Source organism: Etheostoma spectabile, chromosome 11 (assembly GCF_008692095.1).
Source record: "Etheostoma spectabile isolate EspeVRDwgs_2016 chromosome 11, UIUC_Espe_1.0, whole genome shotgun sequence".
Lineage (NCBI taxonomy): Eukaryota > Metazoa > Chordata > Actinopteri > Perciformes > Percidae > Etheostoma > Etheostoma spectabile.
In genome coordinates, this window is record NC_045743.1 from 11,468,904 (window position 1) to 11,757,261 (window position 288,358).

Below are 288,358 nucleotides of genomic sequence, written 5' to 3' on the forward strand. Positions count from 1 at the left end.
AAATAGTGTATATAGGTAAAGGCTGTTCAGCTGGTTTCATCCTTCATAAAATCTAAATGCAAGTTGCCCAGCAACCAACCAAACACGCATAAACACATGCCAAAGAGTTGAGCTGTCGCACAAGAGTGACACGTGGATGGACGGATGAGAGTAAAGGAGTGAGGAAGACTGGCAGTGTGTGTGTGTGTGTGTGTGTGTGTGTGTGTGTGTGTGTGTGTGTGTGCGTGCGTGCGTGTGTGTGTGTGTGTGTGTGCGTGTGTGTGTGTGTGCGTGTGTTTGTACATTGGTGATTGCATGCAACCATGTAACATGAAAACATCTTTATAGACATCTTTTAAGAGTAAACGTGTTCCAGATCTATTTGAGGTCTATCTTAGGAGAGATATGATTTCAAAAGCCAGCGATAAACACAATGGGCCTGAAATAGCGAGCACTGCGTAACGTATCAAATCATGTGATTCATAAGTCATACTAGATAGAAAGCCTACTTCCTGTTTTAGCACAGTCCAATTGCACCAGACTTCAGTCAGTAAAATTAACACTGTTTCATGAGAGAACTATGCACAACTTAACATTCAGTACAAGTCAACTATAGTGAGGCTGATGCCGTGGCATTATCAGATTGGATCCTGCCACGGATAGGGTCACTGTGTGGCTCTCACGGCCAAAGCCAAGAATCTAGTCTTTATTGGGCAGTCTGTACATCTTGTAGTTTGCTTTAATTAAAAAGCAAGTATGTTTTGAGTATTCTTTGGAAAGCTCCAGAGCTGACACAGCAAATTGTTTTCTTTCAAACTGTATTTTTCATTATTTTACATATTCAGAGTTTCCTAGTTTCTACTATAATCAGTAATATTTTTAGTCCTTTTAATTATTCTCCCAAATAGGGCGCTGTAAATGTGTGGCCATTGACTTCTTCACCTGTTACATCCAACTGCTCCCAGCATCACAACAGAGTTGAATGCACATAGGACTTTAAATAAAAAAATTCATTTTCACAAAGAGCGTTATCATGTAAATACAAATTGCTATTATTATCATTAGTAGTAGTAGTAAGAGTGGTAGTTGTAGTAGTAGTAGTAGTAGTAGTAGTAGTAGTATTGTATCCTCCTAAAATCCATGACATAATGGAGAACAAACCCAGCTCAATAATCAAATAATTTGGTTTAACATGTGTATAAGTATATATATGGTATACCTTAAAATCATATCAATGAATAATTTAAAAATATGCAAAACTAGACCAATGTATTCCTGTGAAATCTGGAACAGCTTAGAGCAAAGACATTTTGTTGGCCATTGTGGAACATGTCACTTGTTCAGTCATATTCAGTGAACATGCAAGAAGACATTTCAATTTATTATTGAGTGTTTTATGAATGTATATTTAGTATGATACAGCATGGTAGTGCAGTAGGATTTCTGTTTGTGTTTTGATAGACACAAGAGGGAGCAAGTGGCCAACTAGACAACATGAACTGCTGTGACACCACTTCCTCAGTGTGGCTCTTTGCCATATTCAGTGATAAATAAGATGAATAATAAAAAGAATGGCATAATAAGTTTGATCATTTCTAAAATGCTAGATTGAGAGTCAAATATCTATCTATGATAGATCTATGATCTATGTATTTTTTTTGAACACCCAAGTTATGACACTGGGAATGTCATAACACAGGCTAATGTCAGTTTAGTTTCCACATATTGGATCATGGTGCACTCACTGTGGTCTTGCTTTACCTGGGCTCAGTTATGTAAGGCCTTTAGGCATAGTTCTCTGAGATATAAATCTTATTCCCATCCTTCCTTCCAGTAATCGGATGGGGGGAAGAACACAAATGTTACACTGTGCAGCACATTTTTGTTTCATCACCAAATAAACACCAAGTTAGCGTACAACCTAAATTTTAGGATGATTTCAGATGTGAGACTTGTATGTTTAACTAGTCCTTTGCACAAGCCGTAATGCATTCCCCACGTTGTGTGTCCCTTTATGATTAATGAATGCATGACGTCTGTGTATAGGTGGAAATAAAACGTAACGCTGGCCGTGATGACGTACAGCGGCTGCAGGTTGAATCCCTCTGAGAGCTCTTCAGTGATACAACGTAGGCTAGTGTGTTCACCCCCCCGCACCCCCATCCTCACGCCCCGCCTTCACTGTGAGGAATTAGTTTTATTCAGCTATTCATTTATATTTTTCTTTCACATGGGCTCTTGGGGTGCACTGTGAGCTGTCGACACTGGCTGCAACTCGTTAGAAAAAGATGGGGATTTAAAAAAAAAAAAAAAAAAAACATATACATGAAAAATTGGTACCAAAGCAAAGGGACTTCGCATCTTTTCTCTCTGCGTCTCCTCCGCTGCTGGGAGGCTTCAAAGGACCATGCAACACCTTAAGCCATGGCGAGCTTTGCTCCTTTTAACCGTGCTGTGCCGACTCGGAATCTCAGATAAATACGGTAAGATGATAACGGAAGTGATGGTGGTTATACTGGTGATGGCACGGTCCTTATCAGAAAACCACGGTCATATTCCAGTGATATTCCCACAGGTAGCTACATGGTGTGTCTAAGCAAAGCTAATGACTTCACGGTGATCTCATCCGGCTGTAGGATACTTAATGCTCGGTGGCATCGCTATCATGGTCCTGTAATTCCCCAATAGAGACTTACATTTAGAGATCTGTGTATTTAAGTGTCATTCTTCCAAAATAAACTGTAAATGATTGGCCATAGAGAGACGGGCTGTGTGGGTAGATACGAGTGTAGATAATGAGATTAAACTGAGGCGGTGGAGAGATGAAGGATGCGAAGAGTGATAGGGAAGAGAAAACCTAGGTGAGTGAGTGCTTTTATTTTTATTTTCTGGTAGAGCCCGGGTTCATTTTGATCCATCCATCCATGTCATGCCAACGATCAATTCTCCTAATGCTGTTATTGGCATTATTTTATCATGTGTAGTCCTTTCTATTGAGAAGGAAGGAAAGCCACCAAATTCAGTTGTTGGGGATACATGCATAATGGCCAGACTAACATAAAAAAAAAAGTCAAGACAAAAAAAGTCAAGACAGCCGTTTTTTATGTTTTATCCATAAAAAAGAGACAAACAGTTATGCACCACTACATTTCATATGATACAATACACTGAAGACAGAAAAGACTGCTTTTAGTCAGAGATTTATTGTACATTGCATATATTCTATACTGAAAAATAATTGAAAAAAATGACTAAAGAAAACAAGTGAAGTGAAACTGTTTTGTTTAAAAATGTGTTTGCTGATACCTGAACCGTGTCAAAGTCAAATTTCACTCTCAGCAATAAAAATGGCTGTGACATTAGCAATCATGGCTGATTTATTAGTATTGACAATTGCCGCGGTAGTAGTTTAGTAGACTATTTTATATTGTTACGTGCTGAAGTTAGAGTGATTTCACTGTTTTTCCTTTTTACAGAAGGATGCAATAAACCAGCATAATTTGTGATTGATGCAATGATGCAACAAGTGAATGGTTTCTGTTCAGGTTCACATCCATTTTGCCAACTAGCTACTCACTTGCCATATTTTGCTTTTTATTTGGAATAATACATCTCTGATTTCCTTACATACACACATTCATACACATAATGCATACCATTTTTTCACTATGTTTTGTCTTAAAAGTGCAAATAGAGACAAGACGTGATTCTAGAGGGGTATCAAATAGTGAGCTGTGTCGTGAAAGAGAGATACAGACAAGACAGCAATTTATGCATATGCTGCTGTGTTACCTTCCTATCTATTGTCAGCCAGCTGCTCCTTCCCACACTACCTTCCAAGGTCTTACTCACCACCCTAAAATAAGAAGTGGTGGAATAGGTAAAAATGAAATGCAATACTACAATACTAGTGACAATGCTGTACAACTACAAACCAGTTAACAAATCAGCATAACATTGTAGCCCCAAAATAATCTTGTCCCTCTAATGGATCAGTATTTAACAACCATAAAATATTTGTCAACGTTTTAGCTTCTGCCATGCTTATCAAAGATGTATGTAGAAGCACTGATAGCCTGTCCAACCTGTATCACATTTTGGTGATGTCTATGCAGTAACAAAACTATCCAAGTGAAAATAAGCTCCTTTTGTATTGTTTTTTTTAGGAGTTACAAGTTTTTATGCTAATGAATGACACCCCATGACGATTGAGGGGGCTTTTAAAAATGTACTTGTGCAATTATATAAAGGTCTTATAAAGGATAAGTGCAATGTGGGTTGGCTTTTATAATGGGCGCATTGAAATATGGAAGGCAGGGTGTGTTTCACCAACCACTGTCCAGTAGTACATTTAAGATGATTATAATGAGTAAACCAGGGTTAAGCTCACTTAACTGCACTCTCATTTCCACCTTCTAAATGTGAGTTAAAGCAGTCGTTGCCATGGAAATTACTGTGAAAAATTGTTGTATTCTGAGTACCTGTTAGTCATCGCTTTGTCTTTTTACCTCAGGTTGCTTGTTTGAGAGAAAGTTGTGCACAGGGCATCAGTTCTGCTCAGATGGTGAGTACACACACACACACACACACACACACACACACGCACACACACACGCACACACACAAACACACACACATACACACACACACACGCACACACACACGCACACAATCAAACAATCTCTCTCTTGAGCTTTTAAGGCAGTGTACTGTATTGTTCCTTTCTCTACCTTTACAGCATATTAAATTATTAACCTTGCAGCTGAACTCAGACATACTCTCTCTCACACACACACACACACACACACACACACACCACACACACACACACACACACACACACACACACACACACACACACACACTGTATGCAACTGGAAGCATGCTAACACAAAGACTGAGTGACAATTTACAAATACAAGCCAAGGATCTTTTCTCTTTAAGCCCAATGACTCTATCTCTCTCCATCACCTGCCCCTCTCCCTGTCCTCATCTTCATTTTAGTTAGCCCCTCCCCCGCTCTACTGTCTCTATAGCAACACTGACATCACTGTGAGGTCGACACCCCCGCAGTTGTTGTGGCAATAGAGCGATGAGTCACTGACGCACAGTTCTCTGTGGAAATTGCACTTAAGCCCACGAACAGCCATTGGACGTAACACAGAATGGATTGGTGCTTGCAGTTCAGGAGCAGACTCAGGAGCAGAACTCCTCCGTCTGAGGACAGACCATGGGAGCTTTAAAATACGCTGCAAACAATCTTTGTTAGACACAAACATCAACCTAATTATTTGCGTTTAGATTATGAGGTTGAAGAGGTGTGACTGCATGAGTAACATTAATGGTTATATTATAATGATTTTACTTGACATGAATGACGTTTCTAAGGCCTAAATCAAAGGCATCAAAAATGTTATGGAAAATTAAATAGCATAGTTAGTAAATTATATAAAAATACTTTTTTGGAGCTTCTCACAGACAGAGCAGACATGTTGCATATTCTGCATTGAAAATATTTTGGCAGTTACTGTTAATATTTCTTTAGGTTTATCTTTTCTCTGGCAAATTTATAGTATATTATAGTAAATAGTAATAGTAATTACGTTATAGGTAGTTATCTGACCGCTTTATTACTCCAGTGTTTTTGAAGCAGGCTTGCATGCTGACGTACCAGGAGTTGATTGGGAGTATCAATATCAATTTTATCTCTCTGTGTGGATCGATGTAGAGACTGATCCGTTATAGGAGGCAGCTGGTAGATGAATTGGGTCTTGTGTGTCTCGGTGTGCTATATGGAATTCATATAATCTTTTAGGTGCTCTCAGCAGTTGTTTATTTGTGTCTTTTGCAGGATGTGTGGCTGGCTCTATAGACTTGACTATATGCCAGACAGATTAATGATTTTTCAGGTTGTTACAGCAACACTGTTTTGGATACATTTGGTAGAAGTAGTGGAGTGTGGAGTGTTAGACACGGGGGTCTTTCCACCGTTTTCCCCCCTCTCAAAGACAGTCAGTGGTGAAGGTGTTCTTGACCTGTTTGTGGTGCTGTAAGGTCATTTATACATGGACCAACGTTACATTAATGTTGTTATTGCAGGCCATGAAAGCCTGTAGAGTATGTTACAGTGTGAGGCCTGTGTTAAACAGATTAAGGTCATACATTTTGACCTGAGTTCTGTGTGCAGAGGTGTAGGACCTTGACCATGTCAACCAGCTGCTCCTTGAGGTGCTTACTTAGGGGATACCAGGTCAATGTACAACAGGAATCCAGCTAGCCATCTTGGGAAGGTTTGGTGGGTCTGTTGTAATAGGCCATTGTAGCACATGCACATTTTAGTGCTGTGCTCCACACAAGTGTTTATGTCTCTAGTTTGATTGGCTCGGCTAATTGACTTTACTATAACTACACACACTTTTTCTTCCTCGGGCTTACACAACTTTCACCTACGGTAGAATATAGAACACATGTTTGTAATCACAGGTTATTTAATAATTTAACTTAATTTAAACCTTTGCATATTAGCATTTGTTTTTGAAATCATTTATTTTGAGCCAAACACTGGAATTTTTATACATGTAACAGATATGCCCTGTCCTAAGATAATTACTACGGTATATCCCCTGCACAAAAGTTATATCTACAGAAATAACCCAAGCTCCAGAAATACTCCCACTCCAAGCAAGCCATACAGTTTGCTGGCTTCTCTCCATTCATCTTCCAGTCCTCCTCTTCATGTTCCTCTTCTCTCCGCCAGTCATCCGCTGGTTTACCACCAGAATAGCAGCTACTGTATTGTAACAGTATCAGTGCAATGCATTTCCAGGATACAATAGCCTATGTCACATCACATCATCGACATCAACTATTTGTAATTTGATTAAAGGTTTTGCTGACTGGGATAAAAAAAATGTGGGAGAAGATGCACAAGTTTGTATCTGTATCTGTATCTGTAGTCAATATTATGTAAAACTCCTCAGACTAAGGATCTAATTGGTTAACACTATCACAAGGGTACGGCATTCATCTGATTGTATACCCACCCACCTACAAGGAGTTAACTCTGCAAAACAGAATTTAATTCAAAACATGTCAGTCTATTTACTCTTCAAAACATTGAGGAGGAAAACATAATCTGTACTGTTTCCTATAACAATATATAAACTACATTAACTCAACCCTCACTAGTCTTTTCAGTATAACAATTTACTGTTTTAGAGTGGCAGGTTGGGTTGTGTGAGATTTAGTCAAGACTGTGGTGACTCATCAGTGCGCCAAATAAGATTTATTCCCATCACATCACAGTCTGACTATCTTTTTCTTCAGAAATCCTTCATTTTTATTCACTGAGATTTCAGAGATAGATTCAGGCCTTATGTCACTGATGTGACATCAATATTGATATCTCTGAACTCAGTAGGACATTTAAGATTCTAAATATCTAACTAAGTTGTTTACGTAACATACACTTTGTGGTGGACGGCCTCTCTCCTCTTGAATCTTTTCTATCTGATGCAGAAGCAGGACACTATGTGGGTCAGGGGTTTTCCAGTACGCCTGATTCCCTGGTTACGACCAGTTTTCATTGTAGCTCATGTCAAAAAGTGTAATTGTTTAGGCTGACATAATGCACGTAATTGGTACATCTGTTCATGTACTGCATGCAGATGTTTAAAATATAGATACATTTGGGATCACGATATAAGAACAATTCACTAAAAATAATACTGAGCAAATGCTGTCATCATTTCTGTTGCCATGAAGCTGCCTGCAGGTTAGCGACTATTCCAAATGAAATTTTCTAAAGAACTGGACTGACAGTGGCAGAACCTTGTCAAAAGCAGAGACGAGTGGCATGAGTGTGTGGGCTGTACTTCAAGGCTATGACTCATTGCTATGGGCTAATGTTCTGTATGGGAGTGTGGTCAGGTAGGGGTGCTACATAAGAATTAGGGGTGATACTATACCTCAAGGACAGCTCTGTGAGATATTGGTGGTTAAAATTTGAACATTTTTAGCTAAAAATAACAGAAAATATAAACTTCAATAAATGCGTTGTTACATTATCAGAGACTGTATCTCAATAGGCATTTGAAGGTAGCAGGTGTTACTTTGTTCTATTCAAGTAAGTAAGTGTGTCCCCATGAGTTTGCATGCAAAATATCTGAACCATGAAACAGAAGCAGTTACAGTAAATGGAGCTAAGGCCATCAGTAATATTTTTATTATTTACAAATATGGTTTTTCCCCTTATTGTCTATAAACTCAAGTAAACTTATTGTCTGTGAGCTGGATTTTAGGCCAGATGTCACTTAAAAAAAAGCTCAAGTGACTACTGGCAAAATAAGGGTTACAAATATGTGTGTGTGTGTGTGTGTGTGTGTGTGTGTGTTTGTGTGTGTGCATGCGTGTGCGTGCGTGTGTTTATTCCAGATGGACTGTTTGGTCAGTGTCGTAGCTCGAAGCAGGACTTGGTCCAGTACCAGGTGACAGTTCCTGTTTTGAAGAGAATGCAGGAAGTCCTCAAACAGCTCATGCTGCAAGGTGAGATAAAAATAATCAATAGCATTATTTAAAAAAGCAGTTGGTGTGTAGTATGTCTCTTGTGGTGATCATTTTAACTGTTTTTACATGAATTACATTCTGTATTCTATCTGCATTGTTGTACCTAGAATTTCAATTTCAGTCTTCTGTCATGTGTCAGTCTAATTCAAAGGAAAGAAAAGTAATGCAAAATAATATATTTTTAAAACAAGACTACATAAGAGTCCATAGCCATGCTAGCAGCTCTGCGAGGTTGTACATAGACACAGCTGTTCTATAAGCTAAATGTTAACGTCAGCATGCTAACATGCTCAAAACGACAATGCTAACATTCTGATGTTTAGCAGCTATAAGGTTTATTATGTTCACCCTTGAGTGTACCGTGTTAGCATGCTAGCACTAACTACATTTACAGTAGTACAGTACAGTAACAGTGCAGTGCGTGTGTGTGTGTGTGTGTGTGTGCGCGTGCGTGTGCAGGATTTTCCTGGCAAAATGACATCACTCAGTATATCTTATCAAAGGAGCTGAAGAGAGTTCCCCATACTACCCACCCCTCTAAGCCAAACTCGTCTTCTTCCTCCTCTCATTTGTGAGTACTCTCCAGTTACAGTGATATTTAATGAATAATCTATATTTTACACAAAAAAATAAGTCAAAGGACGGAGTAAGAGACATCTATTCATTGAGTTATATTTATTTCCCTCTGGACCTATTCAGTTATCCTTCCCTCCTCTCAACCCCTGTGGCTTCCTAATCCTCTCTTTGTTTCTCTCTGGGTTGCCAGGTCCAAACAGAACATCCCCCACAACCACAGCCCTAAATCAGGGTCCACACCTTCTGGGGGCAACTATGTGGACTACATGATTGTTGAGCCTCCTCAGTCGCCACTACACATGCAGACTGCCTCAATGGACCCATACGCATACCACCAGGTACACACACAGCATCCAACAGCAGGTGTGTGTGTTAGTGTGTGTGTGTGTGTGTGTGTGTGTGTGTGTGTGTGTGTGTGTGTGTGTGTGTGTGTGTCAAACTACAAAACTAGTCCCAGGCATACGTGTGTTTTAAACAGACAAACACAAATGAAATCCCAACTCATAAAACAATACGACATCACAATCTAGAATTAAACCCATTGTATATAATCCTAGATGGTAAATACATCAGCAAACACAGAAACACAAATAAATATGAATATGACATATTAAACCTTAAAAATCACACACGCATCCAGACTGTACTAAATCAGCATAACATCTCTCCTAATTCCAGCATAGATATCAAGAGGATGTAGAGAGATCCCTCATTGGAGCTGGAGCCGGTTATGCCCGCCCCTCTTCAAGGTCTCAGGCCAATCAAAGAGAGCGAGAGCGTGACAGGCAGCTGCTACAGGAAGCCTTGTCTCTGTACCTGGCGGCTGCGCAGCCCTCTTATCGCCACCGAGGGGCCGCTGCCATGGCTCCTGCAGGTAAACGAGATTAGTTATTTTCCATCACACAATAAATAAACTGAACAGATGAAAACATGAAACTTAATTGTTGTCTGGTCAAAAGAGTACTGCCATATAGAGGCTTTTTGAAGCATTTAGAGACATTATGACTAAATGCTGACCTTTTTTTATGACCTTTAATATGCTATGCTATGCTATGCTATGCTATGCTATGCTATGCTATGCGCAGGTCTGCCTTATTATGACGACCTGGAACTGGAGATGCCAGTGGACTATGTGGAAGACTACACCCTAGAGGAGAGACTTGGTACTGCTGGCAGACAACAAACGCAGAATAAAAAAGTTCCTCAGGACATCAGCACACTGTCTGGAAACAATGGTGCGAAAAAGGAACTTAATTTGATTCAAACTTAATTTACATGATGTATTACATAATTTCTTCACAACACATTTAAATAACTGCTTCAACAGAGGTAAGCAATAGGCGTACTTACACTGTGCGCACACACTACATCCATCCAATTTCTAAATTGGACAAGTCAATGCTAACGTTGCTGTACTGTGATAGATGGCCTGCTCCAGAGGATGTCAGGAGTCCTGCAGAGGTACAGAGTTGACCCCAGAGAGCTCAGTCAAGAGCAGCTCTACAAGCTAGCCCTCATTCTGCAGTTGATGCGCAAAGACAAAACAGGTAGTCTTTCAGTGATTTCTAAACTAGATAAGAATACTGAGTCATCTGTCTTTTCTCTTACACATAAAAGTGGAATTATAAAGCTACAATGTTACATTTCAACATATATATATATATATATATATATACTGTATGAAGGATTAGAAGTTAAAAATCTGCAGCCTACTACCTTTTAACATGCCTTTTATACCTTATGATTTCATTTTATCATACATTTTCCGCTAGTAAATCAAGTGTTGCTTTTTTTTAGATGTGGAGATCTTGCTGGCCGACTCTTGCGTAAATGGGAAAACAGACAATGCTAAAACAGAATTGTGTTGTATTGTAGTATTTGTTTAAAAAACATGAGCTTGTCTGTCCTAATACAGATCCTATTGAGAAAGACCTTATTGCCCTCAAAGAGGTATGTCAGCATTCATTGTCAGCAGTGTTCACAAGGAGCAATTACACACCTTTATAACTGACAGGTCTTTTATCATTCCCCCTTAGATGCAGCTGTTAAAAACAGATAGTGTGTCCCATAAGCCGGAGAAGCCTGTCCCTGTTCCCGGCTCCCCTGATGCTCCTCCTGTCCCCGCCTCCACCTCAGTGCCAACTACACCTCCAGCCAAGAGTGCCAGTCTCCCTCCTTCTGCCTCCCAGCCTCCGCAGGCCGCTCCTGCTGAAACTGGACAAAGTTTGAAGAAGCAGGGGCTGCCACTGGTTGAGGGTACAGGAGCCAAGGAGGAGTATGGGTACATTTACACCAACCAGAGGTCAGCAAGCGCTCCAAACCAGCTTTCAACTCTCTGTTTATTATAAATAAACTGCTTGAACATGAAGTCACTAAATGTCATATTACCTACAATTATAGAGCAGCATTATAGCATTTATCAAACATGATGTTTACTAGGAGAATAATTATGTTTTTCATTCGTAGTCCTCTTAGTTTGTATGATGGAGTGAAGCTGTTGGACCTACTGGCTGATAAGATACACCTGACAACAAGCAGCTTCATCAAAATCAGGTAACAACACTGTGTGTGTGCGTTTGTGTGTGTGTGTGTGTGTGTGTGTGTGTGTGTGTGTGTGTGTGTGTGTGAGAGAGAGTTGTACATTTTAGGTTTTTACTCTAAACATTAAGAATATTTGTTACAGTTTTGAAGCCTCTAACATGTGTGTCCCTGTGGTTTTGTGTTGCCAGTGTGGTGGGCCCTGCACTGACGTTCCGTATCCGCCAGAATGAACACAACATGACGGCTGAAGAGGTGGCTGCTAAAGCTGGTGAGGCTCAAATACACAAAAACACACAGACACACTAACACCTACCTACCCACACATACACACAAGCATGAAGTGAAAAGTATGTGGGCAAATTGTACTGTTGCTCTCACAATTTCTTCCTCAAATACCATTTCACCAAACTTGCGTTTTTTGTTTTTTTCCACCCAACAGTATCTGAGAAGAACTTCCTGGAGTCTGAGACAGGCCTGAAGATTGTACAGGCGGGAGTGGGTGAGGTACATGATACACACATACACAGAAACTCACTTAGCCTTTGAGGAAAATTCCCTTACATGCACACTGAAATCAAAAGTATTACACAATTATCAAAACCTTACTCTCAAGGAGCAAAACATTGGTCCACATGTGCGCCACAATAAGCACAATGTCAGCCTCACACTTTTTTGCAAAATAATACACACAGTGATTTGCAAAACACTAAACACGCTTGTATACATTAGACACAGAAGTATATCATGATGTCACTTCCTAGCAATTCCAAAGCGTGTCATATTAAGTGTCATGTTACCATACCTATGAGCCAATCTGTGAAACACAGCCATCAGGTACGCAAACACGTGATTGTTAAATCGTAAACACACCAGGTTTAGGCCCTATAAAAATGCAGCAGGTACGTTGAGTATTTTCTGTACTGTATTTTCAGTTTTTTAGATCTTATTTATTTTTTTACTGTAATTGTAACCTGTACTGGACACAGTGTTTTATGTTTGTTGTTTGCTGAGCTAATAGTGTTATACACACTACAAGAATCACAACCATGTTTGGTTGTGATTCTCCATGTTGACATGTTGACTGATTTGGATATGAGGAGAGAAATGATTTATATTTTCTTCAGTCTGCAGCCTTGGTCTTGTGTAGAGTTTTAAGAACTTACTGTATAGTTGCACTTTTCTCTGTGCACATCATTCATTTACAGTACTCTAATCACTGAGAAGTAGAATAGCTAAAAGTGTTTTAGGTGAGCAACAGCAGTGTGTTACTGGTTCAAACAGAATTAAGTCATATGAAATGTGTAAGTTTCATATACAGTATATAAATTAATAATAATAATAATAATAATATATAAATAAGTTTCATTTGGCAAAGGGTCTGAGGTGTTCTGCTAGTTGTGTGTAGGGTTTTGAAAAAAACAGTTCATTTTTTCACAATAGTGCTTAAGCAATCAAAAAAATTTAGTAACATGTAGAGCGGTTGTCAAGGCAACAGAGATAAAATCACTCCTCTGTATTCCTTGCCATTTCACTTTGATCTATTCATGAATGGACCCTCATTTGACAGATAATCAGACTTGCTTGTGTTAAATTAGATTCTGGCAGACCACCAGCTCGTTACTGGATTTTTTTGTATGAATCTACCTTTATTTATTTGTGTCTTTTAAAGTTACTGGCTTGATTATGTATGTTAATCCAGGGATGTTAAGGGATTTGCATCAAGTCCTGTCACAGGTCTTTGAAATGGTTGCTTGTGAAAGATATACAGCGAGGTGTGTTAGCGTTTTGGGAAAACCTGTACAAATCACCTAACACATGAAGGGTTAAGGACTGGTTCAGATATGGTGTGTTTGTAAACGTAGAGGATATATTTGGTATTGCTTAGTCAAATTATCATTACAGTCTTTTTTATTGCTAAATGATAGTGGGCACAACTGGAGTCACACGTGCAAAACTCTAATACAATTGGCACAGCAGCAATTCATGTGGACCAAACTCTAGTTCGATTTTCGTTGCTCTACACGCCGAGTGACCGTGTGTGTTATCGCAGTGAAGGTTGTGCATAGTGTTTGGCTGCACTGAGCCTGTTTTGAGACGTGTGTTAAGACTTTGGATTTGCTTGGAATGTGTTTTGCAGCTGATGTGAACTGTCTAGTTCAGGTGACTGTTGGTATTGCAGACTGTAGTTAGGGTTTTGCACATGTAGCCCCGGTTGTGCCCACTGTTGTTTAGCAATCAAAAAAAGTGCCATCAAAAGAAGGTGTTGAGGAAAAAAATGAGAGATCCTTCTCACTTTCTGTAAGAAGGATCACTTGGTGAGCACAAGCACTATACAAAGGCAGTACAATCATCTCGGTTATAGAGCTTGTTTTACCACCACTACATTTGCTGTGCTGTAATATTGTGTGGGGGTGTTTGTCTGTGTTTGTCTGTGTGTTTGTCTGTGTGCGCGTGTGTGTGTGTGTGTGTGTGTGTGTGTGTGTGTGTGTGTGTGTGTGTTTGTGTAAGTGTGTGTGTGTCTTTACCTCATAACAGCCGTCATTTCACTTGTTGCCATGGTGCTCAATCTCCCCCAGTCCCACCCCCTACTGTGGCTCCCAGATCCCAGATGCTATGGCAACAGTAAAAGGTGTCATTAACCTCATTATTTACTGTTTAAACAAACAGCATGCTTCCAGGCCTCTGAATCATTACCTGCGTGTCAAACTTTGTGTTTAATAAATCAAAATGAAATTCCCTTTAGAGTGACTATCAGGATAACACACACACACACACACACACACACACACACACACACACACACACCACACACACACACACACACACACACACGCACACACACCAATTGGATTCCGAGATGGGAGTGAGAATGTGTTGAATTGGGCAACTTAGTTTTAAAAGATAGAAAGGATGATGATGAAGAGGTGGAATGACACACTGCTGCATTTTTAATTGGTTCCTGGTTCATACTACCTTAACTTCTCAGACCTCTGTCTTTAAAACTTAACATCAACCTCTTGCTTAGCACACCTTGCTGTCATGTACAGTTACATAGAACCAAATGTGTTGTTCAGATGAAATGAGTGACCTTTAAATTCCAGTGGTGAGCGCAGATTCCCTGGGTAGCTCAGCTTGGATTGACTACTCTCAAAAGGCGAGATGTCAACAAATGCAGATAGCACTTAGGTGAATAATAAGGTTTTGTATGTGTTCCTCCCCCCTTGCTCACATTACTCACTGCTCTTTATGATGTTTTTCCCACCCAGAGGACGGATGCACGGGGCCTCCCTCAGGTAACCAGGGTTTCCCAGGGCTCCAGTGGCACAGTCATCACCCTTGTTTCCATGGCAGTCGTAGGAGGCGTGCTGGTGTTGGCCATGGTCATAGCTTGTCTCAGGCACCACTCTCAGCAAGTGGCAAATGGCAAGCTCGGACTGGGGCCAGAGGGAGGAGCAGAAACACACTTTGACTACCAGGTAGGGCCGCATAAGAAGATTCAGGCCTGGGGAAAGGCCATTTTGAATAAAATAGCCGGAGTTTTGTTTGTTTGCATTTACATAAGTGTCAGTGTCATGACAATGTGTAAGAACTATGTATGTTTTAAAAGGCAATACATTTTTGAATTTACATTTGTTATTCAGAGCATGTACAGCAGGTCGTAATGAAGAAATCTATTTTTAGTTAGACGGAAGAATGACTTAGAATGTTAATGTCATGAAATAATGTTATGCTGGAACAATCAGTTGATTAACTCAATCATCACAAAATAATCATCAATACTAAACAGTAAGTGGTAAAAAAGCCAAGCTTTTAAAGGCATTTGTCATCATTTTTCACAATTAGTAAATTTACCTCTACAGTAACTGATTATTCAATTAATCAGTATTGATAGTAATGCATAGTTGCAGCCCTGATATGTATTAATTACCTTGTATTCCGGTTCTACCGCTCCCTCGCCTTACTTTCTGCTCAGGAGCTATGTCGGCAGCACATGGCGTCCAAAACCTCCCTGTCCCGCCAGGACCTTGTGGCAGGGGTGAGCGGCAGCATGGCGGGGTCCGCCACATGCCCCGGTGCTGGCGGTCGAAGGGGTACGGACACGTCTCGCGTCAGCAGCGTTTCCTCCCAGTTCAGCGATGGCCTCCAGCACAGCCCGTCCTCCACCCACAGCTCCACCCCGTCCTGGAGCGAAGAGCCAGCCCAGTCTAACATGGACATCTCCACTGGGCACATGATACTGGTGAGTTTATCAGAGAGGAGAGATAATGTACTTCCTGATGTAGTACAAAAATCATCCCTTTTCTCAGCGATATTAACCTTCTACATTTTATGTGCATGTTATGTCTGTGTCAGGCTTATATGGAGGATCACCTGCGGAATAAGGACCGTCTTCAGAGGGAGTGGGAGGCTTTGTGCTCATACCAGGCTGATCCCAGTTCAGTAGCTGTGGCGCAAATCCCCAGCAACATGGACAAAAACAGACACGCTGCATCCATCCCCTGTTAGTTCATCAATGTGTTACTGTGATTGTTCCCTATCTTTATCTGTTCTGGTGTCATGTTTATATCAATCATGGATCACCCTGCTGAGTCACTTGTTCAGCGACTCAATCTTGACACCTGTTTTCTTTAACAGATGATCACTCTCGGGTGAAGCTGAAGACTGAAGTCAACCCCAATAAACAAGACTACATCAACGCCAGCATCATTGTAAGAATACTTCAAACAATCTAAAACATTTACAGTATGTGATGATATTTATAATTCGTGGTTTGTTACATGGTGATTTATCCCCTTAATGCTTTTACAATATGAGGATATAAATAAACAGACAGTCTTTTGATTATTTTCATGTCTTTGACCACCCATGTGTTTGTCCTAAGTATATATTTGAACTATAAATGAACAATATTCTACTATATATTGCTGCTAATACATTTTCAATGTATATGACTTCAGCAAGAAACTCATTAATTTGTCTTCTTTTTCAGAGAGAAAATCTGTGAACTGTGAATATTGAGACTATTTGGATATTTCTTACAGTTCCATTCTGTTTTTTAACAGCTTCTCTATCAGAACATGAACACTTAGACCTGATTTAAATCTAATCTGTAAAATAAAATCCATGGCAGAGAGGCCAAAGAAAAGATGTTGAAGCCACTGACATGCGTAGTTATAACTACATTACTTTACTGTATGAGATTGAATTGCTCCCTTACTGCAACTCATATCTAATCCTCTGAGAAACTCTGCTCTCTTCCTTTTTTAACCCATAGGTTGATCATGACCCTCGCCAGCCATCTTATATCGCCACACAGGGACCACTGCCTCACACTGTCGCTGATTTTTGGCAGGTCCGAACAATCTTCCTTCTGTTCTTTTTTCTGTCTTATTACCAATTAAGATGGTTTACTTGCTGTTTAGTGACAAATTAAAACAATGCAGGCCATCGGACCATTCAGTCCATCTGCGGGAAATCTGCCTTGTTACTCTCACACTGTACTCATTTTAATGCATGTGTGTTTGTGTGTGTGTATTCTCTCTGACTGGCAGATGGTGTGGGAGAATGGCTGCACAGTGATAGTGATGATGACAGCTCTGGTGGAAGATGGAGAGAAACAGTGCGAGCGATACTGGCCCGACGAGGGCTCTTCCCTCTATCACATCTATGAGGTTATTTTCCTGTCGTATATCTCACAACCTTGCTCTCCTGGTAACAAACATTCAGTGTAATGAGTACTTTTTCCCTGCAGTGGAGCTGTTGCCATATTGGTTTTTCTTCAAAACACAGAAGAGTGGCAGGATTATGTTAAATGTTTTTTTTTTTTACTTAAGCAAGCTTTAGTTGTCATGGATGTTTGCCTGATGAAGTCTTGGCAGGGTTGAAATGTTGCATCCATCAACTCACTTTCTTTTACCATCTTGTCCATGCCATCGCCCCTCTCTTTTCCCCCTCTCTGTGTCTTTGTGTGTATCAGGTGAACCTGGTGTCAGAGCACATCTGGTGTAAGGACTTCCTGGTGCGTAGCTTCTACCTGAAGAACCTCCAGACGCAGGAGACCAGAACCTTGACGCAGTTTCACCTGCTGAGCTGGCCGGATGACGGCATCCCCACCTCCACGCGGCCACTGCTCGACTTCCGCAGGTAAGACGCTACACAATTGCACGTAAACGTGAACGTACCGACTTTCCCCACGCGCGCCCTTGATTTCAACAGGTGCCACAAGAAGTAGTAAACGCAAAACGTTACAGGGGGTCAGGATGCAGTGTGTGTAACGTTGCAATGACTCACTGGTGCCCTAACACACCAGCAGATTCCTATCATCTTGATCGCATTCACCACATCCGTCTTTTTTTCTCGATGTCCAATCTTCCCTGCCATTCTGCACGGTGTGTTCCACATTCAATACCCTATCTATCATCTTAGCTCTCTCTCTCTCTCCCTCTCTCCCAGTGTGCAGGTTGATAGGTTTGTATTTTAACATCTCCCAGTGTCATTTTTGTGGTTTGCAGCTAGTACTCTGGCTCCAGTTGCATAGTCACAAAAATGAGCATTGGAAGGTGTGACTGGCTACTGCAAGAGGGACAGTGAATCTGTGGCTTCCTCTTCACCTATTCCTGCCTGTTTTACCATGTCACTGACGTCCACCGACTCATGCAGTTTTCTATTTCTTCCTGTCCTGGCATCCTTTACCTCAATCCTGATCTTACTATTTTCATCCGTCACGTATCTTTCAATCCTTTGTCCTTCTTTCTTGGTTACATTCTGCTCTCCTCTCATTGCCTTTAATTGAATCACAAGCCTCAAGCACCTGGTGTTGGATGCATTTATTAATGTCTTGATTTAACGTCTTGATTTAAGTTTATAATACATTATTTCATAATAAAGCCATTTTTTCTGTTCTTTGTTCTCCTTTCTTTCTCTGCTGTCCCTTGTTCCTGCTTTTCAGGAAGGTGAACAAATGCTACAGAGGTCGTTCCTGCCCAATCATCGTTCACTGCGGGTAAAAAGAAAAAAAAAGAATCAAATGAGTGTCTGACTTCGGTGAAGCACCGGAATTTACCGAATCATATAATACGAACTTTATGTGTTTGGAAAGCAGATTGAGGTAAAACACTTTGGAGAATTACAAGTGCAATGTTTTCCTTTTCTATCTCTCACTCTCTCAGTGATGGCACTAGCCGGACTGGCGCATACATCCTGATTGACATGGTACTGAACCGCATGGCCAAGGGTTAGTCGCTCTCACTCACACACACACACACACACACACACACACACACACACACACAAACAACAAAGTCTACATTTGTCAAGGCTCATTGGAGCGTAGTGTGTATACTTGTGTTACCTATTGTGGACAGCTGAGGGGGCTATAGTCACAATGTAGTTTAATGAGTCTGCCTACGTGACATTGGAATTATTCCACACTAAAGTATAGATCACTACATGTATCATTTATGGCTGCTGTTCCATACTAGGTAACACTTTAATAACCATCATTAATACATGGTCAATTTATAGTTAATTCAACTTTAGGTAATAACGTTACTAATTATCAGTAATGCTGTAATTTATGCAATTTTTTTACTAGTTTAGTGTCATATAAAATAATTAGTTTATGAATTTAAATTTCTCCAGTGGTTCATAATTCTTTTGTAAACATCTAAAAATATGATATTACAGAGCTGCAACTAATGGTTTTAATAATTAGTTAATGACTCATAAGTGGTTTTATGAAGTAACATTCAGTTGGCCCTATTAAGTCTTTTTTTGGTGAGCTATATCCCAATAATATTTATATATGCTTTCGAAAGTATTAATCAACTATTAACCAGGTTGCAACTTAATAATAGCCATCCAAATGATCTTTACATATGAGGGTTTACAAATGAATTCTTAAAGGTTTACAAATCATTTTGTGAATCATTAACAAACATTATGGGTTTGTGCGGCCAGATAGCTCAGTTGGGAGAGCAGCCGTCCATTTATAGAGGTTTAGTCCTTGACGCAGATGACCAGGGTTCGACTCTGACCCTTTGCTGCATGTCATTCCCCCTCTGTCTCCCCTTTCATGTCTTCAGCTGTACTGTCAAAAATAAAAAGGGCTGAAAATGCTGGGGAAAAAAATACCACGGGTACTGACTTAAATTAACTATCAATTCACTGTTATCTTCACCCTGACGGTATGTTTGAGTGTTTTCATAGTTGTCAGGATAACTTTGTAACCTATTTTTCTATTTACATTTACATAGAGTGCTAACAGTAAAGGTTCTTAACTTCTGTGGCGAGAAAACTCTGGCAGTATACCTCAAAAACTGTGGTCGTGATGTTTTTACTGTTCCTGTTGTTTTTAGGAGTGAAGGAGATCGACATAGCAGCCACACTGGAACACATCAGAGATCAGAGACCTGGCTTGGTCCGCACTAAGGTATCATAAATCTGTGTTTGCACTATTTAAGCACTTTTAAAGCTGACATCTATCATAATGCAACTGTACTCTGTCCTATCTCTAACCATCCCATTCACACCTTTAACATTTCCATCTCGCTATTTCTTTTCCCCACCTCTCACCCCGATCAGGACCAGTTTGAGTTTGCGCTGACAGCGGTAGCCGAGGAGGTGAATGCCATCTTGAAAGCCCTGCCACAGTGAGTCGAGGACGCAGTGAGGACATCCACAGGCACACAGGAAGAAATACTTATGACGCGCTCGTACGATCCAGTCATGTATGTCTGGTCATCACTGTAAATAAGAATTTGCTCAACCACACTTGGAGCGGTTACTGCTCATATTTTCTGCATGCAGTATTTTACCATCTACTCGTTCTCTGGGTTTTTTAAACTTTTTGGAACTTAAATAAATCATTTCTGGCAGGCTGTAAATATGGACAGAATATCAAATTATTTCACCACTATGGCACAAATTTGATCTTTGCTCTCTGAAGTTAATTAGACAACAATAAGGCCATCAGAGGTGAACTACAAGGAGTAAAAAGTTGCATTTACTGTACCCTCTCCACATGACCTGTGTCTGAGGAGTCTGACCGGACAGAATACACTTCTGTTGATGGTTGGAGTGTGACATCATTACCTATCTTACCACCCTCTGATTCCATCTTTGCTTCATCTACCCATTTACTGGACATGATGATTCAACAGATGATTTATCATCAACATTTAGGGTTTGTCCTGTTGAACATTTTTCTGTGACTAATGTTAAAATAATGTTCACCCCCTTTACAAACTTATCAAATTTCTAAGACATTCATCTGGCTGATACCCAATGAGGTTTCAATCCATTCTCTGAGTGTGTTGTTACGTGTCCACCAGAATACTGTATGCTACTGTCTAGTGTGTGTTGATATCCAGCAGGTTTTTATTTGCAAGGCTTGTCTTGACAACATGATTGTTGGCTTCAAGCACTGGTCCTGTTGTAACGTACGCTGTACCTTGACCACTTGGTACACCTCGCCTTCTGTCTCTCTCATTCTGCGCTCAAAGTAACTCTGTTTGGGTTCTTTTATTTACTCAGTGTACAACCTTCTGCTTAATGTAAATAATTCATCCTGATGATTGTGTTTATTTCATGTAGCAGAGAGATAGAAAATATCTATAAAAATGTATTTTTGACTTGACCTGAATTAATTTTGTGATGTGATGCAGCAAAAAACTAAAAAAAATAAAAGAAATTTAAAAAAGCCTTGAGTGCTCATTTTCAGGTTGTGCTTTTTGTTTTATAAAAAGTTTACATTCTTCTGGCTAGTGTGTTTTATCCATTGATTTGAAATCAATGTATTATTTAAAATAGTGCATCAAAAGCTGTCAGAGTTTCACATACACGGGTGGAACAGCCAAAAACAGGCGTATTGCACTGTGAAGATTTTTAAACCTCAAATTAAATCTTGAATTTATTAAATTCATATGATTATTTGACATTAACCTGACCCTGACCATTCTTTTTTTTTTACAAAGATAAACTACAATGGACAGAGCAGGAAATGCTTTATTTTCTCTGTTGTATATGTTTTTAACCATTTCACTTTTTGTCCTATTCATCGGATATCCAGGAAAATTTTAAATGCAGCTGAAACATTGTTAGTGCAATGCAGAGATGATCAGAACTTTTTCTTTAGGTTTCAAAATAAAAACTTTCCAGTTTACACAATGAGCTATGTACACACTCACATACATAAAAAACACACATTTGTATCTTTTTAAGTGTCATTCAGCAGGTAGGAGCCAAGGTGGGCAGAGGGAGACAAGTGCATCATGGGCAATTTGACCTGTGAGAATAAACGTATAAGGACATGTTAAACTTTATCAGTTACGCAAATACTGTAGGCAACACCTGATATAAAAATGACTTCTAAAACAAGATGGAACTTCTTCATCTGCATGGGGCTTATGGGGCATTTTTCAGGGTGCTTCAGGTTCACGCTGGTTCTTTACCTCAAAGCCGGGCTAGGGAACAGCACAGCATGAGCCAATCAGGTTAGCTTGTGAAGGCCTCGAAGTCTGAGTCTGAAACAGGAAGCAGGACGTGTAAGACAAACAACAAATTCCAATTTAATGTTGCAAAATAATGTTGTATTATTTGATGTCACAATATTTACAGCAAAGAGCTCACAACATGACAATGCAAGATAAGAATTAAGATCTGATACCAGCATGTTGTTAGCCGAGGAAACTAGATCCCAAAGTGTGAAATTAAGTTATATTCAGTGACTTTTTCAAATATGAAATGATTGGTGGAGGATAGCTCTACATGGATCTACTGTATCTACTGTACATGGCCATTTTTTTTGGTTTGTTAATGAATTATCAATGTCTTTTTTATTACAAGATAAAAGTTGCAATAACAATCTTAAAACAAACTTAGGTCATGGGTGAGCAGAGAGATGAGATGAACAGATGAGAATCAGGCAGAATTATAATGATCACACAGCTTTTGAAGGAGTGTACAGGGTTAGGATGGTATTGGAAGTAAATAGGGACACATTGGTTTGGACAACATACTGAATGAAATCCACTGTTAGCATACTTATCAAGTTCTGTTGGTATATATAGTGAAAAAAAGTAAATATAAGGAACAATTTCTTTCTTTTTAAAATGGCTGATCTACATCTGTTAAAGAGATTCAGAAAGAGCAAACCCAGGAATGATTCAGAAAGAATGAGCAGCGCTGCAGTGCATTATATGTATCATTTGTAGTTATTTGTAGTAATGGTAGTACTAGTATAGCATGAAATCAGTTATAATTAATGGAAAATACATAAATATTACTGGCACAATCTGAAAAAAATCCAATATCCCAAATATCCTCTTCGGCTCAGTCTTTATTTGTGATTTCCCTTTTAACAATCTGAAAATAAAATTTAAAAAAACACATGGCATTTCAATGTCATACAAATAAAACACGTGGATATATATTTCAAGAAGGCGAAACCATCTGCCTCTTTCTCATTCCCTCTCCAAACGCAATAACGTAGTTGGAGAGGAGCAATCCTAAAAAACTAGAAAATAATTATTGGAATTTCGAAACTGATGACGTGTTTTCACAATTGTTGGCAGTGATGATAGTTATCCTTTAAAGTGTAAGTAAAAGTCATGCAATGCTAAATATATCAGGCACTCGTGAAAAAATATATGACAACCAAATGAACGTGTTGTGCTCTACGAGCAGTGTGAAGAGGGACAGGGACACTGTCTGTAATAAGGTACTTACTGAGACAAGTTTGTGTTTGAACAATAGTAAAAATATTATTTTAACATATTACTGGTACTAGTAATTATTTTTAACACCTTTGTGGATTTTGACACCAACGTGAATTAGCCTTTTTCACAGATACAGCAACAAGTTACATTTAAAACTGTTATATTAGTGTTCCACTATGACTGTCTCTGTGTGTGCGTGTGTGTGTGTGTGTGTGTGTGTGTGTAACAAATACATCACAATTTGAAAACCAAAACATAGACTATATATAGATATATACATGTATTTTGGCAGATTAAAAATTCTTATTTTAATGATGATTGCAATCTTATTTCAGCACTCAAAGTCTGTGTAGTTCTGCAGACTAAGCAAAGGTGGAGTTAGTGTATAGCTTTAGGTTACACTTAATCAACAGATGTTGATAGAAGGGAAACGCAGCTACAGTACCTCCCCTGCCCTGACAGTTCACACAAGTCCAAGGGAAATCAAACTTAGCATTGATTGGGCGATGAAGCTCAGCTTCATATTTTTAAACATTTGAACAGCTATCATAATGCAGTTGAATTTGACCACTCTCACTCCTCGGAACACCTGACAACATTCTCAATTACTACTGTCTAGCTTTGACATTTGCTTTGCTTTAAATACATTCAGTTGTTTTTTTATAACTTGGCACATTTGCAGTGGTAATGTATTCAAAGTAAACACAGAGTAAAGTAGTAAAAATGTGCAAAGGCACAAGAAGGAGGAAATATGAAAAAATTATATAATGATTATTTGTAACTGTGGTTTACAATCAGTCATAATGCTGTACACATTCTACACGTAGCCTTGACTTACAACTTCATAAAGTGATGTAAAAGTGTCGCCCCTGACTATTGCAACTCTACAACAGTGTAGAAGCTGAGCTCCCGGTTTGAACAATTCTGACTAGCTACTTGGTGTGTATTTAAATGGTCTATTTGCAGTTTGTGTTTGTGCTTCAGCTACGTTTATAAATAAATATTGTAGAAATTAGTATCAGCTGACCAATGAACAGGATTTTTTATTAATCAATCTTTTTTATGTGTTTTTATTTAACTTCTGTGGCCTGCTTTAGATTTTGATCTACTGTTTCAGACTGGGCATGTGACACAGTTCTAATACATTCCCTTTGCCAGAGAGTCAGAATGAGAAACTTCTCAACTGACCCAAACACACACTGTCAAACACTCTGCCCTTACTGGGATTTAAATTGCTACCAACTTGGCCACATCTAAAACCCTCCCAATCCCACTCTTTTCGGTTTATTTACATACGTTCAGAAGCAGTCCTCTGTATTGCTTTGCATTCTGTTTGATCTTGTAGCTTGTATTGGCAAATTATGTGGAAGTATAACCCTGTCAAGGTTGACTTACTGTCTCTTTTAGAGGTGTTAAGACCGCATGAAAGCCTTGTGATCAGTTGAAGCACTGCCTGAAAGAGGCTGGCAATCACATCACATTAGAGTCGGGCTGTAGGCAACACTGAGGTAAGTATAAAAATAAGGCATCCCAAATACACCCAAATACAAACACACACACACACACACACACACACTCCAACACTGCATTAGCACATAGTACAGCCACACTTCTTTTTCTTTTTCACACTGCCATCACTATTTTTCATGGCAGGTGCAAACTCTTCTTCAGTGCTTTGGCTTAGCGGCGTAGTGCTGGCAGTTGTGGATGACTCAGGAGAGAAGTCTGGTTCCCTGGTTCCATTTCTCTCCGTTTCCCACCGAGCTCCAGGCCCAGGGCCCATTTTAAACTGCCCCTCTTCATCTCTCTCTCCTGTAACAACCTTTTTACTAACAGCCACATTCAAATTCGTAGTCTTAACAACCCTGCCTCCTTTATGACCACTGGTTTTGTCAATCATGGCTCTGCCCCCACCCCCAGCACCTGATATGAAGTCAGTTGCAGCTGCTCTCTGCTGGGCTTCCATTTCTGACAGGCTGCATGCCAAAGCCATCTGCAGGTCTTCATCTTCTTCATCATCCTCGCTGCCGCCCACAACCCCGCAGTTGTAGAAGGGAGCGGAGCTGAATGACCGGTGTGTGGCTGCAGAGTAAGGGCTGGGGCGGGATCTGTCATACTCGGCAGGTGATCTGTTCTGGATTTGTGGCTTCTGAGTTGAGTGCCGGGGGTGTCCCTCTCGTCGACTCAGCTCCAGTGCAAGGGCCATTTCATCCTCTACACCTGATAACACACACAACACACTTGTGTATGTGTGCACAAGACATATGGACTAACATTTGCATACACACACATGCAGAAATGCATAACTAGGAGGAGCATTCTGTAGGGATGTCACCGTGCCATACTTTACCAATATCTAAAACCTCTGCTTACACAATAGTTTTTAAAAATTCCAACATTTGACTTGAAAGCCCTCTACTGTAATAAACAAATGTAGTTCATCTTCGTATGTATTACTTATCTTGCATGTGGTACCAGTTTAGGTTAATCTGTTGAATTAAGTTTGATTTAGTGCTACTTTTGTAGAAGCACTCAATTTCACTGAAACTGTTTGCACAAAACTAGTTTGAAGAAAGTAAAGGGACAGAAGATATTACATAAAACTAAGTTTATCTGTCACACCATTCAGTGTGTGTCTCACCATTTATTACGACACTCTTTAACACCCCATCCTCCTCAATCTCTGTTCTTTCCTGCCCGTTTTCCTTTATCCTGTAAGCAAGACACATTCACAAATTAATGGTATATTTAAAATCTCTCCATTTCCATCAATGTTTTTAGTCTGGGTGTATGAGTGTCTGCATTTGCATGACAGAATGCCATCACACCCTAGGCATAAAAAACTAGAAATGTGAGAATACTTTCCAAATCAGAAACTACGTTACCATACTAAACTGTAGAATTATTACAAATTTCAGATTATTTTCTAAAATATATATCATATATTAGTGCATTGCTCATAACAACCCACGCTCATGAAATATTTTTAAAAATTATTATTTTTATTTCCCAAGTTGGGCAACGTTTCTAAAGATGGCATAACGTACTTCTTGGTGGTGGTGCGTTTGCCATTTATGATGCGAGTGGAGGTAGAAACTGATTTGAAGTTGCCCATCCCTCCGCCCATGCTGTCCATCCCATCCAGACCACCAAATGAAGAGGAGAAGGAGGTAAAATCAACTGAAGAACGACAATGATCAGGAAAGAAAAAAGAAGAGAAGAGAAGAGAAGAGAAGAGAAGAGAAGAGAAGAGAAGAGAAGAGAAGAGAAGAGATACTGATTCATTTTGATGTATTATTATTATGGAATATGCAAAGATAATACCACTCCTGTGTTGTTGCCATAGAAAGTGTGGGTTGACATGTGTCCCAATATGAGAAAATAAGGAAGAAATAACAAGAAAAGTGTTTTGGTCAGATTTTTAGGGTTTTGGTATTTTGCTTTCTTTAATGTTCTATTCTTATCTGGTATTTTGTTTTTGTGTCTTGTCTCTTTGTGATTGTGTAATTTTTGGTCTTGTCTTGTATAGGTAATGTTTCCTGTTTAATTGAGACAGTCTGGTTTTCTGTGCTGTCTTGTCTAGTTTTACTTCCTGTGTTTTCCCGCCCCTGTGATTACCTGATGTTCACCTGTTTCCCAGCCCTTGTGTCACCTGCCTTGTGTTCCCTCGTTACCCTGTGTATTTACTCTTTGTCTTCCCCTTGTCCTCTGTCAGATCCTTGTGTTTGGTTTGTTGGTGTGTCTGTTCCTGTCGGCTTGTCAGCGCTTGGACTTTCCCCCGCAGTCTTTATTTTTCCCTGTGAGTTTTTCCCTGTATCTATGCTACCGTTTTGTGTTCATTGTTTTTCTTTTGGACTTTTGGGATTTTTGGTATTTCCTTGTTTTTGATAAATAAACTTCAACATTAACTCCTCCTTCCTGCCTGCCTATCTCTGCGTTTGAGTCATCATTTCCCTGAAACGTGACACAGATGAGTTAAACCAGTGAGTTACCCTGTAGTTTAGTTTGGAGCATATGTATCGCTACTATTATTATTCTTATTATTATTATTATTATAAGCTAGTAATAATACATTTTGCATTGATTTGATAACAAACGTGAAATTTTTGACTGTAACTATGTTTTGAGGTGTCAATTTTAACAAATGATGTTTTTTTTCACCTTACAGGGATTTTAAAATTTGGTAGCTTTCTATCTCTTTAACAAAAAGATTTACATGTTGACAAAAATGAAAACACAGTTCGCTCATATTTCAGTGAACTATTCTCCGTCAGCATTAAGCTGCTTTTGCTGCTGTGCATGTGTTGTGTAAATTGACAAAACTCCAAAACTGGACCAGAATAAAATATGATGCAGTTGTTCAACGACCAGTGCTTTGGACATTATGGTCACAAAACGATATGTCATGTTTAATTCGACAGTACAGGATACTGTATTCATCACGCAACTGTCAGCATGTGACTGTTTACCTCCTGCTGAAGGAAAAGAAAAGAACCGACTGGGGCCGAGGCGAGAGGATGAGCCTCCAAAGGATGAGAAGTCATCTGGATGAGAGAAAGTGAGACATTATTTAAATACTGTACTGTTAGGTAAGGAGTAATGTTACAGTAGGTTTTATGTCAACTAAGAAGTTAGTTGTTATTAGGGCATAGGTGTAATTATTGCTCCACAAGTCATTAACTGTGTCCACAGGGTCTCCATCAAAAATAAGATCTTAAATGAAAAATAAGACAATTACTTTGATTATAGAATTTAGTGCCCTACCCCAATAAATCCTACTAATATGAACAGAACAATATATTCATTAAAATGCTAATATAACCCCACATAAGTATTGTATATAACTTACCAAAGAAGTTAGCGAAGGGATCCTGGCCGCCAAAAAACTCTCTGAACACGTCATCTGGGTTGCGGAATGTGAAGGTGAATCCTGGGAAATCTGATGAGACGTCTGAGCTGGAGTAACCTGAAAAATTAAGTTGTGATGAGCAACCAAGAGAGAGAAAAATTAGATGGAGATAAACTTATTAGGGAATCTAACAGGGAAAGGTGAATGAATTGGAAGATGCAGGAAATGTGAGGAAGGGAATGAAGAAAGGGGCAAAAGAAACGAGAGCGAGGAGGGAAGAAGGAATGGTAATGGATGCAATAATGTCTTTATATCTTATTGGAGCAGGGTTTCATTTACCTGTGTGTCCCATTCTGTCATTTCCATATCTGTCATATGCATCACGCTTACTAGCTGTAGAAGAGTAACAAAGTACAATTTAATGATGGAATAAAAATCCACAGACACAAAAACATGTTGCTCATACAAACACCCAAAAGTGACCCACATTAAATTAAAAGTATAACCCCTACGTTAACAACTGATTTATGGGTTCTATAAAGGAAGTTCCTCACTGAAGAGGCTGACATAATCACACAGAGTTTCAGATTTATGATTCACAGCATCAACACAGATCGACCCCCAACAGCCACTTGACAACACACACACACACACACACACACACACACACACACACACACACACACATATCCATAAACCAGTATATACAGATACACACTGCCCTGACTTACTGTCAGATAGCACTTCATAGGCTTCAGCCAGTTCTTTGAACTTTTTCTCTGCTTCATCCTTGTTATCTGGATTTTTGTCTGGATGCCATTTCAGTGCCAGTTTCCTGTACCTGAACTCACAACATAAACACAGACATTAACTCATTCTGTACATACAAGTAAATATATCTAGATAAAGACATACTAGTACTAGTACTATGGTCTCTTTTAAAAAACAATGCACTATGGAGAGCCACAAATAGCCATAAGAGAAATAAGACACCAGACTACTGAGGCCATTCCATGTTTCTGAGAAGTCTGTATTTGTCATACTAGTAGTTCTCAAACCTCTATTAATGGGTTAAGTTACAATGTATATTGAGATATTGTAGTTATGGTGTTTTGTCATTGTGTGTATATCATGTTGTAAATTAGAATGTTAAATGGAATCTGAAGGTCAAAAATCCAGACACATAAAACTAAGAACCTGCTTATTTTGAGGCGGCCTTACGTTTTTCAAGGCTTACATAACCAGGCGATGTCATGTAAGAAGGTAAACTCCAAACATATTTTCGTAAACTATATTGAATATTCAAGGAAAATATTGCTTTATTGTTTATGAATTGTGTAAAGTGAGCCCCAACACTTCCGGGATACCCACGCTTTCTTGATGTCATCCTGAGAGGCTGTTTTGGATACTCCCAGAATGTTATAGTAATCCACCATTTTGCCTCCTGTCACTCCTCACAGCGCTGCCCCTGAAAGAAAAATACAACTACAAAAGTTTTCAGTACAGAATATACTTAACTCGGATTGGACACACACATTGTGCATTTATCAAATTCCTATCACTGATCATAAAAGGTTTATAAAACCTTGGTATCTATGGTATTTCCTAAAATCTAAAACAATAATGAGCAGAGAAACAACTCTGTGCTCATTATTTATTTAATTTGCAGAAAAAATGGTCATATGCAAACAATAGCAACCTGAGGAACGGCTAAAAAAGGCGTGTAATGTCTATGATTGTTTATCATTCTGTACACTAAAGTGTTGACAAATACAGATTATGGAATTGTGCAATTCCTTTTACTGGGAACTTTTCTCAGGACCGTGGGCATCTACAGATAAAACTTGATTGACATCAAGTCAAATCAAGTTTATTTCATCCATAAAAATGGAAAATACAGTGCTCTACCTGCAATAATACCTGTAAATACTAAAATAAATACAATACAATAAATACACTATACAGTACAATATTATACATAAATACAGTAGAGTAAAAACTTATAAAAATGTACGTTTAAAGTGCTTGTGGTTCAGTCTGATAGTCTGAGGTATAAAAGAGAGTGCATACCGCTTAGTGTGTGTCTCAGGAGGTCTTAGCCTCCCACTACGCTCCATAACCCTGCCAGTCAGATTACCATGAAGAGGGTGACCCGGGTCCCTCAATATTTTCTGTCATTTTTACCAGACAATTGTCATACACCAGATCCACCGTATTTAACTCTCCTACCCTTTCCCCAGCCTTTTTAGTCACTCTATCAATCCTGGCCTTCTCAGTTACCCCAGCATCCCCCCCACCCCACCCCACCACACAGTAACTCCAAACACTACATACTCCGACTGCAACTTCCTCATACAGTATACCCCTTGGACTAAATGTTTTCATCAGTGAGTGAACATGACCAGACCATGATAGCCTGTCATTAAAAACAATGCCCAAATACTTGTATGTGTTCACTTATTATCAGCTGTGATCTTATTTCTTCTGAAATCTATGACTAATTCTTTAGTTTTTTTAACGTTTTTAACTATAGCTATTTTGATAGTAGCTGTAGTCATCACCTCTCTATCGTGTTAGTTTTGATACCTCTGTTGTGTCAGGACACCTTTCACTATTTGTACATGGTGTTTATTAACATCAAGTAATTTCCTACATGCTTTGCCCAGTTTTAACCTAAGCAGGGAGCTAATCTGCCAGAGTAATTGAAACACTTGTGTGCTGGGTGTTAACAAGTGTCTATGTGTAATAATAATATTGATTCACAGTATTTAAATTCACCTCAGTCAACTGATCGTTAGCCTGTTGTAAAGTTCCAATGAATATCTAAAATTCATTTTGCCAAAGAAGTCGACAGAGTTTTATTAAAGTTCAACCAACCGTGCTCTTTAAAGCTGCAATCTTTCACTAGTTCAAGGAATGGCACACCATGTATCACACAAGCACTGTGTAATGAAGAGTTGACTGCCATATTGATTAAGACTAGAATCCATACTGTAGTATATAGACATTGATGGCCATTAAAAATTACTATGGATGTAGGGGATAATAGCAGTCATTTATTTTATTTAAGGTTAGGTTAGCACTGTTTTCATTTTTATCAATGAAAAGACCACTGACTCATCTGAGATACGTGCAATACTTCATTATTACATACATTTGAGGTTTATCCCAAATATGATGCATGCTGTGGAATCTTTATTTTGTACTAATTAAAAATGTGCCCTTGAAATAAGACCTCAGTGCAGTCAGTAGTTCCATTATAGCCACAGTCAAGAGTCAGCGTCCACCACCATGCCAATCTTATTAGTTGACTTCCAACAGTTTTAGGGCTGAAGAGGACTACCAAATTGAGATAAAATAACTAAAATTAACTTTCTATGCCCCCTCGGAAAGAGCCATGCGCTCACACAAGTATTATTACTATGTTATTTCTAGCGCCATGGCATCTGGCAACTGCTGCTGACATGACAGGCCTTCACAAACTTATACACACGGGCAGGCACAGGTGCTGTCTGTATTCAAGTAACTACATAGCATTAACAATACGGCTAAGCTGCATCTAGCATATTATTTAGTATTTCGGTAGAAATAATATTTCCTAGTATGGTAATGTTGGGCGTCTATAACTGTGAGGTATATGGACAGTAGCTAAAACTTATCACGACTATCCAAAGCTATGAACCTACCGTCTGAGTCTGTCGGCCTACTCAGTGAGCAGTTTAGCCGTCTGTCCACCGGTTTGGATCGACAATGAATTAGTTATGATAGCAGTACCTCTGGTATGTGCTCCCCCTCTCTTCGTGACAGCCGCACAGACAGCTAGCCTCCTCCTCCAGTCCTCCTCTCCACCGCCCCGACCCAAATAATTTCAACAACACAATATGTCCGCAGTGTACCGCTGTTCCTCAGTGGTCTACTCTACGGTCCCCCCAACACGCCAAACAAGCAGTCCGTTAACTCTGTTTGCCTCGTGTGCGCCGGCTCTAAGCTGCACGCGTTACGTCACTATCAGCTGAGAGAGGAAAATAGAGCTTCTGGAACATGCTCGTGTTTGGAAACGTTGTCAGACCCGCCCTGCCTGCTTCAAGCACTGCCTGTTGCTCTAGTCTGTGCTAATGTGGTTTTAAAAACCAGCAACTTCTGATGGTAATCACGAAAACCTACGGCCAACCATTCAGGTTAGACCAACAGGCTGTTCACAGATGTTTCTAAATATGTCCATGTCAATATCATTAAATAAACTATATTTTTCCATATCCTATGCAACGTTTTCAATTCAGTGATAAAATGTTGGCTGACCACATTTAACCTACTGTGCTAAAGTAAAAAAAAAAAAAAAAGAGTTGTAATAATCCAATAATTCTCTAATATGCAGGCCTATAATAATGTAATTCTCACAGGGACGATTATGGTGTACAATGAGTAGGCTAGTCCTACTGTAAGTAGGCTACATAATCGTTCTGCTCTTAAGATTTTAAATACCTGTTAATTGTAAGTAGGTATTTGTACACTGTTCTAACAGCCTACTTCCACTTATGAGCTGAATACTTATTCCACTGCTGGCTATAAGTACAGATAAGTGTTTTCATATAGTGGAGAAGTCCACTCCCAACATGTCAGAGTCCAGACGTTTATTTCAGCCGCCCTTAGTCTGTCCCCCGGTCTCCCACAAGGATCCAATTTAGGACCATTGTTGTTCTCACTTTATATAAATGACCTCCCGTCCGTCTGCTCTGATGTCTCTGTGCAGATGTATGCTGATGACACCGTAGTATATGTTCATGGTAATAATCTCTCTCGTGGCTGAGAAGCTCACACACTGCATGGTAAATATTACAGCTTGTTTGAAACAATCCTGCCTGCAGATGAACAAATCAAAGACAGTAGCAACGTTCCTCACCAAGTCCCATAGAAACTTCATTTAAGTTGAGTTAGTTGTCATTTAAATCACATGTGAAAAGGGTCTGTAATAGAATCAAATTCAACCTCAGTAACTTTAGACACATTCACCATCAAATGTCCACACAGGCAGCAAAAATTAAAATCTACTCCCATATCACTTACTGTTTACCCATCTGGTCACAAGCTGGTGCTCCATCTCTGAAACCTCTGCAATTACTTTACAAATTGTTAAAATTCTGGACAAAAAAAACAAGCATTTTTCATCATTTTACAACATTACATAAACACAGAATACTCATCTGGGAAAACATGGTCAAATATTAAAATCTACGTCTTGTCTTTAAAATGATTCACGGTTTATCATCCCCTCCTTGTCACCAGTTTGTCAACATCTGCTCATCTGATCAGAGCAGAACCAGAGGTGCAGTGAGGGGAGATTGTATCATTCTATTTTGGAAAAGTGTGGATTTCGGAAATGGCTTATATACAATCAGAGCTGTCAACATTTCCATTAACCGTTAGACCTGCTCTCGCTACCCCCTGCTGGCTTCTTGCCTTGTGTGTGTGTGTGTGTGTGTGTGTGTGTGTGTGTGTGTGTGTGTGTGTGTGTGTGTGTGTGTGTGTGTGTGTGTGTGTGTGTGTGTGTGTATATGCATATGTTCATGCTTTGTCTGATGCTTGTCTGATTGTTGGTCAGCTATATTTGTAGTGTATATCTAACTTAACTTTTCTTATTTTATAACTGTAATAGTTATAATTACCCAATGCATAATATATTGTGTTGTTATGTAATATGTAATTTTACTTTTTAGGGTGACTTTACGATCTATCAGGGACTGCAGATGAAAAATAGCCTTTTGGTTAACTCTGGCGTTTCGACAGAAATGTTCATTAATATGCACTGTCCCTGTATTAAATAAACACACATTCTCTCTCTCTCTCTCTCTCTAGAGAGAGAGAGAGAGAGAGAGAGAGAGAGAGAGAGAGAGAGAGAGAGAGAGAATTTGTGAACTCACAGTAGACTACTTACATTGAGTCGACTAGAGAAGTGTAATTTAGCTAAAAGTAGGCTTTTAGTTCAATGTGTGACACACCAGGATCACATGATGAGGTCATAGACTGGTCAGTCATGTTAAATGACTTTATCCAAATCTCTTTATATAGGCTGAAGGCAACTTTACACGCTTTACAAGCTGGTTACATTGCTACCATCTGTTGGCTGTGAGAAGGAACTGCAGGTACAAGGCCAGCCCAGCCCATTTTATGGTTTGTGGCTTATCATCAACATGACCTAAAAAGGCAGGGAATTAGTAAAGGCAGAGAAACTGGAATTTCTTTTGTAAATTAATGATAGCTGCACGCAAACACACATTTTAAAATCCCCGCAAAAAAAAAAAAAAAAACCTCTATATAGCAACCATTTCAAAATGTGTAGATTGTTTTGATACATGTCTCTGATAGATTTCTTTGGGTACTACTAATGCTTTTATTTAATTTATTAAGTATTTTCTCTACATACCTTTTTATAGACAAATTTTATAGCAAATCTTGTAATTCTGTAACAGTTGTAAAAGTTAAATGCAAATCTCATTAGTCTGATATAACTCCAGAGGACTCAGTATAAAGCATGTATTAGCTTTTTAGGTCAGCAAAGTGTTTGACTATTATTGTTGTAGTAATTTACAAAAAAATATTTGCTTAATTGGCTGCCAGGAGGATTTCAGGAATGATCACAATTCATCATTTAATAGGTTCATGAGAACATTTTATTTATAATACTGATATTGATCACCATCGCCGGTTATCAGAGTGTTTTTTGGAATGTATTGCATTCATGATAACTTTTGGAATAGGTGATAGTAAAGCCAGGATGATGTGTGGCCCTTCAATACTCCTCTCCCTCTTCATCTTCCTCTCCCATGCTGTCAGTGCCAACCTCTTCATAATCCTTCTCCAGGGCAGCCATGTCTTCTCTGGCCTCTGAGAACTCTCCCTCCTCCATGCCCTCCCCAACATACCAGTGGACAAAGGCTCTCTTGGCGTACATTAGGTCAAACTTGTGGTCGAGACGGGCCCAGGCCTCAGCGATGGCTGTGGTGTTACTCAGCATGCACACAGCTCTCTGCACCTTGGCCAGGTCTCCTCCAGGAACCACTGTTGGAGGCTGATAGTTGATGCCCACCTTGAAGCCTGTGGGGCACCAGTCTACAAACTGGATGGTGCGTTTGGTCTTGATGGCTGCAATAGCAGAGTTGACGTCTTTGGGCACCACATCACCACGATACAGCAGACAGCAGGCCATGTATTTACCATGACGAGGATCACACTTCACCATCTGATTTGCTGGCTCAAAGCAAGCGTTGGTAATGTCAGCAACTGACAACTGCTCATGGTAGGCTTTCTCTGCAGAGATGACTGGAGCATAGGTGGCCAGAGGGAAGTGGATACGAGGGTAAGGCACCAAGTTGGTCTGAAACTCTGTCAGGTCAACATTCAGGGCTCCATCAAAGCGAAGTGAAGCTGTAATTGAAGACACAATCTGGCCAATAAGCCTGTTTAGGTTGGTGTAAGTCGGCCTGTCAATATCAAGGTTCCTGCGGCAGATGTCGTAGATGGCCTCGTTGTCCACCATGAAGGCACAGTCGGAGTGCTCCAGGGTGGTGTGGGTGGTCAGGATGGAGTTGTAAGGCTCCACCACTGCAGTGGAGACCTGGGGGGCCGGGTAGACAGCAAACTCAAGTTTTGATTTCTTTCCGTAATCAACAGAGAGTCTCTCCATCAGCAGGGAGGTGAAACCTGAGCCAGTGCCTCCACCAAAGGAGTGGAAGATTAGAAATCCCTGCAGGCCCGTACACTGATCCGCCTGAAAGGAAAATTTTCTTTGATTTAAAATCCCACTTCAGTTTCACAATATCAAAATGTCTGAAGTCACAAGAAAACCACCCGTTCTGGACATTATAAAAACTCAATTACCTTTTCTTCAGTGTTTTTTTTATATTGAAATCTGCTCTGAAAATCTGGCAAATATCCTTTTTGGCAAAGTAAATTTTCCTTTAATCAAAAGATAAGCCTGCCACAATGCTAAACCTGTCCAGCAAACTAACTAAACTCTCACCAGTTTACGAGTCCTGTCAAGAACCAGATCAATGATCTCCTTGCCGATGGTGTAGTGTCCACGGGCGTAGTTGTTGGCAGCATCTTCTTTTCCTGTAATCAGCTGCTCAGGATGGAACAGCTGCCGGTAGGTTCCTGTACGAACCTCATCTGTGAAAGAAAAGATAGAAAGCTAATGTCCACAGGGTATGAATGTTAAACATTTTCTAAGATACCCTACTGTAATTAAAAATAAATAGCATTTTAACTGCAATACTTAGGTGTAAGACAAAGTATAGAGTGCCATCAGTGTGGATACAGTATACCTTGTCTTTTAGAAATTAGGCATTGTGAAGTCAAGTATATACTGTTCATTACACACACATTTACACATTACTGACCGATGACAGTAGGTTCCAGGTCGACAAAGATGGCTCTGGGAACATGCTTTCCTGCTCCTGTCTCACTGAAGAAGGTATTGAAAGAGTCATCTCCTCCTCCAATGGTCTTGTCACTGGGCATCTGGCCATCTGGCTGGATCCCATGTTCCAGACAGTACAGCTCCCAGCATGCATTGCCCATCTGGGCTCCGGCTTGGCCGACGTGCATGGAAATACACTCACGCTGAACAAAAGAAGGTAGAGAGGTTGGTAAAATTAGATGAAATTAAGTCATATGTAATTTATTAATTGAAAAGTATTACTGCATTTGCTTTAAAGCTGTGGGCACTCTATTTTTGGAGTTGTTGGGCAAAAATGCATAATATTTTAGCATATTGTAGTTACAGTGGTCTGAGAGAAAACTAGATTTCTGCATCTCCCGTTGACTCTGTATTCAGAAATTCTAGCCAACACAGGAGACTGGTCCATCACAGGTCATTTCAGAGAGGGAGTGCTCTTCATGGCTGTGGCTGCATTTCCCATACAGGAAATGCATGCGCAGCAACCGCAGGAAGTGGCTACAGGAAGAAGTCTCACTCAACTTTAAGATCTGGCATTTCTTTTGCATTTTACACACTGCACTATTAATTTATCCAGACCAAACACTAACTGTTTACAAATAACTGACATACAGTGTGCATCACCGTATGTCAGATCATCTCACAAACACGTTCAGTTTAGTGGTTTCAAGTTTTACATTTGTCAGAAAAAAGTGGAAAAAAAACAGACCATTCTTGTCCTTTTTCCTTATTGCTCTGCAATGTTCCTTCTTTCTTATTGTCTAATGATACTCTTTTATGTTATGACTGCACTCAGTTCAGAGAGTAAAAAGCTTAGCTGACAACGAAACATTGACAGCTGAAAACAGTGTGCCAGAGCAGAATGTGAAGCTTGGAGCTGCTCAAAGTGCATAGCGAGCAAAACAGCGTTTAAATGAAAGCAGCTGTTAGATTGTCCAGAGTCTGCACTCTTTGTTGTTATAGAATCCAGCAAATGTACTCAGGAAATGTAGCTTCAGAAGAAATGCACTTAACCCATTTTATGGAGTTTCCCCAAAGAATGTGAAACCCACATATAGTAAAAAGGCACTGTGTGGCAAACGGGAAGGCTTTGCCTCTAGAAGATGGGAAAACCTTCCCCCAAGCCTCCATCATGTATCTCCTCCCTTTCCTCACCCCCTCCCCTTTTGTGTCTCTCTCCTCCCCCATCCTGTCCAGCTGCATAGTGCTATGTAACAGTCAGGGATGTCTCCTTCTCTCTCCCTTTCTCCACATCTCTATCCAACCAAAAACTCCTAACAGCTGCAAAATGGCTGCCATGTAACTCATACTGTCTAGTCCAGACCACTCCTCTTTTCCCTGTTCTTTCTATCCATCCCCCCACTGCCACGATTACCCTGGTTACTCCTTTTCTGTCAAGATTAGGTCTACTTTAATTTCTCAACAAACACTTGATTAAGCCTCAAGTTATTGTGTTCTATTAGTTACATGCGTTTCCTTCTTTTTGACTAGTTGAAGTACATCAAACAAGTAGGGAAATTACAAAGCATTCTAACTTAAAAAGTGTCTGTCATTTGACCTAGACTGTCCAAGAGTACAGAAATGACTCATGGAGTCTTGTGGGCATGAGTGTTTATCCCATGGCATTCCTGCCCTTCAATTCTCACCAGACATTCCCTGGAAAAAAAAAGTTTAACATACGGTACATCCAGATAAAAAACTACTGTCACTTAACAGACTAAAGCTGCTCTTGTATCAGTAACCTTCAACTCCAGAGCAGAGGCCTTATGAGCATTAAAGAGGCTCGACGGTTTAATCCATCTAACGCTAAGAAACAAAGACAAAGGGAGGCTAAAGGGAAGAGAGAGGACATTTCAAGGCTATGTCATCAGCCAGGCTGTTACTTACCATTGTGTCTGCTTGTCCTTCGACTGACGTTGAGGATTCAGATACAAGGCAGAAGTGCGGAGGAGAGGGAGAGTCAGGGTTTATATAGGCAAGGATGTGGAGGGGGCAGGCAGGAAGGCACAGCAAGCAGCTGCATATCTCATTGGTGGGAGGGAGCAGCAGTTTGAAAAAAAGAAAATAAGGGAAGTCCCTATTACTATCTGTGATGTTATCCGCCCTTACATTGATCTACTTTGTCTGTCAGTTTGAGATTATGCCTATGCTTATGTATGCACTTTTCCCTTATTTTCTCATCTTGTGAATGTGAGAGAGTGTTAGGGTTTTATCCTGCTGTCTCTTCCCTTCCCCCTGTCAGTCTTGTTTGTTTGTTTGTTTGTTTGTGTGTGTTTGTGCAGGCTCATCTCTGCTGGCAGTGCTTCACACCTGCGGCTCATCACCAGCTGCAGCTCACCACACCTGTGGCTCATCAATCATCACTCTCCCTGTTATATGCTCTGGTTCTGCTTCACTCTTCGCCAGCTTACTACCCTTGGTATTATGCTTAGGCCTCTTGATAGTTTGCCGAACGCAACCTTCTGAGCCCGAGACACTCGCCCACGAGTAAAAAAGTACCTCTGATTCATAGTTTAATAACTTTTGAACCATACAAGCGATTTACTCACTTTCGGTTTCGTTTAAATCCTGACGATTTCATGTTCACGGCGGCCTTTTCCCTGTCTTTCTAGCCTCTACAGGGGATTTTCTATCCAGCCTGGAACTTCAGCCTCTTTGGGCTTTAAATCCATACTGTTATATCCAAGATTGATCCACTTTATATCCATAATTCATCGCGTTTTGGCTCATTTCTGCCGCTGAATCGTTCGTCTAATCTCTGATCTCCCGCTCTGTGTCTGTCCTGTCTATTTTTCAGGAAGTGCATGCCCATATAAGGGAGATAAAGGCACCCCTCTTGTATGGAAGGCCAGAGGGGACAAAAAATGCCTGTATACTCTATGGAAGGCCAAATTATGCAATATTTAGACACATTTGCTTGTATAACATTGCTGTGGGTGTAATATCAATAAATATGACATTATTATGTTATTATTGGCATAAGTAAATGTCATGAGAGCAAAACGTCTTGACTTTTTTGGAAAAAATGCATGTATTTTGTCAACTGTATAAGTTATAATGATTATTTCTTCACAGTGTGACCCCCAAGACATATGAGAAGTGTTTTAGAATGGAAAATGGCTTAGGTTTTACTTTTGTCTGTGATATCAATACATATCTGGAAGATTAATTAATTATTTATTTATTTATTTATTTATTTATTTATTTATCTTTAAGGCCCTACAACCATTTTTAACATGCAAGTGACCTCACTGCAACCCAAATATTCTAATAACCCAGTTTGTCCTAAAAAAAAATGATGTTCATATCTTGACTGTAGACAACAGGGTTGATGTTTTACAAGCTTTTTTATAAAATAAATCCAGACGGAAATTAAACTGTAAAAATGGCCTCAGGGCCCCCAGGGTTAATGTGTTTCTAACTATCCGTTCTCGCCTCGCCATAGTGTTTGCCTGCCTGCCTGCTATCCTGTCTGTCCGCCCTGACCGCTCCTCTAAATACAATCACCTGAGCTCCGTCAAGCCTGGAGATCTCCTACACCTTGGCTCACCTGCTTTCTCAATTAACCTGCATGAACTCCTTACACTTGTGTGTCCGCTCCTGGATCCTCCTGTGCATCATAACAGAGAGAGAGAGAGAGAGAGAGAGTTTAAATACAATGCTTAAATTGTTTTTTGGGGAATTTACCAGTAGCATTCAAATGTTCACCCCTGAGGTTTTCTCACCATATAATACAGTATATGTATTAACAAGGACTGTGCGCTAAGAGAATGATTATGCGTATTGGATGCATTCATCTGCACCCACACACACACACACACTCACCCACACCCTTTGTCTGTATTTATATAGTTGAATAAATATTCACACAATGATGATCTGGAAAAAATGAAAACACTATGTAGTTCTTTATTCCTAGTACTCCTATTATTTAATGGTAAGAAAAGTAAGTGGCCTACAGTAAGAGTACAAGTAATGTGAGATGACACAAATGACATTGCAACATGCAGAGTTTCAGTTTAATCGGCTTTTCGGAAATGCACAGAGAAACATCCCATTGGAAATCCACTCACCACTGAAATGTAAAAGATAAAAAACAAATGACAGTTCTATGAAATGTCAATGGTTTTTGCTTATCCTTGGTACAACTTTTCAACAAGCGTCTTTAGATCACAAAGCTGTGATTCATACATAACTGGGATCCTGTTGTTGCTGCAGGCCACTGTCTGAGTATGAACTACACAAACAGCACCATACAGTGAAGTTATTCAGTTATTTTCTCTCCCTGCTCCCGCACAGTCACAGCTGAATGGTACGTAAACTGACATAGGAGCCCTTTCATAACTTACATTCCACATGGGAGAGGATAGTGGGGGGAGGGGCGCAAAAGAGAAGGTTTCTCAGACTGATATGGCAGATTGAAAATAAATTTGAATGCAAAAAAACAAGATATGTCTGACCACATGTTGTTTTTTGCTTTTGTTCTAATGCAATGTTTTTACACAGCACAAAAACTAATGATTTTGTTCAATGTAATTCTCATGTTTTTAAGCTTTAAGATGTACAGCTAAACTTTGGATCAGTTTTGTTTTGTCAATGTGTGTCACAAAATGAAGAATAGGCTACCAAGTTCCTCGTGGTGCAACTTTTTAAACTAAAAGTCATTAAAAGTTTGTTGTGGATTCTCACCAAAAATACAGGCTGTACAAGATGAATACAAGATGAAAACTTTAACGTTTTTTTTTGTTAAAAACGTTTTTATGGAAAGACAAAATCTCCAAACAAGGATGTATGCTGAATTCTAATGGCACCTTTAGCAAACTAAAATGTGCAGTTTTATTAAAATACTGTACATTGTTCATCAAGCACATCACTTATACTTTCCCCATACTCTTTTCATAAATTGAAATTAACTGTCAGTATTTGAATTGAAATATAACACATATACGATGTGTGCTTTTCCTTCCTCAGTTGTTGAGTAGAGAAAGAAACATGTGAATTGCCTCATCAGGCATCATCTAACATGGAGTAATTGGCAACTGCCTGCCAGATTAGTTTCATTATATGCAACATGAAAGACCAAAGGCAAAAACAACACACAATCACGATTTTAAATCCGTGCTGGGATTCCTTGTCAATCCATTTAAATTTCTAAGCCCAGAAAGCCAATGGTTTCCAAAAGGTTGTTTAGGTCACATGCTCACAATGCTACTCAACGTGGGGTTTCAGTTGTATAGCAGAGGGTTCTGCATGTTTCAGCTGGCAGGAACATCCCAAATTCAATACAATAGCATAGCTCGAAGGCAGAACGCTCTGGTCTGTATTAAAACAAGTCAAACCACTTTCAAGACCATTAACAGGGGTCCACTGTGATGTGGGAAATGTTGATTTAGTATAATATGATGTTTGTTCACAAACGTCAAGTGGACTTCCTCCTTGTTGTCACAGTGTGCACAGTTATTTTTTCCCCAAAAATGTAAAAGAAATTCAAACATGTTTCCGAATTGATGATTAACAATCAATCAATCAAATGTACTTAATGTGTAAAATCCCCATCAGACATGGTCTCAGTGCACTTTACAATTAAAGGAACACAGAAATGAGCTCTTGGGTAGCTCACCTGGTAGAGTCCTCGATGCAACAGATGCTGGTTTGATTGCGTGGCGGTGCAAATGGTATAGTAAGCTCAGATAAACAAGGTGGTGTGAGTCCACGCAGGGCTTTATATGTTAAAATCGGAACCTAAAAATCAGAGCTGTAGCTTGCACTGATGAGGGAGGCAAAAACGACTGTTGTGTGATCATATTTTCTAGTTGTTGTCTGGATCCTGGCTGTGTGTTCTGAGCAAATTGAAGGCCTCTAGTGGCACAATTTGGAAAAGCATAAAAAAGGACATTGCAGTAATCATCACTATGAATCACGCTACAAAACCTTTAGGTCTGGTTCACGTTCTGTGAGCTGAAGTATTGTCAGCCCTCGTAGCGTCCACAAAGCGTAGCTCCAATGGCGCCATTTTGATGCTAACGTAGGCTGACCATATCTTGATTTCCAAAAAAGAGGACACAGGCTTCTCAGAGGTTATTGAACATGCTTTATTATGCCTCAATGGTACAAAAAACGTATGTAATAAAATAAAATGTTTAACAACCTGTGACAAAATAATGGCTCTTTTCAAATAAATAAATAAATATGAAATAATGTTCTAAATATGACTTATTTTGTGTCAGCTTCAAAATCCAGCTTCAACTAAATATCTCTTAAATTTCACTGGGAAAGCACACACCTTGCTGTTGTCTTCTTCTTTCAAGTGTTTTGCCCTCATAGGTGTTGCCTGAGTCATACATTTATGTCCTTCTTCCATTGTTTGAGAGTATCAAACAACGCCCCGCAATTAAGACCTTTCACTAATAGGTCCTAATAATGCCAGTGCTGGAAAGTAAGAAAGAGACCCAGAGCAGAACAAAACAAGAAGAGATTATTTGCAAATGTTTTGAGGTCATGATAATTAAATTTGCGGGAATGTAAATATTTGTAATGTTATTGAGAGCCACATGTCCAGCTCAGCGTAAATTCTTTCAGGAAGACCTAACTTTTAATCGATGCAGTCCTAAATCAATCAGGCTGTGTAGATTTATGAATGTAGATTTTTTTTCATGCGGTGCATAACTGTGGCATACATGCAACTAGTCTCTCCTGATTGAAAAGTAGCTCAGTGTAAATCCTTTAAGGAAGACCTCACTCTTAATCAAAGCTCCACCTAACTCCAATCAGCTGTTGGAGGCATTCACCTTCTTGATAAACCAGATACTATAGTCAGAATCGTACACAAAATGCAAGGGCCATTCACAGAGTCACAACCCTGCTTTAAAAATCTGTTCTCCCTTTGTTATCAGCTGTGGTTGCAGGCAAAGAGTACAACCCTCCACCTCAGGTCATCTAGTCCTTTGTTGCCACCACCGGTGTCTAGATTCCATCTGGGGTTCTGATGGTTCTCTACCCCATTAAATACATTCAACATATTTGTATAGTGAATAATATAATTGCCAAATACTTTGTAAATTTTCTTGAGCTGTACTATAAACCTCATTTGCATATCTGCAAACATGTCTCTCCTAATTGAAATGATACATGACATTATAAATTAGAATCTTACAATACAAATTTACACAGAAAGCATTGTAGTGGAAGAGTGACATAAATACATGAACGTTTTACAGGTCCTGCTGTAGTGGTGAAAAAAAATACTTCTACTCTTAGAATGTCACATGGACTGTCTGTTGAGTAAAACTAATGAATGAGTATGAGTAAAAAAGTGACTCTCATTCAGTGACTCATGGTGAAACAACCACGACCTCTAGCTTTCAAATGGTTACAATGACAGCACATGCAGTAAAAGGGTAGTGTGGGGAGGTTTGCAGGATGTTCGTCCCACCCACGAGATACAGTAACTGACTGTAGGCGTGACTATGACATGCGGCAAGATGGGCAGTTTGAATTGCTGTGGGCGGGATTGGATTTCCAGGGCACTAAAAGTAATGTGGTTTTCCAATTAGAGACAGGTAATAAAAATGTGATTAAGTAACATATTGGCAAATAAAATGGATGCATGATGCTGACATGACTGATTAAAGCAATAAGAAAGAAAAGGGGATTTGATGTCTCCCTACACACATTCTGTTAGGCTGTAAACAGTATTGAGATGTGTTTAGCATTTAGACCATCATCATGGTCTAAATGGTCAGGTAAGAACTTTCTCAGCAGGACAGTGTGTTTGGGAATTATGAAATAGCATTAACATTTGATTTAAAAAAAAACTATTATGAATTACAATCTTAAAAAGCTAACCATGCAGAACAAAAACCTAAACGTTACTAGCTTTATGTTGCTCTGTAGCGTACTACCCTGTCACTATCTGTGCCTCAATCAAAACTAAGTACTATGCTTACAGTTTTTTTTTCAATAGCCACCACAAACCTACAGAAATCCCTTTCTCCTTCCATGCATTTCACAAGAGATTCTTCAAAGAGTGAGCTTAAAACTCACTTTTAGCCATTACCCTTTAACCGTGCATGAACTAACCTGCCTCCTGCACCCTCTCTCTGTGGGATTTTGCTGTCTCTGTGTGCAGTGTGTGTGTGAACATAGGGAAATAGTAGAAACCCATTTCATCTTGTACTCTCTAAAAACTTCCCCCAGGGTTGTGTTTGAAATGCTTGATATAATGATAGCAGTGGGACTCAATATTTCTTTGTTTTGGATAAATAATTTCTACAACGCACAGTGTCTTGCTGCAATACAGAAAGTGGCCTGCGCGCTCACTGTGCGCGCTCACGTCAAATTGACAGGTGGGAGTGGTTTGCAGTTGAACATAGCGCGTGAGCTCCCCGCCCACCTGGCATTACTCACTCACTCGGACCACCTTGACGGACGCTGTGAGAAGCTACGGTTAGAATATAGCAAGCTGCGAGTTGCTTTTCTTTCAAAGGACATTCTACTACTCTATTCTACAATGGTACGTATATATTATCATTTTGCAGTTTTAGTTGGAGAGAAATTTCTACTTCAAAAGTTCGGTTTGTTTATTTCCTAAAACTAAAACTGAGTAAATATTTCATCAGCCGTTCCATTTGTACTAGTCTAAGAGGGGCTAGTGACTTATTAGCAAATGCGTATTATATCGTAGACCCGTATCTGTCAGAGCAAATGGAACGAGCTCGCAGACTCGGCTGGCTCCCGGGCTAGTTTACAAAGTGCGTCAGTGAATCTTCAGCATTTTCAATGTGGTGCGATGTAGCAACTCCTCGGAACTGCCCCCCCCCCGCGCGCGCCTTTCTGGAGAGCAGGACTCCTGTGACGGAAATAGATTCATGACTGGCAGTAGCGCTGAGCTGGCTGCTGACCTGTGTGAGCAGGTGGGGATGATCAGAGACAAATAGTATAGTGTGAGCTTGTTTTCGTTTTGCGTTTATTTTATTAAAAATATATATCAATAGTCCAGTATTTTTTATATTGAGTGAGAGATTATCTTTAATATCATTTCCTATATATAATTAAAAAAAGAAACGCCCCTTTTTCAGGACACTGTATTTTAAAGATACTTTTGTAAAAATCTTAATAACTTTAGAACTCTTCATTGTAAAGGGTTTAACCCTTGTGTTGTCTTCCCGTCAAAATTGAAAATCAACCCTTTTGTTGACGCTGTTTATAGTCGATGTTTTTAACTTTTTCTTACTTTTTTGTCCCTATTTTCAACACTCTTTTTCAATGTTTGTAACTTTTTTTGACGTTTAACATTACGTAACACTAACTTAATAACCAGTTACTGTTGAAATTGATGGTCAATAATCCTAATTTTTAGGAAATTATACCTAATGTTTGAGTTAGAAAAGCAGAAATTAGGAATTATTTTGACTAAAATTAAAGGAATGGATGTTTTCAAATGCTATAAAATTGAATAACACACCCCAAAATGAATGAAAGTAGAGATTTGTATTCGCCAAAGAGTGTTGTGTGGAATCATGTTATTTTGGGTGATTACAATTGGGTAGTTAAAAAGAACATTGATATAAGAAAACCGGTCAGTTTGACCCAAGGACAATGTGAGGGCTAAACAAAGTTTCCCATGCTTGTTCAATGAACCATAAACAATGAATGAGCACGCACCTGTTGGACAGTTGAAAAGACAACAACAGCTTAAGGGCAGTAGGCAATTAAGGTCACAGTTAAAAGAAAATTAGGGAAGTAAAGAGACACTTCTACTGACTCTGAAAAACACCAAAAGAAAGAAGTCCCTGCTAATCTGCGTAAACATGCCTTAGGCATGGCGCAAGGAGGTATGGGGACAGCAGATGTGGCCAGGGCAATACATTGCAATGTCCCTACTGGAGACAGGAAGCACTGCTGATCGCCCTAGCAATGGCAGAACACCTGCATAGGATCAATACATCAAAATATTACACCTGCGGGACATAAACAAAAACAACAGAAGAACTGGCCAGTCTGGTGCAGTACAGTACGTAATGCAGCTGGTGGTCACACCAGACACTGAGGACTATTTATGATTTTGCCCCCCCCCCCCCCCCCTTTTCCCCCCTTGTTCAGGGACACATTACTCCATTTCTGTTAGTCACAACTGGGAAAATTATTCAGTTTATGTCCTTGTTGTTAAATCTTTTTAATGAGGATGATTTTTTTTTGCATGAAATTTTAAGTTTACTTAAAGTAAAAAGCAGTTGAAAGTGACAGGACGTTTCTTTTTTTTGCTCTGGTGTGTGTGTGGTTGTTTGTTGTGTGTGTGTGTGTGTGTGTGTGTGTGTGTGTGTGTGTGTGTGTGTGTGTGTGTGTGTGTGTGTGTGTGTGTGTGTGTGTGTGTGTGTGTGTGTGGTGTGTATATATATACATATAACACGCATACACACACACACACACACACATCAGCAAGGAATTTAGGCGTGTTGCATAATGTGTAATGATGTATAATCAACAGTCAGCTCAGATTGAGACTGGTGTTTTTCCTGGGTAAGACATAATCTTTTCCCTCCGAATTCAAACAGTCACGGTAAAGTTCTAACAGTGGGCTGGGCTTCCAACAATTATTTAAAAATGGCTTCCATATGGTAGAAAGCAATGACACATGTTTTCATAGTAAAATGGGACTGTAGGCTAAACCCAGCACACACACACAGGTACCATGTTCTGTTTGAACAGTGTAGTATAAACACAGCGTGTTGTCATTGTCAGTGGTGAGGGCTTATACAACCAAACGATATTGTGTACTAAGTACACTCCTACAGTAGAACCGCCCTGGTTAAATAGTCTGATCCATTATGTTCCGATATTGTTAGTGTTATTTTTTTTTTTATTTCAAGAGCTACACTTAATGCGTGGTATAAAGTAGGGCTGGGCAATATAGAGAAAATCAAATATCACTATACTTTTGACCAAATACTTCGATGACGATATTGTAAGGATTGCTGCTTTAACAAAATGTTATTTACACAATGAGATTTAAAAAAAATATTCTCCATAAATTATTTGATTTCTTGGTGGGTAAAGGTAAATAATAGAACATCTACAACAGTCTGGTAAGTTAAAGTTGATTTAAATTACATCACTTTACTGTAATGCAGCTTGTAAAACCAGGTAAAGACAATACTTACCATATTATGATATTACAATATCCAAAATCTAAGACGATATCTAGTCTCATATCGCGATATCAATACAACATAGATATATTTCCTAGCCCTAGTATAAAGCTATACAAATCATATTTAACCTCACCAGTGACACTAAATAACAACATATACGTACGTAAAGGAAGTAGACCCAGGATCTTGAGTGAATTCACACGGCGGCCCCACACTTTGTGCAAGATGTTTTTAAAATTGGCGTAATCCATGCTTGTTGTAGCCTACAAATGACTCGTCATGAAGTTCACAGTTTCTTACTCTGAGAACGCACACATAGCAAGGTGCTTACTACCAATGTGAGCTTCACTGCAAGTCAATCAAAATTGAAACGTATCGCAAAACTGTTCTCCAGCACACCAAACTTTAATCCCAGTTTTTGTTAACATGTAAACATACAAAATGGAAAGATGAATTCATGTTTTTGCTCTTAGAGCATGGTTTTATACACAAACTAAATGCATGGCAGTTTGGGTCTCATGACAAGATTCCATTAAATCATATTTATTTATCCTCACCTTGACTTTATGGTACATTATGTCCATTGTCCTGTTATACAGTAGAAGCAGATTCCACTTTGACGATGGAGTATTAAGGGATCTGTACTCCCATGTCTGCTGACCTGGAAAAAAAGCTTTTAACAAATTGATTGCTCTTTGTTTCTATCTTGTTCACTTTTCCTCTCTTGCTCTCTGTAGACTATTCACTTTAGTTTTAGTGACCAACAAAACTGGAATCTCAAGTCCATGTGGGCTCAGACATGCCCTTGTTAACGTCAAATTACAGACACACCCTAACAGGTTCTAGGGACAGGAGAAGTTTGGTTTGAGTGTACTTTGTCTTGAATTTGACAGAAAATAGGGCTGGGGACGAAATGTCTTTGTCCTGATTGGATTCTTTCACGATGCATGGGTGCCGATTTGATTTGTATTGCGATTCCATAGTATTGTTTTCTTTTCCTTCAACAAAAACAAAAGTTGAATACATTTAGAGGCAAGATCATGAAACAGTTCAACAATTGTTTTCTAAAAAAAGAAAAGGCATTTCACGTCAGTTAGTCTGACATTTACAGTGGGGAGAACAAAGTGTTTGATACACTGCTGATTTTGCAGGTTTTCCTACGTACAAAGCATGTAGAGGTCTGTAATTTAAAAAAAAAAAAATTAAAAAAGAAATCAGGTACACTTCAACTGTGAGACTGAATCTAAAAAAAGCCAGAAAACATTGTTTGATTTTTGAATAAATTGCATTTTATTTATTTCATTTGATACATCAGAAAAGCAGAACTTAATATTTGGTAGAGAAACCTTTGTTTTCAATTCCAGAGATCATGAGTTTCCTGTAGTCCTTGACCAGGTTTGGCCACACTGCAGCAGGGATTTTGGCCCACTCCTCCATACAGACCTTCAGGTTTCGGGGCTGTCACTGGGCAATATGGACTTTTAGCTCCCTCCAAAGATTTTGTATTGGGTTTAGGTCTGGAGACTGGCTAGGCCAATCCAGTACCTTGAGATGCTTCTTACTGAGCCACTCCTTAGTTTCCCTGGTTGTGTGTTTGGGGTCGTTGTCACGCTGGAAGACCCAGCCACAACCCATCTTCAATGCTCTTACTGAAGGAAGGAGGTTGTTAGCCAAGATCTCACAATACATGGCCCCATCCATCCTCCCCTCAATACTGCACAGTCATCCCGTCCCCTATGCAGAAAAGCTTCCCCAAAGAATGATGTTTCCACCTCCATGCTTCAAGGTTGGGATGGTGTTCTTGGGGTTGTACTCATCCTTCTTCTTCCTCCAAACATGGCGAGTGGAGTTTAGACCAAAAAGCTCTATTTTTGTCTCATCAGACCACATGACCTTCTCCCATTTCTCCTCTGGATCATCCAGATCCCACCATCCTCATCATTGCCAATGACCATCATTGGCAAACTTCAGATAAGCCTGGACATGCACTGGCTTGAGCAGGGTGACAATGCGTGCGCTACAGGATTTTACAGGGAGATTGACCATCATCTTGAACTTCTTCCATTTTCTAATAATTGCGCCAACAGTTGTTGCCTTCTCACCAAGCTGCTTGCCTGTTGTTCTGTAGCCCATCCCAGCCTTGTGCAGGTCTACAATTTTATCCCTGATGTCCTTACACAGCTCTCTGGTCTTGGCCATTGTGGAGAAGTTGGAGGTTGTTTGAGTGTGTGGACAGGTGTCTTTTATACAGATAACGAGTTCAAACAGGTGCAGTTAATACAGGTGGAGAAAAGGAGGGCTTCTTCAAGAAAAACTAACAGGTCTGTGAGAGCTAGAATTCTTACTGGTTTGTAGGTGATCAAATACTTATGTCATGCAATATAATGCAAATATATTATTTAAAATTCAAACAATGTGATTTTCTGGACTTTTGTTTTAGATTCCTTCTCTCACAGCTGAAGTGTACTTATAATTACAAAAATTACAGACCTCTACATGCTTTGTAAGTAGGAAAACCTGCAAAATCAGCAGCGTATCAAATACTTGGTCTCATCACTGTACATGTTTTGTGAAGAAGTACATCGCATGTATTTTCAGCATTTTCTGCTTTTGGTCAGAATATGGAAATGATATAATTGCCGTCAGCTGTACTGTAAAAAAATATTTAGGTGAAAAAATACAAAATATTGATTCTAGGGAAAATAATCAATTTTAAAAATCGTTGCCAAAAATAAATCAGGATAGATACAATTTTCGTTTTAACATATTTTTTTTCAACTTTAACATTAAAAGCAGATTGAGTGTAAAGTTTAACCCTGCAGTGATCACTATTTTGGGGACTGTCAGTCAGTGTTTACTAAAACAGTAACTGAGCCTTTGCTGCTAGGTGTCAGGTTAGTATGAAGAACCTAAAATAGCTGCTGCAAAGAGCTCTGGTAACTTTGAAACCCAGGACAGTCTGGGTAGGGTCACCTTTTCTTTATATAGCTTATATTATAGTATTGGAAATATCTAAAAACTTGTTGCCGATCAATAACAGACTTTACAGGGTCATTCCCTATTATACCCTCCAACTATACCGCTCCACCTTCCCTTGCCTGTCTTATCCATAGATCTGATCAGGTGGATAAAGTAATAGGAGTATGTTTTTACAATGCCTTCTCTGGTTAATTTGATCAATTAAGCAATTAGAATTTTAGCAGTTGACAATGTCAGACAGACTTCAGGTAACTTGTGATGGAGAAATATGTGAATATTATAATTTTTTTCAATTTTAGACTAGGGCTGGGTAATATGGATAAAATCTTTTGTATGTAATTGTTTTTTAAGTTACTTGTGGGAAATCCATTCACAACTTTTCGGGGAAAATACTAACCAGAAAGGAATGTTGATTTAGTCTAATCCAGCAAATTAGATACCAGACAAATCAAGGTTTTTCCTCACATTGATTTAAAAAATCATTTAAAAATCCAGTATTGCCATTAAACAGTCTGTCATATTGATTCGCAACATTGCTACAACAGTCCCATACTGCCTGATGTTTTAAAGGAACAGCTACCTTTCCACATGTTTCCTGCACTGGTAAAATCTCTGATGGATGACTTAATTTATTTAGGGAGAAGACACTGCAGAGTTCCTGCAGTGACTCTGCAGCAAATCCATTATGCTTGGTCTTTCGACGTCAACCTTCTTCCCCTTATAGATCTCTTTGCTTCCACCTAGTGGCTGAGTTTCCAAATGACTCCTTTGGATTCCTGCGACTTTAGCATTTGTGTGAAATCTGATTATGATACACTTTGCTTATAATATTTTGTAAAGCAAAAATCCCTTCACTATTTTTAACGCTCTTAGCTCACTGTAAAAACAGTATGCAACCCTTTCCCTTCCCTGCATTGCCACTTTATCTTCCCTCCACTGTATTTCCCTGCTCTCCTTTTCTCTGCCCCCTATTTCAACTTGTCCTCTTCCTCTCTTCCAGCGTGAATGCATCTCTATTCACGTAGGCCAGGCTGGGGTCCAGATGGGCAACACCTGCTGGGAGCTTTACTGTCTGGAACACGGCATCCAGCCAGACGGCCAGATGCCGGACTGCAAGCCAGTAGGAGGCCACGACGACTCTTTCACCACCTTCTTCAGTGATACTGGGGCTGGGAAGTACGTCCCTAGAGCGATCTTTGTTGACCTGGAACCCACTGTCATTGGTCAGTTGTGTTATCAAATGCAGTTTATGTTCTAAAATGTCAGCATATTCAAAATATGGTAGTTTCTTTTTTGTGGCATAGATAAGTGCAAGACATATGTAAAAATTGAGAGAAGTTAATCCAATTACCCATCATTCTCCACAGACATTGCTCATCCAGTTGTCAATAGCTGGCACAGCATAGAGGTTCTATTGAGGATGAAGTTGTGTCTTTCTTATTTCACCTTTTCTTTTACCAAACCACACACATTTTCATCTGCATGTTGTGATAGGTCAACGAATGAGGTGTCACAGTGAGCATTTGAAATGATTTATGCACTAATAGCATTTTCTATAACGGATGAATTTGCTTTCTCAACTGTGGCTTCTGTCTTTTAATTTCCCAGATGAGGTGCGCACCGGAACGTACCGTCAACTATTCCACCCAGAACAGCTGATCTCAGGAAAAGAAGATGCAGCCAACAACTACGCCCGTGGACACTACACTATTGGCAAAGAGATCATTGACTCCGTACTAGACAGAATCCGCAAATTGGTAAGACACTGGTAGTTGTGAATTTTGCATATTTTGCATTCACACTTGCTTTGCCCTTCTAACAGGGCTCCTTACAGTCAACAGCTCATTTTGCAGTAAGACCTTACTCTACAGTATATTTAGTGTTGTAGAATGGAAGCTCACACTGCTACTGGTGCTGAATAAAAGGGGATGCAGAATGGGCATGAGCAGCCTTTTGAAAGGGAATGGAGGTTGCATGCATGTGGAACCTTTTTATGCAGATCTGAAGATACTGTAGATTTCCTTTTCATACACATCAGTTTAAAGCAGTGTGAAGCAATGCTTTGCATTACTGTTTTTATCCAGTCTTTATCATTGTTTCTCTGTATCTGTAGGCTGATCAGTGCACGGGTCTCCAAGGCTTCCTGGTCTTTCACTCTTTTGGTGGAGGCACTGGCTCAGGTTTCACCTCCCTGCTGATGGAGAGACTCTCTGTTGACTTTGGCAAAAAGTCTAAGCTTGAGTTTGCTGTCTACCCGGCCCCCCAGATTTCCACAGCTGTAGTAGAGCCTTACAACTCCATCCTGACCACCCACACCACCCTGGAGCACTCCGACTGTGCCTTCATGGTGGACAACGAGGCCATCTACGACATCTGCCGCAGGAACCTCGATATTGAACGCCCGTCATACACCAATCTGAACAGGCTCATCAGCCAGATTGTCTCGTCCATCACTGCCTCACTTCGCTTTGATGGAGCCCTGAATGTTGACCTGACAGAGTTTCAGACCAACTTGGTGCCTTACCCTCGTATCCACTTCCCTCTGGCCACCTATGCTCCAGTCATCTCTGCAGAGAAAGCCTACCATGAGCAGTTGTCAGTTGCTGAGATCACCAACGCTTGCTTTGAGCCAGCAAATCAGATGGTGAAGTGTGATCCTCGTCATGGTAAATACATGGCCTGCTGTCTGCTGTATCGTGGTGATGTGATGCCCAAAGATGTCAACTCTGCTATTGCAGCCATCAAGACCAAACGCACCATCCAGTTTGTAGACTGGTGCCCCACAGGCTTCAAGGTGGGCATCAACTATCAGCCTCCAACAGTGGTTCCTGGAGGAGACCTGGCCAAGGTGCAGAGAGCTGTGTGCATGCTGAGTAACACCACAGCCATCGCTGAGGCCTGGGCCCGTCTCGACCACAAGTTTGACCTAATGTACGCCAAGAGAGCCTTTGTCCACTGGTATGTTGGGGAGGGCATGGAGGAGGGAGAGTTCTCAGAGGCCAGAGAAGACATGGCTGCCCTGGAGAAGGATTATGAAGAGGTTGGGATTGACTCCTTTGACGAAGAAGAGGAAGGAGAGGAATATTAGATGTGCTTAGTTGGCATTTGCCATTTTTTTTCGATGACATTGTCTATTTATTAAATAGACAATTTGTTTCAAATTTAGAAATAATCTTTGGTTTTAATTTACCTTTTTTTTAAAGTAAAAAATTGACCTACCTACCTGTAAAGTTGCTTTGTTGTGCCATCAAAATTACTTTAGACAGTTTTTGTTTAAATGTATTTCATCAATAAGACAGAACATTGGTCAATAACCTGATTTTTATAAGTTTGAAACATCTATTGTTTCTCAATAAATCTTTCCCCATGATATGTTTTTGTCTTTTTACTTTACCAAACTAATCCTTCTGTTTCTGTTAGTCATTTAACATTTTATTATTATTGTAAAGATCATCAAATTTGTATCATATTTTATACCCATTGTTTGTAACCGTGTTTTAGGACTATATAAATACAATGTTGAGCAAGTATGTCATTGCTTAACCTAATTTTGTTGGAATGCCAATAGTTTTACAGCTTCAGGGCTTAGTGAAATCAGCTTAAGAAGCCACTTCCACTGAGAGAAACTAATTTCAAGGGTTCAGACATTGGTTAGTATGAAAAATTCTTTGCTCAGCTGACCTCATATCAATTAGGTAAGATGAAGACTTTATCATCTGAGTTTTTGGCATTTTTTTATCAAAGATATATCTTCCTTATTCCTGAACTCCCTTTATGCGTTCTAGTGCTAAAATGGAGTCATCCATCTCTTGCGTAGTGCATGCTGGGTAACTTCGCTGAAACCTTAGTACAACTCTTTTTGATACAGCCCATGTCCCAACCTTGTTTTTACTGGCTATAGACTGTACGAAACATATATGGTCCCAATTTTGGTTATTGATAAGTTATCAAGCTACTTCTCAGTACTCAGTTTGAAATGTAATACATAACCATGTATGGTATACACAGACAGTATAAGTTACAGGCCTTAGATAACGAGATACTGCAGACACTCCATTTAGCCTATTGGAATGTGAAGGCATCCTCTAGTGGAGGTTGTTGAGGCTTGTCTGACATTCGTAATGGTTATGTATTGTGTATGTCACAGCTAAAGTAGGTTTACGTTAGCAGGATTTACTCACGTTGCGTTGTTAATGTAAATGTGCTGTATTTATATAGCGCTGTTCAGTCTTAACAACTACTCCAAGTGTGTGAATGGTGAATGTATCACCATTGCATGTGCATTCACCATTCACACACAGCCATACACTGACCATACACTGACCAAGGCTGCCGTACAAGGTGCCACCTGCTCAGTCATATCACACTCACGCAGCACGGGGGCAACTCGGGGCCCAAGGACACTTCGACGTGGGACTGCAGGGCCAGGGATCGAACCACCAACCTTCCGATTGGTAGGCAACCGCTCTACCACTGAGCCACAATCAAGGTTTCCCTTTGATTCCCAAAGGGAAATTCTGTAAGTAATTAAACCTTGGTATGCAACTTTACACCTAGTAACTTTTGTGAACGCATCACATCAGTCTGACATTTATTTCATTTTTTAAAGAAGTAGGCCTACATAGAATGTATTTTCTGCATTGTCTATTTTCGGACTGTTTTGCTGTAAACTGATAAATGTAGTTGTCGTCAGCGGTACCTTTGACAGAAAATGTTTAGGTGAATTATTGGTAAAAAATACTTTAAAAAAAATTCACAATAGGCTACATACGATTTCTGATTTCTTTCCCCCAACACCCTAATTAATGTAGCTATGTGGTAATAAGGGAAATTATCTTTTAAGGTTTACTTATTTGTTAAATTATGGTTTCTCCTGTTCATTAATTGAAAGAGTTTTGCTCACAATGTCCTTTTTATTTGAATTTTGGTGAATGCTGCATTACTATAGCTGTGTATTCATCCTCAGATAGTGGCTCTCACAGCGACAGGGACCTGTGGCTTGCTAAATAATTTGCAAGAACAACATTAATGTGAATTTAAAAAACAGAATTTTTGTTTTTTTTTTGCCAAAATTAAACTACTGCATAATTAACATCCCGTCTACTAACGTCTCATGGCTACAAAAATCATTGAAGAAGCCTACTGCATGTATGGGTTGCAGGACATCCGCATCTAAAAATGTCTCTATCCATATACTTTTTTCACTGCCTTCAAATACCATACCTCACATGTTACTCTGTTTGGAATCTCATGTACATTTCGCTTTAGCCCAATGATACTGCAAGGTCCTAAGGGGTGGTGGGGGGCACATTATGTAATTTAATTTCCAAATTAAATATTAGCAGAATACAGTCAGATCTAGTTGCATGTTATTAGATAGGCACAGTTCTGATTACATTTGCTACATGACATGCAAAATTGTTAGTTTAATGTTAATGATATCAATACAACAGGCAGTGTGCCTCTTAACATTGCATTTAATGATATGCTATAAATGTAAAGTGGTCACTTAAATTCATTATCAATCAGCAATACCACTCAGATCAGTTCTGGTTTGTTTTAAAAGGCAGCAGTTTCGATGAATATGCTTACTATGCAATGTAGTTTAAATCTCAGATTTGTGACAGCAGTGCCTTGACTTGTGATGATTGCCTGATAATGAGAACAGTATATTAATCAGCCACCCACTATACTGGTGTTCTGTTTTGGGTAATTGTAAGTGACCTACTTTTGACCTAGTTATGTTGCCTTACTGTACACACTACTAAATCCTAATTCGCACTAATCCTAATTCGCACTAACTGTCATGTTCTGTTTTGTAAAGCTCTTCATGTCATCAATGTTTTAGACTGTCTAGCCTACTCATGTTAAGTTATTAACACAGACGAAGTATCACTTTCGCTCATGGGAAAGTGATACATCTTACTTACACCTCACCTTGCTCCGGTTTTGTAATGCCGACTTAATCTGCATTTAAAGTAGACTTTTGTATTCTGTATTCCTCTTTTGTATTGAATGTGAAACCTGTCCTGCACGCCTTGGCTTTTCTTGGCCACATTTCGGTTGCAAATGAGAACCTGATCTCAACTGCCTTAAGCTACCGGGTTAAATAAAGGTTAAATAAAAATAAGTAGGTGGTGGTCATCCATAGATACAGCTATTCCTAAAGATCACATTTAAGAATAAAATATGATTTATAAAATCACCAATTTTTATTTTAATAGCTTTGTATTCTTTGAAGTAAAAGGTTATGTATAAAGTATTTAGGCCACCCACATGTTATTTGTACATTTTATACAAGGGGTCCTTTATTTAAAAAACGTTGAAGACCCTGCTTTAGCCTATCTCTTAATGTCGTCTGTAATTCATTCATTTTCAAGCATTTTACATAGGCTATGGATCCTTGTGGCAGAGGCAGATAAACTCAAGTGAAAATCCAGCTGGGTTTGTTACTTCTCATATGATAGGCCTATTACATTTACATTACAGATTTCACAATTATTGAAATTACTTAAAAATCTAAGACATTGTTCCAACAGATCTGTAAAGTTAGACATTGAACAATATGTGTATAATCTAAAAGATAGGTACTTTTGGACAGTTTGGCACTTGATAATTAGATTAATGCAAGCTGCTACATCGTTGCATATTACTTGTGGACTGTTGCTCAGCAACTGTAGGGACGCTTTTTACTCTTCCGGAAGTGCGTGGCTCTGAGCAAATATGGCGCACAGACCAGTGCGTAGACCAGTGGTATTTATTGCTTCAATCAATTCGTTTATTGCATTTTGTTTGTCTGTTTTCGTCGTTTTTGCTGCAATACAAACAGTAAACGCCGACAATGTGTTCAGTGCAAGCCACACGGCTACTTTATCCATCGCTGCCGCTAGGGATTTACGGTGAGATTTCTGACATGTTAATTTACTGTTAGCTAACTTTAGCTACTCTATGCTAACATATCGTTACAGTTTTATTTTTGTTCAACTGTAATTGTCATGTTCATTTGTACGGTAACTACACTTTCAGGTTGCACTATTGTCCTTTTGAGGCTGTATTCCTATCCTGTTAGCCAGAGTTGACCGTGTTGATAAACCCTGCAGACTAAAAGGTAGCTACGGTAATGGGGAAACCTGACTCAGTTCAGAAAGCAGCCACTTTAATGTCTATTTTCCTATTAGAAGCATACACTATTTGTAGACCAATCCCTTATACAATTTTCGAAACATTGTTGATTTGTAGTAGACTTCGGTGCATAAATGGTTCATTATGCTGCACCTGACGCTTTTATTTTTCACCTTTTAGTAATCGAGACGTATTTGGGGCTCATCTGGCCAGCACGTTAACTTAACGTAATGAGGGTGGATTAATTTGACAAGACTGAATATAGTAGTTCTTAAGAAATAGTGGACCAGCAAGGTTTATAAAATAATTTAACGTTTGTTAGGGGATGTTATGTACATGTGTCACAAAATTCTGACCAATCACTATCGGATTTTGGGGTTTGTTGATGTTAGCTCGGTAGAAATTAGACTACAGGTAGTTTTACCTGTGCATGGACATTTGTTTGCAGCAAGATTGCTCTGTGCATAATAAGCTTGCAGTACTCTCCCCACAACAACTGGGTAGGATGGTGCTCTCAATGTCATAAGCGTGTATTACCATCATGTTACTTTTATATCTAGAATTTGCACTATGCATTTTTTTCCATTCTTAGTTTACAATAGATGATACTTGACATTTTTAAATTTGATCAAGGTTGCTTTACTGCTGAATGTGGTACAGGTTTGATGTAGACAGTCTGCCTTTACCCTTGTGAGCTTGTTGCCTCATGTCCTTTCTTGTCATCTCAGGTACCTTTTGTATGACGTGAACCCCCCGGAGGGTTTCAATCTGCGGAGAGATGTCTATATCCGCATGGCCTCACTGGTGAAGACTTTGAGAAAGGAGGGGGATGACTGGGTATTGGTGCTGCCCCCATGGGGTCGCCTCTACCACTGGCAGAGCTCCAACATCCACCAGATTCGCATCCCGTGGGGAGAGTTCTTCAGCCTCAATAGCCTGCAGGCCAATATTCCTGTCATTGAGTATGAGGAATTCATTGCTGGTGAGCTTTTAATTTTGGTGATCCAGACTAGTTACTAGGGCTGCACAACTAATTGTAATTTTATCAAGATCGCAATATGGAGTACTGCAATATCCAAATCGCAATATCGCAGGTGGGGCCCCATTTTTGGTTAAATGCAAAATATGTGTCAAACAGTTCTGAATGAAGTATTGTGGTGCTGCAGAAATGTCCCGGTCTATAAATTGTATTGTACAGAATAAATATAAAATTCTTTGTTTTGCACAGATCCTCGCAAAAATCACACTATAAATCATTTTCACATTTTATATTTTAATATTTTTCAATGAACATGAGAATAATGATACCAAAATGATCATTCCCTCTGATATCATAAATCAAATCACAATCGCAATATCAGTCAAAATAATCACAACTGTACAATTTCCTCATATCGTGCAGTTCTACTAGTTACATATTCAGAAAGATTTTCATTTGTCTTCTGGCATAAGAACCTATTGACACCTTTATTATCTGTATATTTTTTATGTATAATTTGAGAAAATACATATTTGTGTTTTATTCTATACTACATCAATGGTTCTATTTCACAATCCATATTCACCACTTTTTAATCAGTTGTTAAAATAGATTGCTCAGTTTTGTTTCTCCCTCGGATCTAGAGAATGGAGGCCCATTCATTGACCAGGTTCTGGTACTGCAAAACTACGCTGAGGGATGGACTGATGGGAAATGGGAGGAAAAAGTTGATGAGCGGCCGTGTATTGACAAGTTGATGTACTCCAAAGATAAACAGGGTTACTACAGGTAAAGCAACCCAATGAACATAAACCTGCAATTTAAAACCAAGTATAAAAATGTAACCCTGTCACTTACCATTTGACTCATACACAACTAATTTGCAGTAGTAATATAATGGGTTTACACAGTGTGGAATTCTTGTGGTGGCTGTGTGTATAAATTGTTTGAGTTTGACACAAGAGACAGGGTTTTTATCCTGTTTTGACAGGTGTAGTATTAACCCGCGGCGACTATCTTTTCTAAGACCTAGTTGTCATGATGTTTTCTGAATTTTTCTGTCTTCGCCTCCTTTGAAAGCAGATGTTTTTGTTTTGTTTATTGTTCCACCACGAAAGAGATTTATTAAGCTTAAGTGCCAAAGATAAGGAATTGTAATTATAGTAGAATACCTCAGTAGAGCCACGTTGGACAGTGATAGATCCCATTCACCGTATTTCTGTATTAGTGATGTCCGTCTCTACCTTCCGGCTAGCACATTTCTCTCTTCTCTATCCTTTGTCAATTTATCTTGTATGTGTGTCTTTCCAAGGGGCTGGTTTTGGGGATATGAGGAGACAAGAGCTCGAAATGTGACGTGTATATCAGCCCAAGGCCATGCCTCCATCATGGCCCCAGTTCTTCAGAAAAACATAACAGTGACGTGAGTACAGAGCAACATGCTGATATAAAATGCACCGACTATACACATACTGTACATACACAGTGTGTTGACATTTGTCAAGCACCAATGTCTGGTAAAATGGTAAATGCATGTATATGATCATTTTTTTGATGTTGTGTTTATTTTTTATTTTCTCCATGTTTTCTGCTGAGTTATAGCAACAGAACGAGCATCTCATTTTACAGTACATGACTAAACATTTAATATTGAGCTATTAACCATTACTATCACTGTGCACATTAGATGACAGGTGGAGCTAATTCACTAGATAATAGGTGACAAACTACCAAGATGACACTGTCTAATCCAGGGGTCTTCAACATATTTTTAGGCCAAGGACCCCTAACCTGAAAGAGAGATGGAGTAGGGACCCCCTACTATATAACATATATTGTTTAAAAGTGAGTTGCATGATAAACTGGGCCTACAATAACATGTAGGGCGGCGTAAAGCCTATACACACTTACCCCATTATGGTGCCCTAAAATACTAATGTATTAAAACAATAATCTTTTTAATATTCATATGCAGTATAGTATACAGTATTTCCATACGTTTAACTGATGGCTACCATAGTGGCTCCTTTACAGGCCAGTAACCATATCATCAATGTTGCTGAGGTTGTTTTTGAGGAATAGGCTGATTCATCTTTGCTAATAATATGTTGGATGACATATTTCAATTTTGGGGGGAAAGACTAAAAAAAAAAAAAAGTATGAAACAATAATTTTACGTCCTCTCTTCAATGACTCTGTGTAACCCCTAGGGGTCGTGGTCGAGACACAAAATTGAATGTGTCCAAACTTCATTTTAAAACAGCCAAAGTATTAAGCGTAAATCCTCTATTAGACAGTGGAGTCAAATCTGACTTTATTGCTATTTAAGTGTGATATTGCTTACAGTTTGAACTTCTGTTAGATCTTGGTGACACTGACATGGATAAAGTTGTTTCCACCATTTTGCAGATCAGTTATGCTCGACCGAGCAGAGACACTCCTTCACGACCACTACGCTGGGAAGGATTACTGGGATGTAAGTCAAGTAATGTAAATGTAATGTAAAGTAACTTTTTTTTTTGTGTGTAATGTTGGTGTCGGCTATTAGATGGCATGTTGGTTATTATATATTGTTTCCCATAACCTGATGATGAAGTATCTGCACTTGTCTGTTTTTGATGTAGACCCGCCGCAGTATGGTTTTTACCAAGCACCTGAGACTCATAGGAGATGACTTCAGAACAAAGTACCTCAACTCTACAGATGACAGAGACCATACCATTTACAGTGAGGATTGGACTCGCATGAAAGTGAGTCAGTGTATCCGTGGAGATTAACAGTAGATTATCCAGTATTTACCATCTGACTGCATTTGTGTCATTTGGGTTGTGGCTCATACGTACTGGAGAATGTTTTACATTTTTTGAGCTAATCCTGCCACCAAATCAGATCAATTAATCATTCAATCACACACACCCTTTACTGCTCAATACCGGTTTGCTGTCAGATTTCATTGTAGTTTCAAACACTTGATTCAACAGAGATAAAGCCTTTCTTTTGGTTAATGTTGAAGCTGTTAAAGGAGGATTTCGGTGGATTCCAACACGTAGCTTTGTTGTGTGTAAATTTGGAGTGCTGTCAGTAGAGAGAAAAACAAAAAACAATCTGTGCTGCCTAAGCCGTGTTATCCTCCAGCTAGAATTAGCACCCAACCGGCTTAAAAAGGGCAAGTTTTAAATGTGTTTTTAGCCTCTAAACATGTTCAAAATGTCATTAAAAGTGCCTACCCATGTGCAGTGATTCACAGTGAATCTCACTGCAGGAGATTTGACAGAAATGCATGAAAGTTGTGGTAATTCAGCTATGTTTATTTCCTGTGTTGAGACGGAAGTTAGAGAGCTTATGGACTGTCTACAAACTACAACACTGAAAAGAAATAAAACAAAATTATGTAGACTATCAAGTTAATGATTTAAATAAGGTAGTGTCTCCAAATTTACCTCAGTTTTAACTTGTCTCCTGCTAGTTGTACTACGGCACTTACTTTTGAAAAATAAGCTTATGCTTAATTTTGGAAATATGTTTGTATCTCTTTTCTGTGTTGTAGTTTGTAGATGGTCCCAAAGCACTCCTTGCAGTATCAACACAGGAACTAAACACATCCGAATTAGCAGAACTTTAATGCATTTGTAACATTGACTGTAGTCAGATTCACTGTGTTCACTCAGAAGGAATCCCTGCACATGGGCAGGCACTTTTAATAACATGTTGAACACGTTAAGAGGCTAAAAACACATTTAAAACTTGCCCTGTTTAAGCCCGTTGGGTGCTAACTCTAGCAGGAGGATGACACAGTGTAGGCAGGTCCATTGCAACCTTGTTAGCCAGTTCCAGAATGGGCGTATGTGTGCAGTGCCGTGAAGCAATTCGTTATATTGCGAGACCTGATATCACGCCATACTTCCTGACGCTCAGTCCGGCAACTCTCCGGCCGAAAGTTGCAAGGCGTTTTTTCCGCTTGTCACTTCCCGATGTAAATTGAGTGCAGATTTGAGTTGCGCATGTGTCACTTTTTGACAAGTAGCATGCAAGATGCTAATGAGAAACTTCTTTAATGTCAGTAGTACCATAAAAAGGGACCTACACAACGAAGTTGGTTCACTGCTAGCTACAAGTTAGCAATCCAATGCAACAAAGGTTGTCAGTTGAATGGCGTTTTGAGCTAACGTTAGCACTCAAACAACAATCGATAGCTAAAACGTTTTTTGAAATGACTACTAGCAAGCTAGGAGTCAAACACTACAAAGGCTGTCACTTGAATGGTGTTGTTAGCAATCAAACAATCATAGATAGCTAAAACTTTTTTGAAAAGATTTGTTTGTAATGAGAAAACTTTATTATTTTAAGGATTTCGCAGATTTCAGTATGACATGTTATGCCGTAAATTGTTTAAATCTAATCATGCGCGACTCAAATTTGCATTCAACTTACATCTGTGACACCGGAGTGACACCGCTCACAGGCGCTAGGGGGGAGCGAGACGACCACCATTATATATAAAAAAAAGTCATATAACCATTCCAATGACTCCGTAGCTTTTCAGTAAAGGTAAATTAAACTTAAAAAAAACTGCATAGTTCCCCTTTCATTCTGAAAACAACCAGTAATTTCAGCGTTTTGATGATCAGGTTTTAAGCAAAGATTAAACAGTGGTCTGTTGTTTCTTGATTTCCTCCCCAGGCCAAGTTGGGCTCAGCTAAAGGCGGTCCATATCTGGGGGTCCACCTGCGCAGGAAGGACTTTATCTGGGGTCACAGAGAGGATGTACCCAGCCTGAAAGGGGCAGTGAAAAAAATGCGCAGCTTGATGAAAAAGCATAAACTCAACAATGTGTTTGTTGCGACGGATGCAGATGAGGAAGGTAATGATATACCAGAACAGTCAGAGGTGATTTATAATTTATTGTACTTTTAAATGACCCAAGGAGTAATTTCATTTGTAATATTGACATTAGTGCTTGAGTATTTAGCAGCTAATGAAATCATGTTATGAATGTTTTTCTTTAAAAGGTCAACATACTAAATATTCTGGTCTAAATCCATTTAAAACGGCATTTCCATAATAACACAAGATTTCAGTGTAATCATATATAATGCTAATAATACTGCTAGAAGAAGAACTAGTAGTAGAAATGATATTAGTAAGTAGTTGTAACAGCATATCAATTAATGCCTTTTATAATGCTGTTTAATCTATACAATTTTGTAGAGTTAAAGGAGCTGAAAAGGTTGTTGCCAGACATGGTGCGTTTTGAGCCGTCCACAGAGGACCTAGAGCTCTATAAAGATGGAGGGGTGGCCATCATTGACCAGTGGATATGTTCCCATGCAAGGTAAATTAGTTTTCTTGGTTTTTTTATATGTATTCATTACATGACGATGATTAACATAACAGTTTCTCAGTCAGCCTTTTGGTATCACACAATAAGATGGCACATCATTTATACGTTTATGACTTAGTTAATTAGAAGTTCTTAGCTGTGTTTTCATTCATTTAAAGCCTTTTGGGTTCTAACATCTCTGTTCTGCCCCATGCGATTGTGTGTAAATTAAACTTTCAAAAATGTGCCCCCACACCTTTCCCTGAACTCATCCAGCACAATCATCAAATTCATTTGTCCCACTACGTTATGACCAAGTACCCGTACAACTAATGACACTCTCCCATCAGCCTCACCTGTACTTTGTGTTTGGTGCTGATCAGCAAATGTTAGCATGCTACCACACTAAGATAAAATAGTGACCATGTTAGCATTGTCCTCATGGACATGTTACCATGCTGATGTAAAGCAACACTGTGCCTAAGTTCAGCCTCAAAGATCTACTAATGTGGCTCTTGTTGTTATATCATTTCAGAGTACTGTGTGTAGCAGATAAAAAAAAAAAACTAATTAAAAATAGGTCTCAATATGAAATAGTTGTAGAAACTGTTTTTTTCTGAGGGGCTTTTATAATGATTTAAAATGTGTAGATTTAATCATTTGCACTCTTTTTAGCAAAGACTTAGCAAAAACCCATGTGTTATTGGTGATTTTTATAAAAAGGTAATTATTGAGGATTAATGCCAGTTACTGTGTTTAACCCTAGGATCGTCTTGGAAACCAAAGATTTATGAGCCTTTTCATTGTTATTCATACCCGTGGGAAATATTTCAACTTGAAAAACTAGTCCGGGTGACTTAACAATATTGTGGTGGCAATCTGATCAAATAAAGTGCCACTGGAGGGAATTTGAAACCATTTCCAACGCTTGCTGGTGCAAACAATGAGGTCCGCCATTGTCTTAAGGTTAACCTTTTATTTTATAAATGCATTTAAAAACACCTACAAAAAGACTGACTGTAAAAGAATCAAAACTAGCAGAAAAAAACAACAAAGGTTGAAAAACTGTGTGACTTCCCAGAATTCCTCAATGGCTTTCTCACCTGTGATTTCCTGTCTGACCTCTAATAGCACACACACACAGGTGCACATTTGACGTAGCGGAAAAAAACCCATTCACACAAACCTACCACACACACACACACACACACACACACCCCGCCCACAGCACATGCCTAAATTGGCCACAACAACTATGTTTTTTATTGCATATTATTACATAGAAAAGAAAGTTGATTCATTTATTTTTTCAGAGTCTTCATAGGAACATCAGTGTCCACCTTTTCTTTCCGGATCCATGAAGAGAGGGAGATCCTGGGTTTTGATCCCAAAACTACATACAATCGTTTCTGTGGGGACACTGAGAAAGAATGTGAACAGCCCACACACTGGAAAATTGTTTATTGATCTAACCTCTCACTTTCCCGACACACAAGTGCCAAAAGCAGTGTTAAAAGTGACATTTATTTGTATAGAATACACAAGATATTTCTGTTTCATGGTGTGTTTTCTTAATTTTTTATTTGACTTTTTATGGTTATCAGAGATGTGCACTCAGGTCTATAGTGACCACTGTGATTGAACCGTACGCTCAAAACACCAGGAATAGGCTGCCAAACTTGTTTTACTGTAAGTAAATCTGCAAATATGTTTTATGTTGACTGTGGATCCTTTATGACAGCCTGGTATTTTACATAATGTCTGATATTTATTACCAGCTCCACTGGTGAGAATAAGTGTCCTTTAATGACTGCAGTGTTGGATGGGAGTATTCTCAGTTTATCATTTTGTGAGATTCAAAGATGTTCTGCATTTAAACTTTGACTATTCTATTTTTTCCCCGTTGGAATTAACACCACAGAAGTATGAAGGTGCATTCAGAGATCATGAACATAGTGGCTTTTTAATTAGCCCTCTCTCGTTTTTTGTGTTTATGTACCCGTGTTACTTATAAAAAAAGTCTTGCGTGTAACCGCTACGTCTAACCAATGTGTTGAATGCATTTCCTTCCTCAGAAAACAGTTTCAAAACATTTTTTGAAATACTTTAAACCCTGCATTGTTTTCATTCATGTTTGTTTTCTTCTTCACGGCCTTTGTTTTAGCACATTATGCAGTTTTTACTTTTAGTGTTACTGCCACTGACAGTTTGAAAGGACAGGAAAGTGTATTGCGTAGCCACTCTCTAGTGAACGTGCGCATCCTTGTGGCTTTGCACAAGATCCAAACAAAAAAGAGATCCGCTCACAAAAACACTGCTGCACAGCACCATTAGTGGTCAAAATCTTCACAGGGTACCTTTTTAAAATAAAAGACCAGAAAGAAGCTAATGATTCCCAGCTCACAATTCTGTTTTCATTGAGTTTGTTTTTTCATATTTTTATGCAGTTCCATTATTATATATATATTATTCTTTGTTATATGGTGTTACATGAAAATATAACTGATGTTGGAAAAGTAGGAACTATGACAGACATTGTAAATAAAAATATGATGAATTTTTATGATGCCTAATTCTTTCAGCCTTCTTTTTTTATAGTGTTATTGCTATATTGAAACTATCATTAAAAGGGATTGAAATGCCACGGTGAAGCCACCGTGTCTCCTATTAAACAGTGGCCAGCCATGAAGCTGTTATGTTACAACACAGAACACACCTTATTTGTTCCACTCCGGAGGATTGTCTGGTATGGGCATTGTCTCATGACCAGTAGTTGCGTAATTTCGGTGTTGAATTAAAGTTTTTAGCAGTCTTTAAACATGGCGGAAAATAGATTTGTGAAGATGAAAACAGAGTTTGTTTGCTGTTTTTTTTGTATCTCAATCTTACTGATACATAAACTCCATTTTGAGAGAATTTATATACATTCCAGACTATATTAAAATATTCTCTTGCTATGCTCTTCTTTGACCAAACCCATGAGGCTTGCTACTGTTCCTTGTTTCGCCTTTTCGAAGTGATTGGTAATGGAGAGAATGTGCATGTAATTCTTGTACTGTAATATTTCCCCCATAGGTAGTTACTTAAACAAAAAAAGAGATTTAAAGACTTGTGTTGCTTGTCTGTGACAGCGTATGCTCTGTCAAGAAATTCAGGCTCTGAATGGAAAATATTTACATGTCATTCAGCGATGTACCAACGGATGCATATTTGTAAGGTCACTCAGGGTGTGTATGTATAACAGTGAGGGATAAAATAACATTGGCTTCAGCTACATCAATCCGCCTTTAGTAACAAATAGCTGGTATTTTCGAGCTTACATCTTCACATCTCGCTCTGGTTTTGTGTACATGTAGCGTTTCAGACACTAATTTGAATAGCAGTTTTTTAATTCTTTAAACCATATACTTTTGTTTGTTACATTAGTATATTTCTGTCAGGGTACCTCGGTTTTATTTAGTCTCTGTTCTGTCCACATACTCATAAGATGTGCGTCTGGACAATTCACTGCATTGTTTTTCACTGTTACCTGTGTCTCTCCTGCATTATATCCGTGTGATTTCTTTCCCCTGTGGATGCCCTACATGACATCAGTGTGAACAACACCTTATAAACCGGGGCAATTAAGTGTTATGTGATGCTTGCCTTTGCCTTGTCCCCTTTAAATCAATGCTCTACCTTGAAGAACAAAATTGTAAATGTTGTGTAACCTTTGAATTTGATTTGTTCTTTTAATCACAGATTAACGATTCTCTAGAGTTAGAGAATCCGGATGAATTTTACACAGAGGTTGGATCCTAAATAAAAACCATAGCTACTACTAATTCTTCTACTTGAGGTCAAACAATTATGAAAAGCCTCAACACATACGCCTAAAATAGGTGATCATCTTGTATTGCATTGGAGGGTCATTACAAAGTAATATTTTGGTTACACTATGAAAGATGATTTTTTTTAAAAGTCTTACTCATTAAGGAATAATAGTCGAAGTATAACATGTTCTGTAATCTGAATTGAATTAGAATTTAAAACCATTGCAGCTTTTACGGAGAGTGTTGCGAGAGGGTTGGAGGTGTCAGGTAGAGTAAATGAAGCTGAAATCAGTAACCAGCAGTAAACAAAACACAGATTTTTATTTTAGATAAGCTGTTATTTACTATACAAGTCGATTAAATGATGATCTAAATGCTGATTGGCCTAAAATTGTTTGTCTCGTAGTTTCGCAACAAGGAATCGCTCGTAGCCTACGTGCACAGTTAATTGTTCCTAGAAGTCACTTTTCCTTTGTTTAGTGCAGGCGGGAGCGCCCTCCCTCACAGGCACCATATCTGACACAGGTGCGGCTTCTCACATACGCACTCAACAAGGAACGCAGAGGTGAAGCGTGCTGTTACATTCGTCGATATCCAGTTTCTGAGACGTCTTTCTGTTTTACTGATTCCCTCCTATCACCGACTAATGGAAAGGGCATCGTGCTAGGGCCCAGCGACACCATGTCCTTCGTAATCCTGAGAACTACAGTCAGATAACAAATCAATACAAATTCAAGAGGACAGACGCCACCAGGTAGGTCCAATGGTTTATTAGTGGGCTATTATTACTTTATCATTATTGTTGTTGTTGTTGTTGTTATTATTTATAAAGAATGACGTATTTTTTCTCTCATTCAGATGTTACTTTATTCCTGCAAATTTGTGATAAGCAAATTTTGCCACGTTTACTTAACTAAGTAGGCCAGTTATAGTTTATGAAAAAGGGTTTTAAAATGTTATACAGTTTATAATTAAAGTTAATCTTTTATATGGTTATATTTAAACAGTATCTTTATCTGTTACATCTGAAATGTCAGTAATAGACTACTGTAATAGCTACCCTATAGCTACCCTATATAACTCAAACTCATTGGCAATGCCCCCCCCCCCCTCCTCCGAGTGTAATAATTGCAGAGGTGGAACAAGTACTAAAATATTGTATCAATAGTTTGATGAAATATTACTAAAGTACAAGTTACGTTACCTATCTGAAAGATTACTCAAGTAAAAGTAATGCGTTGTTCATTTAAAATGTACTTTAAGTAAAAGTCACTTTGAAACCACAAAAAACGGTAAAACGGAAGTGTGTGTGGGGGGGGGGGGGGGACAATAACTCCCAAACTATTGTTGTTTTTAATTAAAGAATAATCCATACAAATTTATAAACATCTATTCAAATGTCTGTTGGCCACACATGTTATAACAATATAACATAACACATGTCACACATGACATATTGTCAATTTTGCTATTTGTCAAGAAAAACTTTATTTGAACTGCCAATGCACAAATTCTTACCAAAACATGCTTCCGCAGATGTGGAGGAAGGCTGCCAAGTCACCTTCTGGCAGGCACATCTGGCATGGGATGATGATAGGCTACTGTTGGTCCTAACCCTCTGAATTTAATTGAAAAACAGTCTTTCAAATGTGGCCAAGGATTTGTTGTTGTTTTAGGCGCAGAATTCTATCAGCTAGTATTTCTACTGAAACAGTTTCTAAATCGTCGTCGCTCCACCTCCATCTCATTTTCTATCTCCTGCAGAAAGACTTGGCGCCTAGATGTAGCCCAGTGGTTCCGGGCACGACTGATTTTCTGCCTTTTGGTTTTTGTTAGTCAAAGTTTTTTTCTTTTTTTACTCCGTAACGGATGGAGTTTGTAATGTAGCAAAATACTTCACTCACAACGTAGTAAGGTATATTTTAAATTGCAGATTTTAAAATCTACTGGAAAAATACACAACAAAACTACTCAATACAATAACAAGATTAAATGTATTTTGTCACTTTCTACCTCTGAATAATTGTGTAATAATGTTAGGTGCTATGAAACTTAACTGTTTCCTGCTAAATGGGCCTGCTGTGTGTGTGTGTGTGTGTGTGTGTGTGTGTGTGTGTGTGTGTGTGTGTGTGTGTGTGTGTGTGTGTAGGTGTAGGTGTCTTGTGTGCAGGCATGTTGTCTCTCTGCCCCTGCTATTCCCACACAAAGTTACGAAATTGTTACATTTCAAGCACATTCCCCTGTCCTGATTAAGCTCTAAGAAATAAGCACCAATAATGATCAAAAAACTTGTTTCTATTTTGTTTTACCTTTTTTTAATAATTGAAATTCCTTGTTTTCTCACAAAAAACTAAACATGGTCATACAATCATAAACGTGATCTCACAGGGGTAAATGGCAAATATGAACCATAAATCATGTGTATCATATAAAAGTAAACATCTGTATCAAGTATTCTTTTTACATAAACTGTTATGGCTGTATTGATTTAAAGGCCTAATAAGGTGCTGGGTCCACCAGACCCGGGAACATTGACTGTGTAACAAAAATATGCTAAAGGGTTAAAAAAAAAAAAAAATACTTTAAATCTCAACCAGGTACACATCATGTAAGTGGTTTGACCCACAGTGATATGTAGTTGATGGATGGATCATTCTCATGTATTGTGTCTTCGTTTTAGTCTCCTCTACCGATGGCGTTCTTCCGGCAGCTGAAACTTCTTCTTTGGAAGAATGGACTGGCAGTTATCAGACAGCCAGTGAGTGACTTTTAAATGGAGTGGGAACTACTTTTATCTCCTTATAAGCACACAGAATAAATCACATAAATAACTCCTTCACAAACAAGATACTTCATATTTCAGGAATATTGAACCATGTATCACTTGAAATGTACAGTAGGCTATACACACACACACACACACACACACACACACACACACACACACACACACACACACAATTCCATTTTGGAAATGAACTCTTCATGAACTGATTATTGCTGGTTTATGTTATTGTGTGTTATAGCTATGGTCCCTGACTCTGATCACCTGGCCTCTCATCATCTTCATCATCATTGCTGTGACCCGGAACCAGTTCCCTCCAGTAATAAAAGATACATGTAAGTAAAAAAAATATTTGCACTGACAGAAAGTGCTTTGATCCTGGTCCATGTTTTATTAATGACATGTAGCTATAGTTTAATAACCCTTCATCACAAATGCATGTCTTTACAAAGACAAGTCTTACTATTATACAAGCAATTGCAAACAAGATGATGCTGTAAAAACTAAATAAAAGAGGAGATAACAGTAATAATAAAGCTTTCAACAACTTCTCAAAATGAGTCAAAGTCCTGACTATCCTAATTAGCCTATAAGCTGCCCTGGCACTACCAAAAGAATTGTATCTTCCATATCCATATCTATCCATATTTTCAGAGTATTTCAGTCAAGATTTTTTGGCTGCCATCTCTTTGAAAACATTCGAAACGGGTCATTAAATCAGTCATATTGATTGATATGGACAGCACTGCGTCATTCCAGATTCACAAACAAAGAAAACCAATGGAAAGTTCAAATCAAACATAAATAGTACTTTAAACCCAGTTGACTGAGAACTCCCCTTTTATCTACAATAAATGTCTTTGTTAATTAAGGAGGATATGTTACATACATATACTTGTCTGCCTTTGTGTCAACCTCTATCGGGTTGTAGAGGGGAGGGTCAATCATTTTAGAACCAGTTTCCCCAGGCCTTTCCGTGTAACCTAACAACCCTACCCTGTCCTGATATAGAAACTATTCAGTGCATCTAAACAATAAGGCTGTCCCTTCCCTGCTCAATGCTATTTTTCTGAGTTGTTTTGTATTGAACCCCACCCAAGACTGGCAACAAAACCAACCTCAGTGTCTGGTCAGACATAACCTACAGTAGCCTTGAGTCAGGTGGTATAGTTTTGCAAATCACACTGCAAACACACTGTTTCTCCCAGAACTAATACGTTCTATTAAATAATTTCTTGTAAAATGATAAACTATTGAAAAATATATGCAGACACCAAATTATAGGATTTTTATTGGCTATTGTTGGACAGTAGTAATTATCTTATATGTTGAAAAACAGTGACAGTGAAACATTTGCATTTGCATTGACAGTGAAACATTTGCATTTGCATTGACAGTGAAACATTTGCATTTGCATTGACAGTGAAACATTTGCATTTCCCTGTTTTCCTTTTGAACGTTGTGTGAGGAGGTTTTAACGTTGGGTCTGATGTAATTCAATTCTTTGAAGTTTGAATGTTTCACAATGTCTTCCATGAATGCCGTTACTAATCATAGTCAAACGCTGTTTACTCAGGTGTTATTTCAGAGAAATGTTTTGTGTCAAGTTGCTTTTCTGTCCGCTGTGACAAGACACATTCCATTGTACAGTTCCGCTTCTGGTATTTGGTTTTGGAAAGTAACTTGACACACACGTCTTCATTTCTCATTTTCTTTGTTTAAGCAATAGGTGAGATTGTTTACCAACAAATAGGGATGGGAACCACCAGACGCCTCCCAATACAATATCATCAATGTTATTGCAATTTATAACCTTTTTTTCCAACTTCTAATTTTACCCAATTTCAAATGATGTCCCCAAAAGGAAACGTTGTCAACATCTGTTTTATCTAAAAAAAAAAAATTCTCTGTTTGTTCATCTCACTTCAATTTTATTTCTGCAAAATGGGATTGTCAGGCAGACAAACTGACCAACAAAAATATTATAAAAGATTGATACTTGATTTTTTTCCACACCCCTACTGACAAATATGATATGAGTTATTCACTGGCAGTGATTCAGACATTTGGAAATTAGTTATTGGAAATTAATCAGAGATATCACTACAAGCCAACAACTTGTCAAACAGAGATGAATGACAAATTGGGCAGATTCATAAAAACGTTTTGTGCCAACACAAAGCACTAAATTAAGAGAATCCATCCACTATAGAATGCAACTTTTCAGTGTGTTTGTGATGCATTATCATAAAGTTAATGATAGGACATTGACCTGAATGTCATATTTAGACTTGTGACCTGCCTGTAACTCAACTTCAAGTAGTTCCAATGAAAGAATTTTGTTTGTACATAATTAAGGACACAGCCTCCTGGGATTTTGAAACAATTCTTAATGGAAGTGGTGTTTTCAAGCTTCCACACTACAACATCAACTCTTTCATGTCTCCTCCAGGTTATGCAGGACCCCGGAACCTACCCAGCGCGGGCTTCTTCCCTTTCCTGGAGACCCTCATGTGCAACACAGACAGCACCTGTTACAACAAATCACGCCTGGTGGACCCAACTGCAACCAAGTCACATACAAGATCTGCAAGGGATACAAGGTAGTTCATCAGTACATATTGTGTATGATCCATTATCTGACCTATTCTGGTGCAGTTGTAATTTCAGTCAGTGTCACTGCATCTAAACCAACCAGCATAATGCTTTAAAGAAACCTCCAGCCCAGCTACGCTCTATAGAAAAAAAAACATTGAAAACCAACATTTGTTAAAATCGCATATATTTGATTGAGCATCTTTTAATTTCGTCATCTGATCCATCTGATACTCTGAATGACAGGTCAAACCAAGTGCCGAAGAGTTCCCTGCTGGCAGACCTGTTTCAGGGGACAGGGTTTTTCAACTTTCCTCTCCCCAACGACTCCAGGAATGATCCTGCAGCACTGGTTGAGGCCTTTAACAACATTTTCGGTATGTTATTCTGTTGTTCAGTGCCAAAATCCCATTTGTGTTTTCCAGTTAAGTTCAGAACTCTAATTCTGGGTAAAATCTTTCCACTTCATTTCCTTTTTGTGTGACGGAGCCCCTTTTTAGACACATGTGATGGCACAGATAACCATTCAATGATATTTTGTAGCTGATACCTATTTAGAAAGATAGACTAGCAACACTCTGTATATTGGGAAGAATACATGCATTTCTAGTAGATTAAACATTTGGAAAAAATCTCACTGAAATTGAAAAAAAGGAATAATTTGCTTTCTTGTTGAGAGTTAAATGAGAAGATCGATAGCTAGCCTTTGGTTAGATTAAACAGATTAAACAAACAAGATGTGTGTTTTATAGGTGCTGGTAGGAAGATTTGAATTATTTATTTAACGTAGGAAAGAAAGCAAAGCTAGCCGTTTCCATCTACTACCAGTCTTGCTAAGCTATGCTAAGCTATCTGTCTCCAGTCGCTACCCCGATTTTCCGACCAATCTTCTGCTCCATGGTCCCCTCACTCGCGAACAAGACCCCAAGGTATTTAAACTCCTTCACTTGGGGTAAGGACTCATTCCCTACCTGAAGAAGGCCCTCCATCGGTTTCCTGCTGAGAACCATGGCCTCAGATTTAAAGGTGCTGATCCTCACCCCAGCCGCTTCACCCTTGGCTGCAAACCGATCCAGTGAGTGCTGAAGGTCACAGACCGATGACGCCATCAGGACCACATCATCTGCAAAAAGCAGCAATGAGATCCCAAGCCCACCGAACTGCAACCCCTCCCCACTCCGACTACGCCTTGATGTCCTGTCCATGAATATTACAAACAGGATAGGTGACAAAGCGCAGCCCCGGAGGAGGCCAACCTTCACCAGGAACAAGTCTGACCTACTGCAGAGAACGCGGACACAGCTCTCGGTTTGGTCATACAGAGATTGGCTGGCCCTGAGAATGGACCTCCTCACCCCATACTCCCGCAGCACCTCCCACAGTGTCTCCCGGGGGACCCAGATATACGCCTTCTCCAGATCCACAAAACACATGTAGACTGGTTAGGCATACTCCCAGGTTCCCTCCAGGATCCTTGGGAGAGTGAAGATCTGATCCATTGTTCCACAACCAGGACGAAATCTGCATTGTTCCTCTTCAATCCGAGGTTCGACTATCGGCCAAACCCTCCTTTCCTGCACCTTGGAGTAGACTTTATCAGGGGGGCTGAGAGGTGTGACACCGCTGTAATTGGCACACACCCTCTGGTCCCCCTTTTTATAGAGGGGAAACACCATCCCGGTCTGCCACTCCTTAGGCACTGTCCCAGACTTCCACGGAATGTTAAAGAGGCGTGTCAACCAAGACAGCCCCTCCACACCCAGAGCTTCCAGCATTTCTGGACGAATTGGATCAATCCCTGGGGCTTTGCCACTGTGAAGTTGTTCAACTACCTCAGCAACCTCCACCAGGGAAATTGACATCAATCACCCATCATCCTCCAGCAAAACATACGGCCTCAGATCAGATGAAACGATTATAAAATCGATCATTGATCTTTGCCCTAGGGTGCTCTGGTACCACGTACACTTCTGAACATCCCTATGTTCGAAAATGGTGTTTGTTATGGACAATCCATGACTAGCACAAAAGTCCAACAACAGACCACCACTCTGGTCTAGATTAGGGAGGCCGTTCCTCCCAATCACGCCTCTCCAAGTATCTTCATCATTGCCCACGTGTGGGTTGTTGTCCCCCAGCAGAACTATAGAGTCCCCTACTGGAGCCCCATCCAGGACTCCATTCAAGGTCTGCAAGGGGTAAACTCCAACGCAGCGGCGGTCGGCCGGGGTAATGTGAGTATCCCCACACCCGCCCGGCGCCTCACACCCAGGAGTATGGTTCCAGAACCGAAACAATGCGTAGAGGAAAGGCCCACCAGATCTGACTGGTAGCACTCCAACTTCCGCACAAGTTCCGGCTCCTTCCCCCACGTTCAATGTCCCCAGAGCCAGCTTCTGCCACCCGGGTTTGGGCCGTCGAGGCCCCTGACCTTTGCTTCCACCAATGTGGCAGCACACCCGACCCCATTGGTTTCTCCCACAGGTGGTGGGCCCATGGGCTGGAGAGAGAGGCGCCACGTAGCTTCTTCAGGCTGTGCCCGGCCGGGCTCCGTGGCAAACCCGGGCACCAGGCGCTTGCTGACGAGCCCTCCATCTGGGCCTGGCGTGGACCCCGGGCTTCACCCCGGGAAGGGTCACTCCCTCTCTGCCTCGCTCACTCATAGGGTTTTTGAACCATTCTTTGTCCGGCCCCTCACCTGAGACCACTTTGCCACGGGAGACCCTAACAGGAGCACACAGCTCCAGACAACACAGCCCTCAGGTTCATACTATAGGGACACAAAACCTTTCCACCACGATAAGGTGATGGTTCCCTGAGAGGCAACTAAAGACATTTTCTAAAATGTTGAACTATTACGCTAATACTAGAACTAACACTTTATGGACTAAGTTGACAATTTGATCCTAAAAATGTTTAAAAATGTGTTTATTTAAGACCATTTCATGGTTGTATTATAAGGTGACTGTGGGATTTGGTATTACTGACAGTTTTTTAACAGTGTGTTATGTGTTACAGGTTCATCTTTCCAGGGAAGCTCTAATGTATCTCTCATGAACGCCTTGAATACCAGTCTTCTGGGAGATCAGGTGGGTGTTGATAAAATATAATGGGAGGAACACAGCTGCCGGGAATAAGGATCTGCCTGGTTACTTAATCAAGTGCGACAGTATTCTGTGTAGGTCATTGTTAACAGCAGATTAGCCATTTATTCTCTGACAAATAAAGCCTTAAAGGAATACCTTAAAAAATTGTTTAAAAGTCAAATATTTACATGACTCTATCTTCTCTTTTGTAAGCCACGCTGAAGAAGGACATTAAGTTTAAGTAGAATTTGGAATGTGTTATAGCAGCAGTAGCTGATACAAATTCTGAAAGTAGAACAATTATGTTAGGATAAATATTTGTCCAAGAATGGACAAAATCACTGGAGTTCTCTTAAAGTTTGTTATGCGCTCTGCCCTCAGGGATGCATCCTGTGCTCCTTGCAAGTTCAGCTTTCACATAAAAGACAGAAATACTAAAACAGCAGTTTGGATGCGAATGGTTTATAAAAGAAACTGAAGCAAAACGGTTCTAAGCATTATTTTGTAATTTAATTTAATCCCTCCAGGAAGTATTCAAGCCTCTCAACAAAGCCCTCTAAAGTGTACTCAAACAGTGATAAGAGATTAAATAAAAAGCAGAATTATAAACTATTGACACATACTACTTCAAAAGTGAATACTGACATTACTGGGGTATATGGAAGGTTCCATCTTTGACCATGTGTAGATATGATTGTTTTTTTAATAGTTCATTAATACAGTTGATATTGGAACTGTGAAAAATGTGATTTGGAGGTACATTGACTTTTTGTGTTCCAATCTAATATTATTGTATAAATATACCTTTTGAGTGAATACCTTCATTTTTTGCGTTGTTTTACTGTTTTACTGTTATAATCTGAATATAGGAGACCATAAACAAAATGCTGGAGTCAGTGAACCTGTTGAAGAGAGCCATCTGCACCATGACACTGCCCATGATGAACACAACCTCACCCAACCCCCTCTGCTATGCTGTGGTCACTTTCTGCAAGTCCAACAACACTGTGTTTGAAGTCTCGCTCAGCACACTCAACCAGGTGTGTGTTTGGGTTTGCTTGCATACATACAGTATGTGGATTTGTGCCTGTATGTGTCAGCTTCTTGTTATCCGCACAGCAGAATATATACCACATATATATTAAACACAAAACTGGTGCAGTTGTATTTGTTTTGTTGACTCTGAAATCTCATCTGGTTGTCAGATACTGAAAGAGCTGATGCTGGAAAAACCAGATAGGATGATGACGGTGGCTGAGGCAGTGGTGGCTGCTTTCAATCAGCTGCAAAATCAGACCTCACTGTGGGAAAGCCTTCTTGCCATTCCCCAGCTCTCCTCCTCGGGTTCTGTTGACCAGGTGCTGGACACCACAGAGGCCCTACTGACCAACATACAGGGGTAAAGCACTTTCAAAAATGCAGCAATGCAAAATTAGGGAAGGGCAGCTGTATGAAGGTGACATATTTATTTAGTGAGTTTAGAAAATTGACCAGTACCGATACCTATTGTTATTAGCTAATGGAACAGATATGCATTTACAGTGCAAATTAAAATCAAGATTTTCGAATGTTCAACTCCATGTGTAAACTCCAACACACACTTTTTTTAAATGCTTTAAGCAATTATTTTAAAATTAGACACTTTCAACATAACACACAGTAAAAGATAGATAGACAAAAACACTAAAAAAGATTTCTGTTGTGGGCGGCGACTCAGTGGTGAGTGAAACTGAAGCCGAGGGACAGACAGAGCTGTAGCGGAGCCTGAGTAACACACTTTAATTAATTTACTTTATTGGTTATCAGCCAAATAAAACGGCAATACAGATCATGTGCAAACTGCCAAAAAACTACACAATTATCGGTCTATCCCTAAAAGGAAATAGTTTAAGTATGCTGTGTTATTCAGAATATTTATTAAGCACAGTGGCCCATTGTCTGTCAGTGCTATACTGGAGTCTGGAGCTGATAGACAAAAGTTTTTATATTACGCTTTCAACATTTTTGACGAAGAAACACAAATATGCTTCTGGCTGATTTGGCATGACTAGGTTTTAGTTTAGAAATGCAGAACTGAGGTACAATAAAATTGAAAGCTAGTCTCTTTCCCGAAATTCAGCCTTGGTGCAGAATTCCAGCCACTAGAGCCAGTCCCACAATGAGCTTTCCTTAGGATGTGTCATTTCTGAGTTTGTAGCCATTGAGGAAGAGTTGGGTGGCAAGGTAGAGAGGCAAAAATTCTCTGAGCGGGCAAAGCAGAGAAAGAGGAGGTAGCCTTGCCCCTTTTGAAGGAGCAAGATTCCATATGGGCCCATTTGAGCTTTTCATTTTCGGCGGAGCAGGATACCCAGGGCTCGGTTTACACCTATTGCCATTTTTAACCACCTGGGGACCATAGGCAGGCTGGGGGAACGCATAATAATGTTTAAAAACCTGGTAAAGAGACATTTTCATGCCATGGGACCTTTAAGGAACAGTGTGTTTGTGTTTGACCAATCGTAAGCTCTGTCTAGTGTTTAGTAAAGGTTATATCTTGCTTTGAGCATTAAATGTTTTACCCCCATGGTTTCTCTAGTGCTATGCATGTCATTCAGAGCAATTTCCCTGAAGCCAGTGCCTCCCTTTCCAACATGCATCCACTCCTTGCTGGAGGCATCAACATGATCCACTATGCTCAAAACTGGCCGGGCAAAGGTAACTTGTGATCAGCTATATATACCTTTATGTTTCATTATCATGTCTTAAAATGCTGAATCACAATCACGATATGAATACACAATTCACCTTTGACATGAAAACACCAGAGAAATGTTGTCAGTCTGGTTTTGTTCTGATACGTCAACATGTGATTTGGTTCTGCTTAGATGTGTCCATTACCCTTGGCGAGGTTGTGACGTTGCCAAATAACTCACTAAGTGAAATGGTAACAGTTGTTCTACAAGAGGTGAAAATTCCACTGCACAAGGTATGTGTTGACTTGATTGAGACATAAACATAACACTGCATACCTTTCTTCAGCTCTGTCTTCAGGGTTGCCAAACTGGTTTCAACCCACTCGGCCACATTTTAGCCTCAGTTGGAGATAAGATGTAGAAATTCAAGCATGAAAGTCGTGTTGGACAAGTCAAGAATGTTTCAACATGTTTTCAATGTCATTTACATAAATTTCTTGCCAAGAGCTACAGAAGAATGGAACTGATACTCTCATCCCTGTGAGCTAACTATGAAACTATAGCCAGCAACCTGTAAGCCTGGCTCTGTTTAAAAGTAACAAAACCCACCTTCCCGGATTTTGTGTGCCAGGCTCAATTGGCAGCTTTCCCCTGTTTCTAGTCTTAATGCTAAACTATGCTAAGCTAAGAAGCTTCAAATTTAATGGGACAGTTTTGACTATTTGTGGAAATAATATTTCCATAAATGAGTTACCACTTAAGAGTTTGACCCTGGTTTTATTGTATTTACTCCTTTCATCTTCCCTTCTCTAGGCTATCGGCCTGACATTGGACAGAGACATGGTGCATTTGTACTTGTGTAACAAGAGCAGTAACCAATTGTGGCTAAAAGCAGCATGTGGTACAGGCACCGTGGACATGCTTCTGGGCTGGATCAGCCCTGATAAGGTTGCAAAGCAGGTAGGTCAGAATGATGGCTGTACGATTATGGCCAAAATGATAATCACGATTATTTTTATCAATATTGAGATCACGATTAGTTATCACAATTATCAGTTATTTTAACCAAAACAAATTTTATTGTCACATAGGCTATTTATAACTGCTTTTACAGCCATATTGTGCTACATTCCTCTTATGTTGAAGTTGTATGTTATACATACATACAGCTGCAGCACCTTTGAATAAAACATATCTGAAATAAATAGCCTAGGATACATTTAAAAAAATATGTGTATCTCTGAGAAAGCTCTTTCATTTGTTTTTAACAATAACTGATTAAAAGAGCTAGGGAGAGAGAGAGAGCGATGGACGTATGCTACTCACAGCGTGACAGCTGACTCATTATGAACGGGTCCAGCACGGGTTGAATAGTTGAACAGGTTCAGCAGGTTCCGTCTCTCACGCTATTACTCTACGTACTGAAGTTAGTTGCATTCAATAACTTTTGTGTTTTTTGCCGTGTCCGCCGCAATACTAGAATTACCAGCGGAAACACTGGTACAAACACAGGTTTGCCTCTCATGCTTAACATTATTCAGCTGTGTTAATAACAAGTAAAACTGTGGACAAATGTCGGAAGTGTGGACCGGCGCTGAGTCTCTTGATGTTGCTGGGAGCCGTGTGTGAGTTAATAGGGGCAAGGGCTGCGCGGAGAGTAAGAGGAGAGAGAGTAGAACAACATTGAGAGTAAACAACATTGCTTTGTTTGTGGAGAGGCAGCGGATGCGAAGACGTTAGGTGCGCCGGTGCGACCTAGGGAAAATGTTACTTGCATCCTAGAGCCCTGTGAGCTAACAGACACAAACTAGAACTGGTCACTGCTGTTGTCTGAAAAAAAAAATGTTGCATTTACTAGTAAACTGGTAAACCTTGAGACCGCCATATGACCGACTGCTATCTATTGTTGAATTTTCCTCACGTTACTCTGTCCTCTGTGACTGTCTACATCTAGAAACTAAGCTGCACAGTGCAGGGAACTCTTGACAGGCACATGTTTAGACAGCGGTTTACGGAGCAGTAGATTGACTTTGCAAAAAAACTTGGAGCGTTCTATGAACGTAATGGCACATTTAAAAAATTGCTTCATCACGCAAATTTGATCGTGGTAAGCCAAAATCGTGATTGTGATTAAAAAGTGATAATGTGAAAAAAGCCCTAATGTGAATGTTCCCATCAGAAATGAGACAGCTACTTTATGTGTTTGGCTTGCATTTGTCTTCTTACTGTCTCACTCTTACTATCTTGTGTTTCTTGTCTGTGCTCTTCTGTCCTTGCCCTTAATTTGCATTCTCAAGTGCCATCTTCACTTCTGATTAGATCCATAGAGTACCAGATAATTAGTCTACGGCCGCAAAAAAGCTGTTGGCCATAGCAACAAACAACTGCGACTGCCAGGTCGCACCTTGGGAGCAGAAACCTCAAAGAGCATCAAATTACCAATTCCCAATCAGAAGCTGTTAGCTAACACTGTCATCACTGTGTACTCGCTCAGTAAGCCGGACATTAATATGCAATCTAATGCTGGCATAACAGAATCAGCTTTACTGCCAAGTAGCTGTTTACATACAAATAATTTGTCTTGGTACTTTGCTGTATCACAATAAACATAGTGCAAAGAAAATATTAGATAAATATAAATAAGTAATATGTACAATACATTTCTTTTAAAATGATAGAGCTGTACAGTTTTGTACACTGTAACAATATAGCAATGGCGTATTTGTATTTGTATTTTTCTTTATAAAGAACAACACACATTAATCAACATTTCTGTAAATGTGCTAGTGTTAGACAGTTGGATAATTTCCACCTGTAGTCCTTTGGCCAGATGATTCCAGACCATGGAGGGAAGAAGCAACACAATGTCATATTACTTAACATGTCACTTCTTCTGCATACAGGCTTTGCCCTCTAAGGGGTTGCAATTGTGTTGTCCCTTGCGCATGTAGGCAAGGCAGGCAAGGCAGCTTTATTTGTATAGCACATTTCAGCAACAGGGCAATTCAAAGTGCTTTACACAAAATCAGTTAAACAGATACAACACAAGTATCCTAAAAAAAAACAAAAAAAAAATTCAAGGGCTATGTCTATGCTCATAGAATCAATTTAGTGTCATGCCGCATGTGTGCCAGCTAAAATGTTTTTAACTTTGAAACTCTAACTCAGTATACCTTCTTGTCCCAAACATTAACTATATTATCCTCAGGCTCTGCTGGTATGGAGTAAGCAAGTTGCTCCAAGTGATGTGTCCTTTGCCAAAGGGCTGCTGCATAGTCTGATGGGAGGTTCATCTCCAGGAGGACAGGGAGGCTCTAACTTCACGAGGACCCGGCGTAGCGTGGATACTCCACCACAAAACATTGACGAGGAGCTGTAAGTACAGTACAGTACATTGCCAATCAGCTATAAAGCAAATCCATCAGAGATTTTTTTTAAGTACTGTAAACAGGATTATATATTTGTTCAGAAAAAACAGAGTTGGCAAAAAAAAAAAAAAACATTTTGCTATGGTATTCTTTTGCACCAACTAATGGTCTTACAATAATGTTAAAATGGAGATTTATAAATTCCTGCCCATGGAAGAAACATTATCTTATTATCTCCTTCTGGGAAATCATTTGGCAATATTTAATAGATGACATTTAATAGATGGGCGGCTGTGGCTCAGTGGTAGAGCGGTTGCCAATCGGAAGGTTGGTGGTTCGTTCCCCGCCCCTGCAGTCATTGTCAAAGTGTCCTTGGGCAAGACACTGAACCCCGAGTTGCCCCCGGTGCTGCGCATCGGAGTGTGAATGTGTTTATCTGATGAGCAGGTGGCACCTTGTACGGCAGCCCCGGCCACAGTGTATGAATGTGTGTGAATGGTGAATGTTTCCTGTAGATGTAAAAGCGCTTTGAGCAGTTGTTAAGACTGGAAAAGCGCTATATAAATACAGCACATTTACATTTTGGGATGTTAAAAGCTATTTTTATACTGATCTATTAACATTTTTTACAATTTGTTGCAGCCCATTCAATCCTTCCTGTTTAATACATCATACTCATACAAAGAACAAAATGGAAACCATCTTGTAATTTTTTTGTTATTCTCGTTGCACACATCGGCTAAATATCAGAGACCTGTACACCAAGTCAAGTGTCCACTGTAATGTGAATAGTTTGTACTTTATCTTAAATCTGGGCTTGTGCTTTGGCAGCTTTTTGGGTGTCGGTCAAGTGGTGATGGAGATTATAAAAATGGTGCCAGAGCTGGATATGGCTGTCCAGAGTGTCCTCAGAACTGGCTTTCAGTCCATGAAGTCAGCAACAGTGGCCCTTGATACTGTAGAAGGTAAGACTCCAAAACATCCTACTCACATTGAAGCCTCAGTGTACTAACACATATGCACAATGATTTTGGTGTCAGCCTTCACAATGAAAGAGCAAAAGCAGAGAGACTGAATCTAAAAGTTAACACTTACCCAGACATATTGTGTTTAGTTTATGACTAGTACGTATGTAAGTATAACTATCGCACACTGCACACTATTGTTTTCTCTACCTAGAGTACCAGTATGTGTACTTCATAACCCTGAGGTAAATGGAACAAGTTCCACCCTTTCTCAGGGGACTTATGAAAGATGTTGAACCAAAGTAGAACTAAAGGAGTTACCATGTGGGAAATGGATACACACACAAATAGGGAAATTATAAACTGCATGGATTGTATTATACAACAGAGATTGTGTGAAAAGTGGATGACAGTGATCAAAGGTGACTTAACCGACTTAACAGTGATCAAAGGGGGAATTCTTTCTTTTTTTTTGTTGACAATGTACTTTTGTTTTATGGCCTATCACTGAATTTGACTGTGGTCAACTGATCTGGCTTTGTCTGCTGAATATTTGTTGTTTACGCTCTCCCTGGTTTGCAGGAATGATGACCAATGTCCTTAAAGATGCAGATCAACTTCAAATGACTTATCTAACATTGCTGACAAACCAGTCTGGGGCAAGCGTTTGGACTAGTCATGTCCTGGACAGCGTGATGGAAGTTATTACAAAGGTATGTTTTTAGTATTTCAACTGGCCATAAGCTTTTGGCTATTAATCTTTTGAACAGCAATTATGTTAATTTTCATGTAGTTTTAGGCATCACAGTTTCATTATAGCTTAGTTGCCAGTGTCATTGCTTAACTGTGGGGAGGCAGCACGTTTGGGCAACCGCACAAGTAATCAGAAGGTTTAAAGACAGCAAGAGGCAGTTTTCACTCTCTTATACTAATTATAGTTGTGCATGCATTTACAGTGTAAATGATTATTATTTTAGCTTGGTTTAAAGCCCAGCCTGATTGTTTGACTGCTACTGAACAGTGGCTGTGTATTATACAGCTGCAAGTATTGCCACAGTCACATGTCTCAAATATGAGAATGGTGTGTAAATTGTTGTAAACTAACTTTTACTATTAACTATAGCTGGCTCACTTGCATGTATTTTTTTCCAAGAACACTAGCAGACAAGCATTGTTCAAACTCAGGAAGCTTTATCATGAAACCATGTGCAAGAAGTTGTAGTGGAGTCGTACTGAACACCTGTCTGCCATCATCAATACACTAGTGATCCACTGATAGCACTAGTCTGTCATATGTAATACATTGACTTCAAGGGATGACATGTTTGAGGTTTTTGATTAATAGTATGGAAAACAATCAAGGTAGCAAACACTTAACAGTTGGTGCTTTTTACCTCTATTTTATTAGGTTCTGTCAACTGAGTCTTTAACATGTGAGGGTCTCTTGGGTCCCTTTGAGTGGCTCTTAAACACAGAGAGCATAAAGATCGAGGTGTGGAGATCAGTGGTTTGTCAGAACAGCTCCGCTCTACAGCAAGCGATACTAATGGAATGGCTGCCATTGGTTCAGAAGGTAAAAGTTACTTAATTGCATTTGCAAAGTTTCATTCCAAAGTGAAATGCTGCCTGACATTCATTTTATAATGTGAAAGTCATACATGATTATTGATTCCTCCTCCAACGTTATACTTTTCTTTGTTATTTCATGGGTATTTGATTTTGGAACAAATTTCTCTGGTGTATGGTTGGATTGTGCTGTACTGTATACTTTTACAGAATATATTTAATCAGTCAATACTAAAGTATTGTTGCAATAGATCCTTTAAAATGGTGTCCTATGTGAAAACATGATTCATATTTAATGTTAAAGAAACATACTTAAGATTTAGATATTTCATATTTTGTTTCAGGCACAAGACGTGTACACTGCTCTCACAAGCCAAGAAGACTACAACGTGACACTTCCCATGATTCTCTCTGAGTGGCACAAACTGTACAATAACAGTGTGCAGGTCGCCGGGCTTTCACACAGCCTGGCAAAAGAGCTGGGTGGCGAATATTGGATGAACTGGATGCCAGACAACAGCAGTCAAGATGTTACTGAAGCTCTTCAACAAAGGTTTTGAGAAAGAAATGATTGTATACCTGTGGGGTTTCATTGCAGAGCACTACCGTTCTCTGCATATCTGCTTTTGATATTAACATGTGGCAATGAAAATATGATGCAACAAAGATTGCTTGTACAATCGTACAATTAAAACTCATAACATCACATAATGTCTTTAATTTAAAAGGTTTTAGGCCCAGGCCCAACAACATTTTTTTTTTCTTTCAGTGAAGACATTTGATTTACATTAGACTAGGCCATTACTGTTAATTGGGTGAATTTTGTTTTAAATAGGAGGACACATTTTCCACCATGATGTGTTTTAGATCATGTGCACAATGTTTCATTTCATGCCTTAACAGTGTTGTGCTCTGCTTTACTTGTAGTGTTTCCTTGTTCATGGTGAATTTTGGAGAAAAGATTGAGAAGAGTCAGCTGTGGCCAGAGGTAAAGAACTATTTCCACATGGTTTTCTGGATTTTAAACTACAGGCCTGATGTCACAACTCAGCCAGCAAACTGTGAGTGCCATTTCTTCTCTTTTCTTTCTTTTGCTAGCAAATGCATAAATTGAAGGCAATCTAGGGGGCAAATGAGGCCTAAAAGAGTTTTCCATTTTCAGATTCATAATTTTCTATTATTATCAACATGTAATCCAATCAAGAAGTAAGACATAAAGACTAAGATACATTTCTATGTGCCAAGGTGTATTTAATTGTTTTCTTTTATTGTCTTATTCTCTATAAGAGCTTGTTAGCATTAGCATTACCCACACAAAAAAAACTTTCTAAAATGTATGTTTTTTGAAGAAAACCTATTTCTGTGAAATTTTGTATTTATATTTATTTACAGCGATTTAAAAATATCTGTTGGAAGTTTACATTGTGAATTTATATATTTCCAGTAAACCATGACCTACAAAAATATATTGCAAATTTTGTTTTATCAGTGATTAATAGAAGATGTCACTGGGCCGCTACAATGAAGCTCAATAAAAGATGTGTACGTTATTTAACATAGAATAAACATGTATGTATGTATGTATGTATGTAACATGTTTACCTTCCATTTTAGGTTCTATTAACATCAACAACTCAGCCATTCATTGTGATACTGGTTTGGAATGGCCACAGTTTGTTCAAGTGATGACTCAGGCTCTGATGTCACCGAACCAAAATTTCCTGGTGAAGTAAGTGCTTGTACTTGTTAGTTTTAATAAATGATGTCTTTTTAAATGTGGAGACAATGCATGTGTTAGATATACGCTCTGGAATTGAGATCTCTGAGGATGTTGACTTATTAAAACAACTATTTGAATGAGATGATGATATATCATTATGATGACAAGATTGATATCATTCCCAGATCTGTTATCCATGAAGTTGTAGCTAGCAGCTAGTTAGTTTACCTTCAGCCTACCAGCAACTTTAAAGTTGTGTGGAAGTATTTCTGGGTTGCCTGGCAACCTTAAGGCGATGGCAAAACTCCAGGATGTCATTGAACCCAGCTAAGGAATAGTTTGAAAGTAATCCCCCCAAAAAGAACACAAATTGACATTTTACACTTTGGCTTCTGTACAAATTAAACAAAAGAGATTTAATGTGTTAATTAGTGAGTTTAAGAAGCACTGAACAGAGCATGGCTAGCTGTTTCCCCATGTTGTGTTAAACTAAGCTAACCAACTACTGGCTGCCCCTTAATATTAATAATTGATTCACTGCTGTGAGAGGGGTATCTTTATTCTAATCTAACGAACAAAATAACAAGTCTATTTAATATTAATATTTAGTATTTAGTATTCTAATGTAATTTAATTAAAATGAATTTAATGATATGGTTGACATAAAGTGATTGCTATTGTTAGTGATATGTAATGTGATTAAACAGGCAGCCTCTTTGCACAAATGCAGAATTCAGCATACTGTAGTACGGACAGAGTTCCAACACCAGAAGAAGTTTTATTTATTGTTGTTACTGTTTTAACCACATTACTCATACCAATTTCTAAAATTCTCACATGTTCTCTGTCGTCTCTTTTCTATCTGTAGTTGTCTCAAAGGATCTGTGCATCTGTTGCAGCATGTGTTAAGTGACACTTATAAATATATGGCAGCATCATTTTTGAAACAAGAAATCAAAGGTGGAGATGCACTCTCTGCCTACCTGATAAACCTGTTACAGTACCTGGATGGCTTTGTCAAAAATATCTCAATGCTTCCTGACCAAAACATCTCTAATCCTGATGTAATGATTCCCCTCATCGGTAACCTGTTACAGTCGGCAGGTCTGAAACCACTGCTGCCCCTGCTCCTCGGCAACGGCCCCCTTAATGTCTCCTCAGTGCTCGATGTTGCCTTACAGATTGGAAGGCTCAACCAAGGCATTTCTACCTTCAATGAGACAGAACCAACGATGCTTGAACTGGAAAAGTTGATTATACAGTTTCTCTCCATAGAGGGTAATCTCACCATGTCTCTCTCCCACATCATGGGACAGACCCTGCTTAACTATTCAGTCTACCTCCACCCTGACGGTGTGGCCCGTCTCAGAGAAGTCATTCAGCCTTTCACCAATCAGACCTCAACAGGCGTTGTAGAAGCCATCCTCAGTGCCATGGAGCTGCTAAAGACAGTGATGGATTCTCCAAATGGTGATCCAACTAACATCATTCTTGGGTACATACAGCAGCTTCAAGAGTTTGTGATGTCTCTGTATAGACTGCGCAGAATCCAACCTTTTCTATTACCAAGTGGGCAGCTTAGCACAGCACAAATCACTGACCTCCACCTGCTTTCCAAGGACTTTCTCAACCTTCTCACCCCAGAGAGCCTTCAAAACCTGTCTCAGGCTGGACCAGATGCTGCCCAGAACATTGTTGCACAGAAGCTTGTAGCATTCCTACCACCTGAGGTCCAACAGGAAGCTGCTCACTTTCTCCAGGATTTCAAAGCTTTTCAGCATGAGATGACGGAATGTACAGCAGGCCAAAACTGTTTGGCTGGAGTCTCAGAAATCTTCACGTTCCTGGAGCAGATATTAGACATGACGCTCTCAGCCAACGGTAATGTCAGCATCAGCATATCTTCAACCAGCTCAGTTTTGAAGGGACAAGAGTCTGAGAAAATGTTATCCATGTTCTTCCCACTCCTTCTGTCCTCTAATGATAAAGCCAATGTGAAAACCTTTAACCAGACTCTTCATTTCATCCGATTGATTTTGGCTACACCAAATGTTACTGTGTCTGATGTCCAGAATGCTCTGCAACAGTCAAACCTAACCCTTGCGGAGCTGAACAACCTTACTGCACTAGCAGGAGCTGCCAACATAAACGACCTGATGGTAAATATCATGGAGATTATCAATTCTCGCCAGTGTTTCGAGCCACAGCATAACCAGATGGTGACAGCCCAATGTGTTTTTGGACTGATAAATGGTGTCAGCAATTTTCTGACACACCTACCTGCTCTCCGTAATGAAACAGCCATCCTCTCCCTCATCCCGTTAATCATCAATAACACATTCAGTGAAGTCAGCCAAGTTAACTTCAGCTCCAATGCTAGCATGGCTGTCTCACACACCCTGAACAGCATCCTGGCCAACATCAAGATGAACCTCCAGCTGAACCACCTGTACACTCCAGAGATCATGAATGAAATCAGAGTGGTAGAGGGTCTGATACAACTGGTCGCCAGCACAGAGCCATTTAACAATTTGAACACCTCCTTGCTGATGGACCCCATGTATGCTCAGAAAGTATATCTGAAAATTGTGGAATGGTACTTGAAAAGGCTGGAAAATATCACGAGCACAAGCGCAGTCTCAGAGCTCCTTCATCCCTTTTACTACCTCACACAAATGCAAGTGACATTACAGCTGGCACAGGTGGATTTCTCTGTGTTTATCAGTGAACAGGTCGAGACCCTGATGAACAACCTCCAGTACCCAATAGATGGTGCAGGTGTGAGTAAAATTGGGCAAACAACAGTTGAGATTATCCGACATCTGTTTGAATTCATGAAGGTCACCCTAGAAGCTCAGAATAACATCCCAGGTTCAGAACCATTCTTCAATACAACCATTCTGCAAGTCACTGAGCTTCAAGTTGAGCAATACCTTGATCTTATACAAAATTGGATAAAACAACCCAACGTCCCGTCGGTCCTCAGTAGTATGTTCCAATGGGGAGACCCCTCCATAAATGTCTCCGCCCCTGTGACAGACCTCCAGCAGCTGCTTGAGACAACGGTTAATTTTCTCAGTAAGGATCAACAGGCCTACATCTCAATCCTTACCAATATCACCATGTCCTTGAGCAAAGCCCTAATGGTGGCAGAGCAACCAGGTGGCCTAGCGAGTGGCCACTTCTTAGCCATTATTTTGGAAGCAGTCCAAAGTGCTATGCAGATCCCGACCGCAGCCATGGGCCCCCTACCACTCTTTGTACAGCAGAACATCCTGGAAATTGTGCAGGACTCTCTTAAGCTCATTGTCCAACCAGACACAAGTTTTCCCTCATCACTTAACATCTCCCTCCTCATCCTCAAGAGGGCTGAGAGTGTCATCCAACAGACGTTACCAGACATGTTTGCTGCATACCTGCTTTCTGGACTCAAAGTAGCAACAACATATGTTGAGAGCATCTCCGCAGCTGGTGGACCAGACAGCTGGAATCAGTTGTGAGTGATGCTGCTATTTTCCTAATACTTCAACAGAACAAATGACAACATTTCCATAATGTTATGTAATGCAGTACAATAGGTTGTTTCCACTGCCCCCAACAAACCAAAGAAATTAGTTTATTGCAGGTTTAATTAATTTATATATTACAGGTTAGTTGTACTGCTCTACAAAGTAGTTTATTGAACTTATTGCATTCATATTGCATGTCAGAAAAATAGTACATGACAAGATTTGAATGAGACGTGATGACCTTTTGATTCAGATATGAAATATTGATGCACTTTGTTTCTTAAGGATTCTGGATGAGATGAAAACAGTCCAGAGCCTCCTGCCATCAAACAGCACAGCCCAGTCCTACGTCTCAATCCTCATTAACATCACTCACTTCATCTTGGAGTCTGGCCAAGGCAAGTCAGCTTCTCTGTGTCCCTGTAGGTGGACAAGATGTTGAATCCTGATGAACACTGATGTAGTGCAGGTCGCATTGTGCACTTCATTATTCAAGTGTTGAAGCCAGACAGCCTAAAAGAGTTTTGGATAAAAGTAACACAATGTTTCTGTTGTCCGTTGTAAGAATACGTCGCTTCACTCCAAGTTTAACACTGAAGACTGTGTTTGTATGTTTACTTTAAATTGAGATCCAGTTTGTGAACAATATTTGTTGTGATTTCAGGCAACATGAGTCTCTGGGAAGGTTTTCAGAGTGCATCAGTAGAGAATTTGCCCATAATCTTTGGCCAGGTAAGGCTTTAAACATTGTCACATGCGTGTATGAAAAGTTCATTATGTTTTTCTCATTTTAATTAAGTTTGGTGTGAATTAGTTTGGAAACATTTGAAACGTCTGCAACTTAAACATTAAAAATAATACCCTGATAAAACATTACATAGCCATCTCTGTTGCTACTGAAATGTTTGGCCAACACACAGTTTCAAACCTCACTTGTCTACAGGCGGGTATTGAAACACAGAATCATTTATCATCATAGACAGACAAACAAAACATGTTTTTATCTTTTTATGTGCCTTGAACTCAATGTTCTCATAATATGTTATAGACCAAAGCGAACATGAAACACAACTCTTGTAGTTGATGTTTTGCACTAAATCACATACAATCAGTGTGTGAAAATGTAACCTTTTTTCTCCCTAATTTCACCCCTTTTTATTGTCAGATGGGCAAACTCTTAGACATGCTTTGGCCACTTGTCATGGAAGACCCAGACTCACAAATAACTGCTCCTTCTCTGGAGGCTTTTGCTAATCTTGCTCCTGTCCTGGAGCAGGTGATGACTGGGAAGGCAGACCAAGACACATGGGACAAGTAAGTTTAATTACCTCTTGGAAAAAAAATAACAGTCATGACTTCTTTTTCTTTTTTTACTAATAAAAACAGACATTCAGTTGCATCTGTGATTGCCCTAAACCAAATTGTGTTTTCACAGGCTTGAAAAGATATTAGAGGCCCTACTGTCAGTCCTCAAAGGAACTGAGCTGTTGGACAGTGACCCATCTGCTGTCACACTGTTTGAGAATATCATAGGAAGTATAGTGAAGAACATACAAGCACAGAATGGTGAGAACACTACTGATAACCTACACTCAGTACATGTGAAATATTAAACAGATGTCAAATTTAGACCTGGTTTGGTTATGCTTGGCAAAGCCCACCTTTTTACACCATGATATACAGTATATCTTAAATGTGCCTGAAACAGCTGTAGTAAGGTATCTCCTTTACCATTTCATAAACACAACAATTGTTCTTATATATAACTACATAGCCTTATTGTAAAGATATTCCTATTGGTCAAACCCTCTGTCTTTTCCTTCTCCCAGTGATGATACTAAGCCTTCAGATGCCTGTGGCGACCCTGATGAGAGAAATTGCCCAGTCTGTGAACACCAGTCATTTTAACCTGTCTGAGTTCTTGGAAGGAATGCAACTTGCCATTGAACGCACAGTGCAAGCAGCTGAGCAGGTTAGGCTGCCAAGGTTTCCCCTGGATTAGCCTTTGTATATACTGTATTGCTCTGCATGAGTGTCTTTTGGTCCAGTCATTTGCACGCACCTTTTTGTGTACATGTTGGCATGCGTGAGAGAGAGGCTTAGGTGGGAGGTTAGCTATTGTACAAACGCATACATCTTCATGCATTTTTTCAAACAACAATACCTATCTGTCATCTTCGCGGCACACCTAGTTATTCAGAAATTTCAAAGACTTGATTGAGGAATGTTTTTCTTTAGTTCCTGTCCTTTCCACCTGCCTGCATAGCCACATGTTTATTTACACTTTCTGAAGGCTTTTTGCAGACAATGTCATCTTCATACCAAGACACAAAACAAGGTAGTTTATGTGCAGATACATTGTGTATGCATATACAGCATGTGTGGGTGTGTGTGTACTTGGTGTGTCAGTCTGTGATAAGCGATGATACCTGTGTGAGACGTCTGCCCTTTTCTTTGCTTCTCTGTGAACTGCACAAACAGAGAGATTGTTATATTCCCCTTGTGCCTTTGCCTTTGTCCCCCCTGACACTTTGTTCTATTTCCATGTCTGTCTTGCAAACTGAACCGGTTTTCTCTGAACAATACTGTACATATGAAACACAATAAGATGTTGACATTGTTTCCTCTAGGCTAACGGCACATTGGAGTGCAGGGAAGTTCTCAAGGAATGGGAGCCGGTAAGGGAGGCAGTGGGGTTAAGCTATGCTACCATGGACATGTGGTGCAACATCAGCTTGCAGCCTGTTTTAGAGGCCTTTGCTGCAGCCCAGACCGTCTCCGCTCACATGAACATGAGTGTAAGTAGATGCATTGAAATTAATAGGAAATTTTATACAAGCTAATTTGATTGAAGGATATTACATTCTGAATTTGTTTCCAAAGCCAGAATGAAATATATAAATATGTGCCAAAAATTATTCAACTACATATAACAGTTTCACCACTGGGTGGCAGTGTTGACACGCAGAAAAAGCTGCTACATTACTAACAGTCCATCTATGCTGAATGTTTTCTGTACAGCACATCGGTGTGGGTCCACTGACTGTGAGCACCACAGCTGCCAGGATTGTCATGGCTGTAGAATCTCTCTACCAAGTCAACATCAACAGCACCCTTGCGACCGAGCAGCTCAGCAGCTCTTACTTCAGCCAGCTCTCTCTGCTTGCAGGCCAGCCTCTGAGCCCTGAGGCACAGCTTTACTGGTATAAGCAGCTCCAAGACGTGCAGTGGCAAAACAGGTGACTATTTACAGCCACAATAAGATGATGTCATTGCTAAATATGTGCCGTTTACTGTGGTCATGATTTTGGTTGCTTAAAGAGAAATCCATCATAAAACACTTTGAAACAGTTGTTTGTAGTGAATCTGGCATCCCAGATTCATGTAATTATTAAATGAGTATGAACGAAACATCACATCAGATTAACCTTGTAGACTCTCAGAACCTACATGTGAAAAAATGCCCCACAGTTAAAAGTTTTTACCAATAAAGGCCTTAGTAGAGAAATTAGACACTAACACTGAAGCCACAGGCAGGACGATGATGCAATCATATCAAAATATAGTGCAGCCACCATATAAACCCAGTGAACGCAACAGTCTGATCACATTTAACAGTATCTTGTTTAATTATTTGACTATAGATTTTTTCTGTACATTTCCATTGAATTTTCATTAAAGAGTCATGATTATACAGACCCATAGACACAGACTCACTTATACATGAACTCATCTCTCCATTTGTTGTTACAACATTTTCACAATGCACCAGTCAGGCCATTTTCATTCACATCTAATTAAACCAGGAATTGTGATCCCATTTGCATTTAACTTGATTCATTTAATGTAATTCTGCTTGAAAACAGGCAGCTCTGCACAGATAGCAGCTTAACTATGATTCAGCTAGCTGAGACATCCTCTTAAAATTGATTTCCCTTTATACGCCAGCTGCAATAATGAGCCGGGCATAGTGATAAGGATCACATTTTGCATATCACAGGGAATCCATCAGGTCTGACTACATAAGTTATAGATCATTGATCACAGCGGAAAGATTCCACGGTCTATTATCAAGGATGAAATGGGAAAATTATGTGAATACGTATAAAGCAAGATGATGAAGAAATAGTACTTCTGTTCAAAGCTAAGAAATTAGAATGCTTTGGAATCACTGTGTTCAATGGTTTGTGTTGAATAAAAGAAGGAGGCGAGAATTAGCCCCTTAGTCCATTGTCCATAGAAGTGATTTTGGTCTTCCAATCGTCACTTTTTTTTCCAATTCAAATTGATATTTCTTTTTACATGAGACTATATCTGTAGAATTATCTTGACATTAGTTGAATTTTTCCCCTTTTCAGTTTGTCTTCCTTCAAAAATCTCTCAAACGAGCTGGTGAGCGTGGCCCCATTCATCCAGCCTTACATTGAAGCTATAGAGGAAACACTGAGCCACATCCTCAAAAATTACCATCTCATTCAAGTCAACAACTCGTCCCGGGACCTCTTTGGAGAAGCAGCAATGATCTTCTTATCCTCTGCAAACATCAAGTCAAACAACATCTACTCCATGATGGAGGGATTCTTTTCTGGACTCAATGAAACATCTCTTACCGACATGATGAGGGAAGCTGTCAAAGTGGTGATTGACATGAATTTGTTTGAGAATGAGCCTATGGTTTCCCAAGCCTTGGAGCAATTTCTGGCATCCAACGACTCAAGTATAATTGTGCAGAAGGTGGCCAAGATGTCTGCATGGATGGCCTCCACTCAAGCGTCTGGACTGGATCTAATGGCTCAGGCTCTGCCCAAAATCTACGACATCCTCAGGCCTCTGTTGTCTGTTCTGACCCAGATGAGCATGGACATGCCAGCAAACATGGAGCTCTTTGAAGACCCCATTGGAAACATAATTGCAATCCTTAAACAAATTGTGAGCACCAGTGGTCTTCTTACCCCTATGGACTACCATCCGAGTGTGTTTCAGCCGGAAATGCCAGGCGGTAACCATACGACAAGGGTCAGAAACAGACGCGAGGCCCTGTTGACGCCTGCAAGGGACCCCATGGATGACTTCATAGACATGTTCTACATTGACTACCCTGCCATGTTCAAAGCCATCTCTGTTCCCGCTACCACAACAGAAATAATGGAGACAGTCAATGTGTTCTTTGCCAATCCTGATCTGAGGGTTGTGGTGAAGGGAGCTACAAGCAACATGCCGTGGGGCTTAAATAACTCTCGGGAAGAGACCATTGATGCTGCCCTTGGGGCACTCTCCTTCTTCACTCTCCCTGGCACGTTTCAGATGTAAGTCTTATTTGCATCTTCCCAAATATGGCTCTAAGAATAAGAAACACGTTTTTGTCCTTTTGTTATGTTAATTTAATAATGTTGCTCAGTTGGCCCCTATTTCATAAACGGACTGTGTTTAATCTACACCAGGGAATCAATGGATCTCCTGACGAATGCTGTTGATATGCTTCCCGATGGCTTTCCATTCTCCTCTGTGCTTAAAAACGTCACCAGAGCACTTGCCGGTGAATCTGAAGGTAACTTACTGGTTCAGATCTACTGTCAGTATGGACAGTTAGAGACTTTCTTTCTTTCAAGGGCAGCTTTATAATGAGAAGTGCACTCATTAGTCAAATGGAGAATCCTCAAATGAATGATGCTTTATCCTTTTTAGTTTCTCCAAGTAACTTTAGCTACTGACTCCTCAGTGAATCCCCTCCCACTCATGCTTAATTGTTGCAGTAATGCAGAGCTCACTCTGATGCTGCAGTTTGTGTTTACATCCTGCTATGACAGTATGTAAGTATAAGTGCAGGCTGCCAGCCTGTGCCATTAAAAAGTCACACAGCATGGAAGAGTGCCACCCCTTTTTGTCTGACCTTCATGGCTATTACAGGACCATGGGAAGACCATAACACATTTTGTTAATGCTGTTGTTAATGTATACATGATTATAGCGCATCATAATTCATTCTGGAGATATGAGGAATAAGGCTTCACATCAGCTTAGCCTGAGCTCCCAAAGAGCCTAAGGCCATATGGCCCTTCTCCAGCAGAAAGCCACTCAGCACCTTTTTAAATCTCATTAGCAAAGTAGAATTCAATCACTTATCCTGTCCGCCCTCGCTAAACGTTTCCCCTCGCACTCACACAAGTGGACATCTATGACCTCCTTTTAATTGGCGTTGGTGCTTGTGTGATAATGTTTTTAGTGTATAGAATCACTTTGTAATCAGCTGCAGCAGCTTCACTTCTCCCTAACCCCACTCATATTCTTCACTCAAACACACCAAGAGTGAACTGTTGTAATTGCAAAGGCCTCTATGTGTTGAGCATCCTGATATTAAATATCACCATTGTCTAAATTTGGCCCAATTAAATATTCTATCATCACGTCTTGCACCTGAGGTGGTGCCTTTCTTTGGACTCTGTCAGATGTGTTTTAATGCACGACAGCATCTAGTACTGCTGGCCCTTCTGGCCTCATCAGTCCTGCACAGGGCTTCACTTTAGGCAGATAATTTGCTGATCGCTGGCTGACGATGCTGCTCCGTAATATTCTGAGTTGTAATGAAACCCAGTGGGATGTCTTTTCCCTTTCCTGTCCCACATTCCTGTCTAACTCTAATGACCTCTGTCTTATCCTCATTTTTTACCCCTCCGGTTCACTCTCTGCCTCTCTTCACAGAGAACCTGATGCTCATGCAAGAGATCATCCAAACAGCTGCTGAGCTCCTCCAGATCAACCTGACGGACCCTCAATTCACAGAGCATTTCGGCCACCTGAGATTCAAGGTCTCTGCATTAACCCTGACATTTCCATCAAAACAGAATGACTGAAACTATTATATGGGTTCATTAAGTGTTCTAAAAAGCACAGTTATTTGTGGAACTGAATTTGATATTGTAAACCTAACATGACATAAATGTGGCCAGGTGTGTGCCTGTGATAAAAGAGTCCCAGCAGTGTTATTAGGTTGGTCATGCTATGTTGTGGTTATGAAACTGTGTTGTTTGAAAGTGGTCAAACTGGAGAAAAATGTAGCCTCAACATGAACATGAATAGCCCACAAATACAACAACACCACTAATTAGACTTTGATTACAGTTCGAACTAAATGTTTTTTTGTAGGTTAACAGCGCTATGTTTTTTGATTAAATACTTAAAAGCTGCTAATTGTTGCTTGTGCCAAAAGAGCTACATAAATCACAAGTATTCAATGCTTTGCTCAGACCTGAAGGGAAAGTCTGAAACACAGAATCGTCCCCCATCAAATTCTTTAGTTGGATTGGAGTTCTTCGAGTCACAGTGAGATAGATTTTTTACACACTCTAGCCCTAGTCTTGCCTAGCCAGACCTACACTCCACAGTGCTTTGGAGGAGGGTCTGGCTAGTCCGCATTCCAGGAGGTAGAAAAACATGCTCATCTCTAAACCAATCACAATCGTCTCGGGCGCCGGACTCAATGGCGGTGCCTCTGCAAAATATCCTTGGGAAGCAACTTTTTGTTTTAGTCTTGCAACAGAAAACTCTGATTGGACCGATAGCCTTGGTAGCAGTCTGGATTTACGCTGCACAGATCTGAGGAGAAGTTACCCATAGTCTTCATTTATCAACTGGAGTTTAGAATGCCAACACAAGGAAAGTGGACGGTGACGGACATGAGGTACATCTGGCTAAACCTCTGGCGGCACCGGAACAATTTCGTAAATGAAATATAGTCAATTTAGACTGCTCTAGCAATAACCCTAAAGTCCCAAAATTAACCATCTAGTTAAATATTCCCACTCCAGAGTGGGCAGCAAAGTATGTCCAACCAATCTTTGCTGCATATGTTTGATCTTGAGGTTTGACCAGAAGCTTACTTGCTGCTGCTTATGTGACTGATTTATTGTAGGTGTGCACCTTGGAGAAAACAGAGTCTGTGCGTCTGCTGATGTCGGCCCTCTCCGTTGAGCCTGGTCAGCTGTGTAACACTATTCTACCCAGCCTGCAGATGTTAGTTGAGACTCTGATGATGAACGGGACTTCTCTGCCCGATGCCATATTCCAGACTGTCATCGGAGAGCCTAAAACCTTCGATGTCCACTCAGAATGGTACATCACTGTCTCCCTTTTAAAAAGTTTTTCTTTCAAGAGTTTTTACAGGAATGAGCAGCAATTTGTAAAGAGAGCGCTGCTCCCAAAATCGTCTAAATATTTACCTCTTTTATCGCTTCTGTATCTTTTGCTAAATAATATCACAGATTGATCTGGACTGTTCTACCTTCAAGGATTTGAGAGTATTATAGTCTGCAAAGTCAGACAGTTACCCTTGCTGTCTTTTTCTTGTGTTGGATTAACTGAAGTTTGGACCTCAGCCCTTTTAGCCTGCAGGATGCCTGGCAGCATTTGTATTTTAATTTAAATTAAGGAAAAGTTTCCCCTTAAGAAATAATTTTTGTATTTCTTGATTTAAGTGCCTTTATATGTTGTGTCTGTGTGTGTGTGTTTACAGGTCCTCTGTGTTGAGTCAAAGTTTAGGCTTTAACATCAGCATGCTGAGCTCTTTCAACATCAACATCACCTCCCCAGGTAAGGCATTTCTCTAAATAGATATTTTACATTTCTGCACCACTATTACACAGTTTTCATGGTAGACCCTACATTTCTGCATTTCACGCCACACATATTGGACTTCTCGCTGCTAATTTTGTTGTTTTGTTTATAACTTTTTGGCTGGCCAGTTATGAATAAGGAAAAGAATGAACACATATGAGAGAAGAAGACTTTATATCCAAAATCGTATATACACATTATAAATTTGCAAATGGTGAATATATATCAATTTTGGGGGGAAAAAACAGCAATCACTTTGAATCCAAAAAGTAAGTTTTGTTCCGTCCAAAATTCGGATTGAGGGCTGTGGTCACTTTTGTATTAAAGGGGCGATGCCTGGTGTACTGTCAGTGGAAAAAGGGAGATCACAAATCTTGTTTCCATAGCAACAGACGGCTTATTTCAGCTCACCTGTCGCTTGCTTGTGTCTGATGTCACTGCTTTGTTTGTAGCTGGACTAATTAACAGTATGGTAATAACTTACTACAGTGGCCAATTTCTCCACTGTTACTTTGTCCATGATTGTTGCTCTAGTAACTATTAAACCAGTGTCTCCTTTACTGACAAAACCATTGTCATTCAGCACGGTACTCTTTCAGCTTCAGAGGGTGTCTTCTCTGCCAAAACAACAGCCAGATATGGCTCTATTCAAAGAGTGTTTTTGTATTAAATAGAAATTGGCATTTGGTAATGAAAAAAAGACAGCTACATCTGAACAGCAGTACCACTAGATACCTACTTTTAAGAATTCATTGAAAAATGTAACTTGTTGCAAAAATAATTCAGTCTTTTAGTTTCCTCCATTTCTTCCAATTGAAACTACATATAATGGTTCAATACAAAACAACAAAAACAATACACTGTATCAATGTTATAATAAAAAAAATTTACTTTTCAACTTGCTTCTCTCCTCCTATATCTCTTTATTTCCCAGGAGTGGTGACGGTCGGTGAGATGCTGAGGAATAAGACAGCCTTCCTTGTGGATGTTCAGCATCACATGCATTTTGATCCAGCTGCTCTCCTCCTCTTGATGAACACCACACTACCAAACAACAACTTAGAGGTGAGCCAGGGACATCCTCAGTATGTATCCACATACGGTATTATAGGTGAAGATAAACCTTTATTGATCCCCACAGGGGAAATTTGGTTGTTACAGAAAAGCAATGGTACAGATAAATAGAGAAAGTAAAAGAATAAATAATAAAACTCAGATATAAAAAAAACTAAACTAATATAAGATTAGAAAAACTATACAAGAACACAAGGAGACAAATATTGCAATTTAAAGTGACAGTCGTGGGTGTGCAGGTAGCTCCGTTGGTAGAGCACGCGAGCGCTCGCGGAATTGACTTTGACCTGCGGCCCTTTGCTGCATGTCACCCCCCCCCCCTCTCTCCCCTTTTCATGTCTTCAGCTGTCCTGTCAAAATGAAGACCTAAAATGCCAAAAAAAGAATCTTAAAAAAAATTGAATGATTAATAGCAGCAGAGTTAACAGTGGACACCAGACTGTTGATGTGATCAAATAATATCACTTGGTGTTTGTCTTAATACAGATATGCCATGCAATATTATATGTTGACATAATATAGTCTTATACGATAAATTAAGATGGCATTGGATATAAGATATTTCAGGAGGCATAATGTGTAGTACAGCAATATAACAGGATGGAATAGAATAGAGCATCAAGTATAACATTCTACTATGAGCATAATGTATTATAATACAATAAGTGTAATACAGTAAGTGTAGTATTTTTGTGTAGCAATGTAAACATAATAGGTATGCAATCCAGTGGTCCAGCAGAGAAACAATGGAAAGGGAGAGTAGTGTGGCTGCTAGCAGCTACATGGTGTGCATGGTCTCCAATAATAATATATATATAAAAAAAAACGTGATGGGCATTTTCGGCCGTTATTGTGATAGGAAAGCGGAAGAAATGAAAGGGGAGAGAGAAGGGGGAATGACATGCAGTAAAGGGCCACAGGTCAGAGTCTCTGTATATACCAACTGAACTATCCGGGTTTCCGTTTTTTCTTTTAATCAGTCTTATATATATATATATATATATATATATATATATATATATATATATATATATATATATATATATATTTATATAGTTTTAGAGGATTATGCCAGAGAGTGTGGCAAGCTGGTTGAAGAAGGCAAAAGGGTGAAGAAGGCCCAATTACAGATGGGGGGCATGCGACAGCAAGGGGGACCATAAGACTTTGAGCCATAAAATGTTAGGTCTTGAAATTGTGGCGTTAGCGGCGACTCTTTGGAAATATCTTGGTGCACCTACATTTTGTGCTGGTGTACCTAAATAAAAAGGTTAGGCGCACCAGTGCAACCAAGGCAAAAAGTTAGTCTGGAACCCTGATTCAGAGCAGCAGGATTGACATAACACACTACATGTTTTAATTAAATGGAGGAGCAATCAAACACACCATGTTCCAAAATGCCACTCTAGCATAGGGATTTGAAAGCCCATTCACAATATAAAGCCTCGGGTGAACAGTTTGAAAGTAGAACTCTGGTGTCAGTATTGTAAATGCATTATTAGAGCATGGATCGGATTTATGGCTGGTCTATGCATGATGTAAATGTGCTTCTTTAGCCAGTATTAATTGTTTTCACATGCTTTTGAAACAGATCCTCTCCTGGTTCGTCAACCTGCGTCATTGCAGCTCCAAAGAAGCCATGACAATGAAAGAGACAGATGACGTCATCTTTAACACTTTCTGCTCCTTGTCTGCTGAACAGTGGTACAGCTTCTCACTTCTAATGGCTCGCCATCTCAACATGGAGAAAGTCATTTACAGAGTAAGGCTGAATTCAGGACATGGTACACTTTTTTTATATTTGAAAAAAATAGTCGAAAATGGGAATGGGATGATTGCACATTCTTCTGTAATGGCCAAAAAACTTGTTTCTGTTCTGGCAGTCACAAAACAAGTTTGATGCTCCAGCGTGTTTGTTTGAGGAAAATGTAAAAAAGAGAGACATGTTTTTGTACAAGAAAATGTTTGTTCACTAGACAAAGCGCTTCCTCCCTCAGATATTTAATAACTATGTTTAATAACGTTTTTTTCTATTTGATCTCAGAAAACTGCCTATCCCCAAAACAAATTTACTTACCCAGATACCCAAAACAGGATCATTTAATATGCCTATTTTCGTTATGGTTTTGGTTATTTTAATTCTGGGTTTTATTTATTACATTACGGTGTCCTAATCTGTTTTTTGATGAGGAAGTTAAACAACAGAAACATGTTTGAATGGTCTTTCCTGTCTTTTAGATGGTGTTGCCTGAAGAAATTCAGAGCCTGGTGGGAGTTTTGCTCAATATGGCTGAATCTTTAACCAACATGATGAACATGGTTCTTCCTGCTGTTAGTCAACTTCAAACCTACATGCTCTCCGTCCAAGACCGCAACCTGGTGGCCAACAACGAATTCAACGAAGTAAAGTCTTTGTTCTTGTACAGTCACTTATCAGTCACCCACAATATATTCATTTGTGGGTTCATGTTTGAAAAAGAGGAATGCAGTTTCAGTGATTAAAATATCCCTGTGGCCAAACTGCATACCCAAAACTTGTGCAGGCACCATTGATTTCTTCTTAGCTGAGGCTTATTTTGAATGGATTTCAATGGATTTCCACTTGCATGAAAAACATTCAATTTTGAATACATGACTATCATGCAGTATTAACAGTTTCGATTTCTATTTTGCCCCAGATGGTGAGAGGACAGAGAGCCAGCATCTCTACCAAAGCTACATTTGTCACCCTCTCTCGAGCACTGTGCAGTAAAGGTATGCTGGCTCTGCTTGGAATCTCCAAACTCCCCGTCATGCCAGAGTCAAATGCCTCCTTTCCCAACCACCGCCAGAGGGAGGAGATGATTGAGAGGTTCAAGATTCCACGAAATGCCAGTATGTTGGGAGGGGGAAATATTTAGGGCTTTGGCAAACTGAATTTTAATGTCAATGCATTCACCATTCTTAAGCGTATATGTGGTCTTGGTATTCAGTGTTTTAGCGATCGAAAGCTTTTATAGTTAGTATTGTCTTGTTACAATATATAGATAATAAAATATAAGTACATGTACTGTATGCACATACATTTTCCTGACTTTATGAAGTAATGTTTTCATTTGTGTTCTTCGCCTAAATCACACAGTTGGCAGTTACAGACTAAACTATCCCACCCATCTAAATTGAATTTGGATATGGGTAGATACTTTTCTGCTCGCAGAAAGTAGAAATGAAAAATTCTGGCTGTTCTAAGGAAATCTGAAACCACCAATAATTTACCCCACTTTCGCTACCAAAACACATTGGAATGGTGTTCTGTTTGCTCACTTTACAGGATTACATAATGTTTCTTATCATCAGCTGATCCCATTAAAAGACCAAAACTAATATTAATTGATTCTACCATCCAGGATTGTTGGAACTACATATTTGTGACCATTTAAAAGATTATTCAGTAGTCAGGAATGACTTACACATTATTGTTCTTTCATTTAATTTGTTGACAATAGGAAAATGATCAAATAGCATCAGCTTTGTCTTTAAAGCTAAAAAACGATCCTCAAAATGTCTCAATAACTTTACAAAAAAAGCAGATATCAAACTTAACCATTGGACAATTAAAACTTTTACCCTTGTGAATACTGTATGTCAAATTGTCCTCCCCTTTTCTTTCCTCGTGTAGGTCCCTTCTGTATGGACATGTACCTGGACATGGTCAATACCACAGGAGGAGCCATCGCTTGGGCCTTCCTCAAACCCATGCTGATGGGACAAATTCTGTATACCCCTGACACACCTGTCACCAGGGCTATAATGGAGAAGGTATATAGTACATACTCAAACATGTCACAGCCAGCTTGTCTCTGGGTGTGCAACTGCATGACCTTTCTGAACTGTATGTTCTATATCCTCCCAAAGCCCTCATCTGACTTTGTCACGTTTTTGCAAACAGTTTTTGTCACTTCTACTTCTTCTAAGTGATTGTTACCTGTGTAGTCTTAACGCACCCTTGACTGGCATGTAGTAAACAAGAAATACAGTGTGGAGGTATACACATATTTTTACAGAATGCACCGCTATCTTCTACTTTAACCAAACACACACAAACACACAAAGCGGTATGAAATCTTGCTGATACCCAGCCATTCCACATCTTCTACATGTACTTGTTCTCTCATTGTCCAGGCCAATGCCACCCTGCAGGAGTTTGCAAATCTGGGGAAGTACTCCAAGGACTGGATTACGTCCTCCAACTACGTTGTAAAGTCGGCCCAAATACTCAGCAACACATTACCAATGCTGCAGGTATGAAAACACACAACTATCTCCTGTATATCTAATTAGTCTTGCTGGTTCACTGTGTTGCTGGCTGAAATTCTGGAGATAAACTTTGCAGTGCTCTGCGACGAGTATCGGCAGCCAAATCTTGATGTTGTGCATCGTCTCTTCCGCTCTCTCTCCCCTTCTGTCAGAATTCCCTCAGCAATTCCTTTGTTGTGAGTTTCATTGAGATGCAGACAGACATCAATGTCGGCACACTGAAGGAGACGCTCAGCAACTTCTGTAAGTGAGCATTTGAAGGTCTTATTTTGTAAGCTGCAGACACCAGGCTTACCTTTATATTTCTACTTCACTTATTGCCTGTAAAATATACATGCTATTAGAAAATAGGGCTGCTCCTTAGGTTTACAGGAAGCGTTGCACTCATTTCAACATGCATTTCTTTGGGCTTCTCTCCGTGATGTGATTACGTATGTCAGTCATTTTTTTTCCTCAAGGGATGACTTTGACGTACAGGTATTGAAATTGATTGCATTATATTGTCAGACCATATTTCTATCCTAGTTAACATACAACAACAGGGCATGCCACTGAGTTTCTGTTAACCCTGTTGGTAAATGTCTAAATGTCTTTTTCTTTTCCAAAGCTAACATGACTGTCATGCTGGCGAACAACAAACACGTACTGGATCAGATCACCATCTTGTCCACACTGATGGTAAACCTCTCCTCCTGTATCAAGTTTGACCGTTACCGTGGCTACGACTCTGCTGATGAGCTCAATACTGCAGCTCAGGACCTTGCCAAAAACCGTGATCTGTACGCAAGTGAGTAAAAATAGGGTATAATGCAGATGTTTTTTTATGTGAAAAGAGCAAACTAATTCCATTAATTTCTGACAGTGCAGCACGCATCAATGACCTGCACTGATTTTGGATATTGATTAATCTTCCCACTAAATACAACACTTTTTCTGGACTTCTGTCAGTGGTAAAACTTGTGGGTAAGATTTCATTCTGCAAGGTTTTATGTGTGTAAGCACAGCCTGTGACAGAGGCTGGCAGCCTCAAAGGTACATCCACCTCATCAAACAAATACTCATGTACAGTATTGTAATCTACAGTGCTTCCTCTAACGGGTTCTTCTCTGTTGATAATGAGTTGAGATGAGAAGCCTTACAGGAGATCTGACTCTGCAACAGTTCATCTCGGACTAGGAACATAAGTGCTAGTCTTTTCTTTTAATGTTGTCATTAAGTTTAAAATGTGTGCAGTAAGATGGTGCAATCTGTCTTTTTAAGGTGTCATCTTCAAGCTTCCCAAAGACAAGGACTCATCCAAGAATCGCCAGGCCCGGTCTTCCTCCTCAACATTCTCGCTACCTCCCAAAGTCAGCTACACTATCCGCATGCACATGGACAACGTCATGCGAACTGACAAAGTTCGGGACGCCTATTTTATGAAAGACAACTACATCTCGGGTGGTCGGAGAATGCGCTACAACCGTGGCTTTATCTACCTGCAGGAGAACATTGATCGGGCCATCATTGAGACCCAGACTGGACAGAGAATCATGGAGCCAGCCGTCCAGCTGCAGCCATTCCCCTATCCTTGCCACCCCCGGGATGAGTGAGTTCCCTAAACACATGGATGCACACTCACATTCCTACATGTACTAAACATGCAAACACACACACACACACACACACACACACACACACACACACACACATACACACATGCTGTATGAACATGCTCCCGTATGGATGCATGCATTATGAAAGGATCCATAATGTCTCTGAGGGGAAGCACAGGCATTGATGTGGAATAATACATCCTCTCTCATTATTTATTTGCCACTTGGGACTGACAGCAAGTAGTCATTCATAGAGACTCTTCGCATTGTAATTGGCTCTGCACCTTGTGCATGAATATTCACTATTATTGTACATTTGATTTTGAAGGTCATACACCCTTAAGGCTCTTGAGGAACACCACCCATCTCTACATATACACTTCAAAACAATGGCTTGGCACTAACTTGTGCTTCGATACACTGCATTGCTTTCAATAAATCATCCTTGACCGTAATGCCTATTCTTGCCCTCAAGTGCTGATACCTCATCTAAGAAGCACCAGCGGACCACTGTCTCTGGCCGTGCTCTGACCAACTATAAGATATGATAAACCTTGCCTCTCTGTTGTTCGGATTTGTAACTTAGCAACACAATTTCTGACATGAGCTGTGAAATAAGGCTGGGTAGTATGAAAGACAGCAAGCACTGAATTCCTACGTGTCAGGCTCCAGAAATGATTAGATCAAAGAAAGGAAAATATAAAATAGAGAGCCATTTATTTTGCGTAAATAATAAAAGGATCATAACACGGCTGTCAAAAAATCCCCAAACCCTCCATTGCTATTGCTCTTCCACTCTGCATCTCTGTCTCTGTGTCAAGCCAGTGACTGAATAATAGACCTTTTTTTAATCTGCTGTTGTTGACAGTGATTGGATGTTAGGTTTTCTACAAATTTGACTGACAGTTGGCATCTCTGCATTCCCCAGGTACCTGGAGGCCATCTCTTTTGTCTTCCCGATCATGATGATGATAGCCTGGGTGCTGTTTGTGGCTGATTTTGTGAAGAAACTGGTGCATGAGAGGGAGCTAAGGTTGCATGAGGTAGTGTTTTTTTTCTATTTGGAAAATTATCAAATCTGTCGCTGTATTTTTGCATTAAACAATGATTTATTTCTAAGATGCCCTGTAATGATACTGAAAATTTCTCTTTGTCTTTTAAAGAACACTCAAATTTCTTGTCAAATACAAATTATTTCTAAATAAAGCATTCCTTTAAACACAACATTTCTGTCCTGACATTTCCGTGTGTTGCCATATGTTGCTATTCTTCCTTCTCCCACAGTACATGAAAATGATGGGAGTCAACCCACTCAGCCACTTCTTTGCCTGGTTCCTGGAATGCGCCGCATACTTGGTGGTGACCATCTTCATCCTCACGCTGGTGCTGAAGTACGGTGGCATTCTGCCCAACAGTGACGGCTTCATCCTTTTCTTGTACCTCTGCGACTATGGTTTAAGCATCCTGTCCTTCAGTTACCTGGTCAGCTCCTTCTTTGACAAGACCTACATTGCCGGCCTGAGTGGCAGCCTCCTTTACATCCTCTGCTTCTTCCCCTTCATTGTGGTCGTGGCCCTGGAGACAAATCTCTCCTTTTCCCAGAAGAGCGCCCTGGTAAGGAACTGCTGAACCTCCTCTGTCATGACTTAAACTAGTATTAGTACTGTGATGTCTGCAATAACCTAAAAAGCAAAAATTGTTATTTGTTATGGAAGATACAGAATTTGAATGTCCAAATTGAATGCAGATATACGGAACATAGTGGAAGTTATGTCATTTCATTTTATTCCAAAATGTTATTTACTCTATCCATTGAAGAAAGTAATTTTACCAACATTATGATTCAAAAGATATCAGTGAAGCCTCAAAAAGATTGTTGCGTTATGAAATAATCAAAGTAAACAGCAGATTTTACCTCCAGTTGTTTTGTATTGAGGTTGAGGTTTTATCAACATTTTTCAATTTGACATACAAGAAGCAATGTTAGTGAAGGGCAAACTGACAGTTAAAAACTGTTTCTGTTTGCATTGCACACTTTTCTTATGCTGACATACAGTACATTGTGCAAAAGTACCTAATACATGCTTTATTTTATTTTTTATTTTTGTACTTGCTGTCTAATAGTCATCGGAGGTCAGACATAACATCACTGCACACATCTAAAGCCTTCTTTGAACAAAAGTTTTTAGTACGTTGAGCAAGAAAAAAAAAAAAAGAGAAACGCTTGTGAAGTACATACTACACAAAGTTGTAAAAGTTGAGGAATTATAGAAACCTTTTGTCAAAATACAGTAGATACATTTTTTGATGTTATCTTTTTTGCTGCTTCTGTTTCTGTATCCTGTCTAATTTGTCTCTCATTTTTCCAACAGAGTTTGTTTTCCCCGACATGTTTCAGCTATGCCAGTCAATACATCTCTCGGTACGAGTCCCAAGGAGAAGGTACTGTATATGCATGTAGACATCTTGTATCAAACAAGATCACTTTGACATATAAGCTACTTTAGTCAGTGGTAAGCAAATTAAATCTTCTGTTGGCTTCTTTAGGCATTCATTGGAGCAACTCATACATCTCGCCCATTGCTGGAGACACGGCTTCATTTGGTTGGCTGTGCTGGCTAATGCTCATCGACTCAATCCTCTACTTCCTCATCGGGGGTTACATCCGCATGGTCTTCCCAGGTAAACCTATAAAATCAGGTCTCAACTCATGTAGATTGATCTTAATTCGAGGAGTCCAGATTCTATCTAATCTGAGACATACAATGTTAATATGCTGTGTTAATAAATGTGTGAAGAGCAAAATAGCTCTTCTCGTCTATCTAGAAGGGTTAAATCTGATCTTATAGTTGGTCTTTATTCATTTTAGAACATTGTCTTTATATGGTTTTAATGTAATAATGAGATATCTTGGGTTCTTTTTTACCCTTCAGGAAACTACGGCATTTCTTCCCCTTGGTACTTCCTTTTCAAAGGCTCCTTCTGGGCTGACCTGTGCTGTTGTGTGAAGTCAAACATTAAGATGGGCAGAGGGCTCCTCTTCACCAACATCATGCAGAAAAACCAGCCTGTCTTCACCGATGACAAGGGAAAAGGTACAGGGGGAAAAATGACATTGTACTATCTTGCGGCAGATAACTATAAGCAATGCTGTCTCCTCAGGTGTTGTGCTTTGAAGCAGGAACATGATGTCTTTCCTTTCATGTCATTTTTTTTTTTAACCTCGGCACCTCACTACATTTATATCTGTCCCTCACTGTTCATTTAATTCCTGTCCCCTGTAAGTGTGATTTACAGGTTTCCTATGTCTCTTTGTTTCTCTTAGGTCAGAGCACTCTTTCCTCTCAAGCCGGGGAGGATTTCTCAAATCTCCCAGTGGGCGTTGCCCTCCACGGTCTCAGCAAGCTCTATGGCGACCGAGTAGCTATTCAAAACCTTAACCTTTCCTTCTACGAGGGCCAAATCACCTCACTGCTTGGTCACAATGGAGCCGGCAAGACCACCACCATGTATGTGTGGCACAATCTTGCTTCATTTTCACTGTATCAGCATATCGTAAGATGAATACAAATGCATTTTGACCATTCATATACCATATGAGGTGTCTTTACCATTTGATTTGTGCATCCCTATAATGAGAGTCTGCTGCTGACAGGGAGATTGTTTTGTCCAAATCTGGCACAGCAAATGCACCGTGGTAGAGATTAGCCTGACAGGTCTTCACCAACTGAAGCACTTACATTTACATTTTAAATTTGACTAATTCTGCTGATGCTCTTATCAAAAGCAACACACATTGAGTGCATCAGCAGAATAAAGGCCATTTTAAGGTTGTGCAAAGGCTCCACGCAGAGCTTTCGACGTAGCCTACGATAGTGGCCTGATGTTTATACTTGTGCGCTGGTGTGTGCATCGAGCCGGCACGGTTTTGTGTCGGTGTGTGTGGGGAGTGGGTGAAAGAGCGAGGGAGAAGTGAGAGAGTGATGGCGATTAGCTTTGGAGCGAGTACCGACCCTAGTCATAGTGAGAAAAACAAAGTGTCTCCCCTGTGTTTTCCGACCAAGGTGGGAAATCTGTAGCAGGAAAAGTTAACCCCTTCCTTGATCTCATGTTGTTTATGGAGAAGGAGAACCAGGAATTGTGTCGGAGGAAATGCAACACTACCAAGCCATAGCCAAGCGACGTGTGTCGCTGTGACGTGTAGTTACATTTTTTGCACGTTAGGCTCAGCGTAGGGTCCGGTATAGAGGCAGAGGGGTCTGCGGGGGTACGACCGTTGATTATACGCACAACCATAAAACGGCCTTAAGATTCCACAGTGTTTAAAACAACCTAAAGCAAGAATGGCTTTCATGTTCTACAATGCTCATTGCACCAACAAATCATAATTTAACTTTAAGTACTGGGGGGAGAGATAGCTAATGGGGCAAAAATAAAAGGTACTTTCAATATTTAATATCCCAGGTAGCAAATATGAGCTAAAGCAATTAAAAACTGTCTGACAATATATTTGAATTAAATGCTTTTTCCCAACACGTTACATAACAAAAAAACAAAACAGAATTAACAAATGTTCACGCTTTGGGCTTAGGTCTCTCCTGACTGGCCTTTTCTCCCCATCTTCGGGCACCATCGAGGTGTACGGCAGGGACATGCAAACCAACATCGAGGATGTTCGAAAAGAGCTAGGAGTGTGCATGCAATATGATGTCCTCTTTGACCACATGACCACCAAGGAGCACCTGCTGCTGTACGGCCAGATCAAGGCCCCACACTGGTCATACAGGGAACTACTTGAACAAGTCCGCACGTGAGTGATCAATCATCCATTACAGGAAGCATGCTCAATATCATAATGCATTCAGTCGTAATGCTTGCTCATGTTTAAAGATTATGTCAAGGGTTCTGAGTGATGTAGCAGTGCCATTGGATATATTTTATAATCTGTTTTGTTCAAAGACTTCATGAAAAGGTCTCTATAGTTTAGCCAATTACATATTCCTCCAATAAAAAGTAAATATGCCAGTTTTACAGTGAATAGTAGCCAATGCTTAACACCAGTAACTGGTTAAACAGGGAACCTTTTAAAAGAATACAGATATATCTAACCCTTGATGGAAGAATTCTAAACTGTGGTAAGGACAAAGTTTTTAGACCGTTTCAGATTTTCCAATGTATGTGTATGGGAACAGAATGTTGAGCGCTAGAGGGGAAAACAGGGCGGGGAGCTGCTGTACGATCCTCTGAAATTGCTTTCTCCTAAAGTTTTCACTCTTCATACATCATGGTTGGTGAAAATGTAGGAAATTTTGTGCCGGTCGCAGACATGTAACTATGGAGTCCACCGCACTTGAACCTTTGGCTCTGTTCATACCAACTGCCGATAGAAGGAACGGAAAAAAAATATCTGGAAGGATGCAGACGGTTCCTTGTTTGTTACCTGCCCTATGTCGCATATATTTGACAGCACAAACATAAAAACCACATCAATGCATTCACCAGACTTTTCTCTCTCTTGTGATGATAATATTTTTGCTGTTTGGACCCACGTTTTTGAATTACAGAACAAACTTAAGAGGTATAATTATTATTAAATGGATAGGTTTGACCCATTAAGGATACTGTCTCCCCCGCGCTTCTTTACTCCCTCACTGCGGAAATCACCATAGCAACAATGTCTGACACACCCACTTCCTATCATGGAGACTCTTTACTCTAGGCCATGTTGTCCTCTCTTTTCATGACAGGTCAAACAGCAGATTTACTGTTAGCCAGTGTTATTTGGATGTGCACCAAGTAGTAGACACAATTTCTTGCAGAATTTTCTAGTTACACTTGTTATTCTTATAATTTTTGCCAACTCTTTAGCATCTCAAGAGCTATGAAATGTATCAGACACTTTTACAGCTGACGATATTGTTCTCTGTGCATGCTAGGACAAAAGTTTTCTACATTTTCCACAAGGATTTTATCATGTTTTATTTATCTGCCTTTTGCATCCTCATGGATAAGCTTACATGAGCAAGCATTGGAAAACATGTCGTCATTCTGTGGCATCAGTGAGCTATTAGTTGAACCCCCAATTGCATCATGAGATTATTTCTGGAGGGTTTCTGCATGACAAGAGGAGCAGTAATAAGCCTGAACTTAAAGGCAAGAAAGTGTACCTCCCCTTTGGTTTCTGTAGTTCAGATACCCCTGCTGAGTAACTGATTGAAGTATAACTCAGAAACTGGGTTGTAATGCACAGGAAAAGTATGTTAACATACTGTATGTTCCATGTTATATGCTTTTCATTGTCTCCCCTACCAGCATTCTAGAGGAGACAGGCATGTACTCTCACAGACACAAGCGGGTGGGCAACCTGTCAGGAGGCATGAAGCGCAAGCTGTCAATCTCCATTGCCTTCATAGGGGGCTCTCGCTTGGTGGTTTTGGATGAACCCACCACAGGAGTCGATCCCTGCTCCAGGCGCAACATCTGGGACATTGTTACCCAGCACAAGAAACGTGAGCCTCTCTCACACACACACACACACACAACACACACACACACACACACACACACACACACACACACACACACACACAATGAATACTAAAAAAGCATTCCTTTTCATTTTTTTCACAAACTCTCCATTAAACTGCAAGCTAAATCTACTACTACTATGGCTATTATTACTATTACCACCGCTATTATTGTTACAACTAATAACAATGATTATAATGACAAGAGGAACAGAACCAAATAGCAGAAGAAGAAGTAAGAACAGAAAAAAACATGCAAAGTATTCTTTCCTTATATGTCAAGTGGGGTCCCGCAAGGCTCCATACTTGGCCTGAATTTGAATCTGTCTGTCTGTCTGTCTGTGCAGCTTTTTAATGCCTTCATTTCTTCTCACCTCAGCTACTACAATTTATGCCTCAATGATGAAGTAATTACCATTTACAGTTATTGTTGTGCATAATGTAACAGCAAGACTTCTGACAAACACTAGACGCACCTATCACACCAGCCCCGGATGAATTACATGAATTCCCTATTCGTTTTAGACTTACAGTTTCAGATTTTCTTGATTACGTTTTAAGCCCTTCCATGGTTTGTCTCTGCTACTGGATTTTTACTTTACTTGATGATTTTGTAACGCCTTATTCTGCACCAAGACCCCAAACCAAATGTGTGGCTCATGCTATTGTGGGACAAAATCCCCTTTAGGCATCAGGTTGAATTATCTGTGAGTCTGTGTCACATTTTAAAAAGCTTTTAAAAACCCGCCTGCATTGGCTGGGTTTTTTATACCTTATGACTCCAGTGATTTATGTTTTCCTTTTTCGTTTTGTTCTATTTTTTCTTAACTTCTTGTTGCGTTTAATGTGTAAAGCACCGTGTAACTCTGGCTTTTAAAGGTGGTATAGAATTTAAGTTGGTTTACTTACTTATTTAAAACCCAATCAGTATGTAACATTATAGGCTATTCCGTGTAAGGGGGTTCCATTAACCATGAAATGGTATTTAATAAGTGCACAATTAATGCGTAATTAATCATGTTCATCCTATCAGACGAGGATGACTATTAAGAAGACCAATGCGGTTTTATTATAAGTCTAATCCTTGTACAAACATACTCAAATTCACATTTGGTAGTACACACACTCATATGGCACAGACAATTCAAGCTCGATTGTTTTCCACTGAAGACGCCTCCCACTTGCAATTTTTTTAAAGTGAATGGAGTAGCAGAGTAGGAGCCTGGATCCAACCCTGGAGGGCTTTTCCCTGCTCAGGCTTTTGCCTTTAAATTTAGCGTGTAATAACCTAAAAGAGATCCAGTATTATTTTCTTTAGGCTGTTTTAGGGTACCTGCAGCAGCAACGGCAAAGGAACTGCTAAATGGGATATAATTGTAGCTGTAGAAAAATTTCCTCTGTAATTGGCCCTGTCTCAGATGTTAGTGAGATTTTGGTGCCATGGGAATCTATTTCAAATTAAACTTTGTGCATTGCTTGCTGTTTTTGTGTCTGTTTCTCTGATGATTATATGTGCACGACACATCTTGTGTGTGACTTTGTCTTTGTGATGTCTGTTTTTTGGTTGTTTATTTGGATGTGTGTTGTTGCAAATGTGTATGTTTGCAGCTACACTTTAATGGCCAACGTGTATTCACAACAATAGGACATTAGGGAATATAATTTTGCCAAAAGACATCTAAATATGGCTTTCATTTTGTTTTTTCACCCTTCTCAAAACCTTGAAACTCCTACAATAAACTCACTGTGTGCATTTCACTGACATTGAATCACTGGATTTTCCTGTTATACATTTCTTAATATCCACACAATTCCCTTTAGCTTCCATTTGAGTTATAGTTATAGGTTAGGAAATGGTATAATAATTCATGCACAAATAATTCATGTTCTTTTGTGTGTGTCCTGTCAGAGCGCACCGTCATCATGTCCACCCACCACCTGGATGAGGCCGAAGTACTGAGCGACCGCATCGCCTTCTTGGAGAGAGGAGGATTAAAATGCTGTGGATCCCCCTTCCACTTGAAAGACAAGCTGGGTCAGGGCTACAAACTCACTCTCACCAAGAAGGTATTCATCCTCACAGGCATCCAGTCACCATGTTTGTGAAACAATTTGGGTCAAATAATCCATGTTTCCCTGCTGCTCCATGTTACCATCTTAGCATAAGTGAATGTTGAGTGATTGTAGACCACAACCTCTATCTTTGAAGGGACATGTCTGATATCTCTGATTCCTTTTACTTTTTATTAACAACCAATCTTCGATAATGCACAGCCAGTTAGTTATAGCTAGTTATATTTCCTAACACATCATTATAGAGGAGCTGGCCTGTTCATGTGTGAATGCATTTTTGGTTTTGCTTCTGCCACATTGGACACCAGAGTGACCACAATACACATTGCAATAGTGTGATTTGCATCAGACATATTGGAAAAACTGCTAAATAGGCTAAATCCAAGACAAATAATGCTCTGCTGACTGCTGCAAACTGGCTCATACTTTTTAACCATACTATTTCTTCAACTGCTTCCATAATGTAGCAATTGAAATCTCCTTTTTGACATCTATATTTTGGCCAAACCTAAAGTTTCGTTCAGTATTCAGTATTTTGGCTGTTTCTTACATCTGTTTCAGGCTGTATCAAACACCTTCTCTATGTAGCAAAAGTAAGAAATGGATGATGCTTGCAGGCAGAGAACGGTAGAGAATACACATCCTAAAAAACAGAAAGAATAAAAAATGTATATTTTAATCCGCTGATTTGTAGCTGTGTGTAGTAAATCTGTGTAATCGTGCAAAAAAAGCATGTCATAATCTATTCCTACTTTTCTATCAGCAAATGCAGAACCTAGAATCTGAGAGGATAGACAATGCTGAACTGAAGGCCTTCATCCAAGCTCATGTACCGGAAGCCCGACTAAAAGATGCCCAGGGAGGTGACCTGGTCTACTTACTGCCCCCCTTTACCTCATCCAACACCTCCTCATACCGCTCCCTCCTGACCGCGTTGGACTCCAACCTGGACGCCCTGCAGTTGGGGGGCTATGGCATCTCTGACACCACCCTAGAAGAAGTAAGATCATCTCACACACACCTACACACAAAAACACAGGTTTACAGTGAAGACGCAGTGGAGAAAAAGACAGGCTCAACTGGTAATGTACATTTAAATTATCCCTGTGTTAAAACATGATAATGACACAATATGCATATTCTTATTCTGTGCATTTTTTTATATGCTTTTTGACATACAGTACACATATGCTAATGTTTTGTTTTTATGTGTGTAGGTGTTTCTCCATCTGACTGACAGAGAAGCTGGGGCTGAGGACGGCCTCCTGTCTATCTCAGAGACAGTTTCCGACACTGATTCCATTGACAGCTTCCCTTCAGACTCCAATGGAAGCATCTCAAGTTTTGATGACAAGATCAGTGAGTAAAAGGAAAACTTTGCATCATGTTTATATAATTCCTGTTGTAGCATTTATATAATAACCGCTATTTGTGCAGTGACATCAACTGTAGTGTTTATTGTGGTCACCAGTATGCTGAAACATTCATTATTTTAGATTTTCAAACTTAACCTTAAAATATTTGAAGAATTCTTACTCAGATGACCTAGTTTGGTAACTTCTACATTTTGATGGATTGCACTGCCATTTTTTGTGAAATAATCTACCTGTCAACCTTTAGCTTAGTGTGCCCTCGAGAGAAAAAGCAGTCATCATTAAGCTTGCATCATTAAGGCTGCAAGATAGTAAGTGGGTTATTAAAAAAAAAAAGATAAGATCCTGTCTCCATGTTCCAGAGCTTACCGGTTCATCCGTGGTGAGCGGCATGGCCCTGGCCTGGCAGCAGATGGCCGCCATACTGATCAAGAGGTTCCACCACAGCCGCAGAGACTGGAAGGGCCTGATCGCCCAGATCCTACTCCCTGTTCTGTTCATGGTGTTTGCTATGGGCCTGGGCTCCATCAGGAGCGACCTGAGGCACTATCCCGAGCTGGAGCTCAGTCCTGCACTTTACAACTTGGGACCAAGCTACTCTTTCTTCAGGTCAGTCCCCTTGGCAAAACACTGGGAGGGGAGACCACATAAGAAAACAAGGCTAATCAGGGTGATTTTCTACCTAGAATGTTTGGAGCAGTTCAATCAAACTCTGAAGCTTTGCTCTTTTAGTTCAATTAATTTGGCAAGGTCAGATCAATGCTACTGAGACTCAAGTGGCAACCAATAATCACACCAAGACACCCAAAAAAGCAACACTTTTGACATAAAATGTCTGAGAAATTCCAGGAATCTACTCCAAAAATGTTAATGTATATAAAGCTGTGTGTATCTCAAGTGTCATCTCTCATTCTGTAAGTTACTTGGTTAGTTGCAAAGATTGCAGGATGTTGTACTGTGGTGCCATGTTTTGGTGTTTACAAAAATTATACTGCTTGGCCTGAAGGACACAGCATAGTTAAAGGTTACATTTTGAAACACAGAGCAACTAACTGCAATCGTCCTTCAACTTTGATAAAAATCTTGTGATATTTTGTCATTTCTGGGGGATGACATGTCTTACTTTTTATAAAATGATTTTGAAGCTGCAGTTTGTTGAAGGGCAAACTCACCTCAAGGAGAAGGAGTGAGTGAGAACGAGAGGGAAAGAGATAATTGTGATGAAGACAGATGAAATGCAAGATCAAAGTGAGAGAAATTAAGAGTGTCAGTAGGTTGCGAGATGTCTTCATTCTCAGAGGTGCTGTTGTTTGATCAAGGGGATGTGTAGCAAGGGAGAAAATGCTGAGTTGCCAAGCCGTATCAAAGATGGCATGGACACTCTCCCCAGTCCTCTTCAGCTTGATATACAAAAGAGATTGAAGGTTTAAATATGTATATACACACACACACACACACACACACACACACACACACACACACACACACATTTTTAATGCAATCAATGAAAGGTTTATGGGTTTTTGGGAAGGTAATAGGTAGTGGTCTTCACTTGTTATGAACTTTCTCAGAGCACTGTGTTTTTTAGACTTCCCTCTATGAACAATACAAATGTAATGATCTGAATGTTATAAGTTATAATGCTTCTATGTATATTAAAAAGCAGGGGAAGGCTCATATAAAAGAAATCCACTTAAATGTAAAGTGGCGAATCAAATGTCATCACTCTCTTGGTCACTTTATTCACGATATTGTGATTTAATAGATTTCACTTATATATCTGCTTTTCTACTAGAAAACCTTGATAAATGCCGAACTTGAAACCTCAGCCACCAAGATTTAATTGAATACATCAATAATGACTCAAACCAAACCTCTCTGCTACGTTAAAGCCTTATGAAACAACTTCCTGTCTGAGTTATATTATTTCATTATTCTTGTAATTAGGGTGTTGTTCACTAAAATGTCTGTGTAACCTTTGAGTTGGGGCTGACTGTCTGTTTTTCTGACTCCATAGTAACCAAAATCCCAACTCCGCCCAGCTGATGGACACCATGTTGTCATTCCCCGGGATTGATAACGCCTGCCTCGACAAGTTCGATAACGCGTACGTAATCACACCTCAAATGCCAGCTGCAAATAATACATTTGTCAGTGATACTCTAGGTGAACTGGGTGCTCAGTTTTTCTATGAATTCTACCCTTTTCCACATGTACAGTATTTTCATACTCATTGTCATTGTTGTCATGCCTCCTCCTAAACCTCGTTTCATTTTACCAGTCTGCCTTCCTTTCAATTCCTGCCGCCCTCTCTCTTTCTCTCTCTACTCTCTGTCATGTCCCTCCTCTCTACTTTCCTGCCGCTAAGCTTAACTTATGTGGCTTGCGGCCTGCAGCAGGACTCCGCGATGCTAGAGCGTCATTTGTATTCCATAAACACCCTGTGTTTATAGGGGAGATGTTCCCCTATACAGGCACTCAAATCGATGTTGGCACTCATGAACCACACCTCAGAGGAATTTTAAAATGCTCTGCCAAAAAAAGGAAATAGAGGGAAGGAAAGTTCCTTGGGTGCAAAAGAGATTGCATGTTTTGCTCATAATGTCCTATAAAGTCAACATGACAATGACCGAAAGGGTGCTGAGTGCCTTATTTACATGTATAGTAAATATACTGTATGGTTCCTTGACTATGGTTATTGTTGTTGACCAAAGTAACAGGTGTGCATGTGATGTGCAAAGACAAGTTTATTGCAGTTTATTACAAATTGTGTCCAAACAAATGTCCCTGAAAGCATTTGGCAGGAAACACAATGTGGGGGAGTTCAACCCACACAAGCTAATTTCACACAATGTGATATTACAGCACATATTTAACAGCTTTCAAAACAGCTTTCAACTGATATCAGAGAAAGTATTTAGGTACCGGTCTCACAAAAGTCTGTGCAAGCTGCTCACAGCTCCCGTATGAATGGTTGCTGATTTTGCCACCATATGTACACATGTTTTTAGAATTGATGCAGGCCATCACATTAGTTAAGATTCATGATGTGTTGGGTCTAGGGATAGTCTTGTGTTATGACCACGCACTGCAGACACTAAGTCACCATTTCACATTGTGAATGTTTCCTTTCAAGGGTTTGCACAACAAGGACAAACAACTGGAGTTCCAGTGGGAACAGCTCCAAAGCATTTAGTGTCTGTAAATGCACCAGTAAGGAACAGGTGAGACTGAGAACAGTGTGTGTGTGTGTGTGTGTGTGTGTGTGTGTGTGTGTGTGTGTGTGTGTGTGTGTGTGTGTGTGTGTGTGTGTGTGTGTGTGTGTGTGTGTGTACAAGCACTTTTGTGTTCTCATGCATCTGTGTGTCTATCTGTATGTGATTGGATGAAAAATGACAAGTGGAATGCGTTTCTCTGTTCCCTACACTACAGATCTGTGATGGAGACACCTACCAGCCGCCACATAAGATGATCCCTTCATCTCAAATTGTGTATAACCTGAGTGGCATCAATGTGGAAAACTACCTGGTGGCCACAGCAAATGACTTTATCAGGAACAGGTGAATGCAGCCAGTGTTTACATTTGAGATTTTATCCCATGCTTCATTGATAGTTTGCTATAGTCTGATTGCTAATTAACACTCTGATTGCATACTATACTACACAAAGCAATGTTCCACTGTCCTTCTCAGTAACATTCAGAGCACTTTGTGTTGATCGATGTGTTTTTTTTTAGGTATGGAGGCTTTGATTTTGGCATGCCACTCCCTTCTGACTTTAAAATGGGCCTCACAGAGGTTCCCAAAAACCGTACTCTGTCTAAGGTAACGTTGTCTCCTTCCTGCTGCCTGTCTCGTTATCACTTTAATCGCTATACTGATGAGTAGTTGAAAGTTAAAACATGAAATCCTATCCTAAAGTTGTTTGACTACAAGGCTTGCAGATGGAGCTGCCTAATGGTGCCTTCTACACCATTAGTGTCATCATAAATATGATTTACTGAAGCAGTTGTGCAACTTTTTTAGTGTGACATGTTCTCAGATAATCTCTGCATTTATTGTCTTTAAAGCCTTGGTTTAAAAACAATGAAAAGCATAGTGTGAGGTAGTGAGGTAGTAGTGATCTATAGCAGTGCGAGTGATGGTTTCTATGTATGTCTGTGTATGTGTTTGCACTGGTTTAGGTCTGGTACAACCCAGAGGGCCAACACACAATGCCAGCATATCTAAACAGCCTCAACAACCTTATCCTACGTTCCAATCTTGCAGCAGACAAGGATCCACGTAAATATGGTAAGCTGGAGTTGGGGGTGAAATAGATAAATGGTACAAGTAAAATGTGAAATTTAAGTGACAGGCCAAAGTGCACGGTTTGAGATTTCAGTAACATTGGTCTATCCATATTATTCAAGGTGTTATTGTCCTTTATTAACAGAGACACACAACCCTCCTAAGTTACAGTCTTGAAATGAGCCCAGATAACTGGGACTGTGCAAAATGGATGAACAGTATTAGAAAATTCTATATATCCAGCAAAGTGCTACTGATTGAACCCCCAGTGCATTTTGTACACTAAATCTAAAGAGAGCTGTGAACTTTACTGGTAGTTCATTTCACTGGATTAAAGCCAGGGGGTGCTGTGTGTCATTAGATTTACGTATGCAGTATGCATGGTGAACACTGATGAGTGCTGCTCACTGGTGAGCTATGCTAAATAGAAAGATGCTGATCTCAGTACTGACCATGTGCTTGCGGGCAGGAGCACACACACACACACACACAAAGTACTCATAAATATATGCGGAAGAACATGCATGCACACATTCACCCACATTTCTTCCACACTGGATGTTAATAGTGCTTAAGGGTAGAGTGAATCTTACCTACAGACTCTCAGCAGTGGCAGGGGTGAGGTTGCCATCATGCCACTCTCGCATAACTCTTGCAGAACTGCCCTGAGACAGATGTGCCATTGCACTCCACTGTCCACACTAGAGATTCTGATCACCACCACCTGCAACAATGTTTTAAATGTCTGTCTGCCCCATCCCTCAGACAAAATATACAGTTATTCAACTGTTTGATAATCCACCTTTTAGAGGACATGAACTAAAAAGAAACCATATTCCATACTTTTAAAAGTAAAGGTTAAAACAGTCTCATCTTAAGGCAGTGGGAACTAAAATGTTCTACAAATGGAATGGATCATCACCCATTATTCTAATTTAGTTGATGAATGTATTAGTCAATTGACAGAAGAGAATCACTGGTTCCAGTCTTCAAATGTGAATATATGATAGCATATTTCATATATTTGGGTTTTGGACTGTACATCAGACAAAATTAGTCATTTGATTGTGTCGTTTTGGGCTCTGAGAAACTGATGGGGTGTTTCCCATATTTTTCTACATTTTTAGACCAACCAATTTATTGAACAATCAATGAACATGCCCTTGAGCATGCCACTGAGTCCCCAACCTGCTCAATGGCTGCTGTGCTTTGGGTTTACTCACCTTCTCCTATCTCAGGAAATGTAAAAGCAGAGACATGTAGAGAAGAAGTTTATGTCTGTGAGCATCTAGAACACCCTGAAAAAATGATGAAGAAAATTCAATTTCCTTTGCGTGCACTGGCAAATTAAATCATCTTTCACTACATTTTTCAATTGACTGTGTCCCAGGCTAAGAGAATATTATTGCTCATTTGGTTCCTGTGCTGAAAAATAGCCTGTATGCTTTTGTTTTTCTACTGCTAACACAATACTCTGTTTCTTTCTGTTACAGCCATTTCAGTTACCAGTCACCCCTATTTCGGTCGGGCGGATGATGAAGATGCAGTGTAAGGACTGCACTTAAAATTCTTCCTTTTTGCTAAACTGACATGCAGTTTTAAATAAAATTAAATGGCTGCACTTCCAAAAAAAATCTTATCAACATTCTAAATTGTGAAAATATCCCAACATGAGTCAAGTTGTGATGAATATTCTTGGCTGTTGTTTGGCAGAGCCCAAGTTAAATGATTGAAGCGTCCTACTTTTAAATTCAGGACATCAGATTCAGGTGGACTCAGAGCATGGAGGTACATGACAGCAGTATTTACCCATATTTGATTTTCTAAATGGATTTCCCTGAGCTTGCACTATTGATCAGAGTCCCAAGATAATGAGTGTTTTCCCTGAAGGTGGCACAGAGGTGGATTGATTCCACCCCACTCCCTAGAATGAGTCTATTTAAAATACCCAATCACAATCGGCGCTAAGCGCTGGACTCAATGACAGTGTCGCCGCAAAATAGCCTTGGGAAGGAACTTGTTTTGGTGAAACATGTGTACGTTTCAAAATTGTTTTAGTCATGCAACAGAAAACTGGTGGAATTTCCCGCGGCACTTGAACAATCCTGAAAACGAAGCGGGAAACGATATAGACAATCAATCTGTCTGTAAATCTGGGAGGCGGAGCTTCTAAATGGTTGCATTTGTTGATTTCTAATATCAACAATCTTTGCGCAGCATCACTTAATGCACCTTTAAGCCTTTCACTAGCTATATCCCTGTGTTCACTGCCCTTTAGTTTCTTAAAATACTCCACATTTCTTTGTGTGTAGTATCTACATAGCTGTTTGCCTGCTTAGATACTGCAGCAGCTGCAAGTGCACAGTTACCTCTCTGTGAAATTCTGCTTCGTCGCGTTTTCTATTGATTTGGCCTTAGCCGTGTTAAAGACACAACAGTCTTATTACTCCAAATGTCTTGATTCTCACAGTGTGGTAGCTCCCATGGGAGGGATTTAAGGCTATATTGACCATACTGCTAACAAACCTGCCCAGTAGTTGCTGCTGCTGGCTATCCTCTGTAGTTAGTGCTGCCCTCTCAAACGCCCACTGCATGTCCTTCCCGGTTTTTGTCTCTCCTTCCCACTCGGTCACACTGCAAGCTTCATTCTCACCCTCTCTTTCAGCCTCATGCAGCTTACTCTGTTTGGTTGGTGGTATTGTGACCCAGCCAAAGGCGAGGGCTAAAAAAGAGAGCACGTGAGATGAACAGATAGTGGCATCAAGAAAGTTTGAATGAGCACATTGGGTTGAAAATAACTGAGGGATCAAAGCTTCAGCAGGTTGTCTGGGGTCTTGTCTGGACAATACACTCTGCAGCCACACAGCAGCCGCACTGGCTTACTGACTCTACAGCAATAGCAGTGATAAGTTGCTCTCTACATGAACCAGGCTGTTTCTGTTGCTCTTATTATCTTGTCAGAGGCGAGGCACAAGCATCTTTTTTAACAAAGCTGTTAGTTATTTATGAAATTCTATTTTTTGTGAGCCACTTCAATAGTTCAAATGAGACAGGGCCCAGTAGGGAACAACATGATAGTTTTTAGGATGGCTTTAAAATGGGCCATTGTTTTTGAAAGGAATTACACCAGGTTGCCTCATTCAAAGTGATTCAGCACCTCAAAGTATATTGATTTGTTCGTGCACTTTGTTGTAAATGCATCTAAAGCTGTAGCTACTGTAGCATTGTAGCCTTAAAGTTCAAACTAAAGTAGTACAACGCAACTTCACATGTCGGGATATAATGGGCAATAATAGAGTTGAAGTGGTCGAGTGATAATTCACTTATTGCCAACATGGCTGATAATTAATGAGGCCAGTGTCGTCACATCTGAATGATCTTATTATTTTCTTCCCAGTGTCCAGGGAATTCTTCATATTCTCGTGGCCATGTGTGTGCTGACGGGATATTCAATCACGACAGCCAGCTTTGCCATCTATGAAGTCAGCGAACACCACAGCGGCTCCAAGAGGCTCCAGCACATCTCTGGCATTAGTGAGCCTTTCTACTGGGCTGTGAACTTCTTTTATGACATGGTAACATTGTCTTATCAAATTATAACACATATTATTACATCATCATTAATACAGTGATTCACTCTGTCAAATGAAATGATAAGTCTTCATGCTACTGCATCGTGTTCCATCTTTTCTGCAGGTCATGTATTTAATCCCTGTGACCTTGACTGTTGGTGTGATCGCGGCCTTCCAGATTCCAGCATTCACAGAACGGCAAAATTTGGGCGCTGTCGCCCTGCTTCTGGTACTCTTTGGGTGAGTAATTTGTTCTCTCAGCTCTCTCAGCTGTGCATTCTAAGAACGTATTCACAGGGACTTTAGGAGGTTGATTTGCAAAGCCTACCAAAATAATGACCGTCAGTTTATGGCATTGTTGGTCTTTTGACTTGTTTAATCATGAATAATAATAATAATAATAATTTGATCAACTAAAAACTTTTTAGAAAAAACATGTCCTCACATGCACACTGTATTTTCTAGCATCCACTGCATGTTACTTTGTGTGCCACTAAGTTGGATATACTGCACTGAGCTGCAGACTGGCGGCCGGTGCTCTTCAAACACAAACACAGCTCAATTTTTCAGACTTTCTGACAAAGACAGAGGGTGATAGGACTGAAAGGTAGATAGAAAAAACCCTATCAACATGTTTATCCTATTCAAGCCAAAGACAGTAGGGAGAAAGGGAAGGAGGGGGGGTCAGGAAGCAACATGGCCAAGGGCAATGGCAATGGTATAATCTCACAATAGAAAGTTTTTACGATCAATCCGTTAATGAGATTTAGGTTTTTGGAAAGATGCCAAAACCAATGAAACACCATGTTTCCTCAAATCTGGGTTACTGATATTGCTTACATCATTCCCTAAATGTAGCTAAAACTTAGTCTCCTCCCGTATGTTTCCTGTTGCTGTCGCAGGACTCATCCTAAACCCTGGATCTTAGGAGGCCAAGTCAGCACTCTGCTTCTCAATTATCAGACAGATGTCTTCCTCCCAAGCAATGAATAATCAGTCTGTCAAGCGGCACCCACCTGGTCTGGTCTGCAGCCTTCTTGCTTCTGTTCATTGTCATGGCTTGGCACCAGTGGTCTGCCAACCAGGCACTTTTTTTTTGGGCATGGCACGCAGATGCTTTATCTCTGTCTGGCTCTATCTGTCCGTCACTTTTTTTTCACACCCTACTTTCTCCTTCACCATTTCTTTCCTTCCCCCTCCTTCTCTGTCTTGCTGACCCAGACACCCCAATCAAATGAACAAGCAGATTGTGTGAGAGAAAAGAGAGAACAAAAAAAGGGAAAAGATGTTCTGCCACCAGGGGAATAAAAAAGGGAGAAGTAATTTATCTTCCTCTCTTTTGGCGTCATGAGTGAATGTTTACCTTCCTCATGGTGTGGTATTTTTCCTCCTTCCCTTTTATTCTTTGGTGCCTATTTTTATCAGGCTCACAGCTGCTCTGTTTAGTCGGTGAAAGACCTGAGCCACTTCAGTTAAAAATGCAAGGCCATATCATTTTATTTTTTAAGGAGGTTTTTTTGTTAGGAGGATTGTATGCGTTTTCCATATTCACTTTGTGCGTTTGTCTTTGTTGGATTTCTGTATTTGGAAGCAACTCAATGAGATTACAGCAGGGCTATGTTATGGTGTGTGTATTTGTTTGTTTGTGTGTGTGTATGTGTGTGTGTGTAAAAAAGTTATTTTTACTTAATGCTATGTTAAAAGTATTTTGTAATTATCAATTCCTCAGATTTGCTACCTTCCCCTGGATGTATCTGTTATCAGGCGTCTTCAAAAATGCGGAGATGGCCTTCATCGCCTATGTGTGCATCAACCTCTTCATCAGTATCAACACCATCATGTCCACCTCCACCCTACACTTTCTGGGTGAAATTTCAATGCGCAATTCTGAGGTCAGCACAAACTATCTGAGTCAAGATGCCTTTTGTTAGCAGCTGAATATCTGAAGTAATTAATTACACACTTAAATGTGTGAATGTACAGTCCCCGTAACTGCACTGATATAGAGTTGCAGAGGAGAATTACAAATCCTTAGCCTAGATGCTAGCCAATTTTAGCCCTGGCCACAACATTTAACGTCGGGAACTTCAGTCTGGATTTGATTCATTGTGGAGCAATTATGCTTGAACAAGAGAGGTTAGGACCAATCAAATTGTCAGGGCTGGCTTTATGCGATGATGGACAGATGATCAGTATTGTATGATGAACGCGAGCAGACCCGCGGAACTGTGACCGCGGGACTGCGCCCTGCACTGCGCATGCTTATATGACGGTTCTCTCAACGTCCTGTAGCTGTAATAATGGATATAGCTAATGGTTGTAATTCAGCATGCATTCTATTAATACATCAATAGTATTATCTTATGATACATCTGAGGGATGTACTGTATGTATGCTGTAAAACCTGTAACGTGGATCTAACGTCATTAGCGTTTTCCAAACTACTGGGGCTATAGGCTGGCTAACATCAGCGGGAGCTAGCAGTTGATTCTGTTGACAAGTACAGTATGCATCGCTCAACATACGTCACATTCTCCTGTGCTGTGATTGGTTGTAGGACAATCCAAATAAATGCAGAGGCATTTTCTTTCCTGGTTTGGTTGAAACCCGCCTCATAATCACAGTTTAACACTCATATTGTGACTAGAATCTGAGCATGATGACGTCAGGCTAACAAATCCAGTGACAAGGAACTGAACATTACAATTCAGGATGACCCCACCCCCCCCTTCTCAATGTCTTTTGTTCTGTCCTTTGATGCTGCAGATTGTCAAGGAGATGTTCAGCAGGCTGAGCAACGCCTTCCTCATCTTCCCCCAGTTCAATTTTGGGAATGGGCTGATGAAGCTGGCCAGGATGAACGTAGAGGTCCAGCTGCTCAGTGGCTATGGCATTGATGCCTATCAGAACCCATTCTCCACAAACGCCCTGGGCTGGATGTTCATCTCCTCCTTTATCCAAGGCATGGTCTTTTTCACCCTGCGCCTTCTGCTCAACAGGTTTCTCATACGCAAAGTCAGGTGAGAAACACAGAAGCCTAAGATGGTATTGTGATAACGCGAATCCTGTGTTACACATTCAGCCATGGAATTGAATAAAGAACACTGTTTATCAAGAAAATGCAAATAAGTGGTTGAATATGCATACAAGATTCTTAAAGTAATCAAAGAAAACACTAAAAAGTTCCGAAAGGTCCCGAAGATACGCCTGAACCAATTTAGCTAAAAGGTGTCAGCCAATCACATTTAATGCTGCATGTCTGTGTCTCTGTCAGTTGCTAAACATTAACTTCAACACCTAGTAGTTACAATACAAAGTACTTTTTCCTTTGCAGGAATCTTATTTGTGGCAGAAAAACGGTGCCACTGGTGGCTTGTGAGGAACAGGATGTGGATGTGGCGACTGAGCAACAACGGGTGGCCAGTGGAGAAGCCAGCACAGACATACTGCAGGTCAACCAGCTGACTAAGGTCTATCAGCACCTCAAGAAGAAGGTCACTGCTGTCAAGAGCCTCTCTTTGGGCATCCCTGCAGGAGAGGTAAGCCTTAGCCTTTGCCCATAGTAGGAATACAAATGCAACTAATCCAACTCAGGATAACAAAAGTGGCATTGCGTAATTAATTATTGTTATCAACCTCTTGTGACAACAGCATGACTCAAAACATCCAAATAATCACAAAGTCACTGGTATTGCTTAAGAGCTGTTGATCAGTCCTGGTTAGTTTGTGCAGCAATAAAGACTTAGCTTACATTACAGCTCACTGTTGGTGTTTTGAAACTCACAGTTAAGTTTTGAATACCAGGAAACACAGTGAAGGATTTGGAGGCACTTTTGGCTACTACAAATCCAGGTGTATTTACATATAAACTAAAAGACTCGATGGTGGTTTGGGCTAGGTTACATTCATCAAGAGAAGGTCAGTCAAAAGTGGTAGATTTAATGTTTCATACAAATTTGACCTCAAAGCCTATTTTTTAACCAATTTCTAAGTAGATGTACTTAACATTCTCACAGTCTACTTTCATTCTTCACATAGTCGGCAATCCATACTCTTACTGTCAATAAAATTGCATTTAGTTTGACTATGCCCCTGCAGTAATGGAGGCGCCTCTAGAGAGCACATCACATAAATCACCAGCTGGATTTGTCTGTAGGAAATACAACTGTCATGCCAGTAATACATATTTATCGTTTGTGATCAAAGTTGTCCAATATTACTGAAAATCCTATCCCTCTCCGTGATGGCTGGCTCAGGCTCACCTAGTGTTTTTCAGTCCGTAGATCTAATTATTGGCCATTATAGCTATATAATCTTGGAAAAAGCCTAACATAGCATTGTATTACTGTAAAGTGAACAAGTGTTTCATTTGCAGTGCTTTGGCCTCCTCGGAGTGAACGGAGCAGGAAAAACCACCACCTTCAAGATGCTGACCGGAGATGTTAGCCCCACTGATGGCACAGCACAGATCAGGGACTGGGATGGGTAAGCTGATCATGATGATTTGTTCACCATCATGCACATACAATTCCAACTTGGAAACTAAAATCTATATCATGAAAACTGTGTGTTTTTTTGCCTTTTGAACAAGAATATCGTCTTTTTTTCATCAAAAATAAATCTTATATCTACACTGAACACATAAAGGTGTCATGCTTATGTTACAGTAAAGAAATACAGATGTTTTATTTTTTTATTAGAAAAAGTATTTTTTATTGGTTAAAGTTTTATAGACACTGTCTGCTTTCAATTTCCGCCCTCTTGCTTTTCCTTCCGTTTATACTATACGTGGCACTGCATGCACATTCCTAAATACATCAGGTTAGTATTTGATAATTTAAAATATATTTGCGCAAACTAAAGATGATTTGTGAGAATCACCGTAGAGGACACGACAGGAGCCATTACAGGACAAAGCTTTGATTTCATGCGCCCAAGCTGCACTGTCTAATTAATCTGAGCTAGATTTCATTTGCATAACATATATATCCACAAATGGGATATGTTATCGCCTCCCACCAGCCAAAATGTGTACGTAAATGGTTTGGGCTTTAGCAAGTAGCAGCTGTTTCTTATGCCCAAATCTCAAGCTCTCCTACACAGGTATAAACCATTGTACTCATGAGTCAGGCTCCCCCATAACAGCTCTGTTGTTATGCTGTTTGGTAGGTATTCCCAGCAGGCAGCAGGGCTGACAGAACACCCTACAAGTCCCTCTGACCCACACCATGTGGTGGATGCCACTTAAAAAAATATGTCTTTCTTTATCTTCTTTTCCCCAGGCGCTTGGTCGACATCATGGAGTGCCGTAACGAGGGAATTAACATCGGCTACTGTCCCCAGGTGGATGCGCTGGACAATCTGCTCACAGGAAAAGAGCACTTGTACTTCTACGCTAGAATTCGAGGCATCTCAAAAAAGGAGATAGACGGGGTAAGGAAGGGCTGCAGACTCTGTGTGGCTTTCCAAAGCTAGTGACAACACCATCCACAAAATGACATGGGATCTGATATGAATTCAAAGGTGCACTGCCACTGCACGAATAGTCACTTTTGATGCCTCCATGCGCACTTACTCAGAGGGTGTGAAGTGTTGAGTGATGTGTGCTGAAAGCTGTACTATCTGTAGCAAAATGGGAAAGCTTTTGTTGTCAGCTCGTGTAATCCAAACTACAGAATTAAGCTAATGCTGTATGCCTCACTGCAGGCAAATTTACATTTATCAGTACTTTGATGATGAGAGGATCTCATTTGACATGTCACTTTAGCCCCATTCTTCCCATTTATCTTTCTTAGAACTAATCAATCTTGCCTCTATGGTGATTACTGAGTGTGCCTGCTTTCCACTACTGCTGCTGACATGAGAGGAATCTGCAGAACAGCCAATCAACAGATGATGTGATTTTCCATCATGATTTTTCTTTTTTTTTTCTAAACAGAAAAGAAATAGCTCTGAGGTGTGCAAAATTGTGTGCACATGACAAATCTAAAAAAAGTACACTTTTTGTCTCTGACAATCTCAGCCATATTATAAACAGAATCATGCAACACACAATAGCAAGGATGCTCTTAGACACACAGACACACACTTACTTGCACAGACAGTGAAGCACAAAAAATGGATCTGCCTGGCTCTAATCGGCATCACTGCTGTTGTTACAGCTCCTCTTCTCTGGTCAGGTTAGTGATAACAATGATTATAATGGCCACAGCTTTGGTGTTGGGCTAATTCACAAAGATGAATTTATATATAGAGTTCCTTTTATGTTGTCTCCCGCTGAGAGTCCCCTAGCTGTGGATAATGAGACAAGCCTTAATGGGGTCATTTTGCATTGACATGATTTTGTCAGGCTTAATGAGCTGTTACATCAAAGATAATAGAAAGCGGCTTTTATGAGAGAAAGTTATAAAACAACATATTTTGATGTAAACCAGTCAGGTACATGCAATGCTGATCTTTGACATGTAGCTGCGGATATACGCGGTGTATTGGTCTAAAGTATGTGATGTCCTACACTGGGATCATTGAACTCAGAATCATTTGTAAAAATCAACACTAAAGGCAAATCCTCTTACAGAGAAAAAACAGATAATCTTTAGTGAGCAGAGATATCTACTGCATTGGTTTGCGTCATTGATCTGGTTCCCCAACTTGCCAAATAATGTGAAATCACCTCCAGCTATTTGAAAAGAAACCGGAATTTACAGCACATTATTTAGTATGATAAATAGAGGTTTTGAAACAACTAAAATGGTTATGAGCCGTTAACGTGTTTTTTTCATTCCTGCTTTCAATGTAGTTTAACACACGTGATGGACTGAAATGCACCAGCTATATTATGCTGTGTACGATCCAGGTCTCTAAAGCTGAAGCCCTCAAGACGGCATGGAGCTTACATAGAATACAGTTGCCAAGTAAAGTCCTCATTGTATGGGACTGGGACAAATAGATACTTGAGTAATTTGCAGTGCAGCTTGACAGAACAGGAGGAGGCAATAGCATGGACATTATTATTAAGTAGCCAATGAGTTGTAGAGCTACCCTTTTCCCTCAGAAAAGCTTTCTGTAAATCCACCTTTTTCCTTCCGTGATCACGTCCTCAATTGCATGTGTAGTGGAATATTGGACTTTTTCTCCAGAAAGAGGTCCTCCAGTTGATTGATTAAAGTGATGGAAAATCAACTCCATGTAAAGGTCTGATGTTGTTTAGATCTGCCGGAGCCAAAGTAAGGGGGGTTGACTATCTCATCATGTGCATGAAACTAGGGAGTAGCACACTGGTCTATGAAATTGGTCTCATATTCCTTTATGGTCATAGAGCCATGTAGAGAGCAGTTATTAAACCTACTGACTCCCAGTACAGTATATGATTGCAAAACCATTACATATCTCCTACACTGATAAGCAGTTTGCAGAAGACACAGGTTGGAGGTTTCCATTACATTCCTTCAACCATAAACCTATTTGGAATAAGACAATGCAAATTACTATTACCTAAAACGACTATAGTTTTCTATCCTTTCAAACTGTAAATATGGTGTTATCTCATCCCTTGCATGTTTCCTTTAAAGGTGGTGACCCACCTACTGAAGAGGCTGCAGCTGAGCTACCATAAAGACATCATTACTGATGGTTACAGTTGCGGCACCCGCAGGAAGCTCTCCACTGCGCTGGCTCTAGTTGGGCATCCGCAAATCCTGCTCCTGGTGAGGACACACCTGTTCGTGCTGCTGTAGCTGCCCATTAAGTTGCCAAACTGGCCACCAGACAGCAAATATTAAACTAACAATAAACTACTGTTCTTCCTCTTTAGTTAAGTAGTCTGTTTACTCGGGCCCACTCACGGGTGGTCTTCCCCGTTAGCTTTCAGCTTTACTTCTACCTTATGTCTCTAACAAATCCTCCCTTATCTTCCTCTCGTTCCTTCCTTGTATCCTCAACTCTATCCATTTCTCCAATTACTTTCATTGTTTTTGTAAAATGGTGTTGGCATTCTAAACTCAATTTGGGAAACATCCTCCGAGCTAAGTATGTTATCCATTTTTTTGAGTAAAATTCTCATCACACACTCAACAGACATTTTATTTCCAGAGTTTGCCTCCCTACTTGCACATGTTCCACCAAAATAACTTCATTCCTGAGGCTATTTTGCAGAGGCACTGTTACTGCACCCGGCTCTCAGCACCTCCCAAGACAATTGTGTTTATTTAAAAGAAATGCCGATAAACCAGAGCACTTTTTTCTCCCATCCCGGAATGTTGTGTGGACCAACCAGACCTTCCTTCGCAGGGCTGTGGAGATAGGTCTGGCAGTGCAAAGCTATTTTGTCTTTAACACTTTGCCTCCCATCCCATTTTTCAATTATACATTTGTGTTTACTCTTTCTTGTTCCCCCTGACCTTGTTTTTCCCTTCTCCTACAGTATGTATTGCACACTTTTTGCAAAACCGCACACCTTGTTTTCCCAGGATCTCTCCATCTTGATTTCAACCTTCCTCACTCTACCTCTCTCCGCAGGATGAGCCCAGCTCTGGCATGGACCCTCGCACCAAGCGTCACCTGTGGAAAATCATCTCTGATGAAGTGAAAGGAAAATGTGCTGTGGTCCTCACCTCTCACAGGTTAATGAAGTGAAATGTTACATGAAATGCTACAGTCTATCATCACTGATTAAATTCTAGTATTTTGAATACACAAATTGTTTGGGATTAGGGCTACAACTACAGGTAAAGAAAGTAAGGTGGGCTTTCTCCCCACGACATACTGTAGGATACTAGGAGAAGTGCTACATTTATTTTTGGGATGTACTGTAATTACTAATGGCTAATTACTGACCTTTTATTTTTCTCTTCTTGTCTCCGTCTCTCAGCATGGAGGAGTGTGAGGCACTGTGCAGCCGTCTTGCCATCATGGTGAAAGGTCAATTCCGTTGCCTGGGCTCCCTACAGCACATTAAGAACAGGTAAGTGACCTCCAATTTAGCCTCCTATTCTCCCCCCTTTATGGTCCTTTGCACATCTGAATGCTCAATATTACTTGTAAAGCTTGATTTTTGGTTCTGCGTTGAATTTAGGCCATTGGTACGTACGTAGGTAGAACACACACAGACCACCCCAACCCCACCCCCACCCCTAAGACACGTAATACCACAGTGCTTTGTACATAAAATCTCCTTTGTGCAGGTTCGGCAGCGGGTTCACTGTGAAGATGTACTTGGCCGAGGCCTCCTGTGAATCAGAGGCAATCACTGGCTTCATGCGGCGCCAATTCCCCACCACTTATCTCAAGGTGAGTTTTGCCTGCTATCCAAGAAGTTAAGACTACTTGGTAGAGAGGGTGAAAAGTATACACTGCATAGCGATACATTGTAGTAGTATGTATAATGATGAGCATGTAAGAAGCATACATTTATATATTATTATTTAGAGATTCAAATCCCTGCTTTACCAATATTATTGTTGTAAAATTTAGCAACCTGCAAATTGTATTTTAGGGATATGTGTTTGATGTTTAGTTTGCTCAAATTAGTATAAACAGCTGTTTACTGTATTTTACAGAATTTTGGTTACACAGAAATCATATTTCAGAATATTTAACCCTTTTCTTATGCATTCTTTCTTACTATACAGGACCAGCACTCCTCTATGGTGGAGTACCATGTACCAATTGCTCCTGGGGGTGTGGCTGACATCTTTGACCAGCTGGAGTCCAACAAGAAGGCTCTGCAGATCAAACACTTCTCTGTGAGCCAGACCACACTGGATGAGGTGAGAAAAAGAGACAGGACATAAACAGTGAAAGAAGGAGAACTAGTGTGAGGCTTTGTAGGGGTGGGTGAATGGCAGCGAGACACAGAAAAAAGGGACAGGAGATGAGAAAAAAAGAGAGAGGGTGGGAGGGGATGCAGGAACAGAAGAAAGCTGAGTTGGAGTGAAAGACTGAGTTGAAAAAGTTTAAAAGAGGCAGAGGGAAACTGACAAGGGTATGCCTGAGGGAAAATAAATGGAATATGAGTTGGTGAGAGAATCCATGAGCTTCATATGCAGCCAGTGCTGATATTCTTCAACTACTCTGCCCTTCTGGGGCTCTGGGATTGGACGATACCATTGGCAGAATGAAGAGAGGGGAGTCCGGGAGGGAAATGGATCAGCAGATTAACAAAAATCAGGGAGTTCAGAAAAAAATAATTGTTTTTAATATTGGCATGACGCTTAAATTATTATTAAACTTTCACAGGTCTTCATCAACTTTGCCATGGATAAAATTGGGATGGAATCCATATCACTTGACAGCGAAGATGAATGTGACGACCTGGACTCCATTAAGGCAGCAGAAACATAGAGCTGACTGCCACCTTTCCTTTACCATTCTGTCTGTGTCCTTTATAAAATGAAGCACATTAAATGTTTATTGTAGGCCTAAGTATGCCCTTAGGCATAATAAGAGTTTAAGCCGTTAATGTTTTCAAAATACTGATTTTGTTTTGAAAGTGTCTTGACTAATCACATAAAGGGCAACTATTAATTTAAAGTAGAAGGGGATATGCACACATACATGCACGTGGAACATGTTGATATACATTTAAATGTCTTATTTAACACGTTAACCTTTAATTCTCTGGATCTTAATATTTATGAATGATAAAATGATTCCTACAGACTTTAACTTGTTCTCTGTGGGTGGGTCACATTTTGCCAGATTATTATAGCCAAGTGAATGAAAAAAAACCCCACTGTATTCTCTATTTAGAATAATTTTCATTTCGCTCAAACATTGCAAATCATGATTTTACATAGTCTTAAAGCACACACACTAAACCAAATATGTTATTTTTTTAATGTAAAAAAAGTCTAAATTTTGACTTTTTTAAGTTTAAAAAGAAAAGAAAGTCTGAATTCTGAGATTAAAGTCATAATCCTGATGTTTTCCTCAGAATTCTGACTTTAATCTCAGAATTCTTTAAACTCAGAATTCAATTTTTTTTTTCATAAATGGCCCTAATCCTCTACCTTATATTTGTATTATTCTAATAAATCTATTTTCAAAAGAACTGCTGTTTACTTGCCTATTGTAGGCCTACGTGGTTTTCTTATGTATTGTACACAGCCTATGCTTTGAGCACCAGATCACATTCAGGTTTTGATTTTGCTGCTATATGGTAGTCGTAGACCTAAACCACTAACATTCCAGTTCATTTCTCATGACTATATTACAAGTATAAGCTTCTGTTTTGCGGTAAATTGCGTTTTGTGTTCAGAAATAAAGTAACGTTTGACTACGCCAGAAATAAAAATCCTTCCATCTCGTTGTGCTTTGGGTGGTGGACGACCCGAACTCATCTACGTCATTGCCGTGGTTTTGGCAACCATCGCTGGTAACTTCCGTAAAGCTTTGGCGGGAGATGCAAGTAGCCCGGAAGCAAGCTACGCTTGTTTTTACCACTGTGTGTGGTTTTGTAATCGTGATTCATAGGTAAAGTTATAACAGGACATCCTGCAGACATTACTTTTCTTTAAATAATGGAAAACGATTCCCTCGTGCAGGCAAATGATTGGAGGAACACTAAGGAGGCTGTTGCGAACTTTAGACAACTGCTACTTTGCTCCAAATGGTAAGTTAATGTTACTGTAGACGGGAGCTATGTTCGAGAGGATACGTTGGCACGTTAAGCTAACATTAACGTTAATGTTACCGTTAACGTCGCGTTCTTTTTGCGTAAAGTTAATCATGAAATAAACGTGACAACCTGTACCATTTAACTACCTAGATAGCTAACTAACGTAGCTAACGTTACACATTTGTTTGTCAAACTGAACTGGGTGTATTGGCATGCTAGAGGAAGATGCCTGAAGAATGCACACCTAACGTAAAAATGTTGAAGTTGTTAGCAAAACCATTTTGCAATATAGTTTACGTCAATTGAGAAGGTTTTCACCGGCACGAACGATTATAGGCTAACGTTAATCAATTATTTTTGAGTTTGGTGTTCGCTTAACGTTATCTTAACTACGCTAGCTAGGTTAGTTACTAGTAAAAATTAAATCATCACTTGACGTCAACGATAGCTTTGTAAGGTTAGTCCCTTTAACGTTTAGTGGAAACGTAGTTAACGCTTAAGCCGTTTTGCAGAAAAGCAAAGAAACTGCTAAATATCAGATGTTTAAATACATAATGTTTATTATCTGTAACGTTACCCCTTGTCTGGCTTATAACATTTGATGCCATATCTCCTTTGGGGTTTTGTCTGCCTGGTGACTCCTGATGAAATGTGGCTATTGAGCTAACTCTGGATTGTTAAAGAAACAAATATTACAATAGTTGTGCCATAGTGGGATGACATTTCTAAAAAAAACTATTGTGCAACAACACAGGAGCTCAGAGACACAGTTAAGTGCATAGCAATGCAACATTATAAAAGACAGATAAACACGATAATACAGCATAGATTAGTTAAAACAACATGCAACACATATCAGCACATACTACGCAGCAGCTGAAGAGGATGAACAAGCTGGCATTAGGAAAAGCTAACTTTAAATCGAAACTGCACTTTAAATCTGATTGTGGTTGTAAACATTTCTTTGATAGAATAGGTTTAAATACTGCTCCATAAAAAGTGTGTTTGTGTGATTCGGGGATGGTGGGTTAATCTTCCTTAGGAAGGCAAGGACTCGTCCGTGGGACAGTGCTGGCAGCTATTCAGATGCAGAGTTTATGGTAAATGTACTCTATTTAGGGTCTGATATCCCATTGAGGCTCTCTGCTGCTGGGCTTTCACTCAACACAAGGTAATTTTTATTAGTTGAGCTAAAACTTCATTATAAATGGTATGTCAATTATGAATGACAAGTCATGTGTGTTCCACCGACACATACCAAATTGAAATAATCATTATATTCAGTCTCACTGTCCCTAATTTGTGAGTCTGGAGGGTGAGCAACAGTGGACTAAGCACACAGTCCTGGTGGGCACTACCAATGCTCAGTGTGATGGAGGTGGTCTTACCTCTGACTGTACTGACAACTTTTAAATGTTTTCTTTTTCCAGCTCAAATTTAATGACGGAACCTGTGTGTCTAGGAATGTGCGAGCATATGCTGTGCAGGTAATGTAACCTTCGCCAAATGTATTTCACTCTGAAATGCTTACTTACAATAGACCTGTCCATTGTAAGTAAGCATTTCCAATACAATAGACTTGTCTATTGTAAGTCAAAATTTGTGGAACTAATAATGTTAGTTGTAGCTCTATTCAATATAGACTAGATGTGCTACTGCCAGGATTGTGCATGCTGTTTCAGTGGCACACTTAAAGTGAATGAAGTCAACACCAACAGTATGCCTTTCCTGCTACTACAAATCAAAATGTCCGCAGTGAAGAAGGTCTTTTGCTTCCCCCTCTCAGACTTGAGCAGTGGGTTAGTTCAGTAGAATTGTATTCCCTGTGTATTAAAAAATATCCAGTAATGACATAATTATAATATTGTGTTGGTCAACTAATCAGTAATAATAATCATTAATGTGAATATTTAAGACAACTGACAACCTTAACAGCATTATTACAGGCATTTTTTACATTGGGATATGGAAAATAGAATTTACTTTTTTATGATTTGTTAGTTAGGGGCTTACTTCTTTTGCAGTTGAAATACTGATGAATATTCATGGGAGTGACTGATGTCTTGGCAATGCATGCTTTACAGTCTTGAATGCACTGAATGGCCCTATAGGCTTAATCTATAGCCTTAATTTATTCCTTCTCTTTGCAACTAAATGGCCTTAAAAGGTAAATCAATGAACTCATTGTGTTAGTTCTTACTGCACTGGGAAGTACATTTCTAATCCAAGATATGTGTATTGGTCAGGTCCTGTGCTGGCCTAATCCAAGATATGTGTATTGGTCAGGTCCTGTGCTGGCCTAATCCAAGATATGTGTATTGGTCAGGTCCTGTGCTGGCCTAATCCAAGATATGTGTATTGCTCAGGTCCTGTGCTGGCCCCCGGGCAGGAGATGGCTGCGTTGTGTGTCAGAGTCCTGCGTGGGTGAAGGACATCCAAATCAACAGGCAGCTCAGCAGCATCATACAGCTCTTCTGCGGTTTGGAGTCCCTGCTCAATCCCATAGAACAACCAGGTAGATGGTAGCCATTATTTAGCAGCTTGAAAGCATAATTAACAATTTATCTTCTCAAATCCATGTGTCGTATTCATTATCCACCCCCCCCCCCCCCCACGCTCTTCTGCCCACAGTCCCTTAATTGTTGACAACATTTAACATTTTCATCTGCCAGTCTAATCTCTGACTGACAGTATTAGTGGCTTGTTTCTGTACTTTATTATCTTTTATCACCCATCCAGCATCCCGGTAATGACAGTGATTGTGCAATGCAATTAACTATGGAAGTGTTTAGTTTTACGGACAGATCTCAGCTTTGACAAAGAACTACAGGGCAACTTTCTAAGCCCTGTAGTTAAAATTTGAACACATCTGCAAGTTGTACAAATTTACACAGAATTAGCTAAAGGTTTAGTAAGTTCATTGGGCACTTTTCTAATTCTGTCAAATGTCAGTATTATTCGAGAGTGCATAGTTTTAAGGTCGGGTGTTATTCTTTTTTTCATTTTTACTTTTTGTATTGTTGAAACTGTTTTTTTTTTTTTTTAATCCCCTCATTGCAGACTCTCCTCTAGCTGAGATTCAAACACAACCTCAGAGCTCTGTCTTAAAACACAAGAAAAACTTTAAGATCTGGTTCAGTCCCCGTAGCCGCAAGGTACGCTGCATGGTGGAGAAGCCTTCCGAGGTCACCGTACCGGCAAGCATGTCTTCTGGAGAAACTGCCGCTACACTGCCAGACGCACTTATTGCTCAATGCCAGGACCTGTCAGTTTTCAATTTCACCTCATCCTCCCAAGATTCTGGCTCTTCTTGTTCTCAAAGATGCAAAAATGAGAACAGGAAGAAGAGGTCAACTAAGAAAAATTCTGCCAGCAGGAAGGTGTCACTGCAAGGAGCCACTAGGACCACAAAAAAACAGACTAAGCAGACGATGAAGAAGAACAGGCTGGAGGCTATTAACCAGGAATGGGGGATCACCAACAAAGTAGATGCTTTAAAGGAAAAGGAGCAGCCCTGTGCTGAACGGGCAAAGAGGTCCAGTAAGAGAGTTTCCTTCCAAAGCCCCGCTGTCACATCTGACAAACCTCAGCCTGAAGTGCCACAGGGCAGTACAAATGAACTCTGCTCTAGCAGAAACACCATGAGAGAGAGTCTCTTAGGATGCAATATCACTATACTTAATGACCAAACCCAGTCTGGTCAGAAAATGTTGGACAGTGTCCGTCTGCATGACAAAACAGCCTGTCCTGAACAACAGGACAAAGTATCTCCTCCAAAGCATTCATCAAAAAGATCTAGAGTAGACGAGAAGGTTGCCACATTGGAGACCACACCAAAAAGGCCCAGGGCTTCCCCAGGCCGGCGGAGAATATCACAGATGTCTCCAGCTGTGTTTAACCCTCTTTCTTCAGCAAGCCCCAGGTGTGATAAGACTAAGCGCATTAAAAACTCAGGACAAAAGCAAGGAGACACCCCCTCGGTCTTAGTCACTGTTGGTAGAAAATCTCAAGGTACTCCTGGTGCATCTGTTGGACGGCCCACCTCAGGTCCTGCGAGTCCTGTGGTTATGAAGAGGAACCATAAGGGAGAGACCCTGCTGCACCTAGCTGCTATAAAGGTCAAGAGGTTTTGGAATAATTCTCCTTATATCTTACACTCCATTTTCTGTTGCATTATACAAATAAAGATATAAAACATTTCTGCAGTAAAGTGACAAAATTTAAAGATAAAATGCATAACGTATGGGATGCAAATTTGGCCCTTTAGTTTTTTCATAATTTTAGTTTCATTCAAAATGCGTCAAAGATACATTTGCTATTTTAATTGTCTTCTCTTTCTGTGGGTAGTCTTCAGATGATTGGACAGCCATGTTCCTGTCTGTTGAGAATAAACTGTCTTGCAGTAATCCTTGTAAACATAGCTATAATCCCCTTCTGGATCCTTCACAAGATAATCAATGGCCCACAGTGGAGTGTGATTGATTAACAGCGGCGCTTTGGTACACTGGGATCAGCTGCTGTGTTTGAAGGGTTGCGTTTACAGGTCTGCAATTCTGACTTCCAGTTTGTTATTCTCTCCGGGTCCTGCAGGGAGATGTAGAGGCTGTCAAGGAACTGCTGGACCAGGGGGCTGACCCTAACCTGAAGGATAATGCTGGGTGGACACCTCTGGTAAGACTAATACACCAAGTGATTTATCTAAAAGCTTTATTTGTTGTGTGAAAAAACTCTGTGACAAAAAACAACAATCATCAAAACAGCATTGTTAACTTTGTTTATCTACACTGGTTGGTTTCTTGTCAATAAAATTGTCTTTTTTTTATTTTTATATTTTATTTTATTTTTTTACACACAGTTACTTTGTGGTTTGTCTGATGACAAAGCATTTTTCAACACAAAGCTTTTCACTGTAGCTTTTCTTCTCTTGCCAACATCTTGACAACATGCCATTTACTATTTATTGTATTGTCTTTTCTAGTAAACCAACACACTCTGTTCCTGTCTGAATAGCTCTATTTATAAAAAGATTTCTGCATCCTAACACGTTTTTCTTCCGTGTGGGAGGTTGTTAATGCCATTTTTCTTTGCATTAAGCCTACCTTGAACTGCAACCATCAACATTAAAATGTGTTGGGAAACAGCCAATTGACTTTAACTTATAAAATGTATTGAATGCCATTTTTTTTGCATGCTGGCTTCCCCCAAAATACAGGTGCTGGTCATAAAATTAGAATATCATGAAAAAGTTGATTTATGTCATTAATTCCATTTAAAAAAAGTGAAATTTATATCCAGTCATCACACACAGTGATATATTTAAAAGTTTTTCTTTTAATTTTGATGATTGGAACTGACAACTAAGGAAAACCCCAAATTCAGATTTTTTGAAATTTAGAATATTGTGACAAGGTTAAATATTGAAGACACCTGGTGCCACACTCTAATCAGCTAATTAACTCAGAACATCTGCAAAGGCCTTTAAATGGTCTCTCAGTCTAGTTCTGTAAGCTACACAATCATGGGGAAGACTGCTGACTTGACAGCTGTCCAAAAGACGACCATTGACACCTTGCACAAGGAGGGCAAGACACAAAAGGTCATTGCTAAAGAGGCTGGCTGTTCACAAAGATCTGTGTCCAAGCACATTAATAGAGAGGTGAAGGGAAGGAAAAGATGTGGTAGAAATAAGTGTACAAGCAATAGGGATAACCGCACCCGGGAGAGGATTGTGAAACAAAGCCTATTCACAAATCTAGGGGAGATTCACAAAGAGTGGACTGTAGCTGGAGTCAGTGCTTCAAGAACCACCACGCACAATTGACGTATCTGCTGGTGTTTGGTCCACTGTGTTTTCTGAGGTCCAGGGTCAACGCAGCCGTCTACCAGGAATTTTTAGAGCACTTCATTCTTCCTGCTGCTGATCAACTTTATAGAGATGCAGATTTAATTTTCCAACAGGATTTGGTACCTGCACACAGTGCCAAAGCTACCAGTACCTGGTTTAAGGACCATGGTATCCCAGTTCTTAATTGGCCAGCAAACTTGCCTGACCTTAACCATAGAGAAAATCTATGGAGTATTGTGAAGAGGATGATGTGATGCGCCAGACCCAACAAGGCAGAAGAGCTGAAGGCCACTATCAGAGCAACCTGGGCTCTCATAACACCTGAGCTGTGCCACAGAATGATCGACTCGTATTGAGGGCTGTACATGCTCATACTTTTCATGTTCATACTTTCCAGTTGGCATTTTCAAAAAGTCCTTTTTTGTTTTTGTCTTAAGTAATATTCTATTTTTCGGAGATACTGAATTTGGTATTTTCATTGTCAGTTATGATCCTAACAATTAAAAGAAATGAACATTTGAAATATATCACTCTGTGTGTGTGTGATAAATGAATATAATATGTAAATTTCACTTTTGAATGGAATTACTGACATAAACCAACTTTTTGATTTATACGATAGCACAACTTTCATGCATTTCTTTCACATCTACTGCTGTCAGATTCACTGTGTTCACTCAAAAGGAATCACGGCACATGGGTATGCACTTTTAATAACATTGTCAACATGTTAAGAGTTTAAAAACACATTCAAAACTTGCCCTCTTTAAGCCTATTGGGTACTAACTCTAGCAGGAGGATAACACTGTGTAGGCAGCACTGATTGTTTTTGTTTTTCTCCCTACTGACAGCACTACACATTTACAAACAGACCTACATGTTGAAGTTGACCGGAATTCTCCATTTATTCCTGAAGTTACCTTCATGACAAACTTTAAAATCCTTCAGTGCTTCCCAAGAAATTTTTTTTTGAGAACGAGTGGCTGATTGTTTGCCACTATCTTATTGCAGCTCTTTACGTGGCAACTTGCTGTCAAAACTGGACAGTTTGTGGTGGATTTTTGAAATTGCTACCAATACGCTCAGAGCATGACATTGACAATATTTGATGGACTTGTATTTATCTGAGTAGGTTGGGAACATGACATGCTACAATCACCTAGACCTTCCTCCTGTCCTGCACTTGCAGCCCCATTTTATTGTACCTGATGTGGTTTACTGCTCAGCTTATGTTATGGTTTTGAAAGTAAAGACATTTTAGGATTTACCATAAAATTCTCAGCTGCCCAATTTACTTTCACTCTTTCACTTGTCAATTTTATTAATAAAAAAAAAGCACAGGGTAATGTTGAAGTTTTTATTTTATATTCTTAGGAGATCTCTCGGCATAAGTTAAATTCTACAAAACTAATGGTGTGATCACAAAGTAATATCTGCTGGGTATACGTATATTCAAAACACCCCAAAGAAGAACTATACATTCAGTCTAAAAGGAACGAAGGATAAGGCTGTGTTTTAAGGATAAGAAAGAAAAACCAAATCAATGCAGAGCAGAATCACTTTTGAGCATTACTACTCTTTGTTCTAGCATGAAGCGTGTAACCTGGGTCACCTGGCGGTCGTGGACGTGTTGGCCTCAAGGGGGGCACTGTTGAATACGCCTGGCTATGAAAACGACTCTCCGCTCCACGATGCTGTGAGGAACGGACACACAGCCATTGTCAAACTGCTGTTGCAGCTTGGAGCCTCGCAGAACGTACTGTAAGTTGCTTTGTGTTTTTTTCTTGCCGTGAGTTTATTGGTTTTACAGGTGAAATGCTCATAACACTTATATCCTGCAAACTGTACTGCAGACAGAGTGGCTCCCAAAAAAGGGTAGTTTCATGTCAAACAAATCAAATGGTGTGTTTTGCTTGCCACTGGTCTTTGTGAAAATCTTCAAGTGATGACCAGAGAGTAGTGTTTCCTTTAGGGTTTCTTTTAGCAGTGGGGGCAGGTCTGTCCGAACAACAACCCCGCCCTCAAGCCCCCACCCTGGGCCGCCATTACAAAATCAACATAGGGGAAACACTGGAGAGTCTGACCTGAAAAGAAGGTTTTGTTTGAAAAGAGAACCTTTAACCCGGTACTAGGCATGTGGTCCCAGCCACATTAAAACTTCAAATAGAACATAACATAAGCTATAGTTTTGATCACCAATGTGGAAGATGCAGCAGCATCCACACGTAGGAAAACACAGCTGTGCACGGCTGCTGGACAAAGACAGTATTGTTTTTAAGAATGCTGGATGTGTCTCCTAAATGTTAAAATCTTGACTATTTGTAAATTTGATATTATTATTAATAATATGATGATCTAATTTGATATTTGAGGCTATTGTTGTGTATGAAGGCTCCACATTGTGTGTACTACCATGAGTGACAGATAAACAAAAACACAATGAATCTTATACTATTGTATTGAAACCTACCTTTGAGACCATTTGTTGTTGGGACTGTGTTAGTGAGGTAGTTTTTGACGTTGTATTGGATTACAGTAATTTGTGACATATCTGTAAATAAATGAGCTGGACAAAATTTTACAAACACCTTTTAAATAGAAATCTCAACAAAAACATTTAAGGTAATATTTATTGCACTGCTGTACTTCATGGAAGTACATGATAAAGGCTGTTTTGTCATACTGGACCAGTGCTTATTTTCCATTTCTACAATAAATTGTCAAGTGCCTGTTTCCCAATCAGTGTACCAGGCATTCAGTCCTTTATTTTTAAGGACAGGCGTGCATTAGTGCAGTATGTAGGTGGGTAGATATAAGAGTAGCACAATATTCATAATGAGGAACAGGATGCTGGTTAATAAGTGATCAATAGAGTAGTTGATTAGGGTTGGTATGTTGGTCATATGTTGGCTGGTAAGCACTTTCTTTGGGATGATTTTTAAACCAATCATCCTCTGTCTTTGTCTTTCCTCATTTTACTGTGCTTGTCTCGTTGCTTTGATGGGCCCCCATTGCCAGGTCTTACATTTACTTACTTGTCTGTCAGGATGCTGCAACATGAATGCATGCATCCAAGCCTCTCACACATATGCACACAATTGGCAAACCAAGGCATCTGCCAATGCAATCCCTAATGGAATGGTTGGCACACAGCTCGTTGTTTTGAAATACAGATTTTGCAGATTTCCATTGTTCCTCGGGGTGTATGCACATTATGTTTGAATGATTGGACTGCATTTATTTATTGTTTGGACCCTGAACTCTAAATCAGTATTTGACTTGCTATGCAGGTTATTAGAAATTCTGACAAAAGTCTTAAAAAAGGAAAATTTAAAAGTGATAAAAACTAAAGTAAATACTTATGTGTTTTATACAGTCAACGATTCCCTGTTATCTATAAAAAAACAACAGGGTTTAAGCATTTTCTCAGAAGCTGCACAGCAGGGCTTCTGATTATAAGTCTCAGTCCTGAAGGCATAAAGGTCTACCGGTGCATGACATTAAATGAGCTCTGCAAGGTGCTAGCTGGTAGCATACAGTATGTTATGTTCCCAAACCTAAAGGACCATGCTGATATTATATATTATACATTTACTACAAATATTGTGTACTCATGACTATTTTCCTTATCATACTATAGTTTTTTAGATTGTTACTTAAGTTCATGTAAACACATCACAGTATTAAAATCTTCTTGGGTTGATGGGAAAAACAAACATTTGAATTGGCACAGTCCTAATCCGAAGCACTAAATCCATACAGACATTAATTAACATCACATGTGTTCCTGACACTGGTACATCAATCCAATACACTGAATCAGCATAATTGTACTCACAGTAAAAAAGCAATGCCAGTTGTTAGTAATAGGGCTGGGACGGTATGGATTTTTTTGTACTGCGGTTGAAAAGCAAGAAATTCTTGCGGTAGTATTGTACACCGCAACCCCCTTACGAGAGTAGCGTAAGTTAGAGCGAGTATAGCAGGGTGCCTTTAAGGAGAATTCCGATCGATTCCAACACATACCTCTGTTGTTTGTAAATGTGGAGTGCTGTCAGTAGAGATAAAAACTAAAACAATCGGCGCGGACTACACCAACTTATCCTCCAGCTAGAGTTAGTACCCAACAGTCTTAAAGAGGGCAAGTTTTAAATGTGTTTTTAGCCTCTAAACATGTTTAAAATGTCATTGAAAGGGCCTACCCATGTGCAGTGATTCGTTCCAAATGAACACAGTGAATCTGACTGCAGTAGATGGGACAGAAATGCATGACAGTTCTGCTAATTCCGCTGTGTAGTTCCTGTGTTGATACTGCAAGGAATGCTTTGGGACCGTCTACAAACTGCAACACCAAAAAGAGATAAAAACATATTTTTTAAAAGTAAGTGCTGTAGTACAACTAGCAGGATACAAGTTATAAGTGAGGTATGTTTGGAGACAGTACCTTATTTAATCATTAAATTTATAGCTTACATATGTCTTATCTCTTTTCTGAGTTGTAGTTTATAGACTGTCCCTAAGCTTTCTAACTGCTCTCTCAACCCCGTTACTAAACACAGCTGAATTAGCCTAACTTTCATGCCTTTCTGTCACATCTACTGCAGTCAGATTCCCTGTGTTCACTCAGAAAGGAATCAATCCTTCACATGGCTGGGCGCTTTTAATGACATTTTGAACACGTTAAGAGGCTACAAACACGTTTAAAACTTGCCCTGTTTAAGTCCGTTGGGTGCTAACTCTAGCAGGAGGATAACACGGTGTAGGCAGCACCGATTGTTTTCATTTTTCTTTTTACTGACAGCACTCCACATTTACAAACGGAGCTACGTGTTGGAATCGACCGGAATTCTCCTTTTAAGTGTGTGACGTCAGCTCTGCAGCAAGTCAGCACACGGCAGATACTGCGGGACAGGAAGTCGAGCACAGAAACAAATAAAACATCCGGTTAATTTTCTAAATAAAATAGACACAAGGCGGATCATATTTCCCTGCATTACACCTTGAAAACACAGCACAGAGTTGGATCCCCTCTATTCCACTGGATGGAAACGGATCGCTGGAGCTGGGACGCAGCCGTTCCGCAGTCTGTGGAAGTACACACATTGACTTTAATGGAAACCTAATGACTCTGCCGTCGTTCCGGAGCGGATCCGCAGCTGTTCCGCATCCTGTGGAATTTGGGGGTAACAAATAAGCTGCTCTTTTTTGGGCTGCTGGGCTAATGTGCAGTGGTAAACATTTCAGCTGTAATGCTTATGTGTCAACCTCCACTGAGAACGGAGAAATGTCTTTGCCTTGCCTAGCATGTCTGTTATGTGTCATGGAACATTGCCCTCCCCAACTTGCAAAAGGTCAGATTTGCTCCATCTTTTGATGCGTTTTGTTTAGAAAACCTTGAATCCATGTAAGACACAATGTCATCAGACACAATCCATGTCATTAGAATCAATGAATCCATGTCACTACACAATGCGGCCGTGCACGCCAATGTTTTTTTTTTTTGCGGTGATGACTGTGACAAGCTCAGACCTGCGGTAGTTGCAAAGTGTTGCAGGCCTCTTGACTATTTGTGATTGTACGCAGTTTGGCATTGAAGAAGGGCATCTGCGTAACAATCACAGTTCTATACTCGCATGGCTTCACAGGGTTAAATGTAGGCGTTGGATGAGTCATGCAGTGCATCAAGTATAAACTGTAACACCCTGTTGATCCAACCATTAGGACAAGTTAAGAGTGAATTGTTTAAGAAGGAAATGTAACTAATGAACCTTTTAATTAAAAATGCAGTCAGGCCTCACCCTCTGCCTCATCAGTTGCTCGCCACGTGTTTCCATCATTAGACTTATGACTCCTTTCATGACATACTGCTTAGCTGACATAGTTCAAAAGCTCTGTCAACTGTTGGGTGTGCATAAGCTTGGCTTGATTTTTGACTGACCTTATGCAATCTTTAGCATACGGTTTTCTTTGAGGACAAGTGCATTTGAGTAGAATTGTTGTTTTCATAATTCAACCATTTAGATTCAGTTAAAGAAGTGTGTTTAAAGCCTACAGACCTGGCACAGTAGCAGTTCCTGAGGGTACGCAAATAGGCATGAATAAAAGGCTGTTCATATTATTAGTATTAATGTTATGTTGAACTTAAGTCTTAATTCTTAATTGTGTTCAACTCATAATGAATATTTGAATCTCCTCCTCCCGGTTAGAATAAGTGCCATGATTACAGTGTAACCATGGTATCCTCTAGAACCACCACTGCCTTCCTCCCACTTGTGTACTTAATGCAGAGGCTTGTAGGAGAGTGTTTGTGACTTTACCTCTAGCATAATTTTTTACGGTTTATTATTTTTTTCACCTCTAGCACAATTTTTCACGCTTTATTTTTCTCCAGATTTTCTTCTCATGTGCAGCTGTGTAAACCGGCTTGTGTGTGCATATGTCTAAGTATTAGGGACATTTTATGTTTGTTTGTATTTGTGGGGTTGGGGGTATGAATCCAAATGAAATATTTTATGGACCAGTGGACCTATTAATTGTCCCCCAGGTGTTATCTTTGCTGACGCCTAATCTTTTAGAGACCTGCTGGGCTTGGTTCTTCTCTCTGTCTCATCTCCTCCTCTGTGTGCTTTTCTTCATTCATTTCTCCTCATCCTCTTTCCTCAAGGTGACCTCAGTTTATTTTTAGCTCTCTCAAACTTAAATACACTTACTTTTAAGTTCTCTTCAATATACCTTTTGTAACCAGGGGTGGTCGCGGTTTCATCTCTTTGAGTCTCAAAGTGAGTCTCAAATCCTCCATTACACCTACTTTGCACTGAGGCTGAGGGTATCAGTTACATAGCTATACTAAATGTGTAATAGTAGGTAATGTTCTCACCTGATAAATCCTTGTAATTGAGAAAGCGTATTTGCTAAAAAGTCAGCACTTTTCAGTAAGGGTATGCAGTCATGAGATTTTTCTTTGCATGCAGCTAGTCGAGTGTGTTGTATAAGGACATCGTCTAGAAATGAAGTAGAACACAGATTTCAACTCACCCTCAGATGAAACAATTACGCTCCAACAAGTGAATGACACACATGGGTGCACAGTTTCACAGAATAAGCAGGGTGTGACATTGCCAAATTGTTTTTCTCAGAGCTTTGGACTGGGAAATATTGATTTTCTTTGTGTCGTGTTTGCCGGTGATTAAAAACCAAATTTGCACCAATTGTTGAAGTGATGAAATGACGGAATGATCTTGTTGGAGAAGAGTTAGCTTTAGACCTATCACATCGTAGCATCAATGCTGCGTTAGTGTCTGTTAAAGTGTTGCCATATTGTCAGTTGGTAAGGCCAGTTTGGTTCCAGATATGATAATTGTTAGTCAAATTTAGGAATAAAAATATTCAAGTCTCTTGCTAGTTGCGAAGAGGATACAATTTGAAAAGGGAATATTTCTCACTGGCCGGTGGTACTTTGGTAGATTATTATGTGGTTAAAGGCATGATTTTCTTCATGAATTTTTTTGCCAAGTATGAAAACGATCATTATTTAAGATCCTTGGGCAGAGACTTTGAGAACCTTGGCGAGAGACCTGTTATCTGTGCCAGAGTCCAAATTTCCTTAAAATATGGCAGACAGAGAAATAATAGAATATGCCTGGCTGTTTAGAGTATTCTCTTTAACATCTATTTTTTTATATTAAGACGTATTTAAACTTGGTCAAGTATAAAGTTTTTGTTTTTTGTAAACAAAAAAACACATTTGTAATTTGGCTTTTGGATTTCTGTAGTATTACCTTTAGCTATGGTTTTCTTAAAAAATAGACATGTAAGTTGAGGTAGGGTAAAGTAGAATTGTAGAGATTAAAAACAATTAAAAGTCTTTGCATATTTTAAGTCAGTTCTAACAGTTAATGCTACCTTACAGACTTTTTACATTTCAGGACAATGGAATTTTTAACCATTATTTATCAGCTTTAGCGTATCACTATAGCCTTTTTTACACTGCATTCTCTTAGCTCAGGGTTTAACCTAAGACCAGGTTTATAGGATTCTTACTGCACTTCTACTAGCCCTGGGTTACAGTAAGTGTCAGTTGAACATGTAACTGATGTTAACATTCTAGAACTTGGATTGTGGAATGTGCCAGGATTGTGCCAGTGTGAGCGCTTTCTTAGCCCCAAACTAACCGCTCCCTTACCCTGGGGCAAAGTGCAATGTGAAAGGGGCTTATGTGTCATACAGAGTAACAAGCTCTACCTATATAAATCCTACTTTACATAATGTGTTTCAAATAAAATGAAGTACCCATACATTTAAAAAACACTGGCCACTTGAAGAGAAAAACTATGTTTGCTATTTTCAGACCTGACTTGAATAATTACCATACATCTTGAACATACAACACCTTGTTGCACCTGTTTATCTTGTGTTGATGTTGTTTTCCGTGAACAAGTCTCAGTAAATAAAATAAGTAAATATTTTAGTTTTTTGGCCTGTTGTCACGCATTGTTTATCCGTTTTTAATATGTCTGTCTGTCCCTTTGGTCACCAGATGGTCTGCATTGTTGCAAAGACATAAAAACATAGGTGTATGCATCTTGTGAGACACTGACACATTAACTTTTGAATTTTCTTTTCCACAGTAATCTGTATGGAAAGCGGCCTGCTGATTACGCAGTGAGTTTGGAGATACTGGCGATTTTCAAAGAAGCCTCAGAAGGAACCCAATATGCTAATACATCTCTGAGCCCCTCAGCCACTCTCTGTATGGTATGTCTACATGGAGATTTGATTTTTCTATTTCTTATTTCCCTTGAAATTGTTTACCCCTAGAGTACTAATATGCTTGCATTCTAGGCTTAGATATTTCTAAACCATGTTCTTATATCCTTCCTTAGGTGAGTGACTGTGTGAGGAGGGATGAAATGGTAGTGTTTCTGGCCAGCAAGCTGTCACAGCCAGAACAGCTTCAAGTGTCAAAACTGGGAGAGCTACTCGGAGGGAGGATGGCTGACACCTTTTCTGGCTCAGGTAGTGTTTATGTGGTGCAGAAACATCTCCTCTTGGGGTTTAAACTTCCTCAATGTTTCAGGCAAAGCCTCTAAGAATACCAGTCGCATATGATTGCTTTTTAATGTTGTTTGAGACACATAGTCTCTGGGCAACACTGCAAATTAACAGCAGCTACCAGCCAATTGCTGTTACATTGGGACCATGGCTGGTAAGTTTGTTCACTGCCAAACACTCTGAGAAATGTATTAAATGGGTATATTGCAGGTTCAAGCACCCAACAGGTATGTGGCCATGAAGTAATGTCATGCCTTGGTCATGGTGTCTGTTATGAAGATTATATACAGTACTTTCACCGCCAGAGATGGTATTTCGGAGTTTTCTTCACAGCTAGGCTTTACTTCCTTTACACAGACTCCTTTGTATTGTAAAAGCCAAGAGTAGGTGCTTGAGCATTATCACTCATGAAGGTTAAATCGTAACTATCAAGTGATTTTAGCGATGTATAGATCATTGTGATACAGTAGCCCCTTCACTGTTGCATAGTAATGGCTGGGAGAGCACCAGAGAGCAAAGGTAATTCAAATCATTCTTCATATGTTTGGAGGTACTGTCAGTATGATGAATATGCACTAATCAACAACACTGGTGTTTCTTACAACCCACCCTCTTCTGACCAGAGGGGTGAAAGTTGGTGCTTTCAGAGAATGATTTTACATTTTGAACTTGAGGCTACACATTCACATTTAATAAACAATGTATAAGGTTTTGCCCTGGCGATACAATTATGCTCATTTTGTACTTGTCAACCATGCTCACTTGTTGAATGAAGAGGCAATAAGATTCTATTTCACTATATAGGCTACCGCAAGAACTCTATTTTGCCGCATGAGCTGTGCCTCAGCCATGGGTGTCTCTCACCCAAACATTTAATTGTTGAAATTCATCAGAAGATGTAATTGATTTATACAAATTAAATATAACACAATTGTTATGCGTGCAAGTTCAATTTGGTTTTGGTTTGTTTCTTCCCTCAGTGAGCCATGTCGTTGTGCCAGAAGGACACATGCCCATCACCAACTCCACCCTCCTGGGTCTTCTTGCTGGCTGCTGGATTGTCAAATTCAGCTGTGAGTATGGAGGGGTTTTTCTGTGGAGGCTATTATTTGATGTCATGTTAAACAGTATTGCTGTTGGAACCTGGGTAATATCCTACTGTAGCAAATTGTATCCATGTATCCTGAATGTTAAATGTAGCCTAAGCTTCGCCCGTCTTACTGTTTTAAACTGCAATGGTAATGAGAAAAAAATGGTAATGAGTTCACCCTGACCTACCACTTCTGACATTCATATTAATCAAAACACATTGAAGTATATGTGACTATTAGTCAAAACATGTAACTGTAGCCTGTGACAGCTTTCCTGCAGAAGCTGTGGCTGGGGAAAAAGTAGGGCTGCACAATTAATCGAATTTTAATCGCGATCACGATTTTGACTTCCCACGATCAAGTTTGCGTGATTGAGCGATTATTTTTTTTAAAGCGTCAATTCATAGAACGCTCCGGGTTTTTTGCATAGCCCATCTACCTCTCGGTTAACCTGTCTGCTCATGTGCCAGTCAGTTGTCCCTGCACCGCGCAGCTTAGTTTCTAGATGTAGACAGTCACAGAGGACAGAGTAACGGGAGGAAAACTCAACAGATAGCAGTTGTTTATATGTCGGTCTCAAGGTTTACCAGTTTGCCAGTAAACGCAACATTTGTCCCGTCTGTTGTTTTTCAGACAACAGCAGTGACCAGTGCTAGTTGGTGCTAGTAGCTAGCATCTGTTAGCTGTTAGCTCCTCTAGGACGCACCAGTGCTAATCTCCTCGCATCCGCTGCAATGTTGTTATATGGATATGGTTTAATTTTGTGTTGCATGACCCATTTCTTCTGTAAAGCCATGCCTGTGTAAGATCTCTCCTCTACTTTCTCTCCTCTTACTCCGCGCCCGACCACACAGCGGCGGTCCACACTTCTGACATTTGTCTACAGTTTTTTTTTTTTTTTTAAATACAGTTTTTATTAACACAGCTGTTTATTGTTAAGTATGAGGGGCAAACCTGTATTTGTACCAGTGTTTATCGCGGCCGCCACGGCGAAGAACACAGAAGAAGTTACTGAATGCAACTGACTTCAGTTGGTAGAGCAACAGCGTGTGAGACGGAGCTGCTGGACCTGGGCCCAAGATGTGACCCATGGCCAGAATATCATAGTTCATAAAAATGCAGCGCAGTGACGATACAGACGTTTCATACACAGGACGTGTTATCCGCCGTTCGACCCGTGCGGGACCCGTTCATAATGATCAGCCGTCTCTCTATGAGTAGCGTCCATCACACTCCCTCTCGCAGTTATAAATAGCCTACGTGACAATAAACTTTGTTTTGGCTAAAATCAACAAATAATCGTGAGAATAATCGTGATCAAAATTTTGATCAAAATAATCGTGATTATCATTTTGGCCATAATCGTGCAGCCCTAGGAAAAAGTCATTTTTCCACAAAGAAAAGACAGTCAATACACTTCACTTAGTATGAATCCAAGTATTGTTCAGTCAAACAATTTTACTATAGATCCAAAACTCAAATATTTACCTAATTATCTTCTGGAGTTTAAGGTCTTCTAACATAGAGATTAGATTTCACCATGACAATGAATGACAATTACGTTTGAATATTTAGTGTGCTCGGCTCATTTTATTTTGTGCAAACCAGTGCACATACCTGCTTACATGTCTGACAGCTAAATAGAGCTTGTGGGTGACTGGGGGAAGAGATCTCTGAATCAGTGCACCTCAAAGCTTTAATATTACTAGTGATGTAAAGATGTCTAACTCGAACCAAGATGAATACTTATCTAAACAATTGCTATTCCCAACCTGTCTCCCTGGCGTCCTTGAACCAAGTCACTAAGCAGATATTCAGAAGAAGTCAGCTTTAGGGGAAGTAAAGAAAGACTTGCCAATGTGTGTGTTGAGGTGCGTGGTTGTGTCACTCAGTAGAAGATTTTGTGTTTGGACCATATTCAGCCCCTCCCATCTCTTTTCTCCATGCAGGCTGAGCACTTGACACAGCTTGTCTCCCTCATGACAGTTATTGTAGCATCTTGTCTGTCTCTGTCCTTGTTTTCTGTGTGTGCAGCTGAGTTCTCCCTGTCATCTGCTTTTATTTGCCACCGCTGTCAACTTGGCCAAGCCCAAGATTACCTCTTTATTGGTCTTACGTTTCATTGCAACACATTGTTCTTCAAAAAGCAGCTTCCATTTTTTATTTTAAACCCACCATAAAAATCAACTTCATCCTGCCTAACAGGGCTCCATCCAACTAAAAGCTTACCTAAGCTTTCATTGAAGATAAAACAAAGGTTTAAATCCTGTTGTTCATCACACATTTATTACTTAAAAAAATAGTTTAACATTTTTGGGAATATATTTATTTGAGATTAGGAGATGTGTATTAATCCCAATGTCCAAGCAGGAGTCAGGATGTGTCGTGCCACGCCTAGTTAGTTTAAAGACTGACGGCAGGAGAAAAAAACAAACATCTGAAGCTTACTAATAATTATATTTGTGTAACCTGTACATAAGCAACCCTGCTCTATAGCTGGAGATACTGCAAATAAATTCCCACTGTAAAAACAGTGCATTGTTCCTTTTAATGTATGTTATCCTTTTATCGTTCCCATTTATTTTCCAATTTGTGATGGCTTATTTCACTGTACTGGTTTTTGTCACTGCTACGCCAACTGTTGGGCCCAGGGAGGATGTGTGCACCCATGTGCTTCATCCCAATACACATACATTTTGGCTGCTTCTCTTAGGGTTTCAGCAAAAGGCTTCACCTGATTGCATGCCCCATTATGCACGCACAGTAGCCCTGCCAGATGCATTGCTATGAGGGATTGAACCGTTGACTCAACTGTGGGCCATTGTTTTCCTGCTATGCCCTCTGTGCACACCTGAATACAGTGGCTGTTTTTTAGGATACTGAGTATCAATAAAAAATGAGCTATTGTATCACATCAGTCAAACCCTAGTCTCCAGTGGTTGTCCTCATAATGAGAGGATACCAACTTCTCCAGGTAGTCTCTTGGTTAATCAAGAAAGTAGGTTAATTTGCTTGCACTGACTCAGGAATGAAGGGGTTGAGATGTTTTCTGCATTCAATCTTTGTGAACGTGAGTAGCAAACTTGCTAATGGCTCTTCAGCATTAATGGTCCGGAGCGATTAACCCCAGTATCTCCCCTCTTTTCTTCCTAAACCTCTGGCTGGGTCTCTGTGAATGAAAGCTGTAATTAAGGGGATAAAGGAATATAATTACACTCAACCCAGTGTTCTGGATAGTGTGTGTGTGTGTGTGTGTGTTGTGTGTGTGTGTGGTGTGTGTGTGTGTGTGTGTGTGTGTGTGTGTGGTGTGTGTGTGTGTGGTGTGTGTGTGTGTGTGTGTGTGTGTGTGTGTGTGTGTAAAATTTGCTGTCTCATTATAAGGTGCTGTATTGTGACAAGATGTACACAGAGACTTATGCTTTCAGCTGCAAGATATGGAAATAATACATTTTATTTATATACTACTTTACAGTAAAACCACCACAGATAGCACATATACAGTGGGGCTCGAAAGTTTGGGCACCCAAGGTAAAAATTGGTATTATAGCGCATAAAGAAGCCAAGAAAAGATGGAAAAATCTCCAAAAGGCATCAAATGACAGATTAGACATTTGTATAATATGTCACAAAAAGTTAGATTTTATTTCCATCATGTACACTTAAAAAATGGAATCTGCAAATTTTTGGGCACCCTGCAGAGTTAATACCTTGTACTGCCCCCTTTGGCAAGTATCACAGCTTGGAAATGCTTCTTGTAGCCAGCCAAGAGTCTTTCAATTCTTGTTTGAGGTATCTTTGTTCATTGGTCCTTCCAAAAGTCTTCCAGTTGTTTGAGATTTCTGGGCTGTCTGTCACACACTGCTCTTTTAAGGTCTATCCATAGATTTTCAATTGTGTTGAGGTCAGGATATTGTGAAGGCCATGGCAAAACATTCAGTTTACGCCTCTTGATGTAATCCACCGTGAATTTTGAGGAGTAGGATCATTATCCATTTGTAGAAGCTAGCCTCTCTTTAACTTCAGCTTTTTAACAGATGGCATCAAGTTAGCGTTCAAAATTTGCGGAAATTTCATTGAATCCATTTTTCCTTCTACTCGTGAAATGTTCCCTGTGCCACTGGCTGCAATACAACCCCAAAGCATGATTGATCCACCCCCATGCTCAACAGTTGGACAGGGGTTCTTTTCATTAAATTCTGTGCCCTTTCTTCTCCAAACGTACCTTTGCTCATTCCGGCCAAATAGTTCTATTTTAACCTCATCGGTCCACAGAACTTGTTCCCATAATGCATCAGGCTTGTCTATATGTTCATTTGCAACCTTCAAACGCTGATTTTTGTGGGGAGGACGTAGAAGATGTTTTCTTCCAATGACTCTTCCACAAACACCATATCTGTACAAGTATCTCTTTATAGTGGAATAGTGTACCACTACTCCAGTGTCTGCCAGGTCTTTCTGGATGGATCGTGCAGTCAAATGTGGGAATGGTGACACTTCTCATAGTCTTCCCAAGGAAGCAAACACTTGACGGGCATGGCTGATGTTTCTCTATATGAGATTCCTGTGAAGTTCGACACTCAATTATTAATTTGCTTAAACCATTTCACCAAAGACAATTTTCAAAACTTTGGACAATTTTAAGCAGGATTTGCTAAGCTGCTGTTGTTGAAAAAAGGAGCTGTTCCAACTGTATGGTCATCACAACCACAAGCGGTAAGTATGATTTCATCGCTAACAGTAACATTAGCAATGCTAACGTATCCTGTAGCTAGCATAGTTAGAATGGGTTTTGGCAAAGGGGCTAACGTTTCATTTTCCTAACTGTGTTTTATTCAAATAAATACCCTGTGTTGTCATGTAGCTACATCTACAGTTCACGATGCATGTTTGTCCACTTTGTCAGGTCTATTTGTATTGTGTTTCAGCAAGATAGCTAACTGCAGCTGAGTAGAATCAGGATAGTTTGGTTGCTAGCTAAGCTGTAACGTTACTCAGCTCGGTAACTATGTCAATCCCGTTTGCTTCGACAACAGAACTGGAAACGTTATTATTTCAAATGATATCTGGTCAATCTCGTGAGAACAGTGTGGATATAGGCTGCAATATATTTATTTGCACGTTTTTTTAATTTCAGAGTACATCACAAGAACGACAACACACGAAAGACGCAGCATGCCAAACAGATGCTCCAAGTGTGGCATCTCGCAGGACACAACTGTCTCAAATGACATTAAGACCTTACATACAAAGCAAAGGTAACCGTTCTAGTTATTCTTACAAAACCAGACGTCTTATGGTGTTTGTGTAGAACTATGACTGGGTAGCATTTAGCAGAGCAGTGTTATCCAGCAGTTTGCTCCCAAAAATGTTGTTTTCCCCTTCATTGGAATGTTATGCAGGTATGTACACTCCCTATTAACAAGGGCTGCACAATTAATCACATTTTAATCACGATCACTATTTTGGCTTCACACGAAATTCAAATTTGCGTGATCAAGCCTTTTTATTTATTTTTTTAAAATGCGTCATTTCATAGAACGCTCCGGTTTTTTTGCATAGCGCATCTACCGCTCTGTAAACCCCTGTTTGCTCATGTGCTAGTCAGAATGGTTCCCTGCATCGCGCAGCTTCTAGATGTAGACAGTCACAGGGGACAAAGTAACGGGAGGAAAATTCGACAGAAAGTAGTTGTTTATACGTCGGTCACAAGGTTTACCAGTTTGCCAGTAAACGCAACATTTTGTCCCGTCTGTGTTGTTTTTCAGACAACAGCAGTGAGCAGTGCTAGTCGGTGCTAGTTAGCGTCTGTTAGCTCACATGCTCTACGGAGCGAGTAACATTTTTCCTCTAGGACGCACCGGTGCACCTAATGTCCTCGCATCCGCTGCAATGTTCTTTATATGGATATGGTTTAATTTTTCGTTACATGACCCATTTCTTATGGAAAGCCGTGCCTGTGTTGGATCTTTCTACTCTCTCTCCCCTTACTGTCCGCGCAGTCTCGCCACTCAACGCCGTTCCACACTTCTGAAGAACACAGAAGTAGTTATTGAATGCTACTAACTTCAGTCCGTAGAGTAATAGCGTGAGACCGAGCTTGCTGTACCTGCAAAAGATGTGACCCATGGTCAGAATATCATAGTTCATAAAAATGCAGCGCAGTGACGATACAGACATTTCACACACGTGTGTATCCGCCATTCGACCCATGTTGGACCCATTCATAATGATCAGCCGTCTCTCTGTAAGTACAACTCCCCCTCTCTCCCTAGCTCTTTTAATCAGTTATTGTTGAAAACAAGTGAAGGAGTTTTCTCAGAGATACATTTAAAAAAAATATATATATCCTACGCTATTCATTTCAGATAGCTAATTTTCATTTATATGTGTTACGTGCTTCAACATAAGATTGTAACATAATATAGATGTGAAAACAGTTTTTTAAACAGCCTATGTGACAATAAAATTAGTTTTGGTTAAAATCAACAAATAATCGTGATCACAATATTGATCAAAATAATCAAGATTATCATTTCGTCAATAATCGTGCAGCCCTACTATGAAATTCATTATTCAACAAAACAAGTCTTTAGAAAAGGCAAATGTGGATGGGAGACGAATTGTCTGCAGAAACTGGTTTTGTTCAGTGAATGTGTGAGACATGAGCAATGGTCTAGAGACATCAAGCCTAATTGCCGGCCATCTAAAATCATTTGAGTTTTAAGCTGCTCTAACTGTAAGGCACTTGTAATAACACTGGTTAGAGTACAGCTTTGGCACAGCTTAGAGGTTTAGCAACTGCTTTTGCTGTGAGTTAACTGGAGTATTGTTAACTGGAGCTTTGTGTGTGTAAAAGTTAATACAATTATGTTACAAAATTAGTTTTTTGTTTCAGGTTGTATCTTGCAGCCTTGCACTTCAATGAGAATGCTGATCGCCCACAACGGAAGACAGCCAAGGGGAAACTAATGTAAAAAACTTCTGTTCCCAAAGGCCAAAAGGGAGGATACACCGTCAAACAAGTGAAAATAGAGCGAACTATTTTTAAGTTTAAGCATTTTTTTTATCACAAACAAAAAATAAATAATTTGCATCGTATAGGCACTAAAAATAACTTTTCACACACTACAAACACAAATCCAAATGTGCAATGGTATAGGTGCTAAAAATGACTTTTGACACACACAACAGGCTATGTCTTAGACCTTATGCAACTGGTGTTCGAGGAGATCATCCATGACCCCCTTCCTTATCTGGAAGCTGTCTGGCAGATTTCTGTGCCCCAGGACCTGTGTGCTCAACTCGACAGGCCTTCCATGTACGATGTTGCTGAACATGTGTCATGGTTCAGTCGAGGGGGGGGTCTGAACCCGACATACTGCCCTGAAGCATCCAGAAACTCCTTCCGTATGTGCAGCACCACACAAGAGGGGATCACGACACGGACACTTCTCCCAAGAAAACCCCAGCACCAGCTCACAAAAGTCCTGTAGGCCATGTGTCTGCATTGCCTACAAAGAGAACAGGGTGTAGTGGATAATCACATTTTTTATCTTTTAGATTTCAGAGTATAACACTGGATGATTGTTTTAACACAAAATAAAGTTTTTCATTTTGTTGTCTTGATAATACAGTGTGTTTTTGTAATAATGCTGAACCAATAATCAATGGGTATTGTTATAAACGTTTTATTTATATACTTGAACTGCTAACACTGGTATCAAATTGGCCTCACCTTTCCATCCCTCTGATTCTCAACCGGCCATGGTCAACTCTGTAAATATTCATTGCATTTTTGCAAAGAATATATATTGAGGCACACCGGATGAAGGCCAGGATGGTCAGTCATACAGGTTATCTCCTCAGGAACCTGGGTCATTCTTCTCATGACGTGTAAAAACAAACACAATGAGCCTTCTGTTATTTCATAATGTTTATTGAGCAGAAAGCACAAAGTAGCTTAAGTTAGTGTATCTCTAGTTTTAGTTACCTGAGGTATTTCTCTGTAACATATATTTTCTCTCTCTAATTATTATTATTACTACTACTACTACTACGTGGCAAAGAATGTACGGAACTCATAATCATAATCACAATCAATCACTATTCAGCAGGAGAGTATACGGTAACAATATTACAATAGTGACTGAGAGACTTTTGTTGTGAGCAGCTCTATGAACTGCCCACTACAAACTGGCCACTAACTTTTCAGCCAACTGGACATCTTGACTGAAATTGCGAGGATACAAGTTGTAAAATATTTGTCCGTGTGCAAATTAATAACTTATGTTGCTTACAATGGTAAAAACAAACCTAATACAAAGTTATGCTTAGGCTACGACAAGTGTGACTATTAAATTAGTATAACAACGAACGGCTAATGTTGGGCTATGTGTTAAAAATGCAAATAAACGCTAAATGACTAAACTTACCAGTCTGAAGGAGTCATTTCCAATCTCCTGGCAGGTTGCTCCTCTGTATCAGATCCTTCCTCTGATTAAGGCTCAAACAGATACCTTTCAAAACCTTAAGTATCCATGCTATCTTCACTTTGGATGTTTTAGTAAGGGCTGTTGGTCATGTCCAATCAGCGCGTAGCTCATTTAAATATTCTTGCGCAGACCATATAAAGCAGAACACCTCTCGTTTCAACCATGGTCAATTTAACAGAGTAGCATGAGGGCCAAAAGAACAGCAAAAGCGTCATTTTCAGCCCAACAAATGTTACATACCCTATCAGGAGACCTCAAGGAACAGCGTGAAATACTATACATAACCATTCTATCTCCCCTTTAAGATAGACATCACCTGGTCTTTTCAGACGATGATTGAGAACAATCCATGACTCTGTCAGGTCTCAGCTTTCCAAGGGGGGCGGTGCATGCTGTAAACTCTGCAGGGAGCCCAAACTTTTGCAGATGCCATTTTTTTGTTTTCTGTTATTTTGAAAGTGTAAATGATGGAAATAAAATCTAACTTTTTGTGACATTTTATATGAATGTCTAATCTGTCATTTGATGCCTTTTGGAGATGTTTCCATCTTTTCTTGGCTTATTTATGCACATTAATACTGTAGCACAAAGATGAACAGATTGGGGTAAATGTGTGTTTTAAAAAACTGCAACTGAAGGTGAAATGAATCACCTGTGTTTGGTGAAATGTTGATACTTTGCATATGTGTATTAGATCTGTGGGACCGTTTACATCTCTCAAAGTTGGAAGTGTTGCGAGAAATCTCTGCACCTTTTTATAATCAAAATAGTTATTCAGGCCAAGATCTATTTCACATCATTTTTAAAGCAAACTGCAGTATTTTCAATCAAATCTAGATTCAATATGTTTAGATGTGCAACCTTTTAAATTGTTTTTTTAATACCCCAAACAACTGATTATTAGTAATAAAACACTTATTGGGAAAAGCAGCACTGTGATCTGTGCCATGTACAGAAGCAGGTTTTATCTGTGACAGCAAGAGATCATTAAAATGTGTGACTGTTCTTTTTTTTTTAATAAAACGTATCCGTCTTTCAAGATGATTTTTGTAAGGATAAAGAACAAAAGATTCTTTTCTACCTCAAAACATGCCGGGATGCTGGCTGTCACACAGCTAAAACATTGACTCCCTAAAACCTTAAGAGATGAGAAAGAAAGAGATGACGCTCGAATTCTGCTTAAGCTTGAGATACTTTAAACAAGGGTTGCATCATTAACTTGATCATGCTGTGGGCATCTTTTTCTGTCAACAACTGCAGCTTTGCCAATACTTGAAATCTTCCAACTTGTGATAAAACAGACGTGAGCTTTGTCATCCTCCATTCTCAATTGCCTTGTCACATTCTATCAAGTCAACATAATTAGCTGTAGCTTTAATTTTTTCTTTTCTTTGATGCCAGGGGTGGAGGCATGTCTGCAGGCAGGCAAGAGGATGCCTGAAGCTGAGCACGAGGCAGGAGAAGGCCCCCAGCGCAGCCGTGTCAACAGATGTAGCTTGGTAAGTGTGAAGCATACAAACACAAACGTGAAATAGAGGAGTATAGATTGTCTAGACCCTCTGTCCTTGAAGAAAATTAGCTTTTTCCGACATTGACACATGGTTATTATATAGCAGCATAGAGTGCCATAAAAATAAATCCCTGGGACTTTTACGTGTTTTTTGTTTTGAAATACAAAGTGTAATTTGGCTTTTTTTTTTTTCTCACACTAATCGAACAAAAACACAGTACAGGCCAAAAGTTTGGAACCACCTTCTCATTCAATGTGTTTTCTTTAATTTCATGACTGTTTACATTGTAGATTATCACTGAAGGCATCAAAACTATGAATGAACACACATGGAATTATGTACTTAACAAAAAAGTGTGAAATAACTGAAAACATGTATTATATCTAGTTTCTTCAAAGTAGCCACCCTTTGCTCTAATTACTGCTTTGCACACTCTTGGCATTCTCTTGATGAGCTTCAAGAGGTAGTGTGTGTATATATATATATATATATATATATATACACACACACACACACACACACACACACACACACACACACACACACACACAGGCCAAAGTTTTGAACACACCTCATTCAATGCGTTGTCTTTAATTTAATGATGCAGCCATCTGTTTTTGGATAGATGGACACAAACGCATGCAGAAGGACTATATATATATATATATATATATATACACACACACACACACACCACACACACACACACACCACACACACACACACACACACACACACACACACACACACAGGCCAAAGTTTTGAACACACCTCATTCAATGCGTTGTCTTTAATTTAATGATGCAGCCATCTGTTTTTGGATAGATGGACACAAACGCATGCAGAAGGACTAACAGAAAAACACCATTTATGAAAGGCTATACTTGTTATTATCTAGGCCCTGTTTACATGTACATGGTTATTTTGAAAAAGGAAGAAATTCCCCTGTGTTTGCGCCCTCCGGCCAGGAGATTTTTTGAATCTTTGTTTGCATGTAATCTGAGACAAACGGAGGTTTAAGCAGCCGAGGAAGTGAGAAAGAGAATCTGAGTTTTCTGCCGCACAACTATTTTGCAGCGGCTCTGTGCGAAGTTAAGCACCAATCATGACAATTCTGATTGGTTTAAAGAAATGTCATAAAACCAATGTACGTTATCCTCCCTGAATGCTGTGTGGAGTAGTCAGACCCTACTTCAGCGCGCTTTGGAGGAGGGTCTGGCAAAGCAAAACTAGGTATTATGCAATAGCATACACCAGCAGAAACCCACCATCCATACCTCAGAGGCTGGTGTTATGGGGATGATGTTGTGGGGATGCTTCTTTGCAGCAAGCTCTTTAAGGGCTTGTGAGGGTGGAAAGTAAAATAAATACAGCAAAATACTAGCAAAATCCTGGAGAAAAACGTGCCGCGGTCTATAAGAGAACTGTGATCTGGGAGAGTATTTTCCAGAAAGACAACTACTCCAAAGTAATCTAAAACATCAACTGATTTAATGTCCTGCAAGACCGAAATCCAAACACGAATTTGTGCAGAACTTGAACATCAACAGCTCCCATACCAGTCCCCATGAAATTTGACAGTGCGTTTGCCATACTTACAAAGAAGAATGGGGACAAACTGCATTGTCTAAATGGCGAGGCTGATACAGACCTTGTTACACACACTCAAGGCTGTACTTGCTGCTAAAGGTGTCTCTACTAAATATTGGGGGTGGGGAATACCTTTAATTGTGTTTTTATACCTATTGAATCAAATTTGATTACAGTTGGACATCGTCTTTTTTCTTTATATTATCAACAATTTAACTACTACAACAATGAAATGTGAAAATGTCAGAGGTTAGCCAATACTTCTTAATGCCGTTGTTTGTATGCACTAAGATTACCTTTTTTATCCCCTAAAAGATCAGCGCTCTGAAAGGCTTAAGAAGCAGACTAACACAGGATTTGTTGTAGTGATGACCCTTCACGTGTGTGCATTAGTAGATTTAAGATGTCCCTACAGTAGGTTCTTCTGTTTGCTTTACTGTTGTGCAGAAGAAAATGTCCATTCGAGGATTCTTTTTTATCATCAATCATAAATTAAGACAAGTGAAATCCAACCAAAGTGTAGATAAATGACGTTCTTACTAGAAACTCTTGAGGGAGCCAGTTAACACCCCAAAACAGTTGAGTACATTGAGGCTGTGAATAGAACAGTCTCCAGCGGCCTAATTCACTGCTGATTTAAACAGCAATGCTCAGTGGTTCAGATTTTGCCTGGAGAATGGTGCTGATAAAAATGTCTCCTGGCTCTGCCGCGAAGAAGTAAATACAAACCATCCATGCAGACACTTGGTAATATGAGAGCCTAGATTTATTGGTAAGGAAATGATTCAGCGTTTAACTGTTCATAATGAACAAAAGGGGAGACTTCATTTTACCGCTGTTCTCACCGCTGTTCTTTTTTTTGGTGCTGGATGGAGTGATGGAATAATGATTTGAAGATAATACAGTGTTTTGCTTTTATAAGACTCACCAATGCTTAACTTTGTTTGTTTTCTACTCATTCATCTTTTGCAGCTCCCGCCACTCTTCGATGGCTGCTTCTTCTTCCTCCTTGGCTCCTTTAAGGCGCCTTCCAAAGGCGAGCTTACCAAGCTGCTCCAGGAAGGAGGAGGTCAACTCCTGAGCCGGCAGCCCAAGCCCGACAGCGATGTGACACAAACCCTGAGTGCCGCCGCCTACCACGCACTGCCAGGCTCTGACCAGGCCCTCTGCACCCAGTACATCATCTTTGACCCCCAGGGTCCCCACAAGCCGGCAGTAGTGAGGCGAGGTAAGGTGTGGTCAGCTCCCTCCACTTGGCTCATCGACTGCGTCACAGCCTTCCGCCTCCTCCCCGTGTCAATCAAAGCGTCGGTCTAAACAATATTTTGAATATTCAATAATTTTTCACTGAGATATCACTTGTTCTCGAGGATGGTCATCATGTGTTTTTGTTTTTTTTATATGCGGTGATTAAGTCAACATGAATCACATAAACAATAATAAAACAATTATGTGGCTCTTACAATCTAAACTTGAAGTTGCTGTTTCTTTATTTTTGGAGCTTAGAGTGCAAAAATGTCTCCCACATAAAGTTCTGGTCATCACCCAAAGTTACTGGCTACAGGTGAAAGTGTAGAAAAGAAAAAACAAAGCAATTAATTGTTCATTCACAGCGCTGGCATTTTAGTTTAATTTTATTTATAGTATCAATTCATAACGAGTTACCTCGAGACACTTTACAAATAGAGTAGGTCTAGACCACACTCTATAATTTACAAGGACCCAACAGTTCTAGTAGTTCCCTCCAGAGCAAGCAACAGTGCGACAGTGGTGAGAAAAAACTCCCTTTTAAGAAGAAACCTCGGACAGACCCAGGCTCTTGGTAGGCGGTGTCTGATGGCCGGGTGGTTGATATGAAGAGTGGCTATAACAGTCACAATAAAAGATAATGGAACAGTGACTAAAAGTAGTAATTCATGGCATAGCAGTGCACTGCCTGGCATTACAAGGCCAGCAGGTCGTAGCAGGGTACGCAGGGTAGCAGGTGTAAGGGGCATTGCAGGAGTGGAGCAGGACCACGGCACAGCTGCAACCATGATTTGGAGCGTCCTGATCCAAAGGAAAACATGCTGCGGGAAAAAGAACATAAGGACTCCGGGAAATGAATCCCCAGAGCTGGTTAGTAACAAGCATTTTGGGACAGGATGCACACAAATGGAAAGATAAAGGAGCGAGGAGCTCGGTGTCAAGGAAGTCCCCGGCAGTCTAAAAACTATTACGCAAAACTAAGAGAGACGGGGAAAAAAGAGGAGCCTGGTGGGGCTCTACTGCCCGGCCCCTCTAGTTTATTATATTATTTATTATATGGAAATTAATCTGATGACTATGAAGAGAAGCAGAGAGGAGAAAGGGGTGCCATGTCTGCAGCTATAACACCCTCTCCTGCTGGTCTAGGCGAACACTGCGACTCCTACACTCAAACTATAAGCTTTATCAAGGGGGTTTGTTAAGTTTACTTTTAAATGTGGGACAGTGTCGCCCCAAACCTAGACCGGAAAACTGTTCCACAGTAAACAAGCCTGATAGCTGGAAGGTCTAGCCCCCGTCTATTTTTAGAGACTCTAGGAACCAAAGAAACCTCTGAATTGGGGGCACAGTGCTCTAGCGGACAAATAAGGCACTCGAGCCTTTTAAAGATAAGATTGTGCTTGACCATTTAGAGCTTTGTAGGTCAGGAGAAGGATTTTCAATGCAGACAGTCAATGCAGAGATGCTAATACAGGAGAAATATGATCTTTTCTTAGTTCTTGTCAGAACACGCGACGCAGCATTCTGGATCAGCTGGAGAGTCTTAAGGGACTTATTTGAGCATCCTGATAATAAAGAATTACAGTAAATTGCTGTGTCCACCTTTTGTGTACACAAGTTGTGTGTTTGTACCAACCAAACGCTGGGCTGAAGGTATGTGTGCTTTAAGAGGTCTTCTATAGCCCTCCAAGATGCCATTTTCAAAATCAGGGAGCACCAAATTTCTAGATTGCTGGTGGCATAAAAAAGCTTCCTTTTTATGTCCCCAAGGGGGGGGGGGGAAGGAAAATTTGTAAAATGGGACAAAAATAAAGCCCAGAACTTGAATGAAATGAAAGAAGGAATGAACCTGTTAAGCCCTTTAAAACCCCTGACATTTCAAAACCCCTTTAAACTTGGATCTTCTTTTTTCTTTGGATGGCACCAGGAAAAAATTTTTATTTATTCGGTTGGTTTGCTTAAAAAGATACCTTTAGTTTTTGCAAGAAAAAAGGGTAAAACAAAGGGTTCCCCCGGCATCCCCATCACGCGTTCGGGGCAAAAAAGCTGGGTTTTGGCAGAATTAATTTTTCTTTGTGTTAATGCTGTTTTAGAACCTTAAGGATCTTTTGTCAGAAACAAAACAACCCAAAAAAAAAGAAATTCATCCTTTTGCCAATAATTTTTCAAGTCTATTTAAAAAAAATACTTTTTTTCCAATAAAAAAATACAATTCTCATTTTATTTTTTTTTTTTTACTCCATTTTTTTCAGAATACCCAAAACGTTTGAAGATATTTAATAGAAAACCAAAATGGGAAAACCCAAGGGTTTTTTAATTTAAAAAATTGGACCATATTTCTTTTAAACTAGGCTGAACCCGTGCGAGCTGTTTTGGTCTATACACAAAAAGGGCTCTAAATTTTAAATTAAATTCAAAATTTTTTAAAAATGAAAATGGTCCTCTGAAAAAACCTTGGTGCCCTAAAAAAATACAATATTTTAAATAACGTGTTTTCTCTTTGTATTCCAGAAAAACCTTTTGTTGGTTTCAGCACACTTTTTTGAACTTTTGGCCTGAAAAAAGTAAAGGCAAAAAAAAAAATTTCATGGTTTCCGACAGTAAATCGGGGTTTTCATGAAAGACAAAGCTACCTTTTCAAAATGGGCCAAATTACAAGCCTCGGGTTTGGGAAAAAAAAACAGCTGGGGGAATTTGAATAGACATTTCAGCCCACATTAAGACTCAAATTTCTTGGGAAAAAAGACTTTTATAGCGCTGGCCGTCCTTGAAACTCTGCAGCTTTTAAAAATTTTTCAAGGGGAAAAGTAATTCCCCCCCGGGTTTTCCAGACCCAGGCTTTTCTAAAAATTTTTTTTATTGATTTTGAAAGCAGCCTATTCTTTTTAAAAAAGACACACCTCGGAAACAACCCCTTTGGTTTTAAACCAAAGTCAACCTAAATCATCCCTTTTTAGGGGTCAATGAGAGCTTTTAATGAAAGACCTCCGAAGCATGGAAGGAAATAGGCCGAAAAAATCAAACTCTTTAAAATTTTTTGCAAAGTCATTTTCTTTTGGGTCAAGAGCCCGGGATCTTCTATCTGCCCCCAATTTTTTTTTACTTTATCAAATCCAAAAACTATTTAAGAAACCCATTGTGAATTAAAATTTTGTATTTTTTTTTTTTTTGCTTTAAATTTAGCGGGGTGTGTCCTTGCCCTTGTAATCCTCCCTGCTGGCTTTTACAGGAATGTCAAAGGGTAAAACAATAACGAGCTTTGGGTAATACATAACGTTAAACCATTGCACTGAGGAGTGCAAACAAAGGAGCACTTAAAGCAGTCCGGGCTGTTCATTTACTGTATGAAGCCAAAGGCCATGCTTTGTGAATCTTATCTGGAACAGTAGCAATAAGGCATCGGTGGTGGCAGCAATGCCTCTGAGCCCTGGCACACTCACTTCAGTCTTTGCTACCCAGTAAAGTAATTCCAATATATTTTTGGATACATGTGCACGCTGAGTAATTATTTGGCATCTAAAGTAATTAAGATGACTGAAGCTCTTTTATTAATCCTAAAATATCTGCAGCACTGAGGCTATGATTGATAAACCGTAGATGTCCGTTTTGTTTTATGTGTGCAGACTTCAAGCCAGATAGAAGACGACTGTCTTTTCACATTGAGAGACACTAAATCACTGTAGCTTAATGATAAAAATGACCCGAGCTCCATTGTTGCACCTAGGATTGAACTCCACCCACACTCTTTCAGTTCTGTGTTTCATCCAGCAAACCGTTTGCTGCAGCTTTACAATATGAATATCAATACAGACTGAAATTTTTCCAAAAATGAGTTTTAGTGCTTTTTAAAGTAATATACATCTTTAGTCATTGGTCTTTTTACCAATGTTCATTTCTGTCTCATTACAGAGCGCTGGGAGCCGCTATTAAGCAGCCCATCCATCACCACCCAGGAATAGGGTCTAAAAGGTTAAGGGGAACTGATTTTCTGGAAATGGAAAAAAAACTTGTGATAAATGGCATGAGCTTACTGGAATTCACCTTTTGAATTAATTACTACTATTTATCATCTCGAAAATACCGTCTTTTGGGCCCTGGTTGGATGCTTTTTCTTCTAGACTGGACGCATTGAGGACCACTCAGGTCTGGGAAAATATCAAGGCAATACGTTAGCGTCTTTCTATGTTACAGGTCTGGCCATATAGCCACACAGCATTTGAAGGGAAGAGCTATTCTAACATTGGGAAGGGGAGAAGCTGGAAATCTATTACACAATCTATAGCAGTGGGATAATGTAACAGCTTTGTATCTTAACAAGCCTTATATGCTTAAGTGCTTCACTGGCTGGAGATCAACACTATTGTGGCTATGAGATTGTGGATGAATGGCGTGCTGATGTATTCTCACACGGACAATGTGCACGTGAATGCTGCTTAAAAGCATTTAGACAAATGCAGATTCCCTCCTTTTGTCTGCTGATTCTTGTGGAGTGTGCCGAGCATGCTGGCTGCGGCAGCACCAAGCACCCAGCTGCATGATCTATCACAGAATACTCCTTGATTTAAGGAAATTAAAACAGGCTGCTCTTGGCTTGCTAATTGCATTGATAACAAGTTCAAGCAGTTAGTTAGCGGGAATTTTGGAGGATTTTGACCTCTGAGAGAAAACAAAAACGACATTTAAGCCGTTAGAGGCTGCCCAAAGTTGTTTTGATGCAGAGTTGCAGAAGTTTACATCTACCCCTTCTCATAGTTGCTCACTACCACCTTTCCTAATTGATTGATTTAAAACCAATGGTATGTTGATCAATGAAATCAGCGTTTGGGGTTTCATAGCAGTTTATAAAATTGACAGTAGCATCATCTAAGTGTTAGAGGTGAGTTCCTGCCATAGTGATGAAAAGTCTTACGAAGACACAAACATTTATGTGTGATGTGCATCTTGTAAACAAGCTCTTAGAGTGAAGTCGTGAAACTTAAGCACGCCTTTGCAGTGCTTTCACCAATGTCAATTCTCGTATGGCAAAAAAAAGCAACGTTAAGTGTGCTTACGGTTTGTTTTTCCCGATGTTATAATATTACAACACCTGCGTGATTGTGACAGACAAGTACAACAAGCAAATGGCGTACATACAGAAATCAACTTTACATACATACAGCATTTCAACATTGCTAACGGTTAGGAAATAGTTCATGGAGCTTAGAAACCTTTTGTGTGAGAGCAGCGGGTCAAGCAAGTCAACTTCTGAAAATATATTGGACAATTAAAACTGGAGGACGGAAACAGCCTTGAGACAAGTTCGGTCTTCTTCTCAATAGCTACATTTGTGTTTGTGTGATGCTTGTGAGAGCATCTCTTCGATGCTATGCTGTCTCAGGTTGCTTAGGAATTGTGCTCCTGCCCTGTCAATCATACAAAATGGTGCATTAGGCAGGGCCTTGCCTGAGCTTTTCCACCATCCCCGGTGGAGTCTCTCTATGACAATGTCTGGCCGTTGAGGCACTCCCGCCGCAAGCACTGTGCCGGCTTCCACCAGTCTCCGTTGTGGCAGCGACAGATGGTGCAGTCGTCCACCTTTACTTCAATTCCGGCTGGGATGATCGTTGTTCCAGCAAAGCAATTTGGACCTGCCGCATGGGAAGGGAGAGAAAAGACAGGAAAGAAGGAATGAGAACGACAAGAAATGGATGTGGCTCTCCTGAGGGCTTCTCTTTTCGGAGGGACGGCGAGTGATGCAGAGAGCTGCAGGGAGTTAGAGGAGTCAGAGCAGACGTACAGATCTTTTCACAGGCATGCACCGATGGGCTTGTTTTTGCAACACTAAAGCGCTTTTGTTAGTCTCCCCTTCTCCCTCGACATGGAGCGCTTTGCATCCTAATGCGCTGCGAGCAGAGAAGCCTGCCAGGCGCTGGCTTGGCAGTACAGAGAGGCTGGAGTACAGAGAGAGAGACAGAGAGAAAGCTGCTTTGAGAGGCAGTAGGGAGGATGGTGTTAATCACTTCAGTCTGTATGAAAAAGACCACAGAACTCCAAAAGACCACAGAACGCCTTCGCAATTCCTTACAAACTAATTTAAACAATAAAGAACTCGGATTAATTTTGACGTCTGATTTGTCCTCAAAACACTGTGGGATTTACCTGTGGGAACTCTTTTTTGTTGAAAATATTTCTTTAAATCTAAAAAGTGTTTGTGCACCACTGGAACGCCTCATACCCATGTATTTGATAATCTCAGAGAGAGAAACAGCCTTGGTACATTTTAGGATCTGTACTCAAGGAAGCTGAAACGTTGTTACCTGGGAATGCAGTATGACATAATTATATCTACATTGTTTCTCCCTGCCTCGGTGGGGGTGCAGAGGGGTGTATACTTGCTCTACTTCTTGAGACAGCAGAACCAGAAGGTGCCAGGAATTATTCCTGGTTTTAATCATTTAGATGAATCAATCAGCAGCTCAATTAGTGTGACGGTGACTTTGGTTTGCTCTCAGTATTTAGCTCTGTAAAAACCTGCTTGATTCAAGACTGTACGAGTAGTCATAAAAAACTCATATGTCTCGTAACTCTTGACGACACAGTAGCTTTCACGGCTTACTTTTATGGACAACTTACTGTTACAGGCCAGATACATGCAAATCTGCACAATTACTCAATTTGGGAACAGCATAGGCCTTTTTGACGTGTCACAGTAGGAAAGGCACAGGTGTGATTATTAAAATAAATGATGACTGTATTTCATTTAGCTGCTTTGATTTCAGGGTCCTGGTATTGTGCATGCTGGCTTACTGTCACACTGTCATGTCGTACTGGGACAGAGCCAAAATAGTAACACCTGTGCCTTTCATATTAGTCAGAATATCCACTGTGACAAAGGCTTATTAGTTTTTTTGTGTGATAATGTTTAGGTAGCTCAAAGCACACAATTATGGTTGGGTACAGATCATCATCAAGTTACACTGACTCAAAACATGAGACGGGTCACGCTGACTTAATATGTAAGTAAGATCATGATTTTTACCAAAGTGTTTTAATAGCCTAAAGACAGTGGAGGAAACATTCAAATTCATTATCAAGGTAAAAGAATGCAAGTATTATCTGCAAAATGTACGTCAATTAAATTAAAATTAAAAGTACTCACACTGCAGTAAATTGATCCCTCTGTGTTTTACTAATTTATATATGATGTTTTTGGATTAAACTGTTGCATAAAATGTCTGCTGCATTTTACTGCTGTAGATATTTATGTTTGTGCTAATTGTTACTCCTTTATATAGAATTGGGTAATTTTAATCTACAGCAATCGTCTGTTTGTAGCATGTGAACACTTGAGCTCAGCAAAATAGCATTTTTAAGTTAGGGACAATGCTTTTTCCAGCTCATACAACGTTTTCTTTTATAGTTTATTGAGTTTAAGAAGCATGAGAATTTCCGTAACCCATAAAATGGTATCACCACCTCGTATCACCATTCTTTGCCTCAGCATACATGGCTCCCATGCTCTATTCGGACCTAATAAAAACCCTTTGATCTGAGCTTAGACAAGACATTGAGAATGCTTGCCAAGTCTTAACTCTCATTGATTTGCCTCTGGACAGCAGGCACAGGTTACAGGACAAATTCAGTAGAGGTTGACGAGGGAAGAGAGGGTGACTGGTGCTGGCTGCCAAGTTTGATTGTTTATAGCCAGTTGGAGCCACAAGGACACAGTTTCAATGTGGACTACCTGTCACCGTTCGAAGGACACACTGTCACCTGTCCAAACTTGATTGATACATTGCCAATAAAATGTAGTGAAGTCAAATGTTTGTCCTGTGTCAAAACTGTCTCAGCATATCATACTTTCCCTGACTGCAGCTTAAGGACTGAATGCATTTTAGGGTTCACCACCATCTATTTGGCTCAAATACGATTATAGCCCTTGCCTAGAGGTAAGAAATGCTTCCATACAAACTCACCTGCCAAAAACCCCTAATTCACAAAAAACTGCAGCTTGTCCGAATAATATCTGTCAGTCTGAATATGTTCCCTAATTATAGCCAGCTCCATGGCACTGCTGCTGTATGATATGTCTGTTAAAAACCCACAATGACTCTTCAGACAGATAAGTAGATCTATGGTTTAATCCTATCATGGTGAGGAAACGCTGGCCATTTTCACACTACTCATTTTCTTAATAAGAATTATATAATTACATTCATCCCTTGATACATTTACAGTATATAATTCATGATAACGATTACTGATAAATCAGTCAGACTCAATGAACGTGGTTCTCTGAGATAAGCACTCCCACTGGCTGACGGTTCCATTGTGCTGCCTTCTGCTCACTGTTGCTGGTTTCAGGGTGTAACACCAAGAAGTGGATGAGCTAAAAAGCAACATCCTAATAATAGGAAGCTTTGAAAAAAACTCAACCAGAAGCATCGATATGCTGGTCAAAAATCCATCTGCACGCCAAGGTTGTCACCACAGTTGGAAAGGTTTTAGATGTTGAAATGTAGTTAGGACCTGCCTTATATTAAATTATGGTCTTTAATCTTGTTTAAAAATGTTCACTAATGAACCACATTTTGCCTTTTTTAAGTATCAAGACATATTTTAATTTGCCAAATCACCAAATTAATAATTAATGGGTGCTAATTAATGGTGTGCGACGCCTCAATAACATTTTATCCCTCAGCAATTGGCCAGCCCTTGACAATTCTGATTGGTTTTATGATTTAAACAAAAGCTGTAACTATCTCAGAATGAGTGGGTTTCAGCCATTCACCTGTACTGGAACTTCTTCAAAATTCAACAGGGTGGACCTTCAGGAGCCCGAGCACATGTGCCAAACAATAAGTCAAAAAGTAAAGTAAAAAAACAAACAGTTTTTGTAAAATTGGATATTACATAAATATAATACAATTATACATATTTTTAATTTATATTACTCTGGTTATGTAATAAAGACAACTTTAATCTATAAGTTAAACCATTTATTATCATATTTCTAAGAGCCTATGAGGAAGTTATTCATGGGGATTGAAATGTTGCTGCATAACAGGGATGACCCAATTTGTTTTTAGTGCTAATTAGCAAATGTTAGCATGCTAACATGCTAAACCAAGAAAATAAACATGGTTCACATCATACCTGCTTGACATCAACATGTTACCATCATCATTTGAACCTATTAGGAAGGGCAGGCTAATGTTAGCATTTAGCTTAATGCATGGCTAAGTCTTGATAAATGGGAAAAAACTTACACTAAAAAACTAAACCTGTAGCAAACTGTTAAGTGATTTTAGTTGGCACGGCGTCAAGCAGGAGCCACCACAATCACTAAACTATAAACTGATGCGTCTTATAATCGTTCCTTTGTGAGAAAACACGTTGACATTTTGAAAGGGTTGTACTCATTTCACACCCAAACACTTGCAGCAGGTAAAGTATAAGACAAATGTGGGATTGTCTTCCAGTGATTGCATGTCTAACTGTAGCACATAAGTGGATGTCTTCTTTCCACAGCCACCTGTCCCTTGGCCAAAAATGAGAGCTAAACAGCATTCTTCATTGTCCTCTCCCCACAGCCCTTAGCTCCCATAGAGATTTAACTGGCTGCCAGAGCCTGACCAGGCACCCTTGGGGAGTCTAGAAACGGCAGGCCTACCCTGAAATGCCAAGGGTGTCACTGTGTCCTGTCAGCCTGGATTAGCTCTCTCCTAGCAGCTTTTGCAGCCTTGTTAGTGTGTGTGTGTGTGTGTGTGTGTGTGTGTGTGTGTGTGTTGAAATAAAAGAAAGCAAGCAAGAGGGATAAAGAGGAAATGAGAGAAAGCGTGAATAGAAAATGTGGGTAGTTGTGGTGAAATAGCCATTTAGTATCTGCCTCAAGCGAAATTGTTCTCTTAACATGTATATGTCAACCGCTGCTTTAAAGAAAAAATAATTCTTATTATTTCTTTTGGCTTATAGCAAGAATACTCATGAACAAATTCTATATTCTTGGCGTGACACTTCACATAATGAGAAGGCGGAATGCAATAATCATGTGGGTACATCTAGTTTATCTGTTTTTTACTGAGTTCAGACAAACTTTCTTTGTTGGCTCTTTCATTTCTCAAAAGATCTGAAGCTTACATTTGAGCTGTGGAAAATTACAAAACAAAACTATTAGAGCTTACATAGCTTATAGAGCTTTTCAGCCTGGATCACATTGCAGACGAACAGTTGTACTCTAGTCATTAAGCTGCATCTGTCCCTCAGGATTGGTGCTGGCAGAGGATAGTCTCCCACCTTGCCTTGTAAATAGCCAATAAACCATTGGAATCCTATGATTCTAATTTAGGGATTGGCTGCATGTGACAAGGGCGTCAGGGCGCTGGGAGATAAAAGGCTCTCAGAGGACCCATTAGTCCCTCCTACCATGCCTTTAATCAACGGGCTAATGTTTACTCTGCTTAGTGTGTCATTTATAATTAAAACCAGTACTGCTCATTAGTGTCCAACAGGCCCAAGGTAATAATTTTAATTCATAAAACATCAATTACATCCTCATCCTCTAAAGGCACGGCCATCAAATGGCGATACCACAGATACACTTTCCGCCATTGGTTTAATGAAAATGTAATGACTTCTGACGAGTGTGTGTTGAATTCCAAAGGAGATGTGTGTTTACCGTTTTTACAGATGGGGCAGCATTGCTCCGGCTCGTACACAGGGTTGACACACTCTGGGACTGCGCAGTCGGACACCACACAGTGCACCTCATTATTTGGTTCGCAACGGCACCATTCACAGGGTGACGGCTGTGGGCAGAGGGGGCAAGAGAAATCTGGATTAGATGAATCAGTACGTTTCACCTCTATCCATGTGTGTGTGTGTGTGTGTGTGTGTGTGTGCTTACATGATTACTACTAGTCAACATGCTCCTGTGCTCTTATTTCCCAATTAAAAATGTTATTGTTATGCACTTCATACTGTCTTCATAAACAAAGAAAAAAGGTAATACATTATTCACAAGGCCAATTTTATTAGGCTTCTTGCATCTTAAGAGAGACCATAGCGGACTTAAAAAAATCCTTAGAAATAACTAATAAGGGAGTATCTAAAGTAGTGTTCATGATGTTTAGTATTTTGCTGCATTCTGCAGCGACTTGCCTCGGGAAACAGTTCAGAGGCTTATCTGACCACCTCTGCAACATGTAAATCAGAGCTATGCAGCTCTCTGAGCTGCTGCCTCTGACTTGACTCTACCTTTACAAAGTCTCTTGACCGGAAAATGAACTGTAATGCAATTACATGGAGTGGAAAAATACAAAACTGTTTCCAAATCACAAAAGGTCAACTGTTCATCATATTAGATTTTCTGTCTGCTCTTCATAGAAAAACAGTCTTTTTAGGGCATCTCTGCTCTGGGTCTGCTCTACCCGCTCTCCGTACTACGCTTAGAGGTTACAAATGTGTCATATGTGTTAATCCTTTGTGCTGTTCACATTTGATAAAATCTAGACTTTGTTCGTTAAGTAGGTGCAGAGCAGCCATTGAAATTCAGCAATTGTTGGTTCAGATGAGGCTAACTGGGCTATCCATTTCAGTCCACAATTTTCCAAAATTGCTGCCGTCAATATTTTAATGCGTATCAATTTATATACAAAACTTTGCTAATGCTTTGTGAGCAAATGTTGAGTCTTGAATGACATTGAGGTGACTGTGGTTTACTGTTGGGTATATAACATTGGTATGTACTGTAGACATTTTTAAAGGAATAGTTTGACATTTTGGGAAATGCTTATTTACTTTCTTGCTGACGGTTAAATGAGGAGATTATTACCATGTTCAAGTCTGTATGGTAAATACAGTTAGCTTAGCATAAAGACTGGGCGGAAACAGCTAGCTTGGCTCTGTCAAAAGATCTACCAGCATTTATAAAGCTTTCTTATTACTGTAAACAGTAGAGGCTCCAGGAAGTTATTAGTACCAACAGAGAAATAGCCTGGCACATAGCCCACCATAAAATAGCAAAATGCGTTTTTTTACAGTTTGGTTTTTGTTCGGATTAAACAAACAAGATATAATGTGTGCATAAGTGAGCTTTGACGGTACTGGTAGGCAGATTTTGTTACCTTGGGACACAGCCAGGCGAACTGTTTCTCCCTTGTTTCCAGTTTTTGATAAGCTAAGCTAACCAGTTACATATTTACTGCACAGTCAAGAGAATCTTTTTCCCAAAATGTTATTATTTGTATTATTCCTTTAAATGCTGGATGTTGTGCTTTGAAATTTTTGGGGCTTTTTTGGGGTAGAGAGATGGGGGTGACACACAGCAAAGGGCCGCAGGTCGGGTTTGAACCTGGGCGGCTGCAGGACTCAGCCCACATGGGGCGCACGCTCTTACTGGGTAAGCTAGAGGCCGCCCAGAAATTAATGTTTTATGCCATCAACTATTGCAAACTTCATTAGTTCTAGACAGTTTGCTATATTTCCATCTACTATGATTGAATTGTAGCAAAAAAAAACAACAGTTCTGCGGTTCTAGTTAAGTGAAAGGGCTGTGGTAATACTGGATGCTTTAATATGACTTTTAACAGCCAATTTTGCCAGGATGCATTAAGTGGCACATAGTGGGAAGTGGCCAGACTTGTATTTTTATTGGAATTTATGGCAGTCTGGATGCACTGCAGCTACAAATTGAATATGAGCAACATTAAAAGATGAAAAGGGGGGAAGGGGGGCAGGAGAAAGGAATACAAATGCATAACCCATTCTCTGATTGCAGCCATTCTTCCTTAAGTTAAATCTATAGGTAGAATGAGGTCTCCAAGGATCAGAGTAGAGATAATTCAGACATGAACCTAAGACTGTTTCACGTCCTATCAGTTATCTTACCTTTCTTGTGGTAGAAAATGTATACAACTTTCTCAAGTGTTACATTCTTCCATACACTTCCATAAATCCATGCATACCCTTCTCATCTCCGTGCGTGTTGTAACTCTGTCTGGCGCACCCTGCGCTTGCCTAGCTCAGCACAGATCCCGGAAGTAACCAGCTCCATCTAGCCTACTGCTCCCAATATTGACAAAATACCGCCAACATTTTCCTTATTTACATGTTGTGATTTGTATAGTTACAGCGTGTACAAATAACAAGGTCAGAAACCCATGCATCTTCTAACCGTATACATACTGGGAACTATTCTCAGAAGGCGAAGCACTGCTACTTCGGCGGAGTGATTATTACTCCAATTCTGAGCAAACTCTCTGCTCTTCACCAAGGGGCTTCTCATGTGCTGCGAGCAAATCACTCCGCCCAAGTAGCAAAAGTAGCTGTGCTTCGGCTTCTGAGAATAGTTCCCAGTATATACAGTATATGGTTAGAAGATGGCTGTGTCTCATGTGACCTTGTTATTTGTACACGCTGTGACTATACAAATCACAACATGTAAATAAGAAAATGTTGCTGGATCTGTGCTGAGCTAGGCTAGTGGTGGGGGCATCAGACAGAGTTACGACATGCACAAAGATGAGAAGGGTATGGATGGATTTATGTAACTCCGGGGGGCACGGTGAATAAGCTAAAGTCTCAATAAGTTGGTGTGTTCATTTAGAAGATTCAAACTTAATGACGTTAGATTTAATCTGCTCATTCATTGTGCCTGTTGCATATTTTAGAGCTGCCTCACCTTAAGGTAAAACACACCTTTCCTTTCCTAGTGTAGCTGCACTGAAATAGTAAAAGCTTTTAAGAAATAGATGGAACCTGAACATCTATAACTCCTCTCATTAGAAATTCCTGTTAGAAATTCTTCTCATATTTTACCAACACAAGTAGTTGACACCAGTGCCCTAATGTAAATAAACCACAGCAAGAATATTTATCTTTTGGAGAGTTAAACATCCATACAGTTATCTTCCCCTCTGTCAGTTTGAGCGCTCATACAGAAATGTACCAATTACAAGGCAAGATGTGTCATACATATGGAAGACATATTTTCCCAACCTGACAGACTTAATCTGCGGGGCTGGCAAGGTGGGATTCAGGGTCAGCAGTCAAGATATAGGTCTGTCTGACACATCCAAGCTTGTTTCAAGATGTCATCGTTGAATTTCAGGTTTCGGATTCTACGTGTTTCTCCAGCAGGAATATCTGGCTTCACCCTGGCACCAGTAATTGAATATATAAAGCTCACTCAGCGTTGTTGTTGTCCATTAGCTCTCTGGGTTGAGTGAAGATGAGGTACCTTAACCTAGGGCAACATATAAAATCAATTACACCTTACTTTAAAGGGATAGTTGTTTTTTTTTGAAGTAGGGTTGTCAGAGGTACTTATCAATAGTCAGTGTATTACTTACATTAGATGACAGTTAGCACGTTGGCAGTTTGGAGAAACCGGCAGCGGACACTGAAGCTAAGCAATGCACTGCTGTGGACAGGGTCAGCAGCAAAATGTATTTTAGCCAACTTAAAAGGCCCACCTAAAAAAATCCATTTCAGTTTAAGCGTATGCTGTATTTAGAATATTTTCACAGCTTAACCCTTCAGCACCTTTCCTCCAGTTTCCACAGATATTTCCCCTCTTTCTGCAAATTATATTTCTTTATACTTTGGTTCATAAAGGTATCCTCTTGTCTTCACAGTAAATGACATTTCATGCTCACTGTCATGATCACTCTTTTTTATTTTTTGTTTAATCCATTAACTGGAGTGAGTCTGACCCAAACAGCAACTAGCAACATAATACAGTGCACATGAAAACGTTGAGAAAATGTAGTGCCAAAGGAAAGGGCAGTCTGATGGCAAGGTAAAGCAGTATAAATATAGTAAATATAGCATACACTGACTGTTATACATTTTTTCAGGGGGCTAAACTAAAGTATGTTTTGCTGCTGTCCCCGTCCACAGCAGCTTCTATGTCTGTACTTGTCTGCTTCTCCAAACTGGCAGTATGCTAACCATCATCTACTGTAAGTTATACACTGACTATCAATAAGTATCTCATACAACCCTTCTTCAAAAAGCCAGATTATTTCTTTAAATTGACACTGCCAGCAGCAGAAACCCTGGATCAGTCAAGATTATGTTAGGTAATAATGAATCTGTCTCGTCAGGAAATTGAAGCAACAGCAGTCTGCAATCATGAGCTTCATACTGTCTGTTTATCCCAGTCTTTAAATGGAGGTTCACGCCTACTAAGTGTGTTTACATGCACACTAGCACTTCTTTTATGTTTTTGTAGAATCTGGGTTATATGGTTATGCATGTAAACACCATATCCTGGTTTCAGAAACTTGGATTTTTTTTAAAAAAGGCCAATACGCTAGCTGGAGTACTGCGATTAAAAACTGAGATACTGTGGCATGTAAACACCCTATTCATCTTACAGTCTGCATGTACAAAAACATGTCCTCAGCTTTATTTATTAGTCGATGAAACTCAGACCTTTGATTGACGTGCTTAACCAAACGTTAGTTTATTACCATCCCATATGGAGAATGCAAGAAGATGGGGTGCTGTAGGAACTATGTGGGGTTTAATGGTCACATCTGACCTATGTCTGAAACTCTAATGCAGAGGGTACACTGTTTAGTCACTCTCATTCTTTTATATTGCTGATAAGATGGATAAACTGAAACCAGAATGCAGCAGCAAGTAACAAAAATGGGCTCATTGTTAAATACTGAAAGACTTCAATCGAGACAGAAATGAGAAGGGCTAGATGTGGAAGAGTCTGATCTGCATTGACACAGAAATCCAGAAACCTGTATATTGTTGAACTAGATATATGAATAACTCATGTTACATATCCTGAATATGATCAATGCCAGGATAAGACTGCTACTACTGTATCCATAGAAACATGACCTTTATACAAAAGCAGCTACGAACAGGGTCAAAACAACAACATGCATCTAATAGTTATTACTACTTTTGGTAATAAAAGCAACAGGCTAACGCATAACATTCCTCTCCTCAACAGAGCCTTTACTTAGCAGTGGATGGTGGATTACATTTTAGTTTCAAGTATCTAATTTTAAGTAAAAGCACACCACAATCCTTAATTTACTGTAGGAGCAGGATAGTTAGTTAAGTGGATGGTAAGCATCCAACTTACACCAATTTCTATTCTATTTGATCGTCTGCCAAACATTCTGCAAGGAAATAACTCTAAAACATAACAATGGGAACAATTAGACACAGTTTTAGAGTCTCCATCTGGCACAGATACAGTTTCCCTTTCCCCCCCCCCATAATCATGTTACTATCTTTAGAGGATAGAGAAGAAGACAATTAAACATCATATAGTCCTTAAAGTACACATTAGTGATGCATGACTAAATCTGCTATACCTTTCATTTATTTTCTAAGCAAAGGCATTGTCTTAAATAGTGGCTGCTGGTAAATTGTAGAGATACATTGGAATTAAACTCAACACAAGAATTAACATATATTATTTATGTGGTTTGAGGCGATGCAATCAATATACTGTGGTAATGAATGTGAGCCAGAAACAACAAGACTAAGATTTAGCTTTATTGTTGATGGCTCACTTTCATTTTTATTGTTGTCGGACTGACAGCTGGCTTCTTGACGTTCTCATCCAAAAGTGTGTCATGATCTCACAGGTACATCCATGTTGTATTACAGTTGGTAACATGCCTTGTATATATATATATATATTTATTTATTTATACATTCTGTATATATATATATATATATATATATATATATATATATATATATATATATATACACAGTATGTACTGTATATATACTGTATATATCATCATATGCATGTCTCACCAAAATGCAACCTAGGGTCTTTTTGTGAATGTACCCGAGTCAAACTTTCAAAAGCATAATTAGGATGGAAGCACCCTTTAAGATTGACCGTATTATTGTTTCTCGGTCAAATGGCCTTTTGAATGGGAGTGCTAGGGGCACTGCTATGGGATACTTCAAGCAAAGGTTCATGTTGTGTCGAGCCTTCTTAGTGTTTTAAAAATGTTGATTTTGATGCTAGTGGGCTAGTAGTGCCCCTAGCTCTCCCATTCAAAAGGACATTTGAAAACAAAAATACGGTCAATCTTAAAAGGGGCGCTTCCGTCCTAATTATGCTTTTAAACTACATTTTTACATGGGTACATTCACAGATAGACCCTAGGTTGCATTTTGGCAAGAGTTACACTTTAACCCACCTACAAAACAAAAATTAAACAAATATATTAATTCCTGATTGGGACAGACAACACTGAAACACTGCGATATTTGTATTCCTTGATGATCTCTATTAAGGACATAAATAGGATATAAGGTGTGATGTGTATGAGAACCTTTGGCCAAATGTATAGAAGTGTATCCATAGTGATTATATTGTGTTGTATTGCATTGCTGCAATCACTTTTTTTTCATTTTGTGCACGTTGGAATTTCTCCATTTTAAGAACACATCGCAGATTCCTTCAATGTATTCAGTATTGCGCCTGGTGCTTTTAGTGCATTCTTTTGTGTGAGGTCTACCGTGAAGAGGATCAGTCATGCCTTAGCCCAAACTCACAAAGGTAAACGGGGTGCCAGCACCAAAGTTGTTGATGTGTTGCCAAATGTTTTACTGAAGAAAAATCTTCTGTTGTCCCTGTATTATTGGCTGGGTATTTGAGTGAATCGGCTGTCATGCTTTTCATTCCCACTCTTAGACAAATGGAGACAGGGCAGGGAAGCAATGAATAGTCAAATAACCTTCAGCGGGGCAAATAGTACTCTAAAATACTTTGAGGCTGGACAACAGGGTCACAGGATTCTTACCCATGCGGTTAATTGGAGTGATGGGAATATGTTGACAGTCAATTTGCATGCTGCTGTTGTCCAAGTTAAAACAATATTTCACTGGTGGTCAGGGAATACAGAGAGAGAGAGAGAGAGAGAGATGAGGACTGGTGGATGAGTGGAGTTGAATGCTAGAAACACACTTGATACTTGAACAGGGGTACTTTAAAGGTGCCCTGCAACATACATTTCATTACTTTGTGGTAATGTCAGAAGTTGTACCATGGACTATGTAACATTTTTTGTGAAAAAAAGGCCTTGGTTACCTTGTTTCAAGACATTCTAGCATGGTACAGAAAGCTGCAAGAAGACTCGATTTGTGCCAGTTCTCTTTAATATTCAACAAGCTAAGCTGCTTGACTCTGATTGGCTAACAGCTGGCTAATAAGAGCCTGGCTATCAGTATTCTTTATCCAGCGCAACTGGGCGAGCTCATGAATAATAATGAGCTCAGGCAACATGACATCATACTGACTTGCTATTGTAATTCATTTCTCTGCTTATTTATTTTCAGTGGCTAGAGCTGACAGAGGAGGTAGCAGTTCATTTTCACATTCACAACATAACACTAACAAATATGGACCTACAATATTTAAAAAGAAAATGCAAGTAATATTGGTTTTGTGTGGCAGGACAGCTTTAAGTACAAGGAAGTTCAAACCAGAAAAACTTGTTTGATAATTCTTTGTGGCCTAATTGTTTTCACTTAATATGTTTTTCTAATTAGGGCCCTTGTTGCCTCTGGCAAATTGGATAGGAAAACCCATTTGAACAATCATTTTTAAAGCTTTTATGGCTGTTTTGTCTTATAGATGTCAGTGCTGAAAAGCATACTCGCTAATTACTGTGGTGTGTGATGTGTAGGCACCTCCGGGTGTGTTCATGCTGTTTTAAATTCACTGTTGTAATTGTCCGCACATGTCCGGGACATTTCTAAAATTACAGTACATCGAGTTCTGCAAATACTTTTTTATGTATTGAGAAAACAAATAAAAGTCATGAAAAACAGAAACAGTAATATTAGTGCAGTTATACTTGCCTCTAAATGAGAAATTATTTGAGTGCGATGGCTGAAATCTACTGTGTGTACCACTGTCACTGAAAATGTTGGAGCCCTCTCCCCCCCTTTTCAACTCTGCATCCCTTCCCTAGGGGGATCGCAGGATGCACGGACGGGATTGTTTACATTTGAGTTCACATCCCAGCCCTAGCCTGATGATCTGGGATCTGAACTCACCCTATATCTCCTGGTTCTTGATTGCAGCTGCGCTGGGGCCAGAGAGATTCCATCAGCCATGCTGGGCGGACTGGTCCCTTCCTCATCTGATGGGGAACCCTGTAGGTGAAATACCTACTTGTTTGAGTGGCATACTCTCTCACAGGGCAACAAAACAAAGACTAGAAAATATACCCACTGGCAGTAAATCTAGACCTATATAAATCTACATTGTATTATTTACTATGTTGGTAAAAGTAGATACTTAAGTGGCTAGTTGTTACTCGAATATTTACTTTAAACTTATCTGTCAGGTTGCTGATGCATGAGTTGTACCAGCATTGGATTTAACAAATGACGATCAACAATGCTTTGTGTTGAATGAATGCCCAATACCACTTGCATGTCAACGACTACATACTCTACTTATGTGGGACTTAACGGCTGACCTATTGCATGATGGAAAAGTGTTAGTTAATGCCAAACTATGTATAGCCACATTCATTCTTCATGCAAACCTAAACATCTGAGCATCCCAGACGTTCTAAACTGACCTCATCTCTCTTGTTATCATTCTGAGATGCTGTATCTTTGCATTTCTTCTCTGTCATCTGCTACTGAATATAAATGCAAACGTCTGTGCAATGTAGCACGAGCACTGCAAAGGAAATGCCAATGAGGCCCACAGCAAAGGTTAACCTGTCGGCGTCTCTAAACAGGGGTCTGTATACAGGGGCCTTTGATTTCATTGAACACTGCAGGGTTCCAAAGCTTTCATGTGCTCACGGAAGAGACCCAACCTGCACACAGGATGAGGACAAAGACATTGGAGTTATTTGTGTGGTCTCAGATAGGGGAGGTGGATCCTCACAGATTTCCTCTCTTTCTTTATTTCTATTATGCTATTTTTTACAGAAATTATAAATATGAACAAATTCATGTTTTTTTTGTATCCTCCAAGTACAAATTAATGTCCTTCCCTGGACCCACCAGTCAAGGTTAGCATGCAGGTGAGCTGCACTATTGATGAACTTGATCTCACATTAAACTGCCAGGCTTATGCTCTCACAGCGGTCCTTAAAAACCTGTGGGCTTGCATCCCAACGCAGGACTGAGCTTGATTCTGTCTGACGTGCACACACACCAATCAGTACAGATTAAGAACATAGCCGTAGGTTTAACATGAGCTGATCTCACAGACCCCTTATTAACAGCAACACTATGTCACTGTCATGCTGATGTGCCAAAGCATAATGCAGGGCCAACAATGGTTTTCATTTTCAAAATTGATTATTATTTTTTGATTAAAAAGCTAATCATTTTATGTAAAGTATGTAAACAATTTGTTAACTTCCCATCCGTTTTCCCTCTTCACATTGCTTTATTTGTCCAATTAAAAATTCTAAGCCCAAAGGCAGTTAATAATAATAATCATGATAAGAGCAAACTTTTCTTATTTAATTGCATTTCTAAATTGTTATTAATTCAATTGGATGTTGATTAACTAGTTCAAATAAAAGTTTCAGCACAAGCATTATGGCCCCAATGGCATAAAACTCCAGGTTAACAATGGAAAACCAAAATGAAATCACTTATTCAGCTGCTCATTCAACTGAATGCAGAGCCAGGTACATGAAAATGAAAAGCAACTAGAATGGTGTTCCGTTAATAACTAATGGACAACTCCAAGCCAATGTTTTTTTTGTTCCCTTTTGGTTTTCGGTTTTGTCATATTTTTCAAAACGTCGCATTTCCACAGATTAAGCGTAGCAGTAATTCATTAGGATGTTTTTCTACATGTTTTTGGCTTAACTCAATGTGCAGCCCCCCTGCCTACTGCAATTTGTTTCAGAGACATGGACCCAGCAGAGGTTTCTTTGCTTTGCCTTGAAGTCATTTTGTAAACTGAAACAAACATCCAAAGATTAAACAACATTCTGCTGAAGCCTTGCATGGCCGTTAAACTGCAATGAAGTTTACAATAAAAATAGTTAAACTGTGTTTGTCTACTTGCAGCACATGGTGTCCATATGCAACTATTCTGCACAAGTGATTTAAGCCCAGCTTCATCTTCCCCTGATACCAGAAGTAGTCAGCCTTTACATGTTTGTTATTTAACCATAATTATTATATTTCCCTAACTTCAAACTTGCACAACAATTTAAACAATTTATTTTACATTATACCATGATCTAGGTAAACATTTGATTCTGATTGGCTGCAGGGTGTCCATTAAAATGTAATATATACTAACTAGTTCCTGTAAAACTTTAGTTTGTGTCTGTTTACCATCTGTTCACTGCCCACCACTCTAAATGAATAAGTTGAATTAAATAAAAGAAATGAAAAACATCTGTGGATATTTATTTTCCAACACGATGGGATGGCAACTGTTACACACAACCTGCAACTTCCTCTGCACCTCTAAACGGTACTTTGTCTCGCTGCGATCATCTCAACCCATTCGCTATAAATTCAACTCATTACTTCAGGCTGTGGCTGAAAGGACATGTTTCTCCCCAGACATGTTGATTTGGGGACAATGACATGGCTGGACAGCTAGCTTGTCATACTGTCTAATGATATCTACTGTTTGTCAACTATACGCAAAGTTATTGACTTTGAATCTTGCTAGAATATTGTTAACTTTCCAGCTCATAGCTGGGATTCTGTAAGCTGACTGGAAATATTTCCGGTTGCCAGGTCATATCTATGATTTGTCTTATTTACTTGAGCAGTGAACAACATTTCCGTTGCATAAGAACCTTAACAAGCAACTAACCATGGTATAAGCGGGTTAATGCCCTCCAAGGCGTCCATTATCAGGTAGTTAATGGTCTCCAGGTGAGGCAACCCGACTGACAATGGACACCTCGTCAGGCATGAACTCCAACTCGATAATGGGTAAAATGTATTGTGAAAGGGGTTGTTTCAGGTGCACAGAAAATTATCATAGAGAATGATCACAGATCGACAGGTCCCTTCAGGTCTACAAAGTATTTTAGCATCTTCATCTTATGGTTTTGCTTTTACAGCCTGCAACTTTCATGTTTTGGTTTAATGACAATGCTCTCATCAACCTCATCTCAAGCGGCATCAGACGTTTGTGTCAAAAAAGCTCTGTTACAGCGAGTGTATTGTACCTATGCAACACCAGATAGCAGAAAGACAAAGTCCTAGGCATTTCCCCAGGGGTTGATAGAGACCAAAAACTAAAAGAGACAGGTGGGGCTCATGTGGCTAGACACATGAATGCTAACATTGCTCTGTGTCTGTCTGATGTGTAACTGTTTGTTAACACATTCACCGTAACAACTTCACAAGGTGAAAATACATGGGGGACATGTTAAAGGAAAAAACCTAAATAAATAAACATAACGAATGCATTTGCTTTAACACAGGCACGCTATATCGTACAATTAAGCAATTGTTATCTAATCATGATCTGTTGCATGTATGAAAATGCTTAGCAGAGAATCTGAGTCTGATTTTGTATCAGGATGGCAAGAGGAAAAGACTTTGAAAGACGGTTTATTGTTGGGGCACGCATGGCAAAAGCTTCAATCTCAAAGACTGCTCAACTGGCTAGTGTTTCAACAGGAGCAGTGACTAAAGTCACATCTGCATTTAGCGCTATGGGGAAGACATCAATAATAGGGTCGGTCATTGTGGTTGACATCGCACATTTGAAGACTGTGAGGCTTGTGCAATATGTAAGGAAAAACGTGACTGAGAAAGTCAATGCAAAACGTGATCAGACTGTGTTAGCAAAAATAGTCCTTCAACAATTACTCAGAGAGGGTTATTATAGTAGGGTTGCAGTGCATAATTAAAAAGATTAAAAAGATGAATGCACATTTGAGAATTTAGTAGTGCAAAAATCATAGGCATTGGTCTACAGAGATGTGGAAAAAAGTGATATGGTCAGATGAGATGTCCTTTACCATACTGGGTAACGGGGGCGAGTGCATGTGTGGTGTACACCAAGAGAACGTACAGGCCTGAATGCGTGACACCTACAGTGATGACATTTTGCTGGAATGGTTTGAATCCACTTGTCCTCTTGGAAAGAAAGGGTCACTGTAAATCAATACAAGGTTGCTCTAAGTGATCACCTTTATAACATTTCTATCCTGATAGGAATGCTCTCTTCTAGGATGACAATGCCCCCATTCATAAGGCACTGGGAGTCACTGAATGGTTTGATAAGTATGAAAATGATGTGAATCATATGCTGTGGCCTTAGCAGTCACCAGATCACAACCCAATTGAACACCTATGGGAGATTTGGGACCAACGTGTTAGACAACGCTCTCCACCACCATCAAATTTAGTACTAAATATTCTTAATCCAAATCAGATCCAAAAATTAAAAATTAATTTGTTTTCCATTGGCGCAATGGACATACTAATCCTAACTGGTTACTGATATATTTTGCACAGACAGGAACAAATGCCTTGATTAACAATAGAGCTCTATCTTTGTTTAGGACGTATTACTTACAGCCCCAATCACTTGAGGAATTGGATTGATAGGGTTTCCTCATGGGCAGCAACAATTTAAACACAGACCTTAGTTGTCATGCTAATAGTGTTATATCTAATCAGGCAGTACTGTCACGCTCTGTAACAACCGCTGAGACACTGGTCTGGTGGGTAGGAACAGTGCTCCCATTGCAGGAGACACAGGGAAAATGAATCATGAAAGCAATGACTCTGTGTCTGCAAATCGCAAATCAAAGCATTAAAATTATCTTATAGCATCTGTCAGTTTAGTAATGCTGGGTAAATGTTTAGTTGATGGTACAGGGAGGGGATGACATCACTCTGGGAGGCAGCCATCTTTATGCCCTTGTCCAATAAACACATTTTTTATGACACTTTTACAGTCTGCTAAAAAGCGATATACTAACTGGAAGTCTGCCTAACCCAAACCCTAACAACCAGCCCACCACCACAGGTGAATTTGAGCTTTATTTCACAATTGAGTCATAGTGAAGGCTGCTACAAAAATGACACCATCATGACATTAGATTTTGTTTCATGTTTGCTGTATGTCACTCAACGCAAATATGCAAGTCTAGTTAGGGGTTACAACAACTCAGACAGACATGTAAGATGGTTGTTTAAGTGGCATCCAGACTTTGACTGTGACTGACAACCTGGCAGGATTGAAACCAACTCGTGAGCAACAGATGGACACTTTAGAGATTAAAAAATGTAAGTATTATCTGTTTTGTAATTATACTGGTTGACACAATGCCATTAATTAGGATTGTAGAATCATATTGGAAATGTTGATTGTAAATGTTATTAAGGCTGAATCTCATTTCTCTATCTTACCCCTACCCCTTACCCCTTCCCCTAGGTTTTGCGCGTTCACGCGAGAGTAAGTGCCCCCCCAATACTCATTTTGACCTAGGGGTAGACAAGAGGGTTGATTAAGGGGTATATGGCCCTTTGAACCGAGTGAGGATGTGAGCTTACTTGAAACCGAGGGTATGTTTGGCAACAAACAACAATGGATGCCAGCTTGACCAGTGAGACCCATAAATGTAAGTATTTTCGGTTTAAATAATTGATTTAAAAATTACCACAGTCTTGTTTTATGGTCTATACAGTCCTGCAAATATATACTTGCAACCATGTTCTCAATTGAAACTTTAAAAAAATTCCTAGCTTGCTAAGCTAACGCTAATCGCTAACTGCTAACGTTACGTTACATTGATGATTTGCACAACAGTCCAGCATTTCTCTGCCTTCGAATGGACTTCATGCATGTCTACAGTTTTAACCATTAGCAGAGAAGTTTGTTTGATGTCAGTGCACAACACTACTTGCTTTGGAGACATTGATATGTGCTTTACATATACCGTTCGGTATCACACAGGGACACAGGAGGACACACAGCAGCTTTCGGGCTGAAAACGAGCAGAATGATTTCTTAAATCATGTGTTCTTGTTGTACCCATTCATTATTGCATTGGTATTGTATTATTGCAATCATTTGTAATTAATTCCTGTTCATGCACCTGTGTATTGTTGTTGGTTATGATATGGGACACTGATGAAAGAAATGTGTGTGGGGGGGGGGGGTACTGGCCAACAGGCATCAGACTGGTTTGGAATATCAGAATAGCTGTAGTTTATTTCTTTGTTTTTGGTCTTGCGTGTCTTTGTTTAGTTTTACACATTTGAGTGCATTTTTATGTGTGTGACATGTAAGTTATGGTTCTAATAGTTGATAATGGTTCGGTAACATAATATATTTTATTTAATGATTTTGCCTGTTATATTTAATTTATTGGGCAATAAAGACAGATTTCTCTTAAAAATGTTTTTCTGAACATCAATGACATTCTAAATGGTGATAACTAAAACAGATATACAACACACCCTGTGTGTATGCACATGTATTGCAAACAGACCTAAGTACTACACAAATAAGAACATCTGCACCACCACCACCAAAGTGAACATAAAATATAAACTACTATAAAATATACTATAAAATATACATGTGGAAATATATAAATGCTTATGACACCGTTATTAAAACCCACGCAATTAACACAGACACACTTGCGGACGGCATCTTGGACGTTTGTGATCAACAATACTTTATGGTGATGTAACCAAGTTGTGTCCCATTTCATTGGGGTATAATTTCACCCTTAGCCCTTACCACTTTGGTTTCAAGGGCCAAGGGCTAAGGGGTAGGGGTAAGATGGAGAAATGGGATTCAGCCTAAGTGCTAGCATTTTGCCATGACTTAGGTTTGTGTAAGATGAGCATCTGAACCAACTGTTTCCATATTAACGTGTAAGAAATTTAATGAGGTTGTTGTAACTCAACTCAAATCTTACCTTGAATTCTTCCAGTATTTTATACGTTTTCCCCCGGTATTCGCAAAAGTTTTTAACCTCCTTGCACTCGGGGCAGCATCCATTGTGCTCCACTTTGGAGCACTTGGGGTGCAGTTTGGGGCACTCGGGCTGATCGCACACAGGCCCGTCCTCCGTGCACACGCACGGACAGTTCGAGTGTCCCGGGTAGAAGCGCTCCCCGAGTCTGTAGACGAAGCCACTGTCATCCACGCATCCTTTCCCCCGGTAGTCATCGAAGACGATGTTTTCACTGGCGGTCCGTTCCGCCTCGTCCGCGGTGTAATCCTCGGGGTTACCCACCGAGGCCGGAGACACGGCGCCCAGGGCCAGCAGGAGGACGAAGGCGGACGAGAGGAGAGGGCCCATCCTTCGCCGCGGCATCGATATCCACATTCAACAAGATTGTGTGGCTGTCATCCCTAGGCTCCCGGTATCCTCTCTGGATCCGTCCTGTGCTTCATTATAACCATCATCATCACTCGAGGAAATGGGCTGCAGTGGAAAAAATAAGAGATGATATGATGGATGATGATTCCACTGCTTGTTGTCTTAAATGTCCTCATAAACCAGTAAACCTCACATCCTAAATCCTTTCATTTTTTGCTTAGGCTTGTGTATATTTTGCACCGCTAAAAACAGTTGTCATTATAGGGACCATTCAAGTTAGTTACTCTACTATTCTATCTCCCGAGACAAATAGGACTCTCCAATGCAGCTCACTCAACAGACTAATGCCATCATTCCTGAAAGAAAAACAACAACCCTTTGTTGACATGAGAAGCGTGCATGTGCGCTCCTGGGGTGGTATAGTGGTGGCGATGGGGTGTTCATGTTTAAATTATTCTTTTCGTGCAAAATCAGCAATGGGTCATCCAACAACAGAGGAAACGGTTAAACCATCCACTATCTGAAGTAAGTGCACTGGGCTCCTCACAGTGTTGTTCTCCACATTCAATAAAAAAAAAAACACAATTTCAAACTCTAAGAGAAACCAGAGACAACAGGTAGCTATTGGTCTGTTCCATTTGACGCCAATGATTGTACAAATTACTACTCCGATTTTAGATTTACAGTTACCCGTTCTTACTAAATCATCCATGTAACATGCAATTCTCCCGAAACATAAATGCGCAATGATTTAACCCAAAATGCATCACTCCTTCGGAAGGGGAAAACCACAGCAGAATCCATTCCGTTCAGCAATACATAGCTGGAAATAAATATTTCCCCTCGGCTTGGAATCGTGGGGTTTGTGAGTGCTGCGTGTCTTTACAGATCAATCGAAAATGCCAGTGACAAAAGGGATGTATATTACACGATAGGGCAGACTCACCGCGTTGAAATAGCTTGATATCCACTTAGTGTGAAGCCAGAGAGCCCAACACATAGAGGGCTAGAGCAGATTAAAGATAGTCGCCTAGCCTATGGGGAACTTGACTTTATCCACAGGGTAAATTCACCAGACTCCACAAAACACTATAATCCTCCCTCCCGGTCGTGATGATGGGTTTAAAAGCATCTAAACACCAGCGTTTTGGAGATATGGTTCCCTCTTTCCAGTGGAAAGAAAACGATATCCACGTAAAAGTAGGTCTGCTTCATGATTATCCTCGTCGGACTCACCTTTTTTGAGACACCAAGTTTACGTCCAGAGGCATGCGGATCGGACAAAAAGACAGAGACCAAGAAAAACACGTAGAAAAAAAATCCTCTGTAGCGTTCCTTGGAAATCAATTCAATATTTCCCAACGACGCAAGTGAATGTTAGGAAGCTGCAGTCGGTCTTGTTGCATGTGTGTATACATCCAGCGGTTGCATGAAAAATAAAAATCCAGATGGGTAGAAGTTAGAGTATGAAAAATTCAACCAAACGGGATTGAAGCCAGTCATTGTTTGATTTTCGGTTTTCGGCAGAGGTCGCATTCATCGTCAGACGGCGAGACTGAGGGAGCGCTCCGACTTTCAGCACCTTGGAGAGCGATGGTCTCCTGTGTCCTGCACCGAGCAGAGCAGAGCAGAGCAGAGCGCCCCCCGTCCCCCTCCGCCACCCACAGACACAAAAACGCTCACACCCCACATTCCGAGGACAACTTCGACTGCATTCCTCAAACGGATCATGCAAGAGTCAAAGGCTAAAATCAAGTCAAACGACAAATAAAGTGGTCAGTAGTCGGACAGGTTCCTAAAGGAGCAGCTGCATATAGTTCTGTCAAATGTGCATTTTTGTGCCCGTAAACGGGTGCGCCTGTATTTACGTTTGTGTTATTGCGCACCTGTGCATGTGTGTCTGCGTACGTGCGCCTGTGCATGCTAAAGTGTCTTCACACATGACCTGCAGCATATTTCCCTGAGTCACTCATTATCTGCAGCACAGTATTCAGAAACCCATTTGTATTCTGTCGTGCAACATGAAAGGCGAGTCTGACTGTCCGCCACTACAATCTCAGAAACATACAGCATGGCTATGCAGAGCAGCAACATCAGCTTTGTTTTATAGATGGTAGCCCATAGGGGCCACTGCCTGACTACATTCAGTCAAAGCACAGATGACCGAGTGAGACCCAACACTTAATTAGTTATTCCCATGAGGAACCATACACATGTTCTTAACCTTAACCATATGGCCAGTCTTGTTCGGAGGTATCTGCTTGCATCTCCTTTATCTGACTAAAACCTGATACTCTATAGGAGCTCTTTTACTTGAAATACTTGTCAATCCCCTGGGCAACTCACACGGAAACTTGCCTCTATAAAGCAGGTATATTACAAATAAAACAATTACATCTGGTGCATACTCGACACACCAGGGAAGGTCAAATCCAACTGAAACAGCCTAATTAAAAAATGCATTCCCAAGTTGAGGCATGAATTTGGGGTATTTACAGCACTATTTTCTACTTGACTTAAATAGCTTAAAAAAGATTTATACGGCTATCCAATTACAGCCACGGATCGATATTCAGAACATCCCTGCACCACAGGTATGTTGCATCATCTCCTTTATGTACACATAATGTAACATAAGGGGCATGTCATTAATTACGTGACCTGAGTTAAAACCCACCATCCCGTGTTGATTTCCTTCATTAAATCTTCATTAATGACAGAGGAGGAGATGGACATAAAGAGAAGCTAACAATTTAGATTAAGACTTTCAATGTCTGAAGCTGCTAAGATGTAGATTGTGTAAGCAGGGCTGCAGCTTAACATCAAGACAATGCCCTTAATATATCCAGTGTGTATCCTTACTAATGGGCATAGCAGGGGCCTCCTCACCTCTGAATATGATTCTGGGCTGCAAACAGCAAGCCTGCTCACCTGGTAACAGTTGTCAACCAACCTCAGCATCAAGTTCATGCTTGATGACATTCACCTCTGTAACCAACACTCACACACTATATAAAGAGCAATATGTTAGCCGCCTTCTGTCAGCTACACTTCGCTCATTATTTTCCTAATCCTAGAGAATCTAAAAGCTCAAGAAAATGTAATCATATGATCTCTATAATACGTTGTGAGGCAGTGCAGCCAGTGCCTAGTGACATGGAGCATGCAGGGAGGTTAGATATCTCTAAAAGGTGGCAGGTGTTTGAAATGCAGTTGCCAGCAAAACTGCAATCACAACAAAACCTGTGGCAAGTGGGGGTTTGTCAAACTCCTGGTAACACACGCACAAGTGCATAATTACTGTGTCAGCTGAAACATTTAGCAGGCAAACGCAGGGCAAACTGAGGTCACACCGTTAACTTTTCTCCTTGACTGAATACAGAAACACGGAAGGCATATTTTTGTTTGCATTTCTCTTAAATCCCTCTAATGCTGACTGCTTCTCTCATAATTTAAAATCTGTATTTGACTTCATCAGGTTGCATGTGTGGGCTGCATTTCCCTCCTCACTCTAACAAGACTTGGCTTCTCCTTTAAATCATGCATCCTCCACAAACAGATGTGTTTTGTGTCAAATTAGAAAACTGTTAATGCCACCAAACAATCCCTCATGGTTTATAGATGCCTGTTAACTCCCATGTCTTTATCTCAGACTTTGTCTAAAAACCTGCAAGTTTATCAAAGATTTAAAAAAAACATGCATTTTCCATCCTGTACTACACTGTGGGCTTAACTATGCACCACAACCCCCTCTCCCACACCCCATTCTCAACTCTTTGTACAGAAACATCTTAGCCGTTGACCTGGTTACAGTGAAAAGGAACACTTATGATTCAAAAGCCTCCCTCTTCTCACACCACTCTTCACAATGGAGCGAGAACAAGTGTGTATAAACCGTGCATATACCGTATATATATACTGTATAATAAATGTAACATTGTACTTAGGCAAATGTTGAATCTTACTGTGAGATGTGTTCTGTCAGACAGCCAGCCGGCTACTCTAGCACGCCATGGTCCATTAGGCCTTCACTCTGGCTCACGGAAAACATTGGGTGGATGATATTAAAACACAAAACACCAGTACTGTAAAATGTACAATAGCAACCACTTTTACAGACTAGACTACCTGTGTGTATCTGCTGGGTGGTGAGTTTTGTTGGTGAGACAATGCTTTCATGTGTCATTTTTTCTGAGCCCACTAACAGAGGTGTTTACATCTCAGTTGCATTTGATGTGAGGTAAACAATTCCCAGCCCACAGGACTGGGTTCCAATTCAATCAGCTAATGGAAAGGGAGCCCTCATCCCCCCTGCCTCCTACCTTCCACCACCTCCGTTTTCCTACAGTAACACATTCACTGTGGCTGAGTCTGTACCAAATGTTATAATGGGTTAGCCATTAGGGCTACATTTATAACCTGCTGGCCGGTCTTAGGCATTATATTCACACACAGCTATTCATGCTAAGTTGTTAAACTGAATGCCAGAGAGGGAGAAAGTATGGTGAGCTGAATCAAGCAAGAGAGAGAAAGAGAGAGAGAAAGAGGGAGAGCGGAAACAGATAGTAGGAAGAGAGGTGGGCCTCAGGCAACTGAAGGCTTTTGTGTTAGTGAGGCATACATTTTTCCACATCCATGGAAATACGGGTTACGCTTCATAAAGCCAAGGCTTTGTGCTAATGTCTCAAAAAGTGAAATTCATGTTTAACAACACAGTTATGCCTCTCCCTTGCTAAATATTCTGTGCGTGCCTTTTAAATTAAAACTAGTAGTGAATTTTACTGTGACAAATGTAATCCTTGGCTTGAGCTCCTACAATCCCTCGCTGATTTGACTGTGTGACAATAGGAACTAATGTATCTCCGGCTGATCCACACGCTACTTAAAAATGCCTACTAAAGATATTAAGTCATCTTATTAAGACAAATGTGTTGGCAATTAAATCATCTTGATTTTATAGACACATCTCTACACATGGTATATAAAGTATGGCATCAATAGACATTTGTTATCGCAGTCAGAGAACGAACAGAGTGTCAGATTATTTCTTCATCCTAAAAGTTACAAAATATATGAAATATGTCAGGTAATATTTTAGGGAAATATATATAAAATTATGTACCAAACATAACAAAGACGGGTTTGAATGTTTCACAACATCATGGAAAATATCTAACATGATACTGCCAGACAGTGAGGGACCAGACGGGTATGTAATGGGAAACAAAAGGGGAAACTGTGTGTGTTAAGTGGGAAAGGAAAGTATAAAACAGTGTAATAAATCCAAACTGGAAGCTTTTTGTAGTCAGTGTGCTATGTGGATTGTATGCCTAAGTGTTTCAAATCAAGCCTGCCTTCCAGAGAGTGCATCTCATAGCGCCACACAGTTTCAACCCATCCACTTTCCCCTGTGGTCCTATAAACCATAGCCTGTATTACATGGCACACTGATTCAGACATTCAAATAGCCCTTCTAAAGCAAGGGGAAAGAGATTCATTGGTTTTTTGGGATGAGTCAGCTTGGTGGCAACAGTGAATGGGGAAGGAGTCCATGCTCTAGTCTCAGTTTGCTGGTGGGTCGCGGGCCTCCCCGTGATACTTATTATCCCGGGTGTGTGTAACGGTGCGCCTGTGGGTGCTGGCATTTTCCACCGAGTTAGAATAAGAGCTCTATTCTCCTCCCATAGGGAACCTGTAAAGACTCTCTGATTCGCTTTTCTCCAAAGGCTGATGATGCTTCAGCAGCTCCAGGGAGGCACTCAGCACTGAGACTGTGTCGCTGTGGTTGGTTGCCTCTTAATGACTCTGCTGCTTTAGACATGCAAATAGAGTTGAAGTAGAGAGGAGGCCTGGAGGGACACTATGGCATATGAATCGAATGCAGATTACTGGGTTTTACAGTGTAATATGAAGGAGTGTCACGATTCTCCAAATCCATGATTCGATTTGACTTTTGATTTTAATGTCACGATTTATTTTTCTTTTCAGCAGTGACGGAAATGCCACAATGAGAGCCACTAGATGGCAAAAGTGTATTTTACAATAATTATTGTATATTTTTAAAGTACAAAGGCGCTATGAAAGCAGTTTACTGATACCCTCTTGAATGCACCATGATGTCACGTAGGAGCACACGTGCTTTACCTTCGTTGTTTGTTTACATATCTCACTGACTGGGAAGGCAAAAATGTTGCCTCATCGGTTGCTTCAGGGAAGCGGGATTTTCCAGTTCTGTTTTTTCTCCGTTACCTCCGACTCTGGCAGTGGCCATGGCGTTTGGAAAAGAGCAGCTGGTAAGCTAATGTTACCCTGTGTCTTTAGCTGCATGCTAACAGAAAGAAAGTTACGCTGTGCCTGCGGACGTTGTTTTTTTTTTGGAGAGAGTAAATACTGGGGGATCCTTTCTTTGATTTGGGTAATCAAAAGCTTGTTTTGATCAATTTTTAATCTAAAATCCAAATCGTGACACCCCTGGTATGTGATTAAGTCATGAATGAATTGATGAACAGTGTGCATTTATGAGGGATGTTAATTTCCAATCCAGCACTTCTAAAGGATCACTAATTAACATCCAAGCTAGATGCTCCCCCCTGCTTGGATTGTGCTAAACTAATTCCCTCATGTACATTTACTGAACTGTGGCCACAACTGGCAGTTACAGGATAGGGGTAAGGTCTTAAATGTGTAACAATAGCATAGGCTATAGATCAGTCATGAAGTCATAACATAAGTAAAGTGAGGAATAATGTTTAGTCATTGAGGACTTATTCTCTGGGGGCCACAGATATCAAACATATTGGCAATCTGTCCAGTAGTTGGTGTCTTTGTTCTTCAGCAGACCAATTGATAGCACACCATATCACCAAATACTGACTTTGCATCCAGCTTTGTGAAGTAAGTGTGGTGGTTGGCACTTGTTTGTTGTGTGAATGAAATCAGATTCAAAAGTGTTACATTCGCTCTGGTTTTTGCTCTACATGTTATGTGCTATTTCTGAGCACGCATTTGTTCCACTCCTCAGCGAACACTCAGATAACAAAATGAGGCAACCGGGTTTCGTTTATCTTTCATTCTTTTTTCAGCATGAAAACCATTTTCTTGTGTCAACAGTTCAGTCCAGATGCGTTCACTCGTCTTTGTTTAATCTTTCAGCAATACAAATAGAAAATAAAAACAATGTACGCTTAATGGCTCAACACCGTGTACATTACGTGATTAAAAATAAAAAGCAACTTCCAGGACTTAAATTGCTCCGGTCAACATACAAGAATGATGATGGAAACTATTTATCTAGTGACTAGTAGAAAACGTTGAAAAGACTCACACTATTAAAACTAGGTCTAAATGTCACTATCAGCCCCTCACTGCAAACCCAGATATAGTTATAGTTAAACGTATGTACTGAATACATTATTCTTAAATTCATATTGTGATAAAGGTAATAAACAATATTTATATAAAGAAATTATTTCTTTAGTAATGATAAGTAGCCTAATGTTTGTGATGTTTCTTTGCACGTTGAACTTAACATGTTTATTCTAGACAACATGACTCCAGAAAAAATAATTTGTTTATTAATGATTTTTAGTAAACTTGATTTGTCTACTGCATCAGCACACCGATTTGTGTTAATACAACTTTAACTTTTTACATTTCACCTTGTTCAAAAACGTAAACAGTTTAAGGCTAATGGGTTTCCACGCAAATACATATTAAAGCCAACTAATTCGGAATAACTGTGTTTCACTTTGTACACTTTTCTACATGATGCTGTCTATACGGAAACAGTGTAGGCATAGCATCTTTCTAATTATTTGTGACAATCATTCAAACGATGCTGCATATGTGACACCCACATCCGCTTACTGTAGCACTACTTCTGGTCAGGGATAAGTGCTGACTGCTTTGAGTTGCCTTTACCCAGTTACATGGGGTGTTACAGCGTGAACTTCCTCAGATTTCGAAATACTGATAAGGCACTGGGGAGGTGTAATGCTTCCCAGCATTTGGCAGCCAATTAGATTGATTGTCGATACATACAAAGGCTGTCAGTCATGAATGTAATGTATTGTGTAACTGTAATCATCTACAATTACCATAACCCCCCCGGGGCTGTGAACTGCAAAATTGTGGCCTTTGCTGTCTCAGAAAGATTTCTCGCAGTTGCTGTGACAAAAACTTACAATGCCTGTAATGAGGAACCAATTTCTTTGGAGAAAATTCTGCCTCCCTGAAAATATCATTGCTAGGGTATGAACATTTGTTTATTTTATAAAGTCTTACTGCATGTATACATTTTTAATTCACTCTTCACTGCATTCACTCAAGTTTTGAGCACTTACTGTCTGGGAATGAACCACATTTAATTTCTGTGACAACAATGGTACTAGAATCTGCAGAGAACCAGCAGTAAGATAGATAGAAAATATATTTATAAGTTGTCCCTTGAGGGAGATTTGTTTTCACAGTCTCTTTCATGCACATGGCAATATACACGGAAAATACATCAAAAGATGACCTAAAGACAGGTATATACTGTAGACACATAGAAACAACCATATTTACAACGATGACGCTGAATCTTTACAAAGTCAGCGAGATGGTTTTTGAATCAGTTGCAGTGGTGAACTGCTAATCCTAGATCGACATTATATAATGATGCTTGTCAACATACTGTTGAGCAGTTGAGGTTGAAATCAAAAGTACATACGAATCAAGCAAACATCATACAGTATATTTGGACCAATTATTCTTCAGGTAAGGGAGAACATGTTACATCCCAACCATAACCATAAGCTCTTTGATAAAGATTGCTGTGCACATCTCCTATGGTTAAATTTGTTTGCATTCCGTCCTTTTATGGATGTGTATGCTGTGTGATGATGTACTTCCAGTGCTCATACTATGATTTTTGGCTCCCATAGGGAGTTAACATCTCCCATCGAAAACACTGTTCACGAACTGCTCCAAACAGCTCTATTGTAGTCCAGCATTTTGCGTCACTTTGTAACACACATTATAATGCTCGCCTAGCTGTTAGCGTGGCACGCCTTCATACTCTGCTTCTGACTGGCTAGTAGTCCTTACCTAGCTACTAAGCATGAGCGACTCCCAACAAAGATGGAACAGAAGTGTGATGCCTCACTCGGTAGCTAAAACAGAGAACTCAACACACAGGGTGAAAAGAGGAGCTGCAGCAGAGAAAAATGTTGTGTTTTTGGAAAATTAAACCATGTAAACCTGTTCTGGTACAACCTCAAAATACAATTTTGAACCTGAAAATGACAATAATATGAGGTCTTCAAGTTTTGCGGATGAAAATGGTTTCTTCAAACCAAGTATAATGTCTGACCCACGTCAAAGCTGCCGAAAGGTGAGGAGAACACCAAGCTGCTGCTGTGGCAAAAGAAAGCAAGAAAACCCTAAATGTGTCTATATTCTATTATCCTGTGTATTTTATGTTTGGGCAACATTTTTAGGAATTTCCCATATTATCTTGATAAATTACCAATTACCAGCTGCCCACCTTATAGCATCTTTTTTTCTTTGACAAGTGCCAATACAATTAATAATAAAAAAAGAACAAGTCATTTGTATTGTTTTGGAAAAGTATTTGTTTTCTTTAATCCAAAACGTACCATACTGTACAGGACTGCGGTAATCTCCCAATGAACTGACATCTGATCAATTTGCAAGTCCATATGCTCACTCTAAGATGGCAGCATTAGTCAACTGCTTTATGCTAGTTAACCAGTACTGCACAAACAACAGTTAGGGGTTGGCCATAGGGACTACATATAGATTATTTACTAGCACTGCAAATCAATCTATTGTGATGCATCAATTCATGGTTGGAAATCCATCTGCATTGATTTGAAAAACAGGGACTTACTTTAAGTGATTAATGATGCATAAAAAAACAACAGACTGACGTCCACCAAAGACCATAGCTTTCCCTGGTCATTCATTGTTTATAGCAAAAGCATGAGCTGGGGTTCTGGTCACCATGTTTAGCTGTATTTCAAATATTCCATGAGAGAACCAGAGCTCATGGAAATGATGTGGACTTGCAATGTTGTTTAATTCAGATGTGTATTTATAAGATAAGTCTGCTGCTTTGGATACTAGTCAAATATGGACATTCTTCACTTAACACTTCAGGATAGCTTATTACTGTTAGATAGGATACCACTTTGATCTGTTTTGTTAAAACAAAAGAAAGAATGTTCAAGATATTTTATGTCAATTTACCCAATAGATGTTATGACCGCTTTTCTTTTCCACAATGGCTGGCAAATATTCCTCACTCTAATGTGATATTAGTCTAATGGTGTGTGATGCATGTGAACAGCTGGTTGTTCCTTGTTGGGTTGATGATTAGCCAGAAGCACAGTTACTGCTCATTGTGGCCCCTCTCCATCCTCCCTTTTTCTGCTGCTTCGAGACTGGTTCTCAAGGGAGTGCTAACTTCCAGCAGAATCAAACCCCTCTCACCACAGGGATTTTCATCTCCTCTATTTCTTATTCTGCTCAGCCCCCTTATCATCAGATCTCTTTCTTCCAACTAATGTCACTGGTTCTGGGACATGCAGAGGTGGCAATAGTTACCCACTGAGGTGCTGACATGCCTACTACAGATGGCAGAATGTGGATTTGTGCACTATACTAATAAGACCAGGTGTTCCACCACAAGAGACATGGAAATGTAAATGGGCCTAGAAATGCAATGCAAACCCATTTGACTGTTAAGTACGTGTAAGGGGCAGAAAGCCCAGCATCTGGAATGATTTTAATATTCATGCCCATATCCATTTATGAAAGTACATTCCAAACATACACACCCACTGACTCCTGACTTGTTGACTAATTGTTCAGCGAGTCGAGCAATGACAAGAACTAGAGCAAAACTGTGACAAATAGATTTCCCCCAGGCGCAGCTTACTCTGTCTACATGAACAAGGTCAACAGACATCCTGATTAATCAGTTATTATACAAGCAAAGTTAATCGAGGACTAGTCTTCACTGCTGTATGTTATCACATAGCCTAATGTAGGCTTATATTAAACAACCTGCTGCTGGCACGGTGTCAATACACATAGTCAGTCAGTATAGTGTCAGAAAGTTATTTAATGTTGTTTATTAGTGTGTATACTGTAGATTAAGTCATTTATTTACATGTTTAACTCTAAAGTGAGCTCAAGTCCAGCTTTCTGCTCCACTGACCTCAGTTTCACAACACATGTCTGTATTCTGTCCAAATTAAAAGACACTGGATCTCCCATTGCAATAGTGTTTATATCACTTCTTGTGTCAGACAAAGCTTCTACATTATTATTTACCACTTTAACACTACACACTGACATAAGATCATAGCACCATTACAACTACTTAGTGTGGAATTGATCAGTGAAGGTACTATAGAATGAGATTTCAAACTTCTGTAGAAGCCTACAGTGTTGTGGCCAATAACACCCGTGAAACTTTGATAGATAGTTGATAGTTGAATCAATCAAGAGGTTCAATCAAGAGGTTAAATATCAGCAAGTGGCTTAGGTCAAAATTAAAGATTTGGCACTGTGTGTGTCCATTACAGCAGCATAATGCTGAAAGAGTTTCTTGAAAACTCATGTGAATACTCACCTGAGAACTCATATTCTCAAACAATGAGAATATAGTTATGCAAGATTTTTTTCTTGTATACTAATCTGCATTTTGTATTGGTGCTTTTTACAATTTACACACAATGGATATTTTCAGGTATCGAGGGGAGGCAGATTACATGATTACACTATTCATTAACTGGAAATGAACCATCTAACATACCCTTTGTACTTTTTTTACTTTTGAATACGTTGAGTGGATTGAACATTTCCTAATACTACTTTTACAGACATGGCCTGGACTTCCCTAGTCCATGGCTAAAAAAATAATCTTAAATATAGAATGACCTTCTGTGTCTGTGTGTCCAACTGAAAAATGAGAATTGACATCATCTACTGATCAATCTACTGTGTTATATTGCAATAATAGCAAACTCTTACTGTGTGTCATTTCAACCATGAAGTTAAACTCAATCAACTGTGTAAGCAATACTTGATTGAAGATTTCAATGTTTGTATTTTTTGTTGTTATAACAAAACCTTTTCCTCATTATGAGAAACTCAGCACATTGTATGCCATATAGAAGATTTCCGTTAAAACAGGATTTAAACTGTGCAGTAAGTGAAACAGAAGCTAGCTAGCTGCTGAGATGACCACAAAGCCAGACTTAAAGAAACAGTTCACCCCAAAATCAAAAATACACATTTTTCTTCTTACCTGTAGTGCTATTTATCAATTTAGATTTTTTAGAGTGAGTTGCCCATTTTTTTGTGTTTGAGATATTGGCCTTAGAATGGTCTTTTCTCCAATATAATGGAATGGCACTGGATTTGTGGTACTCAAAGCGCCAAAAAATGTATTTGAAAAACTCATCAGCAATGTCTCTTTTCAGAAATCATAACCTGGTTACTCAAGATAATCTACAGAAGCCTACTCATGGACAAGAGGCCTCATCCTCGATGCTCCTCGCTACAGCTCAGCCGAGGAGGACACCATTATTGATCATGCCTTGTGCAGTCACAAGCACAAGTCTCTCATTTATTAGTAGGATTCCTTCTATGCGATGATACGGTGGGTGTAGTTCGGTAGAAAGAAAATAGTTCCTGCTTGAAACTGTTGCAACCATGTCGGTGGATTATTTTAAGAAACAGGTCATGATTTCTGGAAAGAGACATTACCGTAACTGTCATCTCTTTAAGCCATTCATGCACTTTGGTGTGGTTAAGCTAGCTTTTAATCACAAATTTAATAGTAGATTCATTTATAGTTCCATTTTCAAAATATCTATATTAATATCAACGTGGTAGATTGAAAGAAGCCAGTTTAGAATGATAGGAAAGCAGAAAGAACACATTTGAAGATATTGGATTTTCCCCATTTCTTTGGAATGTCCAAATTAGTATCTGCATTTCTTGCATTATGTCTGATCTGTATATGTGTGTATTTTTGGAGTGAAATAATCAGTGTATATCATGAAATGAAAACAGTGCAGACTGTATAGGCATTTCCCTTACTGCTCCGTTTCTTTCAAGGGCAGCTTCACTTCCTTGACCTTCCATTGTGCTATTGGATATCAATACAGGGATGCTCTCTTTACTTGAGGTAAGAGGGCATTGTGGGGAGAGCTTTGTGTACATTTAGCATTTTCAACGCCACATACACATAAGCCTCAACTGTGGCTTCCAAAGGTTTAATCTTTGTGTGTTGATGTGCACATTTAATCATCAATCAGAACTGGGGAGACGTCTGCCGGATCCCTGATTTTTGTTCATTCAGCAGCAATCATTCCTAATCATCCAGATACAGTTTACAAAATACACGCTGTAGTTATCTAACCACACAGCACAGAAACACAGATACTATTGATTGTTGTTGTTTGTTCAATAAATCTGTGTTCACCTATTAATATAACAACTAACAGTATGGCCATGGAGTTTAATTTTTCACTTTGCCACACAATATGCTGCTATTGCTGTTTCCTGTGGCATATCTTTAACACATAAAAGGAATACCAATACCACATGAGAAAGAACATCTGTCAAAGTAAGACTTTATTTGGATGTCCACCTTAAAATATATTTTACATTTTTGTGGTTATCTAAGGTTTAAGGAAGACTGTTTCTTAATCAAAGCTATGCTTTCCAGTATGGAAGTGATCCATTCCACAAAATGCTCACAAATATCCACTACAATTAGCACTTACTGTCAGAGAGCCTGTTATGTTTCATTCATCATTCATAAACACAATTGGATCACTGCCCCAAGATCACAAGTATAGCAAATGTGAATTTCATTTTTGGGTAGACATCTACCTTCATTTGCATCACAATTACCCTACAAATTAATTCTTAATTCCTATTTTGGCATTCCACCGATCTTGTGTTTGTTCTGAATAATTTGATGCAGAACCCTTAACGGAGTTCTAATATGAGGTCTGCCTGTGAATAGGGCCAGTCTTATGTTTTGAAGTCGGTTGAAATGAGTCTGCGTGTTATAAAAGCCAGACTGGCTGCTTAATTATTCACAACTTTATCACCCATACTGAAATAAAGGGCTCAGTCCTCCTTCTATATATCAGTAATGAGTTGAAATTTATAATTTTTTTCTGTTTATGGATGTTTAGGAATATCAATATAAGAACAGTCTTCATGAGTAGAAACATATGAACAAAACAATTGCAAAATGTGTATGAGCTGCATAGATTAAATGCAATTAATTATTATTTAACAAAAAAATCCTTTAGGTGTGAAGAATAGGCTATGCAGATTCTCAAACTGTGTGACCGGGACATAGCTACCTGGGAGATGAAGAATAAGCTGAAGTTGACAGAATTGACATGGTGTTACATAATATCTATATTATCTTTTTCTTGTCTAATATCAGACTGAAGTGTCAGCTTGTTACACTTCATTTCCATCTCAGGTTAAGACCAACACCGTAACCACTCACTAGAAACAATCATCCTTGAATCTAATGTCATTTTAAGTTGATGCGTAGCCATGGCAAAACGTAACCAATAAGAGCAGAGCGGAGCAGAGTAAAAAAACTACGATGTTGGGCAATATGGGGACAGCTGACAACGGCGTTTGTCCCAGCCATGACACGGATTGGCTAATTGTTATACTTCCTGCAGCACTCATTGAATTGAATGCTTTTCCAGTCGCTGTTTCATGTCATGATGCCAGACAAATCAGTCAACTCAGTGAAGTGGGCAGAGGTCAAAGGTCTGGGCCCACATCTTTTCCAAGTGTTTGACACTGATCTGAGGTCCATGTTTTGAGTTTCACAGTACCTAAAATCCATTTAAATAGTTCGATAACTTTTTTTCACACTGCTTGATCCCAAATAACACCATGAGTTGTCATAGCAAGCTGAAAAAAATGATGAAAAGTATTTATTTAAGGAAATGGAATAATTTATAAACCCATGGATCCATGACAACTTAACATCATCACACCACTGACATGGAAGAAGATAATCTTCAAGAGGGATTTTCTATTTGAGATGGATTTTTAGGTATACAATCATGCATCCCGGTGGCATAGCTTTCCTCTGTTTTACACAGATAAAACACAAGGTTCAGACAGATGAGGATGACCAAATGGTTTGAGAGAAGCTGATCTGTCATCACAGTACAGAGTGAGTCGACAACACAAGCAACAGGCTCAACAAAACAAGCAGAAAGAGACAATTGGGTCCTCTTCTGAACAATCCCTTTACCCTCTGAGCCCTAAGGCCATTTTTACAGTTCATTGTCCGTCTGGATTTATTTTATATAAAAGCTTGTAAAACATCAACCCTGTTGTCTACAGTCAAGAAATGAAGATCTTTTTTTTTTCAGGACAAACTGGGTTATTAGAATATTTGGGTTGCAGTGAGGTCACTTGAATGTTAAAAATGGTTGTAGGACCTTAAAGACAAATAAATAAATGAAACGGAACATGAATCTTACAGATATGTATTGATATCACAGACAGAGCAGTAAAACCTAAGCCATTTTACTCTCTAAAACACTTCGCATATGTCTTGGGGGTCACACTGTGAAGAAATAATCATTGTAACTTATACATATGACAAAATACATGCATTTTTTTCAAAGAAAGTCCAGACGCTTTTGCCCTCATGACATTTACTTATGCCAATAATCAAAATAATAATGTCATATTTATTGATATTACACCCACAGCAATGCTACACAAGCATTTGTGTGTCTAAAACAGTTCTTCTATAAGTAATAAACATAATAAGTATTATGACTTATATAAAGCATTTGCATTTCTTCAAAAAAGGCACAAATATATAATATATAATATAAATATATGCCAAATCTCAAACCAGTGAGGCCATTTCCTCTGTAAACGGTAGATATCTATCTTGTGCACTATAGCCTCTTTGATCGCATTCTAGACAGTTTGACTGGGAGTATTGGCCTCTTTCAGCCTCCATACTCTTTGGATGACGTTGTCTCCCATATATGGGCATACTGTTGGCTTTGCTTCCTTAAACACACGAGAGCAGACACGGAGCCGCGAGCTAGCGGCATAAATGAGCCAAAACGCGATGAATTATGGACATGAAGTGGATAAATCTTGGATGTAATGGTTTGGATTTAATGCTCAACGACCCCGAAAAGGCTGGAAGTTCCAGGCTGGATAAAAAATCACCTGTAGAGGCTAGAAGGACCCGGAAGAGACCTCCGTAACCGCTAACTCGTTACCTTTTAGCCGCAACTTTTGGTGAGTTTCTGTTTTGTATGGTTGTCAAATGATTAAACTATGAACCAGAGGTGCTGCTTTTGTTCGTGGGCGAGTCTCTCGGTCAGACTGGCTGGTTTATTGCTGCTTATATTATTCACAACCTTCTTTGGGACATGGCCCATTCTGCAGATACATTTAGTCCAGTTGAAGGGCTATTCATTAAACAAATGATATGCAAAATTGCCCAACTGGAAGGATTTCAGAAATTGTTTATTGATTGAAACCAAACAAGAGCAAGTACAGCAAAGTTAGAAAAATGAAGATGTTTTGTATTAATATGTACAAGCTTGTTGGCTTGGAACTCATTCACGAAATCAATCTATTGTGTAAAATTCAAACAATTTAGAGATCCCTGAGAGATAGACGGAGCTTCTACACATATGTCATTAAGGTGGTGGAAGTGGGAACCAGTAAACATTGCATGACAGATAAAAGAGGTGGTGTAAATGTCCTTTAGTTGGTATGATCACTTGTAGACAGAAAACCCTGAAAAAAAAACACCCCAAAGTTCACTCAATACCTGCAATAGTGACTCACTGTGATGAGGAAATTAAATAATTGGCAATTAACTGTAAAATATCTACTGTTTCAACTCTTTCAATATTTGCTGCTCAAGCTCTGGCCACTACTTTTGCTTTCTGCTCTGTGTGTGTGTGTATGTGTGTGTGTGTGTGTGTGTGTGTGTGTGTGTGTGTGTGTGTGTGTGTGTGTGTGTGTGTGTGGTGACAAATGTGACAAATGTCCCTGAAATTCCAAACATCATTTTCATTGTTCCTGTTAAGAAAGGCATGGAACCCTCAAGATTATTAAACTTAAGAGCTGTCCTAAATTAAAAAAGCTGAATACTTATTATACATAGGCATATGCATTTTTTGCAAAGTATTAAATAACAAAAACATTTTTAAAAATCCTTGATGTGTTCCATGTAAATTAACTCTTCCATATACAGTAGTTCAGTCTATATTTGTGAAAGGTGAAGACAGGAAGAAGGCAGTGTGTTCGCCTGTGAAAGTGACTTGGCTTGTTAGTGCAGATGCTTGCCTCTCCTGCATTTACATGCATAATACATCTCAGCCCCTTCTTTCATTCCCTTGTCTAAATAGGAGGCTTGCAATCGTGACACAAAGAGCAGCATGAAAACAGACTGAGCTGGCAGTGGACACCTTGGATCCATCTCATATCTGCTTGAACTGTGATCCTGTCAACTTCACTGAGTCTCCCAGGTTGGGGATACAATATATGAAGAAACTGACACTCACCACTGAAAGCCTACAGCACATATGGAGAGGATAGGCTATGTATAGTCCAGGGATTACTGAAGATTTACATTGACACAATTGTTAAAAGATCCTCTGTGTAATGACTACAATGATTAGAAAATAAGGATATGATTATCTCCCCACTGCTGTGACACTTCCTATGTCTGTTAAGACATTAACCAGGGTTATTACCATGAAACAAGACAAAACTGGGTAGCGTTAACATATCATTTTAAGCTGACAGTGGAGAAGTCCTAGTAGACTGTGGGCCAAGCTGCATGTACATGCTTATGAAATAATTCAGCCTAAGCATTGCACTATTAAGGAAGCACTGTCCTTAATTAGATGAAGACATAAACTCTTTAGATGAGTCAATAAGAAGGAGCTGCCTAATGTGATCTGCAGCAGATTGAAAAGCATTTAAAGCAAACTACCAGTGACTGCTCATATGGGATTGTGGCCACTGCTTGGTCCCATCAGCATTCAGGTGATCAACTCCAAGCAATGTGGCTGACCCAGGAAAAAAAACGACTGAAAGAAAAAGTGATTACTAATGCACACACAAGGACTTTTAATAACTGGGTAGGTGTTCATTTCACAAATTTCCTGTGCAAGAAGGGAGGAAACCTTAACATTTGACTCAGCTGAAACAGCCTTTTTTTTCTAAAGTCAACATTTAATTTCTGGAAAAACTGTGTGTCTTCACGAGGTTTAGAACCTGCTCTATCACTGTGTCTCTGTCCCTCTGTACATGAATTAACACAGCTATAGTTGTCACTCGGACTGCAGTAATTTATGCCAACTAAAATAGTACTAAATAGATGTATGGCAGGTTGAATTATTGTAATTACTGTGATGTGTTACTTAACCTGCCAGTAAAGAGAGCAAGACTTATTGTCTATGGCTCTGTGAGGCTGTACTTAGGCACAGTGGGTATACATACTCACAATGACAATGCATATATGCTTTAGGTATAATGTTTACTGCGTTCAGGACATTAGTTTAGCATTTTAGCATGCAAACATAGCACTAAATTCAACGTATAGCTGAGGTTGACAGGTCATGAAAGAAAAAAAAAAAAATCTATTAAAAATCTTGACCAGCTTATGGCGCTAGATGAAAAATCAGAGGATCACCAATGTCACTAAACTTCATTCTAAAGGGGACATGAATGTCTGCACCAAATATCATGGCAATCTATCCAACAGTTTTTGACATTTCACCAAAAGCCAAATATGTCAACCTCATAAGGGCACCAAATGTGAAGTTAGAGGATAACCAAAGGTAGTAGGTTTCATCCTCTGGGGACCGTGAAGGTCTGTATAAAATGCAGAAAATCCATCCAATAGTTGTTGACTGACAAATTGACATTTCCATCCCTAGATACACTTAGAAAATACAACGAATGCTGTCAATAGTCAAAAGAATTTGGATACAATCTAACATGTAATAAGGAAATCCCAATACTAAGACTAAGAAGATGAATAGATTTGCAAAACACCAAGATGAAATTGCTAGGACATCAAGAGTCAGACACTCCACAATTGTTTCAGTAAACTTAAATGACACACCAGAATAGAAATCTTGTCAGCAATATTATCTGCATGACAAATGATTGATTTGCATGCTTGCTTATCCATTTATAAGAAGCCACACAGGCCCCCTGAGTATAACTGTCTGACAGCTTTGTAGCCTTTGACTACGCATCAGTGACCATCTGCATAAATACAGTTATACCTAATCTACTAATAGTTCAAGCCCCAGTACAAAGCACTGACAAAACTGAACTGAATACACCTCCGCCTTAATCAAAAATACAACACTTATTTAAAAGCAGATAATGGTTCCAACAGTTTATTATTTTTCTGTCATGGTTTCAAATCACCCTGAGCAAACATTGTATGTTTGCGTGGATGGATTTGTGCCATGCTAGGCATTACCAACTCAGGATGGGAAATAAGGGAATAAGGGCTCTTAACTGTGTCCAAATTGTTTAATGTCATTCTCTCTATACCGCTTTATCTTATCTGCAGTATTTCCTAAATTGGGAAATGAATCTGGAAAAATTTGAATCTCTTTGATCTCAGTCTGAGCTTATAAATCATAATTGAAAAACATTTCATTATCAAGCAGCATAGATGGTGGAGTGTTTTGAGGGCAGCTGAGTGGTTCTGATAAAACTGAGTGGTAGCTGAGAAAAATATAAACACATTTTCATTTGTGTGGTGCCAGAGGTAAAACTAAGATACATGTAAATTTGAAAACAAGGCAAATTCTCTTTACTGTAATGCAATAGAAGTTTGAAAAATACTTGAAAATAAAGAGTGAAAGGACAGAGTACTTAGTAAGAGGATATTTTAAAGACCAGTTTTATTCATGAGGCATGCAGCTTAGGCTTTTTTTAGTTGAGTTAAGATGAGCACTGATATTGCATGGGGCTTTTTCAAGTGCAACGTTATGGGCGATGTAAGAGAGTCACTTTTCAGATTCTTTTCTTGAGAATAAATAGAAGATGATTGGATGCTTTCCTTGACAGCATTTATTCACTCCCGATCCCTGCCAAGAGTTTTTGTCTAGTGTTTTTTCCACTTTTCCACAATTAACTTAAGTTGCTTGTTTTTATCACAGTCAGTAAAGGATACAAAAAACACGTCGAGCAATGGGAATGCAATTTTTTTATGTAGTACTGCTCTTTAAGAGACACTTTAATGCTATTTGTTACGTATTGTGGCCAGAAAGTGGCCATAGCCCCCACACATTGCCTATTACTATGTTTCCCTTATGGTTTGCATTTATTATTAATGTATTCCTTGAATCCATATGAGTTATCATCAGGCACATTCCTATGAATGCACAATATACTGTGAAGAGTGATACTATTGTAATATTTATTAGAGTGTTAGAGAAGTCATGAAAGAACAAAGCTGGTGGGACTGATCTACAGCGTGAGTTGCTCTAGATTCTATTATTTTTAGGCCAATGCTATTCCATTGCTATGACTGATGAAGAGTGTCATGGCAATTGTTTGGGGACGTAGTTCTGGTGCAACAACTTTCTCACCACCAGGGAGGTAATATTTTCTCCTCGCGGATCAGGGATGGTACATTCCTCCATGCAACGCTGCCTTCACTGCCAGAGCTCAATAATAAGCCTGTCAGCATGATTTAAAAAGCCTGTGGCAGTATTATGAGAGACACCATCAGATTTATAATAATTCATAAATCTTGAGCAATAAAGGATAAATCAATAGAGGTGTGAGTTTAAACTGTTTTCAGTCTCCTTTCTCTCTGTGTCATAGCTCAAAGGAGAGGCACAATTCAGTTGCCGAGGCGCTGCTGCACATTGCACAATACACTTATATTGTTGGCAGTGCAATGAGATATAAACCCTTTGTGCATAAATTGGCAGCATACAACTTTTCAATCTCTGAATGTGATTGGATAAATGTTTAAATGGATTACAATTAACCTAATTATCATAAATGTCTCTCCCCAATTAAGGTAAAAGTAGAACATTATTCTCCATGTATGTGTCTTTATTATTATTATGGTCCTATAAAATGAAATGGTTATAATGTACATTTGTTAAATTGATTATGTATGTATTGATGCTTGGAACAGTTTGCATTTTTAATGTACTGTAGGAAGGTGTGGGTAGCCCCACAGTAAACACAACTAAGGAAAACAATCACCTGTGTCTATGTGATGCAACACATCAGTGTCCTCACTTCTAACACAGTAGTGAATGAATCTGTTGAATCTTGGATCCCTGACAATGTGTAGGGAGTTTAAGCAAATGAAGGTTAGTGATGTGTGCTTGTATCTATGTGATTATATATGCAACATTTCATTGCCTGGTAATTGCTAGGAAAGTGAAGCCATATCACGGTCTTCCTTTTGTCTATTTCATGCATCAGTTGATTTTTTAATTTCAGAGGTGAAGTAAACACACTTATCAAACGCATACATGATTACTCCTCATGCTGACAAACGACCCACACCGCAGAAAGACAGTCAAAAGCAATTTTTTACAGTTAATTTTTAAAGTCCCGTGATATACTCATTTTCAGGTTCATACTAACTTGTATTTTGGGTTTCTACCAGAAAATGTTTACATGCTTTAATGTAATCATTTTTTCATCCTGTCGGACTATACCTGTATTCACCCTTTGTCGGAAATGCTCAGTTAAAGCGCCTCTTTAAGCCCTCGTCCTGAAAATCTAAGCTTGCCACAGAACAGCAAGCCAATAGAGACGCGAATAGAGAACAGCGAACAGCTATTCTTTTATTTTAATCAGAGAGACAACCAATTAATATTTACTCATTCAAATTAAATCATATCCTCCTATCCGTTTCTCTGTCAATCAAGTTGAAAACACAATCCCTTTCTGTTAAGAAAATAATGCGGGCTTTGTTTCTCTTGTGTGTGTTAAAATAATGAGATGTCTTCATATACTTGAAGGGGATTTTCTCTCCAAGTGTGAATATATTATGATCCACTGCGGATTGGATTTTTTGTCAAGAGATTGAACAGGAAATGAAATCCTTTGCATGGGAAGGGTTTGCAGTGGGAGAGAAAATTGTATGCTGTGATTAATGGTTTTGTGCCATTTATCCCACCATTTCCTGGCTTGTGAACACAGGAGATAAACAAGGCAATGGCAGAGACAGCTAATGCTCTGCATTATTTAGTCCTTGGTATCTGTCTGAAAGGGTCAATGATTGACTCTGATTTAGCCTTTTTCCAGTTCAGAGGAAATGAAAACAGATGCCAATCACATCTCCTGCCCCTTCTGTCAGAAGGACTGCCCAGCTATGAATAGATGGTGCACAATGCCTTCTTCATACCACTCCTTACGTTACAATAGCATGCTACTATCACATGTCAATGCAGCATATGCAAACCATGTTAATGTTCTGTATGTATAATACAATAAAGTTTTAAAAAAAAAGGGTTAAAGCATCAAAATCAGTGAGAACTACACTCATTGGTCAAATGGTTTGGCTGCTTGTGTAATGCTAACTAATGTTGCAGGATTCTTCCAACTCTGTTTTAATTAATCTAGCCATGCAGTCTTCTTTGATTGATAATTGCTTTTAGTTGTGTCTGCATTATATATATATTATACCTCAGCGCCATTGAAAACAAGGGTTCTCCTTCAATGCGTTTTTTGAAGGTTTAAAGAGGCATTCAACCCAAAATAAAATAAATATATTTATATTTGCACATCACTTTAATGTTGCAGCCGTCAAACGCTGCCTTGAACAGGTAGTTTGTTGTGTACTGTGTGATTTAAAGTGTTAGTTTGGATGCACCAAAGTCACACAGTAACGACCAAACTTACCTATAGAGGCAGTGGTAGACCAGCAACTTCCCTGCTCTGCAAGGTAAGTGTTTTTTGATGACTATAATTAGGTACTGTACCTCATACAATCCCATTCCAAGAAAGTATGGTAATTAAATGTTACTTACTACTTACTACAATGTACTTGTAAATGTAAAAGTTACTTTCCAGCACTGGGAACTCTTTGCCAGTTGATTGGAAACCCAAACCAGCAACATTAACTGGACTGTGTGGAGAATTGGATTTTCTGTCAAAGCCACTTTGTCTTATGCGACATCTCTGTAGAGAGTGAGGAGCTGACTTTATACATATATTAGAAGTCTCATCCCTGTGTATTTGCAACTGGGATTTTCACTGAAGACCTTTTGTGTTCCAAGAATTCCAATATTTTGCATTCTAGTCCTGCCAAAGCACCTCATACATACATTATGCCCAGACAATTCCAGGTGATACAATAAAATACTGAGCCTAAGGTTATTCCAAATGCTCATATTTTCAGAAATGCATTATTTATTATATATATATATATATATATATATATATTTTATATATATATATATATATAATATATATATATATGCATTATCAAATAACTTTCAGATTTATGAATTTCTAATACAATGATATAGTTGCATGTACATTACCCTGAAACAATATTAAAGGGATATTAAAAGGAGGCAACAACAGCAGTTTAATTTTGTTGTATCATAACATATTGATTATGGAGCCTTTTTTTTTTTAATTCTCCAAAGCGTTATTCCACCAGTGGACATTCCTTAACCTACCAATAGAATATGCCCAACACCTGGAAAAGTGAAATGTACAACACACATTGCTGTTGCCAAAAATAATAAAAATGTTCAGAAAAAGGTCAGAACGACATTTGTTTGAATGTTACAAGCTCAAAGTCAAGCCTATCATCTTTTGGTGAAAAAATGTGTTTAAGATAAGTTAAACACAAAGGGTAATGCTGCTGCTTGGGGGTTCATTAAATTATTTCCATGACTTGCACTTGCACCCTGTCTTTTCCCTTCATTATCATGTCCTGATTAAAACACTTATTAAGAGGAAGCTGTGGATGAAATTGATACCATTCATGTCTTTTTTTTCAACGCATAAAAAAAATTCTATTACGTGACTTCTCCTACGTTGAGGAAAGGGCACAGCTTTTTATTAACAATCAGTGGCTTAAATAATGATGCAGAGAAGGTAATACAAATTGAATACTTAAAAAGAAATACAATTCTGCAATTGCACCTCTTTATTGCATTATGGAAAACTCGAACAAAGATTGAGAGTTTAGCATTCACTTTTAAAATGGTTTGGTCTGAAACTGCTAAGTAAATCTAAAAGCATAGTAACTATTGCAAAAAGAGATGTTTAAGGAAGTATCTTCATATCCAATACCTCTGAGAATGAATTATCTAAAACTGGTCTGTACTAACTCAGTTTCTTTGAGCCGAGAAATTTCGTACATTTATTTTGGGCAATGATTATTTTTTTTTGGGGGGGGGGGGGGGGGGTATCCTAAAATATTCATAGCGGTTTGAGTTTTTTAAAGTCAAAGCCTTGAGAACAAAGTACTCCTGTTGCATGATCTGCATGTTTCAGAATGGTATTCAGGGTAGATAGTCATATAGACAGACATAGTCGTCCTATGAATAATAACAGCCTCAGTCGTTTCATAAAGTGACCTCAAACAACATATGTTGATGTCTAAGTGACAAAGCCCTCTTGCAAAAGTTGAAACTATGATTATGTGAACAAATCCAGGTGACCTTCGTGTCAAAGTCTGCATGGGATGTGGTCGCTGGTCACAAAAATATTGGACTTTAACAGTGTAAATTATGGTTTGTTTCCCATTTCCAAAGGGACAGTCATCTTTGTTTTTATGGTTTAAAGCATGGCCACAATCATAACCGAACCTTAACCACATGGCTATCATTGTAAACATGACGACAAAGCATCTATGACAACAAATGCTGATTTCAACCCAAACCATTATCTTATTTTAACCTAACCAAGTCATTTTTGCGCATAAACCTAACGGTGACATTTGGTATATATGATGTTGCCCTGCCGATGAGGGTATTGAATCAAAAAACGTTTTAGATGTCAGGGCCACGGCTGTGTCTCTAGTTATTTCTTGTGTTTCTTGTGTTTTCCCTTTCCCTTGGGTCTCTTGTGCTCCCGTGTGTCTGTGATGTGGGCGTGGCGGCCCTTTCACTCTCCCAGCTCCCTGATTGCTGTTCAGCCTACACACCTGCTCAAAGACGCACACCTGCAATACATTTACTCATCTACTCTGCAGTACATCAACCCTGGCTCCTCATGAGTGGGATTGCTGTTTAAGCCGAAGCGGTAGATCACGTCTCCTCTTTCATCTGTTTAGTCTGGTTCGTCTCTAACCTTGTCTCTTTAACCCTTCCTCTACTTCCACCAGCCAGACTTTCCCCTTCATCACCTAGAACATAGTCAAAAAACCTTGTATAATTCTGAGAAAAAATATAAATCACGTTTTTATCTTAGAATTGATATCACAATTCTCTAAGACGATTGTTTTGACCATGACAAAACAAAACAACTTGGCAGTAGTAAACTGATTCATTATTGGCACCCATAGCACATTGCTAATCACCACAAGCCTGTAAACATAAAGAAACATACGAAAAGTAATGCACTGTTGCACATTTGTAGGTATTCAATGTATTTATTGCTGTATGCACGATGTTGACTGCTGCTGTATGAGAACACTGCATAGAGAGGCAGAAAACACAAGACTTTTTCCCAGGAAAAGTGTTCATGTCTCGAGAGTACTGGTGTAATCCAAATCACAATCTTTATTTTTTTTATCTCAACTAGTCATTTTGGTACTTAAACTTAACTGTTGTCATTGCATGACTGTCACCTTTTATAAGCTAAACTCAACTGCAAGTTCATTGGTACCCAGCTCACAGTAACCTTCTCTCGGCTAAATTTTACCGTAAAGTACACTAAACTTACTCTCATGTGAATATGAATTGGTGTGCATAGGTTCAAAATAATATAGAATTGCATAGTATATTATAGTATAGTATTACATACTATTGTATAGTATACTGTAGTATTGTAAATAAAGTATAAAGGATTGTAGTATATAATAATAAAAAATAGAATTGTATAGAATAGTATAGTTTAACTGGTCAGAGGTTGGTGAGGCAGGACTTTCCTCTTTATTACAGTCTTTTCCAGTAGTGCTGCAGTGCTGGTCAATCCATGTCAGTATAACTTTAAGAAAACAGAATTGTGTACCTTTTAGGGATCTGCTTGTGTATTCAGCTTCACTTCACCCATCTAAGCCAGCTGATGATCTAGCCACGGGGTGTGTAGACACTGTAGGACTTTGTTTTCCTTAATTCTAAAATCCTTGAAAATCCTTTACAACAGGCATCTGTACTGGGCAAATACAATACAAAGAGGGATATGAATGCAAAGGGAAAAGTTCCTCTTAGAAGTACAGAGACCTTCACACCTCAGCTGGAGGTAAATTATTGGTTGATTTTTTTTTTTTTTTTTCACACAGTAGACTTCCAAGAGGATTTATTCAAGAAGGTTATATGCTAGTTGAGGGTGAAACAAAATCCTGAATCCTTTCTTCTCTTTTTCTGTCTCACTGTCTCTGATGAATAATGTTTAAATAAAGCTATTCTGCTGCACTTTAGGGTGGATAGATCTGAAAGCCTTGGACACCACGGTGTGCTTTTATGTCCTGATGTCACCAAAAATTTCAGCAGTATTGTGTTGTGGATTAGTGATAACGGCAGTACAGTCTTATGTTGATTTTTTTTTTTTTTCTTCTTCTTATTTCACATAAATATGCTGGCCTTTCACCGGCAGAGGCTGCATTTACAGAACTTATTTTTTTGAATTTCTTTAAGTGGTCCCAATAGCTGTTATATAATATATGATCATATAACAGTTAGCCAGTGTACTACTTGGGATGTGCACCAAGTAGTACCATCTGCTAGTTTAGGCATCTGCTAGTCTTGAAACAAACCTGTTGTGGTAAGCGTACATGACTCATTTCCGTTTACTGTGCTCGTGTGTTGGTAGCGTGTTGCTACTCACTAAATACTAGTTCAATTTGTTAGTTTTGCTATTACAGCGGCTAACTGTCCGCTAAACACTTATTCTTATAGTAGTTCTGCCTAAGCCTTCAAAGTTCTTTACATTTTCAGTGATATTTGTTAAATAACAGTTTTCGAACGCTTGATAGCTAACGCTACCGTACTTTAGCTTCGCTGTTAGCCACTTTAGCTTAGCAGTTAGCCATATCTGGTTAAGTGACTGGAACTTAAAAGTATTGTGCATTAAACTACATTTGCGTCGCTTAGAGCTCGCATTAACGGGGCATAGGCATAAGCATAAGCATTTGTTTTACGTCTGTCAGTGGCTTTCTTTAAATAACAGTTGTTTTGAATGCTTGATAGGCAATGTACCACAGTACTTTAAAGTAGCTGTAATTAAACCTCTTCTGAAAAAGCCCAACCTTGATCCAGATGTTTTAGCCAACTATAGACCTATATCCAACCTTCCATTTCTCTCTAAGATTCTTGAGAAAGCAGTCGCCAAACAGCTCTGTGACTTTCTGCATAGCAACAGCTTATTTGAGGATTTTCAGTCAGGATTTAGAGTTAATCATAGCACAGAGGCAGCACTTGTGAAAATTGCTAATGACCTCCTAATTGCATAAGACAAAGGACTTATCTCTGTACTGGTGTTATTAGATCTTAGTGCTGCATTTGATACCATTGACCATCATATCTTATTACAGAGATTGGAACATTTAATTGGCATTAAAGGAACTGCTCTAAGCTGGTTTAAGTCTTATTTATCAGATCAATCTCAGTTTGTACATGTTAACAATGAATCCTCCATGCACGCCAAAGTTAGTTATGGAGTCCCACAAGGATCTGTGCTCGGTCCAATCCTGTTCACTTTATATATGCTTCCTTTAGGCAATATTATCAGGAAACACTCCATAAACTTTAATTTTTATGCAGATAATACTCAGCTATATCTATCAATCAAGCAGGATGAAACTAATCAGTTAGCTAAACTTCAAATGTGCCTTCAGGATATTAAAACCTGGATGACCTGTAATTTTATATTGTTAAACTCAGATAAAACTGAAGTTATTGTTCTGGGGCCCAAGCACCTCCGTGACGCATTATCCGATGAGATAGTTACTCTGGATGGGATCACCCTGGCCCCCAGCACCACTGTGAGGAATCTTGGAGTTATCTTACCTCTATCTTTCTATCTTTCTATCTTCCCATTTTGTGTGCATCCATTTCCCAGAATTGCGTGTTACTAACATAGCTCTGGGGAGTCATTCCCCAGAGTCCTTATGTTCTTTTTCCCCCAGCATCTTTCCTCAGATCAGGGAGGCTCCAAAATCCTGGGTGCAGCAGTCACCGTGGTCCTGCTCCACGTCCTGCGATGCCCCGTTACATCCTGCTACGCTCTGTGGCACCCTGCTACGACCTGCTGTGCCTTGTAATGCCGCACAGTGCCCTGCTATGTCACAAACTACTACAAAGAACTACAAAGAACTACTATTTTTTGGGACTGTTATTGCCACTCTTCATTTTAACCCCAACCAGTCGTCAGACACCGCATACCAAGAGCCTAGGTCTGTCCGACGTTTCTTCCCAAAGGGGAGTTTTTCCTCGCCACTGTCGCACTGTTGCTTGCTCTGGAGGAAACTACTAGAACTGTTGGGTCCTTGTAAATTCTCGAGTGTGGTCTAGACCTACTCTGTCTGTAAAGTGTCTTGAGATAACTCTTGTTATGAATTGATACTATACATAAAATTGAATTGAATAATAATATATAATTTCTCTTCAATGCTATCTCACCGGCTTCAAACGTTATTAGCAGATTTAATTAGGCATTATCAGTTGTTATCACTATCATAGATAGCAGTAGGGCCCTACTCTTGCTCCTAGTTAGCTCAGTAGGAAGTTATCATCAATTGATAAGCTGGATCATCCATCTGCATCAATTCAACACTCACTGAGGCGCTGTAAGGTAACGTATAAGGGTGACAATGGTAGTAAGTATTAAAAGATCGAAACTCTGTGTAGGAGGAAGGTTTGGTAACGTAGGCTACTTTCACATAACGTGCCTTATGTAACATTCTTAACTAACGCAACAAACATTATTTTCAACACAATTCACAAGCTTTTACTAAACCTAAGTAGTTTTGTTGTTGAAAATTAACCAAGTAAAGATCCTTTTGTTTGAATTCAAAACGGGACTCCCAGAGCTTGACACCAGGGGGTCTAATTAGATGATAACATTCAAAATGGGTGGCTAACTGATATATTTTAATATATTATTATATATATCTAAGTAATTATGTGGGAAACACTGCAGGATTTCAAGAATGACACAATTAAACAATATATATTAAACGTGAAAAAAGACTTCAAAAAAGAAATTGATATTTATTTTAATTTAAAAGTGAATTTGTCTCATTGGAACTAGACTGTGTTTGAGCTACTGCAAAGTTGCAACTAATTTTTGTCCTTTTACCTTTTCATCCAGCTAAAATAACTTAATTTTCTTAAGTCTACGGAGAGCCAAATATCCAATTCACAAGGGTCACTGACCCTGCATTTCAGCACAACACAGAAATGCCAAAGCATGTTTTGCCCTCTGTTTGACCTGCTGTGTTTGTGCAATTTTCCTACCTTTGTGGCCTCCATGTTTGTCACCCTTATCTCTAGTGGCCAAGCCACTGCTTACAGGGCAACCTCTAGGGAAGACTGGAGTTGACCTGAGCTGTGAACACACTTGAGAGACCTCTGAAATGTGTCAGGACCCTGGACCAACAGCCTACCTCTTGACTTTGTCAAAGACACAACGGTAACTGCTATTCACATGTTGTTTATTGAGGTGCTGAAAATAAAGTGGAAGATTTCACTACACATGTGCATGTACAATAAGCTAAATGATAAAATAGAATGTGATGGGTGGATTTGAATCCAGAAAAAAATAAAACACACCGAATTAAGCATCAAATGCTTCACTTGGCATGTGCGTAACGTGACCAATTAAATACTAATGGACATTAAGAAAGTGACATTAATATGCCTGTACATTTGCAGCCTATCATAAAGCCCACTTATAATACAATAGACAAAAATTATGTATTTTAATGTGATTATTTTTTAAGCCTTATCTGTCGACTCAGGAACGCATGGGGGTTTCAAATAACAAGACCAGGCACTGACCTCATTCCCAACCATTGCTCAAGCTGAATGACAATCTCACATTAGCCCCACAAGGATATACAAAGAAACGTTTTTTTAACCCAGCCTTGGTTTTGACATTAGATTTCTTTGGGATTCTGATTTGTATGCAAATGGTATAAATGTTTAATTCCAAAGCATTGGCGCTGCATGGAGATTAATGACAGCTTGGCAGTGCATTGGCTGATAAATTAGTATTCCTCTTTCTCTGGGCTCTGTGCAGCTCCTTTCTGCCAGAGAGATGATAGGTCCTGCTCTGCAGACAGGGACATATCCAAAAATGTGACATTAACTGTTAATGTCTAATAAAAGCTCAGTTTGGGCCGCATTGTATACTAATGTCATCGGAGCACTCAGCAGACTATGCAGATGTCAAAAATGGTTTGGTGGTCCTGAGTAAGTGCATTAGTGCCATTACTGTTAAATAACAACCAAACTGCATTATGATGGCCTTTTGATGAAATCCCCTTTTGAATTTGTTCTTTATAAAGTTGGATTTTGGCAGAAACTCTACACAGAGTACTACACAACTCCAACAATAACCTCCTCCATTTATCTGTGTTGGATGACAGGCCAGCAGTGCTGTGTGAGGAGTTCTTATTGTGCAATATGATACAAGTCTGAAAAAGAAAAAGTCCATTACTTGGTAAGACACTGCAGGGAGCCTTACAGAATCCTTTCACAGGCTTTTTAGCCTTTTCAAAGTCCATATTTATTGTGACAACAATGTTTTATAATTATTTTTTAGAACATCTCTCTTGTTATTGCAAAGTGTGGTGGACCTAGAGTACATGGTCCTCTTTTAATGTTGACTGGGAGTTTTGGTATTCTGCTGAAGCTAAACCCACAGAAAGCTGTCTTTTAATCAATGACACAGTACATGTCGTCCGGTTGCCTGTCAATGGCGTCAAAAATCTTTGACCCCTCTTACTTCCGTCAAAACATGGGAAACACCCAGTGATACTGTAATTAATGATTTTAAATCATGCAATGCATACCAAGGCTGATTTTTGTTTGCCACACAGCATCATTTTTTTCATTGATTACATGCCACTTAACAACAATACAGCCACAACCAAATTTATTGATGTGATATTTCAGTATTGATCAATCCAGCTTAACTTTGCTACAATATGCTATGTTGACAATTAGCTCATGCTAATGCTGGGTGGGTATTGTTATAAGGTTACAACATTGTTCAACGTGCTCATAAAGTTATTTTTAAGTATTATTGTTTTTACCACTGTTAACAGAACTTTGCTAACCCACGATTAAGTTCATCACATAAAATCTAAGTAATTATGTGGGAAACACTGCAGGATTTCAAGAATGACACAAATAAACATTAATATATATTAAACGTGAAAAAGACTTTGAAAAAGAAATTGAAAAAAATTATACATTATAGACACGTGTATTGAGCTATCCATGTATTTATGTCAGTTTTCTCTCTGTTTTGAATTCAGTGGAGGTGGGTGTTCTCCCCCGAGTATTTATACTGTAATTTGTAGGCTGTAATCTAAATCTTTACCAAACTCTCTTTATAAATGTGGTACATATCCCATTTTGTTAATCCTGTCACATACTGTAGACAATAAAGTGGAAAAGGGAGACTTTTTAGCCTCCTTCTTTGTGTTACTGATAATATACAGTATATATATATATATATATATATATATATATATATATATATATATATATATATATATTATTGTATGTAATACACTCACTCAAGGCTGACAATGCAACAGATTCTGTGGTTGTCTTTTAGCTCCTAATTTCTTCAGTCTTTTGTTTGTGTCTGGCTGTTTCTGAAAGCACTGTCTTTTCTTTAATTACTAAGTCAGCAAAGTCTTCAGTCCTCGATTCTTCATAAAAAGCCAATTACGCCCTTAACAAAAGCATTCATGTTACAAACACGATAGTGCATATAATAATAAAAAAGAAGTACCTTCTCAAAAGAGAAGCTGGTCATGCTTATATTTCAATTATCGTTTCAGCACTTCTCTCCTTTTTTGTTTAATTTGAGCTGACCATCTCAACGTTCTACTTGTTCTAAAATGTACTAGATGAAAATGTTGGATCACACAAAGGTCTGAGCACATTTAAACTGCCAATTAAGGACAATACATTTTCTGTAAGTAGAAATAAACAGAAGATAAGAGTTTGTTTTGTTTCTCTTTCATCTATTGTGCTTGGAAAACAATGTAGTGCAGCACTTGTACAAAACCAAAACTCTCTGCTGATTGTCCTTCGACCATCTTAGTGCAACAGCTTCAAACTGAACTTGCTCTCTTAGGAGCGGAGCGCTATTATATGATTTACCGACTCGATCCTCAAGGGATAGGTTGTCTGGACGATGTCTGTTGGACACTGCTACAATTCTTTCCATTATGATCACAGCTGAAAGGTTCAAAGCTCAGACAGTGAAAGACAGATTGTGGCTCGATTTGTGAGCACAGAGCAGTCCTCACAGAGTTGCCATCACATCGCTGTAATCGTGAATGCATTACCACGATCCTTAAACTTGTCTTTGCTATAAGAAACAGGTCAACACTGCAGTGAGACAGGGAAAAACTGCATACTGAGCTCTGTATTTTAAGAACTGGAGGGTTTTGCTGGACTGAATAACTACATTACCAAACCTTGACAGGACTGTAGTACTCGTCTTGATTCTACCTTTCTTAAATCTTGAACTTCTCAGTCTTCTTCACGTCTCAGTCTTGTGCCTTGTTGGCCTAGGAATTGTCTTGGACTCTGCTATTGAGAACTGTTCACGTTGTAACTGGTGGCTAATTTGGGATCAGAATGTTGCCACAATGCACATTAAAATAGCTGTGAACTTTTTTGGGGGTGTTTAACCTTGAATTTGAATCTGCTCACTGTGTTTTCACTTTATCAGTGTTAATTGGGACATGTTAGTTGCCTAGAAACGCTTTATTTAGGGTTCTGCTAACAAAGCTAGCTAGCTACTGCTAGCGTTAGCTGGTAACTTAAATAAAGTTTGGTGATTTTCTGTATTGCCATATATGCACCTGAATGGTCGCAGACCCCGAAAGTCTGCGTTTACCTACTGGTAAATTTCTACTGGACAACTCTCTTCAGAAAGGTTAAAAATCTGCAACTTTCCTTTTACAGTGTTTAGTTTAGCACAGCACTCGACTGGGCATGGTTTTGGCCTTAACTTGGACTTGATAAAGTTGGTCTCTTGATTTAGGCAAACTGAATCCTTTCTTGTGAGGGTCTTTACCATACAGAATTTGAGTCAATGGAAGCAAAATAAAACATTAATTAGAATCAGTGTTCCTTGACTAAGAAAACACTTTACCTGAGGATACTGTGTCCGGAGGCCTGACTAAATGTGAATGCCCGCCTTTAGAAGAAAACCGACCTGTAGCTGAGCTACATGCATCATACACTCTGAAGAAACCAATATTTTGTAAATGAGCTGTACTCCTAAATCATTAAGTCCACATTTCCTCTTTTGCCGAGGACCTTAATAACCTCCTGCTTGGGACAGGTGCTGTGCTAATTGCATCCCTTAAATGATTAATGAGGGAAGCTCAGTCTGTGTTACGCCTAAGACTGAAGCCTGTGTGATACAAACGTAGGAGATTTAGATTCAGCATGGGATTAGTGAAAACCCCAAAGGAGAAAATAACTTAGCTTTAAGGATCATCAAATGTATATAAAATGACCTCTGACAAATCAATCTCAGCAAATTGACTCAACTGGCCTCCAAATATGAACTGTGACAGATCTCTAGTGCAGCTAGCACCCGATAAAGCACTGAGACCTGTCATTGCGTAAAATATGAAGTCAGAATTCAAGATAGAGATGAGTATTGATTTCTTGAGAATATGTGAATGTAGGGAGCTGCCTTTAAATTCCAACTGATTCAGAGTTTTGAAAGCCAGTAAACCAAAATTTGAGTCACTGTTGCAACACTGCAATTAAATTCATTTGTGTCTTAGCCTTGGAGATTGAACTTTCACATTATGAAACTATAACAAGCTGTTGTTATTAAGCTTAAATAGAAATGCATTGTCTTCCAGTAAATAACATATTATTATGCTGTCATGATGTTCAATTCATTTAAAGGGTTATTTTGTGACCAAGACAGCCCTTTATCATGGAATATGCCGTTAAAGGATTAGCTTTTATTGTGGTTGTCCTCACACCAACTTAAACCTCCTTCTTTCACCTAAATAACCAATCTTTTAAACATATTCTTGAATACTTTGAGTGCATGCTAGAACATGGCTGTTGTTTTAGGGATTACCTACGTGGCCTATGAGTTCAAAAAAGTATTAATATTCAATAATGTCTGGTCTGAGAGGTTCAATAGATTCCATTAAAAAAAAAAAACTACTTAATATTAATAGAACTTCGATTGGCATAGGAGAAGTGACCGACAACCTTTGTCTCCACTATCACCCTATGACTTTTACCTGGGCTTACATTACACTTTTTTGTGCTTAATGTAAAAACAAACGAGTAAGTCTCTAGAAACTGCATCATCAATCAAACAAGTCCTTTGTCTTTCTTAGGATGAGTCATGACCTCTTTTGCCGAGATTTCCCACCCAAGAAAACAAACAACAACAAAGAAAGAAAGAAACAAAGTCTGCGTTGGGATAAGGTCATGGTGAATAGATGGGACAATAAATAATGACTTAAACACGTGAGACGTCTGCTGATTTCTGTCCCATACCGACAGTCAACATTTGTTTCTTTTAACCATGACCGTAACCATACCCATTTCTGTAACCATGGTAATTGACCATGATGACAAAGGTCCCTTTAACCTTAACAAAGTAGTTTTTTCAGTCAAACAATTACTTTTGCCCCCCAAAGCTTTAGTGCGTAACTTTTTGATATAACGTACGTTCATGCCATTGTCAAATGAGTTGCTACAAAGCTGTAATTAATCAGCTTCACACAACTCTCTCTGTATTTCTCAGTATGGTTATGCTCAGAAGATTGTGTTGTCCAGTGCCTTTCCAGGGCAGAAACTCAAGTGAAGATAATTACCTCTCCTCTATGTCCTCCTTGGCTACTAGCAGCTATGTGGAGGAGGGGTGGGGGACTGCGCGACCAGGAAAGGCTTGTATCTTGTGGATGCGCCGACAGTTTGGTTGTCATTACTTAGAATTCCGCATGGCGGTGACAGAAACTACGAACTAAAGCTTTAAACCGAGTAAAGTTTTTTTTATTCTTCTATTATATTTTGGGAGGTGATGTCTCCCTTCAAGTAGCTGTCACGCCCTGTTGTCCTCAACACCTCCATTTCTGCAGTAACAAGAGGTCAGACTCTGATCATTAGCCCTTTTTATGTGTGTGCCTGTTCTCAAATGTAAGGGCTTTGTGAATGCTGCCATTCTTCTTTGGCAGGGGTTTTATCTCACAGACACAAGCACTGTCTGCTCTGGTGTTACACTAGTGTCCTCCCCAGCCTGGCAGTGACCAGCTGTGTATATTTGCTCAAATGATTAATATATTAAAATGGTTATGTGGAGAGTTTGTTTCAGAAAACCCTATATTTTATTTCCCAAAAGCCTATTGCACATGCCGTATACTAGGCCTGCACGATATTGGAAAAACTGACATTGTGATATTTTTTTCTCTGCAATATATATTGCGATATGAAAGAAGAAAAAGTATTTTTTTAAAGATGACATAAATAGCTCTATTTGGAAATAATAAATCCTTCTCAACTACTGCAGTGATTTTGTAGGTTGCATCTACATAGAAGATAAAAATTTAATTCAATTAAAAAGGATCTTTTCTAATGTGAACCATTCTTTGTTAAACTTTAATGCCTTACAAACACCAAAGCAAGTAACCGCTGTGACTACTCTTCAGAAGTGATTTTGGAGAGGGAAATCAGGGAGAAATACGCTGGTTGACTAACATGACACCATTGTATTACCATTGCATATAATACTATCAATCCAGGCTAAAGTGTATGACAATGACTGCATGTTGCTTCCTCTAAATGTGAGGTTGTGGTCGACCAGCGGGGCATGCTCGTTAGTTTTATAAACTGATCAGACCTGCATGTCACGCACACTAGCAACAAACTTGGTGTATTCATGAACAATTAAATCAGTGTAAATGACAGAAGATATGACACAGACTTCTGTAGTAGATTAGTGTTACGTTTCCAGCGTCGCGGCTCCAAACTGCAACGTTAGTAGGGACGGACGTACCCCTTGTTTCTTTAGGCCAACTATATTAGCTTTAGGCTGACTGGTAGCAGCTTTCTGCGGGGAAAAATGGCCGGGAGACGTGGTGATTAATTTGCATTAATCAGGTGATTTAGTTCATATTTGCAGTGAACATAAAACACTGACTACTGTAGCTTCACTGCCTACCCATCGAATGCGCATCACTGTGTCAGCGGCAGCTGCTGCCTACGGTACTTTTCTACACACGGATAGCCTCACTTACCTCAACAACCCCTTCAGACTAACGTCACATACACACGTTGCCCACATGGCTACCTGTCTTAAAGGGGAAGGGTCGGCCGGTAACAATCATGTAAAAGGGGAACGGTGAAAGTACTTTTCTATCAAGCAGCAAAAAAAGATTAGCGTCAACATCGCAACATCCTGCGATGTGACTATTGCGCATGCGCAAATCGCGATGCCGATGCTAAAACACAATATCATTCAACCTTACCATATACTGTACATATCATAAAGGTGATCCCACAATTTTATATTATTAACATGGGGAAACCTCGCAATGTAAAACTCAACAGTACACACTCTTTTGTAAAACAGGGAGCACTTTGATTTTGACCTGATTTAGATTTTGTTCGACCTTGATACAAACTTTAGAAAGTTTTGGTGTTGCATATATAACAACACATATAAGAATCTAGGTTAGAATTTTATCCGAGGCTATGGAAACACTTGTATTTCCCCATTGATTTGCTCTAATAGTTCTCAAGTTATTTGCAGGTTTAAGGCTGACACAATACATCTTCCTTGGTGCAGTGAAAGCAATTTCTTTCTCCAAAAAAAAGGACAAAACTCCTCAGAATGTCATAAAGACTTTCGAGGTCCTTGAAAATATACTGGTCTGATCATAAACTGTAAAAAACATGAGCTGAAGCAGTTTTTAAAGGAAATACCCCTCAAAAAATACTTGTCAAATCTGTTAAATCATCTCCATTATGCTCAAGGCCCAAAACAGCCTTACCATGAGGCACCATGGACCAATGACCCTCACGTAGGGAATGTCATTCTCCAGACATAGTCTCTGTCCCTGAGATGAGTCTAGGCTATAAAACGTCTTGTTTATTTTAACAAAATCCCTAAAATAGCAGTATCAAATGCACCTCAGTCATTAACCTTAAGTAAAAAGACACTGGGAAAGCATCTTTGACTGACAACCGTTCACTTTTTGTTAAGGGATGTTGTGCAGTCTGCTTGAAATGTTGGCTCTTGGTTTTATTTGCCTATACATTTCCTTTCCATGTAAATGCTGATTCAGCACATGCTGTGTGGTTTTAAGGATCTGTGCTGGGTAGCAATCACAAAAAGACAAATACAACTCAGCAGAGCCGGAAAACTGCTGTGCACCATATCCCAGCTGTGTATGATGTAATCACTTTCACATTCATCATCATCATCATGGTTGTCGTCACAATCATCATCATCATCAACATCATCAGCATCATCATTATCATTAGTATTTCCCATGGATTTCAAAATAAAACAAATATTCATACTAGACTAAACACCTGGTGCTGATGGACGTATCGTCAATTTGGAATTTAAACAACACTCTCACCAGAAATAGACAATGCTTAAGGCTAGGAAGAGGTGTTACTGCTTATGTCAGACATGAATGAGTTTCATTGCATGCAATGTCTTGTGTGGTAATTATGGCAGTGTGTACTTGTATTTGTGTATGTGTGTGTCCGAGGTGAGGTTTTTCCTTTTTCACCTTGGGCTAGTAATTACAGGATAATGAGTGGCTGGCTACATCAGCTCATATTTTTTTCGCTCATGCCAGCAGCCTGAGGAAGCCGCAGTGATTCACTATTGAACAATAGGTGATAGATGATTTAGAAACATCAGACAAACAAAGGGAGTGATCAACCCTGAGTAACAGGTGATGGAACTACTTCATAGTCTGATCACAAGTTTTCTATTTGGCTTTTTATGAGAAGTTCCTCATAGTGTAATTAAAAATTGGAAAGCATCACATCACATTTTATTTTAATTAAAAAGGTAATTATTTAGTGTTCTAAAACACTGTATAACAGAAAATAGGATTTTTCTGCCTAATAAGCCCTGAATGAACATAATGTGTCCAAGGGGGATTCACAGGTTTGTTGCACAATACCAGTCTCTTTTATAATTCACTATCCATTCCCTTTCATGTTAAACAATAGAGCGCAAGATATACTGCAGATAATAGTGTTTTGTGTTGTGATTGAATATAGTAGCCTACTTGGAATTTGAACTGCAGTTTATTTTGCTTTCTTTAATTATTTATTAGCAGGAGTGAATACTGCAGGTATTTTTTTTCTCACACACAAAAATTATTCTAAACGTGGATCGACTGTACAACTTGCATCCATGACATCCATTAAATTGTTGTAAATATTGGCAACTTTACATGCTTCTCATGTTAATGCTTTCGGAAGCATTCACCCGATGAACATTTTGAGCATGCATTTACACAAAATGCTTGAAGAGTGTTTTGGGGTTTCAATGATCTATGATAGTGACACATACAGATATTGTGCACGATGGTGGATAATAACAATAAGACACAGCCAGTGTTTGTTGTGGCACTTTTACTTTTGGTGCACATTCAAGCGGATTGCACCAGAGCTCACAGGAAGTGAACCAGCCATCTTGAGGTGGTCTCAAACAGCTTTTTGTGGACCGCACCTAATTTGACTTTTTGCACTTTATCAAATGTCAATGATAACAGCCTCAAGTAAAATAAATAAATACAAATCTCTCCAATTAGCACAAGTGAAAAAACACTATTACTTAGATTTTCGTAAAAATGTGTTTCTCACAAGCTATTATCAAAATAAACAATGGATGTATTTTGACAACAAGGTGATGCAATCATGTCATGCTACTAGGTAGATACTAGCTAGTTATGAAGGTTAGCCGGCAGTTATTGACATCAACAGTCAACAATAATGTTCATTATAACAATTCACTTTTACAAGTATTATTTATTAATGCTTGGATGTATTTAGACAACCAAGAAGATGTAATCATGTCGTGCTACTAGCTAGCTAAATACTAGCATAGACCGTTGATATTAACGGTCTATGGATACTAGCTAGCCTGCTATGCGCTAGATAGCTAGGTTAGCTTTTTATTGTTTTTTGGATTTGCAAGAACTTGCAAATTAAACCAGATATCTCGTAAAACAAAGTCATGATCTCACAAAAGTGATTGTTCTAGTACGTTTTTTTGCAATTATTTTTCCTTGTTTTTTCCCCCCTCCATGTCACCTCGGGGGCTCCGGACAAAACAAATCTGTGCAATCTTGTAAAACCTTATAATGTTTGCTAGACCCCCCCCCCCCCCAAAAAAAAATAAAAAAATTGGTTGGCATTTCTGTTTGGGGAAAAAAGGCTGAAATGTCAACAAAGCAGCTTCATTTATCAGTTCATGCGTAATTTAAACTGCACTGACATTTTCTCAGCAACGTTTAATGTCCACAGAGGCACCAGTCATCTGATTCGGCGTGTTTTTCACTCATTTCAAGGCAGGGTCCGACATGTCTGGGAACATCAAGAAGTATTTGGATTGTATTCTGGTGATCAGGTCTACCAAGGACTGCACATGTACCACAGCAGGCAGTGATAAAACCACACAGAATTGTCAGTGAAGAGAAGAGACTTGGAGAAGAGAAAAGTACACAAACACACACATTGAGCAGAGGAGACAGTGACTGTGTTGCTAAAATTACACATGGGTCGAACATGTAAAAAAGCCTTCTCTTTTCTATTCTCAACAAATATACAGCACGTACACTAATGCAATTCACTAATTAGGTTTCCAAAATTTCACATAAACAGCCCCCCCCCCCCTAAAATTCTAATTTTCAAGTGACTGGATTTACTGGTTGTGCCTGTGCGTCAACATGGCAGCCGTTTATGAATGTAACAACACTGGTGCACTGAGATGGATATCCTAAGGGAATTGCTGACAAGGCAAGATCAAACACCAATCCTCCCGGAAGCCCATGAGGCCTTGCACCTAAAGATCCTAAAGATGTGTAAAATCCAGCCAGTCTGGCAACATTGTTTCCCCTCTGTAACAAACTGTACAATATTAAATAAGAATGTATACTTTATTAATCCCACAAGGGTAAATTGCAATTTACGCTCTGTTGTAGTACACACTGGCCTGAATTACACACACATGCTCAGTAGTGGTGAACCTCTCCAGGTACCAGTCCCCCACCAAACTTTAGTGTGTATGTGAACTTTAACAAGCGACCCTCTGGTTCCCGACCCAACTCCCTCCATATGTGTTGTGTGGTGCAACATGCAGCCTTACAGAAGGGATCTGTGGTGGTGTGATCCAAAAGTTGCTGTCAAAATGTCAGTGTCATTCTTTTCATCTGAACGTGAGCAATGTGAAAACCTTTCTTTTCTATAAAAGCTGGATTTAAAAACTACTCATTATAGAAAAGCCTTTGTACAATAGCAATAGCCAGTCCCTCCAGGAATTTGCGATGTCGTGATTGCAACAATTCACGCAAATTCAACCAATCACTGTTAATTCAGTGTGACTTGCAATTTTTAACAATCAATGCAACATGACTGCAAAATTGACCAATAATTGGAGTTTCCCATGACTTCAACCAATCCCAGAAGTCCCACGTGCCGGACTTTGTGTCAGTATGTGACTCTGAGAGCCACTGACCAAGCGGCAGTGAGAATGTTTGACATAACACACTTGTGTCGCCAAATTCATGTCCTTGTTTCTGACATGAAGACGTGTGTGACTCAAACATCTGTATGAATGTGTCCCAGGCTAGGATAGGAAATCAACTAACAATGAAAAGATCAACAAGCCATTGACAGAAATGTTAAAAATCTTATACATTCAATAAATTTTTTATATATATATATATATATATATATATATATATATATATATATATATATATATATATATATATATATTATTATATATATATATATATTATATATATAAAATTGTCTCTATACCTCTGCTCTTATTAGATAATGTGTTTATGCTTCCTGTACCTCTGATGCTAGAGGTTTCACATTTTGTTATTAAATATCTACAGGCCACCAAAATATTCTGCAATCCTTTTCAATGACTTCACTCATTTACTTTTGTTTATCTGACTATTGACTTTGACTGCATTCTTATGGTTGGGGTGTTGACAACCCCCAGGACCAAAGCAACAGGCTGGCCCAGCATGTGTCAGAGCCCACACACAAAAGGAGTCACACTCTTGACCTAGTGATGACAAAAGGATTCAATATTTCTAGTCTTGTGGTTAATGATGTGGTTCTCTCTGACCACTACTGTGTCTTATTTGAAATCAATATCAGTGTTAGCACATACGTACAAACAGAGATCATAACTAAACTTTACATCACTGAAAACACCAGCCATTTGTTCACTTTCTCTGACACTCCTGACAGGTTTATGTTTCTAAAAACAAAATAAAGTGCCTCAAAAGGTCAATTTTGGGTGCTTTTATTTTCCATATGCTCCATGGTCTCCTATTTATTCTATGTCAATTGTCCAAAATTATACCTTGTATGCACAATACCTTCTATACAAAGTCTATGGCAAATATGTGTTTCACTTATACTTTGATAAAAAGATTCTTAGTAGCACCAAATTTCACACAGAATCTAGAATTTTACGTTTCCGCTTAAATGTTAAACTAAAAGTATTGGTGCGACATTTAAATTCAACTCAAATGTTAACTATCATGTTATAGTTCATTCTTTTCTTATTTATATATATATATATATATATATATATATTATAATATATATATATATATGCACTTTTCCTAAATTGTTAAAAAAAAAAAAAATATATATATATATATATATATATATATATATATATATATATATTATATATAATTTTTTTTTTTAACAATTTAGGAAAAGTGCATAGAATTGACCTATGCTGATTTTTAAAGATACTGTCAAATGTACAGCACATGCTTTTATCAAGTCTGGATAATTGCAGTCCTCATTCAATCAGAAAGCTAATCTAAAATGCCGCCAAAAGGCTTGTAACTAGAACTAAATGATAGAGTATAATGTCAGGGATATAATTCAATGACTTATTTTTCATATTGAGATTAGATTTTTAGAATGGTCATTCATATCCACAACTCAAAATATGACACTTCACACAGAGCCTAATCAAGAGTAAACTAACAGGACCATTGTGTTATACTGCAAGTAGTAATTAAGTAATATATTTAGTTTTCCATTTAGCCATTAAAGTTAATTGTACTTCTACCATGTTAAGAGCATTCGTCTTTGCATGCCCTGTGTGTATTGGCACATTATTCATTCTTCTGATGGACTGATCCTCGGTAAGCCCCTGGGTGTATTGAAAGTGGGGGGGCTACATGTGGCACCTTTTACAATTCTAAACAACAGACACATCCACCGTAAGGCTGACTCCAGTCAATTCCAAGTGCAGTGTTTTGCAAAAATCTTACTTAAGACACAGAAGTGTGACTGCACTCACAACTGCTGAATGCATCTGTCATTTCCCAGACAGTGCTGTCATCTGAACCTGCCCCTCTCAGAAATGGAGCGCCATTAGAATATGCTATTTCACAGCATGCTGGCTTTGGTGCAACTGCCACTTTTCTAACCCTTTGACATTTGCAGTATACGACACAACAGAGAATCATTAGTAGTGATGCATCAAACATGATGAGAATATCCATTTATATATTCCACCTTCTGAGAGAGGGCCTTTGCTCTGTGCGGGGTAATTTAGCATCCCGTCTTAAGTGATTAGGGACTTTTATCATTGGATGGTGATTATGCCTCCTTTGTCTAAGAAATGTCTGTCTTCATCTGAGTAATGTTTGTCATGTAACATTAGGTAACTAGTGTTATTTCAATGTAATAAATAAAAATGCTGACAGGAAAATGCATCGTAATCTTCCACGCTACGTTTGACTGTATGCCGCTTAGGAGTTTATAGACTTACATGCTTACTTAATTCTGTAGTTACATGTTTTTTATGACACAAGAATAAGCTAAGTATCAATACAGACAACAGAGCACTGCACAGTGGATGACAGAGGAAGTGAGAATTCACCAAAGGTGGGTAGAGTAGCCAAAGGTTATACTCAAGTAAAAGTACTGTTACTTCAAAATAATATGACTCAAGTAAAAGTAAAAAGCAGTCATCCAAATAACTACTTGAGTAAGAGTAAAAAGTGCTTGGTGAGAAAACTACTCAAGTACTGAGTAACTGTTGAGTAATGTCTGATTTATTTTGAATACAAGCATTCAATTAAAAATAATAGAAGCGGCTGTTTCACACTTTTACTAAGGTAAACAACATGCTTTCAATATGAGGCCAGGGGTGTTCCTCCTCGTCTGTGTCTGCATTGTTGAAGGTTGATTCTGACTTTTTTGGTTTTGCTACAACTGTAAAGCTGAGATCGAGTATGGTCACGTGACGAGACTGCGCAACAACGTTTGATTGGTGAAACACAGTCACGTGGTAGAGCCTTTAGCGGAAGTCTCTCTCTCTGTCCAAATAAAGTACTAAAATGAGGCGTGCAGGGGGAGGAATAAAGCCAATGATGCAAGGTAAAAAGAAAAGCAACAAGCTGATTGTAGCCTAATGTAGTGGAGTAAGATTACAGTTTCTTCTTCTTTACTCAAGTAAAAATAAAAATAGTATAGTGATTTAAAACTACTCCTAGAAGTACAATCTTTCAAAAACGTTCTCAAGTAAATGTAATGAAGTAAATGTAACTCGTTACTACCCGCCTCTGGAATTCGATTACCCTAATTTAACATTCAGTGTAAGCTAACCATGAACGTAACCACATTCGTAAATTCTGTTACTTTCTGGATCCATAATGTGCATTCATTGCAGGTAAAAAAAAAAAAAACCTGCTTATAAGGTTATATGACACTTATGGATGCATCATGCTGGAATTCTTTAAAATAATATGAATTAATGGTCTAGTATATTCTAAATTCCTTCTGTAAATTCGAACATCTGCTATTTCCCATTTTTTCAGTGTGACATGCACAAGTCAAAGTTTAAACTGTCATTAACTATCCTTTAAATTGTTAAACAAATAGGATCACAGCTTTGCTTGGGAAAGATCAGTTTCCTTGGTGCTCAAGGCTTAAAAATAGATCACTGTTCTGCTTTCTTTTCATCTTTTTGTTGTTAGGATGAAGCTCGCCAAACAGATACCAGTGAAAGAAAACGGAAGTCACTTTAAGAAATTGGATATGTTCAGCTGCCTTGGCATGTGGTCTGATGTGCATTTCTCCAAGTGTTTGCATGTAGAAACAGCCTAAGCTCGTATGGTTACTATGGGCATCCACTCTTATAGGAGGTCAAGAGGAGAGAGGCATCCATGCCAAGGTGACAGTGATGTGTCAAAGAGGCATTCACCCTCCCTGCTCCCAATTTCGAAATTAGTAAATGAATGGCTTCTCTCAGACTTGCTGGGTTTCTGAATGTGAGTTGGGGTGTGGACTTTGAACCTTTTTCTGCCTTTGCTTGCTCTCTCTCTCTCTTTCTCTCTGCTGCAACTTTCACTCTGCTTCTGTCTGATGGCTTCCTCATTTATTGTGCAGACGCATTGTACATCAACAGGGCTTCCTCAAGGGTCCTCAGATATATTTAAATATTACACAAAGACAACCTGAAAGTATCTAGGCATGCAGCAGTTTAAACTTCCCAAAGTGCCTTTTAGTCTAATTGCTGAGACAAGCCATTGACAGGACTATTATACCAGGATTATAAAACAATCTCTACATATTTTCACTAAAGCTGAACTGTTAAAATGAGTGTATCTCAGTTGGCTCTGGTGACTGTTTCTTAAAGTAATACTGGGCAGGGAATCTTGCATTGAAATGCCCTTGGGAGAACCCTAGTTCCTCTAATTAAACGTTAAGTAATTTGTAGGATTAGGATTTAAGTACAGTTAAATATGAAAATGTCCTTTTTTGTTTGCATAACAAATGACTCCAATGATCCAGCACTGAGACTGGGAGCCAATGTGCTTAATTGGGCTAGGAGCCCTAAGCGTGCTCAACAGGACACAACTAATAAACTAAAGTGCTAGGTCTGAAACGTCATGTGTTGGCCTGTGGGGATAACCGTTTTCTCACACAAAGTGTCAAACAGCACTGTGTCTTACGTTCTTAAAACATAGCAGTGTTTTTAATTTTGTGATCAGTCTATGTGAAATGAACAAACACATTCAGTACATTTGACATTTGGAGTGCTGCAATTCCACTGCATGTTTTTTTGCTTGCAAGCTTTGCTTGTTTAGCCATGCTCAAGAATATCGCAAAACGAAATGAGCCATATGATACGGATGCCAGCTCCCTTCTTTGCATGAGATGAATTGAATAGAGATCCAAGAAATATTTGGGGAAATTATATAGTAGTTATATGGTATTCAAGGTAAGGATGATACTTCAATCAGCAACTCCCTTCCTTCAGCTTGGCACACAAAACAGTTTTCTGTTTAATAATACAGTCCACAAATAACATAAGCCTTTATGTAGAGCTCTGTGGTCATTCATAATTCATACAGTAATACTAATAAAGCTTTGTGCACTCCACTCCAAGAGGAAGAAAGTAAATTCTGGGCTAAATCAAGAGTGTGACACTCATTTGGGTTGTGATATGATTACTTGCATCAAATGGACATTACAGTTAGTACTGCTGTGTTGACATCTGTTAAAAGTTGACATAAACTAAAAAAACAAAACAATACAGTGCAATACATCTGCACAAAGTAATTAGTGTGAATGCTCCATACAGTTGCAGTAAGTCACATTTAAACATTTGAAGCAGCTGAAAACTAAATAGACTGAAGAAATGAGAATCAGGCAAAAGAAATTGAGACTGACTGTAGATGGCACTGCGTTATGTAACAGGCAGTTTTTCAGGAGTTTGCTTAAAGATGGGCAACAACTATATTTTTGAAGGTAGTACTTAAATTATTAGAGTCAGATGCATCTTCACTGAATTGCACTGATATCTAAAACTCCATAATGTAGTCTGATTCCACCTGCAACTCCCTGGCAGCTGTGCTCATCCCATGCAGGCAGTTGGCAGCCCTTGTGTGATTCTGATCAACAGTGGTTGTTTTGCTTGGAGCAGCCGGGACAGAAATGAGATTGTGCACGTCCTTAATTCAGAGCAGATGGAATCTGAATGGATGTGCCATGGACTGTAAGAGGTCACATTGAAAGACTCAATTGTAGTGTTTGGCTTATTTAATTAGCCGACTCCTCTGAGTCTCACAACAACCAGGTGGGACTCTTGTAATTATATTTTAGTCTTCTTCAGCCAACCACAGTTTATGCAGTTACTTTGCAAAACTAGAAGTTATACATTTAAATGAATTATTTATGACAACGCCTCTTCCACTATGGTAGCGTTTGCTGATTATAATATCTAATGAAATGCTGCTATGTGATAAGCTTTAATTCGAAAAGCCTAAAAGTGTTATTCATGCTAAGGGTAATGTGTCGTCAGTGTCTTCTTCTTTAGATATAAAGCCTGACTTCATGGATTAATGGGTATTTACAGGATTTAGTTTGACTTATTTGACTGATCGTGTCACAAGTACGTAGTTGTAGATCAGTTCAATATGCTTTGTCCTTGGAGTTTTGCAAACAATGTATCATTCGTCCTGAAATATGACTGTATAACCCAGATTTTACCTTGTTTCGCTTTCAGAACTCATAAATATCAAACTGCATTTCTTTGGTGCTCTTTTCATCTGACCTGATTCCAAGCTTAATAATAAAACAGTGCTGTCTTGCTTCTCCAAACATTTCCTACCCATAAATCTAATTAGAACAAACATCCACCATCTCTAAATTTATGCACAACCCTGGAGCTAGCTCCTGCATGCTGAATGCAAAGAGATATCTGGGCTGCCAATGAGGGAAGGTTAGAGAGCTGAGGTCAGCAGCTTTAGTTGAACTCAACTCTACCCTGTGCTCTAAATTGTTCACTGGAAGCTGGACTGTAGGCTTCAGGGACTGCTACAAAGTGCTCAGAGAGCTGGTCACTAAGGGATTGCCCTCATTGCAGAGCAAGGAACGAAAGCCTCAGGGATACTTCTGCTGTGTACGATTTATGCAAAAGAACAGACATGAAGGTATGACTCCTGGTACTAAATAGTGGTTGATCCTTTAAATGAAGCATCCTAGAGAATTTCAAGTCATTTATATAAAAAATAAATTTAAATGTATCTATGCTGGTCTAGCAATAATGGGTCCAGCTTCTAAATCATTTCATTGAAATGTTCAATCAAGAATGTCATATTCTTATCATTTCTGTTGAAAACCTTCTCTTGACTCAGTGTACTCCTCTTATCTATTCATCATCAGCTCTAAAGCTCTACATGACTTTGACATGAATACATAAACAGGGGTAGAATCTCTGAATGCCCCCTGGATATCTAGCCGTGCAGCAGGCAATGAGGAGAAGCTCAGCTAACAGCCTGACTGGGACTCATGGACACGTGCCAATCATTATTCCACAGAGAGCCATGCACTCAGTTAGCATTATGTCAGTACACATTACCCATGTTACTTGAAACATGGCCACAATTCAAAAGCAAAGGACAATTCTCTACACATACAATTCATACCCTTGTTGAGGATAAGGAAAACATGGATGAAACTTTAGAAGTGGCTGCTGAAAGAAGGACCCCTTTTATATGCACACATCAAAATAATACTGTTTATCACAATTAATCATCCACACAGTAACACATTTGCAAAAGGAAAAGAATGTGTGCACTGCCACAGATGGTATGTGTCATTGATCAGTGGATTCAATACTAGAATTAAGTACTACATAATTACTTTATTGATTTGTATCTTACATTTGCTATTATCCCTTTTATTTTCTTATGTTTTACCAACTGAACCAGATTTTCTCCACTGTGCTTTTAAAAAAAAAAAAAATTCCAATGGGACCCAGAAGGGACAACCGACTGTATGCAGGCTCACTTTGCACCAACACTATACATTCTAATATGGGATGTTATAATTGTTGTACTTTGCGCCTCATCTGCTACCCTGGAGTCTCGTCTATGGCACATAGCCTGCCCCTTCTAATACAGATAAGCAACTGATACAATTGGAAGTTTGAAGACTCTGCCTGCTGGTGTTATATTCCTCCTACCAATAATGTATGATTCCTGTTCCAGTCAAATCTCCACAAAGCCACATTACACCATACTGCAAAGGGGTTGCAGGCACACCTCTAAGAACCAATAGTGCAATACTTACTTTATCAAATCTGCATGTGACTGAGCGTGAATTTAAATGATTTAAATTAAAGCGATTGCTTTTAAAAAAAAGCCTGGCTCAAGTAGAAAAAAACATGATTCACTGAGGAGTTGACTCCTATTTATGTTAATTTAAACTATTTAAAATCAAAGACGATTTCTTCCCCGTCTCTCAACAGGAGGGCTGATGAGCAGCAGGGTAATCAGTGCTGCCTCTGGTGGCCTGAAGTTACATAAATGAGACGACAGTTTTAATCAGCCGTTCAAACTTATAATTTACTTAAAGGTCACCCTTTACAGACACCCAGGACCGTGAGACAAAGTATGACCTGGATCAGCACTTCAGGTGTGGTCCTCCCTCTTACTTGGCTGTGCATAATGGAAATCATCATCTTAAGAGAATTTTGTTTTAATTTAATTAATGCTGCTTCATTTGGAATCAAATTCCTATTCACATCTAGTGTATCTGATGTAACATTTGTTTGGTCTTGACCAGGATTGACATTATTGATACCATGTAGATATGAGATTTATGTTAACAGCATTATAATTATAATCTTTCTATTAAACAGACGACGTCATCCTCTAATTGCTCTGTCGTAGTGAGGGGTGTCCTTTTATTTTTGGAAAATCTAAGATGAATGTTGTGGTAATCACATGCTTTTGGTTAACACAAAACTACAATGCGACATTGAGCCAGCCTCCCCAGACTGTGTAGTTTTAAATTATGCTGGCAAAGTTATTGAGGTGTAACATTATGTTTGATTGGTTCACACTCAGGATTCTTTTTTATCAAGAGAAAGTGTACCCTGGTGATGATTATTTGTGACCTACCATGGGCTGCAGCTGCATGCTCATTCTGTCAGTGGAGTCTGAGCAGCATTTTAATGGTATCTCCAGGTTGCGGGTTAAAAACCCTGGCCCAGTCACTGTTGTTGTCAAGGTCACAAAGTAAAACCAAAAAAGAATGAACTCTAACACATTTATTTCAACTCAATCTTTTTCAACTAAACATTTGTTGTCACAAGGATTAAATACTGAGAAGATGAAGATGGAACCAAGCATCTCAAAATCCTGGTTGTTATTATATTTTTATCTGTGATAGGTAGACATGTGGCCTAGTAAGGCTACCAGCTCCTCACCATCAGGGAAGCTCCTCCCTCTGCCTCTCCATTAACAGGCACACACCTAGAGAGTATTGCTTCATTTAGAGGTTATATGTAGGGAGCACTCAGGCTCTCATTATGGAGTGTGGTCCAGTTTGGCTATCAAGCTGGTTAAAGTATGTGTCAAGGCTGATGGTTTATTTTTGTAAACTCTTTTTTTATAGCCTTTTGATTGATCTGTTAAACTGGTTTTACAGGCTAGACCATGTGGACGGCATGGCTGCGTTGGTTTACTACAGAGATGGTATTTGAAGCGATATCCTGAGGTAAAAGCTTCTATCTCTCTTAGCTATGCAGTTATAGCTATCTATTTGTTTGTATGGGACCTGTCATAACATTGATTTATATTGCAGTTGTGTTCAATGTCCTGTTATTGCATGAGGCGAAGCCAAATCTGGTTTGATCACATGCTGCCTTGTTTAAAGTGAACTATACAAACAGGTTTTAGTAGCTATGGAGTGTAGCAATTGTATTAGCTAGTTTAAATTCTTGTCATTTTAGGGTTTTATAGTTGCTGCAGTTTTCCTGCCTTTTACACTGTCCTATGATGTTTTGCTTTGGATATAGAACTAGGAGACACCACTACAGATGGATGGGCCTTGTGAAAATGTGCCAACTGCTAGTACTGCTGAGGGTATTGCAAGCTCATTTTTGTGATGTTTTACCTCAGTCTTCTGATCCTTTTTTCCCTTGTTTTCTAGTGTTTGCCAGTGGACTGTAGGGGTCTTGCTTTACTGCATGTGGTGGTGTGTATGTACTTACTGTGTGCCCATTTAACCCGGCCTTATGTGTTTTTGCTGTGGTTGGGTGACAGCGCACAAGTGAGTGTTGGTGCCCGGGGACCTGGTGACACCCAGGTAACCCCTTGTACATCTGGTTCCTTAAGAGTCTGAGGTTGTTGTTTTTAAAATTTTTGAAGCCTTGTCTTTCCTAAAGCATCCCAAGCACTGCTGGCGTTAGCATCTTTTATTTATCATTGCTAGAGTTTTAGGATGTTTAATAGTTGCCCAAAATCTGTTTAAAACTGTTTAATATCGATGTTAATAAATTGCCCTTCCAGTCAAAATTAAAGGTCTCTGTATTTTATTGTTTGTGGGAACCTTTGGCAATATTTCATTAGTTATTGGTGGCTATAAACCCCCACCTTTTGCCTTAGTTGCATATCATTAAGCAAACAAACTGATCCTTCTAATTTATTTGATATTTAGCTGTGAGAGCCGTTGTATCATAGGTCACAAAACACTCCCAAACGCACACAAATGAAAACATACAAATTCTAAATACCATTTGATATTGTCTAAACTACAAATTTCCTTCACGATTCAGTATGTCTTCCATTGTTTATTTACAGGCAGGTACCTCTGCCTGTCAGGAAGCATAAAATCTCCAAAGCAAAAGACTTTGGGTCTAAAGTAAATTGCAGGCTTGTCTTGTTAGCAGATGCTCAACCACACAGATGCATGCATTTGTTTCACCACTGCATTTCTGACATCTGCAAACTGCAGAAAACGCGATCAAGATAAAGGTAAAGTTAAATGCATTTATTTCCTTTTAAACAACCCAAGCTTGAATGACTAGGCATTCAGGTTCAAAAGAGTTGAGGGTGTGTAGCTTTAGGTGCCAAAGGGGCCAATGCAATTTGATCTTGGAAAGGACAGTTGGAGTTTAAAGGTTTATCTGGCGCAAAGAAAAACTGAACAGCTGTTTATGAAACTGTCAAAGGATTGAATACGTTAATACAGCAACGGTCCTTTAATGTCACACAGAAAGGTGTGGCTTGCATGCATGTAATTTTAAATGTATTTAAAACGCAGTTCCTGCAAGACATTGTATTGCAATGTAACTAGGTTCAACTTTTGCTACACAACCTTTAGTTTTGTCACTGCTAAGCCAAACGTGCCCTCATTTAATAAAAATCAATGAAACGTCTACGTTTTGTTTTCATGCAGTGCTAATGTCTTCTCGAAAACCGCTTTGGCAGTGTAAGGCAATGACAGAGCTCACGTGATAGCGATAGAGGATTAATTATGTCATCTTCAAGCGTACTGGAATCTTCAGGCATAATTACAAAGCCCCTTAATTTTTTCCTGTTGCCACCATTTCCAGTCATTTATATCCACCTTGTTTTCCAAAAGATTGGATGACATATGGCTGGAGTTGAACATTTCATTTAACTTTTGGAGAAACACCAAGTGAGGCTTTGCAGAGCCCAATGCAAATGGGATATGCCTGCCATTCAAGGCTGAACTTAGTTACTATTAATTATATATACACATAATGGGTTTTATTTTTTCCTGAGTAAAAGTTAATTTAAGGTGCACTGCAATTTTTTTCCATTTAGTTTCTTGGCAGATATAGCTGTGAAGCGCTGGATTTGACTCTGTTTACGAGTCTACCAGTGAACCTCCTCAGTCATTCCCACACTACTTATGGTAAGGCAGCGTGAGTTGGGGTACACAAACAAACGCACAACTTGTGTGAGCAGAGTATTTGCAGGAAAGCCAGCTACCTGCTCATTAATTCCCATTCTTTTATCCCACAAGCTCTGGGGCTTGTTTCTCTTGTCAGTATCTGCCCCCTGGCAGTCCCTCCCTGCTGTGCTGATGCCAATGTTTCTTTGGAGTGAGAGACTCCACTCATCTCTCTAAGATCTTTCAGGGTCAAAGCTGTGCGGAGAAAATGCAGCGAGAGACTGAAAATAGAGACCTAGTTATGTCTAAAATATGTACAGTATTTATCTAAATTATACATCAGCATGTATTATAACATATGTGCATAGGATAACAAGGGGTGATTTTAATAACTTATTTTACTAGCTATAGGGTTTCCACTGTTACAACAGGTGATGTAACTGCTCCAAAAACAAATTAAGAGGTTCATCTGTGTCAGCCATGTCTCAGACTTAGTTAAAAACATAGAAAAATGTAAACCTCGTCAAAGTTAATTTATTTTATTTTCATCCCTCACTTATATGGTGATTGCAAGCCACCAATTACCTGACTGTAGATATAGAAGGTCGAAGGCCAACACAGGAAATGACCTCAATAAATGGAAAGAAATGTGGTCTTTGTCCTGCCCCGCTGGGCTTCAATGATCATAGCTATGTTATCAATTATTCAGTGCATTCATTCACCAAAGCTCCCCTTCAGAGTTGTCATATGCCCTTCACTAGATAGGCCTGTGATAGACATTCTCATTCCTCGTGCTGTTTCACTCGTCTCTGCCGTGGCAAGTTCAATGTCATTCACCAACTGACTACGATAGCCTTCATGACACTAAAGATACATTTAGCATTGTGTCAAAGGAGCAGTGCTTCCTTCTATTAAGTATCTGATTGACAGATAGAATATCAAATACTAATGAGATAGTTGCAATATCTCTGACAAAGTTTGTCAGGAAGGAGATGGTAGTTGCCATGTTCTCGACATGTCAAAGACCCAATTTTCCCCCATATAACACCTTGCCCTACCTCCCATTGTACATCACATCTTTCCTTCCACCTTTGCAGCATGCATGCTGTGCAAGGTACAAAATACTGTACCACAGGTCTGGGCAATTTACTGTACATTTTATAGTTGGGGAAAATACCAAGTAATTACGCTGTTTTTTTGACTGCTGTGGAAGTAGGACTCACCAGCAGCAATAGGCTATGTTAGTAAAAAAACAGCTAGCAACATGCCAAAATGCATAAACATGAAAACGTTTTTGTCTGATTTCCTCATTGCAATAACGAGTTCAACACTGTGTGGCTGTTTGCACAAACGTGTTGGTTATGTCATGTAAATGTGCTGTTAAAACCTATGTATAGAGTTTAATGATTCGAGTGCAAGTTAACAATAAATTGTATTTTAAACTGCCATTTATGAATGTGCGTTTTCTATAGCAGTTATGTGTTCCATTGTACTAGTAACTGGCTAATTCAAATGAGCATGGATAAGCCAATGTGAGGCAAAGCAATCAGTATTGCAAGGTTAATTTTTAGTGGGGTTGTCAACACTCACAAAAATAAGTTTTAGCATTTGATAAAAACATTTGCAAAGATTATGAGTTTGACTTTGGAAAGTTGTTAATTACACACTCAAATGCACCCTCTCTTAGCAATATTAAAATTTGAGGTGAGATTTGCACTCATTTGTCATGTGCTGCCAGCCAGAAACACAATCATTTGCACAAACAACGTGAGAAAACACATCAAACCGCCTCATTTTTGGAACAAAAAGGATCCTGTAATTGTGGAAGACTGAGGCAGCATAACAGCATGCTGCCACAGTCTGCGCCATCTAGATTTAACCTAGACTAGATTACCCCACTCTGAAAAATACAAACTCAAGCTTAAGGCTGATGTGTTGGAAAAAAAAAATGGGTTTGCTTTACTGTTTTTACTTTCATTTGAAAAATAATAGTGTTGCTTTATTTCTTCTAGTTTGTGTTTTGTTTTTGTGGACCTGAAAGGAGAGCTCCCATAATATGCTGTTTGAAAAGCTTTAGTACTCCATATCTCCATGCAACCCACCCTACACCATGCCAGAAAAATCTCACTCAACATTTTTAATCAAAGTTGATAACCCTGTTTTATACTCAGTCTTTGATGCCACTTGCTAAAGAGAAACAGCTACCAAGGGGTGTTATTTACCAACACCCATGCCCTTCTAGAGAATCCATCTACTTTTAATGGAGGTGACAGCCTGAGATCAAAAGCAGAACCAAAGTGAAAATGGCCGTGAACAGGATAGGTGTATGATGATGAAAGTTAGGCATACAAAAATACGCTATTTGATGTATGATTTCAAAATTTAAGCAGTGCTGGGTATTCATTTTATGCCAGTATCCGATGAGGATGTTGTGATGGGTGATATTGCTCATAATGGCGTCCATTTGAGAGTTCTGCTACTGCTGTTATTTAAACCTGAATCTCTGGGGGAACCAAATTAAATGTCAGAGGATTCACATTCAGACTGAAGCCATTTCATTGATAAGGAGAACCCTTCCCATATAATTACCCAATAAATTAAAACGCTTTTGAATAATCCCCTATAGAGCTGTCCCCTAGAGGTTCTTTATGATCATTTAAAAGTCATCACTCTCTCCACAACCTCTTCTGAAAGTTCAGTCTTTTGGTTTGCAATGATTCATCATTCAGACAAGAAAAGACATATTTGTCAGCGGTGAAAGCTCCTGAAAGGTTGTCGGTGGGCTTCAACAGACATGCAAAGGAACATCGCTTTTCCCATGTTTTGTGATCGTTAGGTAAGGAGTTTATTATAGTGGGGTTACAAATGAAAGATGTTCCTTACGCAGTGTCAAGGCTATCTGCTGGTCATTAGAACATCTAAAAACATCTTTAAAATGTGCAAGTACTAGACCTTAGTAAAGCATTTGTCACATATATAAATTAACTGCATCTTAGTTTGCATACAAACAATTTATCTGATTCATTTTGATTCATTTCTGCTGTGTGGTTGACTGATGTGATTAATGTGCTTGGGGTCTACAGGGAGAATGCACCTGTTCGCTGTGGCTGCAGCTGCTGACACTGGCGTATCAACAGCAAACATGAAACAGCAAGGTTCGCTTGTTTTGGTCCTTTACAAAATTGTACTCACTGACGTCAGTTACAACATTTACACCCATGACCATGTGAGTGTACTGGTGTTTGTATATAATTTATCCCAGGGTGATTGTTGCTGATGCATATTTTTAACACTCAATATTTAGTCAAGGAAAAACTACTGTTTTGCAAAAGTTGACATTTATTGTTATAGAAAAAACAAGATTCTAGTTGAACTTGTGACAACATATGTCTCTTATGCTATTTTTAGTTGACAGGGTACTAAACAACATGTTGCATTAGAACAGCACAGTGAGTTTGAAAAAAGCCACAGCTAAAGACTATTTTATTCCTAAATTGAAAAATATGTCTGTCCTATGCGTATTCAGCATCCATTGAGCAAGATTTATCTTGAGTGGTTGTCGATGTAAATAAGAATGACTAATGAGCGTGTTATTTGTGTGTTGGTATATGAATCATCCACACTCACCACCAAACAAGCTGGTGGAGCAATTCAGGAGCTAATGACAAACAAACAAGCTCCAGTCCCATATTTTTCTGAGTAAACTCTGTATTCTCAGCAGAACAGCTGTTGGTTTATGTATTAGGCACATTGTCCTCTCAAATCTAAATTTAAACAGTTAAAGCAGAATTTGAAAATCCTGAATGCCTGAATCACTTTCAGTCATCTAGGTCATGGTACTGGTCTGCTGAATGAATGAATGAATGAATTAAAATGTCTGGACCTTCTGCCCAAGAACTGCAATCAAAAACATTGTATAAAACAAAACTCTTGTGCAGCTGTAATGTACATGCAATATAAAAAGAGTGCATGAAAGCAGAACATCAACTAGTATTCTGAGTGCAACAGCAATTTTTGGTCTTTTTTTATGATATTTGCCCGACATGTTAATTCACAGTGTGCAAATGTGGCAGATGTGAAGACGGTGAGCAAATATGTTGATCATTTATTTTCTCATTGTCAAGCAACCAGCCTACACTTCCCACTGCTTTGTTTACCTTTGTAGTCACTGCGGATGGAAGGATGACTAAAACAGTGAATGTATTTCAACTGGAGAGACAAAAAGCTGATACAGTTAGCAAATAAGAGACATGTCTTTGAACGTTAACAGCCATTAAATACTTAATATCAAAATGTTTTGAAATATTGATTTGTTCTGATTCACGTCTTTTAAATTTAAATATGAGCATTCTTGATTTCCATTTTAAAAACCTGAATTTCTATGGTCACAAATTCAGGTACAAAAAAAAAATCAATTTAAAGAATTTCAGATAAAATAGACTCGGGTTGATCAAATTTGATTGAAAAATTCAAGTTAAATATTCACTCAGTAACATCACGTGGCAGACAGGCCGTGCTCTGATAAGCCACATGTTGGTTCGATTGCATGCAGGCTCAATTGCCTCTCCTATCCTGGGTAGCCCGGATATTTCTGTGTGAATGTCCAACTTGAATTGTTTAATCCAGATTTGAGCAAATGAATTTGACTGTAACTGGAAATTTGATTAACCTGAATCTATTTATTATCTGAAATTCTATAAGTTGATTTTTTTTGGTATCTGGATTTGTGACCATTGAAAAATATTTATTGAAATTCAGGTTTTTAAAATGGAAATCCTGAATGTTCATATTTAAATTTCAAAGAGGTGAATTCAGAACAAAACAATTCCAACATATGGTTTCCGAAGTAAAATAAGAAGTGAATACAGAATAAATTAAGATACATGTTTTTCAAAATAAAATATTTCAATAGAAAGCATTCAGTGGCTGTTAAAGTTCAAAGACTTATCTCTCTTGTTTGCTTCCATATGCATGCAATCAAACCAACATTTGGCCTATCGGAGCACGGCCTGTCTGCCATGTGATGTTACTGAGGTAATCTGAATTGGAGCAATACAATTTGATCAACCTGAATCTATTTTATCTGAAATTCTGTAAAAAATAAATAAAATAAAAAAATAAAATTGTATCTGAATTTTTGACCATTGAAAAATAGTTTTTGAATTTCAAGTTTTTGCAATGGGAATTAGGAATGTTCATATTTAAATTTCAAAAGGGTGAATTCAGAACAAATCAATTCAGATGTGTTTTTCAAAATAAAACATTTTCCTATTAAGTCTTTAGTGGCTGTTAAAGTTCAAAGACTTGTGTCTCTTATTTGCTTCCATAGCCATCTGTTCCCAGTTCGTTATTGAGCACAAAAGCGAAAGGCATAGAGAGAGAGAGCTTTAGGTTTTTTTCAAAGAAACATGCATGGATTTAATGGGAATATGTTTTTCTCAATGCTGTTACTTTAATATCATTCAGTGTTACCTCTGAGTTTTTCTTGAGTAAGGCATTCACAATATCATTTCAGTTTAGGTTGATCGCCAGGGAAAATCTTTTGTGATGCATTATGGGGACTTTCAAGATACTACTTGATGATAAACAACAGACTGTTTTTCTCACCTCTTCACAGTTTAAGTTCTTATTTCTAGCTCTGTCTGAAAAGAGGTATTTTCTTTCTCCTGTTCTTGAAAGTTGACTTTTGGAGCTTCTTGGATTTCCTAGGACAGTGACAAAAGTTGATTAACACAATTGTATAAGCAATGAACTGCAGTCAATTGTGAATAGTACCCTGTACTGTAGACTGCAAGTGCAAGGTCCAGGGCTGTCCTTTAGACTGCAGTCACATCTTAGTCCCCAAGCTTGTCTGCAGAAGCAATTTGTCTTCTGATAAAACAGCCACACTTTGGTAGAATCAATGGCTATCAAATGCATTCAATCACTGAAGGCAACCGTATGTCGGCATTACCTTTGACTTAAGCTTTCTCTAACCATTAGGCTTGGATGCATCACCTGTTTTATCCCATATTTTCATCATATGTAAAATATGTTACATAAAATATCAGGAAATAAAAAGATAGGAATGTTAATGGATGGCTGTAGTACAAGTTATAATAATGTTGTACTATTAATTACTACCAGGAGTCCTAAAAAGACATTCTAGCAGGGTTGAGCAAAGATGTAAAAGGGATAAACATTGAATTCCAAGCTTGTCTTGAAAGACTGCTCTTTAACTACCAGTCAAGGTGGTAAGGAACTTATATTATTAATTAAACGGGTTAAAAACTCCCAGAATCCTCTGCCAAACTATGAACTTGGAGTAGTCCCTTGCTCAGTCATTTGAAGCCTCCCTAGAGAGATGCGAAGATTTTACATAACATTTCAACAACACATTTATAGTGACTAGGTAAGTCCAGAGTCAGGAGAGCATAATGTTTAGCATTCCGTGTTACTCAAGCACATTGCATGTATTCTTTAGGTCTAATAAACATATTAAATGATTTTATCTAACTCCTAAAACTTTTGCGAAACCGTTTTAAAAAATATTCTAAACTGTGCATTTTTTATATCGATGTTAACTTACTAGCACTGTCCCGCAAAACATTTTTTGCGACTTCGGCCAATCAGACAAGCACATAATTAAATTGGGATTTCAGACTAGTATTAATCGTTGTTCTTTTGGGTCTGCACTGACAGCTGCAAAGTCGCCAACCGTAACAGTCACATCTATATTGACATATGCTGTCTTACCTGTTGCTGTGGAGAACCTCCGCTGCTATTTGCTCTGACCTGGCCAGAGCTATGTTGCCAGCACACTAAAAACTAGCTTACCAGATGGCCGACTAGCAGGCATGCTACAGACTAAAACTAGTGACCCAGGGTGCTGTAAATCAATCAGAATCACAAACGGATTTATTGCCACGTAAGTAACACAAGAACATTGTCTTGGTTGTTGGTGCATACATATACATATTGATTAAACATGCAACATATAATTTACAGGTTGTCATGAAATAAACAAACAATAAATAAAGAATCAAATTTGTACATTATAACTGTTGAACATTAAGTAAAAAGGCCGTATAGATCAGTGCAGGATGGGCAAAAATGTTGAGGGATATACCAAAGTGCAGTATATAGAATGTGCAGAGGACAGGTACATAGTCCAGGATGTAGGATTAACGCCATCTAACTTCAACAGCATTTAAAATAGGATTTGATCATTTAAAGGTGATTAACAATTTCAAAGGGTTCTTATAATAAATATGTTTTATTTGGACAATGTTTAACCTTATAGTTTTCAATTGTGCTCAATTTTCACTTTAGTGTTTTCTTACTTTTAGAGTAGTCAGTTTTTTTAAAACTTCCATTTAAACGTCAGTCAAATTAGTTGTGAGGAACATCATTAGTAAAAAGGCTTTTCATAGATAAGCCATAAATATTGTTTGCTTTCAGATGCGGTAGGCTGGCAAAATAGTTCATTTCAAGCACACCAACCTTGAGCCTTTCGAATGTCCCTTTGTAAAGACGCAAATGCCTTCTGTTTTCATTTCAAGGTTCAGCAATGGCAGTGTTTGTGTCCACTGGCTGCCAGTGACAGGAAGATTCACAAGATGCTTAAATGGACTGGTGTTGTGATGGGGTGGCCGAGTATATAAGTGATGGGCCAGACACTTCCGAAGAGTCTAATGGGTTTTTGACAACGAGACACAGTAGCAATGGACACTGTGGTGATTAAAGGCAGATCAATGACCTGGCAACCTGAAGGAAAGATGAGAGACTGGTTTTATGTTGAACTGGCAGATATTTCGGTTTGATCAATTCCTGATTTGGTGCCAGCCAATTGATTATACATGTTTGATCAATCATAATAGACTGAAACCATTAGGGGAGACAGCAGTCCAACCAGGATATGCAGTTGGCTGATTAGCCTCTGGCTAGATTGAATTTTGTATAAAGCAAATTAAGTCCGGTAAACAAATGACTGCATAAGTAAGCAGTGCACTGCTCTGGATTTCCTAATAAGGAACCATAAGGTACAGACCAAAACCACTGAGATGTGTAATTAACTCCATTCTTTCATTCAAAGTAGCCAACCAATTAATAAAAGGAAAATAAAACAAAACATGTTTATGGAAAAGGTGATTGTCTTTACTTTTCCATGCAATGAAATCTGAGTTAGAAATGACAAATCAGATCAATATTCCACTTGGCTAATTTTCTAATAAATATCAACAAACACTTCATTACGCAGTTCCTGGAAATCAAATGGTTGACTTATTTTCCGTGAGAGGTTTTAAATTGTTAGTGTTCTACAACATTTACAAAGGTCCGGGGATTCTAGCATTGACTAAACAGTCAAGATTCAAGCAGTGATGATACCCTGAAACACTTTAATGCTGTTACACGTAAAGACTGTGACACCAGCAAACAGTGCGTCACACCCAATATTGTCAATGTTGCACTTAATCTAAAATGCCCCTACTAAGTACAATTGCATCTTTCATTATACTCTATGTTGATTGTAACAATCATTGGCATTCATAGAGCAGGGTGAAGAAAAAGTGAGGAAATCATTTTTTTCTCTGATTGGTGCCCTTGGAGGTTGCAGAGGAGATATTCCGGATAAGCAGTAAATCTGGGAGCCAATCTGTGCCTCGGCTTTCTTTATGTGATTTGAATTCTCAGCGTGGCAGCGGAGAAGGTGAAAATGATTCGGGAGCCATTACTGTGGCCCCATGTCGCTGCACCAAAGAACTGACAGAGCAGGAGGACACTAGGTCAAGTTAATTATAGCCATATTGCGCAGAGATAATGCTTTTTATTGGACATCCGTCAGCAATACAGAGTTTCTGCCTCTGAACTGTGAACACATGGCTGTTAAAGGATATAGCTTTAAAAATATATCTTTTCAAAGCTGTATTTTTTTTCAAAATGAGCAGCATCGTAATGTGAACACTCCTTGCAGGGTAAGCCCACCGATTCCTAAATGTAATCACTGCTGCCTATAGCAGTGGTTGCCTGGGTCTCACACACACACACACACACACACACACACACACACACACGCACACACACACACACACACACACACACACACACACCACACACACACACACACACACACACACACACACACATAGAGAGTGAGTCTTCAGCTTGTGGGTATCGTCTCCCCTCATCCAGTTTCACAGCAGGGAGACCCATATTTTTCAAAGTGAAAAGAGTCTTAAACACAAGATCACAGTCTGTTACACTTGAAATTGGAGTCATGCACATTCACAGTAGCTCTCCACAGAATTACCTGAAACCAAATGTCTGTCAAGTAACATTAACATGTCACTGCAGAGCTGCCCTTGCCAGGGCATTTATGTGCATAGTGTGTCACAACTGCTATGCTCTTGCCTCAGCCTTGTCATAAATAAAAAGATATTGAATTAAACCAAAAGTGTTGCTTTTCTCTTGAGGCTGTTTTATAGGTACTGTGGAAAGATGGCCCAGGTGTCCATTCATTAATATGGTGTTCCAAAAGTGCCTTGTGACGTAACACTTTGTTGAGCTAGATATTGTTACATAGCCTCGCTCTCTAAAATTACTAAAAAAGACAAATCTAATGGTACAATTAATGATTTTAAGGGTTTATTTTTCCTTTCATTTCTTTTATGTTCTGCAGCTATGTACATTCTGTCCGAGAGCAAGATTTATTCACATTAATAAATTAATTAGATGACTTCCCTGAATTCTGAATTCGTGAGTAGCTATAAAAAAAACTTTTACAATAAACAAGGAACAAATTAGTGAGATTATAGATTGAAAATGTATTGACAAACCTTCAACATTCTTCTCATTGTTTTCTTTGACTGGCACTCAAGAAAATAAAAAACTCAATGTATTATTATTATGTAGTGATGTCTAAAATTCAAGTGAGGTACTTATTGTCACTGTTGGCTAAAAACCTTGTAAGTCCAAAACCGTTTCCTTTTTCAGGAAATAAAAAAGAAATGCATGAAAATGTTTTGTTCAGATATTTTCCTTAGAGAAAGTCAGACAAAATGAATCCGTCCCTGTTTAAATATTTGCAAAAACAAACCCATATTGAATTAAACAAAATATGTTGCTTTTCTTTTGTGGCTGTTTTATAGCTACTGAGGAAAGATGGAGCAGGTGTCATTTAAAAAACGTGACCAAAATCATTGATTTATGGAAAAAATTTAAATGACAAACGATACAATAAGAGAAAATAAGATAAAATATGAGGTTTTCGGCCCAACTGTGACTTTTTGTAACATTGTGGGCTATTTACAGTAACTGTAAATTGCACTCATGGGAAATGCATCAGAGGAGCCAAGTGCACCAAGGTCAAAAAGACATAATTTACTGAGTGGTTGCAAGATCGAAACTCCTTACATGAAGGTCTACAAATAACATGTAACCTGTGACCTTGTTTTCGAAATGCATTCAGAATGGCATCTTGACCTTTTTCAAAATGCCACACTGTTAAACTGACACGGTCTTCATGTTTTGTGCCTTTTGTGTATCCACTTCTTTTTGTTTGATTTAGCATGTGATCAGTTCAAGCATGGTTCAGTGTTTCTTGTCATCATCTATTTTAAGTCACATTTGAACAACAATATCTAAGACATTGGTTATGCCACACTATGCAAAATACCACAAATACCTTCTCATCTTCTTCTCATCTTGTCAACACCTGTTAAAGGTTTCAGACCTCTAGGCCTAATCTGATGGGAGCTACAGAGTTTCCAGTATGTGGTGTAATTGGTCTCCCAAAACCTCTCCAAGTGACCAAATTGTGCTAAATACTTTTACTCACTTCCATGACATTATACTGAAACCTTTAAATGACTTACAAAACCTATTTACATTCCTTCAAATGTTGTTAATAATCTTTTTTCTCAGAAAACACTTGTGACTGCTGGCTCCGGGAGGAGGGACTTATAACTATTGGAAGTTCCTATCATGCGCTACACCGTTGGAAAGGGAATTCAATTGGCTGCAGTTGTCATGATTGACATGTTGATAGCCAATGACACCTCATTCTAACATGGCTGTTCAGTGCACCTATGGATGTATTAAGAGAATGAGTGCACCAAGTTCCACACTGGCAATGCTTGCTGGATGTCGGTGTTGTCCCAGGTTAAAAACTGAACAGCAAAAGGTGGGTAAAGTTTCATCGTGTAGGCAGCAACCTAGAGAAATCGAGCATACCCAGCAACACTGCAGTAAGAGGAGAATATATTCTTTTAGATGGAACAAGTTCAGCAAACAAAGTAAAAAAAAAAAAAAGAGTAATCAAACAATTAGCAATGTACTCTACAAGACAATATTCAAGATTTTAATTCATTTTTTAATGAAAACCCTTTTGATTCTTTTGATCAGTGAGAATTTACGGACTAAAGGAGTATAAATAAGCCAGGAAGGACCCAGATTCAGCGTTTAGGACCAGCTCACAGGTAGGGAATTGTCATGATTTCTTTTGTTTTTGCATGAGCACTAAGATTAAGAATCATGCTTTGGTGCTTATGATTTCAGTAAAATGAACTGAATGAATGAATTGCGGAGAACTGAATGATTGAATTGTGGATAACCTAACCAATCTGATAATGTGTAGTATGTTCACATTGACACAAGTTTTGAACATTTACGGTTAAAGGCCTAATTTGAAACACGCCCAAACATACAAAATCAGGTCGTTGGCAATCCCGTTTATATGAGCAGGTTGAGTTGTGAGCCAGAGTGCTGTATGCCATTGTAAATCTTATGTTCTTCAGCTGAAATAGCATTTTAAAGAGTCACTATGCACAGGCTAAACTCATTAATTGTGGACCTGTGACCATGACGATTAAACTTCAAGGATACACTCAAATTGCAATGCATAAGATGTGCAGAGTCTGTGAGGTAACGTTACTTATCAAACCCAACATTGCCGGATTGATTTTGTGTCCTGGGGAAGATTGTTTACATTTCTATGTGATAAACTAAACCGATAAGAAAACTTAAGTTTCAGGTTGGTTATGCTTGATGTCACGGAAGCAATTAACATAACTATATATTTTCAGTAAATTGCTGTTTTTGGAACTCCACTTCTTCATGTACCAGATTAATGTATCCTCACTGGGCAAGTAAACCCCTAAAATTGAGGAGGAATTTACTTGTGACTGGATAAACTAACAAAGGTCTATGTTAACTCAAATATGAATCTATTTTTAGAAATAGTTTACTGATTTCCATTGTGTTCTGTGTGACTTGCAGTGCTTCTTTATTTGCTTGTGTTGTGTCTCTTTGCATGTGGTTTTTAAAGTTGCAGGGCTTTGAGCTCTTAGGGCCACTGTAATTTTCTCTGTAACTAGTACCAAATGTACATGCCCTGAAAGTTTTCAAATACAGATTATCGTTAATTCCTTTTTAAGTCCATTAAATAAAGTGTTCCCCGATTCTGATAAGGTGAATAGAAGTGAATAGGCAACATGCTTTGAATATAGATTAATGTGTATGAGTTTACTGAAGATCTTGGACTTATTGGGCTATTTTACACTCCTGTTAACCACCACCCCGTGCACACAGGCACGCATGCATGCACACGCACACACGCACACGCACACAAACACCAACACAAACTCACACACTCACTCACTCTCTCTCTCCTCACACATAGTCCACACATTTGGGCTACCCCTCTTATAAATCTTCACTCATTAATCATTTAGAGGAAGCAATTTGTGGAGCACCTGTCCCAAACAGAAGGCCATTAGGGTTTTCGATAGAAGGAGCACTATGGGTCTAATGGCTTTTCAGTGGAACTTATTGGAAGACATATTGGACTCTATGCTAGACATAGCCACTAGCTTTAAGATAGTGGCTGCTGAAGCAAATTCCCCACTTTAAATGCTGCACTAGATACAGAAAAACAGTCAGCAAATTTACACAGGCGTTACAGATTCAGTCAGGTAATTGGTTAATTGCTGAGAAATGTAGATTAAATTTTAAGAAATCGAGTTAGATCCATTCCTCAAAAATGCCACACGTTTCTTCTGAAAAAATATGAAAGCAAAGGTCGCAAAAATATATTAGCTTCAAATATATCCTCAATGTGCTATTTCCAACATAATCACTATGAGCACTAGTTCAGTAACCAAAGATGGATGCTCTTTCTTGCATTGAATAGAATAGGCAACAACTCATCTCAGACACAAGCATTGTTCCTGGACCTCATGAATGGTGAAGGGCTTTTTGTCATTAATTGAAAAAATGTGCTTGCAATTCATTGTCTCGAATGCAGCAGCCACATTCTTGCTCAGATTCTCATTAATAATTCATTTCCTCTCCTCGGAGGATTATCCACCTGGAGCAGTTGTCTGTCACTCTGGCTGTACTGCAAAGCCAAAGGGAAGCCCTGGGGAATTCTGCGACCCGCATCTCTGCACACCGTACAGTATCAGCTTGAGCAAGGACAAGACCCATCAATATAAGTCTGTCATCCTATCTGATAGAGACAAGCCCAGTGCTGAATCACCAAGCTCAGAATGGGCTCCATGTTTTGTAATGCACTTCACTCGACTCTATCGATATGATTGGCCTCTACACTCCCTAACTCCTCAAACTTTTCTCCCACTTTGCAGTTTGTAAAAGTTATATTTATTGAAGCAAACAAAAGCAAATATATGCTCTAAAACTTCAATGTGTGATGCAATGTCTATTAAAAGTTCACTTTACAATATAGATATGATACAGTAAATCAGCTGTGGGTCATAATACAAATACTATAAAATAATGAGTTGTATTTTGCTTTTAGCTAGCTTTTCTAAGGCCTACCTTCCATTTTTACTAAAATTAAAAACCTCCTGTCCCCAACTTCCCGTTAAGTGTCTCTCTTTGCAAGGCAATGGTGAAGTTGCCCCAAACTCAGGTCCATCAGCTGCTTCCCCCAGTCATCTAGCTTCTTTCTCGTCACTATTAATTGTCCACATATGTACCATGGAGCGTTGTTTATTAATTCACATCCTGTGCCCATTAGGTCCCATCAAGCATTCTCTAGACAAATGGCCACCCATTAGACAGCTCAGTCTTCTAATGAGAGACTGTCACATGTGCATGGCTCCCTTTAGAAACAACTCTGGGATGTAACACACATTTTTCATTGCTCCACCCTCAACAGATCAAGTTACTGGGGTGATCTCCCATCTGCTGCTTAAAACTGGGTGGCTGACCTAGACAAGGCTTCGGCTGAGCTTTACTGTCCCTCGAGCGAGAGGTTGGGGCTGTGTCCCCCTAGTTTCTATTGCATGGCAAAATGCCTCATCGGTAGGTCAGTGGTCTCTGCTTGCTCATTGTTACATCATTTATGCACGGTTGCAGCCTATTCAAAAGTGGAACTTTGATTGGCCTACTCTGCTCTTGCTAGCCAGGTTTTCACTCCATTTAAATCTAGCATTTGAATTGGGTTATTTTATTTGACTAGTGCAGTGCCATTTCCAAACAGGCATGTTGCTTGACATCCTGGATTGCTGCTTGCAGCTTTTTCCAGAACCATTGTATTCCAAAATAAGTTACAGACGGCCCACAAAGCACTTTATAGGCAACTGTAGGCCTATACTACTGTGTACTTGTACCTCAGAGAAATACATTGCATTACATTACCTGAGAGAAAATGTTTCAGATTCTACTCACAAAATACAATTAAAATACGATGTATTAAATTAACCAGGATTTTATCAGTTTATGAGTTGAAAATCTCCACCTTGAAGTACATTGTGCTGATAACGCCTCTCTTTTTACTTTAACTAAACATTTGAAAGCAGAACTTGCATTGTGCGGTCACAGGTGGTTCCATATGGCATAAGTAACGCGAATGTGTGTTTTTTTTGTAACTTTTTTTAAAACACTTGTTGCGAGTTCAATCAGTCATGGTTTGGCTGTGGCTCATGTCCACTTTTTTGGTGTAGTACACATGGTGGTAGTTTTAGGCGATGTGGCCTGGGCGGTAGAAGCAGGAAACGAGGCTGAGCAGCATGCAGGACGACTGGAGAAATGTGAACAACAAAACAACGTACTGGAGAGCCTCAACCTGTAAGCACAGGTTGCAGCGCTGCTGAGTCTGTCGTGGCTAAGCTGCGGCTTACCCCCAAATTCCACCGCATGCGGAACGACTGTGGATGGGCTCCGCTGCGTGACGGCTCCGTGCTCCGGCGTCCGTCAACACCCACAAGGTCCAGATCTGGTGCGGAACGGCTGTGGCCGTGATTGAAAGTCTCGAGGGACAATGAGAGCTCGCAAATTCACGTAGATTAGAACCACAAAAACCACAACAGTTTGTTTCCATCCAGAGGAATAGAGAGGAAACAACTCTATGCTGTGTTTTCAAGGTGTAGCGCAGAGAAATATGATCCGTGAGCACGTTCTATTTTATTTTGAAAAGTAACCAAATGTTTTATTTGTTTCTGTGCTCGACTTGCTGTCCCGCACTGTCTTCCGTGTGCTGAATTGCTGCGGAACTCTCCGGCGTCCGGCAAAAATAGAAGCTCTACGTATCTGCTCCGGAGGGCTGCGGATCGCCGGAGCTGGGACGCAGCCGTTCCGCAGTCTGTGGAAGTACACACCTTGGCTGTAATGGAAACCAAATTACTCTGACGCCGTTCCGGAGCGGAGCCGCAGCCGTTCCGCATCCTGTGGAATTTGGGGTTGTTATCTAGGGATTCATTGTGTCCCCTATTTAATCATTTGCTCCATCCTCCGTTCAGACTTCTTCTTTGAGAAGTGTTGGCCTAGTTGTGACACATCAAGAGAGTTTCATTCTTATTCGTGTTTATCATTCATAACGCTTTTTATCCTTTTGGTTGTGTCATTGTTGCAGTTGTTATTGTCCTGTTTTTAAGATATAATCATAATGGCCTTTTTCCCCTAATGAAACAGTTTTTGACGATATCATTTTTTATGAAGCGCGTGTAATACAGATCTGATAATATAATTTCAAAATTGATTATGGTTTTGACTCCACTACCGGTAAACTTGCCGCATACTGCGGCTGAAGCTAACTTCTCTGCAAAGTACAGAAGAAACTGGCAGAGAACACAGGGGTCACACCAACTTTCAAAGCAATTCAGCTTATTTCCTTCAAAAATTAAAAAATGGGCCTATAATATAGGATGGCTTTTTCCTGTAGCCTCGGACCTTTTTCTCGGCTGCACATGTTTTCCGTTGGAGCAATTAAAAAGAATTATTCTTGTTTGGCACCGGCGCCAAATTAACACTTTCTAATTGGCTGCTGTTTGTGATCAACAACAAGACTGAATTAAACTTTAAATGTCAAATTTCTAACCGTTTGTTTAGCACTCATAAATGTAATTTTTATTCACATGGCTTATCTGCTCCCTGGGAAACTAATGATAATGATATTCCAACTGTCCAGTTTAATCAAATATGTTATTTGCCATTCATTGACATGTGTTTTGATTAGTATACACAGACTATTCATCAAAATTAATATTCAGGGAAGAGATTTAGCCTATATGGCGATGATCCTTTATTTCTGCTTGCTTGATGCTAAGGTTTAAACAGTTTATCTTCTTGTTCTGATTTTTGTGTGTTTAAGATACAGCATTTGCAGCAAAAGGTATACAGAGATGGCAAAAGTACTCACTTCCCATACTCACGTAGAAGGTACAAAAATTCTTTACTCAAGTAAAAGTAACAAACTACTTGCCTACATTTTAAATGGATGTCTGCCAATTGGCCTAAAACATCACATATATGATTATTGTGACAGAGACTGGGACTCCAGAATAATATGATTCTGACTGAGTAGCAAGTTATGAATTCAGTTGTGATTCTGTGAGAATTCACAGATCCAGTTTCTTTTTTTTTATTCTTCCCCTTCACATTTAAAGGTGTGGTGTGTGTGTGGTGTGTGTGTGTGTGTGTGTGTGTGTGTGTGTGTGGTGTGTGTGTGTGTGTGTGTGTGTGTGTGTGTGTGTGTTGTGGTGTGTGTGTGTGTGTGGTGTGTGTGTGTGTGTGTGTGTGTGTGTGTGTGTGTGTGTGTGGTGTGTTGTGTGTGTGTGTGTGTGTGTGTGTGTGTGTGTGTGTGTTGTGGTGTGTGTGTGTGTGTGTGTGTGTGTGTGTGTTGTGCGTGCTGCCGCGACGCGCGCGCACGTGCAAAGTAAAATTATGTATACAACGAGTATTTGTACGTTTTACTTCCCATCTCTGCTGGTATATCTTAGAATCCCTAACAAACTGACATCTACCTGAAAAAGAGTGATACAGAAGGAGACTTTAAATAAACCAACAACATTATTTAGTGTTAGTATTTGCCTTATGATTTAGACACTTACAGATTCCATATGACAAGTTACTATAAACACTGACAAGATAAGCACAGTGGTTGATTTATTTTTGATGGCATATAATGACATTTGAAGGTTAGAGAGAGAGAGAGGACTGCATTCAAGGAAGACATGATGGTCATTCAGCTGATCAATGAGAGCTCTTACCTATTTATTGTTCATATATATTGTTGTTTGGCTTTCGTTTTTACATATTAAAAAGCCTTTGGTTACATTTTACTTGAAGGCATCCACATAAGAGTGACATGACACTGTCATGAACATGTCATAAACATTATAAACTAGTCAAAAACGTTTATGACGTAACACTTCTTTTGGTAAGTGTCATTTGGTTTTTGAGGTACAAAAAGTTATGTTTAGGGTTAGGCTTTGTGTGTCATGACAGTGTCATGTGTTCATGACGGTGTCATGTCACTCTTATGAAGATACCTTCAAGTAAAGTGTTACCAAGCCTTCTTCATCTAAAAGCACTAACTAAATATGCACAGTCTGTGAAACCTTTTTATTTTTGTATGGTATTGTTCAAGCAATATCCATAACTGGTTGGCAGGGCTAGTATCCATTTTATTATGTTGAATAGAATGGAAAATGAAAAAAAATGTCTTTTTTTATGAGGCACTGCAGCCTGGCTACCCATTTGACAGTTTCATCATTTAAAACAAAAGAACAAGAGGGGCGACTTTAGAACCCCTGCTGCAAGAGCTATTTCACTTGTAATGATAGTTGGGAAATTTTGCCATCCATCTGGTCTGGCTAGCACCAGACCAAGCCAAGCTCAATAGATTTGAGATTGAGTATTGGTCTGGGGAGTCTGCTCTGTATTTTCTCTGCAAAAGAGGCGTGACTAACAGGTATAGTTCAAATGACTCTGTACACAATTGGATAGTCCATCAACCAATCAGACCAACGATCTGGGTGATGAAGAAGCGATCGCAGCAACGGGTTTCTGCGCTTCGGTGGTGTTCGGTGGCCAACATGTTGAATGTAAACAAGAAGCTGCATGGTTACTTCTCTATCGTCATCGTGTTAAACGCGCCAGATAGATAAGCCAGTTTGTGATTGGTTCCCGCAAAATTGTGAACTGAAGCAGGAGAATTAAACGTGCAGGTTTCCAGACCGAGCTGCAGGGCAGAGTGGGCGGGATTTACCCGGTCTACCATCCATCCACTCCGCAAGGCAAAATGATCAAGGGTGGCCACAAATAAGTTTTGGGTAGAGATAACTCCTGCAACACTTCCGTTTTTGCTGGCATGAAAAATATTTTTTTGTAAATGTAAACTGCTAAAATTATGACTTAATTGATCAGAACATTAACCATCAAAAATGTGGTGACTGTTCATACTGTAGATAAATTGGATAATTCACACCTTACTCCGCAGCACTAGAACTGAATTTGTCAACAGAACAAACACATACACACACACACACATTGATACACACATTATGCAAATTAACTAATAACAGATAGTATAATAACAAACCTTGATTCTTTTTTTGGGGGGGGGGGGGTTGTAATACATTTTTTCTGCCACATGGCATTGTTTTGTCATTGATTACATCCCAGTTTGCAACACAGTAATACAACAGATGTTGATGGATCCAATACCAAAGATTCTATTGTACCTTAAAATAATGTTTCCAAAATCATTTCAGTGGTTCATTAACTCGTTGAGACATAAGAATATTGGTTACAATTCCCCTCCCAACCTGTAGGGGGAACAAAGCGGAACAGTGCTTTGGTGCCTACTGTAAAGGTTCTGGTTGACAAGTAGCTAATGTAATTCTTGATGGGTAACATAAGATTATGACACCGTCCAACACGTTCATTTATTTTTAGGATGATTGTTTTGACCACAGTTAACAACTCTGGGTTAGCTTATCCACAAATTCATTAGTAACGTTAACTGTGTAGATGGACAACTAATCTAATGGTAATTTAGCTAGCTAGCACCCCTGTCTTCTGCCTCAGTCTCCCGGCGCTGCGAGGCTCCAGTCGGGATGAGAGCTGACAACACATCCATTCCACAGTCAGCTCCCAGCCAGCTAGCAGCCATTCACTATCATTACAGCCCCGGACAGGGGACACAGCCACGGTCAGAGAGTGTCGCGATTTTGATTTTATTTCCCATATGGTTACAGCCCTAATTGGCAAATACTGAAACAAAGCCAATTGGTTTACAGTCGCATTTTATAAAATGTAAATAATTTTATCAAACTTTTACCCTGCAATTTGGTAGCTATGTAACACCCCTAACAATAACACTTTCTTTTTTTTAGGAAATAGACGAATGTTAAGAAGTAAAAAAATAAATAAGAATACAGAAATGAACATCAGTAAGTTAGGCATATTTCAAACATAGCATTTGAATTATGCACTGATCCACCCCGTTTTTTTCTCATGATGTAAATTATGCTCAAAATGAATGAAAGCTTGTCTCGCCTTCAGTTCACCTTCATCAAGATATTTCGTAGTGTATTTAATAACTGAAAAATCTATATAGTAAAGTATTTCATGTAGAGCCATGGTATTTGCATGTAAAATAAAATTGCCCTGGAAAACGGCGCTGAAACACATCTAGAAAGACAGTTTTCAAGCATCAGCTACATTATTATTTTATCACCTGAATTATTGAAGCCCATCAAAGAAGCACTTTGGTCATCTCCGTGTCTCTTCTGTTGTATAGCTTTCTTGACATTCATAAGTTTGTCAATTTCCACCATAATCACTAATTTCTCTTGTTATGAAATACTAAAATGTACTGTGTAATGTAAATTAAGAAAAGTAGAGGTTAATTATAATACATTTTCAAATTAGTCTTTCTACTCATGTATAAGATTCTCAGCAACGAGAAACTAATCAAATAGTCTTTTGAAAAAAATTCATTGCTACTCAGATGTTTTTTTTTTTTAAATTTTTTTATAACCTGCTATGATTATACATTTCTTCATGGAAGTAGACCATCACTGTGAGATTTGTCTGAGTATGTTTTTTTATTTTCTTGTAGTGACCTACAAAAAACCTATTGAGTCTGTCAATTTCAATGAGACATTCATGTGGCTCGAGGCTCAACCAGTTACTTATCATCATTCTACTGTTTGAAAGCAGAACACTGGCCCTTGATGTTAGCAGTTATCCAGCTCATGCAGAATAGGACCTATATTTTTTCCAAAAACAGTATCTGGGTAGACAATATAATACAAGTATGACAAATGAAAATACATGTATTCCCCCCCTATTTATCTTATAACCCTTATCCGCATTTTAAATTGGGAATTATTTCTAACTCAAACTGACTGTTTCCTGTTTCATTTTGTAATGGTATTCTCCTCATTTGTCATGTCTTGTTTTTCTTCCTGTCTTTGTTTTCCACCACACCTGTGTTCTGTAAGTTAATTAGTTGCTGTGTATTTTATTTTATACCAAGAAGAATGACATTTTAAGACCAGAACCAGAAAAAAAAAACAAGTACTGTGCTGCACAAAGTGGAGAAATTAGCCAAAATGTACTAACTCATAATGGCAATGTTACCGTGCTAATGTTACAGTGAGGGGCAGCATAGTGGCCCAATGGTTAGCACTGTGGTCTCACAGCAAGACGTCGTTTCGGGCCTTTCTGTGTGTAGTTTGTGTTCTCCCCATTGTTGTGTGGGTTTCCTCTGGTTGCTCCGGGTTTCCCTCACCATCAAAAAAACATGTTCAACAGGTTTTCCAGTTAGTACCCTTGATCAATGTACTGGCTGCCTACTGCTCCTTTGAGGGATGGGTTAAATGCAGAGAATGAGTTTCGCTACATGTGCGCTTGTTTGTGACAGTTAAATTACCTGTACCTTCTTTAATTTGAAGCAGATACAGTATACTGTTTTCCCTGTTTGCCATTCTTATTGAATATATCCTAATTGGTACTAAACACAAAGTTCAAAGTACAGCTGACTTTGTTAAACATTAAACAAATTAAAATTTTGGCTTGCTGGTGACAGAAGAAATGATGTAAGGCTTGAAATAATGTCTTAGATTGAAAAGTGATGTAAATCAGTATGCTAGAGGTCTGATCCTCAAAACCAACATTGAATTAGAAATTGTCATTTGTAGTAGGCTAATAAAACTTTGATGTCTGGTATATATATATATATATATATACCGTACATTTAGAAATCTTATAACTTGCTGGGATGTTGCTCAGCAATGTATAGTTCTGAAACATTCACTTTTTGGTAACAAATATAACTTAGGAGGTAGAGTGAAGATTCATACGTGTAGTTTTGCCATTTCAATACTGCATGGCTATGCATGTTTTATGTGTTCCACTACTAGCCTGAACTGCCTTTGGAAGATGGATGTGGATAGGCCTACTTCTGACTTATTGAATGCCTCTATTGTTAGTTTTGGCATTATCTAGGATATATGTAGCAAAAGAAGGGTCATGCTACTCAACAACACTTTTCCACAATCTTAAAGGTGCTCTGCCACACAAAACCGTTTTTACTTGCATTTTTTGAAATATGTTCGGTCCATATGTGTGTTTTTGTCCTGTTGGATATGTGAAAATTAACTGCTATCTCCTCCATCAGCTCTAGCCACAAAAAAGAAATAAGCAGAGAAATCAGGCCAATTACAAAAGCTGGTCAGTCTGATGTCATGTTGCCTGAAGCGCCACTTTTAAGATTTACCGTATTATTTACTAAAAAAGGTTTTGAATAACTCACAGCTGTTATTTCTCATTTGCTAGTCAAAAATAATCAAGGGAGCAGAGTAAAGATGGCAAGCTCCTAAAGCTTGCTTCCAAATAAATACACGGATAATTTGTTGTTTTGTCCTTAGTGAAAACAATATTGACTTGGTAGTTGAAAAAGAGCCTCATATAAGAATGTAATTTCCTCCTATGGAGTCTGTTCATTCGCATTCGGAGATCGATTCTTTTTGACTGGCAAAGATGGCAGCAGACGGGAAACAAAAACAGCTAAGTCAGTGGTTCAAAACCTTTCTTTTTAGTACACTCTGTGTACACAATTTTCTCAATGCTCTTGTTCATGTGTGTAGCCCCTGGTGATACTTTAAGCAAAGTTTTGTGTTGTGTCAAATCTTCTTACTGTTTTAAAAAATAATGATTCAGATGCTATCACAGTAGTGCCACCTAGTTTTCCCATTCAGAAGGACATTTGACCGAAAACGAAAATGTGGTAATTCTTACAAGTGCCGCTTCGGTCCTAATTATGCTTTTAAACGAAAGTTTGACTTGGTTACATTCACAAAAAGACCCTAGGTTGCATTTTAACAAATGTTATGCTTTAAACCATAAATAAAAAAAAACTGAATGAGGATGAGATGTGTCTGCAATAATGTGGCCTTGAAAATGACCCCTTTATTACAGACTGAGTGAAGACCTGACTAAGATTGATGGCAGACATTATGGATAGGGAAGCTGAATGTTCATTTGCTGACCAACATCATGCCCTTAGCAAAGCTCATTCATTATAGTTAGGGACTAACGGCTCTAATTATGATAAACAGCCGGTAATTGAACCTGGTCTGTTGTCATTACCACAACACCATATTGTCCCAGATAATATATTAAATCATACAAACACAAGTAAATGGAAGTTGAGAGATTGGAGGAAAGGCTGCTGGTTGACCAGTGTTTTTTAAAGGACTGGACTATGAGAGTGTACATCTCAGTACTCACTATCTGTTATTCCAGTGCTTACTACTCTTTGACGTACATGTTGACATGATGACAGGATAAAGATACAGTGTAACTGCTTGAGAAGTAGTGGCTGTCCTTCAATACAGCAATTCTGAGGAGTATCATTTTATGGGCAATGGTAAACGCATCACAGAGCTCTTTTACATTTTACAGCCTCCATTATACTACAAGGCAACTTCACTTATCCTCTTGCCCTTTGCCTGTGACATGGCCTATCAGTCATAGGGGAGTCCTCGGGAACCTCACATTTTGGCAGGCAAATTAAACTTGATCTTTACTCTACTCAGCGGAAAAGCGCAGTGGGATATTTTATCCTTCTCCTCACGATAAGCTGAAATAAAAAAAAAGATCAACTGATGTGACTGAATAAACCTGAAGACTTTTTTTTATAAACTAAAAATGGAAACATAGCAGTGTATGTTGCATTTTAGCAAAAAAGCAATCAATTACTGAAGGTGCTGCATCAGCTTTACTGTGAGTTTCATCCTACACTTAACTGCGACTTTACGCAGGCCATTGACAACTACAAAACACACACATCCTATTCTAGAAAAGCACATCTTAACAATTAATCATCACAAAGTGTTAAGGGACATGTGAAGCACACGGCTCTTCACCACACTGGTTAACATCACAAAAAGATGGACATAGGTGTGTCGTCCATTGGGACATGGATTTGCTAAACATCAACTAAGCACCCAGCACACATAGCTATAAAACTCCATTGTGTTTATGTGTGGCCTGTACACAGGGGACACAGAGAGCACTCTACTGTATATTTCTCGCCCACACACTGTATTTTTTGAGTACTGCTGAGATAGGCGCAAACACCTGATAGAGTTAATTTAGGGGGATATGAATTTAGAATTATTACGGATGACGTGTCAACAGCACATTTACCAGAACCAATTGATGATCATTGATTTTTTTTATTTTTTTTATTTGGACCCGGGAACAGAGAGACTAATTGTATAATTCATTTTTACAAATTGCGCTGTGATGTGGATCTGTGAACCAGCTGTGCATGGACAAACACAGGGCTTTTAAATTCATTCTAGAATGCCATGTTTTTAGAAATATGCCAGTTGATTTAAAATGTATTCCATTGGTCTTATTCCATGTTGCAAAACAAATAAAATTCACTATCAAAGCAACCATACCTCAGAGAAGCTTATTGGTCTTGGGGTATGATTCTCCCTAAAACGGTCCAGGATTCAAATCCCAGACCAGCCTTCAGTGCAGAATTTACAGATATTTGAGCTACTCAAAATGACCAAAAAATATTTTTAGCAATTAAGAAACAATATTATATTACAGAGACAAACTATCTTCATATATCTTCGTCTATTAATGCAATTCAAATGCCCATGTAAATGATCCACAGCTAACAGTACTACAGTATTACCTTAAAATGAAAGACAGCACATTTCAGCAGCAAGGCAATTCAAAGTGCTTTACATAAATCATTAAAAAGCAGGTAAAACGATTAAGAAATTAAAAACAGATAAAATACGGGAATAAAAGTTACAGTGCTTAAAGTAAACTAGAAATCCTTTTGCTTTCTTTAAATTTAAATGAATGTCTCATACTGGTAGTCAGTGTTACAATATGTTTAGTTTGACATTAATATATTTTATGGGACATATTTTAGGACTTAAATTTGACAGGAAAAGCTGAAGAAATAAAAGGGGCAAGAGAGGGAATGACATGCAGGAAAGGGCCGTACAACGGAGACGAACCCAGGCCCGCTGCGATGAGGAGAAATCTCTATATATGGGTACCTGCTTTACCAACTGAGCGCTTATCATGTGCTTTATTGCCCAACCTTAAACACGAATTAATCATACTTAATGTTCAATGTTTTTTTCCACAAAAAAACATTTTTGTGACACTTTTTGTAAAAAAAAAAAAAAATGTATGTGTATATATATCAAAAAAACATAATAATGTTATATAAATTTTTTTTCAACTTTTATCTGGTGTTGTCACCAAACACTGTTGTTTGTTCATTAAGGTCCTTTCATGGCTGTGCCTCTGCAGTTTTGCAGTTTCTTGAAATATGAACATGCTGTCTTTGAACATCACAATGTGCCCTGCAAATAGATCCACCATGGTGTATAAGAGTTACCATCAAATTGTTAGAAGGTTCTGAACTTCAAGTGCTCATATTATGCTTTTTGGCTTTTACCCATTCCTTCATTGTGTTACATATATTTTTTGTGCATGTAATAGCTTTACAAAGTGACTGGACTGGACTGCTATTGTAGTCCAGCCTTTACTTCCGTTACAAACGTGCGTCACTTTGTAACACACATTATAATGGTCGCCTAGCAGTTGTCAATTTCCCATCCAGCACCCATGTTGTTTAAATGGCAAATGCGCCTGCGCCCATCTTTGCACCCATGGGCTTGCTGGTCTTACAGGGAGTTGTGTTCAGGTTAATTCTTGGCGTAGTGCTTGCGCATCTTGAGGCAGCAGGAAGTGCCATGATTGTGCCATTGACCAACAAAAAACTGGTCTTAAGTCAGTAGCGCAGCATTTCATTATTTTAACAGCGGATTAGTAAAATGTCTTCTGGACAGCTTGCACACTATGATTGTTACACACACAGGGAAGCAAAGCAACACACAAACATGCAAAAGATTAGAAATAAAAATATGACTGTGTAATTCCATCATCATGATAGCAATGCGCCAAGGTACAAACGCGCCTGACTGTTAAAGGGAATGGGAGATGACACTCGGATTGGATTATTACATGTTACGCCTAAAACACACCTTTTGATTAATAAAGATACTAAGTATAAACCTTTTTAACCATGCGCCCGGCATACAGACTATTTTTTTTTTTTTTTTTCATCATCAAACTAGCCAAAGTGGATTTGGACACGCCCTAAACTCACCTGTGCCATGTGCTTCATGCCGTGTGCTTAGATCATTAAAATAGGGCCTATGGTGTTTTTTAAATTACACCATGTAAACCTAGTTTGAAATTACCTCTAAATACAATTATGAACCTGAAATGAGCCTAATATGAGTAAGGCAGTGTGTCCAACATTTATGCATGGACCATTGCACTGTTTGATGTTTTGAATGATTTGAGGAGCCAGAGCACACAAATCCCTTCTGTTACTTCAAGTAACATGTGCCCTTTTCTTCTGATGACAAATCATATCAAGGACAACTGTATGTGCGCTATGTTATAAACACACTAATGTGAAATGACAAGTCTCAAAGAAAACCACTGTATCATGTTGCAGAATTTTCACAAAATGGGAATAGAGAGCTCATGAATTAGTGCACATGAGTGAAAAATGGCAAGTTTTTTTAGGCTGGGTCACCCTAAATCCGAGTTTTTGTAACTTCAAATTGCTTGAAAGCTCCCTCTTTAAGATTGGAATATTATTATTATAGATTTAACAACTAATGCCCCATGACAAAGAATGGTCATTTCATGCGTCTTTTTCTTGACCAAAGTTTTAAAAAGGGATGGAAAAATAAAACGTAAAAACCTTAAAAGTGTCAAAAACCCAAAGGAAAGGGGGGGTTTGAAAAATTTGGTAGGCAAAACGCAATTTTAATGACTAAAAAGACAACGAGAAAGTAAAGGGTTTAAATAAAAAATTGTCCGTGCATTAATGGTTGTAAAGTCGTTTTTTTTGTGTTTTGGGGTCTTGGGTTGGAGGCAAAGAAAAAAATTAAGAGTGGAACAGTTGGCTAAAACTTTTACCCCTTCCCCCACAAAGCCCAGAGTAGTGCTGGGGCCCCAACTTTCCAAAAAAATTTAGCCAAAATAAAAAACCGCATGTTGTGTGCAGTCAGGTCTTAAAAAATTTTCTTTTGTTCAAATAATTTCCAATGATATGAAAATGAGTAACATAATTTGGGGAAATTTTTTGATTTAAATTTGGGGTTTGATTTTAAACTTCCTGCACAGCGATTTGAGGCGATGTTTTATAAAAAATTTTTCCATCGTGAGCGCTGGTTTGTTTTTGTGTGGGTTTTAGGAACAAAGAAGACAAGCATGTCACATGGGAAGATAGAGGGTTCAAGGAAAGGAAAGCACACGAATCATAACAAGCCTGCCTAAAAAGGTGAGGGCTGTCACTTGATTTGTTTTGGCATGCGTCCCCCATTATGGGGTGTGCTGATTAAAACTGGCAAAGAGTTTGGGCGTGAGGTGGGGTTGTGTGTCTGTAATAAAGCCCTTTAAACACAAGAGAGACCCTGATGCTATTGTGTTTCTAATCCCTTTTCTTGGCAGTGTGGTGTTTAGAAGGGGGTTATGCCCAGACAGTTTAAAAAATCTTTTGCACCGATTGCGATAATTGCCTGAACACATTTTGTGAAAAAATGTAAAAATGAAGGGTATCAAGTGATTATGCTGTAAACCATTTTTGTGCTGCAGATATGGGTAAAAGGTTGCCACAAACACATTTCAAAAAAAGTGGTGCAAAATTAATCCAAAATTAAGGCCTTTGTAAAAGGGAAAAACAAAGAATAAAAAGTAGCCAGTTTTAAAGTTTGTAAAACAAAAAAACCTAACCCAATTTTTTAAAAAGACCAAATACTTTGAGGTTGGAAAATAAAATTTTTTATAATTGATTTAGAGCGCAGAGTTGGGAGCATTTTTTTTCAGGATCTACATTTTCACTTGACCCAAAAGGATGGACAGGCAAATGTTTTTTGGGCAAGCTAATTAACCCCTAATGTGCTGAAAAAATCAAAAAAGTTTCCAGCCTTTTTATTGCCCTATCCCAAACCCCTTTTCTTTGGGGTTACCGTTGCCTTACTGTAGGTTTTGTTAAAATTTCTCCATAGGGGGCACACAATAAATTTCCTATATTGTGAAAAAATAAATTTAGATAATTTTGGGATTGTTTATTGCCAAGTGCAAGGATTAACCATGTTTGCAATTTTGTTTTGTAGATTTTAAAAGTACATTTCAAAACAGGTAGCTAAAAAGGAGGTTTTTAGGAAAAGAATGTTTTATTGGGAAGGTATTATGATTACAACGCAACCCAGCTGGTTTCATATCCTGTAAGTAGGACTGGTGGTCAGGTTCAAATAATAATTCTGAATGTCCTTTAACACATTTTTATCATGTGATAAAAAATGTATGTACTTATTTATATTTTATATTAAAATATATTATGGAGTAACTATTCATATCCAATTCCACATCTTGCAGCCATCTCAAAATTATTTTGGATTTCAATGAGCCTGCAGTCATTGACATCTCTATAATGTCAGTTTGTTTGCTTTGATGATACATAGTACAGACAGGGATGACATTTAATGGAAAAAGTTAAATTATAATTTCATGCAGTTATGATATCTTATCTGACAGGTGTGTCACTTCTCTCAGGCACCAAATCAGTTTCTCAGCTTTGTGCAAACAATTCAGGTTTCCGCACAGATAAATTGATCCATCCGAGAAATTGTTAAGTAGAGTATTGTCCCCGGCTGCAGACACCGTTGGGAAATCACAGGATTGTCCTCGGAAATGACATGAATGATGGCTCCCGCAGTCACAGTGAGAGTTTTAATCAGGCATGATGACAGGGGAGAGAAGAAGGTATGTGGAGCAGAATACAGAGGCAACACAAGGAACAAACTCATGACAATGATACTGACATAGTGTTTATTCGGGCCTATCACTGATTTAAGGATAGCAGATAGTTTGTAAACCATTTCGGTACCCATGAATCTCAGGAAGGAGGGAGAGCTGCTGCTCTGCGGGATGTGAGCATGGCATAGTTATTTACTTGCTCAGTGAGGGAAATAATTAGAAAGAAAAGAAAATCTCCCGTAGGAGGCTTTTTGAAGATTTCTTGTGGTAGTCTGTGTTAACTGCAGGCAAATAAAAAGAAAAGATATCCAATTATAACTGAAAAGTTTTGATTTATATGGAAGCTCTTGAAAATTTTCAGTATCCCTTTGCCACCCAAGGCCCCGGCGGGCCCGCGACTTTTTGTCTTCAGGGGGGCTAAAAGTAGGATCGTTTTAGAGAGGGGGGGAAGACATTGATTTTAAGGAAAAGAAATCTAAGGGGGATCCATGTCTGTAGTTTGGGCGAGGTTAAAACCCGGCAGGGCATTTCAAGGTTTCCTTAAGCCCTCAACCAATATACCCTTTTACAGAAATCCCCAATTCAGGGAATCATTTTTTAATTTGGGGGAAAAAAAAACATGCATTTTACCTTCATTTAAGAATGTGTTTTTTTCGCCTATTCTAAATTGTGTATTTGAAGTTTTCGCAATTAGGTTTTGGGAAAGTTTGCAAAATTTGATTTGGAAAGCTGAAAATCTGTGATTTAAATTTGAGTTATTTTCCCATGCTTGCCCGTGTTAGTCCCCAATAGAAAACCCATTTTATTGAAAAACAAAAACCTTTTTTTTGAAAATTGTTTTAAATTACCGTTTGGGATTGCGTTTTCATGAAAATTTTACAAAAAAAAAACTAGAGCCCTTAGGGAAATTCAGGGGAGGTCTTTTTTTTCCCTTGGGTATTTTGTTTACAAAGGGGGTTTTCGGGAAAAAAAAAAGGTTTCCAAAAGCAGGGCTCAGCATCTAATTAATAAAAATGCAGTTTTTGCGGGAAATCGCCAAAGGGTCAAAGTTTTTGTAAAAACTGGATTTTTCTCCGGGGCCCTAAAGGGGTTTTGGTGTTTTTAAGTGGTTTTCGGGGGTTTTCTAAAAATTTTTAAAAGCAATCAAAAGGGTAGTTCCCCAAATTTTCACATAAAAACAATTTTTTTTTGTTTAATATCAAATTTTTCCCCGGGTTTTTCCAGCATTCAGTGAGGCCCCCATTTAATAAGTAAAATGTACAAAACCCCAAATTGTATTTTTTAAGTAAGCTTACTCTGCTTAAAATTTTGGACAGGTGATTTAATTTTTATTTTTTTTTTTCCCTGTAAACCCAAGGGTAAAGGGAATCCCGGGTTAAAATTTTGAGGAGCCATGTTGAAATCGTAATTTTGGATTGTGTTGGGGTGTGTGTGTGTGGGGTGGGTGTGTGTGTGTGTGGGGTGGGGGGTGTGTGGGGTGTGTGGGTGTGGGGTGGGGTGTGTGTGGTGTGTGTTTGGGTTTGGGGGGGTGGGGTGTGTGTGGGTGGGGTGTGTGTGGGGGGTGTGTGTGGTGTGTGTGGGGTGGTGGGGGAGAGAGAGAGAGAAAAAAAAAGAGTGTCGGGGGGCTGGAAGGCCAGGTGTTTAGGGTTTGCCAATTTTCATAAAAGGAACAAAAAAACCCCAGGATCGGGGCCCTTGTAGTGGTACAGCTTTCTTTTTCCTTACAGCTTGTCGTTACTCTGCCATTACCCTGCAGGAGTAAAAAGTTTTTAAATTTCAAAAACAATTTTTTTTTTGACCAAAAGAACGGGGATCCGGGGTAAAGGGGGCAAAAAGGGTTTTCCTCAGGGGGGTGGCTGGGTTCCCTTAGAGATAGGGTGAGACCCTCAGTCCCCAAAGAAAAAGTCAAAAGTAGAGTTCCCCCTAGGGGGGGTTTTCCAAGGGCCAGCGGGGAGGAGGTATTGGGGAAGACCCAGGACTAGGGGGAGATTTTCCCCAACCCGGGGCATAAAAAAACCTGGGATCCCCGGGTCGGGGGGATGGTTGATGGGCTTGGGAAAGGGAAGTTCGGGGGGGGCCCGAGGGGCTGCTGCCCCCCTGACCCATAAGGACGAAGATGGATGGAGGAGACAATGGGGTTTTCAATTCAAGGTCCCCCTTGGTAGGGGCCGTCCTTCCCAAAGGGAAAGGGTTCCCTTTAGGAGCAGGGCCCGAGTCCTCCTTAGGAAAGGGGGGAACTGTACCCAAAGGAAAAGGCTAAAAGTGCACGTCATTGCGGGGTGGCGTCACTTAATTTTTTTTTCGGGATTTTTAAACCACGGGTGAAATGGTTTGGAAAGGGTTTAAATGTGCTGTTTAAAATTTGCTGTTGGGGGTAGAAAATGAAAACAGCAGCCTTTTTTTAATTCAGGAAAAAAAACCTCCCAAAGCCCGGAGGAGGGGCGGGGTACGTCATCAACGTCCGCGAAGGGCCCCTTTCCCAAATTTTGAGAAACCTTTCCCAATTCCCCGAGGGCGGCGGGGCCTTCATTTAGAAAAAATTTTCCCCTTGACGGAGAAGGATGAATGTGTACCTTCCCCGGTCCCCCAAACACCCACAATCCTATGCGCGAGCCTTTGGGGCGGCTCGTTTTAAAAAAAAAAACAGGATGAAAAAGGGGGAGTTCGAGGGATGGGGGACGGTGAAGGTTTGAAAATATTAAATTTAAATGTAAAAAATTTTATGTGTGTTTGGGGCCCTACCCTTTGTTATCACCGGAATGTTTTTCATTTAATTTTCAAGGGTTAAAAGTTTAAAGCTTTTTACAAATTGCTATAAAAATTAGGGAGATAACCCCGAGCCCCCGGAAAAATAACTGAAACCGTCAGTTAAAAATTGGCCGTTAGGAGGGAGGTTGGCCCTCTTTAAAGTTTAATGGGCAAGTTATCCGTTAAAATTTCCGTTTTGAAAGCGTAAAAATTAGCAATAGCAGGGTTTAGAAAGTGGGTTTTTTTATCACTGGTTGTATTGAGACGGGAATTATTTAACCCGCACCATGTTTAAATTTACTAGCCCCGTTCAAAAGAAGGGTGCATGTATGAGCACTCCCGTGAATAACGGGAAAGTTATAGGGATTCTAAAGTAAACATCTTTTGTTTTTGTTAACGGGCTTTTTAAAAGGGGGCAACGGGGCCCGGGCACCAAGGACGGCAAAGCAAGACCAGAGGGGGGACAGAGGCCAAAGAGAGATGTTTAAAATTTTTGCTTTAAAAAAGATTTTCTTTCAAAAAAATGCTTTAAATTAAAAAAGGGTTTTCCCTTTTAATTTAATTTTTTGGGGTTGTGTTTAATATTAAGTTTTTCAAGGTCGATTTTCCCAAACCAAAGTGGGACCTGGACAGAAAACTTCAATTTTATATAAAATAACAATTATTCAGAGGGTATCTGGATCAGTTTAAAAAAAAAAAAGTAGCTGGTTTAAAATTTTGCCCTTTCAGTTTACGGCATAATTTTAAGATTGCTTATTTACGGTCAAGAAATAAAAATATGATCAGGAACTACAAGGGTTTAAACCCGTAAAGAGCTACCACAGGCAGGTTGACATGCAGAAACTGTAAGTGAGAAAAAATTTAAAAATAAAGTTGGGAAAGTTTTCAAAAATGAAAAGTCAATTTCCATTGATAAAAAATCCGCCCCCAAAACAGAAAGGTAGGGTTTTGTAAGGGTCAAGGGTTTTTCCCTTCATATGAAGGGAAAAAAAAAAAGTGGGGGTTTACCGTTAATATACTTGTGATGCAAAATGAAAAGGACAGGTGGGCTAACCTAAAAAACCTTTTTCTGTCGCAAGCAACAAAATCCTCATCGGCAGCTGTCTGATCGCCCCTTTAGGGGAAAATAACCTTTTGTGACAGTATATTTGTAAGGTTTTAAAATGAACCTTACGGTTGTTCAACAGCCCTCGAAAAAATCCACGTCAAAATTTTAAAAAAAATAACAGAAAAAATAAATAGTTTATTATTTTAAACACGCCCAAAAAATTTAAGGGCAAGGAAAAAACAGTTAAATTTTAAAACATTTATTGTTAGAAAAACAAGCTTAAAATAGCAAAAAATGTATTAAAATCTCTCTTTTGGGCCCTGTCTCCCTGGGGGTGGGTTTTCCTCCTGGTGCCGCCCCCCCCTTAGGCCCCGTTAAAAGGGGAGTTTTAAAACCAAAATAAAGTGTTTTTAAATACGTTATGGAAGGGTATAACATAAACCCTTATTAAAGGGAGTGCTCAAATGTCGCCTTGAAACGTTGTTTGTGAAGTAAAAATGGGCCCGTGTTACCTCCCGTTACAGATACAACCAGTGGAAAAAACACCCAAATTTTAAAAACCTTTCTTAAGTTACGATATACGGTAAAGGTATAAAGAGGATGAAATGCCCCCGGCATTAAACTTTACAAAGACAGGGAAACCCAGCTAGTAACAGCAGAAATATATTTAAAAGGGTTCAGGTTTGCTAAAGTTTTGTGGGGGGATCTAAATTATTTTGGAATTGTACAAGGGATTAAACGTTAAGTTGAAATTTTTGTAAACATTAAAAGGTGATAAACAAATGTACGGCAAACTAAAGATTTAAATTAAACTTCAACCCTCAGGCCCCCCGCCGAACTCCCCCTGAGGGCCGCATTATTATTTTAACGGCCCCGGGAAAAGGGCCCCCGCATTTGGGTTGGGGGTGATTTGGGACCCCGAAAAGGGGGAACCCCATAAAGCATCCTTTTTGGGCTAGGGAAATTTTTTTGAATGAAGGGGCGGTCCCTTTGGGGGAATTCGGAGGATTCTTGGCCTTGGAAGGTCCCTTTGGCGGGCGGGTTTATGCTTTATGACGTGGCATCCTCCAAATTTTGGGTTTTGAGGATCCTTCCTTTGGGCATTGGGGAAAAAAAACCCAATTTTTTTTTTTTTTTAAAAATCAATAACATCCAATTTTTAAATTTAAATAGTCTTTTCTCCTATTTCCTTTTCCCCTTAAAAAGTAAGTCGTAACTCTTTTTTATATTTTAAATTTTTTTGATGAAAATTTAAAAAACCAAAAGTTAAATTTAATATCAAAAAGAAAAACAGTACATTACGGGGGTTGGAGACATTCTCTCCTCATTTGTGAAATGTACATCAGGTTTTTAGGGTCACACCTGTTTAAAGGATCATGCCCGTGCTTCCTACATGGAACAATTTACAGATGGTAGCTCAAAGTGCACAGTTCAAAATGTGTTACACAATGCTTTAAGATTTAGATGTCGGAGCATAGACAACCATGACGGAAAATAGCTTAGCCCTGCTAAGTCTCCAAGGGGACAAAGAGAGGTGAGATAAAAGAGGCTAAAGGAAATCTCTGTGTGAAGCTTAAGCCTTAGAAACTGATGTCCTTATAAGTGTTTGTCTGTCCCACACAGTCTGAGTCAGACACCATGGAAAGCAGCTTACAGCTATTGTTACGCTCTCAGCTGTAAAAGGTTGTATGAAAGCCTAGCACAAGGACGGCAGGAAAGATGCCACGCCGCTTGTGTCTGTTCCACTGAATAAGCCTTGTGCCACCCTGTGAAGGAATTTTACGGTGACATTTAAGCAAAGAGCAGAGTTTCATTAACGCTATTCTCTGGCACTGAAACAATTGTTTATAAGGGTTTTCTTTCTCAATGCAAGATGTTTTCACATTTGACTTAGCCCTTTTTGAAACTCACATTCAATGTAATGCCGTCGTTTGACACTGACAGTTTTAACTAGTCCCTCCAGGATTTCGCGGTCTTTTTTTAGACAGTTGTGGCCAAAAAGGCCTAATTTTGTTGGCGCTTTTGTAAAGAAATTGCGATAAATGTTGTCTTTTGTATTTTTGTTGCAATGAAGTTGTGACAGACAGTGAAAATTGCAAAAAAACATAAAAAGGAAACTTATTTGGGGCAGAATAAAACTACTCTGGGCTGAGCTTTCCTCATAACCTTACCAAAAAGGCTCAGGATTCTGCAAACGTTGGTATAATATGAATGAGGCTGGTAGATTTAAGAAGAAAAAAATTATAATTTATTGAATCAATTCAATTTGACAGTGGCTTGTTGATCTTTTCATTGTAAGTTGATTTCTTATCCTGGGCTGGGACACACATTCACACGGGGTGCTAAAGGACTTACTGGGCTTTACCTCATCATTGCGCTTACAATAACGAGCATAGCTGTCCTCAATTTAGGTCAATGTGTACGTCCACCAAGTACCGTGTACGTCCACAGCATCCACCATGTGTGTTTGTGTGTCTGTGTGCGTACATCAGTCGCAGTGGGATCTGAACAGTGGCCCTGGCAGCTGCAGAGAGCCGACAGGAAACAGCAGCCGCTTTCAGCGACTTTAGAGTGAAAAATTGTTACAGTGGACTTTGATGTATACAGGTTGGAGGGACAGTCTGAAATGTTTTACAGTCTTTTGCTGTACGTTTTGTTGGTAAATGTGAGATGTTCGCTGATCAGAAACAAGGAAATTAATTTGGCGACGTATGTGTGTTACGACAACTTGTTCTTACTGTCGCTTGGTCAGTGGCTCTCAGAGTCACATACTGACGCAAAGTTTGGCACATTAGACTGCTGTAATTGGCTGAAGTTGTGGAAAACTCCAGTGATTGGTCAAATGAGTGATTTAGGGAAATTAGTGATTAGTTATACATTAGTATGTTAGTCTACAATATTGTTTAGCTGTGTGTGAATTGATACATTACCCTCAGAAGAATGCGTTGTCCGTCTGGGTTAAAAGTAACTTATCATACACTGTTAAGCTGAATCTCCATCCATCCATCTTCATCCGCTTATCCGGTATCGGGTCGCGGGGGCAGCAGCTCCAGTAGGGGACCCAAACTTCCCTTTCCCGAGCCACATCAACTAGCTCCGACTGGGGGATCCCGAGGCGTTCCCAGGCCAGGTTGGAGATATAATCTCTCCACCTAGTCCTGGTCTTCCCCGAGGTCTCCTCCCAGTTGGACGTGCCTGGAATACCTCCCTAGGGAGGCGCCCAGGAGGCATCCTTACCAGATGCCCGAACCACCTCAACTGGCTCCTTTCAACGCGAAGGAGCAGCGGCTCTACTCCGAGCTCCTCTCGGATGACTGAGCTTCTCACCCTATCTCTAAGGGAGACGCCAGCCACCCTCCTGAGGAAACCCATTTCGGCCGCTTGTACCCTTGATCTCGTTCTTTCGGTCATGACCCAGCCTTCATGACCATAGGTGAGGGTAGGAACGAAAATTGCCCGGTAGATCGAGAGCTTTGCCTTCTGGCTCAGCTCTCTTTCGTCACAACGGTGCGATAAACAGAATGTAATACCGCACCAGCTGCTCCGATTCTCCGACCAATCTCACGCTCCATGGTCCCCTCACTCGCGAACAAGACCCCAAGGTACTTAAACTCCTTCACTTGAGGTAAGGACTCCATCCCTACCCGGAGAGAGCACTCCATCGGTTTCCTGCTGAGAACCATGGCCTCAGATTTAGAGGTGCTGATCCTCATCCCAGCCGCTTCACACTCGGCTGCGAACCGATCCAGTGAGTGCTGTAGGTCACAGGCCGATGATGCCATCAGGACCACATCATCTGCAAAAAGCAGCGATGGGATCCCGAGCCCACCGAACTGCAACCCCTCCCCGCCCCGACTACGCCTCGATATCCTGTCCATATATATTACAAACAGGATTGGTGACAAAGCGCAGCCCTGGCGGAGGCCAACCCTCACCTGGAACGAGTCCGACTTACTGCCGAGAACCCGGACACAGCTCTCGCTTTGGTCATACAGAGATTGGATGGCCCTAAGAAGGGACCCCCTCACCCCATATTCCCGCAGCACCTCCCACAATTTCTCCCGGGGGACCCGGTCATACGCCTTCTCCAGATCCACAAAACATGTAGACTGGTTGGGCATACTCCCAGGCCCCCTCCAGGATCCTTGCGAGAGTAAAGATCTGATCCGTTGTTCCACGGCCAGGACGGAATCCGCATTGTTCCTCTTCAATCCGAGGTTCGACTATCGGCCGAACCCTCCTTTCCAGCACCTTGGAGTAGACTTTACCAGGGAGGCTGAGAAGTGTGATACCCCTGTAGTTGGCACACACCCTCTGGTCCCCCTTTTTGAAGAGGGGAACCACCACCCCGGTCTGCCACTCCTTAGGCACCGTCCCAGACTTCCACGCAATGTTGAAGAGGCGTGTCAACCAAGACAGCCCCTCCACACCCAGAGCTTTCAGCATTTCTGGACGGATCTCATCAATCCCTGGGCTTTGCCGCTGTGGAGTTGTTTGACTACCACAGCGACTTCCGCCAGGGAAATTGACGACAATCCCCCATCATCCTCCAGCTCTGCCTCCACCAAAGAGGGCGTGTCAGCTGGATTTAGGAGTTCCTCAAAGTGCTCCTTCCACCGCTCTATTACCTCCCCATTTGAGGTCAACAAAGTCCCATCCTTACTGTATACAGCTTGGATGATCCCTCGCTTCCCCTCCTGAGGTGGCGAACGGTTTTCCAGAAGCACCTTGGTGCGACCGAAAGTCCTTCTCCATGTCTTCTCCGAACTTCTCCCACACCCGCTGCTTTGCCTCTGTCACGGCAGAGGCTGCAGCCCTTCGGGCCCGTCGGTACCCTGCAACTGCCTCCGGAGTCCTCCGGGATAACATATCCCGGAAAGACTCTCTTCAGTCGACGGCTTCCCTGACCACCGGTGTCCACCAGGGTGTTCGTGGGTTACCGCCCTTGAGGCACCTAAGACCCTAAGACCACAGCTCGCTGCCACAGCTTTAGCAATGGAAACTTTGAACATTGTCCACTCAGGTTCAATGCCCCCAGCCTCCACAGGGATGCACGAAAAGCTCCGCCGGATGGTGCGAGTTGAAAGCCCGTCGGACAGGGGCCTCTTCCAGACGTTCCCCGTTTACCCGCACTACACGTTTGGGCTTACCAGGTCTGTCCAGAGTCTTCCCCCACCCCCTGACCCACTCACCACCAGATGGTGATCAGTTGACAGCTCTGCCCTCTCTTCACCCGAGTGTCCAAAACATACGGCTCAGATCAGATGAAACGATTATAAAATCGATCATTGACCTTTGGCCTAGGGTGCTCTGGTACCACGTACACTTATGAACATCCCTATGTTCGAACATGGTGTTTGTGATGGACATCCATGACTAGCACAGAAGTCCAACAACAGACAACCGCTCTGGTTTAGATCAGGGAGGCCCTTCCTCCCAATCACGCCTCTCCAAGTATCTCCATCATTGCCCACGTGTGCGTTGAAGTCCCCCAGGAGAACAATGGAGTCCCCTACTGGAGCCCCATACAGGACTCCATTCAAGGTCTCCAAGAAGGCCGAATACTCCGAACTCTTGTTTGGTGCATACGCACAAACAACAGTCAGAGTTTTCCCCCCCAACACCCGCAGGCGTAGGGAGGCGACCCTCTCGTCCACCGGGGTAAACTCCAACGCAGCGGCGCTCAGCCGGGGGCTTGTGAGTATCCCCACACCCGCCCGGCGCCTCACACCCTGGGCAACTCCAGAGTAGGAGAGAGTCCAACCCCTATCCAGGAGTACGGTTCCAGAACCGAGACTGTGCGTAGAGGTAAGCCCCACCAGATCTAACTGATAGCGCTCCACCTCCCGCACAAGTTCCGGCTCCTTCCCCCACAGAGAGGTGACATTCCACGTCCCCAGAGCCAGCCTCTGCTGCCCGGGTCTGGTCCGTCGAAGCCCCTGACCTTCGCCGCCACCCATGTGGCAGCGCACCCGACCCCTTTGGATCCTCCCACAGGTGGTGGGCCCATGGGCTGGAGGGAGAAGTGCCACGTTGCTTCTTCGGGCTGTGCCCGACCGGGCTCCGTGGCAAACCCGGCCACCAGGCGCTCGCTCACGAGCCCACCGTCTGGGCCTGGCTCCAGACGGGGGCCCCGGGCTTCCACCGGGCAGGGTCCCTCTATCCCTTCCTTGATATTCCATAAGAGTTTTTGAACTGAATCTCATTTTAAGAAAATTGCCCCATAATAGAACTTCACTTCCCAGAGTGCACCAGCAGCAGTGCACCTGATCAGCTGCTGTGCACCTGATCAGTCATCATCACTGATTAGGAGCACCTGGTAAGACATGGAGGTGCTCAGTCAGTCAGTAACACAGACTGCAGAGAGAAGACACTCCAAGTTCACCCACAAAGCTCAGTCCAGAGACGCCAATGGTCGGTGAAATGTTTACTTACTTTCATATTGTTTAACTGCTGGGTAGATGGACTTAATTGACTTAAAATTTTGTGTTAAATGGGTTTATGCAAATATTAGTTCATTTTGATGAAATGTGTGAAATGATTTTCATGTTAATTTTTGGTTCTGTCTTAAAAGGTTTACAACCTGATCTGCAACTAATCAACAACTAATCTACTGGCAGACCAATCACCTGACAGAGCCAGATAAGAATAAAAGAGTTTAAGTTGGAAGTTTGATTTGTACACGTGTCCTTTGGGTGCTTAACAAGGGGAGAACTTGACATACACGTTGTAGTAAACTGTAAAACTGTCCACAATGTACACATGAATGGATTTAAAGAGCCAAGGCTAAAGTGAGGTGATAATATTATAATAAATGAGGCAAAGGAGCAGAAAGCAAAGCAAAGGCAAAGCAATAGCTCTTCTTCAAATGACATGGATGATATACATCATACAGTACATGGTTTATCTCAGCAATACAGTAAATTGCTGTCTATTTATACTTACAGTAATAGCGAATCAAAGGCAAATACATTTTCTATTTTCTTCCCTTGTTAATGATCTGTGAGTTTGGATGAACCTTTAATGATAAACATTTAATGATTCAAGGCAATAAACATTCATTTCTGAATGTCATTTATATCTCATTTTATCTAAAAGTAACTAAGCTGAGCAGCCTACATGCTCATTTCAAAGAGAAACACTTTGTTTTTTGATGGCATTGATCCCAGTGTAGACAACGATTCAGTGAGACTGCATGTTATGAGTGGCTGGACATAAATAGTGCAGTTTTTGCAAATAAAATACAGGGAATAACACATTGATTTGAATATACAAGTTGTATCCCTAGAGAAAAAGACAGAGGTGACATTGAAATGGTTGTCATCTGCCACGGAAGATGAGTTAGATAAATATCTAACTGCTGGTTTAAATATTTCATTGAAACACTAATAATCCACTAAATTAACATTGGAAAGTTGCCATCTTTGACTTAGAAAAGTAGAGAATGAACATACAGATGTGAGGTATGCACAGGTGGACCATCGTGTAATATACAGTGCAGCACAAACATTAAATAATGAATTAAAGTTGTTTCTTATTAAAGCAACCCAGATCGATAAATCAGCTGGGCAAAACTAGAAGAGCATGGGATTGTTCTACCATGACAGCATCACCAAGGGGAGCCAATGTTGTGTGCTTTGTAAAGCCAAATGATTCAACACAATATTTGAATCTGTCGGGACCCATAGCAGAGTTACCAGACTGGCCCAATATTTCATTTTAGTGCAAACCATATTAAGGGATTGACAGATAGTAATTTGCTGCTGCCAAATGAAATAACTGAGACAGTAACAGTGTTATCTTATGTGGGTGTGACCTACGTTTTTTGTGATTTTTTTTTTTTTCCAGTTAAGGAGTGTTGGTTTGGTTGAGAAGCATTTCCAGCGTTGTTGTCGAGAGCATGGATTAGGAGGAATAAATTAGCAGTAGTGGAAGGGTCTGCCATGAATCATGAACATTCAAATGAGCTCTTTTCATTTCCTGTAAAAGCAATGCATCTTCCATTAATGTAATGGGGGTTTCCTTCTCCCCCCACTCACCAAATAAAATCATCACCTCATCTTGGCGGTGGCAGTAAAACATGATGGATGGAGCTTCCGGGTCTGAAAAGTGCTTAAACCTGCATATTATCTCATTTCCAGCAGGGGGACGCACTGGTTCAAAAAACCATTGTATGGAAGTCTAAAAATTACCCACTCACTTGTGATGGAGTATATGTACTCGAAATTGGTATTAACCGTCTTCTTCTCATCTTGGCTGTTCTTTGTAAGGTATGGTCCTATTATTTAAAACTACCATTCACATGGTGCTTAGGTGTGTTAACACTGCCTGTCAATGAGGACAGAGGTTTAGTAATGCTAACCATGGCACTGTGTACATTAAATAGCTGTAAACTTGTTTTGGATGTTGTCCATGTTTTTGTCTTAAACTTATTTGTACAATCACAGCATGTACAAATAACAAGGTCACACAAGACACTTCCATCTATTAACCGTATACATATGGGAACTATTCCCAGAAGGCGAAGCACTGCTTTTTCTGCTTCTTGGGCGGAGTGATTTGCTCGCAGCACCTGAGAAGTCCCTTGGTGAGGAGCCAAAAGTACGCTCAGAGTTGGAATAATAATCACGCCCAAGTAGCAGTGCTTCACCTTCTGAGAATAGTTCCCAGTATGTATACGGTTAGTAGATGGCTGTGTCTCACGTGACCTTGTTATTTGTACACTGTGTATGTTATTTGCTGTAACTATACAAATCACAAAATGTAAACAGGAAAATGTTGGCGTTATTTTGTCACTCATTGGGAGCAGTAGGCTAGATGGAGCCGGTTACCAGAATCTGTGCTGAGCTAGGCTCGGTGGGGGTGTCAGATAGAGTTACAACACGCACGGAGATGAGAAGGGTATGCATGGATTTATCTAACTCTGTGAGTTACTTTTAATGTCCCTGTCAAAAATACCAACTAATCTACCAACTATTGCAGATATCTACTGTATACAGTATGCTGAAGACTACCGACCCTATCTTTATTCATAGATTTTTGACAATTCCACAATAATAGTAAGGAACCCAACCAGAACAAATCAAATAACTTGCAACCCTCAGCTTCCACTGTCCACCAATGTTATAAAACATTATATAAATGGCTTTGACCTCACTGACCAGTAGGTGCAAAATAAACATCCAGACATCTTTGTTTCCCACCAGTAATTTGACCATACCACCATAGGCAGATACAAGTATCCATACTGTTAACAATAAGTGACCCCTCTTTTGCTTGAACTTTTAGAATTCAATACTTTCATCAAGAGTTGGCATCCTTTATGGAATATAATGCTTCCCCAGTAAGCTTTCCTGAGCTGCTCTGAGATAGAGGGAACACAGTACTCAGAGGTTAAATTATATCTTACTCATCCCACAAGAAAATGGAGGATAATAAACTACCATTTCCAGCAAATGATCAACCACCAACCACACACAAACACAAACAACAAAACAATGGCAGACATAAAGGACTTTCCAGCATGAATCCCCTACATCCCTAAATACATAACTGCTGTTTTCTCCCCCGTGTAACTCTAAATGGAAACTACAATGAAGGAAAATACCAATAAACATTTCACATAACATACCAAACCAAGTCATCTGGGAAATAAGAAAGCTTGTATTTGTAATTTGATGACAGTTTAGTTTTGGGGAGTCATTTATGGATTCTCTCCTGTCTTATAACTATCTGAAAAGCATTGCTCTTTTGTGGAGCAGTTTTTACTCTGATAGAAGAGGTTTAACAAAAGTGAATGGTACAACACAGCCAACAAACTACGATAGTTTCTTCCATTTTGTGTTTTATTTCCCTTTAAAGGTTATTAGCTATAGTTTTATCTTGATAAAGAATTCAACACAATTATGTTACTGTAGAGGGTATGTGTTTTTTTGTGCTCCAGTTAAGGCTTGCATTTTCAACAATTTCCCATAAATAGCATTAACCACTACCTCACACACACACACACACACACACACACACACACACACACCACACACACACACACACACCACACACACACACACCACACACACACACACACACACACCACAAACACATACATTCAGGAACTGAGCGCCATGAGCCAAAGGGACTAACTGTCAGAGGGGGCTCCTATATGCATCAATGCAACCTGATGGTCCAGAACCTACATTTCTTTATGTGGGACTGGGGGGGAATACTTCTCAGATCGGCTTCATACTGTCCTTCCCAGTTAGCAAGAACTGTTCCTGCAAAGCAAGCAGGAAAGTGACAAATTAATTTGACCACCCAGGTATAGCAGAGATTGACACCTTACTACGTCCAAATCAATGTTTGGACTAACGGAACACAGCGTCTTCAATCAGCCTTTTCCATCAGTGAGTGTATTGAGGCATGCATGTATACTGCAGCCACTGTGAAACCAACCACACAGACCATGAGGAATAAAAACACATTTTAGACAAATAAAAATTGGATTCCATACCCATATTCTTTCAATTTATTGGGCGATCAACTACTCCAATTTTCCCATCTGTTTTCCCACACATAGAGCTACTGTTGATTGGATGAAGTATTGCTCGGTTTACAAGGTACAGTACATGCTTAAAAGTGTATATGCCAGAGTTATTCATCTATGGTCTGATGGATGCCATGGCCCCAGGCTCTAGCCCTATGAGACCACACTTGATTTGAAGCACACTCATCCTGCTTGTCCCCATCCACTCAGTACATACAGTATTTTTCCACACTATCTCATGTGATGTGTGTGCCAGGAATAGGAGCATGACTAAATTATTGATGCCAGACTCTATTCTGTGTTTAAACCAAACTTAATGATGTTGCCTCCCATTCAGGTTCACCAGAAGCCTTAACTGCAGTGACAAAGTAGCAAAAATGGCTGTAAAAATCAGCATTTTGCCACAAAGTGCTTATGTGTGGTGGTGCCAGTTTGAAACACACATTCTGGCCTTCAGTAAAATATCAGACATGTTACTTACATTTGCCATTTTCATGTTGTGTGCATAATCTGTTAATCAATGTATGCAGGGACAACATGTGGATCTTTTTTTCCGAGCCACAAAGTGTCCGAAATAAAAAGCTTTCTGAGAGCTTCAGAATGCAACGACACAATTTTTATATTTAAACAGATGGTTCTTTTCAGTTACTGGAAATTGAAATGTGTATGCACGAGCAGAGAAAAGTGAATTTCTTGAATACAATTAAAATGAAAAAGTCAGCCACCTCACACAAAGCAACACAGGGTTTTGTATAAACGTATATAAAGGATGCTAATGTATTATTTTAATGGAATAATAATAACCAAGCTCAATCAAAACCAACCTTTTTAAACAATCAGACTTAGCCTCTACAACATTTGGACTTATGCAAAACCTTAGTAACTTGATACATGATTCCAAGAGGCCAGAACCAAATGTAGGTCTCACATTTTGTATACCTAACTCTGCACAACCTCCAGTCTTTGAATATTAATTCCTGCAACACATTCACAAATTACACAATTGTTCAATATTAGAACTGGATCTCAGCTAAACTTTAATCAACAGATGGTTAGATATAGTGTGATTAATCCCCTACATCTCTCACCATGTCAAATAATTTAGATCATATTGGCAAAGGCACAGACAGACTAGCAGGAGAGAAAACACAACTGCCTCTCACCTTCCCTGGTGGCGGTAAAGATACATGTTTCAAAGGACTTGTGGATTTATTACGAGAAATACAATCATCTTTTGATGAGGTGTTTATCACAGCCAGGCAGATGTTCATTAGCATGTCTCTATATGTAATGTGGGGACACAGAGTTATGTGTGACATGGGTTAGGTGCCTTAGATGTCATATGATTAGTTTTGTAATTTAATTTGCTTTAAAAGGCTCATGTACAATTTCATGTTAATGCTCAACAATAAAGCTCTTCCAAGCTACTAACAGAAGCCATTACCTGGGACAGGAGCATCATTTTTATTTTATTTTTTCATTCGATAATACTCAAATGTTTTCAATTTATAACTTTAATTCCAGGGTTTTGCCAGTGGCATATAGAAATGTGACTCATAATTAAAGATATATAAACCGTAACAGAAAAAAACACTGTACATTGGCTTTGTCAGGTAATCTCATTGGGATCAAGACGTGGCATAGCATAAGCGCAGACAACATCAGAGACATTCACAATATTAAAAAGATTAAAAGTTAAAAGTTTAAGCACGACACATTTAAAGTCGTCTGTATTTCTCTCCATTTGTAAGTTGCAAAGTAATTAAAGGAAACATTTCCAAGTTCTTACCCGACAGGTAAACAGTTGAGAGGAGAAGTGATCTACTAAGACAGCTTTTGCAAGAAATCTTTATAAATAACAATGATTGAATGGTATATCCATGCCATGGAGCCATTCACTGATGTCACATAAAAAAAAAGATACCAGGGGGACAAGAAAGAAATGACACAAAAACCAAAAAGAAAAACCTCCAAACCTTCCTGAGGTAACGGACGTATTACATAAGGTCTGTCTGATAGCAGGCTACTACACAAAGCTCTTGAATGAAATATTGATATCTACACGCATAGAGCAGATGTACACATATATAGAGTACTGTGCTATGTTTTTGTTTTAAATACAAAAAACTGTATTGAGACCAACATAATGAGAAATAATTTTCATTTTTAAATCCTCCTGTGAAGTAAGCCGATAAATTGTGGCCGTTCTAAATCGTTGCCAATTCAACAGAGTGTAAAGAGGCTGGATAAACAACTATCTTACTATCACCACTTTTAAATAGCTACGCAAAGACAATGGCTTTTTCTATAATCATAAGATTTTCACTGGCTATCGCCTTTTCAAATAATGGAATCCCATCTGGGACTGTATAATTAGCTGAGAGTGACTCTTTTGGGGTCAATGAGCTTGAAATATGACTGCAAAAAGGCATTAGTGAAAATACCCCACCCCTTATCTTACAACTTTACTTTCTCATTGCACATGATGAGATGTGACAATATGCCTTCCATCCATAACAATTTTACCACTTTGCCAAAAATATTACATTTTAGCAGAGAATTTTGCAGAACAATGCA

The 288,358-nt window shown here is 39.4% G+C and overlaps 8 protein-coding genes and 2 long non-coding RNA genes across 22 annotated transcripts; 5 read left to right on the top strand and 5 right to left on the bottom strand.

The window, feature by feature from the left end:
• The first annotated feature begins 2,134 nt into the window (after positions 1-2,134).
• Positions 2,135-21,363, top strand: ptprna (protein tyrosine phosphatase receptor type Na). Of its 2 annotated transcripts, none has more exons than XM_032529048.1 (24): positions 2,135-2,462; positions 4,493-4,543; positions 8,413-8,523; positions 9,004-9,115; positions 9,311-9,458; positions 9,799-9,994; positions 10,206-10,355; positions 10,545-10,667; positions 11,036-11,070; positions 11,157-11,422; positions 11,587-11,673; positions 11,850-11,929; positions 12,101-12,165; positions 14,928-15,137; positions 15,635-15,901; positions 16,015-16,162; positions 16,297-16,370; positions 16,937-17,014; positions 17,214-17,333; positions 17,639-17,805; positions 18,611-18,664; positions 18,831-18,895; positions 20,019-20,092; positions 20,245-21,363. In XM_032529048.1, exons 1-24 carry the CDS (start codon positions 2,387-2,389, stop codon positions 20,314-20,316), a joined length of 2,829 nt encoding a protein of 942 aa, XP_032384939.1. In that variant the 5' UTR covers positions 2,135-2,386; the 3' UTR covers positions 20,317-21,363. The 2 variants fall into 2 exon arrangements, with proteins under 2 accessions (XP_032384939.1, XP_032384940.1); XM_032529049.1 differs by lacking the exon at positions 2,135-2,462 and adding an exon at positions 2,822-2,840.
• A 285-nt stretch (positions 21,364-21,648) lies between these two features.
• dnajb2 (DnaJ heat shock protein family (Hsp40) member B2) lies at positions 21,649-34,234 on the bottom strand. Of its 8 annotated transcripts, XM_032529096.1 has the most exons (11): positions 31,914-32,284; positions 29,599-29,712; positions 28,959-29,068; positions 28,567-28,620; positions 28,228-28,344; positions 27,848-27,922; positions 26,426-26,558; positions 26,020-26,090; positions 25,302-25,598; positions 22,113-22,184; positions 21,649-21,946 (listed from the first exon to the last, which is right to left on the bottom strand). In XM_032529096.1, exons 2-10 carry the CDS (start codon positions 29,661-29,663, stop codon positions 22,156-22,158), a joined length of 951 nt encoding a protein of 316 aa, XP_032384987.1. In that variant the 5' UTR covers positions 29,664-29,712; positions 31,914-32,284; the 3' UTR covers positions 21,649-21,946; positions 22,113-22,155. The 8 variants fall into 8 exon arrangements, with proteins under 8 accessions (XP_032384987.1, XP_032384979.1, XP_032384985.1 ...); XM_032529088.1 differs by lacking the exons at positions 21,649-21,946; positions 22,113-22,184 and having other exon boundaries at positions 24,660-25,598; positions 31,914-32,300; XM_032529094.1 differs by lacking the exons at positions 21,649-21,946; positions 22,113-22,184; positions 31,914-32,284 and adding an exon at positions 34,191-34,234 and having other exon boundaries at positions 24,967-25,598; positions 29,599-29,697.
• A 638-nt stretch (positions 34,235-34,872) lies between these two features.
• Positions 34,873-38,690, bottom strand: tuba8l3 (tubulin, alpha 8 like 3). Its single transcript, XM_032529082.1, has 4 exons — positions 38,570-38,690; positions 36,624-36,846; positions 36,245-36,393; positions 34,873-35,992 (listed from the first exon to the last, which is right to left on the bottom strand). The coding sequence occupies exons 1-4, from the start codon at positions 38,570-38,572 to the stop codon at positions 35,015-35,017; spliced, it is 1,353 nt and encodes a 450-aa protein (XP_032384973.1). The 5' UTR covers positions 38,573-38,690; the 3' UTR covers positions 34,873-35,014.
• Positions 38,691-45,034: 6,344 nt separating this feature from the next.
• Positions 45,035-54,179, top strand: LOC116697695 (tubulin alpha chain). Its single transcript, XM_032529083.1, has 4 exons — positions 45,035-45,194; positions 51,812-52,034; positions 52,420-52,568; positions 52,925-54,179. The coding sequence occupies exons 1-4, from the start codon at positions 45,192-45,194 to the stop codon at positions 53,897-53,899; spliced, it is 1,350 nt and encodes a 449-aa protein (XP_032384974.1). The 5' UTR covers positions 45,035-45,191; the 3' UTR covers positions 53,900-54,179.
• Positions 54,180-57,498: 3,319 nt separating this feature from the next.
• pofut2 (protein O-fucosyltransferase 2) lies at positions 57,499-66,645 on the top strand. The gene is made up of 9 exons (XM_032529085.1): positions 57,499-57,710; positions 58,662-58,915; positions 59,557-59,701; positions 60,225-60,335; positions 61,322-61,388; positions 61,537-61,662; positions 63,593-63,773; positions 64,121-64,244; positions 65,546-66,645. The coding sequence occupies exons 1-9, from the start codon at positions 57,535-57,537 to the stop codon at positions 65,697-65,699; spliced, it is 1,338 nt and encodes a 445-aa protein (XP_032384976.1). The 5' UTR covers positions 57,499-57,534; the 3' UTR covers positions 65,700-66,645.
• A 1,889-nt stretch (positions 66,646-68,534) lies between these two features.
• abca12 (ATP-binding cassette, sub-family A (ABC1), member 12) lies at positions 68,535-134,999 on the top strand. Of its 3 annotated transcripts, XM_032529029.1 has the most exons (72): positions 68,535-68,798; positions 70,725-70,802; positions 71,071-71,164; positions 73,282-73,432; positions 73,671-73,801; positions 76,443-76,513; positions 77,380-77,550; positions 77,716-77,909; positions 79,086-79,204; positions 79,375-79,475; positions 79,996-80,142; positions 82,391-82,557; positions 83,382-83,515; positions 84,098-84,228; positions 84,924-85,088; positions 85,426-85,634; positions 86,009-86,142; positions 86,696-86,810; positions 87,670-90,297; positions 90,596-90,708; positions 90,975-91,042; positions 91,476-91,624; positions 91,746-91,876; positions 92,140-92,282; positions 92,941-93,108; positions 93,332-93,549; positions 94,669-95,616; positions 95,752-95,858; positions 97,010-97,116; positions 98,220-98,419; positions 98,820-98,896; positions 99,855-99,985; positions 101,586-101,756; positions 102,233-102,397; positions 102,673-102,868; positions 103,653-103,792; positions 104,156-104,275; positions 104,443-104,533; positions 104,898-105,077; positions 105,551-105,581; positions 105,612-105,878; positions 106,814-106,928; positions 107,170-107,499; positions 108,258-108,327; positions 108,433-108,567; positions 108,819-108,980; positions 109,211-109,394; positions 110,477-110,695; positions 112,198-112,394; positions 114,322-114,479; positions 115,249-115,485; positions 115,703-115,844; positions 116,221-116,467; positions 117,876-117,965; positions 118,995-119,082; positions 119,291-119,418; positions 119,595-119,682; positions 120,042-120,150; positions 121,641-121,695; positions 123,545-123,722; positions 123,844-123,959; positions 125,449-125,611; positions 126,486-126,739; positions 127,054-127,258; positions 128,095-128,204; positions 129,002-129,152; positions 131,291-131,425; positions 132,237-132,340; positions 132,589-132,681; positions 132,902-133,007; positions 133,349-133,486; positions 133,956-134,999. In XM_032529029.1, the coding sequence occupies exons 2-72, from the start codon at positions 70,737-70,739 to the stop codon at positions 134,058-134,060; spliced, it is 13,461 nt and encodes a 4,486-aa protein (XP_032384920.1). In that variant the 5' UTR covers positions 68,535-68,798; positions 70,725-70,736; the 3' UTR covers positions 134,061-134,999. The 3 variants fall into 3 exon arrangements, with proteins under 3 accessions (XP_032384920.1, XP_032384918.1, XP_032384919.1); XM_032529027.1 differs by having other exon boundaries at positions 105,551-105,878; XM_032529028.1 differs by having other exon boundaries at positions 105,551-105,878; positions 115,252-115,485.
• A 97-nt stretch (positions 135,000-135,096) lies between these two features.
• bard1 (BRCA1 associated RING domain 1) lies at positions 135,097-164,387 on the top strand. Its single transcript, XM_032529054.1, has 11 exons — positions 135,097-135,330; positions 136,767-136,823; positions 137,703-137,851; positions 138,397-139,454; positions 139,927-140,007; positions 142,770-142,942; positions 149,809-149,935; positions 150,064-150,196; positions 151,213-151,305; positions 161,217-161,314; positions 163,889-164,387. Exons 1-11 carry the CDS (start codon positions 135,239-135,241, stop codon positions 164,231-164,233), a joined length of 2,406 nt encoding a protein of 801 aa, XP_032384945.1. The 5' UTR covers positions 135,097-135,238; the 3' UTR covers positions 164,234-164,387.
• On the bottom strand, positions 141,180-141,522 carry LOC116697714 (uncharacterized). Its single transcript, XR_004334037.1, has 2 exons — positions 141,446-141,522; positions 141,180-141,387 (listed from the first exon to the last, which is right to left on the bottom strand). It is a non-coding gene; the product is annotated as an uncharacterized LOC116697714 (long non-coding RNA).
• A 2,906-nt stretch (positions 164,388-167,293) lies between the features above and the next one.
• vwc2l (von Willebrand factor C domain containing 2 like) lies at positions 167,294-192,386 on the bottom strand. 3 transcript variants are annotated; one of them, XM_032529106.1, is made up of 5 exons: positions 191,692-192,386; positions 190,048-190,560; positions 183,203-183,301; positions 174,822-174,951; positions 167,294-169,791 (listed from the first exon to the last, which is right to left on the bottom strand). In XM_032529106.1, exons 2-5 carry the CDS (start codon positions 190,459-190,461, stop codon positions 169,640-169,642), a joined length of 795 nt encoding a protein of 264 aa, XP_032384997.1. In that variant the 5' UTR covers positions 190,462-190,560; positions 191,692-192,386; the 3' UTR covers positions 167,294-169,639. The 3 variants fall into 3 exon arrangements, with proteins under 3 accessions (XP_032384997.1, XP_032384996.1, XP_032384998.1); XM_032529105.1 differs by having other exon boundaries at positions 191,402-192,386; XM_032529107.1 differs by lacking the exon at positions 183,203-183,301 and having other exon boundaries at positions 191,402-192,359.
• Positions 192,387-271,599: 79,213 nt separating this feature from the next.
• On the bottom strand, positions 271,600-283,964 carry LOC116698171 (uncharacterized). The gene is made up of 4 exons (XR_004334141.1): positions 283,871-283,964; positions 278,875-278,881; positions 276,030-276,035; positions 271,600-271,609 (listed from the first exon to the last, which is right to left on the bottom strand). It is a non-coding gene; the product is annotated as an uncharacterized LOC116698171 (long non-coding RNA).
• Positions 283,965-288,358: the final 4,394 nt, after the last annotated feature.

What these genes read in the sequence shown, in the direction of transcription:
- ptprna (XM_032529048.1), top strand. Translation starts at nt 2,387, where the DNA reads ATGCAACACCTTAAGCCATGGCGAGCTTTGCTCCTTTTAACCGTGCTG. An exon ending in CGGAATCTCAGATAAATACG is followed by an intron (nt 2,463 to 4,492) that starts GTAAGATGATAA and finishes TTTTTACCTCAG; the next exon opens with GTTGCTTGTTTGAGAGAAAG. An exon ending in ACCCATACGCATACCACCAG is followed by an intron (nt 9,459 to 9,798) that starts GTACACACACAG and finishes TCCTAATTCCAG; the next exon opens with CATAGATATCAAGAGGATGT.
- dnajb2 (XM_032529088.1), bottom strand. Translation starts at nt 29,663, where the DNA reads ATGGTGGATTACTATAACATTCTGGGAGTATCCAAAACAGCCTCTCAG. An exon ending in CAGGATGACATCAAGAAAGC is followed by an intron (nt 29,069 to 29,598) that starts GTGGGTATCCCG and finishes TTGTGAGTTCAG; the next exon opens with GTACAGGAAACTGGCACTGA. An exon ending in TCCCTTCGCTAACTTCTTTG is followed by an intron (nt 27,923 to 28,227) that starts GTAAGTTATATA and finishes TCTCTCATCCAG; the next exon opens with ATGACTTCTCATCCTTTGGA.
- tuba8l3 (XM_032529082.1), bottom strand. An exon ending in CCTGGAACCTACTGTCATCG is followed by an intron (nt 36,394 to 36,623) that starts GTCAGTAATGTG and finishes TTTCTTTCACAG; the next exon opens with ATGAGGTTCGTACAGGAACC. An exon ending in TTGACAGGACTCGTAAACTG is followed by an intron (nt 35,993 to 36,244) that starts GTGAGAGTTTAG and finishes TTTTCCTTTCAG; the next exon opens with GCGGATCAGTGTACGGGCCT.
- LOC116697695 (XM_032529083.1), top strand. An exon ending in CCTGGAACCCACTGTCATTG is followed by an intron (nt 52,035 to 52,419) that starts GTCAGTTGTGTT and finishes TTAATTTCCCAG; the next exon opens with ATGAGGTGCGCACCGGAACG. An exon ending in TAGACAGAATCCGCAAATTG is followed by an intron (nt 52,569 to 52,924) that starts GTAAGACACTGG and finishes CTGTATCTGTAG; the next exon opens with GCTGATCAGTGCACGGGTCT.
- pofut2 (XM_032529085.1), top strand. Translation starts at nt 57,535, where the DNA reads ATGGCGCACAGACCAGTGCGTAGACCAGTGGTATTTATTGCTTCAATC. An exon ending in AGGATTGGACTCGCATGAAA is followed by an intron (nt 61,663 to 63,592) that starts GTGAGTCAGTGT and finishes TTTCCTCCCCAG; the next exon opens with GCCAAGTTGGGCTCAGCTAA. An exon ending in GACGGATGCAGATGAGGAAG is followed by an intron (nt 63,774 to 64,120) that starts GTAATGATATAC and finishes ACAATTTTGTAG; the next exon opens with AGTTAAAGGAGCTGAAAAGG.
- abca12 (XM_032529027.1), top strand. Translation starts at nt 70,737, where the DNA reads ATGGCGTTCTTCCGGCAGCTGAAACTTCTTCTTTGGAAGAATGGACTG. An exon ending in CAAGGATCCACGTAAATATG is followed by an intron (nt 120,151 to 121,640) that starts GTAAGCTGGAGT and finishes TTTCTGTTACAG; the next exon opens with CCATTTCAGTTACCAGTCAC. An exon ending in GTGGTCCTCACCTCTCACAG is followed by an intron (nt 132,341 to 132,588) that starts GTTAATGAAGTG and finishes TCCGTCTCTCAG; the next exon opens with CATGGAGGAGTGTGAGGCAC.
- bard1 (XM_032529054.1), top strand. Translation starts at nt 135,239, where the DNA reads ATGGAAAACGATTCCCTCGTGCAGGCAAATGATTGGAGGAACACTAAG. An exon ending in TGCACCTAGCTGCTATAAAG is followed by an intron (nt 139,455 to 139,926) that starts GTCAAGAGGTTT and finishes CGGGTCCTGCAG; the next exon opens with GGAGATGTAGAGGCTGTCAA. An exon ending in TGACACCTTTTCTGGCTCAG is followed by an intron (nt 150,197 to 151,212) that starts GTAGTGTTTATG and finishes TTCTTCCCTCAG; the next exon opens with TGAGCCATGTCGTTGTGCCA.
- vwc2l (XM_032529106.1), bottom strand. Translation starts at nt 190,461, where the DNA reads ATGTGGATATCGATGCCGCGGCGAAGGATGGGCCCTCTCCTCTCGTCC. An exon ending in AAATACTGGAAGAATTCAAG is followed by an intron (nt 183,302 to 190,047) that starts GTAAGATTTGAG and finishes TTTCACCTACAG; the next exon opens with GGTTCCCCATCAGATGAGGA. An exon ending in CTGCCCCATCTGTAAAAACG is followed by an intron (nt 169,792 to 174,821) that starts GTAAACACACAT and finishes CCCATGCGGCAG; the next exon opens with GTCCAAATTGCTTTGCTGGA.